Below are 230,871 nucleotides of genomic sequence, written 5' to 3'. Positions count from 1 at the left end.
CTATTTTATATGGAAAATGCTCTCTTTACAAAAATACTGAGCACTCTAAAGCAGGAAATGCTGGATTTTGTGATCATATGTGTTCAAACTTTAATGGATGCATTTCAGTTACTACAGTTCATTTCAGCTTTTTGTGAAGAAAAAGATACTTCAAGGTGTTAGTTTAACAGCCTTAACATTTCTGGTCTCTGCTTTGAAAGTTGTAGTTAGTATGTCCTGTCAAAAAAAAAAAAAATCAATTATTTCTAGGCCCTGATTCTCTCATCTGGTGACTTTCAGATATATTATTTTATTTTAAAATTCTTAATGATTTTTCTAACACATTTAACTTGTGATAGTTATGTGTTGAACTTCTTGGAAAAGGAGACTGGAGGTGTGGTGGGTTAGTTTAAAAATCTTTTTTTACTGCTCAGTGATCTGCTCAGTTGCAGATTCAGCATTTGCCCAGTTTAAAAATTGGGGATTTTTTTTTTCTGTTCTAGTATTCAGTACAAGTTCTGGAATATCCTTTATATCCATTTGTAATAGAGAAATCGTTTATGAGTCAAGCATCTGGTGCATTATCCAAAATAAATACATACCAGAATGATAATAAGTAAAAGATGACTGTATATTGTCTCTTTTTTCTTCAGGCTTACTTTGAAGTTGCTGATGGCTCGGGCATGATGTCAATGGTTTTGTGGAATTCTCTGTGCCCTGAATGGTATCACAGTATGAAGGTTGGCACAGTGCTCCTCCTTGCCAAGTACGCCATCAAAACCAGTTACCCGTTTAAAACACACCCCACCCCAGGGGATTCACAGATGAAGAGATTTGCTACAATTGGTTAAGTATTGCAGATACCTATTCTGAATCAATTAAATACAGCTGTGTAAAGTAGCTCTCCATAGAAATAAAATATAAAGTGATCTGTTGCTAAGATTAATTGATAATATATAAATCCTTAAATTAGTACCTCTGCAAGGTGTCTGAGCATCCGGGTTCTTGCTGTTTATATTGAATCATGTCTATGAAGTTTACTGCCAAAATTAGTTAAAACCTTTATTTAAGAAATAAGGAAATAGAAAAGGAATCCCTGATACCAGAAACTGAGATTATAAAGATAGCCCTCTGGTAATGAATTTTAATCTGATTCTGCTTCCTGCTTAATGATACGCATATCACTTGTACACTGCTCACACATTTTTCCAGGTCACTGAAGGGCATTATCACCTCATCTGGCTTTAGATTTTAGTGTATACTGTCAAGGCCCAGAGTATCTGCACAGCTGTGCAGAACAAAAAGTTGCATTGATGACTTCTTTGTGCTGAAAGAGCATCACAGGGGGAGTGTATGAAGACTATTCCTTGGCTATGAAAAAGCATTTTCTTACTTGCCAGTTGTTTAGTGTAGCAGATACTCAAAGGAGCTATACCACAAAAATACAAGTCCTGCAATATAACAGTAAATGGCCTTTTCAAACTGGATTGATCAACCTTGGGGTTGTTTTCTCTCCTACTTCACTCTACATGAACTCTTTCCAATCTTGTGCTTTTACAGTCAGAACAAAATGACAGCCAACATTCAGAAAATTCAAATAACTTATTGAAACAAAATGTTTGTTGGTGAAGGTTGATGTATGTATAACTTATTGACAATGGTATTTTCCTAATGTAGCTGCTACAGTGCACAAAAATAAGCAATGATTTTACTGCCAGAAGCAATATATTTCCTGACTGATAAATAGATCTCAATATCTGAAGCATTTGTGATGACTTTGCAGGAGATAGAAATGTTTAGCCAGGAATAGAAGTTTGCGAGGGAAGGTGATGACAATTACAAGCCAGCCCTGAAAACAAATATAATTGCCAAAAAACCTGTCTGTGCAAAGACAGTATAAAATACACCATCTGAGGTGATTTTTCATATGGGAAAATATCGCTGCATTTTTATGGCCTTATTTATTCACTCTGCCCTTCTGATTTCTTACAAGCATCATTGGGTAGAAGTGGGAACATAGAGATCAAAATGGCCAGCTCAAAATGGGCTGTAAAGGGTTATAGCTGTGTAATGGAAGAACTAGAAGTCACTCCATAGGAAAGTACCTTGGTGCAGAGATAAATTGCAGAAACTGTAAATCTTTGGTTCATACAAAAGTATGTACAGAATCTCATTTCTTTACACCAAGCTTAGAATTTTGTATTAATATGAATTGCTGGCCCCTGTTTGCAGCTGCAGCATTGTGCCACTTGCTGAGAGGTGCCATTTCATAACCTCAAACCTTTGGAGCTTGGTTAGTACCAATGCCTTGAATTCCACTGCCAGGCAGTGCCTGCATTTCAGTTCCACACATCACTGAATTTGTGTGGTGCTGATGACAGTCTGGACTGACCTTAGGTCCTGACTCATCCCAGGGTATAAGCCTGACCTGAATGTGAGACTTTCATCTAATCTCAAAGTAATGAAACAATTGAGAAATAATTTTGATACGTGGGAAAGTTTTGTTTCAGGAGTTCTCTCAGCACCACTGTCCTAAAAGACCATATGCAAAACCCCAATTGTCCTCTAAATACATTTCTAGAAAGCAGAAGCCTAGAGAATACTCCTAAATAGAGGACCTGACTTGAAGTAGAATTTCTTCCTAAATGTTGCACTGCCAGGGCAAGGCACCAGATATAATTATGTGAACAGTTGTATGCATTATTTGTATCTAATTCATTACTTTTCTGGGTGCATTATTTGAATAACCCCTTACTCAAACTCAAGAAACTTCATCAGAATCTTTTACATACCAGCAAGATTTGTCCTGTGTACTGCTTTGTGTATTCTAGAAGCTAAAGCCATTCTTCCTGTATTTTTTAATGTGGTTGAAGAAAACGTGCTTTCCCCAGTGCACCATCATGTTTGTCATTTATCATCTAAACAGTCTGATTAATAAATCAAAATTTTCAGGTGTTATAGAATAGGCATGAGAAGACTTTTTGTTTTCCTCCATGGCTATGGTGTATTTCTAATTAATAATTACTTGAACTGGCATCAAATAGGAAAATTCTCAGGTGCTAGTTCTGTTTTACTTTGTTGTCTGCACATCAGTTTCAGACCTTGCTGACATCTGACAGCAAAGCTAGTGTAAGAAGTACTTTGTATTGAATCAGTATGGTTGGATTAGTTCTGTTAAAATACTGGCTGGATTGGACTAGTTGGCTCTTGAAGGAAGTTGGAAAATTTAATATTACTCAGATTATAAGATTACTGTGTTGTACCTGAATTCCTTACTTTATTTTGATGAAAACCTGAACTCAGAGAAATTTATTAATAATTTCACAAAGCTGGAATATTTAAGAAACTTTACCCTGGTTTCTTTATGGGTCATTACTTTTTAATATTATTATTATTATTATATGATAATTTATGTTCATACCATAAATACTACTTTTTTTTTCTTTTTCAGAAATTAGCCTTAATGTTCGAGATCCTCCTACTGAAATAAGTATTATTCCAGAAGAAATGGTTAAGCCAGAATGGGGATTACCTGAAGTTAAATATAGGTTTATCACAAGGTAAAATAGAATTTTGTTAGTTATCAAGCTGGAATTTAAGTTACACTATCTTACAGTGGATGTTAATTGGAAATGCTTTTCTCCAAAATTTCTGGGAGAGCTTACCCAGCTTTCTTCTATTTTGCTTTTAGATCAGAACTGGATGACTTACCGCACAATCATTCCTGTGATGTTATTGGTCTTGTGACGTTTGTAGGAAGGGCTGAGCGAGCCAGAAAAAGAGGTTTTTCTATAAATACGATTTTCAGAATTGACCAAACAGTTTCTAAATTTCCAAGTAAATGCTTGTACGTTTTTCTTAATATTTGTTTATACAGAACACAGTGAAGACTTCTGGCTCTATCGTTGGGCACATGCCATTGATGGGACCTCAGACCAACCGTTCATACTGGAATTGTTTGCAACTTCTCAGCCAGATGTGTTTGAGCGTCTTCATCCAAGTATTCATCTCTCTATGATACTTAATAATTTATAATGTTTTTCCTAGTTCATTGCAAATTTCTGCTTCTGAGATTAGTTACCACTGAATAAAAAAAAATGCCATGATTTAGCTCCTCAAGCAGAAGGTAGTTGATCAGAAATTAAAATTTAAGAGTAGAAGATAGTTTATATATTTGAAACCCATACAAATTGCCCTGTCAGTTAGTGTAAACAATTAGATGGACAGCTGGGCCTGGGACTCCTCTGATCTTCCTTCATTTTCTTCTGTTAAGAAGCACCGTGGCAACATCTCTTGCATCAGAGGCAATTAAAGACAGCAGATGGTCAAATCTCTTGCTCCTCTTGACCTATAAACACCTGTTTGCTTTATAGACAGGATTAATTTACAAGGATTGAATGAAGAGAAAGGTGAAAGTGGAAAAGCTTCATTTCTTTGAACCAGTGTTTTTTCCCAAACAGCAGTCATTACCCTGCTGTATTAGTTATCACACATGAGCTAAGAGTAATAAATTTCAACTAGGGAATCCTTAACGAAGGATTTTAAAAGAACTTTAAATATTTCTTCTTGCCTTCTTTCTCTTCTCCAAGCACTCCTCTTTTTAGCACTGGTTGGCGTTGATATGTATTTTTTGTATCATTTTATGCAGCACCAGCTGCACAGTCCTGCTAAAATTATGGCTGCATTCATCTTAAGTGTTTTGGGGAACTAGGAAACAATGACATTCCAGTGTTTAACTGAGATATTAAGAAAAGAGTGAGTTTGAGCTCTGTTTAGAAGTTTTGCAGTGGTATGCCATAATTTCTCGTGGTTTTATACTTTTTATCCTTAAGAAGCACAGGCATCTAATGCCAATATTTGTATTATTTGTGTTAATGATAGCCGACCCGATGAAGTATCTCGTATTTTAGTTGTAATATCTGTGCTGAAATTAAATTGAAGACTTAAATGCATGTCCAATTTATAATGCAGACTCAAAACATACATGAAACATTTGTTGGGTCAAGAATCTAAATTGTCTTGTTTAGAGGACTTAATAAAATTAATCCAGTGTGTGTCAGTCTTGCCATCCTAAAATCAGTGAACTGTCAGGAAAAAAAAAAAATGAAGTTTTTTTTTTTCTCCAGTGACATACTTGGTGTGTACACAGATGAGAGTGATCCAGGGCCTTACTGAGAATCCTTCCAGGACAGTTTACCTTACAACTTCAAATGAAAGTCAAATATTCATTACAGGTAATTTATGCTAATTCTAGTTTTTTGTAGTTCTCATATTATTTCTTTGGAAAGGGTATTTTCATTTTACAACAAAATAATCAGTGCCGACGATGAGGTAATAATGAAACATTACAGAAAAGAAAAAGGTAAATAGCATTCTTGTGAGGCTTTAAAATGGGTTTATTCTATGAAAAGTATTTATAGGTTAAGACATATGTTTACTAATTCTTTCAGGCTGTTAATCTTTCGATAGGGTAGCAATGACAATTACCACTTATTTAAAACATTCAAAAAACACTTCCAACTTTCCTTTTCTCGGAGCTTTTTTGCTAGTTGTTTTGGTTTTTCTGTTATTAAACATTTACCTGACTTTCGGTGTCAAATGCAAGTGTAGTCAAGGGATTCAAGGTATTCATTTTGTAAAATACTCTTCACAAAAGACAGCTTTTGTACTCTCCAGTCAAGATTTTCTTAATTTGTATTTTCTAGGTAGTATTCAGGGGAGTTTCAAAATGAGAACAAATTTCAGTTACCTGATTATTTTTGTTTTAAAAGGGTGGCACAAAGGGCAGCCATACACCAAGGATGCCAAAGTGAAAAACTTCATTCAGTGGATGAAATCACAAAGTGAAGCTGATCAAATAAAGAAAGCTGTCATCGGTGGCTATTACCCTTTTCCACGACCTCCCGATAGCTTTTTGAAATATTGTAAAAGCAATGAAGGTATCATATATCAGATTTCTCTAAGATTGGTGGCCTTTTTCAGTCAATCTTATTCCAAGATAAACTCCCTTTCATAACTAAATGTTTCATAGACTAAATCCTCACCTCACAGAAAATCTTGCACTGTTAGCTGCAGGAGAATTGTAGAAGCTGACATGAGCTACACATATACAAGAGGTTTTACTCTGAATATTCTGCTAAATCAAAATTTAAAATAGTTACTTTGGCAGGTATGTTGAATTGGAGATTTCACCTGAAACAGAAATTGTAGTGTCTGATAGCAAACTAATGGATGCTTACGAGCTAAAAAGGTTGTTTTAATTTTTTTTCCATGTGATGTGAATAATAAAATGATTTTTAATTCTTTAAAATCATAAATTTAAATAAATTTAATATTTAGCAAAAAAAAAAATCTTCTTTGAGTCTTGTATTCAGAGATTTTTTGTATTATATTTCTCTCAAACTTGATTCTGGAAATTTCTTTTTTGCAGTTGAATCAATTTTGAAACCCTTAGGTGAAATAGGGAAGGAGATTGAAGACCTGCACTACAGGGAGCACAAAAGAATTGCTGTTCAGGGAATAATTAGTGCCATAAGATGCATCAGCTGTAGTGATGCAGCTGAAGAAGCCCCAGGAGAGGAACTCGTCCAGGTACAGTGTGTGAGTGTTAACATCAAAGCAGCTGTGATTGTCATAAGAATGGAAAAAAATTGCATTTGAGTTCAGAACCTAATTACATTGTATCTTAATCTGAGAGGAATTAATTTATTCCTCTCTCTTAATTTGAGAGGAAAATTTTAAAAAGCAATGATTCAGTGCTTCTATGAAACTGTTTGGGCAGTCCTTTGTAAAGCTTGTAACTGTTTAAAGTTACTAGTTTGATAACCTGGTGTAAATTGGAGTGTGGGAGAGGCAACTGCTGCAGCATGTTCACTTGTCACTTTCTAAACAGAATTTATCTTATTAATATGATTAGAAGATAATTTCTGCTAAGTGTAAGGTGACTGTCATAAATTTGCAAGTTCTTGAGTTGGAAGAAATAGCTTTAAGTGCATTGAAAGTCTTAAACAATTAACTGTTGTTGCAGAAAGATACTTGTCAGTCTCATGGAAGTTCTTCTGTGTCCGAAGAAGACTGTGTTGACAAGGGAAAAAATGAAGAAGTTATGTTTTTTCTGGGGCCACCCTGCACTCCTGAGGATCATCAACACCAAGCTCTGCTGTCAACAGGGAGTTCAGTCAAGAGACAGACAACATGCAGATTCAGAAGAGATGCAGAACAGTAAGCTCTCTTCATAAATATGTGATGAATCTTCTAAAAAGTGTTTTCAGAAATTAGGCTGAAGCCCAGTCTGTAGAAGATACATAAGAAAGCTTTAACAGCTTGTATAGTTGAATCTTTAAAACGTAATTATGTATTCTTCCTAGCATCAGGTGATGACAATTACACTGTTTGTGCTAATGGAGGATTAGTTAACCTAGGTTTGCAGTGCTCTCTTCTGATTCATATTTATACTACTTTGTTATTAAGCTCACAAATTTGAATTAAACATAGTTAATAATTGAATCAAATGTAGTTTAATGACATAGCTGTGGAACAAACAACAGTTGCAGTGATGTGAGGAAATCAGATATCTTGACTGAAAATGCAGAGTCAGTTCCTTAAAACCTGTTCCTTAATTTCAAATACACCTTATTTTTGATTTCTGGGTAATGGGTTGTACTGCATGTAGCTGTAACTTGCTGTGAGAAAGGAAGGTAGATGGTGGTCATGTGCTAACCTAAGGGCTCAAAATAACTTGTAATTTGTCTGATACAACTGTCTTAGATTCAGGAGTAAAGTAGCTGCTTGCATAAGATTGCCCTTCATTGCAACACTTGGGTAAAATCTAATTCACACACCCTCACTATTGAGAGCCTGGTGTATACAATGACAGATGGAAAATTTAAAAAGTCAGGCCAGTCACATCTGGTTTTTTTGCAGTGGATTTCTCATCCTATAAAGGGTATGTTTTCTTCTTTACTTTTCACATTCATAAGTCATAATGTGTAAAGAGAGTGGATATTTAGAATATTTTGAGAGGAAATGAAATAAAATATAATTATATAACAATAAAATATAAATATGTAATAACATATAATAAAATATAATTGAATGAAAATTCAGTATTAAGAAAACCTTGGTAAATAGAAGTTCTGTCTTGGCAGTGTTAAAGCAAACATACTGGATTCTGTTCCATATGACAACTTCCAGCATTTGAGTGTTTTAGTTTTGTTCTGCCTAAAAGAAAAACATCAAAGTCCCTTGCTTTGTGAATTTCCATTTAAATAGGTACTGAAAAATAATGGTGAATTTCTTACTTTAAGGGGAGGTACATCTGTTAGTCCTGTATCATCTTACCCCTATTTTACACGGACTGTAAGAAGAAAACTTGGGTAAGTCATGGGAAATTAATTGTGTTGAATAATTGCAATAATCCAACAAAAATACTCCCAGCAAAAATTTTACAGATCAGGAATCTCTAAGGAATTAAAATGAAAGAACAGACCAGGGTGGAGTTTAATGTTTTCTATTCACTTGTCTGCACCATCTCTAAATATATCTGAAACATAGTTTTGAGGGTGTTATTAAGTATTTTCTATTGCTGCTACTACTATTAAGGGAATATATAACAACAGAGGTTCATCATGGTAATTAATGGGTTTTCTGGTGGTGGCTGAGCTGTGCATTTTTCTTGCTGCTACAGAGGTGTAAGTATAGTTGTCCCTGGGAAGCCACTCCCCTGGCTCCTTTCACTCCCCTGCACTCAGTTGTTATGTAACTCAGTTTGGATCCAGAGAAGGTTTTTTAAACTCCAGATAGGAATTTCAAATCCAGAGCCCTGTCAAGACTGGAACCTACTGAAATAACTGCAAAAGTGAAATTATTAAGAAAACTGAATGAGTGCTTTTATTCATTAACTAGGGGCTACCAGCTACTTTCCTTTGTGCATTTTGTTGAAGAGCCATAAATTCTTGTCACTCATTCTAGACAGAACATGAGCAACTTGATTCTTGGTGTCAGTAATTCAGGATGTTTGTGTATTTTGGCAGTGATCTGGATTTGTGTCATGACTACATATATGGCTTAGTTGCCTTTTTGGTCTGCCTTTAGCATGTCTTTCTTTTCCCCCCTAAACCCAAGAATCATGGTTCTAGAAATAGGGCAACAGTGGATATGAGGGAGCTGATCAAAGTAGTTGACCATTCTGTCAGTATTGCTCCCCTATAATCATGCCTATTTTCTTGAAACACGTTTATTGGAAGCTAATTTGTAACAGCTTTTTTCTCTGGGATAAATGAGGCTCTTGTGAACCCATGTCTGTTGTTTCCTAGTCCTTTTAGTAGAACTGCATTTTCTAGGAGAAATGGCTACCCGACTTTGCAGCTGGTTCATTAAAAACATCACCTGGCTTTAAGGTCACAGTTCTGCAGGTGGTGCAGGAGTTTGCAGGAACTTGTGGTACAAACCCATAGAAAAATCAGGTTTTCCTTGACTGTAAGGAATCCTGTTTTCTTCTGTTTGCTGAGAAATGTTCCAATTTTTCCAGGGTGGGGGGGAGGATGGGAAGAATGTCTTCTCCCCATTTCTTATAGGTGAAGCCAGAAGTTAAGGCATGTTTACTTTGTTCTCTGCTTTTCTCAATCTGCTACTCTCCTTGCTACCTGTGTGTCCACTCTATGCCATTAGTGCTAGAACCCCAGCTAAAGGAGGAGAAAGTCTGTGTTGGATTATGGAAAGCTGTTTCACTCTGTATAATTCAAAGGTAATTTGTGTATTTCTGTAACTAACTATAGAATTGTGCTGAATTCTCCAAATTGCCAAAGAAAAATAGAAAGTTAGCTGACATACTTTAAAGTTGCATTGTTTTCTGTTCCTTTGATGTAGCAGAATGTCAGCTCTCACTGAAATACTTTATTATGTTGATGAAATAGCAACATTAGTTTTAACAAACTTCACATATTTCACAGAATATTCTGAGTTGGAAGGGGCCCACAAGGATCATTGAGTTCAACAGTAGAGATATGTTTTTAAAGTACATATTCTGCCTTAAACTATTCTGCATCAAGTTTATTTTAATGTCATTTTCAGCACATGGTTGTATTTTTGGGTTTTTTAAGCAGTAAGAGCTTATTTTGAGTCTTTGTATTGACAGCCACAGTTCCTGCATTTCTGAGGTCGTTTACCTGACTATTAAGGATTTCAGAAAGAACGAGGAAACTGGGTATATTTAGTATTATTGTTGATATTTATATCCTTGCTAGTAAAGATCTTTCATGAAATGGTACTTTTAAGCATTTAATGTACTCCAAAGTAATTTAATTTATAGAGAATGAAGTGACTGTCAATGGGGAAAGATCAGGAATTTCAGAAAGGGTTATTTTTACTTGGAAGCGAAAAAAACCACAGTAGTTTTAATGGAATTTTAATCTTTGTAAATTTAGCATGTGACCATGGCATTGCTGCTGCACTACATACTCCCACTGCTTGAAATGAACTTGTTTGCATGCCTCTGTCCTTGCAGTTTCACTTCTGTATTTTTTTTTTGTCACATAGACCCTTTTGTCCTTTTTCCTTCCCACGGATGTGGCATCTAGGGAATGGGCACTCTGTGATAGAGGGAAATTTATCTTGAGGTTTGTGTGACTGAAAGTTTCACAGAATGTGATGATTCCTTCACAGCCCTTTTTCACATAAATCAGAATGTGTTGGGGAGAAATTACTAGATATCAAAAATCAGTTTGTGTAGACTTAAGTTGTCATAAAAGGCTGTTTGGTCTCTCTGTTACTTGCTGTGGTAGATGTGTTTACCACGATGGTGTCAGAACAGTTAATTCATTTCAAACCAGTCTATAAAATTAGTTTTACCAGTTTTATCAGCGAGTGGGATGTTTTGTTGTGTTGTTTTGAGGCACTTTACTTCCTTGTATTGTGTGGGCGTAGCTGTGAGTTTTAACTATTTTCTCTCTTAATTTCACTTATTACATTTAGTCCCAGTGCTTAGGAAATAGGTGTGAAGCATGAGATATGCTTATTTTCCCAGTAGTTTCTGAAAATACTGATCTGCCATATATTTTGATTGATGTTATTTTAGATGACAATACTTTAAAATTACTGAGAAGTTGAATATCAGTGCATCTGAAAATAGTGAATAAAGGCTTTTTTGCAAGTGGGCATCTGTGAAAAGGGAGGGCCTTCAGAGTGCAGGCTAGAAACAGCAAATCTGGCAGGGCACGAGTTCTCCTAAAGCTGGTATGGGTAAAATGGGCTGTGGGTGTTTTGGTGTACAGCAGCAGGAGCAGCCTGCAGTAGTAAGTGGAAGGATTTGGGTGGCCTCAGGTGCGTTGCAGACATAGTGGTTCACAAAGAAGCACCTGGACTGTGTGTAGAGACAAGCAGGTTCCCTTACAAGCCTAGCTCAAGTCCAGCACACATCCAGCACAAAGCAGGCCTGGAGGAATAATGTGTTGGGCAGGTAGAAATTATCCCAGCTACAGGTCCGTGAGAGAAGTGGAGGAAAATAGCGACAAATTTTTTTCATGTTTTTCTGAGGCTCTACTTGGTTTAAATCAGAGCCTATTCACTTCTAAATCTAGACAATTTTAGAAGAAAGAACCCCATGATATCCACTTTCCAGGATACCCACTTGTCAGCAGTATGACTTGGTTTAATCCTCTGCTTTAATGGGGAGAAGACTTGGCTTGTATCTGACTTGACACATTTCTGAGCAAGCCTTTCTTAACAATATGATGGGGTTTCATCTTTTGTTTGGCAGGTCCAAATCTCAAAAGTGAAAATTAATTTTGTGGGCAGTAATTGCACAGGTCGCATTGCTTAAGTGAGGATTCTTTTGTGCTTAGATTTGGACATCACAAGGAGGGGAGGTCACTTCAGTGGTGATACATCCATCGTGGGAGTGCATTTCTTAAAACATACTTTCATAATCAAAACCCACAGTGCATTTCCTTTTATCTTTTCCCTAGATACTATTTTAGATACTTCCCATTTGTTGCAAAATGTTGACATGAAATTTTCAAGATACACCCTAGTATGAAATAGATTTTTCTTTTGAACCTGCGAATCCTTAAGAAATACAATAGGTCCACTAAACAGCATGTTCATCTTTGATTCCATTTTTACTGTCTGTATCTTGTGGTTATTATTAACTACTTTGATGGTTTGGAATTTTAATGGAACCTTAACAAAGTCTTACCTGTTGCAGTTGTATGCGATGCAAGATAATTAAGATAGTCCTTGCCCTAAGTTTTTTCAGACATCGTGGTGAGTTTTATTCTAATAAGAGGAATGGATCAAAGAAGAAAGGAATAAATGGGCCTAACAGCTAATTTTACCATGTTTGCTTGCAGAGTGCCTCTTATGTTTTTCTCCTGCATAATATCCTAGGTAATTTATTAGAGATTGATAAAGAAGAGTTTTTTACCATCAATTCAAAACTTTATGGTTAAAAAAAGAAAGTCTAACACATACCTGGTTTGCTTCATTGAACTGATCGTGGCAACAGGACGGTATGTCCGCAGGAAAAGAGAGATTTGGCATTTCTGTCATTTTGGATTCCCAAGTGGTGACATGGCTGCGTTCGTGCTGTGTTTCTGAGTGCTGAAGGGGATTATAGGACAGTGCAGCTGCATGCTGAACACCGCGTTTTTGCGTTCGAGTCACCTGTTGGTCACCTGGGATGTTTTGGCCGTGTCACACGTGGTATTTCTGCCAGGTGCCGGTAGAGGGCAACAGACACCGGGCTGTGAGTGTAAAACCCTTCCCCATCCCTTCCCCAAAGCCAGGAATCAGGCAGGGCTAGTCCTGAGCTCTGCTAAGCTGATTTGCGGAGCACAGGGAGTCTCGTTATGTCAAGCTGCTGTATACAACTCTCACGATAAGGAATCAGCTCATTCACGTGAGTTTGTATCATTTATCTCTAGAAGTCTGTCTTTTGCTGCATAGAGTTTGAGATTAACTAGGTTTAAGATAAATAAATATGTATGTATGTATATACACTATAATTTTCTTTTTATAGCTTAGATGAATATCAACATGGATATTCTGTGCAAGATAAAAATGGACAGTCTGTGTCAGACAGTTTGCAGCACTGCACAGGTATGTTGAAAATAGTTGTGATATTAACCTTAGGAGGCTTAAGACTAGTTCTTTTCTTCAGGTCCAAACCAGGCAACAAAAATATCCTTATAACCTTTGTTAAGATAGTTTCTCTGTACATCTGGCTGCATCAGCCTTTGGGGAACCACTGTTGCAATGCATCAGTGTAATTCTACTCTGTTCCCTGCTGTGTTCTAAGGGATGATTGAAAGGACAGCACTGGGTTGTTTCCCATTATGGGCAATGAATTCTCAGTGTATCCTTATACAAGTTTTAAGTCAGTTTAGTATCTCAGAAGCACTTTATAGCATAAGACCTCACATTTTCTCTTGGCCCTTTTAATTTCTGCCTTGTCTTCATAATAGAAATGTTCTAATGAAAATTATTTAACAGAGGAGTGATAGAATTATATGAGTATATAAGCAACTAAATGTTTTCTGTGCTTATAATAGATCAAGAGGAAGTGAGCAATACACCTGAAACTGAAGAGACTGGAAGAACTTGTGATTCCTGGCAGAGTGACCTGTGGGCGCAAGTGAAAGACAAGTTAATGAATTATTTTCATCACAGCAAAATTTTCCCAGAAAGTATCCCATGTAAATTTGATTACGTGCACAAAGACTTACTTATGCAACAGTACAACCTTCATGCAGCAGTGCACCAGCCAGTAGAAGCCAGGACAGATAAAAACATCAATGAGTTTAAAAGTGCTAATGGCCTTGGGTATTACGAAGTGACAGTTCTGGGTAAGTAGCTTGCATTGTAAAAAAGGTTAAACAAGAGCAGTGTAAGTTCATCAGAAAATGAATGGATTTCTCTAAAGGAACCAGTTGATTCTGAGTATTTCCTGAGGTTTGAAAAATTATTTTAGATTTTTGTTAGAGTCCTCATTTAGGGTAGTTTTTATTCTCATTAAACATACCTTTCAGTGAAATGCCTGAATATCTTGTTTCCAGTATCATTTTTCATATCATTTCAGTTTTTGGTATAGTCTTAGAAATGTTATTTGAAGAATGTGTGTAGTCCTTAAACTTTTAATTATTTCTGTTAGAAGTAGGTCCTGTTTACTATTTCAACCTGATGTAATCAGTCAAATTATTCAGTTACACTTGTCAGCTGACTTTCTGCTGGAGAGGTGTTTATCAGAAACAAGTTAGTGTTCTTAAAAGGAAAAAGACAACTATAAATGCTTCTTTTCAGCATTATTCTCATTGAGTTGCTTTTTTCGTACTGTTGCTCCTAAAGTGCCTTCTTTCCATGGCAGAAAAGGAAAGGCTGTATTTTAGCCATACTCATTAACTGCTCCATGCTGCTTCTGGTTAACATGAAGTGTGAGTTGATTGATTTTTATTTATTTAAATATAAATATGCAAGTTGATGTGTATCTGTTTGCTAATTTTATTGAGGGTTATTAAGTTTGGGGGTTTTTTCCCATTAAAAAGAGACAGAAATTGCCTTCCTTAACAATGTTCTTGTTAGGTTCTCATAACTTGAAAGTTTTCATTATTTGCTAAGGGAGATTTGTGGAGAAGCTGTTTGAATATTTGAAGTCATTAGAATCCTGGGAATGACAATACAATACTGAAGATGAAAGCAGCACTGCCTTGTGCAATTTACTGGTTGTAAAGTTAATTTGTCTGCCTTTGCAGATAATGTTGAAAGGAGGATGAAATGGCTTCCAAGATTTAATGTTTTCTGAACTATCAGCATTGGTAGCCTTAAACCATAGTGTTTCATAGCATCATATCAATTTGAATCTGCTTGTGTATAATCCTGTACAGAAATACATTTTTAGACATTAGTTATTAACTAAAGGACAAAAAACACATAAATAAAAACCAGTGCAATTGTTTGGTAAAAAAGAAAAAAAGAAGTGATGCACAAAGTTGCTGATAGGCTGAATATGAAGTTTTCTGATAATATATTTTTCTTCAACAGGTATAAATCATGACATAGCAATAGATGTTGCTTTTCTTCCGCTGTTTTGCCCTGACAATCCCCACTTATTTCAACTAGAAGACATTCAGAATGATACATTATTGTCTTGTATGAGTAGTATCTCTGCATGCCATCAGAAGGCCACCAGCAGTGGGAGGCTTCATGACATGTTTCCTCTTTCAGGTGAGACTGCCCTTCACTGACATTACTCATTTATCATGTCTTGGTTTATCTTTCAGTGCAAGACTTAATCCTCTGTAGAAATTTGTGGTGTAGGTCAAACTACACACTCATGTCTAATTCTGATTCTCTCATTTCTAGTGATGAAATTTAGAAATAAGTTTTTTTTGTTGAAAGAAGGTTGGACATATATGCATTACTGTATGGAAAACATTATCAATTCTGTACACCCTTCTATTGTGTACAGAGTATACAGCAAATACCTTTTAAAACCACCTTTCCTTAACTTCCAGACGAAATTGTAAAAGCAGCGAAGGAGCTCGATGGCAAGCATGTTATCTGCATCTTGGACATCTGTCACTTGGGTGATGATAAGGTGGAAGTCTTTCTGAGCAAAATCTACAAGACAGTGGAACCAGGTGTGCTGGATCCAGTGTAATTTAATAACTTAATTTTCAAATGTATATTGTTCAAAAGGAGGGAAATAAAATTGCTGTAACTTGAATTGCACCCTCTACACATTGCACTTTTCTAGAACTAGCGGACACAAATATAAAATCATGATTCTTAGGGCAGTTGTAATGGTCATGCTTGTAACTGGGATGGACAATTGTTGCCTTTATTTTTCAGTCTTGAAACAGATTAGACAATGTCTTGGTTGCTTATGTTCAAGAAGGATGAATAAAGCAGTACAGTGAGCTGATCATTTGGCAGGATACAAAGGAGTAAAAGTAGTTGTCAGCTGTCTTTCTTTGCCCGTACACAGACATACACAGGAAATGTATATATCTGGGTGAGAACTGAGAAGAGAGACAAGCTTTCCTAATATTTAAGGCTGTGTTTGCAAAATAATTAATGAGCTGTGATAAAAATTCAGGCTGGAAATTAGAATAATTTTGAGAATTAGAATTTTGATGTTCTGTAGTGATGTTTTTAGTGAAAGCTACTAGAGGCAGCCTAACTGCTCTTTAGGCTTGAAGCTTACTGTGAAAGGGATTAAATACCATGGTGCCTTTAGTACTATGATCCAGGAACCCACTTTCAATTCTTTTCACCTGAGCAAGGTCAGGTGCTATGTTTTTATATGTCTGCTTTTGTACCTAGAGTGTAAGGTAGTGAGCATAGCATCCAAAATTTTTTACATATTTTATTCATTGATAAGAGTAATGACGTATTTTTTTAAAGACATTTTTTATTGGAACTTGCTTCTAGCTTTGCAAGAGAAAAACTGTCTTTAAGAAGTGCTAATTATGTCAGGATATACAGTTTGTCACATCATTATTAGATGTTTTCTCAGTATATGAAGGAGTTCAGCTCCTATGAAAAGCTGCTACTTCCACAAGAGCAGAAGATGGGGAAAATTCTGCCAACTTTTTGCCTGCACAAAGGAGCAACTGGCTCCTGCTGGTCCAGAATCAAGTAGCACATTTTCATTTTTCATCACATTTTCCCGTGTTAAATAGCCTCAAATCACTTAAAGAACTGGATTCTTACAAAATTATTTTCAAGCAGGAGCTCATTGCAATTTGACTACTTGTCCATTTGAAATGCTGCTCTCAATTCAATTCTTTGAGAAAAAAGAATTATGGAGACTTGCCAGGTAAATTGTACCATTATTGACCAAAGAGTCAAGAGTTAATTCATAGGAACAGGTATATTCTTAGGCACATTTTAGCAGCCTGTTGGTAATTGGAGATTACCTCTTTCCACTAGTAGCTCACTTGCCTGCCCTGGGGGCAGTGGACTTTGTCCTCAAATGCTTAAAGTCTTCAGCCTATCTTCAGTAAATGGTAATTTGACAGAGAAATGTAACTGATTTTGTTGCATACAAGTTCACAGGCAACTTCAGATAAGAAGTAATGAAATTAATAAAATTATTGTGTCTTTCTAGTGTAGTTTACAGTTTTAAAATATATTAAGGAGAATAGTTTCACTTAAATTGCACTGGGACGGAAAGTCAACTAAATGTGACTGTATTGTATCTGTCTATTTGATATGAATCAGAAGTATTATCCAGTAGTTCTGGAGCAGTGTTTGTCAACTCATGCCTTTCAGAGTACCCACAGAGGGCAAGATGAAAAGATACAAACCAAGAATAGTAGGGTGTTGCTTGCAGTGTTATTTGTATCACTGTGCTGCTTATGGGTATGTGAAGGTGAGAGGCCAATGCTCTGGAGTGAGAGTCACACAGAGCTTCGTGTTCCAAACTGAGCCATGCTGACTGTGTCAGCCAATGTTTTTTATTTACATGTACTTCAGATCGAAGTCTAATTTTAATGAAACCGCTCTTCCTTAAGGCAGTTTTTAGAGGAATTATCCTTGTACAAAAGGACTGATGAGGCTGTCATTGTCACAGAGCCACATGGGTGAGATGGCCCAGCCATCTCCCTCCATCCGTGCCATAGAACTTCAGCCAAAGGCTGTTTGTGGCATTAGACTGCTTAGGACACTTTAAACATAAAGCATTAATCCTTTCATCCTCTATGTTATGACTTCCTGACTCTAAAAGAAATATCAGAATTATGTGGAATATATAGATACAAAAAGTCTTTAAAATGTTAAAGGATATAATTTGCTTTCACACAAGTTTGAAGCTTTTCATGGCAGGAGCTGGGAAGGAGATATGTACTCTTGCAGAATGGGGTGCCAGTGTTGGAAGCACAGGCTTTCTGTGTGCAGCTGGTGAATATCCAATGCCTGTAGTAGACTTGGAGTTTTACTACTTTGAATCAATCTGTAGAGTCACCATTCTGCTAAATGATACTGAACTTAATGTGGGGAGTTTGATGACTGAAGTGCTGCAGTGTTACTGTGATTCTACCACTGTGCCTGTCTTCCTCCTCCCTGCCAATCCAGCACTGTCAGACTGGAGCAAAGATCCTCTCTGCAAAGAAACCACTTGCTGTTTTACTTCATTTGGGGTTTATTAACACAGGTGTAAAACCAATGTATTTTTTATCTTGAGTCTGACAAAACACGTTAGTTTTGCTGTGTTAATCTAAGATAGAGTCATTACTCCTGCAAAATGACATAGGGATCACATTTTTGCTGCTGTGTATTGCTACTGCTGAAGGTAAGATACTATCAGAGCACATATCTTTACTGTGAAAGGTGTCCCTGACCAAAGAACTGTGCTCTGAAACTTTATATGTGCATGTTTCTTGTGTTTTCAGCATTAATTTCAAAGAATGGATGAAGATAAAGCGTATGTAGTTAGTGCTACTTTTGAGTGTATAGAAGTTGCTACATCATAGATCATAAAAATAGTATTCATTTTGGATTAATGTGATGTAGAAGTTGTGCAACACTGAAAATCAGAGAATATAAATAAATGAATTAATATATGTAAACATCTTGGATTGTTTCTTTTCATTTCTTTCCTTTTTACTTCTAAGTTGTTTCGATTTTTTCAAGAATCTTCTCCTCAATTGTGTTTACTCTTTTCAAGAAACTTTACAGGAGAGCTAGGCTGAGCTTCTGACAACATCTGTGCCACCAATTGCAGCTTCTCTTGGCTTTCAACACGGTGTGCAGCATGAGTTTTGTAGAAGAAAACGAAAAAGGGTCTGTTTGTCTCTTCTCCCCAGCTGTGCTCCAGGACTGGGCTGAGCCCCAGGCTGGGCAGAGCAGAATAGGAGCCAATTCCTTGGCTGGCTGTTAGCTGAATGGGCTGGGAATGCCACAGCTGTGCATCCTCTGGACACATTGGCATCACAGCCCTTCCTGGGCTGTCTCTGTGAACCTGCAGGAAGGGAAAGAGCTTGGAGGAGATCTGCTCTGCACTAGTAACAAAGCTCTCAGCTGCTTCCCCACCCCAGACGGGGTATTAGATTTCCTCAAGAGGAAGGAACTATGTACAGCAGCTGAATCAGCCATGGGCTCTGCAAACTAGGCATCCATCAGCCAAGGAGAGAGACATCTGCTGAAGCCAGTGTTACTGACATCACAAATCCTCACAGACTACCCACCTGCTGTGGCTGCAGCTCTGGAAGTTGCATGAATTAAAATGAACACTACAAAACTCAGGTGCACTGAGAGGAGTTGCTGTACAGCTTTGGCACTTGTATGAGCACAACATGAGCATCCTGAACCCTCTGGCAGTGAACTGTTTTTAAGAGTGACTGAGCCACCTTGTGAGCAGTCTGGGCAAGGAGAACAATCAGATGTCTTCACGTGGACAGGGCTTTATCAATCTTGCAGCATGTACTAAACTGAACGCTGATATGACCTGGCAGTAGAAAAACAGAAGTTTAACATATGAAGGGCAAATATTATATTGTCTTCAGAAAGGAAGCATTGAAGAAATTTGTCCAACCTTTATCCTTAAAGTGACTCTGGAACAATACTTTTTTAATCCCTTCTTTGCATTTTTACCACCATCAAGGACAGCTTGTGCCAAACTAGCCTAGTTTTCCTTTTTGATAGGCCTAACATATGAAGCAACATCCTTCTAATCAACTTGAGGAAATACAAGTTAAGCACAGAGATAGATACTCTGCTATCAAAAAAACCAACACCAAAATATTAAAAAAAAAAACCTCCTTAAGAGCACTTGATCACCCAGCAGGACAGCAGATGCAGCTGCTTTGCAGGAATCTGTCAGGGTAGCAGCTTTATTCAGCATGTGAAACCATTTAATCATCTGGAAGATGATGCTCTGTGGATTGTACCTGAGGAGGAATGGTTAGAAGGATGTTCAGGGACACAATTAGGAGTATAAAAAATGGCAGCAGTTTTCCAAAGCAACACAAGTGACAAAAATGTGGTCCCATAAAATCAAAAGCATTCCCTTTAGGCAGGAGAAATGGATTTTACAGTGAGGAGGGGCTGACAGGGCAGCAGTGTTATTGAAAAGGCCAGAAATCATAGAAAGCCACAAACTGTGGCAGTTCAAGAGCACTCTGTTGCCACAGAAACTAGCAGCTATGATTTCTGGATGAAGATGGGAAAGAGAGGACTGGCAGCCAAAAAACATAATTGTTCCGGTGGTTTGGGGATGATGCAGTCTGGCTTTGAGGACAACGCTTTAGAGAAGACCAACGGGAAAATAAATTATTTCAAATATACCTGCCAATGGAGGCAAGGTTGTCTATAGCTGAATATTCTTCTATAACATCACAGGGTGTGACATTAAAACTGAGTAGCCATACCCTGAATAGCTTTCCCTGTAGCTGATTTTGACATTTGAAGGACCAAGTAGTTTCACACCTTTTATGAGTGCCTTGCTGACATTTTAGCAGTTTCCACACTGACATTTTGTGCAAAGAAAGGAAACTAGTGAGGCTAAAAGGCTTTGAAGTACAGGAGGGAGAAAGGCTCCAACAGGCAAAACAAGCTAATTTTGGTACTCTATTGCCACAAAAAAAAAAAAAAAAAAAAAAAAAAAAAAAAAAAAAAGCAAGCTGTATGGCTACAACTAAGCAGGTAAAGCGGCGATGCCGTAGCTAAGTGTCCTAAATAAAGTTCAGTTCTTGTGTTTCAGAGCAGAGAACTTTGGGACAGAAATTGCTGATAATTTCAGTAGATCACTAAGACAGAATGCCCATTGGACTACCTAATTTTTCCCACCATGGAGCACGTATTTAGTCTGGTTTGGGTTTGTTTTTGTTGTTTTTTTTTTTTTTTTCTTTCAGAACAGATGTAGGGGCAGCTCAACTTTTAAAGCATTAGTTTAACTCCTGGTACAAGCTGTCCCTAACATTTGATCTAGCATTACAAATTTTGCCTGAGATTCCAAAAAGTGACAGTGCCTGATCTTAACAAAATATCTTTTTCACTAAAGCTTTTAATCTCCGCATGCACTTAGCCGAAATGAACTGCTATTTTATTTAGCTGTTTGACCCAAATTAAATAGAGGGGAAGTGATATAACAAGCTAAGAACATGATTACTAGAAATCCTGGTTAACTGGAAAGTTCTCTTTTTGTAGGTGCTCTGTGCAAGAGTCATCAAAATAATTGCAGCATTTTAGCAAAAGCCAAGCAAGGAGCAGAGAGTATTACTAGAATACACTGGCTAGTTTTCAACCCTCTGGTGGCAGCAGCAATTGTCTTTCCCCACTGAATTATTACATTCAGAAAACTAGTTGGCAATAATCAGAAAATGGCCATAGAAGGGGTGCTTCAGTGATAAACACCACAAGCTTTACAAACGAAGAGAAAGGATTTCATTAACCTAACCAGTATATTGGAAAAACAGATTGAGAAAACCAAACCCAAAAACCCCGGGTAAGTCATCAACAAGGTTTCAGGCTCTTGTTACAAACCTGAGACAGAGTTTCCGGACCTGAAAGAAAGTTTCTCTCCCCTGTGCCACCCACCCAAACCCACATTGCTTTGCTGTGGTAACATCGTGGATTGAGTTAAATCATGTGATCTGAGCATCCTGCTATCACCTTGATTCAACAGCTTGCAGGTAGTTCATCCAAATTGGGAGATTTTAAACTGGTTTTGCATTTGGATTTTCAATACTATATAGTAGCTGCATTTCTACAGCCGGCAATGCAATCCATGGGGATTGCTCCCCTAAAACATATTTTGCAAAAATTTTTTCAAACCGAAGTATTTGGGGATCATCCTGGTGAACCTTCAGTAACCCAGCAGAACTGCTCCTCCCAGTCCCACCTTGCCTGTTCCTGGGCCTGTAGATCGCAGCTGCTGCCCAGCTGTGGCACTTGGGTGAGAAAGAGGGAGGGAGGTTTCTGCAAGATCCTGACCATATCTGGACTTCATCCCTCTACTCACCTAGATCCTGTTCTTGTTTGAGTGGAAAACTCTCCAAAACAAAAAATTCATTCTGTTTTTTTGGGCTTTTTTTTTTGTTTGGGTTTGGTTTTCTTTTTAATAACAACAACAAAACCCCATTTCCTTTCCAAAGGAAAGTCTGAGTATTGTTAAGTTCCAGCTCAGAAAGAAGGTTGAGTACTTTCCAGTAACTGGAAATACCCAACCTGTGAGTAGTTCTACCCAGTAAGCACTGAAACACTATGGCTTACACTTCAGTGAGTTCCTCCAGAACTTCTTTCAGCTGTGTCATGTCATTCCTTAACTAAAAAAAATTAACAGAAAAAAAAATAGAAATTAATTGTTCAATTTCTCAATGATGCCAAATACAGAAAGCTTAGATTATTTAACAGAATGTATTAAAATAGGAAAAGGTCACTTATGAGGAGTCATTAAAGTCATTGTTAGTCATTATTACCACCAAAACTGTAGAATTGTGAAAGAGAAATACGAATGCCTTGTTGTTTGATGTCTTGGTTTATGTCTTACTTTTGAATGATCTGCTTACTTGAACTAAAGGGAACTAAGAATTCTCCCTCTGAATCTTACCAAGAAGCCATTAGTAATGTGTCTATTTGGGTCTAAGTAACAAGTTGATGGTTTTCAGCAGTTTAGCAACTTAGCTTTTTCAATAACTTCAGCAGCTAACAAAGATGTGAAATACTGAAGATGCATTGTGGAAGGCTGCAGCAATTTCAGTCAAATTCCAGTTTGATGGTTTATTAAGTCTCCATAACATTAAAATAACATGCCAATGACAGAAAGCAGAATGGCCTTGAGTACAGAGAGGGTGAGAGCCCCAACCTTGTGCTCTGCTCCATCTTTGTTGCACTACCCCAGCCAAAACACATGGCTATTGCAGTCCATCCACAATGAGTGTGTGGGCTGAGTTCATTCATGAAAGGGAAGACGGCAAAGCAACTCAGCTTTTCTTCTCTGGGCTCTGCATGCTTCAAACATGGTTTCTCATTAAAAACCCATTTCTTTGGCGTCAGTTTAATCTCCTCAACCCAAGAATAAAATGCAATGATGCCGTTACACTGAAAAGCATTCAATCGTATTTATTCACTCTTTGAACAAATTCACAGATCAAGTAACTGCAATGAAAATAAAATATATAGCAAAATTAAGGTAATTTCAAGCTAAAAAACCTCTTACCTTTAAAAAAGCATGTCAAAGGTGAAAGTATATTCAGACACTTGCTTTACACAATGAAACAGGCTCAAGAAATGAATCCTGAGGAAGTGGCAATTAGTGTTATTCAAAGCCTTTCTATATAGTGACCTAAACCATCCTTGGCATTTAAATCTTCCTTTTGGCCTTCCATCCATTTTTTTCCACTGCTATGGCTTTATGAATTTCTTTTGGGTTTTTTGTTGGTTTGTTTTTTTAAAAAAAGCAAATAAAATTTGGTTTTGTCATAGACATCAGCGTAAAAGTTGAAAGAATTTAGGGGTAAGTACTTCTTTTCCTAGATTGCTACACTGAAAGCCACAAAACTTTGTATGACACTGTTATGGTTATTTATCTTGAAACTATACATTTATGTTTGTCTAGTGGTCTGTGTTGAGCAACATTCCAGATGAGGTAGATTGAAGGAATATTTATCCTTATAATGACAAAAATGTTGCAGAGGGAATGAATTTGGTAAGGAATGTAATTACTCTTTCCCTCATGCTATTCCTTAATCTCTGGAATTTCAGAAAGTGCTACTAGCTGACTTTGTATAACCTGAGTTTTATCTCACTGAAATCCCTGAGGCTTTGTTTTTCTTGTTGTCTTATTTATTATTTTTTTATAATATTGGGGTTTTTTAGCCTGATTGGAAACAAAGGGAATATGTTAATAGGGGGGATCTGCTAGTTCTGCTACATTTCTACTCCCCCTTCTATCACTAACAAAAGGAAGACAAGACATGAAAAACTCTATTTGAGAGGCTCAGTGGACAATGGGGAAAGAATTTTTGATTTATTGATAAGGAGGGAATAACTGCATAAAAGATGCACAATTGTAGCTAAAAAGCATGTGGCACTCATTCTATTTCTTGCAGAACAATATGGTCTAAAAATATAGCATTTAGTTTCGCTTTTTTGACCAAATGGAGCTTGAAGACAGGGATGAACTTTAAAAGGTTAGTAGCTGTAAAGCTTTCTCCTATAAAGCTTATCAGGAGATCTCTTCCTGCTCTACTAAGACTGCCTATGTCCATGACTCACATGTCTACAGCCAGCTGGAAAGGGCAAGAAATCCCTGAGCACTGACTATAAAGGGCTTCCATGGATCCTTTTTTGTCCATTTCATTATCTTCTTCCTCCAGCACAATCAAGGTACCACTGCAACCACCCTTGCAGCACAGGGCAGGAACTAATGCTGAGAATGCAGAGCAGAAAAATGTCACATTTGTGCCAGAAAACACCTGCTGAGCTTTGCTGGGTAGAGAACCCTCAAACCAAGCCATCAAAGAATGAAAATAATAACAACAAAAACACCTGTCAAACTGTTGCAGTTAAATATAGAAGAAAGCTTTTTTAAAAAGTCAAATCAGCACCTCGTTTTATATTGCTAAGTCCTAGAGGGGAAGCTCAAATCAGAGTCATCCCTACAGAAAGAATAAAACTTATCCCTTACAAAACAGGCCAAGGTTGTAATCCCCTCTTTCCCAAATCCATCAGTTTGGCAGTAAGGATGGGTCTTGAAGCCTTTGAATTAGCTGGGTTTCAGTGGTTTAATATTTACTAATCAGTTTGACCACAGCTCATTAGACTCATGCATCCATCCTGGTATTTTTCCTGTACAGACTCAGGATGACTTAACAGATAAAAATCAGGTGCCTTCAGGCCAATATGGCCAAATTAGAATCAAAGTCTAGTGAGACTCAATACAGTTATCTGCTACTGCACAGTACAAATAAAAAAAAAAGTCAATTTCTCATTTTAAACAAAGTATAATTAACCCAGGAAGTCCATGAGGGTGAGGCATCTGAGGACAGCCAATTGACAGGGTATCAAAACTAAGCATTTTCTATGAATATTCTGAACACCGGCTGTAAAGCAGAGGGACTTTTCATACACGTTTTCAAATAAAAAAAATACCCTCTTTTGTGGGATTTGACCAAGCTCCAACTGATGGGCAGAAGCACAAGAAATCCAGTCCACAAGTGCCCTCCAGAAAGTGCCCAGCCAGGCATACACACAAGGGCTTATCCACAAACAGTCTGTGCTCTGCCATCCCACCTGGCAGCAGCTGCACATGGTTGCAGTAATGACCCACCTACTGCAAAAAGAGCCAAATACTTCAGGAAAAGTCACAGTGGTTGCTCAACCCTCCTCCCCCCCCTCCCCCAGAACAAACAAACAAACAAAAGAAACCCCAAAAACAAACAAACACAAAAAAAACACCAAACAGTCTGGTGTGAGGCACAACCACAAGTGCAAGTGACGAGTTACAGGGCAGAGCTGGCTGAAGCCAGGGAATCCACAAAGCAGTCACATGGAATTACATGTGCAGTCCCATGGAACATACATGCTCATCTTGACTGAACTCCAATGAGTATTTCTGGCAGACATGGAAGAATAGCCACTGTTAGTTGATGCGTCTTCTGTGCACCAGAGAAAGCCAGTGAGATCAGGGCTGGCCAATGTCTCACAGGCTTCTTCACATCTACAGTCACCTGAGGTAGGGGAGCAGGAATCAGCTTCTTCCTCTTTCACTGATAAAGCAGAGTCTCCCTGGTTTCTTTTTCAGACTTAGTGCTCTCTGAAGTTTCTGTTAAAATTAAAGAATGAATTTCTTCTTCTATAATTAACCTATCAAAAGCATTCATGGGATCGTCCTTTGCAGAGCTCTGAAAGAAAGGAACAATATTTTTAATAGTATTTCCTCCTGGTGAGTGTTGCTTTTTCAACCCAGTAAGATAGACCCCTGTTCCACAATATATACCCTGTATTATGGTGAAAAGCCAAGGTAGTTGGGCAACAAATTGTGCTTTTGAGAGACATGGCTTAGGCCTGGCTGACAGAACAGATGTCCTCTGGAGATGAGGAACTGAAGGTTGGTCCCCACCTTGAGGGTGCTTCCAACTATAGCCAACAGTTGAAGCTCAGGCAGGAGGATGGAGACTTGAGCATGTACAAACTTTTTCACTGAGCACACAGAAAATTACATGGAACAATAACAAAACACTTGTGAAAGCACAACAAAGTGTAACAGCTACCAAAGTTACAGCCCTCATGGCCAAGAGTCCCATCCAGGAGAACAACATTCACCACCTCATGTCAAGGTTTGAATTAGGGCTTGTCACTGTACTTCTCTTAGGATTTCTACAAAGGGCTATTGAGAAAGATTTATTTATGGAAAAGTTTTCTTAATGGGTATTATGTTTATTTTCCCTGAAATAAGGCACCACTCCAAGTCTTTCATCAACCAATGTCTGAAACAACTATAGCTGGTTTTGTTCTTTGGCCAACAAGAAGCTATATATCTGATTTACTTTCTAGCTAAAAAAATATGATAAATGTTAGAGTGCTAAAAATATTAATTTCTGAAAGTCAAACACAAATAGCTTCACTCAGCATCATAAATGTGATTAAGTAGCAGACAAAACATGAATGTTCAGAAGAAGTCACTTAATAAAGTTCCAAAAACAAAATTCCTCAAACCAAAACCCACACAGCAAAAGAAGCCTGACAATCAGAAAACTGCCACCCAAAAAAACCCAACCTGAAACAAATTTAAGGGACTAGCAGTCTGGAGTAACAGAATAAAGCAATTCTATAAATCTAACTGGAAAAGTAGATATTGTTGGAGGGGGCGGGGGGGGGGGAAATATCAAAGTTTTGGGTAATTGTTTCTGAATAATTCCGAGTAATGTAAATACTTAATCTTCATACAATACACACATACACAATTAGTGATAAGGCAGACATAGGGAAAAAAAAAACCCCTGCAAGCCTAGAGATCCCAGCTCAGTAGATCTGTTGGCCCAACAGCTTCTTACTAACCTGGGAATCCTCACTCTGCTCTCCAAACATGCGCTTAAGAATTTCTCTAGGATCCGGAATTGGTGGAAGAATTAATATCTTCAGCCTTAATGAAGTTAAAAAGAAAATATTTAGATGAAAGATATATTAATTTAAAAATCACAAAATCATTAAAAAAATGTCAAAATCATGTTTGGATACCATCAAGAAAATTTGTGGAGTCAGCTTTGTGATCACTGGCCAGCCTTCATTCTCTGTGCAACTGTACCCATTTCTTATTTTTACTCCCCAAAACAAAAGGAAAGCAGCACATGGACACAGACAGATTCTAAATAATTTTCACTCTTGACAAAGACAGCAGCAAATGTAGGGAGATCATTATTTACCTTTTTAGATAAACAAGTAGGATTACTGTAGATACTGCTACGATTAATGGAATAGTAATTATTAGAACAAAATAGATTGTAGAGCCCCTCTTCTCACCTGGAAAACAGAAATTGTAGAAACTTAGGGATGTTTTGAAAGGCTTTTTAAGAATAATGACAACAAAATAGTTAATTCTCCAATTTGTTCATTGATGCAGTGCTTTTGCAAGTACACCAGCACTTTTGTAGGCACGGACAGGCTTGTTTTTCAAAGATGGGATTATAATGTAGTAGCAAGGAAATGAAAATGAGCAAGACTCAGGGCTGAATTTGGCTACACTGGACATTGCATAGCTACACAAATGGCACCACTATCAACATATACAGCAGCACAGGCTGAGACTGGTGGTGCTGAAAAAGGAGTAGAGCTCTTCTGCCCTCTTTTCACTCAAAATTAAATAGGCACATAGGAAGGTTATCTTGGACTCCCATTTATTTATCAGACATAAAGGCATTAAATGCCTTACAGATGAAGAGTAAAGTGCAGCACAACGCAGGGACAAGTGCTCTCACCAATGCTCTTTTCTTCACTCCAGTCACTGTGGAAATCACTGTTGTAACACACGCGCTTTGGTTTCGCTCTCACTTTGAAGGTGTACTTGCTATTAGGATCAACACCAGGAATTGACACAGAATTCATTTCACACTAAGGCAAAAAATAAAAGGTAATTTGCTTTGTTCAATTATCAACATATTCTCAGTCACTTCCAAGCCTATTTATATTGTGCAGCTAATGCATTCTGAATGTTTTGATGGGAAGATCTTTTTATGACTATGAAACCTCATTAAAAATAGGACATAGTGGCATTTAACAAGCACAGAGTGCCTAAATGCACATTCCAAAGCTAAGATTTAATCCCATTCACTGCTACATCTATCATGCAGCATTTGGCATCAATGATTAAGCTAAGACGTAGAATTTGGAACAATTCCTTTTATTTTGTTTTTTACTTCTGAGAAACAGCTGTGATTTACCCCGCCTTCCCTTCTCATCAGGGCAGCATAACTGTGACCATACCAAAGTGTTTTGGGATGCCTCTACAGAGGAGAGCACACACTAGACAGGATATAGCTGCACTTATTTTATATCCAAAATGCCAGTTTCCTGGGGAATGTTGCTAGCATTCGAGTTTGGGGTAGCAAAAACAACTAAACATGCTCCACAGGACAAGACAGCCACTCAGTTTGAAATTATTCATGCTTTTTTTACCATTCTGATCAAACAGTACATTCAGTTTGGCTCTGGACATACATCATGAGCCCATGCAGACACCAAACTCAATGCTTTTTGTATGCATACTAAAATAACTGTATCTGAGAGTGCACACTTCTTTCTTCCCTTCCATGCCCAGTCTTTATACCCTTGCTTTTCTGTATGATATTCTCTGTTCTTGTGTGCACCAGCAGTTCATTTTTCTTCAAGGCAATCAGGTCACAGTACTAAAGACCAAGAGCAGGAAAACCTATCACCAAGACACCAAAGCCCATATGCATGAGAAGCTTACAGCCACCATTTCCTGACAGTAAATCCTTTATCAGGCTGTTCTCACACACAAACTAATTGCCCTAACAAATTCTGGGAAGGATTCATAAGACTTGCATGAATTTTGATGTACAGCTTTTACTAACATAAACCTACAGTATGAGAGAAAAATCCTACATTCACACAGCACTTCCAGTTCTGGCACCCAATCCATTCACATGCAACTGCTCATTTTCAACTGCAAATATTACAAAAGATTTACAGAAAAAAACAATAGTAAGGAAAACTTACTTCAATGATCTGACCAATGTCCAAATCACCATTGGAAAGTTTAACTTCATAGTGTAAACAACTTTTTGGAAAAGTTTCTGATTCACTCCATTTTACATCAATTCTATCATTAGTCTTTGACACTGTCAATTGTGTTGGTGTGGCAGGTTTTACTGAAATGCAAAATGGACTAATTAGTTCAAAAGTCTATTTCACCGCTTACAAAAATTGTTCAGTCCTGTATTGCAGAATATTACACTTACACCAGATTAAGAAGAGGAAAAAGTTTGCACCAGTAAGTAAAAAAAAAAAAAAGAGTAAATCCAACTAAAGAATAAGAATAAAAGTTAATAGAAAATTACCCCTCTCCCTCAGATACCCATCCCACAGAAAACAAGCTCTTGCCTATATAATTTCAAATCAAATGTCAATAGAAGAAAGGAACATCTAATCTCATTGTCTCACTCCTACTTTTTGAGGTGAAAGTTTCCCAAACACAACAATATACTACCAAATTTCTTATTTTAATTATATTTTTATGATGAGGTGTTAGGCTTACCAAGGGTGGTAGGATTTTTACTTGCACACACAGGCCTAATTTCTTCAGAATCATCGCTGATCAAAATACTTATAGCAGGGTAGGTACTGGTGACTTTTGGGAAGGTAAGACTGAAAATGCATTCAAAGATTCCTTGGTCTACAGAGGAGTTGCTACACTTCTTTGGGTTTTCCAAGCCATCAAACCTAGAGGAATAAAATTATTCTTGTAAACTTCAGAAGAAAAGGACAGCAAGGGGAAGGCTTGTTTATAAATGTGCGTTGCAAATTCTAAAGACTGATACTGCATTAAAACAATGCTTTTTATGCTTTTTAGCACATAAAAAAGGCTAAGCAAAGTAAGCAGCCTGTAATTTATCTCAAGCTTTAGAAAGAGTATTGTTTTTGTGAAGAGTGCCAAGGAGCAGAAAGAGAGGCAGAGTTGCTTTGTATCAAAGAGAACAACTGCTGTCAGCTTTGGTTCACACTTTCCACATGGAAGAACAATTCCAAGGAGTAAAGAATATTTAGAAAACGAACTAATATGGACCACTTCTTGTCAACAGAATTTCACCTCTGCGATAAAATGAGCTGCTCAACCTCCTCTAGCTCTGCCTCAAGTATTGCAGCTCTTGAGACAGTTGAGTTTCACCTATTTACCTGATTTGCTTTTCAAAAATGTCAGTATCCCCTTCCAACAATAGAGAAGTTAGGAAGACAAACTTCCTCCTTCCTTCTCTTTGTTGCCCAAGCCTCAATGAAAATACACCAGTAACCTTTCCTCCCAAAAGAAACAAAACCAAAAAACCCCACCTCACTGGCATTGTGGAAAAATGTATCTTTCAGTCTAAAATTGAAGTGTTTTCTTAGTTTTTGGCTTTAAAATCTAAAAATTTTTATCCTTTCAAAGCAGCATGAATTAAAACACTTAAGTCACTACACCTACATTGTCCATTAAAATTAAGGTCAGGTTGAAAATACATAGCTCAGGTCTAAAGCATTATTCCAGTAAGTACCCCTATACCCAGAAATTCAGATCTTCAACCCTGCATTGGTCCTGTTCTTGTAACAAAGAAAAAGTTTGAGTAGAAGTCTAGACAGGGAACAAATAGTCCCCCCATGTTTAATGAAAGCAGCAAATTTTCTGCTGTTTGCTGCCCAAATGCCCTGAATTGAACAGCTGACCTGCGAGACTGCCACTGGAGAAAAAGAGCAAAAAAGTTTATGTAGTTCGCTCAAGTAAGACAGAAAACAGATTTAAAACTATGACATGGGGCTTTCAAAAAGGAAACTCCTCTATTTCTACAGAAGCTAATGCAATTTGGCATTTCACAAGCCCCATCAAGGTGCAGAAGTATGCATAGATTAGCATGTACAGCTATCAATGCCAAGAGCTGGCTCACACGAGTCTGTTCCTTTGGAACAAGGCACCATTTATGGCTGTCCACTGGCCAGCAGGGATGATGATGATAAAAAGATGTTCTTCATAGCTTTAAAGGTGAATCAGTTATTCACAACATCAAAGATGCAAACAGAAGTACTATTAAGAGTTATTAATGCTTTTGTACCATTTCCCAATAGTTTATGAACTGACACATACGTTGTGAGTGATCCTAGCTTAAACAGCCCATTTTGTTGGACTGCAAAGAAAGCAATACATTGGTCTAGCTTAGTTCTTAATTATCCCCTCTTTGAATCAAGTGCCCAATCAGAAAAATATAGAAAGCAATAGCAGCTATGTTAGTATGGGCTACAGAAGCAGACACAAAATAGTTACATCAAATTCCCGAAAAGTCTTGGCCATAGCAGCTTCTGGCCCCTTCAGTGGTGGAGTTTTCTGTTGGATGGGACTGAGCAGTAACTTGGACACAATGCCCTGGGAACTTTCAAAGCAAGAGGAAGCAGACAAGTGGAATGTGTCATGTAAAACTAAAGATGAGTCCTGGAGCACTTCAGAGCTGGGAATACAAATCTCCTACGAACCAGTAGAACAGAGTGTAGTTGGTGTCACTGTTTGCTTTCTCCCCAGGACGCCAGGCACAAGCCATGTACTCCAAATTGTGCCAAACACAGCTCAAGTCAACAGCAGCAGTACCTGGAATACCTGCAAGGCAAGTTGGAAATGTTCTATAAAACTTATTTTGTCCAAGTTCTCTTTACTTGTCCAGAAGTAAAACATTTCACTTTACATAACTGAAACTGGAAGGCAGAAATTGGTTAGTTACCTCTCAGACTACACTGCCTGTTTAGCACAGCAAATTGGGAATTCCAGCTGTTCAGACCTTGCAATGGCTGAAATCTCAGCAGAGTAATTTCTAGAGGCAAGCCAATCACAACAGCAAATCCCAGTGCTCACCGTGGCTGAATTGCTACTTAAAGTTGCCAGATAGTAAGGACAAGGTATTGAGTCGGGAAAATATTTATTTCTATTAATCTACAGGTACTTTAAAAAAAAGTCAAAATAGCTGGTAATTACAGGGAAAACTATAACAAAGATAAATGCTATTACAGCCATCAATGTCAACCATAATTAAAGGCTGACTATTTTTATCTTCTCCAGATACTGTATCGGTTCTTGGTATTCTGAATATGGAAATGCCTCTGAGTCTTAAATATTGACAAAAGCAACACTAGCTAAGTTGACTTGTAAATTGAGATCCATATACCTTTAGACATTAAAATTTAACATTTAGAAACTCAAGTCACATCAATACAAATGAGTACTTAGCAATTGTGAATAGGTCAATGGATTGCCGAGGCAGAGCAATTATGGAATAAAGTCTTTCATACTCAATCTTACATTTCTGTTTGAGTTCTTTACACTGTATTACCATACTACATTGTATTGGATACTTTTGCCTTGTAAAAAGTAGCAGCATCTCCATGAACAAAAAACTAAATTCGAGTTAAACATGGATGTACTTTGAAAGTCCAAGCTTGCGTTCTCCCTGAAGCAGCACCTAAGACACAGGGAAATGACACAGGTTTTCTATTCCAAGAAGTACATAAAAATATTCCATCTGCAAACAGAACTTTTAAGAGCCTCAGCCTGTTTGGTACATGCTGTCCTAATGATCTGCTTCCCTGATCTTCCAGAACTCTTCTGGCAGACACACACACAGGCTTGATATAAAGTCTCTGATTCTTCCAACTACATGTGGTTTTCATCCACATCAAGTCATGCTCCTAGGTTAAGACAGACTTTTAGGTAAGAGGCTCATTTTCTTGCTGTACATCCTAACTTCAAGCATTCAGCAAAATACATTACTCCTCAAAGTCTTCTTCCTAACAATTCTGCTGTGGACTGCTTACTTTTGCATGCCAAGAAACAAAAAACACTTTTTCTCTATTCGTTTTCCTATGCTTTGTAGACCTCACTCATCTCTTTTGAAAAAGACAGAACCCTATTACAATTATTTAAGCAATTTATTGAACAAGTTGTTAAATTTGCTACATTCCTCCCTCTATATGGACAGTTGTAGGGTTATTTTATGGGCTTCTATTTATACAGAAAATTATACAAAATAAACTGACTTACATGCCAGTCATGAAGGCAGCTGGCTTAATGGAGTCTAAGCTAAGCTATCTCTTATGCCACAACCACCAAAACTAAAGTTGCTCTTACTCCATTTCTGCATTTAGATGGGGGGATAACCCCACTTCAGATACACAGGAATTCCTGACAGCGTAAGAATATATTTCAGCCCTTCAGAAAGGCTATCACTCAAAGCAGGCAGAAGAGAAATAACAGGAACCACACTGCTGTTTTGGAAGAGCACTTCAATTTTGGCCAGAAGACAAGCTTTCCCAGAAGACTTTAAGCATCAGAGGACCCCAGTTGCAATTAAAGGTGGCATAATCATTCTATTTAAGCTCCAGCAATAAAACCAGCCTGTTTATCTGGTATTTCTCTAGTACCTATTTTATGATTCTTGTCAAAAGAGCAGAGAAAAAGCCATGTCTCCTCAGGCCAAGAGGGATCTGGCTACTGCTGGCATTACCTTTAGGCAGAAGAGAGGTCTCCACCCAGGGACTGGGCTCACTGGTGTTGTCATTCTTGCATTCACTTCTCACTCTGAGGTGCATTTCCTCATTCAAGTGCACATCTGTTACACGGAATTGGTTCTTACTCCATTCCTGGGTTTAGATGGGGGGAAGAAAACCAGAACATTTGCCATAGCATCTCAGACACACGGGAATTCCTGCCAGTGTAAGTATATATTACAGCCCTTCAGAAAGACTACAGCTCAAAGCCAAAGGAAACCGGTGTCTGACTATGTGGGAAGACTCAGCATCACTTGACTTTGCTTTTTCGTTCTCAGGCGCAGTCAGAACTCACAAAGAAAATTCACTCTTACCCCTGTGACCTACAATCATAAGCAAAGGCTACACAGAGATCAAGAAATCATTATAACATCAGGGAAAATTATCCTAAAGTAACTCTTCATGGATAATTCAAAACAAGCATGTTTATACTACAGCTGTATAAACAGGCACTTACAGATCTGACCTTCACCTTTCTGTGTGAATGCACATGAGGGCATGACCAACAGAGTGAAAAACATTTGAAGACACAACCAAAAAGCAGTGAGATGAGTTTGGACGATTTAAGGAGCAAGAGAAAAACCTACCAAAACAAACCCATAAATGGCTACTAAAAGCAGTAACACCACATCAAGCCCAAGTAGCTCATATGATCTTCCATTTCAAGTCTGTTTGTGTGGGAAAAAGGCTCACCCTTTTATCACACACTTTCCTGAGCATCTTTTGTTGGGCTAGGAGGACGCCTTTTAGTTAACTGGAAACTGGATACAAAACAAATATCTTTGTTATGGCCAAAGAATGCTGTAAACACTCTATACAGAGATAATATATATTGGCACTAATGAGAGGGAAAAGAAATCTAACAAATGTATGGATTAGATTTGTCTGCGTTTGAAAGATGGGTGTCTGCCAAGGAAGGCAAGAACCTCCCTTGGAATAGAAAATGTGTCCCCTTCCTCTCCAAATTACTGTAACTCCAAAACATCGGGGCTTTCAGGCAAAGCCACGGTAAAAGAGCAGCAGCTTTTGCTGCTGTGTATATGTAGAACCAGGCGATCAAGCAGCAGCAGCAGCAGCCCCAGGAACAGAACACAAACCCAGGACAGCCTCTCTCGGCTGCGGCTCCTTCCCCTGCGCTGCAGTTCCGGGCACGGCCAGCAGGGGCGCCGCTGGCTCCCGGCCGGGCGGGGGCGGCGATTCCCCCGCGCCTGCAGGGGGCGCTGTGGCGCGAGCTCGGCCGCGCCTCCCTCAGGCGGTGATGGCGGGCGGGCCGGGGGGAAACGGGCCGCAGAGGGAACCTCGGCACGGAGCTGGGACCGCAGGGCCGGGCACACCCCGGGGCGGCAAAGGAAACGCATCAGAACCTCCGCAGCTGTAGCAGGAGCTGGCGGGGTGTCCCTGCGGGCAGGGCTGCGGGGTTACAGAGCAGTGAAAAGCCCGGAGCAGCGGCAGAGGAACGGCGGCGCTGGGCAGCAGCGGCTCGGCTCCCAGACGCGGCCGGGAGAGGCTCCCTTGAAGGGGGAAGGGGCTCGGGGTCCTGGGTTTTCCCTGAGGTACCCAAATAGATGGTGAGGATCTTTACTAGTGAGGTAGAGTCCCAGTACAACAGGCATTCGTACAAGCAGAGTCTCACAGTAGAAGAAAATAGTAGGAGACGGGACTCCTTGGGGGCGGCGAATTCTTCCCACAGCAAGCCAAGAGCAAGGGAAAGCTCAGAGCCCAGCCTAGCCCCTCACCCTCCAGCCAAATTCTCAAAGCATCTCTGCCCTTCCTAAGAGAAAAGACCCAGCTAAAGGGCTGCTGCCACTGCACTCCTTCACCCCACCTTGGCCACTTGTTTTGGATCTCTTCTCTTAGAAACAAATGGGAAAAAATTTCCTTAAAAAAAAAAGTAAAGAAAAAGAAAGAAAAAATCCTAACCTCCAACAGGTTCTCTGAGCAAAAAGATGCAGCAAGATGTACAGTCTGTTTCATCCTGTCCTGTGAAACTGCTGACCCTCAGCAGTTCTTTCATTGCTGATGACATTAATATCTCTTAGACCCTTCCACAAACTCATTCAGCTCTTTAACCAAGGAGATTTTCGACTTGTTGATTTGTTAGTGAATCAATCAAAATAGGTAAACAGGTTTCTGTTGTGTTAACAGGTTCAGCTGCCTCATCTAAAGGTCCAGTTAAGGTTATTAGAGATCATTAGCGTCAAAACAAAATGTCATCCTTTTAGCAGTGACATTAAATCAGCTTAGCTGCTCGCAAAACCACGGTCATTGAATCATAAAACGGTTTGGGCTGGAAGGGAGCTTAAAGATCATCTGGTTCCAACTCCCTCACCACAGGTTCCTGCCTTCCACTAGAGTAGGTTGCTCAATGCTCCATCCAAACTGGCCAAACCACATCCCTACTCATGTCCAGGATATCCTGGAGCTGTGAGAAAAAAACCACTGGTTAGCATGAAGAGGTCAATGTAAGCATCAGGCTGTAAGACTGCAACAGGGCTCAACAACAAAGGACTGCTTCAAGAGGCATCATATCAATTGTAACCATATCTGAAATAGCAGGACTGCCTCCCTGACAGCTGGCATCTACCAAAGGCTTCACATTCCCAGGGTTTGGAATTACGGACTTATTTTCCTACTGGCAATAAATTGTAAAAATACTTGTCCTACAGCCCATAGCCATAGGCACCATGGCAATGCCCTGACCAAACTGTCTAATCCACAGCAAGGACCACATCTGGGCTGCAAACCATCTAACATAGAAAACAAAAGCCCAAAACAAATTAGTTATATGACTTCTATTCCAGGCAACAAACATGCTCCATATGGTTATCAAAACACAACCGCCCCATAAATAATTGTAATTGCAGGGAGAGGGTAAGTGGGGGAATGTTAATTCTTGGCATCACCTCCAAGAGAAGCAATGCTGTTAAACCACAGTTAAATCTGCATGTCTCTTTAACCCGAGTTCAAAGTAAAGTAGAGAAGCCTTTGCAAATTCCCATTTAACTCTTAAGGATGTAGACTACCCTTGTATCTATTTTTTCTAGAAAATTGCATAAGCAAAGACTGATACGAGACTTTTCCCATTATTACTGCAGTACTTCTGTGTTACCATCAGCACCCAGTTATCAGAGAGCAACAGACAGATTTTTCTGATCTGAAGATCTCATATGCTGGTATGATTCATTTTTGAGGTTTTGATCCCATGATAAGAATGAAATGCTATATTAAAATTGTATTTTTATATGTGTATATGCTCTCCCACATGGGGTTTATAACACTAAGACATTTACTGGAACACAGAGTTTAAAGAGGTGATATACTTACTCTTCTGTCCTCAGGAACCCCATTAATGATGATGTCACTGGAATACTCCAGGTTGCAGCTACTGCTGATGTTCTCTGGGGGGTTCCATGTCCACTTCAGAGTACAGATATGGATAAATGAATAGTTCAAGTTGGATGGAGATGGAAGAATTTTTGCTCCTGGAAGAGAGGAGTTACTAGTGTAACAATCCTGTTGGCCCACACTTTACCATTTGTAATACTGGCAGATTTTTAACTCTGACAGAAAAGAACAGAAATAACTTCTCAGCTTTGTCAGCTCATAATTGCTACCAGATAAGGTACCCAGTAAAGTGTTTCTATTATTCTTGTTACCTCAACTCGTAAATAATTTAAATATGCACGAATTAACAGAAAAGTAATTTTTAAGAAATTGTAACCTGCAACAACGTGCTGGTACTCAAGCTCTTGCATGTTGTGGGAAGATGAATCATGCGCTGAAACTTTAGTAAAAACAGTATATATATTTTGAGAAGAAATTAATACTTCGTTCTTCCCAAAAGTTATCTATCAGCACAGTTTTAAAGAGATGTCCTTAAAAAGACATGTGATTACATCTTGCAAGCAACAACTGTATTTTAGAAGCACAAAGACTGCAAATGTAAGAATGTTAAAAAGCAACAAGGAAACCACATCACTTTCTCAATTACTTATTAAAAATATAATTCTATGTTCCAGTGCAGTGAGCAAAACCAGTGTGGGACAAGTAGTAATTTACTGCTGACACTTCAGTGGTACATTTTTTCACCTCCCCAAAAGCCAATGAGAAGCAGAGCAGGGCCATGACTCAGAGATGGCCATAAATCCATTTGTGCCATTGACCCCTCCTTATCTGGTGCATCGAGTCAATGTCTACTCAAGATCCATCACACAGCCTGAAGGTCATATTAGAAAACAAAGAGGGGAAATATGACAGAAAATGGCAAACTTCCAGTAAAAAGTAAAATATGTGTCAGACATGAATTCTAGAAAACATCACCAATTGGGAATTCCCTAAGAAAGTGAAAGTGGATTTTAGTTTTTTTTAAAGGGCTACTCTAATATGTACTATGAGAAGATATTGAACCAGAAGCCCAATGAGACTGTTTCTCAGGGTATCTCCAGGAATCACCACTGAGGCACCACCACTTGTCTGTCTGTGGACAGTGCACCTTTGTTACTCAAGAGCTTCACAAACACTTCAGATATCAGCTAGTGCTGCAGGTGTTGCTGTCCCAGGGAACCAAGCTCAACTCATCCTAACGTTCAAGAGAGCTCATAGGAAAAGGGTGGAATAATTCCAGCAAGATCAGTTTTCCCATCCAGGTCACAGTGCAGGCCCCACTTCCTTCTGCTAGCACAAGAAAGAGGGAAGACAGAGAAGAAAAACAGCTTCCTTGAGCAAGAATTCTGCTCAAAGCATCCATGACACCATTATCTTACATTTCATGAAAGCCAGAGCAGCCAAATCTTGAAGGGAATGCATCAAACTTCTGAAGGTCTCTCAGACCTTTGCATAGTTCAAGGACCAGCAATGGTAGAGATCAGGCACCATTACCATACATGTGTATGCACAGGTCAATGGAATAATTACAAGGATTCACTGATTTAGTCTGAATATGCTTAGTTTGTTGAAATACTTTAAATTATTGGGATTTTTGAGCAGAAAAGAAAAATTTTTGTCCTTGAAAAAATACAGTCTCCAGTGAGAAAACAGAATGTAGCAAAAACATCTTTGCCAATTACCTCTTCCACTAACAAAAACTTAGGACAGGCTTTAGGAACAGCCTTCGGGCATTAAGTTTGTAAATACTGAGTCCTTTTAAGCATATAAAAAAAAAAAAGTTTTTCAACAAGAGTACACAGCTCCAAGCATTCCTTCTTGTCATGATTGACCTTTTACCTACAATAACCACAAACCATTAAAAAATGTTATACCTGACTGCTATTCTGAAGTTCTAAACATTTTCTTCTAATAAGTTTGATTAGAAGTCATTGTGCTTAAGTTTGCAGATTGCTAGCCACACAAAGAAGCGCTAATATTAAAAGTTTATAACTTAATCAGTAAATTGCATTAGCATAAAAAGTTTAAATCTAGGAGGTTTTCGATTACTCCACAGAATTCTGAAGTTTGTGTTTTAAATTTTAATTCAGCTTTTATTCATAGGTTAGGACAATCTCATAATTTTGTCCATGTAAAATATAGAGTCTCATGCTCTCGTTATTAAAATTTCTGTAGCGCTTTTGCAGAACTACTCAATGACCAACTGCAAAACGTAGGCAAGCCGTTATTTCACTCTTAAAATGCAAAACCACGGTGGTGCTTCTAAGAAGCACAGCAGCAACCGTCAGAGATTAGGTGAGGCATAGAAAACCTATTATTTCTAAAAGCCCTAAGGAGGAAACATCAGCAAATCCTTTGCATCAAGTACCATGCGAGTGTTGTAAAGTAATAAAAAAATTAATCATATTTTTATTTTGTCGTCCTGCATTTTCTGAAAGTTGATTTCATGGTGAAAAACCGAATTGCAGACCGTTGAAAAATAACAATTATTTAATGTCTGCAGCTGGATTTTTTGGACAACATAAGCAGAAAATAAAACTTCAAGACTGGGTCCTTATGAAGCCCTCAAAGACACGCAGGCATCTTTCCTCAAACTAAACATTCGTGCTTCCAAAATCGGAAATACTAAAGGAAGAGCGAAGGCACAGGGCGAGGAAAGCTCTGCGTGTCCGCGCCCGGCGGAGCCGTTCCCGCACCGCCACAAGACACGGGCACAGGGAGGAGGGCGGGGGGCTCTGCCTGGGGTTTTAAGGCAGACACTGTCCCGGGAAACGAAGATGGAGCTTGAAACATTTCTGCCGACCCCGCCAAGAGCTGCCTCACTGAAAGAGGAGAGCAGATTTTCACCACCCCCGCCCCCGGTAAGCGGCAGGGCAGGGCGCGCAGCCGGCGCTGCCTCGCACACGGCTGGCGAGCTTCGGGTGATTTCTACTACAAAATGAAAGCATCGCCCTTACATCCATGCCCTCATGGATGCCCGCGGAGCCACGGCCGAGCCGCCCGACCCGAGCACGGGGAGAGCCCGGAGTGGCCGCTCCGAGCCCGGCACCGCGCACGGAGCGCAGCCGCCGCTCCCTTCCCCTTCCCTTCCCCTTCCCCTTCCCGCTCCTACCTGCCGCCGCCGCCGCCGCCACCACCCAGCACACGGCGAGGAGGATCGGGCAGGGTAGCGCAGCTGCTGCGGGCGCAGCCATGGCTCGGCCGCCCCAGCGCGGCCCCTCGCTCCCACTTCCCGTCGAGGGGCCGGACCAGCCGGGAAAGGCGGCGTGACGGGACGGCCCGGGCCGGCCCGCCCAGGTAACCCGAGCCGGGCGGGAGGAGCGGCCCGGCCCCGTCACCTGGGCAGCACCGCCCCGGGCCGCAGAGCTGGGCAGCGATGGGAGCATCCTGCGGCTCCGTCTCTCGGCTCTACGCTGCCCGCGCTGCCCTCCCTCTGTTGTCACCCTTCTCTCACTCCGTGTGCCACCCCTGCGCTGCTCTCCGCTCCCCGCCGCTGCTCGCGCTGAGCTCTGAGACACTTCACAGAACCGATTCTGTTGGAAAAGGCCCTGAGATCACCGAGTTCCCTTCCACTGGAGCCGTCGGTGCCTCCCCCTAGCCCGGACTTGGCCGTGCCGCAATCGCAGAGCCGAGGCGATGCCGCGGTGCCCGCACAGCCCCTGCGGGGACCGCACCCGCTCCGTGCCGCTGTCCCGCCACCGGCCCCGTGCCCTCCGTGCCCCCTCACATGGCGCCGCAGCGCAGCCACAGACTCACGAAGATCTCATTCTGTGAGTCAAAGTCGTTTTCCTTTTACAACCGGCTTCACAGTTTTCTGCTACGGCTACTGAGCCGTGCCCCCCACGGGGTATGGTTCATATCCTCTCCCAGGAAAGCAGCTGAGTTAGCACATCCCCGAGAAGTTCTCTTGGTGTCGAAGCAGTTATTCAATCCCAGCAGAATGCTCTTTTCGAAATCCCTCCTGAAAATTCAGCTAATTTCTATAGCTCTCATCTGTGCTAAAAATTCTTTGTTTTCAGATCTGCCTTCCACAAACTTTCCCAAACTCACTCTTCAGCCCCTTCCAAATACAATATGGTCACTTGGAATTTTGCTCTCACGTTTATGGGTGTGATGCACCAAGTTATCCAAAATTTTCCCAGAATTTGGAATAGGACATTAGTGCTACTTTGATAAATTTCAGGAGAATAAAATATTTCGGGTAAGGCTGTTCCTTCTCAACTAGAATTTTGTAGTAGCTAGCAAGCTTGTTACCAACCAAATACAGGTATTCTAAAAATAGTACAGATCCAGCAGGGAGGAAACTTGGCTGAGTTTCAAGGCAACCCAAAATTTGTTAGTAAAACTACCTTATTCCTAACCAAACAGAATGTTTCAGTATTTACTCAGCTCCTCAAAGAGTTTTGAGAGAGTTCATCTGCATTTTAGACACTCATTCTAGAAAAAGGGAAGTGGACCTTTTTATGGCAGGGTGGGGAATATCCTGTGTTAATATTGGGCTTTTTTTTCTTTTCTGCCTGTTTATTTCCCTGTGAAATAAGAGGACTTCTAGTTGCTGTTAGAAAGTGCCCAAGGACCTGCAATTATAATCAAAGAAAAATGTGGTTTAAAGTTCCAGGATGTGGAACATTTAAGCTGTGTGACGGAGATCGGATTGCGCAACTCCGTAGAGCGAGCGTGGACTACGCCGGCTAGTGAGAACATTTGTAGAGCCGAACTGATCCAAACAACCCCTCTCCTGCTTTCAGTTTCCTTGCTGATGTTTTCTTTCCTTCCTTCTTTCTGTTTTGTCCACTCCTTCTCCCAGCAGAGCCAATGCCAAGCACTCACGCAGTCGTTCACTGCTTTTGGCTGCCTGCCCATCAGTGCTGTCGGCAGCTGAAACACTTTTCCCCCCTCTCTCTCCCTTCTCCAGTGCGCAACTCGTTGTCACATTCCCATCCCAATTCAGGGCAATCACAACCGCTGCCAGAGCCTTTGATCTCTGCCACTCACCAGAGATTTCCCATTTCTCAATCTCACTGAGTCCTGTCGTGCAGCTTTCTGTTGCAAACCTCATGCTCGTTCACGTTCTTGTGAGCCACTGCGCTGGTGACTGGGACTCGTAGAAACACACCTGAGCTATCTTTCAAATGATCTGTTGAACAAGTACTTGGGGTATGGCTTCAAGTTTGGCATAAACTGATTTACAGTCATCTTACTGACCTGCCCTTGGCCATGTGTTCCTGCCTTTTCCACCCACACAAAGCCAGTGATTGTAGGGCCATGCAGTGAGTTTGCAGACGCAATAAAACAAAAATCCAATGATTTTTCCTGTGCGTGTTCCCTAAATTAGATTATCAAATGCTGCCAATGCCTGCCATGTCTGCACAATTAGTAAGTCAACAATTATTAGCAGCACAGGGCAATGGGGAACTGTCCCTTTTGGGGACCAGAAGTTGTTCCACACCAATACTGAGATTCCTCCTTTCTGATTTTGCAGCAGCTTCTGTAAATACTTTAGGTGTCAGCCGAGATAATTACAGGCTCTTCATGGCTGGAGACAGTTCAAAAAATGGCTCAAATAGAATATAGCTGTATCTGAGGCACAAAAATCCAAAACTGTGTTGAAAAAAACCCAGTCTGACTCATGTGGCTTCTCACTTCTTGACCTTTGTCGTGTTCTTTGTTCTGTGTTCTTTGGGGACATCTAGAATTTTGTGATACGTGTTCACAATAGACATGAACTCTGTAAAACTCTGAACTACTGCCCAAACCCTGCTGGAAATGAGAAATTATGTGGAATAAAACCCACCTCCTTTGAAGAGCACCTTTGAGTGGACATGGAACCAAACATGTTTGTGCAAATATTGTATCCCCCCCCAATAATTTCTATTACAAGCCCATGCATCAACTTTTCTGCTCACTGTTCCCTAAGTATTAAGATCTATTTAATTTACCTATTTATTTGGCAAGGGAGTAACTCCTTTACCCACCAAGGGAGGCAAGGCATAAACCTGGCTTACAGCTGTTTGAACAAGGCTTGCAAGAACCCCATACAAAAGCCTCAGAAGACAGAAGTAGAAAAAGCAGTTTGTCCTTTATCCTCTGGTGATTACACCCGACTTACATTACATCATGTAAGAGTTGGCACAACTGCCTGGGCATATACATTAGTCTAAACAACTTGTAAGTTGAGTTAGTTGAAGAAGAGCAACAATGAATACATCTCCAAAGAGCAAAAGTGTGAGTTTGAAAATTGTCATTCCAGAACAGAGCAAAAACCCAACCACAAACTTACTGGATATTCTTTAGGAAAGTAGGGTTATCTGCTGTGATGTTTCCTTACTTGTGATTCACATCTTGTTTCTATTGATAAATTCCTGTGTATGATTGTCTCTGTTTTTCAGATGAATTATGCTTTTGGGATTTCCCTTAGCTGGGTGTTGTGGTTCTCATACTCCTTCAAGATTTTTAAGTTAACATGTTCTCTTTGTTGCCGAATAATTTAGTGTTCACCATTTCATTTGGTGTACCTACATATTTGAAGATTTATTTTGGTATTCTATAGTGGGTACATATGTGATAGCTCGGTGCACTAGGGTTTAGTCCCATGAATCTTACACTGGTATTAGCTTTTGATCACTCACCCTGCTCTGTGAAATTAAGAAAAAAAAAAATAAAAACCATAAAACCCTAGGCAAAACTTGTTTATTGAAACTCTTATTTTTCCTGTTAGTATAGTCTTTTATTTTGACCTGGAATAAACTCTGAACTTGACTGCTATGTGATTTTTCTCCCTGGCTTCTCATCAAAATTATTCATTATTCAAGAAAAAGAAAGTAAAAAGAGCAATGTAGGATGGCTGGTCTCAGGAAGCGCTTGAGCAGCTCTGTTCATCCTCTGTGTCCAGTACAGCAGCTAAGAACTGAAGCAAATAGGAGGTGCTGTTCTTTCACACACAGAAGGTTAAACAGGGCTTGTACAACACTCTTAGGTACAACACGCAGGATAAAAGCACTCCTGTTATGCTTATGGAGCAGCAGGTGTAAGATTTACATGAGAAGAGAGTAAATTACATCCAGGTGAAGTACTATTTGTACATCACAATTGGTTCACCACTGCTTGGCACAAGCATATAATTTGAAACTACAGTCTGTGGTTGCATAAAAATTAGCTGTACACAGTGCTCCTCAACACAGGAAGAACCCTTTTTTAGTTAGAGAACTCAACACAGTGAACATCAGACCAACATGTGCTATTCTCCTCAGCTGGGGAAATTGAGTAAGATGTAGTTTTATTTCTATTACATTTTTGAGCCCATAATTTCCACTTACGTTCTTCTCCAGTTCTTTTGGGCCAAGTTACTCAAATCATAATGTGGACTCCATGCAATTTAGTCTCTTTAGAAGGAGAAAACAAAAATATTTTACCTACTTTGAGACAAAGGTATTATGCTTATGTAAAGTCTTATTCTATAACAAAATACCATGTTCAAAAGTCTTCTGGAACAAAACCAAACATTACACACTACAGGTATTCTCTCATCCATGATTTTTCATTTGCTGGCCTGTCTCATGAAAAGTCCTGATATCAGAAGAAGTTTAGAACACCAAATAATATGTAAAAATACATAATTTGCTGCAGTAAGTTCTTCATTCCAGATTTTTATTTTTTTTTTTTGAGGGGAAGGAAATGGACCTCTGTGGCTATTTTTCTTAAAATGATACTTTCTAATCCCTCTGCAGAGAAAAAAGCAGTAGGTCCAAGAAAGAAAATGTTTACACTTTGCTTACTCTGTAAATCTCTAAAAGCAAGTTCTTGTACATAAAATACTGGCAGACCCTTTGTTGCTTTGTATGTCCTATTTGCAAACCATCTGGCTTTGACACATCCCATTATCCAAACCAATCCTGATACTGAGAGTAGCCAACTCCTCTTAATCCTCACAGATACTTCATCCCATCTCTTTTCCTTTTATACAAAATTATCAAGGCATCCATTCTGAAGAACTGATGTGTTACACAGCAGTTTTGCAGCAAAAATAATTAGAGGCATGCAAATAAAATATGCAATGTAGCCAAACTGAGGTATAGAAAGAGTGTGTGCCAGGATGTAATTTGAAATATGTTCCACTAATTTTTAAGACTAAAATATTCCTGTCATTCCTTAGGCAATATAAGAAAATCAAAATGTTAATGAACAATAGACACTTGTATTCTTCACAAACAGGGAGCAAGTAGGATGTACCCAGTGAGAGTATCAGCCACATAAAACAGGCAGGTACTCAGTACACTCTCCAGCTCTATCTGTGAATTAAGCTCTTCCAGCCATAAATTAGAAAAGATCTGGAGGATTTCTCTAAACTGGGACATTAAATAAGAAAAGGACAGATAGAGAAAATGTGATCATCTTCTTGGCACCATTGCCCAAAAACATCTGCAAAATAATGGTCACTCCTCATCCTTTCTAGATTGGTGATTAGATAAAGGAAAAACAAGTTAGTTTGTTACCAGTCTTTTTATAACCTATCTAAAAAGGAGATTTTTCTGTAGAAAGATCCAGAAAAATTATTTAGCAGGACAGAAGGATAATCCTTAGGGCATGTAATTTTTGTAATTCATTAAAACTGTAAATAAGTGTATCCTTCTGAAATGCAGTGACTGTATATATTTTAATTGGACTGGTATTAAGCACTTCTTTTTTGGCCAAATTACTGAGACAGCTTTCCAGTATTCCCAGTGAAATGACAGGACAACTCCAATATCAAGTTTCAGAAGTTGAGACAAAAACTCACCTTGGACCATTAAAGACAGCTTTAGATACAAATAAGAATTTCACTGGAATTCCAGTAAAAATAAAGAATATAAACTGAAAATTCAGCCAATGATATTATCTCAGAACATTAAGGACATCAAAAAACATGCATAAGGATCTCCTGCAAATCCAGGAAAACTACTAGGTTACCTGTAGTATTTGGAAGAGCTATAGCTCTTTCTTATTTGAAAGTGCAGTAGCTTTTGGATGTCTGTATCTCATACATCTTCTGTAGTCAAGATATACCTTTGCTACTGATATTTAGAGGTCAATTAGCTACAAAAGTATCTTGTATTGGATTGACTATTAATGAGCTTCACACCTCTTAGTAAAGGAATTTGGAAAACTCTCAGCTTTTAAATATTATTTGTTGAAAGATAACAATCAGGAAGGTGCTAATCATATTTACACATAGTCTCTCTTCCTCTTACTGGAAGTTTGTGCTAAATTTAGAGCCTGTCTGGCACAGAAGCACACAGAAGCAGAAATGTGGCTGGTTTGTTATAGGTACATCTGAATTTTGCTTGAAATAGCTAATGGGTGAATTTTCGGATCCTGACAGTATTTTCTCAGAACACGAGTAAGATAAGTATTTAGAATCATGCATAATAAATATTTTGGTCCAGTTACTATTAGAAGATATTTTTTGTCATAAAGATTTAGAAGCTTAACATTTTATAGACACTACAGCCAAGCTAAATACCCTGCTGGAGACCTTTTATTATGGCATTTTGTTACATACCCTTAAAACTCCCACCCTTCCCATATGAACTACTGGAACCATATTTACAATTGACAGGATTTTGAAAAACAATATTAAAAATGTTGCTGGATAAAAGAATTACTGAACTGTGTTCTTCTTCCTGAATCTGAAGTGTATTATTAAAAAAGAGGCAGAGAATGTATGAAAGCTTTGGGACGGGGAAGAAGGAATAAAAGAATTGTGTAAAATACATTTTCTCCAACCACCTATCAGACAAAAACAATGAGCTTTCAGAGAACAGATCTGCTTAACAGGAGGCAACATGCATGACTTGTGGTGCTAACAAATCCTTCAATTTTGCACAAGTTATTTTGAGGTACTCCAGTTTTTTAAACCACATCTCTCTGATTGTTAGATTTTTTTCCGAAAGTTTTTAAAACATCTTGTAATTTCCAACTCAACTTAAGATGTTCTCAGAGTTTCTGTCTGTGTGAGACCATGAGTGGCAAGCAGGAGAAAACTCGTATCAAATGGCACATCTCTTAGGTTTGCTCTCAGTGAGTACAATCCATCCTCTCCTGCAGCTGTGAAAGGTTACCCAAAATTGGAATCAGCTACAGAAAGCTCAACTTCCATGGAGATTACTTTAGAAATATCTGCTCTGAGGATGTATGAAAATTATAATTTCTAACTTAGGTATTAATTATTCCAGACTAGGGCAAATTTACTCTCATTGAGTGCAACAGGAGTATGTAGACCCCAGGTCACTTTTTAGAAGAGACAGGTCTCTTACCAGTAAATACAATTTTTCCTTCATGTCCCCTTGTCCAACAAAGCTTTTAGCAGCAATTATGTTCTAATGCTAATTTTTATATACTCTATACTCCTATTTACAAAGTAGTTTTACATTTTATTATATTCCATTGTACAACTTTACACAGTATGTCATTGATTCGATTCATAGTTCAGCAATCAACATGTATTTAGATAATTGACTTTCCATGGCCTGCTAGCTTAAAAAAAAAATATTAGAAAACAAGCACAGTGGTGCAATGTCCAGGCACTTCCAATGTTGCTCAGCAAAATAAGCAAGCACCCTGTTTGAAAGCATGGAACTTTTTCTGTGGGGGAAAAAAAAAAAAAAAAAAACAAAGCAAAACAAGCCAAACCACCCCACAATTCAATCTTTGCTCATTATGGATGGTTTTAAACATCCTTTGTACAGTTCCAAGAATTCCTGAGAAGGCCCTGTAAGATATGACTGATATGTTTAGATGTCAGCAGTGGATCTGAGTGAGCAGTAACTTCCATCACCAGAGGTTCCGCTGATCGCACAGAAGACATGAAGAGAGTCCTGCATCCATGGTGAATGCATTGTGTCTTCATGATAGATCTAAACAAGGCAAAACAATCACAAAGTCAGTACAGGTTTCACTTCATTACGATAATCAAGATGTTTAAAAAGATATGCAAAAGAGATATCCAACCTTGTCTTCAAAGCTGTTTCACAAAGGCAGCATAACAAAGAAATGAGAGAGAAGAGCAGTTTAGTGAGTTCTTTAGCATTAATATACACACCATTCTGTGCATTACTGGATCACTTTTAGTTGCAACTATGCACTGTAGGAAAGAAACAGTTCTCCGTAGAACAATTTTTTTACTAGGTCTCAGCAGTAACAGAATTATAATAGGTTTTCTTGTGAGCATAGGGAGTACATGCAGCTAAATCCCACAGATGCTCCCCACCTGTGTGTCCAGATTTTGTACTTTGTAGCCTGAAGGACACTCTGACAGCACAGGATCCAGCTGGAATGGCAGAACTGACTGTATTTATTTTCACCGTGTGGCTCACCAGTCAAGTTAGTTACCTTGAAATTGTATTACAGAAACTGGCATCACTGGCCATCACAAATAGCCTTTGGACATCCAGATTTCCACCAGCCTCTGAAATTTCCAGGATCTGTTCAGCTGAAGTTTATCAATTTTTTGTGTTTACATTTTAGCTTAAAAGATCTGTAAATAGGTCACAGGGTGACCCAGTGATTACTCATCTGCTCTTTTATCACAAACAAAGAGCACTGCCTGTGCTGCTTCAGGACACTGGCAATATTTAGAAAAGTGTATCTTATTTGTAGTGAGAACATTAAGTTAATGCACTATACTTTTTACATTCAACTGATGTTGCAAAATAAGAAAACTTATTCCATTAGGTTGAATTTGTTAGATATTAGGTCATTTGATGGCAATGCAAAGCTCAAGGCAGCTGTTGTACATAATGTTGTGCAACCATGAAGTGTTCATAAACATGGTATTTTAAGATGTCTTTTGAGCTATCACAAGAAGAAAGTGAAAAATATATTCTTTCCAGGGAGCTCTTCACTTGGACATTTCAGTCATATTTTGCCCGTTAAGCAAAGACAACACAGCAGTGGATAAATCTATTGAGGTAACGGGGTGTGTTTTAACAATGCTTCTTTGTTCTAAAATAATCTAAACTATTGTACTTCAACCGTGCAGGACTGAGTGATTTGGTTTTGATTTGACTATTGCAAAATTCAAAAGCCACAGAAGTTCCAGCAGCTGCATGCAAATTGGATGTCTTGGCACTGGCAAAACAGCTTAGAGTAAGCAGGTGGCAGCTCTTATGAACAAACCTCTCTGAGCAAAGTTCAGTAGGGGAGTATGCAAGTATGCAAGTGGCAATGAAAAAAAACAGTGTGGCAAATGTCCAAAATCAACAGTTCGCACACTAAAAAAATGGTGGCCATGAGCAGAAGGAGAATCCAACAAATGCAACAGGAATGCAGCAGTCATTTGCAGACAGATCCATCCCTACACTCCTACAACAAAATTCATCCCCACCACAAGACTGTTTCCCTGAAATGATATTGTACTCTTCCATAACAAGACTCTGATTTCCATAAGCATTATTTTATTGTAAATTAACCTTATTTACAAACAGCAGCCTGGTGCAGTTGCATTATTTTGCCACTTGCAGATTTTTCAATTAGTGTGAACAGCTACTTAACTGGCTGTGGAATTTGTCTATCTATTTTTAGTGAGTTAACATGTTGCATCTTTAATTCATAGTCACACAGAGACTGTATATTGACTAACTGGGAGATCCTGAAAGCATTCCTCTAAATTTCAAGTTCTGTGGACCACAAAGCAGTCTACACTATTGATTTTATATCCTTAATGCTATAAATCTACAAAATTTATTTTGTCATAATGAAGGCAAAATTAAAGAGCAGAAGTATGGACCTTCAGAAAGCCAGTTCTCATCTAATTTCATGGCATGATACTAGACAGAAGTACAAGTGCTCTTTGAATCTCTCACCTCTCTTATGCTACTATTCATATGCATTTTCCTAGAAATATCCAAGAAAATATAAAATCACAGATCAGATAAATTAACACGAATTTTAACAGTGCACATAAATGGCACGTTGGCATTAGGCAAAAATTATAAAAAAACATACATAAGGAAAAATAACATCTTTTTTAAAACCCAAAAACTGGATATAACTGAGCAAATGGAAATTCTGCCAGAGAACTTTGACCTGTGACCCCTTTATAATTTTCAGACATGACACAGAATGTGGAGTAGGATTTCTGATGACCACGGCAGGCAGTGGTCTGTCACTCAAGACTCTACCCTGCAGCACCGTGAACCCCAACATCAGGCTGAAACTTTCAGTCAAAGAAAGCAGTTTTAGGAATCCACCAAATCTACTGCTTAATTTCCACATTTGCTTACTCGCCCATTTATATTCAGCTACAGAACATGAGGAGTGATCACATTTTCAGTTCCCAGCCAGTTTTCAGCTCAGCCAGTTTTCAAGCACAGAGAGCCACCTCCGTGGGCTCCCACCATGCAGCACGTGCCTGTTCATGGATGATGTCAGAAAGCTCTTTAACCATATCCTGAAAGTTTGATTTTAACCCCTCATGGTACTCCACTTGATCCTCCTTAATGAGACGCTCGTTGAGCTCCAGAGCAATTCCACAGGCTTGGATAAACTTTCTGGGGAGGAAAGGAATGAACATGGAGCATTACAATAGTCCAGACTCCTACCAAAGCAAGCAACAGAACAGTCAGGCAAATCTCAGTATTTCCCACCCCTTTTTCTCCAGTGTTTGGGGCAAGACATATTCCAGGAGTATCCCTGGCACAGTGAATCAGGGGATAAAGAGGGACTGCAGCATAGGCATGGGCTTTCTGCTGGAGCTCCTTTGAGCCTGGATCCTCAGTAGATGGGACAGACAGTCCTGCAGGGCTGGCCAGAGCTGGGTGTGCTTGACACGGCAGGGCTGTCAGAGGTCAGGCTCCTGACAGCAGAGACACCCTCCAGAAGGAAGTTCACACCACGGGGAGCTGTAATGCTCTTTCTGGGGTCTGTTGTTCATTCTTTACTTCATTTAATACAAATATTTTCCTTTCTTTACAAAACTCAATAAAAATACATTCACTACTGAAATGGAAATTGTGTTTGCACTGCAAGGCTGGGAAGTGAAACCATGCATGGCATGTTTTCAGTGATTGCTCCCTGATTGCCAGGTTACTTGATACACGAAGTAGAATGGCATTAGTCCAAATGCTGCTTTCCTCAAACAATGAGAATGGGGAAATAGGTGAAATGGGAGTAATTTCACTGAGCAAAAAATGCAGGGGCTGGTGGACAACTGGTTACATCCGAGAGGTCCAGAAAAGAGTGTGGAAAAGACTCATCACCCTGAGGTGAAACAAGAGTTGCCTAATCATATCTTGTGGGACACTTTCAAGTGGGAGGCAAAACTTACTCTAAGGGACAGAAATTGGAAAAACACGTGCAAGCCACACAGTTTTGAAAATTAGCAACAGAAACAAGAACAGTGCTCTTCCATACACTGGGAAAGGATTTGCTTAAAATATTTCAAGTTCATCATTAGTTAGCAAAAAATCCCCTTGGAAAAACTGGTAAACAATGCACAATATCAAGGACCCCTGAACACTGGACTGCGAGACCTCTGGTTTTCAAACATACTTCATGTCACAATCTCAAATACCCACACAAACTGTTGAAACAAGCATTCAAGCAAATCTCCCCATGGAGAGCACAGCCCTGGAGTTGGCAACTCTTGATATATATATAATTCCATTGGCTTTTTTCATATGTGTGAGCACCCACAACCCCATGAGACTTGGATCTTTGTAAGGCATATCTAAGTATCCAGCATCTGCTGAGTTTGGAGACAGACAAAAATATAATCAAAGCAGATACCATCTTCCAGCCAGCTGCTAGTTTTTATTACATTAGAAATCCTACCTGAACATTTCTTTTAACTCATTCACTTTCTTAGCAGGATATTTGTTGGACTGGCTATCGCTTAGGAAAGCTCTGGCATAGGCCAGAGGACCAGCATTAACCTAGAAAGAAAGAAGAAATAATTTATGCTAGAACTGCTGCTGAAATAAAAAGAGATGTTAAGTTTGTTTCCTCATATTTTCCTCTTATTTCCATGAGGAAAAGCAGCACAGTCTGAGTCCTAAGGTCACTTATCTAGCTTGAGAAGCCAGGCTTTTTGTGCCTGATTCTTACAGTACAAACTTCAAGACTTAAGTATATTTCAGCAATTACTTATGGCCGATTAATGTGCAATTACACTTGGACTTGCCAGTGTAAACACCACTGGAGAAAATGTTTATTCCCGTGAGCCAGCCCTTGCTAGCACTGAACGTGACAGGGAGGCTGTGCTGGAGGCTGTGCTGCAGGCTGCAGCCCTGAAACTCGGGTAGTTAATGATTTCTGGAAAGTAAAGGTGCTGTGACAATGCCTCACCCTGAGCTGTGTATGCAAAGGCAACTCTGAACAGACATCAAACAGACTGACCTGCACAGAAACACAGCCCTGCAATTTGAGCTGCAGCTGGATCATGTCAACATCACCAGCAGAGCTGCAGAGTTTCTGCAGCTCTGCTGTCTTGTCCTTTATTTCATCAGTAGCGACATCAATTGGTTTTAAATTAACCTGATGTTCATAATTGACCGGAATTCTCTTCTTAACATATGGAAAGGAGTTCAAAGCTAGCAGAAACAGCAAAAGAAAGGTACAGATTGAAAAGTCATGCAGTACATAGGAGTACTCTTCACAGAACATATACAAGCAGATTCCTGCCCTTGGGGATGTGAAATCCTAAACAAGGCTGTAATTTACCAGTACAATTTTTTAATCTATAAAAATATGCGCATAAAAACACAAGGTAAATCCCCCTCCCGCCCCCACCAAAATATTGTCTTACAATTTTGATTAAGCTGAGAGAATTTGTCACACTTCTGGAATATTTTCATGAGCTAGGAGAGTCTCCTAATAGTTACTGATACTGTCTCATGCTCAGATATTTGTACTTACTAGTTAGAATGGTCCTTTTTTTACATTGTTCTTCCACACTGCCATGCTTTTTTCCAGATAAAGTGTAAGGAGTCTCAAATACAAATCTATTGATATTATGATTTCTTTCAAATTCAGTTTTTCTTTCAGACATTTCTTTGTCTTCAAAGTAGGGCTTCACATAAGTCACTTGAATATGGGCATACTTGGGATCAAGGTCTTTAATGTTGACCTATGAAATAAGATGGTTACTCACAGGAAGAGCAAAGGTTAGTAAGTTATAATTGGCTAACCTGTTCACTGGGATCTGATTTAAAGTAATTCCCTGCTCCCCTGGCCTCACTGCATGAAGACCAGTGACACACCAAATGCTCATTTTGCCCTCAGCTGGGATGTCCAACCATCCACCAGCAGATAAGACAAGGAGGTGTGGCACAAGAAATACATCACCTGGTGCCAAACAAGCTGCTCCTGCTGTAGGCACTCGTGCCCCCTGATCCGTCACTGCAGCACAGGTCTGAGCTACTTAGTCCTTCTAGTATGACCACAAAGCCTCCAGACCATGATCCAGTGCTCATACAGTGCTGTCTTTGGTAACCCAGATAAATCCCACTGCAGCCTAAGGGTGTGCACAGCCCTTGCAGGGAGCATAAATAAGTATTCCACATGAAAGAAAGGACCTAAGGCTGCAAGGCCCAAAGAGATTTTCTTTCTGACTTGCAGCATCAAAGCAACAAGAAGTAATTCCACTTTACAGTCACCTGATGCTCTGTGCTGGTTTCTAATGCCTTCAACCAGGCTCAGCACGGTGGGGATTGCAATTTCCCATCCATAATTCACACCTGGGAGCCACAGCAGCACCAAGCTATGCAACATGTCCAAACACAGGAGCATGAGGATGCCAGGGGCTACTGGAAGCAAGGTGTTTGTAAGAGGGTGGAGGAGGAGAGGGCTCACTCTTCCCCTGCCACTGGCAGAAGGAAGGGATGCTCTGTCATCTTCCTTCAGCTCCAAAGAGTATGCAGTTTAACTCTACCTTATTAGAATCCTGGATAATTTTTACAGTCTCTGACCCAAATTTTTCTCCATAAAGTTTAAGAAGTCTGAAGGAGATCTCCGAGAGGCCTGTCAGTTTTGGTTCCTTATAGACATATTCCTTCCCATCTTCTTCCTCAAAGAATGTCTGGCATTAACCAAAAAAAAAAAAAAAAAAAAAAAGCAGTGAGGAATACTGTGTTTCTTCACTTGGAAAACTTTTATCTTAGATTTGCTGCTTGTAAAGCAAACTTCTACTAACATTTCAGAAAGCCAAATAGGTTTGGAAGGCTATGGCTCACAAGGTCTCACTGAATTTTGCCTGTTTAATAAGTTCTTTCAGTAATGGTCAAAAAAAATTCTTCAACCGACACAAACACAACACATCATTACTTGAGTACTACCACTGAGAAATCTAAACTATGTGGAAGATGGTTTGGCCAGCATTTGACCTTTTGGAAGGCTGAAAAGAGACAGGCAGGAGAAAAAACCACAGAAACAAGGTACAGAGAAGGAGCAGAACGATATGTAAGTTTTAGGAACAGTCTGAAATTAAAGAATTTGTGTAAGCTGCAAGAGACTTTAAGCAATAAAAAAAAGAAATGTGTTTCCTGTCTTTAATTCCTCCTGTATTCAGGGAAGTGGGATTTGGTGTATTTACTGTAAATAGAGACCAAAATGCATCAAAGGCTGTGCTTGCATCATCACTCTTACCCATAATGGAAACAGCATGGGAACTTCATGCTTTGGTGAGTTGTTCCAGTTAGAACTTGTGACACAGCACTAAGCTATCTGCGTGCAGCTGGAATATAAAGCCAGAAAAGCTTTCAAGTGTGAAACTGGATCAAGTACTGGTTGTCAGGATGCAACACAGCTTAATTTTAAGGGTAGATCCAGTTATTTCCAGCTTCTAGAAAACTAAGCAGTTGTTTCCTTTTATCTGTTGCTAACTTTATTTGCTTTTTACATATCCAAACTTACAGAGAATATGAGGGTAAATATAAAATGCATGTTTGCTGCAGCCAAAGTCACTGCTCTGATATGTTGTGACAGTGACATTCAAAGGTACAAATCCATGATGGCTTCAGGGGTATTCATCATCTCCTCTAAAAGAAGGAATAAAGAAAGGCAAGGCTAATATAATTTACATGGTGTTTGCTAAAGAGGGGTCCTGCAACTCCCCCTTGGGTATGAGTCCACAAGCAGGAGCCAGTTGTTCAGAGACAGAATGGACATGAGGGTATCACACTTTATTAACTGCTATACGTGGAGAAAAAAAAAATTAAACCACAACTGCTTTTAAGCTCAGAAGACATCATGAGATATGATAAGATCATGCCACTTCCTGGGACTCTGAGCCCCAGATACCACTCCCTTTTCACTGCCTCAGCTAACGAAAGTACCACTTATCTCTACATGTTTGTAATCAACACTGATAAATATTTTGCCCCAAAACCTTTTACTCTTCTGATACCCAGAAGGGAGCAGCATTTTTCTGTAGAAAAAAAGTCTGTTACTACCACTGTTTATATATATGGTTATAGTTATATACTGTTACTAGTTATATACTATACACACTAAATTGTGTCTGTGTAACCTACAATTAATTACCAAAGAACCCTCAGCGTTTTCTGAACCCACTAAGCCATTTTCCTAACTGCTGAGTTGTTTTATGAAAAGCCTAACAGCAGATTCATAAACTTAATAATAAATCAAGTGCTCCTGGAGACAGATACAAACCCTCATCTCCAGTGTGCAATACCAAAACACTCATGCAGACACTGGTGGCTGTACCAGAGGAGCTTTTCCACTCCAGGTCTGACAGAGCAGCAGCTTTTGGGGCCAGGATGCCTGGTGAGGAGTAGCTGGCAAGCCAGTGTATATACTTACTTGTCCATAAAAGGCCACCCTGAAAAAGGTTCCAAGAAGCCTCTTCCTTGTGTGCATTACTTCCAATATCTTAGCATATGCTCCATGGAGTGTTCTGTACAGCTGGGTGAGTTTCTGGAAATCAGATTTTAACATTATGATGAAAGCAGGATCTTCCAAGCAGGACATTTTAGCTTACAGCAGAAGCTACTGAGATACCTGAACACCACCCTCTGGAGAATCGAAACCTTAATTTCCAAGGAGGTGGAACTCATGCAGTCTTGTTTGAAGAACCTGGTTTTAAGTACAGTGCTTAGTGTCAGGTCTGCAGGGCACCACAGACTGCAGTAACACCACTGCCCCTGGAGAGAAGGCTGAGTGCACTGTCTCAGCGTGTTTCCTGACTGAGCCTTCACACACAGAGCAGCTGGCAGTATTTTACCCAGGAAGTTTTTTGGGGTTTTTTTATTAAAAACAGCTTTTCAATGAACAAAATAGACCAAGGTAAGGCTTCCCCCACCCCCCAACTTCAGCTACGTGGCTGGATGTTCTGTCGTGGCACAGGGAGCAAAAGGGGACACGCATTAAGCTGAAGCACAGGTCACAGCACATGGTGGGAAAGAGCAAGGCTGGGAACAGCTTCCTTCCTCTCCACTTGCCTCTGAATTACCCACAGATCTAGTCCTCTATTTGAACTGTTCTCATTCTGGTTTTAACCCTTAAAAACCTCAGGTCACAAAAAGAATCTAGCTTCCATGAGCATATGGAATGAAAACAGTTTTTCTCTACAGGAGGAAAGTGATACTTATTCACTAAACAAGAGTCATCCGTGTCATTAGCTTTGATAATCACCTTTCAGATCACTGCTTCCACTAATTTCTTTAATAACCAACAATGAAGCACAGTGTGTGCTTTACTGACACCAATTCAGTAACTTCAAAACCAACTTATAACTTCAAGAATAAAAAAATCCCCCTTTTTTTTTTTTTTTCTCAGCAGTCTAGAAAATTACCTGCAAAACTCTATGCAAACTACTTCAAAATACCCACCTCAAATTCACGCCGCTTTTCATAAATAGGAATGATCAGTTTGGAAACTTCAGAAATTGTTTCATAACGCTCTGCTTTCCACAGGCCATCTATACACTGCTCCAGCAGCTCGACCAGAACCTCCTATGTGAGCAACCAAATGGGTGGTGTTAATAACACTCTAACTTAGGAGACAAAACCTCAGATACTTTTATCAGACCCCAGAATAAGCAACTGCAGTTACATCAGTTTAAACACTGTGTATTCCTGGCCTTTCTGAAGGCATTCTAAATTTTGGGGAGAGGAAAGGGGAAGAGGAAGAAAAAGGAAAAATTATTTTTAGAAGTTCATTAATTCTTCATAAATCATTAGCATAATAGCCAGCAAGTATGTCCTGGTTATTTAGTTACTTCCCTAGGAAAATGCAAAAATTCTGGGAGAGTATGGACATGACAGCACAGGAGATCAGAGGCGTGTGACTAAGAAACACATCCAAGGAACAAGGAGTGGGCTGTGATGCCAAGGATCCTCAAACCTTGATGAATGAGCAGCTGGGCTGCAGGGCCACCTCACTCAGCTACATGGCCAAACCAAGGCAGCTGCACAGGGATGGTGCAGAAGTGGCTCATGGGTGGATCTACCCACTTCCCCAGTGTCTTGCTACAGCTTCTGGATTGTTCTGCTACCATGGTGTCCTAGAGCACAGCCCTAACTCCAGGGGGACCCTAAGATGACCTCTCCCTGGCAGAGCTTGACTTCATTCTGTCCCTCCTTGGAAAGACCACACTGGCTGTGCTGCCCTGTGCTGGCAGCATCAGCGTTTGCATAACACAGCAGGCAAGAACTTACATCAGTTGTACCTGTCTGAACCATACACAGAAAATTCTTCAGAGTAGATTTCTCTTGGGAAATTGGAATGGAACAGTCTTGTTTAAAGATACCACTGCACAACTGCAATTTGTTAGAGCTCACATGAACAAAGTCTAAAACTAAATCCTAATCAGATTAGCATCAAATATCCTGTATCTTCAGAACAGGACCTCACCTCACTGTAATGTACATCCATCATCCCACCATCTTCTTTCATTGCACCTTCTTCATCAATGTTGGGAGTGATTTTCCTGAAGGCAGTGCATCCACTGGGAAACAACTCTGCAGCAGATGAAAGCAAATGGATTAGTGGAATTATCTCAAATGTGCCATGATGCTGTACTTTAACCTGAGCTGGCAAATCAATGCCACTCAAAAACTCTCTCACTGCCCCACTCAACCCTAATGAGATGGGGAGAAGAATCATGGAAAAGAAGTAAAACCCATGGGTTGAGATAAGAACAGTTTAATAATTGAAACAAAGTAAATGAAAGTAATAAAAATAATAGAGAGAGAGAGATCTAAACCTCAAGAAAATCAAGTGATGCACAACACAGTTGCTCATCACTTATTGACCAATGTCAAAACCATTCCCAGAGGGGACCCCTCTCCAGGTAACTCCCACAGTTAATACATTGGGCATGACACGCTGAGATGTGAAATATCTCTTTGGCCAGTTCAGGTCAGCTGCCCCAGCTATTCTCCTTCCCAGGTTTTTGTGTAGCTCCTCACTGGCACAGCATGAGACACTGAAGAAGTCCTTGACTTCGAGTAAGCACAACTGAGAAACAACCAAACCAGACATGTATTGTCAACATTATTGTTGCACTGAATCCAAAACAGAGCACCAGGAAAAAAAAGGAAAAAAGGAACTCTATGCCTATGCAGCTATTGCTGGAGACCTGGGTGGTAAGCAGATAGCACTGTACACTCCTAGCAAGGAAGCACAGTTAGGTACCCCAAAACTTTGGGTAGTTCAGCCTTTACTGAACCTCCAGCCTCTATATATGAAAAGATTGGCAGTGACAGAAATAACCTTCAAACTTTGTTTAATATTCCTTTGGACTTGCTCCTCTTCCCTTTTAGGAGTTCTCCTTTACCACTACTTGTGGTAATCAGCTTTTGTGTACAAATAAAACATTGAGAACTTTCAATACCCCCCCTCTGCAGCCACAAGAAATGTGCATATATATCACAAGAACAAGCCCTGTTTTTTCCCACTTTGCCAAGACAAAGTACAGAATCTGGAGGGACTCCAAGCCTCCTGAGCAGGGCACTGAAGAACTTTCAGCCAAGGCAGTGCATGTAATCAGCTTTCATGAAGCCTTAACTTTCTGAAATGTTAAGGATCCACTTCAGCAATTACTCCCTTACATGGAAATGAGAAATGGGGTCAGTATATCGACTGTGGAACAGGTATTTAGAAGAAAACCTGCAATGTGCTGTAACTTAACACACAGCTCTGTCCTTCCTTCCTGTTTTGCACTAAGCCACAAAACTCTCCTTTTTCCTGATTGTTATATACATATGTGTATGGTAAGGCTGCAGTCTCATTTCTTGACTGAATTTTGATGGCTTTATTCTACAGTTTTCTGTACTGCCTGTAGTAATTCTGATGATCATATTGAGTCAGTTTTTAACATGGCCTTCCCCTGTGAATACATCTCCTAACATAAAATACAAGTGAACATTTAAACCAAGACATGATGTGTCAGTTCTTATTTCACTCAGCATCATGCTAACATGGCTGTCTAAGTAAACAGGTATGAACAACACTCATTCCTTAAAAAGTACTCATCACCTTCTAGCTTTATACACTGCAATTTTTTTTTTCATTTTTAGCTTGTTTATAAAATAGTAATTTACCGAATTGAGAAAGCCTTGTCTTTAAAAAGATTCTGATACTCCCAAACCCCACCATCATCTTCCTTCTGTCTCCCAGACAGCAGACACTTACTCTTCCTGTGCAGGAACTCTGCAACCAGGGCTGCTACGTGAACATAACACATGGCTGCCTGCAAAGCACAAAGGGGAATTATCAAAATGTCATCTGTAAATCTGTCCTGCTGTGCACCACATTTTTAGTTGCACAAGTTACCTCTGAGAAGTCTCCATTCTTCACATGTATCTTGGCCATGCTGTCCAGCCACGTTTTCCTCAGCTCTGGGGTACTTGCGTAAGACTTGGCCAAACTGTACTGGAGATCTACCAACATTTCTGGATCCTTCTCATGTTCTTTCATTTGAGCAGTAGCCATGAGCACTGTGCGGATTCTCTTTGTCAAATCTTTGACTTCGGAAGGAAAAGCAGTTGCCTGACACAAAACAAATGGGATTAGAAACTAATACATAAAATACAGGCTTTGCCAAGGAATGGCCCTTTCAGTCAACGCTCCACTTATCTGAAAACACTGAGAGCACAGTAGATAAAGATAATTAACACTTCCTTACTGAGCTCACACTGCACACAGTGTACAGTGTTTCATCTGCATTCACAGGCATTTCAGCCATGACATGCACAGGGCCAACCTCTCCAGGTTGTGCCCAGGATGCCAGCCTGGCTGTTCCTGTGCTACAGTGAAGCTGCCACTTTGGCATCCTGAGGAGCTGCTGTCAGAGAAACACAGAAGTGCCCCATGCATGCAAATGTCTCTGGATGAGACCACAAACCATGGCTCCAGTAATTTCTCATTTCATTCAACATCTGGCTTGTTAGGCTCTGATGTGGTGCCTCTTCAATTCCTAAAGCACTGAAAGCATTTGTAGAGCTTCCCACCACAGGAATGTAGTAGAGAAGCACATGCTCTGATCTGATCCCCTGCTCAGAACAAGGCTAACACTGAGTCAGAGCAAGGCTTGTCCAGCCAAGCTTTACTCCTAAAACAGAAAACACACCTCCTTTCTAGGACCTGACCCAGGACTGCACAATGCTCTTGGGAAATAATTTTTTCTTAAGCAAAACTGGAATTGCCTTTGCTGCAACTTGCATACACTAACTCTCGTCCTGCACGCCACATCTCTAAACTGCCTGCTATGGAAAGCAACAGGTAGGTTCCCCCTCAGCTCTCTCCCCACTGTAATGAGCCTGGCTTATGTTCCCTCTTCTCAGATTCCTGCTCCTCAGCTGCTGCTATGGCTGTGCATGGCATTCTCTCCAGTGTGTTGAAATCACACTTATACTCTTGCACCTGCACAAATACATAAACCTGACATAACGATCACCTCGTGCTGTAAATTACAAGTAAAGGATGGCCCAGTGAAACCCTCACCAATATCTGTGTGCAGAAAAGAACGGAGATTTTTGCCAGGTACATCCTATATCCTACATATAAATTTGTTAGATCACAATTAAACACCTAATGGAAGTTCCCATTAAACCTTCAGGTCTGTAAAATACTGTAAAACCACTTCCCATTTCCCCTGTCTTGCTTGGGCAGCTACTCTGTGTGAAATGGAGTACCCTCCAATTGCTCAATGGGTTGGGCACAAACCACTAATTCTAGTACAAAGATAGGCAATTGTTTTCCAAAGAAATACAATCATTAATCTCCACACAAGCACTCTTTCTTAACATTACTGACACTCAGCTGAATAAAACTAAATCCTGCTAATTATTACCTTCAGGCAACTGAAATATCAGGCCCTCCTTTGACATCTCTCTCCAAGCTGGGAGTTCCTGGAAAGCTCTTTGGACAACCTTGCAAGCAGAACACTCCAAAGCACAACCTGAGCTGTTTGGCTCCCTCCCCTTGGCGTGAGGTGCTTGGAGCACGACCTGCCTGAGCAGCTGGTCCTATTGCTGCTGGCATATAAACACTGGTTTACAGACAAAATGCAGCCCACTACGAGCCTATAAATCCCATTTCCAGTCACTAGTGCAACCCTTAAATACAGTTTCCTGGAATCTGTCCCCAGCCTTGCATAAATGGCTGACAGCACATGATGGGATGTGACATCTCCCACTCACCTTCATAGGCCTGTCACTGTTTGCAAAGTTGTTAATGATGAGCAAGGAGTCCTGAAATCTGGTTCCACCACTGAGGGCCACATCTGCAATTAACTGGCTCACTGCAATTATTATCTGTGGGACAAGGTAGAGGCTTTATTTAAATAAGCCCTAATAAAAGGGTTTTATTAAGGTCACACTTAATAAAATGCTCACAGGAAAACATCACCTCTTTTCCACCACATAAGCACTGGCTGGTGTTGTGGCTTAGCTCTTGCATCTCCCAAGGACAGACACTCCCCAGAGGACCAAACTGCTTTGCAGAACTAACAACCCAACTACTATAACATGAATCCCTGTATGGACATTAGCTACCTTCTTCTGTGACTCTTTACAACCCAGAAGGTGTTTATCTGTCCCCCTAGGCATGTGCATTTGCTTCAAGAACTACCAATGCCAAAATATAAGCTCCAAGGAAATCCCTTCCATGCCTCAAGGGATGTCCTTGAGGACATCTCAAGGATACCTCAAGGGATACCTCAAGCTGTCCTTTCCATTCCCTCTTAGCCAGCCTCTGGCACAGAGATGTGTCTGGTGTCTGATACACTAGAACTCAACAGCTTGGAGTACTTGATGGCAATTATTTTTCCTAAAGGTGCCTGAACCAGTCACTGGAAATAGGAATTAAGCAAAGCCTGGGAAGCAGGGGGACTTTTGTCCCCTTTGGCAATGGCAGGGTCCTCTGAAGGTATGAGGTCACAGAGCTCTATTGCTGTATCTGTTCATCAAATCTGGGGTGTCCTGCTCTCTAGCTTTTCTCCAACAACTGACCTGAAGATGAGTTCTGAGAAACGTTCTCCTTTTGGTGAACTCAAAATTATTTCTCATCAGGAGGTACAGAAGAGCAGAGGCTTCGTTCCTTGTGGAGGACACCTTGGAAGTGCAACACTTCAGGATCTCATAGCAGAGGGCAGCACACATGTTCACCCTTCCCTTGAAAAATGCTGAGGGAAACTTCGCAAGAGACATGAGAATATTAGAAAATGCACCATTAAATGGCATTGGGTTCAAATTGGCAGGGACACAGGACAACAAACTAAGCTCCAGCCTGGACAGCCTCAGCAAAACTTCTGCCAGAATTCTGAGCCTGAAAGCATTTGTGGGAATCAATTTGGGGCCTATTTTTAACTTTATTTCCTAGAGCAATGTGAACTTTGGTGTCACACTTCTTGGGGATGTGATTGCTTATGTCCATCTAACCTCTTCCCTGATAACATCTGGGTTTATCAGCAAATTCTCACCAAATTGGACTGACAGACTTATATTCTTACAAAAGCCATAATCAAAGCAGTGGGGCAGAGAGCAGAAGTACCACAGACATTCCCACCACAAGCTATCTGGAACATCAGAAAATCCATCAGAGCCCAACCAGGAATCCAATCTCACTGGGAAACGTGATCTGCAATGCTCACACATCTACTTCTACATGATCCCCCAAAAACATCTAAAATCATGCCTGCATGCCCTCAGGAATGCAAACAAGAGACCGGCTTGTCCCTCAAAGCCTAAAATTCAGTGACCTGCCCTGCCTCCCGGGACAGGGCCACCCAGGGAGCAGCAGGACCAAGCCAAGCCACAGCGCAAGCTCCCTTGGTCACAGCAGGGCTCAGGGACAAGGGGAACACCAGCACCCCGGTGGCCTGCCTGTCCCCTCCCCAAACCCTTGAGCACTGTTGTCAGGAGGAGCTCAGCCCTGCCTGGAAGGGACACTGCAGCACAGCCCTCCCCGGTGGCAGCAGCCTCTTGGGGATGCCAGGGTGTGCCCCTCCGGCTGCGGTGACAAGAGGTGGCTGGTGGGGAGGTGACACCACAGCCGGCTTCCTTCCAGCCCGGCCACAGCAGGCTGAGCACAGGGAAGCAGAACAGGGAGAGCTTTGTGCCGGCACGCAGCCGCTCCGCAGCCAGCGCAGGGACCTGCTGGGGAGGGGAGATGCCAACACCTCCCGAGGGGATGGAGGCTGTTTGGGCATTGCACAGCAGCACTCTGCTCCTTCTGCTGCAGCTGGCAACCCGGCCCAAAGAATTTCCTGGCAAAAAGAGGCAACGGAGACAACCGTGGTTTACCTCTACAGAGGAAAGATGTGCTCGGTTTGTTCGAGACCCCTTGGTCCTCATGGGACACGGTCCATTAGCCACTTTTATCTGCCCCACCACCTTCTGCCCATGGGAGATGACAGTAAATAGTGTCAGTCAGAGGCTGAAACTGCTATTGTGGCCCTCTACTCTTTGCATTAAGTATATATGTCCCAGGAAAACTTGTAGGTACTGCCGTGATTACCACATGGCGTGCTACTGACAGGGTCTTAAAACAGGGATCTAGGACCCATGGCTAGCAAGATATTGTGATTGCACCAAGAAACCAGAATTAGGACACAAAATGCTTTTTTGCTTACTGCCTTTGGCCAAAAATTATCTTCAAAAATCAAAATGGAAGAAAAGAAAAAAACAGAGAAAGGAGGAAAGGAAAGGAAAGGAAAGGAAAGGAAAGGAAAGGAAAGGAAAGGAAAGGAAAGGAAAGGAAAGGAAAGGAAAGGAAAGGAAAGGAAAGGAAAGGAAAGGAAAGGAAAGGAAAGGAAAGGAAAGGAAAGGAAAGGAAAGGAAAGGAAAGGAAAGGAAAGGAAAGGAAAGGAAAGGAAGAAAACAAACATCATAATAACACAGGGCCATGAAGATCACAGATGCACTTGGGAAAGGAGCTCTCAAGGAACTGCTGCCCACTGCTGTGCTGTCCTTCCCCCAGAGTGAGACAGGACCACAGTCAGCACTGGGCTGAGCCCAGAGCTGGCACAGCTGTGTGCCAGGGCAGGCACAGACAGCACAGCCATGGCTCTCAGCAGGGACACTGCCTGCCTGCAGAGGCTTTCCAGACATTTCCAACCCACTGCTAGGGGCAAAACCCTTGCCTGGGAATCTGCTGCAGGAGGAGCCCTGTGCACTCCCCTCCACACCACAGCAGCTCTGGAGGAAAACCTGTGCCTTTTCACAGGGAACCCACGTCCCTTTCCGGAGACCAAGCTCAAGCAGATGCAAAGGCTGCTGGTGCCAGGCTCAGGGAAGCAGATCCATGGGTGAATAGCTGTGGCTCTCCAGCTGGCCCAGAACACAAACAGCCCCTGTGGGGATGACTGCACACTGCAGGAGCCATTTCTGACCAGCCCCAATACCATGGACCAGAGCAGGGGCAGCCCAGCAGCCAGCTCCCAGAGAAGCCCCAAAGGGACGTGAGGGCAGGGCAGCTTGGGGACAGGCAGAACACATGTCTGAGCTGGTCTTTAATGCACATCCCTCCTCTATGCATGTTTTCCTTTATAACCTTTAATTTAAAGACCATTCCTAAGCATGCATATAGGTATTTATATATGCATTTATCTGTAAGTGATGCCCTGAAAAGACAGATTCATTTCTTAAGAAAACCTAGAGTGTGAAACAAGAACTATCTAGCTTTTGTTGGTTCTTACCAGCCAGTAAAACAGAAGCAGCTTTCTTGCCAAATTCCTGGAACACACACATTCAACCAAAACCAAAGATGCAAACAAATACAGAAGATTTTTGATCCTTGCTCTATTGCAACATTTTTTTAAGTCTTTTGCCTGTCAAATAACTGGATTTAATGCAAAATACATCTCAAGAGGTTTTTTTCCCTTCAGCAATCATTTGCTGTGACCACAAACAAGAGGGGGATTCTTTTAATTGTAATTATAGCTACTGAAGGCCATAAAAATGAGAAATTTTCCATTCTAGCTCTGACAAAGTTGTAAGTCCCTTTTGCTTTCATTGAAGTTACAAAGTAGATCAGAGTTAGTATTTGAAAACAAAATTGCAGGAAAACATTTCATCCCTGACTTGTCATGAAATGTAGTGACCACCTGCCTCAGCCACCATAGCCACTTTAGGCCTCAGAAGAAGCCTTGAGAGGACTTAAAAGGAAGTTTGGAACTCTTGTGGTTATGGAGTTGGCAAAGAAAACACTTCCTCCTTATAGATACCATCTTCTGGGCTCGTATCTTGCTTTTACAGAAGCCATATATGTCCTGTCATAGGGGAAATGTGAGAAAGCCGAAATGAATAATTTCATCTTTTTTCATAATTTTTTTCATAATTTTGTATCTTTAAAGACCCATGATGTGAAATTCAGCGTGGATTTAGACTGGCATAAACCCAAGGAAGCAATCCCACTGCCCATCCTTGCAGCAGCCAAGCATGCAGCCTCCTGGTGTTTTGGAAGTGTGGAATCCCTGAAGGGCTCCAGGCTTTGAAGGCTGACAGTGAGATCAAGTTGAGCAGGTGTGCAGGTTTGGCTTCACATTAAAAAAAAAAAAAAAAACTCACAGAAAACATGCCAGGAAGGCAAGGAATGTCTGTTATTTGCTATAGGCACAAAACATATATTTCTGGCTAAACAAACTTTTGGCTAGAAAGGGGGAGAATGAAGTGCATGCAAATCTGCAGCAGGATGGGTCTCAAGGCTGAACAAATCACAGGCAAGCAGAAAACTCAAAAGAAAGGCAGAGCAATAAACATGCACTGAACACTGCAGAAAAACTGAGTGATTCCTGCCCCTGCCACTTGTCAATCTAGCCGGCTTTAAGAAGCCCCATGGAAAAACACCTTGTAGGAGACCATGCTGACTGGAGCAGATAGGCAGCCAGCAAGACTTCTGCATTTCTGCTTCTCATGTGTTTGCTTAGCACAAGCCAAAATCCAGCCCTAGTCTTATACTCTTAGCTTTTCTGTGGGGTTCCAGCAAAATGTACAAAGCACAGACTTTTTCCACCTTTGAAAAATAGTTTAGCAGTGTCTTCTTTTAATTAGGCTTGCTCAGCAGCTAGTGAAAAAGCTCCTTTGGAAGTTACTCTTTGCTGCTTACCACTCAGATACTGTGCCCTGCGTGGCTGCAATCTGCCACATGGATTTTACTTGTTAATTGAAGCGTTGCTCTCAAGGGATCTGAGATGCTTTAATTAATTTCGTATTTATGATGACTGTGAAGCTTGAGAGGAATGGTGTTTGCATGAACATCAGGTCTTGAAAATATCCTTATGAGCAGTGGCAGGTTTTGACAAGCACAAAGAGCAATGTCAGCCAGAAGCATCAGTCACTGCTCTTTTGTGGTCAGATGTGGCTTTGTCACTTTTTGAGCTCAGAGCATTAAAGAGCCTCACTACTTGCGAGGGCTCAGAGAGCACAGACAAGGTTCAGCAAGAACTGTCATCTCTCCCAGGCAGTGGGTGGGAAGTTGCTTGTCAGTGCATGCATTATTCAGGCAATAGCACTGTGAGCAGCATTGGCAGTTTGGGGCAAACATTCAAGCACCAGCTGCTGGTTGAACAGACACTAAACTTTATGACCAAGGCAAGTGAGGGAATTCCTCATGACTTCTCCTTTTGCTTCCTGACACCCAAGAAAAAACTTGAGAACTTAACCCGGGCTGTTTTTTAAGTCACTGAAGCTGTTTTCTAAAGCACATTTCCAAAACATCAGTTTTACAGGAGTTTAACCCTACTGGCCTGTCTGCCATACTTCAAAGTTCTCCCACACCCTTGTCATGTATTACCTACCTTGCTAATGAAAGCTCTCAGAGAGGCAAATACATGCTTAAGGGCTGCTTCTGACTGCCCATTTTTTAGAAAAGCCAGATGAATATCAAAAACCTTCTTCATAAGTGGATTGTGGCCATCGTTGCTTAAAAGCTGGGTCTGGAAAGAAACAGGAGAATTTACTTTACAGAAATGTTGTGCCTAAAGCTGGAAATGAGATAATTTTGCATAATTAATCACATTAATTCTTAAGCCAGATAAGCAACAGGGCCTCCAGTAAAAACATAACCAATAAAATGTGACAATCACTAAAAACTGACAGTAGTTAGTAGAAGCTATTTTTGTAGCAGAGAAAAAACTAAAATATTTTATCACTTTTGCATCACTAATTCCAAAACCTAAGTCAATATTCTGTACAGCTTTCACAGGTTGCCTAGTTATTTTAAATAAAACAAGCTGTTACCAATGTAACTATCACACTGTTTATTTTCCATTTCTTTTTATTTGTCTCAAAAATTGTTTTGTTTGCATCCCAAAAGAGAGAGAGGGAATGAAAAGAAGAAGAAGACCCATTTTTTCACTGGACAGATTCATAGCTGTAGTTAGTAATTTCATTTCCCTTGTTTCCTGAGAGCTTTGCCAGTTTGCACCATGTGGGGATATTGTAAAACATCTTGGGGTTATTATAACCCCCAATTACTTGGAGGTTATTGATACAGTTTGGTGTCAGATCAGGTGGGCTGTGCCTGCTGCCATCCCCACAGGGCTGTGCAGGAAGTTTGGGCATGGCACGAGGATGTGGATATCCCATTCTAATAGGAAAACAACAGCTCCCATCCCACTGTCAGTCCTCCCAATCCTTGGGCTGGCTCAGATTTTGACACCTTGCACAGGCCTTGTGCAGACCTTTACACTGAGCTCATTTCCTGTGGCAGTGGAACAGCACCAGCCCACTGCTGCAGCACAGCACCCACTCATGTGTGCTGTGACCATAAAAGCGAAGCTGGAGCCCACTAAAGGGGAAGGGAATCCAGTCTATCCTGTGGTTTGAATATCACATTGTTTTGTGGTTCAGAAATGTTCCAAAAGAGGCATCTGAGAAAGTCAAGCAATTTTAAGTGTTGCATTGAAATCCTTTTGCTGTTACCAAACATCTAAGGAGGAATTTAATGTCTGCACCAGGAGAGCTTTTCATCTCTGCAGCAGAAGCAGAGGCTATGAATACCTTTCTCTTCATCTCCATCTAAAAAGGAAATCATCAGGCTTGCTCTGAAATCCAGAGCTGCTCTTGTGACACTGTGCAAGACATGTTGCTACATGCAGGATTCCTCTGACTACACTTCAGGAGGAGGTCTTCTGGGACATTTTGCTCTTTACGTTTGAGTATTTTGCTGCCATCCTAGGGTTCTCTTCACCACAGAAGCCTTGGTTTTGTAGATGGCAATGACTGCCAAAAGCATGAATCCCAATATGGAACAGCAGACTTCCACCCATGGTTCTGGTCCTGTATGCACTGGTAACCACAGCTGGAGTGCCTCAGCCCCAGAGATATTAATGTACTGTGATTCAAAGAAACCCAGGCCTTGCTTCTAGTAATCTGGGGTACAAAAGAGTGACTGTTCAAAAAATGTTGGACATTAATTTCCCTTTCCTCTAGTCCCTCTTTTCTACACGATACGCATTACCTCTTATTTTATTTTTGCAATACCTACAGTCATGGTATAACATCAATGTGATTTTCTCTGGCCTTGCAGTTTTGAAGAAAAGGCAAGGTTGCATAAGGGGAAAATTACTCTGAGACCCTGTGAAACTCTCAGTGTTTTGGAAAATAAACAAGCTGCAAAATATTTGCTTTTGTAAAGCCTTCCATATTCTTCCACTCTAGGAGAAGAGATCACCAAAATCCATAACATATAAAACACAGCACACATTTCTACATTTTTTATTTCAGTGCTGACCTTGAAACTCTGAGTGAAAAAAGAGATGGTGTCCAGGACTGTCAGGCACACTTCGGTGGCAATATTGCCCTCCAGTAATGCCTGATGCACAATATCTGCTTCTGAGGTGCTTGCATCTGTAGACAGACAGAAAATCGGGAGGAAACAGTTTTCAACACTCCAGCTCCCAAAAAATCTAAGTGCTGGTATTGTAAGATTCTCCCCTTGCACTTCACCGCGTTTGGGAGATGATGCAAGGACAGCAAGATGCTGAATTTGCCAACTCCATTCAGAGAAGCTGCCTCAGCCTGATGCCACACCAGGCATCTGTATTGTCCCTGAATATCACTGTCTTTAAAGCCAGACAGAGCATGAGGTGTCCAGGTTGTCTCCACAGAGGGGAAATGGCAAAGGGCTTCAAACAAAACACCCCCACATGGAGACGCTTAGAGCAGATCCAGCACAGGTCTCCGTGCTGTGCAGTTCTCCTGCTTGCTCTGTTCTCTACCCAAACCTGCACACACACTCGGCCAAGGAGCTCAGCCAAGACAAGCAAGAGCAGAAAGCCACACAAGTCCTAAGTCCCAGGGGTGATTTTTAAGGGTCTGGCTTAAATCCCACCCTCACCCATCGAGGAATATTGCAGGGAGGCCCGGTGACCACTGCATTTCCACAGAATTTGAGTAACCTGAAGCAGCCAGCAGCAAGGAGCACATGGCTCCATGCAGTTTCCATCAGGCCGACACAGGCGGGGCCCTCGTGGCCCTGCTGTACGTACTGTGGTTGAGGGTGAAGGAGGTCTCCAGGCTGCCCAGGTGCTGCAGCCTCACCCCAGCTCTGCTGCGCAGCGCCGGCATGGTCTGGGATTTCCTCTCGGCCGCCGTGTGCTTGGACAACCAGGCATCCTGCACCCTGCAAGGGGAGCACAGACAGCGTTTGGGCAGCGGCAGCAGCCACGCCACTATGGGATTACACCGGGATGGACACCTCTTCCCTCCAACACACCAGTCTGGGACAATCCCAGCGGGACTGACCACACCACGCCGACCTCGCTGCTCCAGGAGGACCTAGGGCTAAGAGCAGAGCAGGGATGCTGCTCAGGAAGCAGGGATGCAGCAGGGACTCTTGTCTCACCTGCAGCTGGCTGGGGGGGACACTGCCAACCTGCGCTCGCCTGAGCCTGGGGGTTTCATGCGGGAGCTGCAGGGGAGGGAAGGGGCAGGGTGCTGAGGTGAGGGGTCTGTGCTCAGGGCACGGAGCTGGGCAGAGCCCCAGACCCGCTGGGGTTTGCCCAGCCTGGGTGTGCATGAGCCCTTCCCACCTCTGCTGGGGCAGGGAGCACGGGGATGACCCCCACACCCCAGCACCAGATGGAAGGATGCAGTACCTGGCAATATTTCTCTTCCCCACGTATCTGAAGTGAAATAAACACACCCTAGGAAGGAAATACATACGTGTTACAGATCTGCAGATCAGGAATGATCCGAAACATTTAAAACCTACCCAGTTCTTGCGTGCAGAGACATTTCTCTGTGCACAAGGGTTTGGGTCTGTATCTACAAGTCATTTGACCTCATATTCTTGGTTTCAAGGTTCTGTGGCACACCCCTGTCATCTCACCTATCTGTTTCCCCAGATTTGCTGCTAAGTGAAGGCTGTGATAGTGACAGGGGAAGCTGAGCCCACAGGTGGTGGGACACACCTCAGAGCACGGGGCACTGCCACTACACCACGCTTCCTCAATACACACTTGCTTCTCCTCAGAGGGAGGAAGAGCATGTCATTCCAACCTGGCCAGACACCCCTAGTGCTGCACATGACAAAGTGGGCACTGTGGTCCCTTCCTTAGCCATTCTGACCACACAAAGGTGCAGGGTTTGAAGAGTAGCCTCAAGATACTCACTCCAGAAGCACAAGGACATTGATCAGCTCCTGGGGCGAGAATTTGTTCCAGTAAGCTAAAAGAGTATCTGAAAGAAAATGAAGAACAGTGCACTGAGATTTTAAAAAACTCAAAGAGGGGACCTTATAGGCCAAAACTGATGGTCCCTTATCTTTGTGGCTGCCTCCAGTGAGCAGGAGGCACCAACCTTCAGAGATCATCTTCACGATGTATAGGTAGCACATCAGAAGTGTCCGGATCTCAAACTGGTCCAGCCGGCTGCAGTGGGACACGCTGCTCCTCATGGAGCTCCTGCGGATCTGTGGGGACACGGGGGTGACACTGACAGGCCCAGGGAGGGCCTGGAATCCTGGGCTGTGCACCAGAGGCTGTGCAGCATGGGCACAGCAAACCTGGTGTGCTGGCATCCCTCCTGCCCCCCACATGTGCACCCCACAGCACCAAGCCTTGGAAACAGCTCATCCAGTGATGAGCAGCCTGGAAATCCTGGGCACATCACCAAACACTTCTCTGCTCAGAGAAAAAAGTCCAGGCAGTGAATGACAGATTATCCAGCAAACCACACAGCAGCATGCTTTCATTCTCATTGCTCTCTGCAGCATCTAAGCTTCTGGACATTTTTAAAGCCAGTTCTTGTAAAAAAAAATCCACTGGCTGTCACCATTTAAAACAAAAATCTTACTTTCTGCTAAACAAATACACTTCAAAACAAAATGTCAGTTATTATAAAAGGAGGACACTTCATCTTACGAACTTCTTCATCTCCTTGATTTTTGGAAGTGTTTTGATTTTCCTCCTACTTAATGACTTAGGCAAAGTAGAGTGAAATCTTGCTGATGAGCAATTTATGTGGGAAAGGCTTGGGCATTGTGTGGTAGGAAGCATGACTTCTCAAATGATACCAATTTTATTTTGCATTCTCTGTGCTTGCCTGAGCTGTATCCTTTGAAAAAGGGATATGATTGAGCTCTAGGCTTCTCCTAAAGCTTTGCCTCATATGCTTGGAGAGGGATCCACAGATCTTATTTGCTTTTTATTCTGGGATAAGCTGTGGATGTGAGTCATAATGAAGCAGAAATAAACAATCATTTTAGAGCTGGAGACATGGTGCTATGGCCAGAGTTATGCTACTGACCATGCCAAACTATCAAGTCAGCACACAACTCACTCCAGGGAACAGGGCAATGACAAAGTGCCTGCCTCTGCAGAGCACTGTTGAAGCTGTGCTCCTCCACACGGCATTGCTTTCACATGGTTTTGTGGATACTGCATTCCCTAACAAAAAGATTGCTTTCAACAACTCTCAGAAACGTTTAAAACTCAAGAGGAGGTTGTCTGGCCATGGGGGAAGAGCTGAGCTGGATGCAGCAGCACTCCCTGCAGCAGCACTGGAGCACGTGCTCAGGGCTTTGCTGGAGAGTCAAGCGTTTGGCTGTACTCAGTCCCAGAGCTTTGTGATTTATGCAGGAGAGCTTGCAAGGCCCCATCTCTTCTAAGCATGTCAGGACACAGCCATGAGCCCAGATAATCTTTGCCTTGCTTGTTGCAAGGGCCAAAGATTTGAAGATGCATCAATGATTCATGCCAACCCAAGATATCTGGAAAGTGCCTTGAGGAAAACCAGGGGCTGGTTTGCACAAATACCTGATTTCCATGTGAGCAATCTGCCAAGAAGAAAAGTACTGACTAATCCCCTGTCTGAATAGTGGGGTCAGAGGTCTTTGTGGTAAGACCACAGTCACATTCTGCAAGTTTGGGCCTGCGGTATTCACCTGGGCTGGTTTTCCTGCAAACATTTTATCCTAAGTCAGTGGTCACTGGTAATCTCACACCATGGTGCTTTGCTTCTCAAACATTTGGAAACCCATTCCCAGCACCAGGCACTGGGCTCCAGCCAGGCTCAGACCCACCCACACACAAGGAGCACATCTGAGTATGGACAAATGCACCATAGGAGCAGAGATTTTCCATACAGATTTTGCCTTTCATCTTCAACAAGTAATTTGTCAACAATTCTATTTTTGGCTCAGTGATGTTTGAAGAGGGAAAGCATACCCGACCCATGACTCTGTCCTTTGTTAAACATCAGTCTGTTTGTTTCCAGAGATATCTATAAGCTGCCTTTGGAGAGTGTTACCACAGGGAACTCCTTTTCCCTCCCCGTTACTTAGCACAGCCTGCAGGCTGAGCACTGCTCTCCCCATCCCCTGGTACATTACATTTTCACTCTGATCCGGGGAACTGGTTGCTCCCTCTGAGTTCAGGGATCCTTTTGAGTCCTCTCGCTTTATTGCATGGCCATTTGGAAGGGCTGCTCCACAGGCTGAAAAAAACCCCAGACCCCACAATTAGCTCTTTGCACTTGTCAGCACAGTGCAGGAGCACAGATGGGGCTTGCCAAAGCCCCGTGTCAGAAGCTGGAAAAGGAAAAATCTGAAAAGGACAGTTAGGGTGATACCACATCTGGGGAAAACCATGCAGAGTCTGTGAGGTCTTTTAGGAGATGACTGTTTCAGGTTTTGGGTGCTTCAGGCTGGTAACAGCTGTGTCAAAAATAAATGGGAAATTTAGAAATTAGAAAAATTAATTTACCTGGATCTTTGTCAGCAATCAGGCTGGATCTGCTTGAGGGGGATGGAAAACTGCATATGAATTCATCCCTGGATGCCTGTAAAGCAATGTAAGGTTTTGTGACCAATAAAAGATAACACCTATACTCTTACAGAAAGGAACAATGCAATACAAAATGGCAAATTAGAGCAGGTTTTAAAAACAACACAGATGAAAACTGAAATTTCCTTACTTCTATAACAAGGAGATAAAGAACTTGAGGAGGAGTATGAAGAACAGCAGAATATATTAAAGTGAGTAATAGTAGTTTCCTTTTTGTTTTCATCATTTGAGTTGAAATTTTGACTTGTTTTTCTCAGATGTCCTATTTGTTATTCTTTTGCCCCAGCAAGGAGGAAAGTCTAGTCTGCAAGGCTAGGGCCATTTAGGAGCCCCCCACACAATTCTTGGGAAGACAGACGACTCCCCAGAACAGCTGCAGGAGTCCCAGGCCGAGCCCCGCTCAAGCTCATTGCACTTGGAGGGACTCAGCTCCCCTCACAGCACTGCAAACACTGCCCCAAAACGTGTCAGACACAGAGGCATCCCAGCACTACTCACAGGGCTGGAGGCAGGGCAGGAGGTCAGAGCCTCGTGGCCGGCCACACGCTGCAGGTTCTCCAGGAGCACCCCGAACAGAGGCAGGTACAGCTGGGCAATTTTTGCCTGCTGGTTCTGAAAGCAGGCACAGAGAAAAAATCTCAGTGAGATTTTCCAAAGGAGCGAACAAAGGGGAAGTCTTGAGTCAAAATATGCATATATCTGTATTTACACACTGTATGTGGTGCTTGGGAACGTGAGCTGGTTTGGCTTCTCATCTCCACTTCCAGAGGTGCCAGAGAAGTATTACCCTTCTAGCAAAAAGCTTGGGGCACTCAGGGGTTTTGGAAGCTAAATAACATTTCCAGTCATACAGGATGTGTAACAAACTAAGTCCTGGATTTCCTAACTCTTTAAATGGCTCTTGACTTGCATAGTTTGATTTTTAAGTGCAACACCCAGGAGCAATGTAACAGAAGTATTTGCTCCATGCCTGGTGCTAGCTACTGCTTCCAGTGAGAAATTCTCCATAGCAAATGCTTCTAGTGAAAACAGTTTGTAGGAACAGAATAATTTGGATTATAACTGGTACAGATAAAAAATGATTGGATTGACATTTTCTAAATTGAAGACTCTTTAACATCCAATTCTTTTTTGTTAAACATACATTATTCTGGATTTGTCTGAAAGATTAAAAAAAAAAGAAATTTAAGGCTTACAAACTTTTTAAATAATAAAGAAATCCATTTTTTTTCTTCTGATTCAGTATGACAAAAGAGAAAAGAAATCTTGAAAATACTCATGGGTTGACAAAACCTTCTCTCAGCTGTTGATAGAGCTGGGGTCTCCTTGGCTGGAGCAAGGGTGTGCCAACACATGCTTAGCCTGTCCTGCCTGTGAGGTGATTTTTTGCTTTGGGGTCTCTGGATACCAGCTGAGTATCCTGCCCCGGCTCCAGGCATTTCCTGGTCACACTGCCCTGAGCACAGACATATACAAATATCCTGTGGGACAGCAGTAAGACAGGAGGAGTTTCTGAGGAGTCAGGGGAGTACTGCACACTGAGGGAGCAAACAGCTCCTGAGTTAGTCACAGATCATCACTGCAGAGAAAAGCAAGCCCACCTCCAGCTCAGGCCTTCAAACAGGCAGAGAAGGGAGGGAAGAGGAGCTGGCTCTGGGCCCATGAGAGCCCCTAGCACATTTGGGGCACTTCTCCCACCCCCTTCATGCCAGCAAGCCATCCATCTTCCCAGATAACACTCAGGAATGCAGCACACAGGGAGCAACGTGAGGACCAAAACTCTAAACAAATGTTTTCAGGCTAGAGCAAGGACAGGTAGTGTCTGCACAGGTAGCTAGGGATATGGGTGAACAGGGAGCAGCACCAAGACAAAACAAACCCATTTCCAGCCTCTTTCAGCATCACCATCACCCAAAGAAAACTTAGGTCCATCCAGAGGAAATCCAGCACCTCATGAGAATCAAGATCCTCTCCACTGAGTCACTAATTAGTAAAAAAGGCAACTGACTTGTAACAGAGATCAGTTCTGTTTCCTGATTATAGCATATTGATACAGGATATGAATTTAGGTCCAAGACCAGAACATCACTGATATCCTAATTTTGTTGAACAACTCTTGGCTAACGACTCTCTCAAGTTCCTTAATGGTTTAAGACTTAATTACCTAAATACTCAGCATGAGTAAGAGGGTTTCAGTTATTTCCTAGATGGTTTCTGAGATATTACTGTTATTCTGTAACTATCGGTTATTTACAGTTCCCTAAAAAGCAATCAGAATACCCTTGGTGCACCATGCAATATCTAAAACTCTGGCATGTGATTTTTATTTTTGTTCATAAAATGCAACAACATTAAGTTAAAAAGCTGACAAAACAGGCCTGACCTTGTGCTGGTATCTGTTGTCAAAGGCATGCTTGATCAAGAGATTTTTTAAGACTGAGATGGCCGTGTATCTGATATCATAATTGTCCTGCAAGGCAACAGAGGCTTCTCTAAGAAGCATCCCCACGAGGAAGTGATGCCTGCAATACTCATCAGTTAAACTGTATTCAAGATTTGTATCTGAAAGAAACAACAAGGCAATGGTTAAGGGAAATGTTCCAAGAGTCTGTTCAGAGCAAGACATAACAGTCATGTAAGCCACAAAGCCCTCAAACAGTGCTCATCACTCTCCTACAGTGCACTGATCTTTGAATAAAGCTGAACTGACCATACAGTTTTCTCCACCAGTGAACTAAGTCATATCAAAGAACTTCATGTCTTCCAGTTTAGCTGGTCAGTAATTTCAGCCCTCACTGTTTCAGCAGCACCTCAAAGAAGGATTTCTGTAATGTGATACTCTGCATCTCTCTCTGACGAGTAGTTTGTAAGTCAGAGATGGCTGAAATGGGGAAAGACAACAGAGCTTACTGCCTGGGGATGCTTTGCTCCTGACTGGGGTTTGTCCTGTAAATCCCCAAACCACGCAGGCAGCAGGGATACCAACCTTCACCAAGCAGCTGGAAGGGTGGGAATGGCCAGTGGAAATGGTGGGTTTACCTGGCCACCCAGCCCTAGCAGCGCTGCTCCGCAGCTCATTCCACATCCTCCACAAATCTGTGTTCCTTCTCTCGAGATCAGAGAGCAGAGCAAAAGCATCGAGTGCTGCGGTGTGAGGGATGCACATGAGAACATGGTGCCAAAGAAACCAGTGCTGCATCCCAGTCTGCACAGCTGGGCAGCTGTATGGGCCAGGGAGCCAGGCTAGGGCTCCAGGCTGCTCCTTGCCATAAGCAGATATTGAACACAGCTCCTCGGAAGCTGCACTGACTGCCAAGAGGAAGCCAGCTCAGTACCTCATCACCTTGCTTAACTTACCTTGTACCCTGCATCTCACACAGATTCAGGCAGACACAGTGATCAAAGCAGAAGCTGCTACCAGGATAAGGCATCTCTTCTGCTGAGGTGCCTGGACAGAGCAGCAGGGAAGTGACAGACACACTGACTGTGGTGCAGGGTACGTGTGCACTGGGGCTGCTATGAACAGCCTTGTCCTGACACTATTCTCTCTGCCAAGTCATTTACCAAATTAGAGCCACCACAGGGATAGCCCCAAAGCTCTGTGCTCTTCCCCCAAAAGGTACAAATGTCATTTGCTCAGCTCAGACTTTTTTTTTTCCCCAAAACTCGGGAGCTATGAAAGTTCTTCTGAGGTAAGGCAGGGTGCATTCACCTTTGAAAATCCCAGTCAAAGGGTTACAACAGCTCTGTGGCTGCAAAAGATACTTTTAAATTCATTGATTCAAAAGTAGCATTAACTGGCTTGTGAAACTCTGATTTAGAGGAAAGAAAAAGCAGTCTGGAACATTACCTAGCTTTCACTGTTAGTCATGTTAGCAAATGCCTAATTGTCACACATCATGGTTATTACATTAGTTGAATGCAAGCTAATTGATTGGAAAGTGCATACGTAATTTAGAGGATTTGATCATTCCAGTTGGACCTACCTACTGAAGTGAACCATTCCACAGCAAATGAAAAAAATTCTAATTATGTGTAAAAAGAAAAGGGACAAATAAAAAGACAGCAACAATAAACAGGAACAAGTAATGCTGTAAATCTTGGAGAAACAGGACAGTATGTCATGTTTTAATATTATTTGTGAGGCCTTTGCTTAACTCCCAGCTTCTGTCAATCCCTTGGATTTTTTCCCGTCACAATATCACAAAACTAATTGTGTGCTGCTGGCCATGAAGTCGAGCTTGGGGCTTGCTCTGTCTGATGTCCCCATGTGGGGCATCAGGGACAGACCAACAACCAGCCCTGCACTAGCTGGGAGGTTTCAGAGTTGCTGTTTCAAGATGCAACACTCTAACTCAACAGGATGTGAGCTGCCCATCTGCACTGGCTGAAGCTGCACAAAGAAACTCTATCCACCTCCCTAAAGGCTATTCCTTCTTTTCCTAGAAACAGAGCAGTAGGGGTTTGGGCATCCCCTCTCTGCACCCAAGCAGGCTGATGAAGAGGTCACACACCAGCAGGGTGCCTCCTGAGCCTGCTGTCCCCTGTAACCACAGGTCTGTCCATAAAGCCAGACAAGTTTGCAGTGAAGGTGCATCCCCACATGGCTCTACCCTGGCAGGCAGGGCTCAGGCACCACTGCAAAGGCACCTCTGCTACCTGGGCTGCTCTACTGCCATGAGCTGTATGTGAACCTCAGCTGGTAGGTCCAGTCACAATAAAACACAGCAGAAAAGCTGAGCTGCACTCACAGCTTCTCAATTTAACCATCACAAATGCAAAGGTGAATGTTAACTAAGAGCATCCTTATGTTACCATGCCACTAACAAGCACCAGGCAGGTACCTCAGATGTGTTTTTCTTGGCTGTTTCTAGCAATACTCTTTGTTAAACAATGCCAGGCAAGTAGCCAAGCTGATGTAAGAGATTAGCAGCTGGTCCAGAAAGCTCTGAGGAGTCAGATATTTCCCAAAATAAGGGATATTTCATTTACTGCTGCTTCTGCCACCTGTATGTGCGGAACTGCTTTGAGACTTGTACGGCTTCACCCTGAGGCACAACCAAACATCCCCTTTCCTCCACCAGAATCAATCATACAATCATAAATCCACAGGGCTTTTACAATGGGGGAATCCCAAACCTCACTCTCCTCTCCAGTACTTACACCGGCCAGGCCATCGGCATCGAACCCTGGCAATCCTTACTGCATTTATGTATACTTTTATATACTGCACAGGTGAGCCATCGGGACCAGAGAGGAGGAGGCTCTGTCTGTGGCACTGCTGGGGGCTGCACTGCCATCAGTGCCAGAGCTCCAGTCACCCACAGCTGCACACAGCCTCAGCTCAGCCCCCTGTAAGCCCCTTCCACCCCGTGCTGAGCAGCTTCAGGACCAGAGAGAGCACGGTGTGACAGTGAAAGCAGTGTGGATGTGTGGGGGTGCCACAGCACAAATACCCTTGGTATGCACCAAGGGCTGGCACGGCCTCAAGCTCTGCTGGCTGCCTTCAGGTCTGAGAACAAGCTGGAACACACTGTGCACTGCTGTGCTCTTGTTCAACCTGAAAGCAGAAGGTAACCTAGATCCCCTTCTGGTGGCCACAAGGAGAGCTGGCAGCAGGGCAATGAGCTCAACCTGCTCTCCTGCATCCCCATTCCCTGCAGGACCCACCACTGAGATACCCACTTCAGGGGAGGCTGACTCTCCTGAGAACAAAGGATTGCATTGCACAGTTTGCCTGTTTACTGAAACACAGGCATGTCTTCCAGATATTGCTACTCCCATGTAGACTTAAATATAGGAGATACTGAAAAGACTGCCTGCATACCATTCTGGAACAAAATGATGTAAACCTGACAGAAAAGCATCTTGTCCTGAGGTTAACGTTCTAACCAGGACATACATTTCCTTGACATCAAACCAAAGTCCATATAGTCAGAAGTCAACAGGACTAATAATTTACAGCTCTTTAGCCAGTCTCTTAAGAAAAAACATACCTTGAACTCTTTGCATCTTGGGTTTCGAAAATGTCATTGGTAAGTTCAGAGGAATGTAGTGCTCATGATTGCAAATAGTTTGAAGAAATTCAAACTTGTATTCAACCAGCAGCTGAGATTAAAAAAAAAACAAACACAAACTATATTTTCAGTTTGACCCATTTTCCTCCAGTTCAATGTACTTGTTGCACAAGGATTGAAGAATCTAATAAACAGCATCTGGTGAAACTCACTAACAGTTGGCAAATTCTTGTATCATTCTCCCTTAGCATCAATGCATACAGGTGTCACTTGAGATTTCTTTGTCTTTTTCATCCAGATTATTAACCACTCTTCCCTTTCATTCTGACTCTTTACATTGCTTTGAAGAACATCTGGGTACAGATGTTCTATTTAAAGAACAGCCTGGGTACAGGCTCTTGGCCCAGACAAAGAGGTCTCTGCAGTAACTCTCTGCAGTCTGAAAGGCCTCCAAGAGCTGTATAAAATAATCACTACAAAGCTTTGCCTGATGTAGATGCATACAGCTGCAAACCACTTTTCAAGAAACCTACTGCTTACCTTAGGGTCTTTTGGGCTGAATCCAGAAATATAATCATTTATCAAGTTAAAAACAAATCCTCTGTCCATAAAGGTCAAACAACGCTGGAGAAAAAATAGCAACATGTGACCAACCATCAAAAATGAAAGCAATCATCCTAAATCCTCTCCATACTACTGTCCTGCCAGCAGCCAGATTTCATCCTCTGGGTTGCTGCTGACTTTCCAGAACATTCATGATTCCTGTTTCTCTGAAATCATTTGGATGATCTTACTTAAGTCTCCAGTGAACAACAGAAATATTTAAAATGAGAGTATACATATTTCATGTTCCAAGCAGTTGCTAGGTATGCCTGAAAACACTCAGTTACATACAGAGTTACTGTCTCTTTGAAAAGAGAAGGTTTCTTTCCTAGGAAAGCTTATCCCCTCGAGAGATTTTACAACCACAAAAAAAAAACCAAAGAAAAGATAAATTAAAACCACGTTTGTTTGCTTGCTCTGTATTTCTCGTTGTCTTTTTTTTTTTTTTTTTTTTCTGATAAAATCCTGGGAGAAGGAAAGAAACTGCTGACCTTCAGGAAGTTAGCCAAGCTAAAGTTGACATTCCTAGACTCTTCAGGGATCTCATTATAGCGGATGGTCACGTGAGGAATGATGGCAAGCAGCAGGGAATGCAGGGCATGCTGGTAGGACTCAGGGAACCTCTGGCCTCTGGGTAGCTGAAACCAAGAGCACATCCCTGCTCAGTGCTGCAAACCAGCAGCTGGGGAGAACTGAGCACAGGCACGAGTTCTTAAGCATTTGTTTTTGCTGTTTCCTAATAAAACAGTGACAAAAGAAAGTATTGGCTGCAACTACAGTATACAGTAACAGAAAAGGAGACTGCACAAGCCATAAGGACTTCTGGAATTTTTAAATTTAAAAATAAATTTTTTTACATAAAAAAAAAATAATCTTTTCCACCCTGAGTGAAAGGGTGGAAAAGGGAAAAGTAAAGTTAAAAAGAAAGTCAAGCTCTTCAGCTTGGCAGGTTTTGGTTTTTTTTTTAAATAGAGAGTCAGATACCTTTTCAGAAAAGCTTTTGGAGGAGTTTGTCATAGTTCTGTAATGCAGCACTGACCAATTTCATTTTTACCTTGATTTTGTTTTCTTCCAGTAAGTACATTGCCATGGATTTTGCCAGTGCTTCAAAGAAAAACCACGAGTACTGGAACAAACAAAGAATACTATTACTTTTCTCAGATTTAACATGACTAATATTCCCTGATTTTGTAGGGAAGCACCTATGTGGGAGGGAAAGCTCACCTCCAATTGGCTTTTTGTAAGCTCAGCTATGCTTGCACAGCTGGCTTGGAATAGATGCCTTTGCTACACAGAGATGTCCTGCCAGTCTTAGGGTGGGAACAGATTTAGCCCCTCTGCGCCCCAATGCACCCTGCCAAGAACCAGCAGAGTTTGGGATGCAAGCCCTGCAAAAGCCCTGAGAGGCAGAAACTCAGCTTGCCTCCCATGAGTCACCCTTCAGGTGTGGCTTGAGGAAAACAGGTAAAACTGGAAAAATGAACAGCCTTTTGCTGTCTCCTAAACAGAGGCCCTGCATGAATTCATCTCTGTTTTAAGGGGAGAACCTCAAGGAGGTAGATGCAAGGAGCTGTCCTGGCAGTTTTGCCCCTGCAGTGGGTTTAGATGAGGGTTAAGTGTTGGGTTTTATACTAGACCCCCTCTTCTTCCCCTCTACCCCTGGCAGCCAAGTACTGCCAATACTTCACCTTGAGTAGCTTATTGATGGCTAGAAAATCTGCTGACTGCTTCAAGATGGTGGCCATGGAAAGCACCAGGATTTCATGGGTCATCTTCGCCTGATTGGCACTGGGTTTGTCAGCTCGGAAGACGTACTGAGGCAAGAACAGCAGTGTCAGCCTGTGCCTGCTCCCAGCAGGGAGCCTCCAGGGGCAGTGTGTCACCACTGACCTTTATGAAGGAGCGCAGGTAGTGGTCTAGACCTTCTTCATGGCACTTGGACACGATGTGCAGAAGAACCCTGTGGAGAAATGTGGTTTGTGTTCAGCACCAACACGAGGGCAAGTTCCTCTGCCTGACAAAAGCAGACAACACTTGTGTCCCATCCTGCTCAGCCCCAAAAGCCTCACTGCTGGCACTGGTTTGCAGAGTGACAGTTCCCACAGGCCAGCATCCCTGCACACATCCTGTACCATCCTTGCTCAAAGCACTCAGATGAGGTGCCCAAAGCCTCTTCTCCACTGCTGTGCTCACCCAGGAATCACTCAGACAAGCTGACTTAACACTCAAGACTCCTTGCACGAGGAGGTGAGACAGAACATTGTCCATCACTGTTATAATCTGATACCTCCTTGCACCCCCAGAATTTATTCATTCTGGAAGCCTCCTTTTCTTTCTTTTACTTTATTTACATCATATGCTCCTTGTTACATGCACTGGGTTATTTTGGGCTGACGCCTTGCAGTGTGGGAAGGTCAAGCAGACTCTGGAGAACACGCCAGCCCTCCGGACTTGCTCCTAGGCAGCTGATCAAGTCAGTAAGAGCCTGGTTTCCCCAGCCAGTACTGGGGATTTACATTCCACTCCCAGCCAGAGGGAACAACAAACTATTGCATGTTGTCACAGACTCCACAGCCCAAACCACAAAGGAGGAGTTTAAAAGCCATTTATCAGATAAAGTGGGTTTTAAATTCCACTATGAAAATATGATAAGAAAAGACACATTATTAAACAGAAAGCTACTGAAAACTGGAAAGAGCCAGGCCAAGCTTTGATAAAAATCTCTGGAAATGAAAGTGGGAGCTGGTGACCCAACAGGTACCTGGGGTCACCTGCTCCCCTGTCCTTGCCCTCTGGAATTAAGAGTGGAATTAAGGGCTCCACAAAGGAAAATTCTCACGACCCACATCACGCGGTGCGGGGCTGTGACTGCAACAGGCACCACATCCCTGGGGACTGGGGCTCAGCTTCCAGCCACCAGTTCCATGGGAGCAGGATGCTTCTGGGACATGATGCACGCTCTGCACTGGCCCAGAGGAGGATGCCATGCAGCAGCCCCTGTGCACGGCGGCGCTGCACTGAGGCAGCACCACCGGAGGAAGGGCCATGTTTTAGCACACCTCTGGGTTCCAGGGGTCGCTGCCAGTGCCAGGCAGAGAGGGTGCTTTTGCTGGAGCTGCCTGCAGTGCCCAGCTGCTGCTGCCCTCTCGGGGCACAGCTGGAGCTGCAGCAGCTACACCCGGCCCCGGGGCACCGGGAGCAAACCTGACACCAGGGACTGGAGATAAGCTTGGGATGAGACCAGGACATTGCTCCCCACATCTGCTCTCTGCAGCTAGGACATGCCTGGGCACTCTGCAGCCTTTAGATACAACAATAACTCAGCTCCCAGAGCCACCAAACCCTTTACCTTTAGAGAAACAAACCAGGAGTATCTTTAAAGTACACATTTTTCCTCACACCACTCCTAGGAGGAGAGCCCTACAATGCCCCCATGCCACCCACAAGATCCAGGGGAAGACAGCAGCAGGGGACAGCCAGTGCTGTCACTTAGCACCCTGTACTGGGAAGCCAGACCCTGCTTTGTACTGCGTTTTGTGGCTTTGCATTTGTCACTGGATGGTTCACCCAAGACTCACATGGTGCAGTTGACAGCTACTTCATCCTCCTGTGTCACGTTGGTGAGGACTCTAAATAGTTGCATAAGAATTACAGGTAGAAACTGAATCATTACTTGGATCTCCATCGCGTGCAAACACTAAAACAGATGTTCAAAACACAGACACTTTTTAGTTCAACATGTTGCAGATGTTAAACATTTACAGACTGCAGACATTTCTGTGGCAACGGGACAGGCATCAGCAAAGGCTTCAGGGTGTGGAAATGCTTCAGCCCACTCGAGGACAGGGCATCTTGGACTCAAAGCAAGTCTTGCTGCCTCCTTCCACCTGACAGATCCCAGCTGAAAACCTTCAGGGAGCAACAAAAGTCACTCATGGCAGGTATTAATCCTCCTCTCAGATGTGTCCAGCCAGCTATGACTTAATTAGAAGTCACATGCTATTATTTGTTTCGAAAAGCCCAGAATATAAGGCTGAAGTTTTGCTTTTAAGTCTTCTCATCACTTGTGGCAGTATTTTTGAAGTCCCATTCCCACAAATGCCTTTGGAACATGAAAAACTGCTGCCCAATGACTTTCAGAGAGACTTATTTTCAAAGAGCATAGCTTGCAAATGGAGTTTAAGGCACTTGGTGAAGGTCAGGATCATCTTGTGCATACACTTTGCACCAATCTCACAGAGCTCTTGTGCCTGAAGCTCATGATATCCATCTAGGAAAGATAACATGCTTCATTTTCAGTTTTCAAACCTGCAAATCTAATGAACGGTTTTAAAATCTGTATCTAGCTGTTTAAATTACTGCAAGTGTTGAGGTGGTGGTGGTTAAGAATCCCTCACCTGTGGTTAGCACATACCTATCTCCCTGTCTGTAGGCTGCAGTGAGGGCACTCGGCCATGGCAGGACTGGGATCTGGCAAAATGCTCACAACAAAGCCACTGTGATTTCAGTGCTTGGCTTCCAAATCTGGTATTATTTCTATTTCTTAACATATTTACAGATCATCTGACACATTAAGAAACCCTGTGGTGATACATCACCACCATTGAAACTGAAGCTGCTGCTACAGCACCATTCTCAAAACCAGGCAGTTATAGAAGGAAACATCACAGTAAATAGCCAAAAATAATATTCTGTGCAGAAGCCCTTGCTGGATCTGATCCAAAGCCCTTACTCATACTGCAGTGATTACCAAAAAGCTGGGTCTAGGTCATAGGTCACCTCTGCTCAAATTTAACTGGCTGATAATCTCACAGATCTTTTTCAGCCTGAAAAAAGCCTCCTGTTTTGAATGGGCTTCCAGAAAACAAAGAACTGTGCTATAAAGGGCTGAATCAAACCTAGAGCAGCAAGAGAGGAGTGTGTGAGTCCACCAGGAGAGAGTTTTGCCATGGGCATGGCAGAGCAATGCTGACTGCTTGCTTTATCCCTTGTGAAAGGCAGAGGTAAGCAGCACACAGAAAATCGCCTGACAAGATAGAATGAATGTAGGGACATGAAAAAACATTTCATTTAAATACTAGCCCATCTGATAGGATAAAGCAAGAGTAAGGGTAGTGCACAATGCACTGGCCCAGCAAGGATGTGTTTCCACAGGGCAGGATTCTGGGTATTTGCTGACAGTCTGTAAAAACACAAAAGAAGCCCAGAGACAGACACTGTTCACCTTTAAGTATTTAACAAGGTCTCCTGGCACTTCCTTAGCTCCCGCCTGAACCAGCTGGCAGTAGTGGAAGAATTTATGCAAGTGCATGTCCTGGAAAAGATAAACAAGTTCAATTCAGCAGCCTCGACATTTGTCAGCCCCTACTTTGCCACTTGCACTTGGAAATCTGGTGACTTACCTGCAGCAGTGGGCCAAGTCCCCAGCAAACCCCATGTCCCTGCCAGTGGCACCTCTGATCCCCAGCTGCCATCTCCCAGTGCTGCTCTCTGTCTTTTCCAACATACCCATCCACTCCTTAGCCCCTGGCTCCCAACTAACCTCAATATTAAGCACAAAACTTCCAGCAGTGTTAAAATTTTCCTGTGCTTGTACTAGCCTGAGCCCCAATCACCAGCCAACACTGACCTGGAGAAACAGAAGCCCCCTCAACAGCTGCAGCTCACAGAAACTGCTTCACCACCTGCACCACCAGCCTCCTACTGTCCATCTGAGACAGTCTCCTTCCCACTACTCTCCCTCCTTCTCTAAGGTTGGATTTAATTACTGGGTTATTTAACTCTGAAAAGCATCTGGAAATGTAATTTGGTGGGAAGCACAACTACTGTGCTGCTCTCAGTGCAATACAGAATCAGTAAATCTCCAAAACAGAATTAGATGCTGAAAGCCATTTGCTCTGAATGTAAATGTAGCTGATGACATCCAGCCAAGGGCATTCCCCCAGGAGCAGTGCTGACAGGAGGTGCCCTAAAGAATGTGCTGGGGATTTTTGCTGCACATCACATGAAACTTAGGGAAGCCCACCATTACCATAAGACAGCAGAACACTCTAGGACTTGGTAAAAAAAACAAGCCTGAACTGCCTTCAAAGGGAAACCAGGACAGTTTTCTTGTGTCTGCTGTTGTTAGAGAACTTTTTAAAAAAACCTTAATAAAAAGTCTAATACTAGCTTGGACTTGACAATCTTAGGTGCCTTTTCAACGTTAATGATTCTACAGTTTGGGGAAACCCCTCACATCCACCAGTTCTATCTTTTGCATCATTGAAGCAGGTCATTTGCTCAAATGTTTTCTTGGTCCTGCCAGTTATAGTGCAACTTGCCAAGGAAACATCAGCCTCTCCCTAGGCTCATTCCATCACACAATTGGCTCATCCCATCCAGCCAAGGAGCAGATCCCTACAAGTAATCCCAGCCATGCTGCTTCAGAAGGATCTCAGTGCTGCTTTGCAAACAGGTACCAGGGCCCTCTTTCCCACATCACCTATGACTTAGCTGCAGTAGAGACACAGCAATCTTGTCCTTTGCATTTGTGCTGGAAGTTTTTAAGGTGTTTGGCTTACCTGGGTGTAAATGGTTGAGTCCAAATGGATTCTGATTTTAAACAGTGGCTTTGCTCCATCCACCCACTTTGCATCCATGCTGGGCTGCTGTGAACAGACAACATCCAAGTACTTGGTTTCAGACTGTGGTGAGAAGGTAGCTCTGTGCAGACACCTGGTCAGAAAGTACTGGCTGGGGTAGAAGAAGGGGCTCAACCCCAGCACAAACACCACCTTCCCCATGAAAACATGCACACAGAGCACAGGCTCACTCTCATGCTCTCTGCCATCTGCAACAGCTCAGCCCACCACAGAAATACTCTCTGCAACCTGCATAACCAGAGAAAGCGGAATTAAAGGTATCCTAAGAACTTAATTTAAGCCTTGGGGGTGCCCTGAAGCAGAGATTTTTTTCAGCTGAGCAAAGCATCAACAGAGACCCAGAATTTACAGTGGTAACAAAAGCTCAACTTTCCTCTTCCTTTTCCACTCAAGCCCATTCTAGATGGCCCTCCTACCTTCCGTGAGTCTGTGTCCCCAAGGCCCAGGTAGCCAGGGGGGAGGCAGGAGGACACTGGCAGGTGCCGCTCCAGGGTGAGGATCCGCCCGTCCTTCAGCAGCGGCGCCCAGGAGAACCCCACTGCAGAGGCAACCATGGCAGCAGAGTCAGCACACACACAGGAACATGGCCAGCTCAGACAGAGCTCTGTCACAGTGAGCACACACACACAGGAACATGGCCAGCTCAGACAGAGCTCTGTCACAGTGAGCACACACACACAGGAACATGGCCAGCTCAGACAGAGCTCTGTCACAGTGAGCACACACACACAGGAACATGGCCAGCTCAGACAGAGCTCTGTCACAGTGAGCACACACACACAGGAACATGGCCAGCTCAGACAGAGCTCTGTCACAGTGAGCACACACACACAGGAACATGGACAGCTCAGACAGAGCTCTGTCACAGTGAGCACACACACAGGAACATGGACAGCTCAGACAGAGCTCTGTCACAGTGAGCACACACACACAGGAACATGGACAGCTCAGACAGAGCTCTGTCACAGTGAGCACACACACACAGGAACATGGCCAGCTCAGACAGAGCTCTGTCACAGTGAGCACACACACACAGGAACATGGCCAGCTCAGACAGAGCTCTGTCACAGTGAGCACACACACACAGGAACATGGCCAGCTCAGACAGAGCTCTGTCACAGTGAGCACACACACACAGGAACATGGACAGCTCAGACAGAGCTCTGTCACAGTGAGCACACACACAGGAACATGGACAGCTCAGACAGAGCTCTGTCTCACCCTGTGAAGTCCAAACCTGCAGGTGTGCAATTGCCTTCAGCAAGTGATCAACCACATCAATGTCATTAAAACACCTTTAGCTGGTGCATGAAATTCAGACACAGCAGGAGTAGATGTGAGGGGCAGCAGCACTGTGTGAGCCACGGCTGTGCCCATGATGAGGGCTCTTTGAGGATTGGATGAAGGGAGAGGTTTCCCAACCAGAGGGACCCAAGTGTGCACATGCCTCTTGTTGGTAGGATCAGCCCGAGACCCTGATCTCACAGCAAGTTTATATTGGTGACTTGCCTGACAACAGCACATTTATGCAAATCAAGTCAGGAACATACAGGAAGAGCTGTCAGACCACAGCAAAAATTTGACCTTTAATATAAACTAAAAACATGGAGTTTATTCCATTTTAGACCTACAGTTTTGTATTAGGTTACTTCTAGAAAAGAAGATAGACTGGAATGTTAATAATTTTTTTTTCATTTATCTTGGCCTTTTACACTTCAACAGAAGTAATTTAAGCATTGAACATACCTTGAGTTTCAACGGTGTCTTGTTTTTTCGATGTTGCCTTTGTATTAATTTCACAGCTGACATGATAGAAGGTGAAAAGCAAATGATGCTTTTGATGGAGGTGAATTGGAAGCTCAATTTTAATCTAAAATGATATCATGATAGATCAGACTGTATTTTTAGTTGTGGAGTAATATTTTAGTTCTATTTCATTTCACAAATGTTAGGTTGTATGTAGTTACAAAAGACACATTCTTACCCATCTTAAATAACTCCTAACATTTTCATCACATTTGCAACATTACTTATTAATGGGGGTGTGTGATTGGAGTGCACAAAGCATGACAGTAAAGACAGCAGAAAACAAACTGACATTAAAAATTGACAAAGGCTCTGGCTTTGCTGAGCCCTTCTGCTGAGGCAAAGGGCTGGTGATTTTCTTTACCCGTATTTCACCCAGCCCAGGAAAAAGAGGTATCCTGAAAAGCCCCTTGTGGTTGTGGAAAATCCAGGAAAATCTGCTGCTCCCCACACTTTGCTTTTACCTCATCATAGAACTCGGGGCTCTGGTTGTGATGCAGCACTGCAGCATATGCATTTGTGGTCAGCAGAGGGCCCCCGGGTTTGCCATATATGCACTGGAAACACAAAAGAAGAGCTGAATTTGGGGTCCTGCTACTCTAAATCAACTGGCCAAATTAAACCAGTGATCATGCAAACTGCCCTGCTCAGCCTGGCTGGTACAGAACACCCAGCAGTGGCCAAATGGCAACCCTGTTAACAGGTAACATTAACCCACCTTTAATGGCCTGGCATCAGCTTCATCTGAATCCCTGAACTCAACACAGACAGCAATATTCCTTGCCTGAAATGGGGGACAACAAGAGGATGAGCAGTAGCATCACCCCAGCCCACACCAAGCCAGCTGCAGGTCCCTCACCTTTGCAAACACCTTCTGGTTCTCATACTTCAAGTGCAAGGGGTAGACATAGAGGTGGTTTTTGTAGACAGTGAAGGGGTAACAGTATTTTGCAACTTCTGGGACAAGCTCTTCCACTTCAACTGCAATGTCCTCACAGCCCTTCTCAAAAGGTTTTATAGGAACATAAGAAGCTGTGAAACAATCTGTAAGAGAATAAGAACAGAAAATCTAGGTCCACTAGAAAAGTCTTTTGGACAGGAGATTAGCCTACATAACCTGCGACAGAAGTTGCCAAAAGCCCATGGAATGACACTGAACACATCACAAGTCCTTTCTTTGCTTCAGTTTCTTTAAATGCAAGCTAAAGAATCACAATGATCATGTTTGCAAAGCCCTACAATATTACGGATCAAAAATGTCATATGAGATTGGTGCAAAAGCAGGCAGCTGGCTTCCTTTGGATTTCTGATGTGATGGCCAAATTGTAAAGCAGATCAATCCCTCAGGTAAATCTCTGCACTCGGACCACATCCCCTCCACAGAAGGCATCAGTAAGACTTGCAAGTCAGTGGCTGTGCTGAATTACTCATTTCTCATAGCAGCCCTGAGAGACTCCTGTTAATGAAACAGCAAAATCCCCCCTAAAAGCATTAACTCCTGAAGCTCAGGCCATAAGCATTGATGTTAAGATCCAAGATCCTTACTTGTGAAGTCTAGTGGGATGTCTTTGATGATGATATTTAACTGGGCTGGAATGACCTGCAGTTTTGTCTTCTCTGGTCTGTGTTAGGGAGGAAGGAACAAGAGTGTGAACCTTGAAAGCTCAGGTGCTGAGCACATAATCATCATTTTTTGCTACCCTCCAAGTATTTTAGAAATTGTCAGCTCATGCTTACACTTGACTGTTTAAAAATGTATGTTAAAATGCCTGTCCAGCCCTTCCACCAGTCTCTCACACTTACTTCTTATACTCAGCTAAAAGCTTCAGCATATCTTCATTTGAGAGTTTGCCACTGTCTTGCTTGTACAGGGGTGAGAATTTTCCATCAGCATCAAGAGTGCCCTGGGAGTCTTTGAAAACTGGTCTGTAGAAAAGAAGAGGTGGATTTTCTAAATGTTGGTAAACATACAGACACTGAGGTCTTTGACAGATCTGAAAGGCAGTTCATCAGGCAAGAGGTTCACTGGTCTGTGACCTCTCCCAGTACCTCAGACCTGACTGCTCTCCCAGCCTGACTGGTGCTTAGACCCCACTCGGGCTACAACTGTCACATGAAATCACATGGGACATCATTACCCATTCCCCCCTCTCCAGCCAGGTCAGAACATATTCAGCCCATTTCCAAGCCTGGTCCACAGTCACAAACACCCTTCCATCCCCTCCCATTAACACCAAGTGGCAAAGCATCTTCCCACTTGCAATGGGGTCAGAGCACAGAAATCCTCCTAGGAAGGAGTGCACAATAAAAACCAGTTTTGGGACATGCATCAGCTTCCTCCTGAAGTGACAGCAGGAGACTGGACTCTGCCCTGGATGAATACCAGCACCTCTACCCTTGAAAATAATGGCTGTCTGTATATAGTAAGAACATTAAAGCACCTGCACTCCCCTTCTGTGCAAGCACTCTCCTCTGAGACCTACAGGGGAAATGTTCCATGGATGCAGAGCAACACAGCTCCCCACATCAGCCCACTCAGCCCCTTGGTGTCCAAAAGCAGCTCTTTACCCAGCAGGAATAAACCTGAACCCAGGCTCAGGTTCTAAGTCAATTCCCACTGAGAACCCATCATTAGGGTAAGGGTCCATTTGGAAGAGGGCTGAGTGCTGGGTACCAGGATCCAGCTGCATCCCAAAACCACCATCTCAAAGATGAGCAGGTAGAAACACAGGAACATCCAGTTCAAGAATACACACTGCAAGCAGTATACCCCCAAACTCCAGCCCACCGTGACAGCTTTCTGTGTTCCTATGTCATTCCCAGCCTTTTAGTCAGCACCAAAATGCAATTTAGCACTAGGAGGCAGTAGATGATCTTGCCTTCCTCTGAGATTTAAGAGAGTTAGCACTGACATACTTACCAGTCCCAGCAAAAGAACAGCAAGGGAATGGGATCACTACCTCCAGCCATTCCCATGAACATTAATTAAAGCAGACTTTAAGGCAGAAAACAAACCCTGTGTGATTGCCCCTGCCAGACTGGGAAGTCCTCTGCTTTCATCCCATCCTCGGCAATGGCTGGTGCCAGGAGGGAATTTCTGCAGTGATTCCCTTGGTAGCATGGGATGGTGTATTTTGTCCCCAGAAATGTTCTGCTCTAATAGCAGTAGCTACAGGTCAATAGGCAGGTTACTGCCTTCCCAGCCCTAGCAATGTTTACTTTTTAATATTTTGTTTCTAATTCTAGACAGAGCATTTCAGGCCAATCCCAATTCTTTCTTGGGAGCACTTGGCCATTTGCCCAGCCGTGTCCCAGGTCACTCTCAGCAGCAGCTGCAGCTCCCACAGTGGGCAGAGCCCAGCCCAAGGGCACAGCCCAGCCCGAAGCACTGACCTGGCAGCCCAGCCAAAGGGCATCCGGTACTGTCCCAGACGGCTGCACACCTGCTTGGCCACCTTATGGACCTTCTGGGCCGTCTGCAAAACATGAGAGAGGCAGGTCAGCGTGTGCCAGGACCTCGGGGCTGCCCCAGAACAGCACTGAAGGGTGCTGCAGCCTCCAGGGAGGAGCATCTCCCTGTCTGCTCCCCAGGCACCAGTGCAGCTGACAGCCAGCCCTGGCTGCCACTTCACACCCCCTCCAGCTGGTACTTCACAAAGCAATAGCAAACGTTGTGGGCAGTCATGTTAAACCTCCTCAGGATTGAGCTGTCAGGCTATCAGTGCTCTACTTGCCAAAGGGTATCAGTTTATTTTCCACAACTGACTTACAAAGTGTGCCAAGGGAATGCCATCATTACCAGGTATTCTATAATTGTCTCTTCAGGAATTAGTCTTGACTGGCTGCAACAAGGCAGCATCAGCTCCACCTGGACTGATGGACTCCAGAAGAGACTGAATGCTGGTGGCAGCTGCAGGGCCTCTTCCTTGGGTGTCAGGAAAAATTTCACTCAAAGGGGAGCCAAGCATTGGAACAGGCTGCCCAGAGAAGTGGTAGAGGTATTTAAAACACATGTAGATGTAGTGCTTAGGGACATGGCTTAGTGGTGGAGTTGACAGTGCTGGGTTAATGATCGGACTCAATGATTTTATAGGGATTTTCCAAGAAAAGGATTCCAGGATTCTGTGCAGACACTTCATTCTGGGGATGAAGTGTCCCTCTTCCTGTCAGCCCAGGCTTTGGCATGCTGAAGTGTAATGGGGAAGGATCTGGTCCCAAATGCTTGGCTCTTTGCAAAAATCCTCTGCCTCTTTCCAGGGGAAGAAATTAAGTCTCCCAGGACAGCCCAACTGAAGCCAGCCTGGGAACAGTGCAAACAGAATGGACAAAGACTGTATTTTCCAGAAAGAAACTGAAGAACCTCAGAACCCACGTTTCAGCCCTCTGTACTCCCTGCAGCAGCAGACAGCATCACTCAGATACTCCCATGGCCCCAAAGCATGCAGTACCTTCCCAGGGTCCGAGTTTTTCATGTAGGGCTCTACACAGTGGGCAATGCTGCCCTGCAGCACCTTCTCCACACGGGCCACCAGGAAGATCTCTGTGTGAGGGTTGGTCACAGAGAACACCCCCTGCAACAGAGAGGCAGCAGCTGACACACAGCAGAGTGCACCACGGGCACTGATCATCCCACTGCCCCTCCCCACACCCCACACACACCCTGCCCTGAGCATGGCCAAGCCTTGGAAAAGTCTCCCTGGAGCTTTGCCTGTCCCTGCCAGCGAGCCCTGCGTGGCAACTTCGACACCGACCAAAGCTCAGAGAAAAGCTGGCTTCTGGTTAGCACACAGTGATAACAACACACTTCAAAGTCACTGAAAAGCCTCAGCAGTGACACAGAATGAGGAGAAAGTGAGATATTCACCCGTTTTATGTAGTGCAGGTAGGACTCAGGGACCCCGTGCACAAAGCTCTGGCCAGGACACTGTCCCTGGGAGCCCTCTGCTCTGGGCTCTGAGTTATCCAGCAGCATCTCCCGGACAGACGGAGGGTTCAAGTCCACGTGGAAGTCAGCTGAAATCTTGCAATTACTTTTCAGGTCAAATAATGCCAAGCTTAGGAAAAAGGGCTCAACCTGGAAATTTTATTGAATATGTGTGTCATAAGAAATGCACAGAACAGGCTCAAGAGTATCAACATGCAGTGCTTTCCCTGATAAGGAAACTGGGAACCCTCTGCTTCTGTTTGTTCCTTTAGTTTGGTACACCAGCATTTTACAGAACTGTGACACACAATCCATGTTTATTTGCTTTATAAATATACAGATCCATTTTTTTCCTGCACCTTCTTGTGCTTTGATCCAGTCAGCTTGAAAAAAGTTATATGAAATATAAAGAATGAAATCCATATTTTTTTACCTAAATAGTAAACTATGAAGTCAGGAAGAAAATATGAACTCGATTTATTGGAGCTGTTTATTGTTTTGCAATAAGAAATCAGCTTAAGAGCATTTATGATCACCTGCTAAAGATCACTAAATTTATTTTATTTAAGTCCATCAGCTCTGGATGGCTCAACTGTGATACTCAAAATGTTCCTCAGATGCTATCCCAGGGAGGAAAGTTAGCTCTCCCAGCCAGGAGAGCTCAAATATAAGGCTGACACTGCTGAGGAAATGCATGTGCAAAATCTGCCAAAATCTGGCTTTGTATCTACTGACCTTGACAGCACCAGGCAAGTGGCAGTAACTCATGTATTTCTAATTCAAACACCCTAGTAGGCTTACATCCATGGAAAGACAAAAATGCAGGCCTGAAGATAAAACTGTAGCATGCCCAAGACATTCCAGCATGACTTGGAGGCATTACATTAATGCTGAAAATGTGCTGATTAAGTCTCATTCTGGACCTGGTTGAGGAGGGATAACAAGAACCTTTGCTATTAGCAATGCATCCATCTGCTGGGAATTACTGAGCCTGGAGTCATGTCTCAGAGCTGCCAATACGAAAACACCACAAAAAAGCCTTTGTGATTCTACCAGGCATCAGACAGGGCAGCATCAGCAGAGATGGGGCAGTGCTGGTGCCTCTGCCTCCCCTGCTGCTCTGCACCCCTGCAGAATGGGCTGACTCCAACCAGAGCAAGTGCAGGACATGACAGCAGAGATTTGTTTTGGGAGGAAAGACTGAAGGAGACTGGTCTGCTCAGCCCAGCAGAACGAAGGCTGAGGTGAGATGTGATGGCTGTCTACAGACATCAGAGGCTCAGCAAATACAAGAGTGTTTTAGGCTAAGTCACAACTTTGGCACAATAACAAATGCATATAATAAAGTAGCTGTGAATAGAGTTAGGCTGGGAGTCAGATGAAGGTTCCAGAACAGGGAAATTCCTTGCCATGAGGGGAAATGAAATAAAACACAGCCATGAGTGGTCTGGAGATGGAGCTTAATCATTTACCAACAGGACTTTCACAGGGGTGCAGAATTTGGCAGACACACACTCCCCATTCCCTGTGTCCCTGAACCACATGTTTCCCAGCAGTCTCAGTTTCTGGCAGGTTGAGGCATATCAGCACAGACCCTATCCCTAAACACGTTTTTGGAACACCAAAATACCAAGGCAAACAAATCCTGCAATGACTCTGGGCCAGCAGTCACTGCCTGTCCAGGTCCCACTGGTGCTCATGGCAAAACAGGATTGCTTTTGCAGATTAATTTGCCGAGGTATTTTCTTGCTGGTGATAGGAAAAGAGACAAAGCAGGACATGCTGGAGCTCCCCTTACGTTGGTGGGTCCTTCTTCTGCCCTGTCACCCAGCTGAGCAAGGAGGTTGAGGGAGAAGTCCTGGCAGCAAACCACAAAGCGCCTGCTGCACTTTTCCTCAAAAGGCTTCACGTCTGGCTCAATCCCTGAGAAATCGAGTTTCTAGACAGCAAACAAACAAATCTGGTCTCATCAAAAAAGAAAACAACCCCCTGAATAATGTTAAGGGACCACATTACTGCCAATACTATCTTTATCAGTTTTTTAAGTGGCCCGAAAGGTACAAGACATTCACAAATAAATGCAATTTAATGATGTTACACAAAGGCATTCAAGACATTAATTCATGGGTATGCATCAATTTTTAGCAACCTGTTTTGTAGAGCACAGCAAACTAAACCTCAGAATTATTTCAGTTCCTTCCTGCTTTGTTGTAACCCAGGGGATCTTCCCAAAAACCACTTAGAGCTTGGGGAAGAAAGCAGAACATAAGACAATGTTACAATCAGAAAAAGATCTTCCACCATGAAGGTATGACTGGGTTAGAGATGGCCCCTGTGCTTGAAATAGAGAGAAGGCACACGGGGATTGTAAAAAACATTTCAAAGTGGAAGGCATGTCCAGCAGCACAGCAGTAACTGGTATGGGTAGAAACAACAAACAGTGTCTGGCTGGGAAATCCAAACATACTCAATTATCATTACATATTATATATATTATTATATATATTATCATTTTATACATATATATATATATATATCTCACCTCCTCCCTAACCCAGAACACCCATGCCTGGTCTGTGCCTCCACATCCACCCTCCTCAAAGAGCAGGAACACTTGCAACCAAAGACCCTCAGCCTTTGGCACACCCATTGTGCTGGGCACTGGGGACAGAGCTACCAAACACCCCTAAATACCAGCAGGTATTTTTGTTTCCCTTATTTTCTTTTCATTAGGAAAGTACATTCCTGCTCCCAGTTTCCTTAGCACCAGGCATACAAGTGTGCATGTACCAGCACTGACTGGAGCAAAGATTCTGAATGTCTGGTGTTACAGCAGATCCAATTGACCCACACCAGAATGAAGTGCTCTGGGTATAGAAAGAGGGCAATGAATTCAGCCTAACTATTTGATCAGGTAAAACAAGTTATCTTAGATGCTCCACACTGAGTAATATTTCCATTTTTATTATCTGACTAGAATATAGGAAGCTTCTCTAAAAAAAAATAAGTTCATTCTGTTAGACTAAAGAACTGCCAGGAGAAAAGCTCATTTTGTATAACTAAACCTTTTAAAGGCTAATTATATTTCCCTGTTGAACCAGAATGTTCTATTGTACAGGTGTGAACATGCCAAACCAGAAGGAGAACCAGAAACAATGACATACCCTGGAACATTTCTCTAAAACTCTGTTAGCAATTGCAACTCATTCCACTGAAATCTCACACCTGGACCTTGGCAGAGAATTCAGGTTCAAAGCCAAATAAAAAACAGACCAATAGACAGCCCCCTACTCCAGTGCCTCAGACCAGCACAGGGTGCTTTTTCAATTTGTCTGTCCCTACATTTGATAACTCCCTGAAGACTGAGGCTCTCACTGTAAACCCTTGCCATGGCCTTTGCCACCACTGCTCCCTGCTCCAGATGTGCTGAGCCCATGCAGCATTGCAGGTATCCATGCAATACCTCTTCTACTACTTCTTCTTGCAAGCATGAGAACCTCCCAGAGCCCCAGAGAAAATCTGGTTTGAAATCCAGCAACATCAAGATGCATCACACAAATGCCAGCAAGGCTGGATGAGGTCCCTGTGTGGGGCTGGGGCAACTCTCCCCTGTATCTGAGCTACCACCTGAGCACTGACATCTCATTCTGCTCTCACTGACAGGAATATGGGCTGCACTTCTGTTCTCCACTGGAAAATTGCTTCTGTTCTCCACTGGAAATGCTGCTTCTGCAGGCAAACACCGTGGCCATGCAAGGGGACAAGGGAGGCACGACAGAGTGATCAAAACCTCACATTGGTAAATGTGGGAATGTTTACCTGGACTTCTGGGTCAAAAGAAAAGATGTTTTGTCTTCCATCATTTCTGCTCAGTTTGTTTATTTGATCTGTTTCTCTCCCGTACTAGGACAAAGGAAAGCATTGATATTAGTGCCTGGCCACACAGAGGCAAACACTCATTATTGGGAAAGAACTGAGTCAAAATAAAATAATTCTTTTTCAGGTTGCCTTTGTGATACGTGAGCTGATGCAAAGCACTGGCATGGTGCAAGGACAGTACAGGGATGTGGCTGTGCTGAAGGAAAAAGCAGGCAGAAGCCATGGGACAGACAGGTGGGATAAACAGAGACCCCACCAGGACTTGGTGCCTGCCCAGCTCCCCCAGAGCTGGAGACACAGAAAGCAGAAAACCCCTCTCCCAGATAATCTGGACAGAAGTAGGTGTGGGCAGGGAGAGTGACCCTGGAAAGATAGTACCTTCATCAGCTCTGGATGCATGCTTCTCTCCAGGCTCTCCAGGATGTTCTCTGACTTTCCCTGCGTGCTTGATTCATCATCTGCAAGGACACAAGAAACAGATGTTCAAAACAACTGCAGGAGCACTGCTCTGCCAGAAAGCATCCTGCAGTATTTGCTAACAATAGCACAGAAACAGTTTACAGAGACTTTTCCATTCCTTGGGAGTAAGATTTTTCCATGCATTACCAGTATCAAAGTGTACTATTACAGTCTGCTAGGTCTGTCCAAAGCTGAACTTCAGCACAGAGCCAATTTTCCAGGAGCTTTGAAACTTTGCCATGAATTTCCCATCCAGAAAAAGGGTCCATTTCCCTCCACTTTTATTCCTCAGACTATTACCTGTATTATACTAATCCTCTTTGCATGATACTTGTGTCAGCCACAATTCTTGCTTTAAATACAGTACAGTATACACTTCTCCAGGCACTCTGCTTGTATCCTGCTGGAGAAGGGAGGTGTTTGTTTACAAACTGACCTTGCACAGATTCCACAGCATCTTTCTTCTCTTGCACCAAACTCTCAGTATTGCTCTGAATTATCTTCCTCAGAGTTACCAGCCATTCCTCCATCTCCTGCTCAGTTTCAGCTGCAAGATAGTGGCTGTACTTGTCTATTGTCTTCAGCTCAAATGCATAGCGGCGCATCTTGGGACACTGAACAAACAAACAAGAGATTATGTAACATTCTCCTCAAAAACCCAGCACAGTACCTGCCACACAGCTCCTCTCTTGGAAATCATCCTGAGCTGAAATGCCACAAAATACGAGGCAGGCACCCTCCCTGACACAGCAATCCAGCTGCAATCACAGAAGGCTGCATGGCTTGAGCAGTGCACAGGTCCATGGTCAGCTACCCTCAGTGAAGGAAAGCCAGACTGTAGTACAGACATTGCACCAAGAAGCAGGAACAGGCTCCTTCTGATGTCATCAGACCTTTAATATTTACCCAGAGAAGCCAGGAACTGGATTTGTCTGACGTGGTAAGTAATGCTGCACTCCAGAATCCTTAGAGACATCTATCTTAAAAAAGCAAGTGGTACAATGCAGCTTTTTGGAGCTGTGCTGGCCTTCAAACAGCATTTTCCAGCCAGAAATCAAGGCAAATCTGATGCAATTTGGGAAGTACATCCCATCCATCACTGAGGTGTGTGCATTACTGCTTTTACTGTGTTCAGAAAGATAAATGGAAACTCACAGCTCTGACTCATCCATGCTGAAGCAAACCACTGGGGCAATTTAAGCCACCCTGCACCACACTCAGTGCTTGAAGCTTCTGCAGAAATACCAAGGGCAGAAGGCAGAGCAGCAATCCACTGCTGCACTTCACTCTAGCACAACTAAGCAAACCCAGGATTAAGACCTGTGCAAACACCTGCTCCTAAAACCTTATGAGCCCTGAGCAGGTCCTAAATTCCAAAGGACTGCATGCTTTCATGGACTTATCAAGATATAGCTTAAGAAACAAGAAGCTGGTGCAAGCAGCAATTAGAGGAGGAAGGTGCCCCAGATAAAGTAACATCATTTACTTACTGGCCTGTTGATCAGCTTAGCTGACCAGCTTTGGGTTAGTTTGCAATTCCATGCCTTCAGACCTCGAGAGAGCAGGCCTATCTCAGAACCAGGAATCTGTAAGTCCATGTAGAGCCACACAGAAAGGACACCTACCTGAACCACATCATTGCAAGCATCCAAGAATATGCAGCCTTTGGATTCTTTTGAAATTTTCTCATCTTTGTAGGAATTCAGAATATAGGAGCCATCCGTGAGCTGTGACAAGTAAAAATACCTCCTCTTGAATACCTGCAAAAATACAAATTCTTGCTCGGATGAGTATTCATTGCGCTGTACATCACAAACCAAGGCCACAGCTTCCATATCTGCCCTCCCTGCTATTGAGAAAACACTGTAACATGAAACACTGCTGACTCTGGAGTGTTTCAGATTCATCCATTTGAATATGGTTTACTTTTACAAAGAGACATTTCCATCATCTTTAATTTTAATGCCCTTGTTGTTATTATAAGTTTGCCCATCTAAAGCAATGCCCCAGGGCCTTAGAGAGAGCTCACCTCTCAGCTGGCTCCAGCCTCATTTCTTTACAAAGTAATGCTGCACAGTAAATTCAGATCAGCACATTACTTGAAGATCCATCCCACCCTAGAGCAGGTATTTCCAGAGCCCTTTTCATATAGACTTCAGTTAGAATTACAAAGCAACTGTCTGGAAGACTTAGGAACAGAAATGTGGAAATTCCTAGCACTAAAATGAAAGCCAAGGGACAATGCAATCTATTCAACTGTTTGGGTTTTTTGTGGCTTTGGGTTTTTTTATACAAACCTATTTTCATGGACTGGCTTTGGGTTAGTGTCCAATTCCTACATCAAGAACCAGTAATTTTGGGAGAAGTGTTCCTGTGTTTGTACTACTGATTTTCATGGAGGAAAATAAAGCTCTCCAGTATCTCTGAACATCTTTCTTCATGCCTGTCAGCCAAAAACTACTGGACTATAATTCAGGAGAACATTTTGGCAGCAATTGTGGTAGCACCATATGCTGTAAGCATTTCACAGTTGCTGGGTATCTGTGTTAGGAGAATCATAAAGGAAGCCAGGTCAAGCAGCACTGCAAGTATTTCTACTGTTCTGTCTACCTGGAAGATCTCTGAATAAACACAGCATTTTTCATCCTACATGGGAGATAACAAGTAATTTCCTGCTTCTGTTATTGCTGACACTAGCACATGTTCAGTAAACCCACTTCCTTGCAGAAACCTGGGAGGGAGGATCATGCTCTGAACCATAACCATCCCTTCTGAGAGGCAACCTCTGGCATCATTTGGATGACTAATGAGCTGTAGAGATGCTCCACGGATTGTTGAACTTTAAGTTTTAAAAGATTTAACTAAACCTTTAGCTCAACAGAGCAAAAAGATACATGGGAAGCTAAGGATGTGAAGCATTAATCCAGCCTAAACACTGATTTAGCACTTCACTGAAGCAATCTCAGGAATTTTGGCAGTGATTGCTACAGAAACCCATGACAGATCTCTCTCTAGACATTACAGGGTTGATATCCCTTGTAGATATGGGATTTCATGCTAAACAGTTTGCATTTGCTGAACCCTGTTCAAAAACAAATGCAGAATCAAACAGCAAACGCTGTTCCTGTGATCTTCCCCCTGTGCAAGCACTGCTGTCAGAAATCTTTGTCAGAAGATGGTGATCATTTGAAATTAATACTATAAACCTGTGAGCAGAGGGAACGTCCCCTCTGAGGAGGCTACTGGTGCTGCTGGTGGGTACTGAGATTACAGAGGGATGGCTAAAGAACTGGGGAAGTGCATTTGGGCAAAGGAGGACAGAAGAACAATCCTGATGGTGTGGTTGTAGGACAGGCCACCAACACACTGCAAACCAGACAGGGAGAGTTGAGCCAAACCAGGGCAGCTCTCTGCAAAGGAAAGGTTGCTCTGATATAAAAGGGTGGCAGCTGTAGCCTAATGAGAGTTTGCTTGTGGCTCAGCTCTCCACAGAACACGCTGCACATGCTTAGCAACAGCGTGAGGCACCAAGAGATCAGCAAAGAACCAGCGTTCACAAGGTGGACACATCACAGCAGCCTCTCCAAGTGGTGATTAGGTTGGGGATGGTCAAAGTCCTCAGCTTGCTCACATGTGCCTTAGAGGTGTTTTGTAAGACAGCTCAGAGAACTGCTACTGACTCTCTGTACTTTGATATCAGAGTTTCACTGGAGACCTGGATCTTATTGAACTGAAGCCAGTGTAGTTCAGATAAATTCTCTGAAAGGCAGGTCTGAGGTGCAGGGCAATGAGACCAACACCACCAGAGGCTCAGGCTAGAAGGGGATCTGACTGACTACTTTGAGCACCAATGATCCTGCCTCCAGAAGTTTCAGGAAAAAAATTGCTTTAAGCTTGCTTGGAAAAGGAGAGGATCAGAAAACCCTTTTCTGTCTATCACCTTCAAGCCCATTTTAAAATTAAAATTATCCCTATGAACAGTCCTGTTCTGCTTCTGAAAGCATGGAATCAAGCCTTGGAACTGTTAGGCTTTTTGAGATTTTTTTAATATATCCTTACAGAGCAGCCTTGCTGCAGCCACCCCTCAGCTGTACCACTGAGCATAACTCCCCAACAATCTCTCTGTGCTGTAACAAGGCAGCTGCATGGTGAGACAGCAGACAGGCTCTCTGCCACAGCCAAAACCTGTGGTGGATATTAAAAATCTCTGCACAGTCTAAGCAATGTCACACTGGATTACGAAGAGCAAAGAACAGGAGACAAGGCAGCTGTTGCTTTTAGGTCAGTAATGACTGCTACATCTCTGCAGTAATATCACCCCTACTGTAAAAGCAAAGATTTATCGTTTTATTTTAAAGCTGGCCTCTCTACATGTTTCCTACCAGCAAGGAAACTATCAATTCAGAAAGCTGTCTTTGCAAGGCAGCTGTTTCACTTATCCCAGCTCCCTTTCTCTCCTGGGCCTCAGCTGCTCATCCACAAAACAATCTTGCTTTACTGGAACATGCTTCACCTTCTTGGTTACCTTGATTGTCATGGTCCAGCGTGCACCAGTCTCACATGCTGGGGAGGGGAAGGTCAGGAAGTGTTGCCAGACTGGGTTTTCCAGTCCACCATGGGATACAAGAGGGGCAGATGCCCATCCAAACCCCAACCCAGCTGTTGTGCTCCTGGGAGCTTTGGAGACGTGGCCTGAACTTCACCTCATGCCTTGTTCATGAGTAACTGAATCAGACTCACCTTCATGGTAACAGTGATGGTGCTGTTGACATTTGCTTTGTGCAGCCAGCCCTGCTTTATCACACCACCCTTCTGCGAGCACAGGGAAGAGGAATCCTGAAAGACAGCAAACAATGACAAAAAGAGAAGGTCAGGTAAACTGTTTCCCACAGGAAATTACCCTTGGACAAAAGGATTTGTCCACCCTGGAAAGCAATACCATTTTAACAATACAGTGACATGTAGAATGTGTAACAGGAACAGCTATGCATACAGTGCTATCACCAAAAAAAAATTATCAGGGATATTCCTTACCAATAAAGAGGCAAAGATTAGGTCACCTTTAAAAAAAGAAAGATTACATCCATTCTGATAGTGCTCCTCAGTGATTTTGCAATGAGGCCTATTGGCTCTTATGCAGTATTTCAAAACTTAGGGAAGATGGAAATTTTCAAGATGGTCTGTTTAGGAAGTTGCAAAATGCAGAACCTCTGAACTTGCTCTGTCATTTCCTTTTGTCATTCTGACATTTTAAATTTCAGCAAAAACCACCAAACCCCTGTAAAGTAACTGAAATGTAGCCGGCTGATTTCACGTTTATCAAACCACAAAGTTTCAAGTGATCCAACCAGGCTGCTCTTGACACACCAGACAGGGTTTCCATCTGCTCCTGTCCCATGGTCCCAGAAAGAAGGAATGGCTCTCCATTCATACCTAAGCATTACCTCCACTGAGGAGGGAAATGAGAGCCCAAAGTGATGAAAAAAATCTCACCCTGAGGCTTCCAGTGACTCAGCAGCAGAGGCAGCCCCAGCCTGCATCCATGAAAAACCTGGATTACAGAGCCTGCTGCATCCAAAGGGGCAAGTTTTCACTCTTCTCATGTCTAACTTCCAGAGTAAATTTTCTAATTCTTTATTTCCCTGGGTATAACAACCCATGATTTCTCCTTTATAATGGTTTACCCTCTTTCATCAAGAGATTTCTTGTACTCGAATTTCCATTACACAACTCTAATGCAAATGTTCTGTCGGGAAACTGTAACAGAACCCTTTAGATATGGCCATGCCAAAAGATATAGACGTCAAAACATCTGTGAAAGCACTTGGAATACTCTTCCACAACAAACCTCAGTAACTTCCCTTGTTTGAGTATTTGGGACATTGGCCAGAAGAAGAAAGGTCTCCAAATGCTGATAGCGTATTTTTGTCCTTTTGCTTTTTCGGAAGCAGGCTGAAAACAGTGCACAGCAATGTCTCCAGCCCAGAGCAGATATTTTTTTAAGAGGAAGCACCTCAAGTCACTGATGTAATGCAAACCAACAACACAGCCAAAAAAATATTAAGGCCAAACTTGAGAAAACATTCCCATTTATAAAGAAGCCAATGCAGTCCAGATCTGAGGTGTGCTGGGACATACCCTGATAATTTGAGAAATGTGCATGAAACAGCCCCTCCAAATCTTTAGCTCTGCAACAAAGTTCCCTTCTCCTCTCTAAGTTCCTCAGCAGCAAGGTATTGGTGCCATGGGAATTTTAAACAGCTGGGCTAAACTTTCCCTCCATAAACAAAAACTTCCTAATATCACATGCATGGATTAATCTCCACGTGATACTTGAAACAGAAAAACACTGCCCATCCCTTCTGTAGCAAAGGAGCTATGCATGGGCAGGAAACATGGCATCTGCACCATCCAAAATAACCACCAGGTCTGAGATGTCCCAGCTGGCAGAGCCCCCAGCTCACCCCCACAGAGGAGCTCCAGGGCTGCAAATCTTCCCTAGTGCCAGCTGAGCACAAAGATGCCAACCTCCAGAGGAAGCCAACGCCTCCCAGCATTGGCACAGAACACACAGAGCAGGACTGACACACTGACAGCATGGTGGGTCAAAGTGACTGATGAAAAATTGCAGGTTATGTGGTAAACCACAAAACTTTCTAAGAGAAGAACCCCAGAATCACAGTGTAGTTGAAAAACAGACAGCCCAGTTTTAGCTCTGGACATGAAGAGTTTTCCTTAGTAACTACTTGGCTTCCTTTCTTTCCTCCTCCTATGATGCTCTGTTTCAAAGGAAAAAGCCATGAGATACATTACTAATCTTCCAGATAACTTAGGAGACCCTTGGCTCCAAGAGATTATCTCATCATACTCTGAGATAAATCACTGCCTCACTTTTGATCCCATTTTCGTAGCAGACAGCATCTCACCAGAAAACCGATCCTAGGAACTGAATTCTGGTTTGCTTTGTGAAATTAACTTTTTTATGTATTCCTGCTTTTTAACAGGAATACATTAAAAAAAAACCCAAAAAAAAACCAACCTTCTCCTTACCTCATCCTTTTCAAAGTCTTCATCAATTTCAAACACATGGCTTGGAATCTTGTCTGGCCTAAAGGATTTGCTGAAATCACAACACATTTTCATGTTTAATGACTGGAACATGAGGGTTGTATGAGCCAGCAGCTGGTGCTGGATCCAGAAGCAACAGCCAAACTGCAGGCTACAGAGCACAGAAGATAGATTTCAAGAGACCTACAGCTCCTTACAGCTGGGGAAAGCTAATTTCTGAGTGCATTTCATGGAAATTAGGCACAAGCAGTCTGTAATTAGCTTTCTCTTGTTAGCTCTTGGATTCTGCAGAGTTTTTGCTGACTTGCATTTATGGAACAAAGAGGCAGCACTCTGGTTTATCTTCCATCTTTACCAAAAAAGAACCAAGATCACGCTACAAGATAATTCACAGATTTTAGCATTATTTGATCAACAGTATGACTCCATTGCTGCTCCACATCCCCTCGAGACCCTCAGAACAGACCCACTACATCCAATTAAGAAGAAAAAGCATTTAATGAGCTTCCAGCACACGAGCAGCCTGGACAAGGGTCCAGACAAGCCCAGAGTGTGGGCAGTGAGAGCAGAGCAGGCGCCATCACAGAGAAAACAGCAATCCAGGGGAAGTCCAAGATGTACGAGCCTGTCTGAAAAACCCAATTAGCTCTGGAGCTGGAAGCACTGGCACAGCCCAGCATTTCCAAGCACATAACTCCCCAGCAGAGCCAGCACCAGCAGCAATATCACATCACCCTCTCTGTACCAGGGGCACAAGGAGAACGTGCTTGTTATGGGAACACTGTGTGAGGCACACGGGGAACATCAGCCCAGCAGGACAGTGAGGCTCCTGGGTTAGGATGTGCAGACACTGCCAACACTATTTATTTTAAATGGGTCTGGGCTGCAGTCTGTCCTCATCCCAAATGGAGAGGGTGTGCATACACAGGCGGGTGGGATGTGAAGCACTGACCCACACAGCATTGTGGGCATCTCCCTGACAGAGCTGAGGGGCAATGGCATGACAACACAAACCTCTGGCTCTAACCTGCAGAGTGACATGCCTCTGGAGGAGAGGCTGCCCGTGGGACAGGCAGCAGGGAAAGGGCAGACTGCTCCTGCTAAGCCCTGTGATCACACATCAGCATTCCAAGGGAACACAACACTTACCACGGCAACATCCGAAAGTCTCCTGAGTATTCCTCATATTTGTAGTTTACCACGAACCAGTCAGAGCTGTAGGTTTTAATGCACTGAAAGGAAAACAATACAGCTCTTACAAAGCTACAGCAAACAAAACAAAGCCCAGCACCAGTCTGAGAGGTTACACACTGCAGGGTGAGGTAAGCACAAGAGGGAAGGGCTTGGGCAAGGCTGCTTCACTTGTTTCATGTAGCAGCGTAGAATTTCATAAGGAACCTTTTCAGCACAGAGACAAAAAAATCACACAGCATCTGGCCTGCCACACAGTTACAGATTTTATATTTACATCACTCCAAGGCTCTAAAAAAGGAGTAGTGATCTGGGAAGAGAGTTTTCCAGAAAGCAAAAGTTTTCTGTCCTCAGTCTAACTCAGCACCAACCATCGCTTTTTGTTCCACTGCGCTGGAAGGGAATGGTCCTGGAGAGCAGCACTTCACAACAAACCCACAGCACTCCAGATGCTCCAGGGAAGCTGTGGATCCCCTCCTTGTCAGGCAGATGGTGCAAAGCCACACACCTTGGCTGTGTACAAAACCCACTGCGAAGACACTCTGCACATGAGATACCTGTGAGAACTCTCCTGTGCAGTGGGGCTGTGCGCCCCACAAAGGAAAAGCCAAGTGACCTGCAATCCTGCAGGTCAGGAGCTACAGCTGAGCATCTTGTCCAAGGGTTATAAAGTGCTGAAGGCAGGTGTTACATGGGCTTTGCCCCTACCTCTTTGACAAAAAGACTCTGAGCTTTCTTTAGAGCATCTTCAGGCACTGTTGACTGGACAGTCCTTCTCTGTCGGCTGATGACTGAGATCTGCAGGATAAAGCAGAACACTTTTTCAGCACAAGCTCCACATTCAGGGCTTGACATTCACTTTAAATAAATGTGGTGGGCCTAAACCACCAGTGGGTCATTTTGGTTTTATGTGTCAGTAATGCAGCCAAAATTAACATGTGGGTTGATGGTGGAAATATTCCAAGGTAAGCAGGACAGGAGATGAGTGAGCCTCAAACACGGGAAACAGCCAGAGCAAACTCACAGACACATCTTCGATGGGAAATATCAGGAGGTCCCGGAGGGGATCACTGTAGATCTGAACTCTGCGCTGAAGGATCACATTCTCATAGTCCAAGGGTTCCACCACTTTAGTTTTCTCCTGCAGGAAAAACAGACAATGAAGAAAATTACATATATGTAACATCCAAAATAACCAGTAACATTTTGTGCTTAATTTCAAACTCTGTGACCACTGGACTGCCCATGATTCAGCACTCTGATACTCCTGTGCTGCAGGTAACCTGCCCTAAACGAGGACACCACTGATGAGCATGTTTTGCAGAGAGGGAAATGAGGGGTTAAGCTCCAAGTAATAAGCTAAGGGCAGAAACAAAGCACTGTGGTGCTCTGTCTCAGCACAGTCTCTAATTTCTTAATGGAGCAAGAAAGCCTCCTGGACAGGCCATAGCTTTAACAGCTGCAAGATCCAGCATCTTTATGTCTGAGCAGCTCATCCAGCTCAGCTTGGAAGAAATACTGGCTCCTGCATGGGCTCTGCTCAGCTTGGGGCTGGTTTTGCTTGAGGAGCAGATGAGAGTTGGAATGGTGGAAGCAAGGCTGCTGCTACGACTGCCAAAGTAGGAATCTCAGCCCATGGAAGGAAGAACAGCATCCCTCTGGAAAGACAGGAAAGCCCTCTCCATAAATCGCACCCCAGACACAGCCAAAGGCTACAGTCCAGTTTTATTCCCACTCACATTTCAGGGAAGCAAGAGGAACTTCTCCAAAAAATCCCTGGAGTCACGAGCAAAAACTATTAGGAGAGATTAATTACATTCCCTATTGCACCAATTTTGTCTGTGCAACAAGTCCAGAAAACAGAACTTAGTAAAATGAGAAAAACACAACTTCTGAAGTAGACAAATGCCATCTCAGCTGCCCAGCCTGACTTCAGGTTTCATGAGCAAGAGTCAGGCTCTCAGCACTGCATTGTGAAAATCAAACTTCACACCAAAAGCCAACCAATGACTGTATAGGAATGGACACAATAAAACAGGAAACATATTCTCATCACCTTTGCCTTGTTTTGAATCTTGACCAAAATCCTGATGTTTGGCCCTGCCATGGAGAATGTTTATGAAGCCCCTGCAGCAGCACGTGATGCCGTGTGCCTCTGGACATGACATCCTAACAGGACAACATGCTTGGACTCTCCACTTTTAAAAGAGGAACATCAGATGCTTCCCCAAGGGCAGCAAAAGTTACCCTCCAGTCAAATGGCTTTTCTGGCATGAACTGTTCACCATGACTGGAGTTGAAGATGAGACCAATACAAGGTCTCTTGCTGAACACAGCACAACCTGCAGCTTAAAAACATGAGTCCCAAATGAAGACTGAAACTCAGCATTGTATAACACCACTGGATAAACAGCCACACCACCCAGAGGCCAAACAACTCAGTATTTTCTGTGACATGTGAGATAAGCAGGGAAGTCAACATTGTCTTCCATAACCAATCCTAGCTGAAGGTCCTGCACCTGTTCTGTGCCTTTGGCTCCTGGGGAACTGGGATACATTAATGAAACACCTCCTGCCTCAGACAGTATTGCATTTAAAATGTCTCCTTTCCATGCTGCAGAAATCCAGCATGAATTACCTCGGTTACCTGAAAAAGCTCCCTTCTTAATCACTCTCTGAAAACTTTACTTTACTGCTTGCACAGTCCTGAAAGGAACCTCACACTCCTCAGATTACCAGTGAGAAAGACAAAGGTCAGTCAGTAGAGAGCCCAGGCTGGGAGCCAGAGCACCCAGGGGCTGCTGCCTGCTCCCCCAGCCATCAGGGATTTGGGAATGGAGTGACAAATGCTGCCAGTCCCACTGCACACACACAGCTTCTTGCTTCTACATCCAAGACCTGAGCTCTACAGGGATTTAATAAGAAAAGAAAGAGTCCATCTGAAAAACAGGAGTCTGAAAAACCCAACAGGTAGACAGAGAAAAGGAACTCTCGGTCAGTCTCATGTTCATTAAACGCTTAATTGAATTTGGTTAATCATCTGAAACATCAGTCTTATTTCAGGATAGCACTGTCCACTTCTGAAGGTCTGCCAAGCTTTGCAAATTAATGTGAATTAACAGGACATGCATTTTCAGGTCTGTGTCCTCGCCACGACACCAGGCAGGGCCCCACAGAGCAGGCACACAGCTCTGCCAGCCTCTGATTCACTGCAGCAATCCTGGCAAAACTCAGCAGCCTTGCTGGGTTAAAGCAGTGCCATGACCCCAAGAACTCACGCCAGGCCCCCTCTCACCTCACCCTGCAGCAGCTGTGAAAGTAAATTTGAGTCCCTCTCTGAACTTTCCACATCTCTTTGGGAATGCAGGCCTTCCAGTCACACTGTTATTTTTAGTCCTTTCTTATTTTGCAACCTGGTCCTGAAACTAGGACTGTTTCTAAAGCTGTCCTTTTAAAAAGTTGGAGCTTTGATGACATTTCTTTTCTAGATCTGATGCCTCTGATGACCAGCAAGACAAAGTCCTGGCAGCCATCCTCAAGGGATTCAATGACAGTTAACGGGCAAGAGCTGAAAAGGATCCCAGATCCTCACAGGAGATGTTTGAAAACTCAGAGCACTGCCTACAATGGATTAAAAAAAAAAAAAATCCTTAAAATTTGCTGCAACCCTTCCAGTCTGGTGGATGTAATGATACTGGAAAAAAATCTGTGGTGCAGGCTGTGATCTCTGTCTGACAAACCAGTGCCAGGCCCTGTGACATGCACCTGATGCCTGATAGAGGGATGTGCACTGGCACCCAGAAGGGTTCTGCAGCACCCAGACAGGCATTTCTCCCCTGCAGCTGTCAGAAACACAGTCCCTAGGCTCCCCTTCCTCAAGGTGTACAAACTCCCTGTCTCAGCACACAGCAGCCCTCCATTCCCTGCAGCTCAGTGTTACAATGACCATGCTCACACCCAGCACATCACCCCAGCTGCCCCAGGCCACAGGAACCACAGACATGTCTCTGAAGCAAAGCCAAAAGATGTAGGTCAACCTGTTTGTTAGCAAAGCAGCTGCTCAAGGAAGGATGTGGCCCGGCTCCTGCCTGCCATCGAGGAAACAAACTCCCCCATCCATCCTAAATTGTCAGGCTGCCCAGGGTGGGCAGGCATGCTCATGTCCCTGCAAACCGACCCATGAAGTAAGGAAGGAGCCATCCCAAATATTTGGTGCCCTTTTGACCCTTTGAGGCCACACACTCCCATCAGCCAAGAAAGGCTGGAGATAAAGCTTCAAATGCTGAAAATGGGATTTCAAAGTCTTAGTTTTCCTGAAGGTTGAAGTGTACACCCCACACCACCCTGGGCTCAGATCACACTGCCCAGCACTGTCACAACAGCAGATGGCACCCACCAAAGCCATTACAAAAGCAGAGGAAAAACTATTACATTAAAGTAATTAGAGTCTTAGAAACCACAAATTCCTCCACAGGGGAAGGTAATACCCAAGTACAAAGAAATGCTGCCAGTAACAAAAATCAATCCATTTCTGCAGAAAAAACGTGCAGTGCTGCCAAAGGCATCCTGCTCTGTGGCACACACGGCTCTTCACCCAGGGTAGGCAGACACTGCACTGTGGTGCTGCTGGGCTCCTCTGAGCTCCTGAGAACAGGGCAGGGACAGGCTGGGGTGAGCTGTGGAACCCCTCCAGGGCTTCCTATGGATGCTGCACCCGAGGACACCCAGCAGCAGCAGCATCCAGACCAAAGCGCTGCAGCTCACTGTGCTGGGATAAAAAACAAGGCAAGTATCCCAGAGAAAAACAAGCATGATTTTAAACAAAGATAACTGAGAGAAGTGCACCCTCCTAGATAAGCCCACTCATCCCTCTTGAAAAAAACCTCAGGTTCAAGCCTCACACACCAGCCTGTTCCCAAAAACACATGTTGCTGTCTCTGTCCTCTGCCTGTGCCCCAGGACTGCTGAGAGCCATGCAGAGGCTGTCTGCTGTGCTGGAGCCCCCATCCACGCTGGGTCACGAGGCTCCACTTGGACAACAGCACAGGCAGAACAACAGCCTGTCTATTGGAGTATTGACTCCCCACCACAAGCGAGCTGGCTGGCATTTTAACAGGAAATTCAGAGAAAATGCTTCAACAGAAACATGCCCACAAACACCAACACAAGGCTCTGCCTTTGGCCAAGCACGAGCACGAAGAGCCCAGAATGAGGGAAAACCTAAGTAAGGTCCTCAGTGCCCTGCTTGTCCCACCACCCTCTGCCAGCCTGAGCCCAAACCCTCCCCAAGACACCAGAGAGAGAGCAAAAGGAAGGTTTAGCAAGGGAATTATCCATTAACAAAAAGGGGGGTACTTAAGTCATTTTAAATTATCACCTTTCTGCATCCATTTTGCAAAGCATGTAAAATTCCTTTTATTTGCTTTAGAGACAAGGGCTCACAATGACAGCTTGTTCATGTGAAGTATAGGAAAGAACATTTCTATTTTAAACGTTCAGCGCTTGAAAACCAGCAGCCACCTGTCTTCCAGTGTTCTGCATTTGAATACCATAAAACCACACCTCTTTTTTGTTATATATGATTAATGTTTTTCTGAGACCCATTTCTCTCAGAATTACAACAGATATCACCCAAGCAATGTGAACGCACAGAATGAAAAATGTTTCTTTTGGGGATTTTTTAAAGCAGCGCCCAAAGGAAAACTATGAGAAAGCTTTTGTATTTTCAGTCCTATTGGTTCAGCCTTCATATATGACAATATCCAGAGAGGAAAATGACAAACCAGGCTGGTTTGGCTCCAGTGTAACCAATTTTCTGGTCCCTTTGCAGTGACACAAGCCCTCAGCAGCTGCCAGCGCACAGCGGAAGCCAAGCCCAGCACTGGAGCTGCACCACACCTGACTTTCACTTCTCGTGGTCCCAACGGCCACCAAACACTCACAAACACAAGCACACACACCCTGCCCTGCAAGGCTTCCTCTGAGCCTTCCACTGAAAAACCTGCAGGTTCAGCAGCCCCCAGCACGTGACTTTTTCTCACATTCTCAGAAATGAAGCCCTACCCAGTGTGCGCATCCACATTTCACAGCAGCAAGAGAGACACAAATGAGATGAGTTTTAAAAGTGCTGGTTGTTTAGAGCAGCTGAAGAGAGAAGGAGGAAGAGGACAGATCATGTGTATGTATATAACTGTATAATCTCAGAGTGTACAACTGTTCCCCAAAATTTAGCAACCATTTTACAGCCTATTTGCTGCCTCGTCTGTTGCAACCCTGCAGTGCACTTGCACAGAAAGCCAAGCAAAAGCCCAAATTTTAAGATAAATACCAAAGGGTCAAATAGGTGAAATACACCTATTTGAAAATTAGAGGAAAAGTCAATTTGGAGAACTAAAAGCTAAAAGAGGGGAAAATGGAGGCGTACAACTACCCTTGGGACATACCTGTCACAGCTAAAATCACATCACTTCTGAGACTGGCAACACTCCAGGACAGAGGGACTACTCCTCACTGCAATGCATAATCTGGAAATGTGAGTATACCTCAAAACCAGCAGAAAGAAGTGCCCACTTGTTTTTATTTTGCTCAAGAAACCTGACTGTGCATGAGAGAATTCAAATGATGCCTGGGAACTGAGCAAACTCACTTGGCAAACCATATGGGCATATGGAATTGAGCAATTTCTATCCACAGAAAAGCTTTTCCAGAGCCAGGGATTCAAAGAGCAGGTCAGGGCAAACTCAGATTGGGTGGTCTTTAAGAGTTTTTTGTTTTAGTATCACCTTTGTGACTCCTCTCTTTTTCCACCCCCAGTTCCTGCACTGCCATCTGATCCCATTTACACACTCTCACTCAAGCTTGCAGAAAGGCTACAGAGCTAAACTTACAAAAGCTCAGATTCACAGAGAAGTCATCACTCCAGACTGCTGGGCATAAAAAGGAATAATGAAAACCCATAAACTCTGGGTTTGGCCATGCAGTGTTTATAGAACTGCCAGAAACCTCTGCAAAGCCAGAATAAAGTCTGTGCCCTGACGACTTTGCATTCAAAGCTCCAGAAGGGAAGAGGTGGGAACAGAGATCAGGGGAGGAAGGGCAAGCAGGGAGACTGTGAGTCAGCACATATGGCAGCAGCCACAACACAGTGCAGCCTTGCTGATGCCAAGAGGGTCGTGGGCTTCTCAGCAAAGCCACATTTTGGGTAGAAATCAGCAGGGAGGCAACGAGGCAGCTCTCAGCAGGTGACAGAGAGCTTGTGTCCACGAGCCTGCTGCAAACCCAGCACTCAGCTGGATGTAGCAGATGTACAATGGTAAAACCTCAAAGATGAAAAACTGTTGATAAAGCTGGGTACGAGCAGGCCAAAATTATTTTTACGCTGACCAGAAAGAAGGAAGTTCAAAAACACAAGAAAAATGTCCAGAAAGGAATCCTGGCTCTGCTGAAGACACCAGAATACTGAGACACCACAGGGACAGGTGAGAGGGATGGACTGCAGGGTGGGCATGCAAACACACAGAGCATCTTGTGAAATGGAGGAAAACCTCACCAGAAGGAGGAGGAGCAGGAGGAGCATGGAGAAGGAAGGGTCCCAGGAGCTGGCCCAAGGTGGTGCAAGGGAGGGCAGAATGGGGATGGGGGTTTTACCCATCTGGGGATGGATCTGAGCAGGGATCACATCACGGGACACAAGAACTATGCAAAGGTTGGGCTGTGTGGCTGTAAGAGGCAGGAGATGGGGTCAGGGAGGCCAAGAGGGGTTGGCAGAGAAGGTGTGCACTACAGACAGGAGAGGAGCCCCATGGGCAGTCAGGAAGGGAAGAAGGAATTAGTGAGAAGAAGGGGCCTGCCAGGGAGTGATCAGGTGCAAGCACAGCTCAGATCAAGGCTCTGCACAGCCCTCCATGGGCAGCAGGACAGCAACCTCCTAAACACCAACACACCATTGCTAAGGGCCTCATTAGACAGGGCTCTGGGCCAGAGGCCACACACTCCTATCTCCATGCAGGAGTTATGTGTGTACATCCAGACTGTGCCACACTCAGCTCTAAAGGCGGTGCCAGCAGCACAAGGCTGCTGTGCCCCACTCTTTCCCTGCTCTGCACTGCATGGAGATGGCAGCACCTTACAGGAACTCTGAGAGAAATAAAAAGCCATGTCATGGTGAAGGGGAGGATGAGTGCACAGTCCTGGCACCCTGCAAGAAAACATCTGCAGTGGAAATGACTCACTCTTTTCATCGAAAGCTCAGAGCAAAAGTCAGCCCCATCTCCTGTGATTCCCTCCACCCTGCTCAAGTTTTGTGCAAAATCATTTCACCGACCCACACCTCTCCTCCCCTGCACCAACGGCCCTGGGTGCCACCAGAACCTGGGTTCTGGGTACTCTGTAAGATAGATGTCTCTTTTTGCAATGTAATGCTCACTTTCCAGTGAAAAAGCAAGTGTCTGCAGTCACAGTGCTGTCACTGAGAGCAACACTCCATTGGTACAGACACCAGCGTGGAGAAGGCTTGAAGAAACACACAAAAAGTTCATGTCAGTGTAGACATGCAAACGTTTACCTGTCATTATTAGGCCTGTCTAATAAATGGAATTCAGGCCTTGAAGTGTCTCCAAATTGGTTTATAAATTACAGGAAGCCAGAATAATCAGCATATGACTCTTCCTTCCACTTACTCAGAAGTGGACTCCACAGTTCACAGCCTTTAGCAGATCCCATTCTGAAGGAGAGCTCTGCAGCCACGAGGGGCAGGAAGTTTTCTTCTTGAAAGCTTGAGATTCTTGCATAATCGCTTAAGCAAATAGCCCTCAGGAAACAGCTGCATTGCAATGAAGCAGTGAGAGTTCACAGCCCAAGTGTGAGTGGCCCAGCCTAGAAGGCAGCGCTGCCACTCCAGCCCACCTGCACTTCACCTTCACGCATCACCTCTGAAAACGATGCCTTGAACAAGTGCAGAGTCAGCAGGAAAAGCACTGGCATGTGGCAGCTGGGGGCATGACCCATGTCTGGCATGAGCACACACTTGAGGTGGTCCAGAACTGCTCCCGCACAGGGTAGTGCATCAGGACAAGCATGTGAGATTGCTTTCAGTACTCTTGTCCCCTGTGCCTGACCTTCCTCAGGATCACCAAGTGCTTCTGTGTGACAGTGACAGCTCAGTACACTCTGCCACGCAGTCTCCAGTCCCCAGCCACAGCACCTGAAGTCCTGCGAGTCCCTGCCTGCACAGGTACACCCTGGCTCAAATCCAGCCCTTCTCCTCAAGGAGCAGAGGGAGGGATCAGGGTAGCTCTACGTCAGCCAAACTGCACCTGCATCCAGCTGAGTATCTGCTGCAGAGCATGAGAGATGTGCAAACACATCACAGCTTTGATTTTCTCCTTCGAAAATAACAGAGCTAACAGAAATTGGCAAAAAGGTATTGGTCTCTATGGGACAGCTGAATTTCTGCCAGATAGGACTTCTCAAAACAGTCTGTAAGCACAGGCATGCTAAAAAAGGAAAATAGTAATTACAACAACAATAATACATGTTATTTATTTAGGTTCTTAACTGGAACATCCCAAAGTGCTTTTCAGATGTCACTTGTATTTCATCATTTATTTATGTAGTATCAGTTTTATATTTAGCATCCAAACCCAGAATAGCCAGCTCCAGAACATCTTAAAGCAATTAATGGCACATAAGCAGAACCCCTCCCTTTCCTGTCTGTCTGAAACTCTTGTTTTTCACTTAGAAAACCACTCGCACGCAGGGCTGAGCCAACAGTGCAGCCTCTGCCCCAGGCGAGCAGGGGAACACTCCCAGCCCCACTGGAGCAAGGACAGGGCCAGGACGAGGGCAAGAGACTTGTCCAACCAAGCCCATGGAGCAGCACTGGGGAGGAACAGAGCAGGAAGTCACAGGCCAGTTCTGGGCTGCCTCAACAAGAGAGTGAACAGCCCAGCAACACAGCCAAGCCCAGCCATGTCAGTGGTGGTTTCAGCAGTTCAGGAAGTTGTCTAAGCCTCATCTGTGCTCCCTTTTCAGGCTACAGGCACTGAATTGAGGGGCAAAGGGGCTGTAAAGTCAAACCCTGCTCTCCCCAGCAAAGCAGGGGAGACTGTGGCTGGGCTCTGCAAGGGACAACTCCTTGAGGTTTCAACCCACCCACAGACAAAATGCAACAACAACAGAAGTCAACAGAAGCACCTCAAAGCCTCCCCAAATAAAAACATCCATACAACCGCCAGCATCATGCAACAGGACAAGGGAGAATTTAGGGCTCCCCAGGCACAGAGGGAAAGGAAAACCTGAGTCCAGTGCAACTCCCCTGGAACCCCAAAGTGCCATGGAAAGCAGTTCTCTGCTGGAAGATGGGTTTCTCTCCCTGAACACCAGCTTTGTGGGCATTCAGCCCACCTCAGCCAGCATCATCATATCCCTCCAAAAGATGGAGACTCCCCTTCCTTCTCCTGACCATGACCTTTCTACCTGCCCCTGTCACAAATGCAGCTCCTGCCAAGCCTCTCGTGTCCCTGTGTCCCCCATCCCTTTCTGGCTGGCACAACAGCTCCCTTGAGTCCCTGCTCCAGCTCACCCCATGCCCCCAAGGGCCGAATACAGAGCCTGTGCTTGGCAGGCTGACAGAGCCCTGGCAGACATGGAGCCAGCTGCCCTTCTGAGCCCTGGCTTCCTCCAGACCTCTAGGACACGTGCCCTGCTCCACACACAGATGCTGCAGCCCAGCCCACATCCCAGCTCCTGACCACTGCCAAAACACAGCTACATGTATGGCTGTCACAGCCCTTCAGAGCAATGCACGGCACTCTGACATGACCAGCTCCTACTGCTGCACAGGGGAGGTGCCACTTTTCTGCCTTTTCCCATGCACTGGCCTTGCTCAGGGCAAAAGAGGCCAGACTGAAGTGGGGATGTCACCCAGCATGGAGCCAGGGGCAGGATGAGGGAGTGGGGAATGCTGTAGAACAGCACAAAGTCTCCTTCCAGATGCAGCTCCTCCCTAGGAACAGTCCTGTGACAGGAGATATTAATAGGGGAGAGAAGAAACTGCTTTTCAGTGAGAGAGAGGGGTGAGAAAGGGGTCAGGAACAAGCAGCCCTGACCCCATTAGAGAAGCAGCAGGAGGCAGGGAAAAACTGCAAAGATAAGTCAGGGCTGTGTTCAAGGAAAGAGGAACCAGCAAGGGAGAGCTTTGATTTGTAATTTAAAGGGAATGAAAGAGATGGAAAGAGTTGGTGGCAGGGAAACATATTCCAGCATTTTTAAGACAGCAATGACCACAAAGGCATAAATAAATATTTTTTTCTTCCTTGCACAAAGCAGGAGTGAGGAAGCCAATTAAACCAGGGATGCTGAAGCACACGTGTACCCCATGTCTGGCTGCTGTTCAGCTGCTGTGTGTGACCGTGACTTGCATTCTCAGGCCACAGAAATGTCAAAAGCTTTGTGCAATTTTGCACCATTAGACATGATAAATCAGCAGAGGGCTAAGTGAAATTATGAAAAAGCCACCCAGCTGCATATAGAAAAGGATGCTACACTATACATTACAGCAGGCAGTCCCAGTTCAAATGCTCCTGGTGTTGGGAGAGATACCTGCAAATATCTCCAGATACCAGAATAAGCTGAAACAAAGCCCAGGAGCCATCCACTCACTGGATTCTGAGTGCACAAATCCCAGCTGCAGTGCTGGCATTGGCTGCAGGCACCACCACCAACCATCTGTTCCAGGCGTTTCACTGCACTGACGGTGGCAGGCTGGGGCAGATGCTAACAATGCAGGGACACCTGCAGTTTCATGACATTGTCCTCAGCACAGAACCAACCACTCTCAACCTTGCCCAGAGAGTGCTAAAACCCCAGCTAGCAAAATGTGCTAAGAGATAAGCACACACAAGGGCTGAATGGTTTGCTCTCTTCCAAGAGCTTTCCTATAACAAGCAGGAGGACACACACATTTAAATGATGCCTTGGGAAGGATAAGATTTTGTGCCCATCAAAAGCTTGTCACTGCCTCCAGAAACCTCAAGAACTAGACACATTGACTGCAGCTCATCCTGTAACAGTCATACCTCAGCAGAGACACTCATAGAAGAGCAAGGGATTACTCCATCTCTTGAGGACTGGGTATCAGTAGGAGGTATGCCAGAGATTTGTCCCCAAACAGCTGCAGAGTGTACTTGGAGCCTTGCTCCTCCCCATCAAGCTGTGCCCTTCATCCAGTCCACAACTGGTGTGTGCTCAGGCAGGAGCAAACCTGGACACTTCCCTGGCACATGGCACTCAGCCAGCCCTGGGCTGAATCCAGCCCCTCAGGGCACAGGAGCCCTGATTCAGGAAAGCATGTGATGAATTTTAAGAATGCTTTTAAGTGTTTTCTTGAATAAGCCCCTGTGAACAACATTCTCTCCACAAACCTTTCCACAGGAGTCCCAGGGCCAGCTGAGGTGGCCAACTCTGGAGGCACCTGGGCACAGCAGGCAAGCCCTGCCCTGGTTAAACCAACAGCAAAACTCCTGCCCACTTACGTAGGGGGAGAATTTCCTCCCAGGCCCCATATATGTCTGGTTTTCTATGTAAATTGTGCAAACACAGCATGTTGACTACCCCCAGAGGGAACACGCATATATTCTGTCTCTCTTGAGTGCCAAGATCACTACAAACGCTGCATATAAACAGGCTTCACATTGATCAAAGTGAATTTAGCTTATTAAAAGAGGATTCTATGCAGAAAGCTGATTTCCTCTGTATGAGCATAAATTGAGGCACTAATAATATAGTTTAAGCTGAAAAAAAAACCACAGAAAGAACAAAATGCCTTTTTGCCTCTAGTCAAAACCTCCTTAGTATCACCATTAAGGAGGTCTAGATCTCCTTTTTGTGTCTGTCTGATACTGAGCCACCCATAGAAGCCCAGCCCAGCCAGGATCAAACAAAACCCATCTTCTCCTGGCACACTGCCCACCCTCTCACAGGAGCTTTCAGGGAGCACATCCCACAGCACCATGTAACACAGAGAGCAGACACTTGCTCTGAATACCTCTGCATGGCAAGGATCCACACAGTTCTTTGCAAGCAGAGGCTCTCCCACACTGCCATTGCTGGTCCAGACCTATGAGTGCCTGGGTGCCACCAAGCCGTGCCCTGCAGGTACCCAGAGATGCTCCCCTGGCCTGGCTTACCCAATGTGGGTAATCTTTTGCAGCTGCTCCTTCTCAGATAAGACACTATGGCTCTGCATCCTTTCTAAAATCTTCATGGCAAAGCAGTAAATGCATCTTCAGTTAAACTGTATAGAAATGATCTAAAGAAAATCAGAGCAATTGTGCGAGACTTAAAATTGCCACCAGATGACTGGGTTTGGCAGCACTGTGGGAAAATGCATCATCTGTGTTTTGTCAAGTGCTTGCTGCTCTGATCTCGTGCCTCCCACACTTTTAATTTCTCTGTCACGACACAAAGAACGACACTTCTGGAAAAGCTGCACGTGGGTTGAGACAGAGCCCCCTCTCCTTGCAGGGCCCCAGAGCTGCTGAGCACATCCCAAAGAGACAGGGGAGGCACAGGGTGTCTCTCAGCTTTGGCCTCACACCCACCCAAACAAGTGCAGCTGGTTTGGCTCCTCAGGCAGAAGGAAGAGCCTTTGCTGTTGTCCTGGCAGTGTCAAAAGGATCTCATTCACACACCTGTGCTCTTAAACTGCTCGACTCCACGATGCCCCACTGCACTCCATGGGGTGCAGATGGGGTGAAGGAGAGGTGTACAGGCATTTCCATCAGAGCAAGGACAGGACTGCACACGTGCACACCTGAGCATCCTGCTGGCAAGTGTCCAAGCTCTGCAGCTGCCCGGGTCCCACATCAGCCACTGCCTCTGAGCTGAGTTCTCCTGCCTTGCTGCTCAACTTTCCCACTATTACTCAGCAACATCAGAGGATGGGAGGAGGGAGATTGCACTGGAGGTCTGAGCCAAAATCACCCATCTCTATCCACTGCCAAAGGTCCCTGCCTGCTCTCTTTCAGCTCTAGCCCAGATGCCTCTCCCAGGTACCACCAGCACTTTGGTTCTAAAGATGCACTTCTAACACAATATTTTACTGTTGGTGCCCCAAGGTTTAAGCTGCAGGTCATCTTTTGGTTAAGAATGGTTAAAGTTATCACACTGGGGCTTTGACTGCTCTTTTCTTAACCCAAACTTAAAATTTCCCTTTATCTTTCAAGTGTGTCATTTATCCCACCTGTCAACAAACACTTCCACTAAATTTGTCTGTTTATTTAAACAGTGACATTATTTGTCAATTAGCCTGCCAAAACTTCCTCCCCAGTTGTAATCAGTAGCGCGCATCAGGGACCATTCAAAGCTGAAATTGATACAATCTGCCCTGCAGCCTTCTTGAAGAAAAGAGCACAGGGAGAAGCAGGGTTCCCACAGAGCGGGGCTGCCTGCGGCACCCGGCACTCCCAGCGCTGCTCTGCAGGGCTGTGCCTGCGCTCAGGGATTCCTGCAGAACTTTTCCTCCCCTACACAGCCTGGCTGTGAAGGAGATGCAAGGCCAGAATGATGGCTGGGATGCTGGCAACAGCAGCAGAGTAAGAGGGAACAAGAGCCCCAAGTGAACTGCACTTCATCCTTCCCCGTGCCCCCCCGTAGGGCCCAAAGTGCCCGAGCTCCCCACCGCAGCCTGTGCTCACTTCCACAGCTGCAGGTTACAGCTCTCCTTACCCTGACAGGAGCAGCACTGACTGCATCCTAGCAGCTGGTCCAAAGGGCAGCATGTGGACACAGGCACTCCAGGACACCTTGGAAAAGGACAACCTCCCCTCACTGCCAACCACCACCATAGTCAGTGCTTCCTCTTCACAAGCACAAAGGAGCAAAGCCTACCAAAGTCAACAGTATAAATATTCTCCTTGCACTAGACAGGCATAAATCAAAAAGCAGGAACAGAAATAAGATGGCATGGGCTTCACTGCACCTGTAAGACAGTAGCTCTGTAACCACACTGTACCAGACACTGCACTCCCTCGGGCTGGACACAGCACTCCTGGCTGGAGAGACACCTCCTTTAACACACACATTGTGGCTCTGTACAAGCTGACCACTTCCATGACATTAAAAGCTTTCCTCACTGAGGTATCTTCATTTATGAGCATTTCATTCACTGACTACAAACAGCTTCTTACTCCAGACAGTTCCTTGTCTCTAGGAGTGCCCTGAATGCCCAAAGCACCGAGCTCAACCAACACACTGAGAGTCCCATGGTGCCCACTCCTCCTGGGGATGAAGGTGTGTGCTCTGGTACCTGCAGCATAAGCTCTGCTCACCACCCCTTCATCTCCTTCATGCTCACCACCAGAGATTCCTGTGCTTTCAGCTGTGATTGCCACAAGGCAAGCAGACAGCCAAGGCACTTGACAACATGACCGAGGGAGTATTAAAATACTCACATACTTTTTACTGACTCAACATCACCTGCTGTGCCCAGGATGCAGAAAGAGGATGGGATCCTGACAGGCACAGGTTCCAGTGCAATTCCAGTCTGCTTCAGAAAGTTCCAGCTCCTGACATTCTGGGACACAGTGCATCACTTGCTGCCAGCCTGCTCCATCCAGTATCAAATGGCAACTCCTACTCCCCATGTACCCACTGGCCATCCTCTGCATCCCCGCTGAGCTCAGCACTGTCCCAGGGGGAGGGATCACAGTCCTGATGCTGGGCCCTTCCACCTGCCCCACACTGGCTGTGGCAAGGAGAGGGTAGATGGTTTGGGGAGATGCTCACACAATGCTCTGCAGCTGCCCAGCACCACCAGCACCAAAACTGAGACTCACCTTGGGAACAAGATCAGAAACTATGACTTCTCAGTCTCACCCTCACTCCACCACTCCCCACCATCATTTCCCAGGATCCTCTCTGTACCCTCTCAACAGCCAGCACACAGACATCCCCTTCCTCACAAAGAGGATGAGCTGCTAGATAGAGGGGAGCCAGCTTTTTGCTGGAGCAAACCTCATCCTTAATCACTGAGGAAGGTCAAAATGCCATCTGAGACAGTCCTATAAGCTTGTGCCACCTCCTTCCCCACTCCTTGATCACTGCAGTGCCTTATGGTTCTTCCTAGTGATGCATAAGTGCTGGGATTTATCCGTTGCTGCTGAACTGTCGAAAGCAGAAAACTCTGCCAGGACCTGGGGATCAGAAACACCTGCCCTCACCCTCCTCTGGTGCTTGGCTACAAACACACGAGGCAGCACAGCAGCTCTGGGGATTTGCCTGCCAGAAAGAGAGAGAAGTTGGCAGGGACAGCATGGGCAATGAAACCCTAGAGAGGATCAGAAAAAGAGTGGCTGCCTGATAGACTCTGATGGCTCCTTTGGGTTCCTGTCAAGGTTTTATTTATCTTCATCTGCAGTCCCACCCATCTCTTCCCCTTCTGAGAGACAAAACCTCACAGAGGCACTACATAACCATTTGCCTGTAGGATACCAAAGCTCTTCTGGTTCCATATATGCAACTCTATTTTTAATTGAAAGTTCCATTAGCTTGTACAAATCCTTTGTCCCTGTATATCGTTGATGAAAGAGGGAAAGCAAATCACATGGAAGCCCATAAGGATCCCCAAACAACTGCACATAGGAAGCAAAAACGAGCACGAGGAAATCAGGCTGAATTATCACCATGGCTTTTTTTCAGATTTAGAAATCTGCAAATTCACAAGCAAACTCTGTTTTTAAAAGAAATGTTCAAACCTCTCAAATTTATTTAACAGCACATGCCATTCAATCTAGTAGTGGAGAACTAATGGGAATTATTTGCTGAACTTGTACCGCACTTTCAGCATATCCCATTGCCTAACCTTCCTTCCATCAAAGTCAAGGTCAAAGTTGATTACACATTAAAGTAATTCAATGAGCACCAGTGAAACATATCCAACAAAGCCCCGGGAAGCTGCGAGCTGACCCGGGCATCCTCCCAGGGCACAGCACTGCCGTTTGCACAGCTGTGAGCACAACAAAGACAACCTGCTGCAGCATCCCGCACGCCGGGATGAAACGCATCTGATAACGCACCTGACTTTCACCCTAGACATTAGAGCGCTATTCCCTGGATCTATGGGGCTCCCGGCTCACGCCAGCGTCTGTGCCTCCCACCTCGCCGGGTCGTGCCCTTCAGTCCTGCCCTATCCGTGTGCCGCTTTCCCACTGCCTGCCCCCCTGTCACTCCGTCACCTGTTTGCTCAGAGCCTCTCGCTCACAGGTTCCCGTGAATTCCTGCTGCCACCACCCAGCCCCAGGGCTCGCCAGGACCGAGCTCCGCTTCCCCGCGCCCCTCTCGGCTCTGAGCGCTCAGAGGGGCGCGGTGGCGGCAGGTGGGGTGGCCGGCGGGATGGCACGGCACAAGCCACACGGAGGGGATCCCAAAGACAGATCCCGGTCCCCTGCCTTGCCCAGCCGCGCCCTCCTCATCCCTTGCCCGGCGCTTCCCAAATCCTGCCCCGCCGCGCCCTGCGCATCCCCCGCTCTGCCAAGCTCCGACCCAGCTCTGCCCTTTCTCCAGCCCATTCCTCTTCTTCTCCCCGCTCTCGGCGCATCCCCAGCCCAGCTCTGTCCCTTCCCAGCGCTGACGGGCTCCTCCCGCTGCCGCCCCTCGCCGAGCGGACCCGGGCGCGGCCGCTCCCGGCGCTCACCAGCACGAAGGAGCTGCGCACCGCCTCCGAGACGCTCTGCCGCAGCTCGGCCGCCGTGCCCGGCTTGCTGAGCCGCTTCGTGAACTTCCTCACGTCCGACATGGCGACATGATACGATACGATACGATACGATCCGAGCCTCAACCTCCCTCCCCTCCGCGCTCCCTCGCCGCCGCGGGGCGGGCGCGGCCGGGGCGGGCGGAGCTGCGGGGCTGAACCGGGCTGGGCTGAACCGGGCTGGGCTGGGCCGGCCCCTGCTCGCCCCGCCCCGCCCTGCCCCGCTTTGTCCCCGCCGCAGGTGCCTCGGAGCCGCCCGGGTACCGCAGGGCAGGATCGCGGCGGAGCTCCGGGGGTGCAGCAGCGACTTGGGCACGGCGTGCAGGGACCAGCAGCCTCCGGCTGAACGGGCTGGATGTTGAGAACGACAGAGACTCGGTGCCGAATGGGGCACGGCTCCGCTTGGGCCGCTGATGTCCCTGCTCTGCCAGGTGCTCCTGCAGGGCTAAGCTGGATCCAGAACAAGACCTTTCTACTAAGCATCTCTGTGCTGGTTGGGGCCGCGTTAAATTTATTTTTCTCCGCGGCAGCGGGCTGTGTTTTGGATTTGTGCTGGAAACTGTGTTGGTGTTGGTAATTAGGGATGTTTTCCTTCCCGCGGAGCAGCGTCGATACAGAGTCAAGGAAAGAGCTTTTCTGCTCCTCACCCCACCCAGAAATTGCTGGGGGTGCAACAAGGTTTTGGGAGAGGACACAGCCAGGGTAGCTCATTCTAACTGATCCGAGGGACATCCCACACCCTATGGCAGCAGCTGGCTGGTGTAAAGCTGGGTCAGAAGAAAGGAGTGGGGATATTCGGAGTGTCCAAGTCACCATTACTCGTGAGGGGGCTCTGCTGTCCTGCGGATGGTTGAACACCTGTCGGCCCTGGGGAATTGTGAATGAATTCCTTGTTTTGCTTTGCCTGTGTGAGTGACTTTTGCTTTACTTATTGAACTGTATTTAGTTTCCTCACTTATACCCTCCTTTCTGCTTCTCCCCCTACACCCCACTGAGGGGAAGGGTTGGAACAGCTGTCTGCAGCTGAGCTGAGAGCTGGAGTTAAAGGAGGAAAAGATCCAACCTATAGACTTTACTATAGGAAAGTGCTTTGATTACAGAGGCCATGATCACATTTGCTTGCCCAGCTGCAAAACCAAGAAGTAAGGATATGAAAAGAAGATTCCTAAGGACTCAATTCCTACGCCTTATTACTTTGTCATTGTGCACTTCTTTGAAGGATGGTGATTTTGAAATTACAATAGAGCCTTTGTTTTGTTCATTAAAGCTTTATTTTTTAATAATTTTGTGTGTTGTGTCTTCACAGCAAGATACTGAATTGAATAAAGTTTCCATATAGACATAGGAATTTACACACTTTGTTCCATGACTGACTAAATACTATCTACAAGGATCTCACTGGAATTACAGGCATGCCTTAAGTCACACAACATATAGAGAAAGAGTTTTAATTATGAGAGCCAATTTGTAGGGGGTAATGAATACAGCCATTATGATCCAGGCCATTCAGAATGTTATCTGTGACTTCTAAAGCATGCAAGCCAGTTATTGTTCTGCTTTTTAGCAGTTCACTGAAGGGGCAGGAGTCACTATTTCATATGAAACATTTATCTGTTTTTTTTTACATCAGAAACAAATCTGTTTTACTTCAAAACATCTGAAATTGTATTGTTAATTATCAAATATCTCTTAGATATGGGAAGGAAAAGGAAGAAGTTGATGAGTTAAAGAATTTGCATTTTCACAAACATGAAGCTCTTCCAAACCCAAGTTAAATGAAAAGCATTGTGATGCACAATTCCAGTAGCAGCACAGCGAGGTTCACATCCTTATCCCTACACCCATGAATGTTCTTGCAGAGATTTTCTCAACCACTTCAAATCCTCACAGCACAGCCTCCAGTGACTGCCCTGCAATGAACTGGCAATAAAATTATTAGGTCTCCTTCATCTAGCCACAAAAGGACAGGTAACACAACTATGCTTGTCAGAGTGAGGGTGGCCCTGTTCATCCTGGCTGCTGGGGAGAGCTCCTGGCCCCTGTGGTTCCTCACAGGGTGTTGGGCACTGCAGGAGAGACCACACCAGTGGCTGGGGTCAACATCTTTGGCAGAGCCATTTCTGCCTTCCACTTGCTACACTAGGAACTGCTCTGAGAAGCAGTGTTTGTCCGGGGAGTGCTGTGATAGTCACTTGACAAGAAATAAAACCCTCCCTAAAGCACACACTCTATTTCTTATCCAGAAGCAAAAGGTTCCGACCAAGATGCTGAGCCTGGTACAGTGCCAGCTTCCAAGGAGCTGCCCATCAGCATCACACTGACCTGAGCTCAGCAGCCAGGGAAGACTAGTGAACAATTAGGCTGTTTTTTGAAGCAAAGCATGAAAGGGAAAATAAGAGCAAAGGGAAGGACACATCACATGAAAACAACAGAAAAGCAGAGAGCTGTGACTCCCTCTTGGGCAGACTAAACATCAGAGCAAGAGTCTCAAGCACAAAAAGTGTTAAGGCAAGACAACAGCAGCCACAGCACTGCTGTTACAGACAAATCCAGACCTGCAAGGACGGTAGTTTTCATCTCCTTTTACACAGAGAAAAAAGGCCAGTAATGGTTTATCAGGACACGCAGGGGCATTCTGGAAGTGCTGAGGAGTTGCACTGCCTCAGATAACCAAACTTTCTCCAACCCAGTCTGCCATGGGGAACTCACAGATTCAAATGTGCTAACATTTTCATCCCTTTGCCTTTTTGTTGAGACTACAGCCTTGAAGCCTCCCAATGTCATTTTGATCCCACACCTGCTTGAACTGATCAGAGGGTCAGCAGCAGGATCATGTAGTCCCCAGTGAGGTACATGCTGGAAGGTGTAGCAAACCTGGGCTAAACAGCTCTCCTGCCACACCTCCTCCCCAGATCTGCTGGACAGCACAGACTACAGGAAGAGAAAATTTGCAGAGGACATCATATTGACTGATAGTGGTCTATTTCCCACTTACCCGTAGCACTATAGCAAAGAAGATGCACTAAGGAAGAATCTCTTTTTTTTTTTTTTTTTTTTTTGGACAAGTATCTGTCTTTGCAGCTGATGCTGAAATAAGGTCTGGAACCATATATAGGGGACCCCTGAACCAGCTCCACAAGCCTCCCAAACGTGCTGAAGTGTTAGTGGCAGGCTTAGGATTTAATTTCTCAAGCCTTCCAAGATAAAAGGCACTTAAATATTATCAGCCAAGAATCCCATTCTTCACTGCTTTTGCTGCTTATCTGTGGGCCTTTCTATCACCTACCTGCACATGAGCCTGTCCCAGAAAAACCCTTACCTATGTGGTTAACTTCAGCAGGTAATAAACCAAGTGTCCCACTGCATTGGGGAGGGTCCTGCATTCCTGCAGGGAACTTGCCAGACTCAGTTCCAGGTCCAGATGTGCTTTTCTTGTCAGGCAGGAGGAGGACTATGAAGAGGATTATGGATGTCATTACATCTTCCATTTCCCAGCTTCAAAATTCCTGTGAGATACAGCTGTGATGTTTGAATATATTTCTAGTACTTCAAAATTTAAACAAACAACAAGCAAACAAACCAGAAAGTGGCCTTAGAATGATATCTGTACACTTACCCCTCTTGATAGCAAAGCCAAGGCACAAACTGCCCCAGGTCCACACGTGAAGAACTCCTTAAGCAACAATTTTTGCACAGCTTGTGGATTCTGCCAAAGCAAGAGGCAAATGAAGTGCTGGGGTATCTAGATCAGACATCACTCCTCAGCTGCACACGTAGCCAGCCAGCACTGCCGGTGTGCTCAGGGGAAATCTGGGAAGGCTCGGGAGGTACAAACACTGTGCAAGGCCAGGTACACCACAGCTATGGGTGTTCCTCCCTGGGAGCCACACGCCCTGTCACCCATCGCTAGAGGTGTCAATGGCACTGTCATTAAGCAGCCGCTCGTCGGCTCCTCCAGCCCTGTGGAGGGAGGCTGCGCCAGCAGGGCAGCAGCAAAGCGGTCCTCAGCCGCACAGTCCTGGCGTTAAAGGGCTGCCCTCTGCTGACTTATCCCGGATGGCACGGCCACAGCTCCTGGGGACGGGAGGAGCGACAAGTCCAAGCGCTGCCTTTCCCAGCACGGCTCCCTCCGGGTGGGCATTCGGCTCTGCAGGAGCGCACACCGCTGTCCTTCATGACAGGGCTGCTGTACTCCTTCCTCACCTCCTCCAGCTCCTGGGGATGGATGTCACGGCAGCTGCAGGTGCATCCTGGCAGTTCCCATCAGCATCCACCTTCATGGAAGAGCATCCAGGAAGGGTTTGCAGGGATCTTGGGTCCTTGCACAAAGGGTCTGTGAAGTAGCACTAAGAGGCACCACCAGTAATGGATGAATCCGTGTGATGTCCCAGGCTGTCCTTAGCACAGCCTTAGAGAGACAATATTGACCCAGCAGTCACCAGATTTTTGTATTTCATATTTAAAAGCTCTCCCAAAGCTTACCTCCTGAAAAATAAGGTAACTTTATCATATCTGATTTAAGAAAAATAGACCAATATGCTGCTTCTGAAACACCCAGCATTAACTATCTTCAGATACGGAACTACAAATTAGATTAAAAGCAGTTCCAACTGTCTCTAAATCCCCTCTTCTTCTTTTTTCATATGCAGATTTTTTTCTTCTCCCACAGGGAACTGAGCAGAGATAAAACCTCCTCACTCCATGTATTCTGCACACCCAGACACTGGAAGGGAGAGAGGTCAAGATGTGGTTCTTGATGAGGGCCAGCACTGGTCTCACCATACAGGTGGAGAGCCCTGACAGCAACTGCAGAGCTGCTGCAGCATATCACAAACGTGGTCACCCACAACAGTGACAGCTCTGCCTCACTGCCCCTGCAGGCTCCTCTCCTAACCCCAGGGAGAAAAGGCAAGAACAATTTCTGGCAAATTGGGAACACCTCGAGTGGTAGACATCTGAATCTGTTCTAGTGTTTCACTATTCTGACAGGAAAAAAAGCCCAACAACATTTTTAAAATGTTTATTTAAAAATAGGAATTTCCTCTATCTCATTTGTGCCCATAGCCACTTGTTCTTCTACTGGATACCACCAAGAAGCCTCCAACATTTACCCAGCCAGGAATTTTTACACATGGGCAAGACCCCCTGAGATTGCTCTTCTCCAGGTTGACCCAGCTGTCCCAAGCTCTCAATAAGCTCACTAGCCCTTTGGTGGACTCTCTCCAGCATATCCTTGTTTCCCTGTGTACTGGGGAGCCCAGCACTGCAGTGATGATGCCCCTGAGCTGTTGCCCCCTCTTTTCTGCATCCTGGAGTACAACTGATCAGACAGGAGTGATGGAAGGAAAGCACAGAGCTTGGTTTAAACTGCAGAGATCTACTGTAACACAGCAACATCCAGCTTATGAGCAGTTCCCTATTTATCTTCTTCTGCTTGAAGGCTTTTAAGATCATTTAAAGTAACTGCCACACACAAGAGGATTATTAACATCTCACACAACTCCCATGGGCAGCTCTCTAGTTTGGACAAAGAATACAGCAATTAAGAGGTTGATACACACAGCTGCTGGACATCCCCCCTTAGGTCAAAGTGCCATTGCTGCCTGGTCTCAGACCAGTATTTTTCATGGCAACTCTATGAGAAGGCAGAAGGAAAAAACTCCCTGATGTTTGCTTCTTTGTATAGATATGTAAGGCCAACTGGAAAACAGTATAAGGGGGAGGGGGATCACCATTGCTCAAACAAATCTATTTCACAATATGCTCTGCAGAGGACAATTAATTAATCTCTCACCCTTTCAAGTTTTCTTATTTTGTTACTGCTTTTAATTATTTGTTTTCAGATGGATAAAGGAAGGAGCAGTTACTTCCCTGAAAACAGAGTCTGTTGAAAACCTTAGGCATTAATTGAACTAAGCAAAGTCCAGCAGGTCTAAAAAGACAAAAATGGCATTGGTACATTTAGATATGCAAACAGAAAAAGTAAATGGAAGCAGAATAGAAGATAACAAGGAAATATTTTCTGTGAGTCTGGTCACATACTGGGACAGGTTATCTAGGAAAAATGTAGCTTCTATCCCTGGAGATACTAAAAGGCCTGTGCAACTTGCTCTGACCTGGGTGAGCAGAGGGGATTGGACTAGAGCTCCAGAAGACTCCCTGGACCTTGAGTAACATGTGATTCTGTTACATGCTGTTCTGTTAACCACCATAACATAATACAACCCTTTATTCAGGAGGGTACTGAAGGATAGGTTTAAATTTATACATGAACCCAACAAAAATCAAAGGAGTTACAGTTAGTGGAAGAACAAACTTTCTGGCACAGCTCTAAATATGTGCTCATCACTTACTGCAGTTAAAGACAAATTTACCCACAGGCTAAAACAAGTAGTCGTGTTCCTTTGTGAATGGCTTTTTGTGTGTTCTTCTGTACATAACACTTGGCTTCACTCATTTTTCATGCTCCATTTACTGAGCATTATAGTCTGAGCAGAATTCCACACCAAAGCCTGAACCACCATCACTAAAGCATGTATCAGTTTCTAACCATGTGAACTGAAAAGCTTCCATTGCACCTTCGCAGGAGACCAATACTATTAGCAAAATACTAGGAAAGCAAAAGTAGCAGCTACTGATATCTGCATAAAGAACATGGATTCATGACACCAGCAGAACATCCTCTTACAGCCCTCCAGTTAGTTCCCACTTTCACAAAATGAAGCAATGTGCTTATAAGCAGTTTCAAACAAACAAGGTATCATATATGCAACTAGAGAAAACACTTAGAAAACAGACACTGATAAAACAAAAAAAATTTGCATTGCTGATATTCCAGCCAGAAGCAGCAGGTAAGTTTGCCTCAGAAGGTAACAGCTTAGCATTCCTTACACTCACAGGTTTGGCTCATTTGAAAGAGTGGCCATTTTCCAACACATGTTCAGCAAATTGCTAATGACGGGCAAAAAAAAAGCATAGTGGCCTTCCATGACTGATGAATTGATTCTGCCATGCCTATGGCTAATGCTCTTATATTTAACAGTGTTAGCATCATGCCAGTTGCAGACTTCTGCATTGCTTTCCATTAAAAAACAAAACCCACAAGAATCTCACCAACCAAAAGAAACCAAGACATCCCTCCCCTTTTTAACTTCAGAAAACATGACTCGTGCAGCATCTAGAAATCAAATTTTAGTATGATTCAGCTACTCGATCTGGTTTTTGTCCCTCTGTTTGTGCATTTGGCTTGGTGCCCAGCTCTGAAAGAGACAAAGGTAGCAGAGACAGCTTTGTTTCCAGCCACAGCTACTCACTGCCAGAACCAGCTGCCAGGAGCCAGCTACAGCAGAAATGAGGTGCTGAAGATCTGTGACACTCCAATCAGCTCATTTTATTGATTCTTGGGAAGTGACTGGGTTAATTCACATTTCCTGCACCAAGGTTCTTCTGCAATGCAAATTCCTCACTTTGCCTCCTGGGAATGCTCAATCACTTTCTGCAAGCAGAATTTTGATGACATAAATGTCAATCTTTTGTTCTTTAACAGAAGTTGTTAAGTAGCCCCCTGGAAAAAACACTCCAGAGAGAGAAACCCTCCTGCACAAAGGGAAGTGTTCTATTTCCATAGATCTCCATCCATGCTGCGCTTGTGCTCCAGCCAGGAATGTCACTGCAGTGCAGGGGCACTCCCAGATATCAGGCAGTGAAAGCACTTGACAGAACCCAGCAGGTTCAGCAGGGAAACCGACATTTACCTGCAACTTAACATTTACCTGTGAGGAGAACTTGGAGGCTGTGGACAGAAGCAGAATGTAGCATTGTAAGGCACCAGAGAAACCCCCAGACTCAGCAGTGGCCAAGATCAGACAGGACACAGCACCACTCAGAATGGAACAGCACTTAACCAACACAACTTTTGGAAGGAGAGGGGAAGAAGCACAGATTTCTGAATCATCAGAAATGAGCAGAACAGTTCAACTGGGGAAAAAGCATTGAGACCATTAGAACAATGCAGGGGAACATCAGAACTGTGAGCTGAGCTATTTAGCTGAAAAGCTGAAGATCAAGATAAATGGAAGTTAATCTTCCTCGAGATCAGCTTTCTTTACTGCCTGGATAATGAAAACAATAACCCTTTTTTAATGAACACTAGAGTACTTATTAACAGGTCCAAACACAACATCTTAATAGAGTTTCTGGCAGCTAATATGTAAAACTAACAGTTCAATTTATATCTCCAAAGCAGTCATATTGGAAAAAAAAAACAAAAAACAAGACCATTCAGATCATTAAGAGGTTAGAGAGGAGATTTTGCACAGAACATGTGAAACAACTGCCAAAATGCAAGCCATTCATGCTGCAGGAACTCCTCCCAAAGTCCACTCAGCCCCACATGTACCTCCAACACTGCATGTAGACAGCAGCCAGGTCTTCAGTCACTCAGAGCTGGGTTTGACTCATCCTCTTCTGTGTATTTCTTAGCAGATAATAAGAGCTCCCTTCTCCTATTACTCATCCCTAATTTTTGCATTTACTACTCTAACTATAATATGGGGAAAGCAGGAATGGAAGAGCAGCACACCCACAAAAAAAAGCATACCCAAACCCTCCAATGCTAAACCCACATGCCTCTTCCTTCAGTCTGGACTTTTATTTCCAGAGACAGGAAGGCCACAATGTGCCAAGACTCTGGAATTAAGGTACCTGTAAGCAAAGTGATGGCATTTGTACTGCACAAAACAGCTTCTTAATTTGTATAAGTCAATAAATACGTAGAACATCTGTAACAAACCCTAGCAGTGTCCGGGAACAGCTCACAGAAATCTCAGTCAGTTACAGTCCTCTACACAGATATTCCATATTATAGAAACTGATTTTTGGAGTCACAAACCAAATGTCTTGTGCCATCTCCTCACTTCTGTCAGTTCAGTGGAGCTCAAAGTAACAAGAGAACCTTGAAAGAGTTTAGCTTGTTTCATAGCCATGCAGGTATTTTCAGCTGAGTCAAACTCACACAACTGTGTTAACTGAAGATAATTTTATATAATCTGTGTACCATTCTTGTATCTATTTTGACTAATAATGAACCCCTTGCAACTGTCTTTCTTGTCCAAGACAATTCTGTATAAAGTCATAGCCAAATTCACCTGAGTAAAAAAGAATTAAAAGGTGAGTGAGACTCACTTCCTGCCCTTCCACATCTTCATTCTTCTACTAATGGGAAGGAGAAAATTCTGTGCACACTTGTGAAGTGTCCTCCTCATGCTAAACTATTACATAATTACTCCTAATTCTGCTTAATATCCAGTTGCAGTACTCCATTCCCCATTCCTTCAAAAAGAAAGGTGTGACAAGATCAGGAAAAGTAGTACTCAGAAGGTAACAAGTGCTTGCAGGATCAATGATTGTGAAACATGTCAAAACTACTTTAGACAAAAGGCAAATGATCAAAATGGAAAAGAAGCAACAATTTCCAAGTGTGTGACCAAGTTTAATGACACATTTGTTCTCTGAAACATTTGAGACCATCAATAACATTTCATGGGTTATGATGCCCAGAATGTTACTTCATAGGTGTTTTATATGAATATTTACAAATACTTTCAAAATTCAGTGGCACTAAACAAACAAGAAGAACTTAAAACTTTAAGCTACAATGCTTAAAAAATGTAAACAGTTTATTTTACATAGTTGTAAAATATAAGAACTTTCTAATGCAGCTTAATTTTATCAGGAAGGTGAATATGTTCTGGTGCCCGTGAACACGGAATGAGAGAATTCTATACACAAGTATTGTGCTCCAGTGTGCAAAAAATTATATATAAGAAAGGAATCTAAAGTCCACAACAATTAAAAGACAACAAAAGAATTTTCACGTCCTGAAGTTGAGAAATTTATAAAAACATTTACACATGGTTGCTGACCCATCAAAAACTTGCATAACTTAAAACTCTGAATATTAGCTACTACAAATTCAAGATCTTTCTCAAATAGAATTTTGTGCAAAGATCAGACTACATTATTCAGCATTTTTCCAGCCTTCCTCCCACCCCAGCTCCTGACACCTAGTGGCCACAAGCACCACTAAGATGCTTTTGATACAGGTTCCAATCCGTGCATATATCCAAAAGGCACACACATGTGCAACCACGGTTTTGTGCAGAAACCTGTGCAGGCTCACAATGCCATTGCAAAACAATTGTTTGTAGAAAGTTTAGAGTCTAATGTTTGGCAGGATTATTCTTACACATTCCTTTCTATCCTACAAGCCCAGGTGTTAATAGGCACACTGCTTTCCAAGGATCCAATATTTGAGTAGCCTTAAAATAAAGATTTAAAAATAAATCAGCCTGTAACATTATATTAGATACTTGGCTTTTGCCTGCATTATTTATGGAATTTTAATCCCACAGTACCATAGATTTTTGCTGTCAGTTGCAAACCAATTAAGATACATGTTTCTTTTTGTTAATGAAGACTTTAATTGCTCCAGTAAAGTCAGCTGATAAAAGCACTTCTGTGTGATCTGTCTTCAGAGCTCCTTAACAGAAAAGAGAATAAACTGTTAGTTAAAAAAAAATAAATATATATATATATATATATATATATAAATCACACTTTCATTAAAATACATTACATCACAGTGATACCCTTCTTCCTTTATCATATTCCTGATTTCTAGGCAATACTTCAAGGAAATCTGCATTTCTAGGAAAGAAGTCTTTCCATTACTGGTTGGTGCAGCTCTACCTCCTAACACCTTCAATGTAAAAGGAATAATCCTAAAGTTCCTAGGATGGCAACTCATCTCACATCCTCAGCTTTTAAGAATGCAACAGCTGCCAAAATGTTCAAGGTGGAATGCTAAACTGCAATACATACCCATGCCACTGCAAGGACTTTTCTTCTCAAGAAACCCCCACCCAGATTGAAACTATTCATAATACTTTCCTGCTCATACCATGGTACCAAGCAGAGCTCATCTTAAAACACCTACCAGAGGGTATGGTGTCTGATATCTCACAATCTTCTCCTTTACTTTCAGCTTCTTGCTTTTCAGAAGTCTCCAATGATACCATCAAACCAGGATTTGGAGCAAAGATTGCAGAGGTGACGACTGCGTTGTGCGCTTCAGAAAGACAATCCAATTTTGATTACCTTCTTTCAAGAATTTGCTAGTTTTACAAGAATAGCAGGCATAAATTCTAGTAAATATACAAGAATCTCAGTGCTAGTGGCATCAGGTAAACTCAGAATTCAAGGAACAACTGTCATTGTTCTATAATCTTAGGGATTTCAGAAGATGCTCTAAGTGCCCAAAACTAACTGCCAAGAGGTCCAAAAAACATGTGAGATAAACATAGCCCAGATTTCCCAAAAACTGTGTGCATGTGGAGCAGATAAAAGAACTGCTTTTTCCCCACCCATTTTTGCTTTTAGCCTACTATCAAAGAGAAAAAGCTTGCATTTGTTTTCAAAGTCACTTTTCCATAAAGGGTTATGTTGATAATTATTTTGATTTCTACAATCAACCAGTAAAACATTACATTCATGCCAAATCTCCCACTGAAGTTGGACAAAATCTAAGCTACTCTGTCCTCTGCCGTCCCAAAGAGAGTCTCCTGTGAACAAGGATTCCTGATAGGCCACAAATTACCATGCATCCAGCTAAGAATTTGTTCAAATGAGATGTACAGCAAATAAAATCAAAGCTCATATGATTTGAAAAATGAAATATAAAACAAAGATCAAAAGTTGTTTTTTACCTTTAATGCCTTCCCAGAAGTCATTTCGGTCCCTTCTTACAGATGTAAACTTGCTCAGGTCATGGTATGTACTCCAAATGTAGACATATTTATCTTCTGAACCACTTACAATGTAGGTAAAGTCATGGCTAAAGATTCAAAGAAAGAAAAACATAACTTTTCTTAGCTGTTCAAGCATGCATTACAGTAGCTGTAAATAGAGATGATTTAAGCTGGGAAATTTATCTGGAGCAGGGGGACTGAGCAAGATGATCTCCCAAGGTAATTTCCAACTTCAGTTCTAGCACAGTTCCTGCACTCACAGCAACAGTAATGCACACACATCATACTGTCCACAGGAGCTCCCAGCTCATCACTCTTGAGCAGAGCCTTTTTTCACCTTTGCATTCTGAGCCAGATAATATTTCAGAGGCTCAGTTTCATGCCAATGCAGATTATTTAAACAAAACCCTCTGTACTTCAGCCACTGCATTTTCCAAATCCAGCAACTCCATTGTTACAATACTGTCTTACCTAAAGCTGGCTTTGATTTGGCTGCTGCTGTTGACATAACCTTTGTACTTCATAGATAGAGACAGATCTCTTAGGTCATACAACCTGATTCTGGAGTCATTTGATGTCACTAGTATCTAGAAAATAAATAAATAAATTTACAAATGGAAACAAGTCTGTAGCTATTTTTCACCTGCACATTAATCAGAGCAGCATAACATCATTAAAAGAACATATAGTCTATTTTACTACTACTTAGTATTGTATTAGCCTAAATCAGCAAAGAATAAGGCTCATTTTAGTAGTGTTAAAAGATTTGGCACAAGCTTACTACGCATTAGAATTAAATATCAGAATTCAGTACTGGGCCCAAGCTGCACTCAAAGACAGTACCTTGTTTTCTCCTGGCAAAGGTTCAATGCCAGTAATTTTTCTTCCAACCCTATTCCGACCTCTGGTAGAACGCACATGTATCTGTGTGTGATACTTCAAATGCTGAAAAGATATCAAAACATGTCCCAGTTTGAAACAATTGTGTAAAAAGCATTAGTTTGCTTCAAGCTCTAACAGGTTTTTCTTGGTATTTAAATAACCATGACTTCTAAATCTGCTTGTTACTTAACATAACAATATCCACAGTCTCAAAGTTTTTACCTCTGTGTCATAAAAGATGCATCTTCCATCATAGGTGCCTATGACTGCGTATTTGCCATTCTGACAGAAGTTGGCAGCTGTAATCAATTTTGTCTGCCCATCTACTTCATTCCATAATGCCACTTTTTTGTCAGGAATGTTCCAGAGTCGGAGTTTTCCATCCAATGAACCACTTAAGAAGTACCTGTCATCCTAAGAACACACACAAGAATTAATCTCCACCTGTGCTATGAGTGTGTCTCTGCCTTCCTTAAAACCTTCCCACCCCATTTCCAAACAGCTCCTCTACAGAATTTCCCAAATAAGAACCTTCAGATGAGCTCGATTACAATGTTTAAGAAACTTGTGGCAAATGGAATTCAAATTCTTACAAGTTCTTGACAAGATTACACACATACAGTTATACCTCAGGTCAGAAAATTGCTCACTTTTAGCCCAGGTACTTTCAACCCTCTCAATGCTCACCCTGCCAGAAGCTGAAAGCTCCTTTCACCGTTTCCCATATATCTACTAGTTCTGTATGTTTAGGGAACACTGACAAACACTGTTCTTCCACTTGAGTTTTATTAATGTTAAGAAGCTTGATTACAGTATTTTTAAAAAATTATAAAAAAATAAGTTGAAAGTAATCTCTGGAGGTCTCTGATCCACCTCCCCTGCTTGTAGCAAGGACAGTTCTAGAAGTTTGATCAGGCTGTACTGTGTTATATTCTGTCAAATTTTAAAAATTCTCAAGGATTCTGTGGTCTCTGGACAATCTGTTCAATCTCATTATGATTTTTTTTTTATTATCCACGAGGCATATTTTTAAAGCGCACAAACTATTATTCAATTTTTTTTTAATTAAAAGAAAAGTGAGTGGAATGTTATCATTTTCAATTCTACCTCTCTAGAACTAAGAGGGCAGTTACACTTACCCTTGGATGGAAAGCTATAGCAGTGACAAAGTCTATATGCTGGAAACAGCAAAGACATTCTCTTCTTGATATGTGCCATAATCTGACAGTTTTATCCATAGAAGAAGAAAGCAAGAAGTAATTCTGTCAAACAAGAGCATTCCATAGTTATTAACAGACACAAAAGTAACTAGAAATACAGAATTGGATTGGTAGAGTCTTACCAACTTCTATGCTGGCATGAAATTCAACATTTTAACTTTTCAGATAAAAAGGTTTATCCAAATTACCATTACTCATCAGTGCTTTCCTTAAGAGCTGTACACTGACCCTTGGGAAGAGAGAATTTTCTGGAAAAATCTCAGTGAAAATGAGTATTTGGAATGTAGTTAAAGTATTCAGAGAAGAAATGGCACAACAGACTTCAGAGATGCTTCAACCAAACTGTGCTCCTAAAAGTACAACTGCATTCCCACGTGGAGAATTATCTGAATAAGTCTGATGAGAAACAGTATTTTTAAAATAGATGTTCAGCAACTTCAGAACGTGTACACTTTGCACAAAAAGCAAAGCATACTGAAGACAGGAAAAGCAGTAACACCATAAAACAGAAACCACACAGCTTAATGGAAAATCCTCCCACTCTAAATAATCTACTTTCACTACTGAATACACAACTGTAATTGTTACTGGCTTGGGTTTTTTCAGAGACACTTTTAATTACACAAGCCCAGGAAGGTTGCTCATTTTATTCCAACTATTTCAACTAGAATAAATGTTGCCTTTACAAAACTTCTCTTAACTTCAAGGATTATTTCATATTGTTTAAATGTATGGTGCCAGTGGCAACTGACAACAGAAAACAAGGAAAACACAGAAGTACTGTATATCCTGCATTAAGGTGCCTTACTTTAGACCAGGAAAGATCAAGAAGATCTGCTGTATGGCCTTTGTATTTGCAAAATGGTCGTTGACGAAACGGAGCATTTTTATCATCTGGGTCTTCATCAACTCCACTGCAAATCTGTGAGAGAAACATAGAAATACTACTAAATATCAGCTGGAAAAATTAACAATGAAGCACTTACTCCTTAAAAAATTATAAGGACAATAACAATTTGAACAAACAATATTGCACTAATAAATAACTGAAGTAAATGTCAAGTACAATGAGCTGTGAAACATCATCCTGAAACTGCAAAATTAAGACGTTCTAAATTTTCCATCTCTTAATTCAGTGGGATCAGTTTGACAGCAATTTAAGCAAACACCTGAAGATAAGCTTTTGGAACAAAGTATATCAACTCTAAAAACTGTGATCCATTTCAGAACATAAGGTGTAAGTTCAGGCTTCCAAGTCTCTAGTGCATATCATGAATGACAACTTCCCAGTAATAGACCAGTTCAGAATTAACAGGCATAAAAGATAATTTTTAAAAAGCCCTAGAAATTCCTATACAAAACTTCTGCAGAAAAAGAAAAAACCACCAACAACCCAACCCCAAAAAAATCCAACTACTCAAAACAACATCTCTGGCATTGTTAGCAAGCCCACTCATTTACATGAGTTAAAGAATGATTGCTGGCCTCACTGCTTCCCCCTCTGCGAAAACAACACACGCTAAGTAACACAACTGCCAAGAGCATCACTTAAATCCTGATTCTGTCCTCTGTTTCTTACACTGCTGGAAGCCAAAAATAGTAAAAAACACCTTAAATACATTAATTTTAATGGTAAAGTTTACTACAGCATCTGAAAACTTCACAAAAGTGTCTGAATACTTTTCTTCAGTCATCTTCCATTTTTATCTACACAGATGTGAAAAATTTAAATATGTCAGGTATTGTTATGCTTCTGAGAATCCCATTGCTTACTTTGGCCTTCCTCAGAAAAAACATCGAGTGAGACATTAACCACAAGCAATCACCAGAGACAAAACACTGAGAGAGGAAATTCAATGATGTAGGGTTTTCCCCCTTAGCAAGTCACTCAGCAATCTCCTCTGGCAGGAGGCAAGAGCACAGCTGCAGATTTTGTAATGCTTCCAATTCAATGATGAGCATCCTTGCTTGCACCCCCTGTACACAAGATTAACGTATTTGACTGAAGACATCTATTGCTATGACAGTTTTACAAAAAGAAACAAGCCAAGAACTCCTTTAATGTGTATTTGGATAAAGCAACAATGAAGATCTGGAATGACAAACCAGACCATCTCTTCCCCTCCCAATACCTTGTGTACCTACCCCTGCGTCAGTATCAGACTTGGAAGAATTCAGGCTCTCTTGAGAGGGAGAAGGAGAGACACGACCTGGAACACAGACAGAAACACCATGCTCAACATCAAGTTCCCAAATACCCAGAACTTCTGCTGTTTCAGAGCTCTAGGCATGCATAGAGAGATACCTTCTGTGTTGTACTTCATTCGCATGTTATTGAAATAGTCAAAGGCATTCTTTAAAACCCATATCCTTACAACGTTGTCCTGCCCTGCAGATGCCAGTAATCGACCACAGTGAGAAAATTTCATTGTCCAAACAGCACCCTGTCAAAATAAAGAGATTATTGTTTAAGTCATAAAAAGTGCTTTCCTGCATACCAAAAAGACTTTCTACATCAACTCACAAGATTTAGACACACACAAGATATCACAAGTAAAATAAACTGCAGATCAAAACACTGGTAAGTAATTGTTAAGACTGGTGGCTTGTGCAACACATGTGCAAAAACAGTTTGAAAGAAAAAGCCCACAGGGCAGATTACTGCAAGAGAGGAAATACAGCAGGTCAGCACTACCACAGAATTCCACATAAGACTTGTACAGCTGACTGAGGGACTCAGAACCTCCTGCTTGTTTTGTAGAACTGACAAGTACTTGCAGTTGCACTTGAGGTTTGCACACTTTTTTTTAAAGTAGAAACTAAGCTTGGTTACACCAACTGGCAACCAAAGTACATATACTACATATATTTGCTATATTCATAATTGGCATGAGGGTTTTGCAAAGCTTCTAATGATACCTATTCTTTCTCCATTGCAAAGCCCAAAGAGTTACTAGTCAATAAAACATAACCACACAAGCACTCTCCCATTTCCTCCTGCTACTGACTAAAGAGCTACTAGGTATTTGACTCCAACAAGCTCCATCAATATGGAGGAATTTCCTAGGTTTAAGAAGTCAAATATTGGCACGATGGAAACTAACACGGATTACCAGCAGGAATGGAAAGCTCAGCTGTGGATGACAAGCTTGCAACCTCTGGTCACTGACTGCTGTAGGTCATGACCCTCAGCCCAACACTTAAGAGATGAGGGATTGCTTCCAATGTCAGACAGCCGCTGTCAGCAGAAATTTGGGAATTCAGGACTACTAGAATATATTCCAGATTCCATAGGGAAGCATGCACACTTCAAACAGTGATGAATAGGTAGTTTTTCTGCCTCATTCTCCATGGGCATCTCTGCAAATATCCTATCCTGGTTTCTCCCCTCCTTATTATTCTGAACCACATAATCCATTACCCTCTCTCAACTTTAGCCTCCAGGACCTATTAAGTATTTCTGTTTAACACTTGTGTTCATCTGTCTAATAGACTAATTTATTTACAGCTGAGCAGGTCAAGCTAGCTGCTCTGTGCTCAATTCTGATAGTGGAAAATAGCCTATTTCAGACTAAAGTTGTAACTGCGAGAACTAAAATAATCAAATACCACTTGACACCACAACTCTTCAAAGGAGAGCTCTGGAGAATCCCTGATGCCTGGGAGTCTACATGCTTTTCACCCCCTGAAGATCTGGTCAAACCAGTCAAATTTTCATTTTTTTGCCAGACTATTATTTTCCAGAATTAAGTTCTTCACAGAGCATAAACCTGACAATCATTTTTGCAAGTCAGCAAGTAGATGAAAATTAAAAGTTGAATCTCAGGCTGAACAGATTCAGCAAAAGCACACATGGAATTTGAGACCTACCATATGCTCTCCACTGAGATCCTGAACAACTTTAATTTGTTCAAAATCATAAGGTCCCTTGAAGCCATGTGCTGCTTTGAACTTAACTGGTCTTGTATAGGGCATCCCTTCATCATCACTGGAAGAGGGATCATCTTGATCTGTGTGAAAGACTAAGAGGAACACAAATTCAGCACTACATATTGCAGCACCCATTTAATCTGTTAGTAAGCTTGTTGGTAGCAGATTAGTCTTCAATTAGACAATTTCAATAGGCAATTTTAAGATCTTAAAGTAAAATAAGAATAGTATTGCATCAAGGTCTAAAAACACATCTGCCTTAATTTCAGACTACAGTGAATCAAAACACTGAAAGTAAGAACTGCTATCAATTTTTGTTCTGCCCCTTTCTTGGCACCTGTCTTGCATTCAGCAGATCCTGCACCAAGTAATTTCTGTCAATTTAATGTGTCTTGAAAACAAGTCCATTTGTTTCTTCTCTCTGACTACACTGCAATGGCCTGGTGACTTGCTCATGAAGTATAAGAATTGCAAAAGAGCTGTGGCCAACAGCCAGTGGCAACAGAAGACACTGAAGTGCAGCAGTTCCATGGCACTTGTCTCAGGCTGTGGTTACACCAGCTTGCTGCAGCACTAAAAGTCTGTCTGAAAGATACACTGATGAAACAAGAAGGGAAGAATTCAGCTGTAGTTGGGAAATCTAACAGGAGCTCAAGCTATATGAGAACTTTAATTGTGGCACTGGTTGCCTGAAAACAATCTGATTTACTAAAGTAATGAAGATAATCCCCACTTTTACCTTTGCTGGAATAACTTTCCAAAAGTGTTCATATTTTGATATCAAAGCCTCTTTCTAACAGCACAACAAAGAATCAGAGTATTAAACTGGTTTAGTTGAAAAGGTCTCTCAATGATTACAAGAACTTGTCCTTGTAACCTGGTCATCTCAAAATGCCTACTAAGCTACAAGGTTCAACTCTAAAAAAATCCTATCACCAACTGTAGAACAGTTAAGAATGCAGCAGTGCATGTTCCTCTGCCAGTTTTGATTCCTAAAAGCACAAGGATAAACCAACTATCCTATTAAAAAAAAAAAAGGATAGAATGTCAATTACCTTCATCTCGAACACTCTTAACCTTATTTACAGCACGTTCACCATATTCTTCAGCAAGGTGCTTTGCTTTCTTTACAGATTTGCCAAGGAACTTTTTCAGTTGAGTCCTTTAAAACAAGGATACTTTTTCAACACATAATAATGGAATTTTTTTTTTTGCTACTATGAATCAATAATCTTGATTTGAAATGCAATCTTATCTTTTTTCACTACTTCTTAAAATAAGCAGTAAACTTGATAGCAGTCATGCAATACTCAGTTCAATCACAGAGCTACAGGCTTATGTAAAATCAGGAATCACTTCTAAAGTGATTACTTAAAAGGTAACTTGTTCAGTAGTCAGAAGGGAAGCTTCACATTAGAAAAACAAAATCTGTTTTTTCTTCCTAGGGAAAGGAAAAAAACATAAAACAGCATCTTACGTTTTCTGTTTTAACCTCCCTCCATCAGTGTCAGTTTGCTGTGTCTGCATTTTGTCTTCATCATCAGACTGTGCTGCATCATTACTAGGAAATACAGAAGTGATTGTTTAATGGGATACCATAATGAATTTAAATTGAGTGAAACCTTAGTAAAGTAGGCTCTGCATTTTAGTATCCATCTTTATTCCCCCGTGTAACGCATTGGGAAAACATGGACAGTATTTTAATCACATATTAAACAGGTCTTTCAATTCTTCAGCATCTTGACACTAAAGCTGCATACACTCTGCTGGTGCCAAAGATATATTATTCCCTGCTACAGATTACCAACTTAAGCTTATAGTGACACTTTGAAAGCTAAGAGAAGACAAAATACATTCAATTACTAGGAACTGTTAACGTGCCAATTTGTTCTCATATCTTGCTTTTCATAGATCAAATAAATTCTGAAATATACACACATTTTACACAGATGACTTCTAGAGAAGTGAACTTTTCAATGATAAACCAATGCAAAAAAAACCTAGAAATTGTCTGTTGCATAAATTCATACAGGCCTTTGAAAAGAACACCTAGACTGACAATTTTCTGATCACTAAATACATGTCTTTTTCTATCAAAGATAGCAAAAAGACTCCATTTTGCATATTAGAAGGATCTAAAGCTCTATTAAGAACAAGTAAACCTCAAAGCAGTCAGCTCTGCTAATGGCAACAGGTCTTCAGAGGAACAGTCTCCTATGAAACACTGAAAAAGCTACAGGAGGTGGGGGCATGAACAACATCCAGTACTTGAATGTAAACTGTGTTTAATTCAGCACAGAAATGGCATTTAGTACATTAAAGGCTAACTGCAGATAAGTGGATTTTCAGATGTACTTGCTTGTCAACTTCCAGCAATATCAGCAACTTCTAGTTAACCTGAGAGAAATCAATAAGGAGTCTGGTCCATTGAGAACTGGGAATTAGCTCAGATTAGTCAGACAGATGGACTGGGGCTGTTTTTACCTACCTAAGAGCTGCTTCAGTTTATGCAAAACCCGTAACAGCAACAGCATCTTATGAGCTGAAAGCTCTGGTCATTCATACCTGACGTATTCTTTAGTTCTCCTCATGATATGCAAGGTCAGGGGATTAATGCCTGTTGGCAACTTTTCTTCTGCCAAACTCAGAGGTATTTCTTCACCTGTATCAAGGTTTTTTATCATTACACTTGCTAGAATTTCCTGTGGAAAAAAAATAAGATGTGAAATGAAGAGAATTTGATTAGACTTGAAAACCTAGAGTAAAACACAAACCATCAAAACTTACTTATCTTACTAAGGAAGTTCTGTAGCTCACTGTATATTTATTTTACAAAGACTAGGTTTAAATTAGTGTGTTAGTGCAAACATCAACCACTAGACAAAGATGAACAGTTACGTATCACAAGCTTCAATTTCATAAATTGAAAATGCAGCTATACAGACATCAACCACTGCCTGACACCCTTCATGCTAATATCAAACATATTATGTAATTAAAAGATGTTGCAGTCTTCCCCTTTCCTACTCCAGCTGCTGTATCTTAGTTTTAGCCAAAAGCAAACTTAACATACAGAGAGAAAAGGAATTCAGGACTAGCACCATAGAGGAGAAGGTTTATTTGGACTATCTCATGAACACTTACATAGGTTCAGCAACAGTTAAAGAAAGCTATGCAGTAATAGATACAAATGAAAATTTTAAAAAGCAAATAGCATCAGGATTAGTAGAATTATTAACTGAGGAAACTACTTTTTAGTATGAGGAAGAAAATTTTCCTATTGCTGACTCCTTCCCCTTTTACATATGACAAAATACCAGGTTTGCTGGTGCTCCCTCCCATGAAAATCCTTTGAGGTGTTTGCATAGCTACCAACACAAACTTGATGGCATTTCAGCTCACACTTCCAAAGGCTAATGCCACACATGACTCAGGTGGACAAAGCTATGCCCCACTCCTATTTGCATTCCTGCTGACAGCACGGAGTGGTTCAGAGAACACGGAGTGACCTGTGACTATGATAATTCATTTAAGAGGCAGGGAAAGCAAGCACAAAGGTGTACCATGTACAGACCACAGCCAGTGATACCTCATCTGTGAGCTCTCTGCCAGAGTTGGACCTCGGTCTTTGTGGTCCAAGTACTTCATTTGTTGTTTGGCCATCAGCTGCTTTCCCGTTTTCCTGAAATTGTGCAGACACAGATTACATTATCTCCACGTAACACTGAAGCAACAGAAAATGTAACTGTTATCAAACTTACAACCATTTCCCAATACCTGTGCAGTGACAATTTTATCTCCACTAGTTGCACTGGCCAAATCCAAGGAAGGCTGAGAATCTTTGGGCACACCCTCTGTCACTGAACTTGAAGTTATAAGACCACCAGCTGTGAAGCTGTCTCGAGAAACTGAAAAGAAATTTATTAGAAAGAAGAGTATAACACTTGCCATAGGCATCAAATCTGTCACAGGCCTGAACACTCTCTCTGACTAGTTTGGTATTTTTTTAATGATCAACTGCCACCAAATCTAACTTACAATTATGTATTTCATATACAGTTGGAGGTTCAGGCATGATTTTGCACCTAGGCCTCTTAAGCTTTATTAACTTCTTTTTAATAGTCATTTTCCTAGTAACCCAGGACTACTCATAAGACATCAGTCCACACCTTGACTTGCATTTCTATGCAAATACAGACCACATTTTATTTGAAGTAACTGGTTTTCTAGCTTATGTATTGATGAGTCAACTTCCCCTTGCTATAGCTACAGCTATTTTAATAGCAAATCTTACTTTACAAGAAAGTCCATGAATGAGGAACACTTCTAAAGCAGAAGTACATTACTTCATTGTAACAAGCTATGATTGTTGAAGGATTTTTTTTACCCATCAGCTAAACTAAAATCACAGGACTGAACGATCCTTCAGTCAAAACAAACAATAGTAACCCTGTAGATAAGTGAACCCATCTAAAACAGAATACTTGCCTTCTAAACCAGGTTTTTGCACTTCAAAATCCAGTTCACTCTTCTTCTTCCGGGGAGGTGGAGCTGGCCGTGCAGGGGGGGGCGGTCTCGGGGGAGGAACATTTGTGGGAGGCGGGGGCCGGGCCGGGACAGGTTTCTTTGTGCTCGCCACGATGTCAGGCTCTACCGTCAGCTGCCTTGGGGGCTTTGCTGGGGGCATTTCTTCTGTTGTAGAAAGGTCTTTGGTAGATAGATCTGAAGCCAGTTTTTCTAAAGTATTTGCCTCTTTCTTGTCTGTTATGTCCTCTTTTTTTGATGTTTCTCCTTGTGCTTCATTTTCATCCATTTTATGGTCAGTTGCATTTGTTACTTCTGTTAGTTTATGAGATTCCTGTTGGTCAGAACTAAACAAAAGCTTCCCAGACTCCAATTCAGCATCCTTACACACACTCTGATCCTCTGGTTCTCTAGTGTCTTCTGGTAATGGTATTTTAGCAGCTAGTACTTCTGGGATAGCACTAATTATACCTGCTCCAGAAATCCAAGCATCTGCATCTGAAGTTGGAACAGTCAGTTCATTTCCTCCAGAAGCTAAAGAATCATCCCCTAGTTGTTGGGCTTTCTGGCTTTCTTCTATAATACTGTCAATAATCTAGAGAAAGAAAACAAAACCATTCTACAAGTCACCAGCAGACATTTCCTGGATACACAAACCAGTCAGCCTGCACAATACCCACAAGAACTCTTCCACTGAAAAGCTGTTTTATATACAAAATGCATTACGTTTAAAAAGATCAGAACCTTGAGCTGAAATGGGCATATTCAAAAGATAAAAAAATAGGGACTAATTTCAGTCTTTTTTAATATACTTGGAGAGAAAGTTAAGAAACAAAAGCTGTTCACTCTTCTGAGTTCTCACATATGGCTAAATATGATCCTGTAAATTACACAAATAATTCAAAGCTGGTGAATCCTAAATATGTTTTTAGAACATTTAGTTTGATTTTTTTTACCCTTTAGATGAACATTCTTATTAACATTAACAATTAATTCTAACCTATGGTAGTTTCAGGATGAATAATGATCATTAAATTATTTAACATTTTTAATGTAATGCTGTAAGCTCAAAGCAATATTTAACTTACCTCTTTTGAATCATCTTGTTTCATTTCTCGTACAAATGTTTCATTTCCAGCTTTGTGTAGTTTATTGTCCATATCCTACAGAAGAAAAAAAATCATAAGACTATGGTACTACTTCAGTAAGATGATCTAACAAAATTATAGCTCCAACAAATTAAATAGCATAAAGGACAAGAAATCGGCCACATTTTCACACATTACTGCTATCAGATGTTTAAACAGTAATGCTCAGTACACGAGTAGTAATTCAGAGTCATGCACAGAAAGGCTGCACACTATGCAACAAAATAGGCAGCTCCTGTTAAGAGGCTGCAACCTCAACTAAAATCAAACTGAAGGCAGCATGAAGTTTAGAAAAACAAACACGCGTAATAATCTGCAGCAAGGAAATTCTGTATTAAAATATTTTCTATTTTCTTGACTGGCTTTTAGGAAAAGATGCAAGAACTGTATAATAGCCACATACAGTAGAAACTATTTAGAAATATCCAAGTTAAGGCAGGCAGTTTTATCAAGTGGTCACAAATATGGATCCGAGGTTCTAACATGGAATCTTACATTCTATAATTATTCCTAGTGCACATTGTCTATTTTAGCTATCAGTCATCTTTATACAGATCCTTCCAAAATCCAAAGAAGCTGAACTGAAAATATTCTATTTGTGAGTAAACATTTTTAGCAATTCCTACAAAATTTTAGGTTCAGAACCAGGAGTAGTTTATATATACCACAGGATACTGCTCTGACCTCAGGTGATACGGACTAGCAAGTACTTTATCACACACCTTCCCTTCTACAGGAATTATTAGAATCCTAAAGAGTTTAGGTAAGGGAAAAAAAAAACCCTTTAAAGACCATCTAGTCCAATGAAAGGTCACAACATTACATTGTCCATAAGCACATATATCAGCAATATCTAAAATGGAATCTGATGGAATCCTTGACTCTGGAAGGGATCTGCAGAGATCCAGCAGCCCTCAAAGCAGAGCCAACTAGAAGAGGGTATTTTCAGTCATTTGTCCCTGTTTTTTTATTTAGAGTGACTGTCTAGTACCGATATGTAAGAAATTTCTCCTTAGACTTTGTCTAGACTCTCAGACAATCAAACAGAACCTCTAGAGCATCCTAACATTTTATATCTGAAACCCCTCCCTGCCCCAAACTCTTGCTGACATCCATCTTGGAGAGTTCTGATCTACAGAAATGCATATTGTGCAAAGGCAGCTGCAATCACAGAAAAACTCTTTCTCCCTCTCCACTCCCTCCCCCTCCTACCACAAAGTGTTTCTAATCTAAATGCAAGCCCTGCTTTGCTTTATTACTAAAACCTATCTTCAAACGTATGATGACTTAAATACTTGAGTGTAATTAGTGCCTACAGAAGCCCATTATATTAATTTCCAATTCGGTTGACGTTAAACTCACACACCTATTAAACTTTGGACTTAGGAAATATTTCTTACCCATTCCAAGAAAAACTATACCATTAGTCACACATTCACTGAACTGATATGACAGCAACCAGAGAACCTACTACTCTTTCCACCTTCAGAAACCTAGCTTTGAACAAGTGATTTAGGAATATACTTTAAAAAGTTAAAAAATCTAATAGCAACATGGAGAACTTCATTGCTAATAATTAATGAAGACATTAGAGTTAAGTTTTGAAGTGCATTGATTGCACAGAGTTTAGTGAGAATAATAAAACAACACTGCTTGAACGGCTTACACATGTAATACTTAATTATTAAAGAGACATTAAACAGAACACAAAATGGGGTGTAAGGCCCTGTTCCCTAAGAGGTATAGCAAGATACTGTATCACTGTTAAAATACTATTGATTCAGAGCAGAGTAGTGCTCACAGCTCAGAAACACTGGGTTCACCAGTATTTCCCAACACTGCAGACACAACTACAAGCCTTCGTTAGACAGAAGTGTTGTACAGCAGCACCTTTGGCCCTCTAAGACCAGGAAATGAGTGTTATTTGTATAAGGTTCCAGCTCCTCACCTATTCACTGTGTGCTGGATTCAGCCCCGCTGCCACTATGCACAGAATACCAATTACCTGCGTGGGAAGTGGCAATGCAGTCTCATTAAGCTAAATATAGTGTTTTATCTTCACATAACCTAGAGGGGAGGTTTCTGAAGTACAAACATTAAGATTTTTCTTATTTTGGAGACAAAAAAACCCCACAATCAACTATTTCATTTAAATCAGGACCAAAACCCAGGTGGCTGCAGAAGCTTGCTTACTACTCACAAATCAGTTGAAAGAGGACAGCTTAGTAATCACATACAGCTTAATTAAATTGCAAATACACATCAGAATAAAATGAGCTTCAAGACACTGTAACATACCCTAAATAAAAAGAAAACTGGAATTTCAAGACATGTACAATTGCTACCTACAACAAGTAAAGTCTGTAATCTCCTCTGTGTGCAGATGTCAGGACTACTGTAGCACATCCACATTAGGTGGAAATACACAACCCTGTGTTCATCAACAAGAACCTGATTGATTTGAAGAAGAAACTCACCTTTACTACATGGGTTCCAACTTTTGTTGGTGACCTGTTAGAAAGAAAAGACAGACTTAGGTGGAGTTCAAAGACAGTAAGCTCTGTTTTAAATAGTCTGTAACACAGCCTTCCTTTGCAGGAACTGTGTACTTGATAATTTAGATGAGCAACAAAGCAAACGTTTTTCACACCACATCTATACAGGTTCCCTACTCTATGCCCCACACAGATCCACAGCTTCTCCAAACTCGGAGAGTTTGTCAGTAGAATCTTCTAGAAATCACCTTTGTGACCCTTTTCTAATAAAAAGATGCTATTCCAAGTACAAACTAAAAACATTTTGCATTACAGAGAATTTTAAATTAGCATGTGTATGCAAAGCATTGGTTGGACACGAAAGAAACAAAAACTCTCAGAAAGCAGAAGCACAAACAGTCCAGTACCCTCCAAATCAAGCGCCCCAATCCTGATCCATGGAGTTGGCACTATCACAGACACTCTGCCCTTCAGACTCTGGAGCAAACCTAAGATCTTGTTTCTAATCAGGACATTTGGTATAAATAGAGACAAAATACATTGTAACAGGAAGGAACCTGCGTGCACTACTTTCCACAATACAAGCTGCCAAACAGTGACTTTGCATTAGCAACCACTCACACACCACGTCTCCTAACACTACTTACATAAAAGAACAAGCTATCCTAGGGGAATGGTATCAAATAATTACTTCTTGTCAAGTCAATTCAATTAGTGGATGGTCAGTTTTTATTATAACCTGAACTCACAACTTCTACAAGACTTTCAGAATTCTGGAAGTTATTTAAATATTGAGTCACACTGCTTACTCTGACTACAGAATCTTGATACATAATGGAAATAAAAGATGATTTTTCCAGGGTTCTTCCACCCTGAGTTTTCTATGATTTTATGGGTTTGTCAATCACAAGCAGAAACAAAATTACAGATTAATTCCCTATAAGCTTACTACTGAATGAACTACCTGGATTGCACACATATCCCAGCTGACTACCAAGATCAGTGACATTCTGAACCCCAAATATCACCTGGCACCAAGCAGTATAGACAAATATCAAGATCTCAGGCTCATTTGCCCCTCCTGCCTCCAAAATCATTTTAAGGAACAATACTTCCTGAAAAAACTCACCACTATTCCCATTTGGTTTTAAATAATTTCAGATCTTCTTTTTACCCTTTGGAAGCGTTTAATCACAAAAAGCAAAGATCCCATTTATAAATAGAGCTAAGTAAACAAAGTACAGGGGATTGGTACATAAAAACTCTTATCATTGCAGGTAATTTAACATGTTACACTGAGATGCTTCTGTCCAAATATTAACTTCAGGTGCACAATAGCTGTGACACTGTTTTGAGGTATAATCCTGCTGGAAAGCTCTACCCCAATGTGCAAAAAATGAGAAAAATTAATATTTTGACCAGAAAAATCAAGAACACTTTTTGTTTCACAAAATATATTACTGGGAAAGGCCACAGCCTGTGTGGGATTTCTGGTTACTGAAATATTTTCAGTTCCACTATCAACTCTTGGATTTCCTTAGGAGTGGCAGAAATGTGTCACAGTTCATTAAATCCATGAGACGACTTTAACAATGAAGCATTTTTATAATTACAACATTAATGCCTAGACTTCAGCCAGTGTCCTATTTTACAAGACACAGCTTAGACTTAACCTAAACAAGACAAATCTTTCAACTGCAAAAAGATATTCCAGTTTTCTACTGTGACATTTCCCATTAATTAGCCCCTCACTTTCTGGTACAGGCAACTCATTCCTATTCTGGTTACACAAAGTAGGAGGTTTAAAAGACACAACTACTGTTTCAGACTTCTTCAGCTAATCAGTTTTGCAGAAAATCTGCACTTAAACAAAACCAGATGTTACTTTCCGTGCTCAGGCTACTCAGCTACCTTGGGAAAAAGGTGCTTGGGTGATAAGGGTTACAGAACCAGCAGTTGTAGCACATTATATCGTGCTGATAGCTTGACATAACCCACACACACAATTAAGAAGCTTTACCAAGGAATTTGCATGGTTTTAAAATACGACAAAGCTTCCACAACCGTTTGGCAAAAAACCTCAGTTTCAGATCAGTTTGTAATGCAGCCTGGTAAGTTCAGTGGCTTGCCAGAGGGGACTTGAGCTGTGTGTCTGTCAGCACTATGGCTCCCTGAGTCCTGAGCAGTTACTGCTTATGTGCTACTACGTTTACACAAAGTCAGCCAGCTCGGTAACTGAAATCTTTTGTAGCTCAACATGACTCTGGAATGGTCTTGTCTTCCCAACCATCTGAACTCACAGCCTTCTCCATGCTCCAGTTTTACTTCAAGCCCATTCGTTTTCTGGATGCAGTGTATGAAATCCTTGCATTTTAAAAAAAACCCCAAAAACTATATGGTGGCAAAAGTGTCTGAATATACTTACATAGGATCAACCCAAAGATCAAATATTGATTTGGCTTTGAAAGGTCAGGCAGCACATGAAAACTGACACATGCCACAGAAAACATAAGGCAAAAAATTATCTGATATGAACATTTACTAAAAAGTGGGATTTATAGACTGATAGCAACACATCTTCTAGACTGCATTTCACATAACTTCTAAATTATCTTACATGATACCACTTTTACACCACTTTAACAAAGGAAGGCTTCAAGGTTATCTACAAAGATTAAAATATTGAATTAACAATTCAAAGAACTATCCCATTTCACCTGCACAAATAGATGTCTGATTAGTCTGGAAGTCAAATAAACTCACAAAGAAACTTTTTAAAAAATTGTTTATCCTACTATCAAATTCATCCTGATAGTGACCAGACCACAGGAAGCTCCCATTCTTACATCTATCAGGTAGCTTCACCCAAGCACCTGTTCGAAGCGGGCTTCACATTTTCCACACGTTATTGTTAAGTTTTGTGACAGAAAACAAAACATTCAGCCCTTCAAACAAAAAACAATGTGAATACTGGCCTTGGGCAAATCCCAAAGCAACAGTGCCTGCCTTCCCGGGAGGATGTGCATTGTTACACAACAGGTGTGCCAGCAAGCAGATGGGAAGAGGTTTGCAGTGCACGCAGAGCAGCCGTGCCCTGTACAGAACACACAGGTTCAACAGCCAGCCCAGGAACTGCGCTCACCACTATCCTGCACACGATGTTCCCTCTAACCTGCGGCTGCCCTGGAGGCTGTAATTACTCCTGCTGCAGCTCTCCATGGCAGTCACACCTCCAAACCCACAGAGATTCACTGCTGCAATGCATGGGCTGCCCCGGGGAAGCTCCTGTGCAGAAGCATCAGCAGACTGTGAGTGCAGAAATGCATCTGCAGCACTGAACACAACCAACACTTCACACTCCATCTATTTGCTGCCAGGATCAGCTTTACACGTTGGTTAAAATGCTTACACACACAGAAGTTGTACTAAGCATCTCCCACACATCAGTGAACCTTATCTGTCTTCCTACACAGAGGACACTAGATTCTTCAGGAAAAGCATCAAGGTAACTTCTAAAAGACAGGACTACTGAAGTTACAAGTCAAGAACTTAAATAAAAGTACCAGAGAGCATTTCTCATTACCTATACCATCTCTTTCGTTTAGTTACTCATAACAATTATTAGGATAACAGCATACTAGGAACAAACTTGCCCCCTGCCACTGTTAGACATATGATGTCAAAACTATTAGGTTTGGCAGTTCTTGATTTCAGAGTGGGTGGATCACTTTTCCTATAAATAAAATATAGAGGATCTGTCACGTGCCTGCATCTAACCAAGTGTGCCTTACTTCATATTTTCCTTCTCTCAAGACTGATATCCTCCTGCATGGGACTATTCAGGCCTCTACATTTCAGCATATTTTCCTAAATTCTTCCATGGCTATAGTGCCTTTAAAGCAAGTGACAGAGGTTAAATAGAGGCATTTTCTGTCACACCACCTCTCCCTTTTTACTCTGGACTTAGTTATCCAACAGAGGGATACCCTCCACACATCCTGTCAAAAGCAGAATTACAAGTAAAAGGCAAGATGTAGAGCAGAAGGGAAGCACACAGGCCTCACCAGAAGGGATACAGTAGTCTCAAAACATCTCCAAACACACCTCACCCATAGTGAATTCTTCACCCCAGAAGCACTACCCCAGACCATTCTAATCTGACAGAAACACTTGGCATCAGGTTCTGCAATTTCTGCTAATTAGTTCTTAAAAAGCACCAGTTACAGATGTACTCGAGGATGAGGATATGGTGCTTTCCTTGAGAGGGACTCAAGCATCAGTAATTTAATGACTTAACAGTGGGAATTGGGAGCCTACATCCAACTTGAAAACTCCACTCTTATAGACCAGACAATAAAATAAATAAACAGCAAAGAAGTCAGCAAGCTGACATGAACACTTGAACCACTTTCAGAGTTTCTCTATCAGCAGCTATTAAACTTCCCCACATAGAACAAAGGCCAGGGAGGGAGGAAGCTACAAACCTCACATTTCTAATGAGGCCAAATATATCTACACTGCTTTGCTGCAAACTATTGCTGCCAAAAAGGATTCCCAACTGATTTTACTGATCATCAGAACACTGAATGCAGGAGGAAATATCTGAAACTGCAGAGGGCAACACATACTTGTTTTCAGCTGCCTTGCCTGCAACAAGATTTTTTTTTTTTGTGGTCCCAATGCAACATCATTACACATGCAAAATGATATACCAGCCTGCTTCCTAGAAGTGTCCAATGCATCTGTGAAGTTAGCTCTTATGAAATCACAAAGCTTATTTTGAGAACATACTGTCCATATTGTTAGATTCAACAACAGACTGAATTACAGACCAGTAGCTATATTGCAAACTAAGTTCGTGGACGTCACCTCCTTACTTGACTCAGGCTCACAGAATTCTATTGACTCGAGTCAATGATGCATTGATACAGGTTATGGAAGAGCACTAGAAAAATTAAAAGCATCTTTCACTTTAATTTCTAGTGAGTGACTTTGTATTATCAAGTTCTGTTCAGATACAGGTGGTGGAAACCCGCAAGGCCAGGACACGTGGCATTATGTGTTATCAGACAAAAGGTGGATGTGCAGATTTAATAGCTCACTTCTACCAAACTGTCTGCTTCCCCTTTCCTGTCTGTGGCCTCTAGTCACTCTCTCTTGTCCCCAGCTGCTTTAACTTATTGAAAAACAGTTTTTGCTGTTTCTAGTTTTCAGCTGTTTACTTTGAGTTAATGCAGAGAAGAATTTGATCACTATTCCTAGAAGGTAAGCAGTTGGAGAAAAACCTCATTTCAGCAATGTGAATTTGGCTTATCAGATCTTGCAGAACTGCATACTAAGATGTGCTTTTCACCAGGCTACAGCTAAGTAGCTAACTTCAGAAGAACTTTAATACAGGATCTGAAGGTGAGGAGAAAAGATCTAGTCTTTCTTGTAGGCATCCAGTGACCACTGAGTCGCAGCTTAAAACAAGCTCCTCAGTCCATTATTAAAGCTTCAAATGCATGGATCCACAATCCATATCTATTACTCTACAACCAAGCCATGTGAAACCTCATCCTACCAAGTAAAATAATGCAGAGGTTTGGTCCAGGCTACACGAGAAACAATTGATACAAGCCATAACCTGTCCAGCACACAACCAGAAAGAGAAATTTACAGGACAAATGTCAGCACATTTGGCTGACACCAACAACGGTGTCAGGGGTAGTTCTGAGGCAGCAGCACTGGCATCTATTTCACAAAACGCTGGCAAATTTTCACTACTGGAACCAACTGGCTAAAGGCAAGAAGCATCAAAGAGACACAGAATCAAGATTTGTTAGGGTTGGAAGGGACCTCTGGAGATATGTAGTCCAACCCCCATGAAAAACAGTACAAGTGTTAAAGACACCACTAAAAACAAGGCACAGAGCACACCAGAAGTTGTTCTTCAACGCAGCAACAGCTGCCTGTTGCTGACGAAGCTCGCTCGCTTCTCCTTCCTCAGAAAATCCGATACTTTTATCGCGTTTCAGGTATGACTTCTGCCGATCCCGATGCCGTCTCCGCACGTCTCCTCCCAGCGCTACACCCGCTCCCGCCTCAGGAAGGCAGGTATGACCTCATCTTCTCACGGGTCCGCACCAGCCCCGACTGCCGAGCGAGCCCCGCTCGGTTCCCCGCACCCTCCGCGCTCCGAGCAGACCCCGAGCTCTCAGGGGCGGCCGCGGCCCCGCTCTGACCCCGCTTCCCCCCCACAGCCCCAGGAGCTGCCCAGGGACCGCGGGGCCGCGCTGAGAGAAGGAGGGAGGGAGAGAGGAAAGGCAGGGCCGAGCGAACTCACGGCGCGGGGGAGCCCGCGGGATGCACGTCCTCGGGCGCATCGTAGAACTCCTCGGTGTCGCTGTCGGACGCCATGGCCGGGCCGGGCCGCCACCTCCGGGCACCGCGGGCCGGGCGGTGCCGCGCGGGTATCGCGAGAGCGGCCCGGCCCCGCCCCCGCCCGCGCGGAGCGACACGGGGCGGGGCGGGGCGGGGCCGGGAGAGAGGGAGGGGCTCCCCGCGCGCTGCAGCGCCCCCTGGCGGCCCCGCTGAGGGGGCAAGGGGCAGCCGGGGCTGCTCGGCCATTGCGGAGCCGCCGGATCCCAAAATCACGGAATCGAACAGGCTGGAAAAGACCTCTGCGGTCATCGAGTCCGGCCCGTGGCCCAGCGCCACCCTGTCAACAAGACCAGGGCACCGAGTGCCACGTGGAGTCTTTCCTTACGTGCCTCCAGGGACGGTGACTCTACCACCTCCCAGGACAGCCCCTTCCAATGTCTAATCGCCCTTTTTGAGAAGAACTTGTTCCTACCATCCAACCTAAACCTCCCCTGGTGCAACTTAAGACTTTGTCCCCTTGTCCTGTTGCTGGTTCCCTGGGAGAAGAGCCTGACCCCACCTCGGTCTTTTCCAGCCAAAAGATTCTGTGATACAATCGGCTGATAGAGAATTAAGATAGTCTACTAGACAAAATGACAAGAACTTTATAAACAATTTTTTCTCATTAATTTCTGTAATGAATGTTTGAAGCTGGCAGCAGGAATTAATTAATATAGTTCCATATTTGTTTTTTCTCATATTTTCTTTCCATAAATTTTCATCTGATCTTCTGGTCAGCTTTGACCTCCCATCTAATTAGGAGTGATCAGCAGTAACTCCCAGGAGAAAGAGGCTTCCCCTTGAAATCTGCATTGCTTTTAGTATTTGCTCAGCCGCATGTGCCTGTTCTGAGCCAAAACAGTCAATGCATGTGTCGATGGCAGGCTGGGCAAAAATTTAGGCTTCCCTCCACCTTCTCTTCACTGACCTCCTGTGCCCCTTGCTCCGCGGCTCCTTTAGCTAAGCTACAGCTCTTTTTCTGACTTCTAACAAGCACAGCGTTTCCCAAAGCACTGGCATAAACTGGAGTTCTCTATTCTCTTATTTTTGTAAAATGAGTAAAGGCTTAACACAATTGAGACAGATACTGTTGTTAAATGGTCAACACAGAGGTGATTGTGCACATGCAGGCAGGTACATGCACACCTGTCCTTGCACATGCAGGTGACATGAGGCCACATCCTCCAGTTCCCTTAAAAAACCATAATGCTTCTCAGCCAAATTAGCAGAAGTTATGGATGACAGGAAGGAAACACACCAAAAATGCATGAGCAATTCTTCTGATTATTTTTTAAAATAGGGAAGAATGAGTCTAGCATGCACCTTAAGTTCTCAATGTTGAAGAATTTGAATAAATAATTAGTACAGAAAATTGCAGACTTTATTCTTTGCACACTGTTTCTGCTCTGACAGCCAAACATGACAATTGCATTAGAGTAAATAGGATGGCCTCTAAATTATTAAAGTCAGTAATGATGTAACCTTAGCTGGGGAAGGCAGATGGCTCTGGAAACTGGAGAAAAATGCTATTGAAAAGCATCTTGAATTGTTTATCAGTTTGTCACTCATGGCAGCTGCATGACTTCATGTTTTATTAGGCAGAGGAAATTACATCATTGCAAAATTAAGACTGAATAAAATTCCAGTTTTGGTATTTAGTCAGGTCTTACATGATGATTAAAATTCAGCTTTACTGCAGTGGTCCTCACCTTTCCACTCCAAACTCACTTGTTTTTTGCATCAGAGGGGCTTCTCAGAGTTTCATAGAACCCCTAGATCAGGAGGATTATAACCACAACTCCACAGTGACACAGCCCAGCCTGATTCATCCATGGAGATAAACAAAATAGTGGCTATTAAGGTGTTACCTAAGCATTGGCCTCCACTGGCCAAGACAGGGGCAGAACAAGGACTTGTTCCTGGTGGGGTTATGCTGCCTGCTGCCTCTGCAGGGTGTTGCTGAGGCTGTGCAGTGTTTTCAGTCTGACTGAGTGCTGTTATCTCTACTGTTTGTAAAGATCAGCAAGAGGACAATTGGGTGTAACAGGGACAAAGTTTCCTGAGACAGAAGATAGAGGTCATAATTAGTATTTGCAAGTGACCTGGCTGCCTTCTCCCCAGAGCTGGCACAGCTCTTTCCCAGGCTGCAGGGATAAGCACCAGGATGTCAGTGGGGACTCATCTCACCTTGCAATAGAAGTGGAATGTGTTGGCTTGGAGGGACTGAAATGCCTGGCTCTGTAAAGAGATGTTAAATCCTCAGACTTACATCCCATATTTTCCCTGTCCCAGTTTCCTCAAAACTAAACCCACGTGAGGAAGAAGAAGAAGGGATAGGTTAAAATCCTTATGAATGGCTGACTCCGTGACATAGCAGATTGTACCTTTGCTAGGATTTGCTAACATAAAATCACACACAATTGAATTACTTGATTTGTTTTCTGGTTTCCATGTCCAGCTCAACCACTAGTCTATGCATTTCACACCTGAGTGAGCACAAATCGATCCCAGTGTTTCCCCAGTACACCATGGCTGAGCCCTGTGCCTAGCTGCTGAAGGTCCTTCATGCCCTCTTTCATGCTGACCAGGTAATGAGAGTTTTTATCTTCTTTAGCTTGGACATGGACTTCCGCCAGGGCCTCCTGTGAATCAGAGCTCATGTATCAGCTTGTTCCAAGCACTCTGTAGTGTCAGCAGGACCATCTTACCAAAATCACCACTGACATGTGGAAGTTTCCTGGTCTTTTGCCATGGCCAGGCTGACTTCATAAAGCCTTGTGTTTTTTTGAGTGACTTTGCTGCTGCTTTTGTGGTTCAGAGGCTCAGAAAGCTCAGGAGTCCCTCTCTGTTGCTTTCTAGTTCATTTGCTAGCATTGCTGATATTAGCAGATAGGTCTTGGCCCCACTACTCACCGCAGACAGATACAGGGTAGATTTGCAGCCTCTGCAAAATATCATTCATCTCCTGATTCATCTGGACACCTAGGGGCATAAGATTTTAAAACAAAATTGGCTTTTATCATTGCATTAAAAAATAGGGCCAAAAAGCATTTTTATATTTTTTAGGATAACTTTGAGCTAATTCCATCCTGCAGCATAGAGAGTGGTTGATTTCCTTGTGCCCTCTGGGCACAGGGAGAAGAAAAGGACACAATTGCTGGAAGAACTGCTGGTCCCAGGTCTACCATACGATGAAGACAGTCAAAGTGAAACCCAAAACATCTGTCTGAAACAAGAATGACACCAGGGTTTCCTGCATGGCATCCTGGGGCTTGGAGATGCTTCTCTGTATGACCTTGCTCCCTGGGGATACAGAGTTTGGTGAGAGTAGAAGAGACCAAGATGACCAGAGATGACAGCTGTGTGAAACTGTGAAATACATCAGAGGTCAGATAAAACAGGGTAAGTCCCTTTGATTGAAAATCCCGACTACCAAGTCTGTGCTGGGCTGAGAGAGGCAGGGAAACAGGAAAAGCTGCATACCTTGAGCACCATGTAGGAGCATCTATCTTTGCCAACTTGTTTGACAAGCCTTTGATGCAAATCATGATTTCTGGTTCTCTTTGTGAGAACTGCTCTTGCCCAGTGCTGCAAACCACTGCCACTTGGGCACCTTCCCTTGGCACCTGTCACCACAACCATCACACCATGTCACCTTGGTCTTTATGCTGTCCCAGGGAGAGCTTGCTGGGAGGTTTGGTTAGTTGACAACTGTCTTGCACAGGCAGCTTTGTGTGAAAGGTAGTCACACAGGATGCAGATTGCATCCAAAATGGTGCTGAAGTGCCAGGAGGGTTACAGAAGGATGAGGAGGGGCAAGCAACTTTGGCGAGTATTGGCAAAGAGAGGAACCAGGAGAAACTGGAGGAGGGAGGGAGGATCTCAGCTAGCAAAATGCTATGAGGGAACTCAAATCATCCTGCAAGGGAGTGAAGAAATGCACTAAGAAATGCAAACACAGAGATAACTGGTCGAATGTGGTCCAACACCCACCTCTAGCCACAGGGGAGTGGAAAATCTGCACTGGGAAACGCTCTGTACCCAGCTCCCACACAGTCTTCCCTGGGCACCCAGGTAACAACATAAATAGTATAAATAGCAAATCAGATCACAGAAAACACACTGACAAAAATACGCCAAGCAAAATGTTTCCTGGAGAAGGTGTGGCAGGGAAGAGAGATATGGCATGGTTGTCTGTGGCTGTATGTGTTGGGTGTGGAAACAGACAGTGGCATTTGCCAGCTGCTGATTACAAAGTCACACTGCAAGCCCTGTGCCTGAGCTATTTACACCAGCAGCTATGAAACAGGTTTGTTTTCATGCAGGTTATGAGACTGATAGGAAGCACATGGTGCTATAACACATGCCTTTCCTTTCTGGGAGCATGGGAAGTGCTCAGCACGAGGCATGCTGTAGGAAAGAAAATATCCCATATAACCAAAAAGCAGATCTGGAAAATATTTTCCCTGAATGGACTGGGCAATCTTTTCCTGTTGTGATTAAGAGGGAAGGTCTTCTGACTTATTTTTTTCTGAAGGCTCTTCATCAGGAGCTGTAGTGATAGTTGAGGAGTAATGGGTTCAAACTGAAAGAGGAGAGATTTGAGATATACAGAAAAAATTCTTTACTGTGAGGGTGGTGAGGCACTGGAACAGGTTTCCCACAGAAGTTACGGATGTCCAGTCCCTGGTAGTGTCAAGGCCAGGTTGGATGAGGCATTGAGCAAACTAGTAAGAAGTGCCCCTGCACTCCTTCCTTATGGAGATGTACTTTCCATGCCTGGCAGTGCCCAGCACAGTGTGCTTTACACAGCTGAAGAGGTTGACTTGATTTTTCTCTGCAAAGACCATATCCACCCTGGGAAAATCCAGCAGTGAGACTCCTTCCCATGGCTCAAAAGGTGAGAAGAAGAGGTTTAATGTGACCCTGAGAGGTTGGTGCCCTTTTGCTCCAAAACCAGGGTGTGCCCAGCCTGGATCTTTCCTCCATCCCTGCCTCCATCCCACAGGTGTAGGGACATGGTACCTGGAACTGAACAGCTGTTACTGGTCCCTGGCAATGGGGGGAGCCAGGAAAGGCTGAGCAAAACTGGCAGTGCCTGGGGGGTTTCCCTGCTTCCAGAAGCAAAGCATCAAATTCTTCTGTTGGAAGTGAAATAACCTTGCAATTTTTATGGTCAGTTACCCGAAGTGTGAAGCAGGATGAAGTGCAGCTACTAAATCAAAGATGAAGTGAAGACTCAGTGCCTGCTGAATGGGTTAAGAAACAGTTGAAAGCCCCTTCTGTCTTTTGAGGTGGCCTCCCAAAACTCAGACTGTGTAAGGCTTTTTATTCAAAGAACTTTCCTGCTGCTCTGACTTTCACTATATCATCTGCTCTCACAAACAAACCAATTTAACTACACAGACGTGCTGTTTAATTGCTCTTCCTGGCACGCTGACAGTTCCTGCATGTGCAGATGAGTTGTGTCTCAGCTTTGCCAATGCAAATGCTCTGTCCTCCAAATTTCCATGTTTTATTTTTGTCTGAAGATGCTCAGTGGATTCATATACAATTGTTACATTTTTTTTTTCTCTATACTCTGTCTCTTGATGCCTAAAAGTGTACTGATATTTTATGAATCAGGCTTGGTGTATCAATGTATAGCAGAGCTGGGAGTTGTGAACTGAACCATTTTCAGTTTTTTCTGAACATCTACTTTAGTTCTTCATTGCAGTTCACCAAAAATCATGATCAAAGTAATGAATGCTGTCATGCACACTGAAAGAGAGTGCATTGGCTGTTTTTGTAAGGAACAACTGAGAGCAGCTTGCTTTGAAGTGGATTTTGTGAGGTTTTGTTACTTGTGAAGATTTTAAAAATCCAAAATTAATGTAAGTGTTGAAAGAGAAACAAATCCATATCTTTTACTGACATGATTTTAAAGAACACTAATATTGAAAGAGAAAGAGAAATAGATTAGAGTGGAGGAATTCTGTTGCATAAATTTTCTCTATTGGACAAAGTTCATTCCGAAACAGCTGCATTCTAAAAAAGCTCACAAAAATTGGTCTGATTTCTGAAGGCACTGAGGAGTCTGGGAGTTATAACTTTATACATACAGTTAACATGAAGCCAGTTGGTGCTAAGAATACATCTTCTCCAGCTCCTGATCATCACACCTCTATTTAATAACCTGGGACTGCTCTCCTGTGCACTGCCTCTTTGGCAGTGAGGACCCAGAGTCTCCTGGCCTACAGCCAGTGGGTCAAACTGCTTTAAACTTAGATTTTATCAGCCCTTGGTCTCTGATTTAGACTCAATTCCTCCACAGAATAACTGCAAATGGAACGCAGTTGCATGAAGGGACTTCCATGACTGTAAGAAATTTTACTTGGAAGAAAATGAAGCTGTTCTGTTGCACAGAGGTACTTGCTGGGCAGAGCAGGACCTGGAAGTTGTAGCCCTGTGGGCAGGACCCATGCTAAAACTGGCACTGATTTAGGGTTCACAGGTGGGATTTCAGTATTCAAAGCTTCACTACTAAAACATTTGTCTTCCTGACCAGTCTCTCATGGTACCATGGCTTGCTGGGGCTGTGGACTCAGGAGTTCATGTGCAACCTCACTTGTGAGCCCAGATTTACCTGTGCCTGTTTTGGTACTCTTCAGATCTGGGTTTCCGGTTCTTCCCTCAAAACTTGCATCCTCTTCCACAAACACACCAGCACCTTTCTCTAGCTCTATTACCTGTCCATAGAATGCCCATAAAATGCAGAGCACACATCAGCACTTGCTGGGAGGTTTCAGGGAGATGCTGCAATGCCCAACCACCATGGCATGAGTCAGGGTTGCCATGGCAGCCCCAGCTCTGAATTCTCCTGCTTTCATGGTTTTCTGCCTAAACCTTAGGATTAGTTTGACCCAAGTTTCTTTCTATCTATCTATCTATCTATCTATCTATCTATCTATCTAAACATGTACTTTTGATGTTAATTATTATTTGCTTCTAGTGACTTGTTCTGCTGCTTTTTTCTCCTGATAGGCTCTGGGTCCCAGAGGAAATTAAATTGTTCATTGCTGCTCATTCCAGTGCCCAGAAAGAAAACATGGTGAATATCTGTGAACCTGGGTGGACAGATGTGGGAGAAAAGTCTGAAATGGGCCTTCTGAGTTTTTATGGAAAAAATCTACCAAAAATCTCCACTTATTGAACCACCTTCCCTATTCCTAGGGATGAGCATTACTCTCTGGTGCAAGAAGTGGTGTCAACAGAGCACAGAGAGGGGGACAGAGGTGGTGGCGTGGTGGTGGTGGTAGCAGAGAAGTGTCGATGCAGTGTGGCAGTAAAAGCTAGAATGACAGTGGTGTTGGGGTCAAATGAGCCTGATCTCTCCCAGATCAGGAGTATTTGCTAATGTATTGAAATATTTGATGTGATAACCCTAGGGCACCCCCAGAGGCTGCACTGCAGCTTGTCGGTGTTTACTCTTATTCTATTTTCTGCTTTTTCCTTGCCAACAGGGAGTGTGTCTTATTCTGCCATCGTGGTCTATGTGAAGCATAACTCAGGGTGCAGCGATTTCCTGCTGTACACTTCCATTTCTGCCTCTTTGCTGCTGAATATATGTCCTTAATTATAGGCAGCAGAAGCAATTTATTTGTTTAACAATAGCCAGGAAACATACCCAGGGGAGATCTCTGGACATGACCACAAAGCTGATAAAGATTAATGTTAGGTGATAGAACACTGGATAAGGCTATTCTCACATTTGGGTCAATATCTACTATTCATAGCATGAACATTAAGTAAACTAATACCAGCTTATTATATGCTATTATATTTAATGAAGTTCAGCTTTTACTTTTCCTCTAAAGACTGCTAAGGACCACATTAACACTGCTGTGTCCTCTGACAGGCAGGAGAGCGGTGTGGTGAGTTTAGCACAACAGTCACATCAGAGCTTTCACAGGGCACTATGTGACCTCTATGTTTTATTGATAGGCAAAGCTAATGGTATTTGAGTTAGTCCCCAGTGCTAACACAGAATTAATTATTAGAGGGTATAAATCTCTTTCCTGCTACAGGTGTTGATATCTGCTGTGAAAGCTAATAGAGACATCAGCAGTCATTTATAAAAAATGAAACTTCAAGGCTATTGTTGATATTGTTGTGGTTTATCAAACAGCTCCATGTCCCTGCTGTGCTGTGTCAAAAATAACAAAGTAGCTCCTTTGCACTTTCATTCTCACCTCCATTAATTTCCTGCACTGATTAAAAAGTAATAATAATAATCCCAGAACTATTTAGGAAGTGCAGAAACCCAGATGCATCCTGTACATGGTGGGCCAGTGTGTGTGCATAAGCCCAAGCCAGGAAGCTCCTCACCCCCTGAACAGCTGCCTCTGCAAAGCTGCTTCCAAATCCCTGCAGCCTGGCAGGATTTTTTCCTTTACTCCTTGGCTGTTCATCACCTCTCCCCTGCTTGCTGACCACTTCAGCCCACCTGGCACCCATTCTGTGGGCTCTCCAGAACTACCTCCTGCTTCCCCTGCAATGTCCTGCTCCAAGGTTAATCCAGTGGCTGAAGATCCCCAGTACCAATCATCATGAAAAAGAAATCAACCCATATCCAGCAAAAAGTGCTGTGTAGAAACAGGAGCTTACTGGGAAATTCTGGTTTTCTGTTCAGTATGTTGAGTCACACTGTGGTTCTGGGTGAGCTGAAATCTCTCTGGGAATTCTTGAGGCTGTGCTGAAAAGAGTCTGATTTATTGTGCTGAGGAGCAAAACCATCTCTGGCTGTGGGTAATAACCATCTATGGAGGCACAGAAAGCAGTGACATTAAAGAACATAAAATTGAATGTAGTTCTTAGTGACACAATTATTCAAGAGAGCCAAGCCATGGAGCACTTCTCATACTGCTGTACCAGCACTGCCAAGCTCTAGACCAGCACCTTGCTGGAACAGCATCTGCACCAGACTGGGGAAGGGAGAGCCCTGCCCAAAGGAATTCACAGTCCCAGTGAAGTCTAATAGAGGACCTTTAACTACCAGAAGATAAAGAGGGAGCTGCCCTGATCCCCTGCAGATGAGGAACTTCTGTGTGCTCCAGCATTCTGCAGAAACAGTTTTAACCATCTAGGGGAAATTTTCAATATTTTAGACTTTTCTGCCCCTCATCACCAAAAAAAACAAACTAAGGAGAAATGAAAATCTCAGACATTACTTTTTGAACAGAACCCTAAATTATGCAGCCTAACAGGAAGAAGGAGTTACTGCAAAGTCTTTGTTTAGATCTTTGTTCTAAATTTAGAGCTTTTGCTGGCTGTAAATAAAATCCTTGTAGTTGCTTATATACAACATTTTTCCTCCTCTTGGTTAATTTTGGGAGTGTTAAATATGTATTACTAAGTAACTGAAATGTCATAGTCCTAGATTAAACTCTAGTGGAAAGAAATTAAAGGTTTCTGCTCCTGGTTTAGAAAAACCCAGTGTGAATGTTTTATAGCAGCAGCAAAGCCAGAATTACAGGTTAAACTCCCAATCTGTGTGCATGACTAACACCAGGAAAACAGAAACAGTCTGAACATTTAGAAGCTCAAGCCAAGAAACAATGGAAGAAATGTAACTTATTTTAGATGCAGTGTTGTCCTGGAAGGAATCAACTCCCCCTAAAGCCCTGGGCTCTGATGGCTTAGGGCTGGGTGTGCATCCCAGGGATTATGCCTGGACCCTGTGTGTGTGGATCTGAAGTTTTCATCCCAGATATCCCATGGTGCTTGCTTTGGTGGGACTGGCCAAGGCTTGTAGCAAAGCAGCAAAAGCTGTGCAATCACCTCTCTCTTTCTTTGCTGTAAGTGATTTAGAAGCTCATACTCAGAAAAAACACTGCCCTGCTAATGGTTGTATGGCACTGCGGGGTCTGGCAAATGTTCCTTTCATATAGGTAAAGAAACCCCACACAAACACCTCTTTGTGCTGTGTATAAAGTCCCCTGCACAGAGGCTGCCCAGAGGCTGGGCACCCTTTCAGGTGGGTGTTCTGTGGGAGCAGTGGGATGTTCAAGGCCAGCCCTCCCCGTTCTGCTAGCTCTGGCTCTGCCAACAGTGGGAGGGAAGCACTGAGGAGTGGAGACTAAGGAAGAGCATCCTCCAGAATTTTTTGTACCTCAGATGACTCCAGGAAAAACAAGAGGGCTACTTATGTCTGCTTCCATATTTAGTACAGGAGGGAAATGCCCTCTTCAGCAGGAAGGCAGCATGTTTGGGCTTCCTTTCTGTGGGTTCCATCATGCATAACACCAGTGACCTCCATGAGACTGGGGAGAAACACATCATTGCTGAATTTTGGGAAGAACATGGCACATTTGTCACTGTTGATCTGGGGGAACTGGGAGCCTTTCACTATCTTCAGCTTTGCAGTGGGATCCTCCATTCAGGCTTGTGACTGGGCAGGAGTTGGTAGTTATGGGAGAAAGCAGCAAATATGCTTGCTGCTGTGCTGATTTGATTTTAAACTTTCACCAGGAAAGCTGAGTAAAAGCTGCCTTGCTCCTCACATGGGCCAAAACCACTCTGCAGCGTCTGAAGGCAAGGTGCTGTTCTCAGCTGGCTTCTGCTTCATTTCCTCCTCAGCCCCTCAGCCAGCTCCATGACATGCCAGCAAGTACAATTTCCTATTTCCTTTCTCAGCTAATCCTGAAAGGTACAATAAAGAACAAGAGGAGTCATTTACAAGCAGATATGAAGTACTCACATCCACAAGGTTACTAAACTTACACGCTGATTTGTTATCAGACTATTGCTATAAGCAGCACTTGGACAGGCCTCCTCACTTGCCTCTGCAGCAGTGTCCTCTCATTCTTCCTCCTGGAGATGATTCTCCTGAGCTGGATGGAGCTGATCAGGAAACGAACAGAAAGAAAACCCCGAAAAAATTCATTTTATGTAAAAAGATCAAACCAAAGGTTGAGATTCTTAACCAAGAGTGGAAGATTTAAGAATCTTTTAAATGCACCTTTTTTAACAGGTGGCTCTGAAATGACCAATAATTATCCTCTTTCCACAGCTGGAAAGGCAGCACAAAGGTGCAGTGGCTCAATTCCTAGCGCTGCCGGGAAGCCGCAGCCCCATCCCGCACCGATCCCCGTCCCCGGCCCCTGATGCTCGTCACGGGCTAAACCACGAAGCGGAGCTGAAGGCGCTGAAGAGGGAAGCAGTGGCCCTGCTGACGGGGGATGCGGGGCCGGGAGAGCAGCCGGGACCGCGCGGCTGCGGCCTCGTCCCCAGAGGGTGGCGCTGGGGCCCCGCCGTGCGCAGCCGGCAGCGCTGGGACACGGGCCGGTGTCACCGGGCAGGGGTGGGAGACGGGCCGGTGTCACCGGGCAGGGATGGGACACGGGCCGGTGTCACCGGGCAGGGGTGGGACACGGGCCGGTGTCACCGGGCAGGGGTGGGACACGGGCCGGTGTCACCGGGCAGGGATGGGACACGGGCCGGTGTCACCGGGCAGGGGTGGGAGACGGGCCGGTGTCACCGGGCAGGGGTGGGACACGGGCCGGTGTCACCGGGCAGGGGTGGGACACGGGCCGGTGTCACCGGGCAGTGGTGGGCTCTGCGGGGTGTACGCTGTCCCGGGGTACCCGCAGAGCCTGGGTCCCCTCGACTGAGCTGCACAGTGAAACCTCGGCATCAAATCCCGATGGAGGTTTTGGGGCCACTACTTCCCCTGCATCAACTCAGGTTTGACACTCCAAGGGGAAAGGCACCATGTCTTGCCACTGTATCCAACAGCTAAAGCCGTCCTTAGGGAAAAATGAATCTTGCCGCATTCCTGGAAGTATTCAAGGCCAGTTTGGATGGGCCTTTGAGCAACCTTGTCTTGTGGGAGGTGCCCATGGCAGGCAGATTGGAACTTGATGGTCCTTAAGGTCCCTTTCAACTCAAAGCATTCTCTGGTTCTATGTGTCCATTCAGGGATTGGCAAATGAATCAATTTAAAGCCATTTATTTGCCTCTGCATGAGAGGCTCACTCAAGCATGCTCACTCCCTTGGGATCTTTCCACTTGCTTGTCTTTAAAGCAGTTCTCAGGGGCTGTTTTGATCTTCTCTGCAAGAAAGAAGACTCTGGTGGCTTTCCCCAGCTCCTTTGCAACAGTTTGGTTCTTGGGTACTGGTTGAAATACTGGATATAAGCTGAGAACTGTCCTGTGCCTGGTTGACTTGGCTGGTCTCTTTCCTAACTGAAAAATGCAGAAAGCCCCCAGGCTCTCCTGCACAGATATTTCACAAAGGCTAGAGGTAAAATCAATTTTAAATGGATTAAATCTTATGAGTGTATTTCTGTTTTCTTGAATATATTATATATCACAGGACAATTTAAATAGATTAAGTCCTGTGAGTTGAGCTCTGTATCCTGAATACTGTGGAATTAAGGAAATCATGTTCTATAATATTTCTGGGAAGGACACTGATTCATTGCACAGAGATCTTGTACAGGCCAGTGTTTAAGTGGGAAGGAGTTTGCTGTGTTGCTTAGATTTATGTCTGGTCCTTTTCTTCCCTCATTGTGTCCTAAACCAGAGCAAACAACAGTTCAGTACCCCCTTCCTCAGGCAGCAGTGGAAGGGCATTCTGGTATAACAGGAAAGCATTATTACTTCTGGAGGAATGACTTGGACAAACATAATGTGGGGAAACATGTGCAGTTTGGTGCAGTGGAAACAGATCCCCCTTTCTTGGTGCTGAGGCAGAGCAGATCCTGGGAAGCAGGGGCAGGATGATGTCTGGCATTGGGTGCTGTGCTGAGGTTGGCACCCATAGCTCATCTCCCCCTCCTGCCCTTGGAGTTTGGGGGTTTCCACAGTATATGGCACTGCTGGAGGGGATCGAGCATGTGTGAATTCAAGGGTCGCTGCAGGCAGACAGATGTCTGCTGCTAGAGCCCTGCAGTCCTGCTGTCTCCAGAGCCAAAGCAGCACAAGGCCCACAAGCATTTGGCACAAAGTCTGCTGGAGTTTTGCCTGATACCTGGTTTGGAAGGCAGTTTGCAAAGCCATGGAGACATGACCCTCCCTGGCACAGTGCTTGCAGGGCGATGCTGGCGCCAGGAGATTGGACACTGCTGCCGCCCATGGAGCAATGTTCCAGCTGTCCCGTTAGGCAGATAAGCCTGCCTGTGCTGGCCTGGATCTGCAGCTGCTGTGGGCAGGGACCCTGTTTCACATTCACAGCTCCCTCTGGCCTTTGGGGCCACCACATCCAACAGGGTCCTGCTCACTCAGTGCTTGCAAACGCAAGACCTGATCTTCCTGTCTCACAGGTTTAAACTCCTCATTTGTTTTTGCAACAGACAGATGAACAGCTGGCTCTAGCAAGGCCATAAAGCAAGACTTGCCCATTCTGTTTTGAGCATACATCCCAGGCAGAAAATCTCCCTGCATGCAGCACAAATAAATAAAGGAACAGAAGAAAACAGTTTAAGAGGTATCTGTGTATAAAAAGCCCAATGAGTAACTGCTAGTATAAACTTTGAAAAACAAGGAGCCAGATCCTTACTGGAGGAGCCACAGCTGGATATGCAGGGGACAGCTTCCAAGGACATCAGCCCCCAGAAATACTCTCTGAGGGCTCAGAAACACCATCTGGACACTGAGTAGCTGCAGTTTGCAGCGCTATCCAGCAGGAAGAGTGATGCACCCTGCTAGCTTGCAGAAAAGCAAATATTGACATTTTGGAGAAACTTGTAAATAGCATCTTGGATAAAACTTTATTTAAGCAGACAGGACCTTTATGCTCATAAGCAATGTGGAATCCAGTAAAGACCAAATGTCAGACTGTAGCATTTAAAGAACAAGACAAATGACCACAGTAAAGGACACATTACAGTAAGTAAATCTGAAATCAGCAGTAGCCCTCAGAGCACTTTGAGGAAATAGAAGCTCACCTAGTACTGACATTGACCCCATGGTGCAAGGTGCGGGACGTGCAGCAGAAGCCAATGTAGATGCCCGTGCTTCTACTGTCAGCCCTGAACCAAAGGCAGAAGATTCCTCCTCCTTCTCTAGTCTGTGGCAGTGCTGACACAGTGTTCCCTCACAGCACAGGGAGCTGTACCTGGGGCATTTCCCATTGAGCTGCTCCAAGGCAGAAAAGCAGTGTTCCCTCAGGAGCAGAACCATGGGGCTCCCATGTCAGTGCCCCAGTGCTGAACACAGCAATGTATCCCCTGGCACTGGCCAAGAAAGGCCAGTCACCTACCCAAGGGGTTTCTGAGTTGGAAGGAGCCTCTCCTTGTGAAACAGGAATTGCAGAGCATACTCTAAATACAAGGGGGCAGGGCAGACCATGGCATCAAGGCTCTTGGCATCCTTTGGGCCTGGGTGGTGCAGTCCTGGCTGGATGCACTGGCAGGGCAGGGAAGTGCACTCCATGCTTTGCCAGCCATTCACTTGTGCCTCTAGTTAGCGCTAAAAATAGTTCACTTTCATCAGCTTCAAGTTCATCACCAAAAGAAAGCAAGCAGACTTAATTTGTTTGAACACAGCTTCATCTAGTCTTCGAGGGAAAGATGTGCAGCTGGCTTTAGCATTTATTATTTATCTGAGATGGATACCTTTGGGGTGCAGTGGCAGGGCCAGGTGGGGACTTCTGATGGCAACTGTGACAATTTGTCCTTTTTCCTGCTAATGAGGGTCAGGCCAGATCCAGCCTGGTCTGAGTCAGTAGCTCTGCTGAATCCAGGGGTTACACCAGTGTTCAAATTACTTACCATTAGTTAAAAATTGAATAAAAGAAGCTCAGTGAGTCTGAAAGCCCATGCAAAACCCTGCACAGCCTAGGGAACTGTCCACATTACATGTAGAAATGATTGTTCACCTCCATATAGGTGATGGCCGAGTCAGAGACTTTCACAGAGGGTGGCTGTCCCAGAGTCCTGGTCTCAGCAGAAAGTGTAGGTCAGTCAGTGTTTTAAAGCATTGAACTCAAGCGCTGGGAAAAGCAGCTTGTCAGGAAACACAGAGTTCATACTCTTGTTGGATGCATCTGGCCCTCAGCAGATTGAAATTCAGGCTCTGGTGTCATCTCAGCCACTTGCATTTGATTTACTCCTTGGCCAGGAATGATTTACATATTTCTGCCTATTGCAGTTCATTAGATCTAAATAACAACCATCTTGCTTCAACCTGAGGGCTCATCCAATTCTTTATGCTGATGTACTCTGACACAAAATCAGTCAGGAATATGAAATGATGGCAATATTTGCTTTGAGCCCACTAATGTGAAGTGCTCTGGCATGGAACTGTGCCTGGCTGCTCAGCCCAGGGCTCTCTGGTGTTGCAGTGCTGGGCACAGGCACCCCTGGTACAGCACCATGGCCCTGACCAAGGGGAACATCAGGCCTCTGGCTCAGGGACTGGCTGCTGCTCCAGTGCAGATAACACTGCAGTCCTGGCTCTGAGGAGGCTGTTGTGGGAAAATGCTAATGGGACTTTTACTGCTTATTTGCTGTGAGCCAATACTAGCAACAAGAAATCACAAATTATACCTGACTGTAGAAGAACAAAGGCAGCTCTGCAGGGTGACTTCAAGAATCACAGAACATGACCCACAGATTTTCTGTGATGTAACAGCGTACAAAAGCACCCATACCCTCTTCCAAATGTCCTTTCAAATATCCTGGTGAGCTGACACCCATACATCCCCAATGCCACCATACTCTGAGCTTCGCTGTCCATCAGCAAAGCTCAGGCCCCAGTTTGTAGTTTCAGCCTGAACAACCTCATGGGAGCTGAGAGCTGTCTCAGGGCATGAAGCTTGGGCAGCTCTGCTCAGCAAGCTAAACAGTAATGGGCAGAGGTCACTGGGCACGTGTTGTGCCTTTGTTAAATGTCAAATTAAAGAGAAAGAAAGAATAAACTGAGAATGGCAAAACTTCTCAGCACTGCTCTGGGACAGAAATGGTGACTTCCCAGGGCTTGCTCAATACAAAGTTTCACCATCTTCTCGTGTACGTGTAGATTTGTTTTGTACTCTGGCAATTGCACCTTTTAGGAGCAAGTAAAAAACTCAAAATAACTGAAAAAAAAAATCCTGTTTGGTAGCTTGGAAACTGCAGCTCAGAAGGGGAATGACGCATCTTTATCTACAGAGCAACAGCTTGCCCTGGCCCTTGGCAGTGGGGATTAAAGAAACTCTGGTGATGCTCAGGGTGAATTAATCTGCCCTTCTGGGTGGGAGGTGAGTAGTGTGTGTGTGTGTGTGTGTGTGTGTGTGTGTGTCTCAAAGCGCACCAGGAGCAGATCAGCCCTGGGGGCTGGAGCTTTCCTCCCTCTCTGGCTCCTTGTACATCCCTGTGTCGATCTCTGCAAGGTTCTCAGGCACCACCAGCCCTGACGTCTTTTTTTCCCCACCCAGTGGTGAGAAGCAGACCTGGCCTTAGACCACAGCCACATCAGGGGACTGTGAGGTCCACCCCACGGGGCTTGGGGCACGGAAAAACCCCAAACACCCCCCATCCAGGAGCAGCAGACAGAATTGCTGCAGGGATCATACTGGTGCCTAAACCCTCCCATTCCCAGGGGTAATGCTGGTGCTGATAAAAGACAATTTCCCACACATTCTGCAGTTTACATAGTGATTAGCTTCTGCGAATTCCCAGGGGAAGGTAACTGAGTTATAACTGGGTAGATGACGTAGCAAGGGCGTAACTTCTCAGAAACCTTTTCTGAAGCAGATGAGTATCTTGATTACGCTGTCTGCATTTCTAGCCAAATGTTTGTTGAATAAGGCGCATTCATTATCTACATCCAATGCCCTCTCTCCTGCTGCGGGTGCGGAGACAGCAGCTCCAGGCTCTGGGAGAAGCCAGGGACGTGCGGGTGTGTCCAGGAGCGGCTCGCCAGCCCCACGCGTGCTGCTTGCGGCCACAGGGAGCGCACCGGCAAACACAGGGGCACAGCTCTGCTCCCTGCTCCTGGTCACAGGCATCGGGGTTTGAAACATGGAAGGTTTTGGGGGTTTTCTAAAATGTGGTTTTTTAAAAAAAACCCTCCACAATACTGTGGCAGTTTTAATTCACGTTTTTTTCTGATAAATTTATCAATAATGTGATTTTTTTTTAAACCATGTACAATTTCAATCAATCCTTGCATATACTCTGAAGGGAGAAATGTAGGAAAAAGAGGAAGGGGGAGATTTGAGGTTCACTGTCCCAGCAGCTGCAGAGCTATAAGTGATGTTGGGTGGGGGCACAGCAGGCAAGCAGGCACAAAGCAAGGGCGGGCTGGGAACACCCCCCTACATCTCCTGGCCTGGGCTGTCTTCCTTCGGGCCCAGAAGGAGCTGGAAGACCTCCCCAGCCAGCTCATCCCTATCCAGAGGAGACATTTCTCTAAACAAAATGCATTGAAGTCGGTGGAGGCTGCGCTGAAAGCACAGCTCTGTCTCCCAGAGCGTCTGGGGCAGCATCTCCCTGCAATCAGGGAGAGATTAATGTGGGATGGAGCGCTGAACTGCGGTGTGGAACAGCAGAAGCCCTTTCAAAGCGCTGGGTTACATCATAAAAGCTTTAATCACTTGCAAAAACAGGGAGGGATAAAAATAGCACAGTGCGTGTGTAACATACCGCGGCACATCTGGTTACGAGTCACTTCTAGGACAGACTTTTTTTTTCAGGGAGTGGGACATCTAATGTTGTTTGTGAATCCTTTGTAGACAGGCTAATAGCAAGGGAAACAATTAGAAAATCATCTGAATACCAGTGGGTACAAGGAACCCTATATATGCTACAAATACTTGTATTTTGGCAGTGGAGATAAAAGGGAATCTGATTTCCAAAGAATTACTAAGTACTTATTTTTGTCAGCCAAATCTCCTTAGGGAATCGTTAAGGGAAAAACACTCAAAGGGCAGCAAAACAGTATCTCAACAAACTCCTGAAAAGACAAGCTGTGATTTCAAAGTTGTAGGAAACATTTCAAAAGTCACAGTGAGTACCTGCCAAGTGCTCAGATGTGTCTGGATTTGCATCAGCCTCTTCTCCCTTTGCTCCCTTGGGGATCCCTCCGCCGCAAAGGGGTTCACACCGACCAGGAGGCTGGGATATGTCCAGCCCACAGTGGCCACACACAGGGAGAGCTGCAATAAAGGCAGAGCTGGGTGTGACCGGGGCTGGCTCTGCTTTCCCCATCATTTAGAGGCTCTTTAAAGATTTGTTATCACTGGGCTCTCAGAGGTGTCAGCACTCTAGTGCTCAAAGTGGGACGGATGTCCTCAAAGACATGGAATTAAGCTCAAATAAACAGAATTAAAGACCATCTGGCTGACGGATTGCGGGGTAGCAATCCTGTATAGGGCACAAAAATGAGATGTTAAAGTTAGTGACAACTTTTGAGCAGAAAGGCCCCAAAGGTTGTGTCTTCGTCCTAATTTTACACTGTTGGTTTAATACCCTTCTTTGTATCCTGAGGAGTGTTATTGCAAGATATAAATAGCTGTGGCTGATAACAGCTTTGTCTCTTTGCGGCAGAGACAATAGTTATGGAACATTAAGCAAGCAAAAACCAAACCACTTGAAATAATAAGCAAAACTGATGAGTTTCATTCAACGCTTGTAAACACAATTACATTCTGTTATCACCTGCACTTCCAAACGAATCTCAGTCTAAGGCTGATGGGGATGAGAAGGGACAACAGTTTCCTGGAGTCCTGTGAGCCCCACGCAGATGCCCAAAGCAGCCCAGCCCCTGAGATGCTCCATTCTCCACAAAGTGGGGCAAATGCTGGGAACAGAAGTGTGAAAATATGAGAGCAACTCAAAACACTTCAAGTTAATACAACCCTCCCAGTATGGATGGTGGTCAGTGCTGGTGGATAGCTGCAGGGCAGGAGCGTGTTGGTGCCTGTGGTCATTGGATTAGCCACACCTGGGATGAACAGGACAGAGGGAGCAGAGATCAAAGCATATTCCAGGTCAGAATCTCAAGGCTGACACACTACATTCTATTTCTATCATCCTGCCTTTTCTTCCATAGCCTTCTCCCTGCTTCTGTTGGCCACATCTGTCCTATTTGTTGGACTGTGCAATTTTAAGTCCATTTTCTGATAAAAATTGCAAGGAATTCCTATTTGAGAGCATAACCCCGAAAGGTGAAGCTGCGGCATAGAAACTTTTGTAGAAAAGCTTTTGTAGAAATAATTTTTAAAAGTCCTTTTACAGGCCAAGGCTGTATAAGAAGCAACAGCAAGAACTAGCAGTGTTTCCTGGTGGAGGCCTCAGCATAGTCTATAAAGTTTCTTGATAATTAGCCAGCAACTGGAAAAATGGTTCCTGTTCCAACAGTGAAGCAAGACATACTGAGCAAGTTTTGCTCTTCAATATAAAGTTTATTTTTGTGCTATTTTGACCTTCTTTAAACCAGAAAACTGGAAAACAAGAAAAACCAGGAAAACCAGAATAGTGGCTAGAAAATGTTTAGCAGTTGCACTGCTGGACCTGTGGTGTTTTGAGAATGGAAGTGGGACAAGTTTCATGAGACACAGCTTCTTCTGTGACATTGATAGAGCTGGAAGAACCAACACATTTTGCACAGTTAACCCACTCTTTAAGTCTAAAATAGCAGATATAGTCTTCAAATGCAAATGGTGAGGAAGTGTGCTGGGCTAACTGATGGTGATGGGCAGAGGAACTGTCTGGAAAAAGAGGTCAGTCCCCACAGAGCAGCAGCCCTGTGTGGCAGGGGATGTGACAGGGCAGCTGTGCTGCACTGTGGTGTTGCACCCACACTCACAATTTCACATGGACAAGTAACACAAGCAAAGCCTGTCAGAGGGCCACATCCCTGCTCTGCAGATGGTTTCAAAGCTTTGGGAAAAACCCTTGACTTTTTCGGTAGGGAATTGTGATTGTTCCTCCCAGGTCATGAGCACAGCTACTGGAGCTCTTCCTCCTCCTCTTCCTCCTCCTACTCCCCCTCCTCTTCACCTGTTATCACACACAGCTGGGGGTACAGGAGAAGGGGACAGGGATAGAGCAGGGACAGATGTGGAGACTGCAATTACACCTTGTGGGAAACAGATTCTGCAAAGCCCAAATATCCCCTGTTGCTCCTGGTGAGCAGCAGGTTCAGATCAGCTGGTAGGTGTGACAATGACCTCTCCTCTCAAATACTACAGGAATCTTCTGGCAATGGGATAGCCTCCTTTCTGAAAAAAAAAAACCTGGAGACTATTTTTTAACATTTTGATTTCGCGGGTTAGCGTGTTCAAATATTTATTGGATCGCCAATCTTGCAAGGGTGTGCCTGTTTATTTACAGCTGCTTAATGTTTCTGATTGTGTCTTCTCCCATTCTTATGTTGCTCCAGCTAAAACAACACCTTTTACAACCCTTCTCTGCACATTTTCCCTGTTTGTATTACTCAGAGTAATGGAGAACAACAGCACTCATGGTGAGTTGAATGCAGTTGCTGTAGCAGAAGTTCACACTAAATTGCTCTTAGGGAGGGACCAGATCCTCCACTGACTCCCACAGCCCCCAGAACCTCTCCTGTATTGGCAAGATGTCAGGGAGGTACCACAAGGCATCCTCACTGCTCTTTTCTCTGGGGTGCTGCATGCCCAAAAACCCTGAAGGCAAAGGGATGTGTGAATCAATTACCTTTTTGTTTCTGACATTTGTGTTGTATTTGGCAGCACCAGGATGGAGTGATATTGCAAAACCCAGGCTTTCTTGTAGATTCGAGTTACACTGCCACAAATCCCTTGTTAGACTCCAGGCTCACCTGGAAAACCTTGTCCTTATGTTATCCTCATTAAAATGCATGTGAGCCAGCATCAGGCAGCAACAGGCAGTGGTTTGAAAATGTGTCACTGGGACAGGGCCCACTTCTCTGTGACCTGCCTGGGAAGTTGCACCAGGCTGCTGGCAGGGTCTCCCAGAGCCATGGGTGAAGACAGAGACAGGGGAAAGAGTTAATCAGTTATTTCAGAGGTATGGTGAAACATCAGCTCTAGAGTGAAACACTGAAATTTCATTTTAATGTATTTCCACTTAGCTGCAGGCTACAATTCAATTAAAACTCAGATGCACTGTACTGAAGTGCAATTCCTCACTACCCCTCAGGAGCTGCATAGTAAAATGCAGGCAGCATCCAGCATATCTGCTGCATTCCTGGGCATCAGCAGCACCACAGGCAACTAGGAAAGATGTGGTGAGACAGAAGCAATAATTTTGTTTTCAGACATCCTGGGCGATAATGTGGTAGGAAGAGTAAAAATTGCTCCTGTCAGAAATGTGCTTTTTTAATGCTAAGTCTGCTGATAAAAAAAATAGTCATGGGAAGTACCTCAATGTCTTTTTTCTCCTGAAAATCCCATGATATTTGTGAACTGCCTCTGGGGTACCACACACAAAGAGTTCATGCAAGAAGACTAAAGAGAGGGTTAAGCAGCTCTGCAATGGTGCCTTGAGACAGAAGCTCTGAGGATGGACATGATTTTTCTCATTTAATGAGAATCCTCATTTCATTTTTTAATAAACTGGCTCTCTGCCAGGAGGAGTCACAGAGAAGGCACAACCCCCCACTGGGACACATGGACTGGTCGGGAAATGAAGTTGAATGTAAAAGATATTACATGTATACTAAAATAATTTTAAAATATGCTCTAAATTCCTCCCTGAATTTAAAAAAAAAAAAAAAAAAGAAAACAGCAAAACTAAACCCAGTCCCCAAAGTTATTTGGCATCCCTGCATTGCCCAGGACAGCTCTGAGCACCCCAGCAGGATGGAAACTGTGTGCTGCTGCTTCCTCCTGGCTTCATATCTGTCCACACAAGGAAAATTGACTGTGGCTGGTGTGCCCAGAACATGAGAGTGGAAAGAAACAGAAAGAGCCCCTCTGCCAGATAGTGGCAAATATGCCAAGGCAGAACAGGGAGGCAGGGTGTAAAATGGGTGTGATACAATACACCCAGATATGACAGAGTGTTCAGCATCCTCAGGAAGGCATCCAGGACCTTCTTGAGGGATCAAGTGGTCCTGCTCAGCTGTGGAATGGCAAAAGACCATCAACTGCATCCTTAATCCTGGACTAGACAGGACAGCCTGCAAGGGATAGCCCATGGACTGTGTGCTTTGCAACCTCTGCTCCTGAAGGGAAGACCCAGTTTTCTTTTCCCCTCTCTGCCTCACCACCTGGATTAGAGCTTCCCTAAGGATTTCTGCCTGGCATGGAAGGGATTGCTAGAGAGCAGATATCTGAGGCACTTGAAAGAAAATGGAGTATCAGCCTTGTAAAGCTCCACAAATTCCTAGCTGGCTCCAGTCATCACATAAAAAACACTGTCACAGATCCCAGACAACAAAACCCTGGAGAAAAGACACTCAGGATTTGCTCCTGTGCCTCTGGTTTTACTGGCACAAAGAGGAGTACTTGCTGTGCTTGCTTGTCAGACATTCACAACTCTTTCCAGGAGCCTTTCAAGGATATTTTGAAAACATTTTCTGTATAGATTCATGGAAATAATTTTCCATGATATGCTGAGCCAAATGAAGTACAGCTTCATTGACCCACACCCCATCTTATTGCATTGCTTTCAACACTGCATTTCCCTGTTTGGTGTGAGGGTTTGCCACTATACCCCATGGACAGATGCTCTGGCATCTCCATCCCTTTCTTCAAGGGCAGTGTTTACAGTCATCAGAGCCTGCAGCTGGGAGTTTAAGTTTAAATCAGGAGTTTCCAAAGCAATGGGCGGGGTTCACCTCCAGTATTTATCCTGTTGACAAACACCTACAATTTCCCTGCCAATACCGATGACCTGTTATTCACAACCCCCACTTTATGCTAATTCATTTGGTCTCCTTGAAGGGAGACACATTGCTGAGAACTTCTGCTGTAACACAGAGAATTAAGTTTTGATATTAAAATAGTATGTCCCCACTGCCCCTACAAACCCCAGCAGGGTTTTATCAGCTTAGGGGCACAGCCAGAAGAGCTGATGGTGATCCAGGTTTCTGTCAGTATTGATATTCTTTGCCCTCTCTTCCTCATACACAACATTTAGGATAACCTATAAAGTGATACAGAACATGTATATTCAGATTTGTGAAACTTCTACATGGCATTATGCTGTAAAGAAGATGGACTAGAAGTAGTGAACTATGGTACTACAGTGTGATGGTTGTTGTTTATGATCAAATATCCCTCTCTAAATGAAGTCTGTCTTAGAAAGCTCCTGAAGAGAGTAAATCTCGGTGGTCAGCATGGACATTCCTGGGCAGACCTTGCAGAATCTGATCAGGAGCTAGGCTGTGAACCTTTCAAGGACCTCAGCCTATTTCTTTTCTAATACATGTTGTGTTGCATTTTTATGAATTTTACTTTCCTTATGCCATTTACTCAGGATCAGATGCCTCTGCCCTCCCTGCTGTAACTGATCTTGGTGTTTCCTATTCAGGATGCAGTAGCTGAAATGTTCCCCTGTAGATAAAGTATTAGACTGAACGTCTTTGTTTTCTCTCTGCAGTCATCATCCTTGTGCTACACACAAAAATAAAGACATAGACTTACACTGCAGTCATGGCTCAAAACTTAGGACTTATACCCACACAGCTAAAATACCCTGTACTGTATTACAATAAAATACCCTGTAAGGAGATAGCTGGTGTCACTGGGTTCTGCTGATGCTGTGCACTGCAGCATCTCGGTGGTGCAAGCACATTTCACAACAATTTGTTTATCTCTGTAGAAATAAACCCTTCTCTGCTGTTGCTGCTGGTTAAGAGGTGCCAGACTGTCGCAGGGCAGATTCCCTTGCCTTCAGGAGTATCTTGGTGAGGCATTACATTGTAACCTGTGGCAATGTGAAACTTTTTTTTGGAAACATTGTTTTGGGAAATGGCCACTGGGTAGTCCTGAGTCGTATTCCTGTCCATATTTTGGCGCGGCTCAGAAGATTTAAGATGCTTTAAGGTGGGTGAGCTCAGCTGATGAATGGAGTAATTCCACACCACTGACAGTCACTAAATTTGCTCCACTTGGAACCACTGAGCTGCTCTTGCTTGGAGATGGATTTGTTAATGTATTTCCTGACAGCGATCAATAATTTATTTTTTATTCATTGTGATCTCTAATTGCGAGTGAACCCTAAGGACAGATTGCTTTGATATAAGAGCTGTCACCTGCTGCAGAAAGCCCATTTAGCAGCTCACACTGTAGAGAATGAGAGCACACAGTTGCTTTCAGTGCTTCTGTGCTCTTAGGGGAGGTCAGAGGCAGCTCTTCTGCCAGGACGTGGCCTGGCTGTGTCACACCCAATTTTGACCGGATCCTACAACTTTCAAATGAGCAGTGCTCCAGAGATCAGCACGAGTGTTTGCAAGAGGCAAGCAAAATACAGCCTTTATTATCTTTCTTTTTGTGATAGGAAAATAATATGCAACAGAAGCTCATACATTGTTTTGATATTGTAGTGATAAATTATAACTTACTAAGATATACAGGGGTTTCTAGAATTCCTCATTTCCCATCTTTACTGCTAATTATAAAGAAGCAAAGGTGCAGTGCTTTCTTCACTACTGGAAGAAATTCCTAGGAATCAAGCCAGCACAGGGATTATGCCATGTGCAGTGTGCAAACGAGGAGTGCAGTGCTGTATTGCAAGGCTCCCCTGCTCCATCAAGAGCCACTGCTCTCCCTGTTTCTCCAGGGGAAATTGTATATATAATCCCTTCATTTGGCACAGGCCACTTCTGCATCCTGGCTGAATGGTGTTGGCTGAAGCAGTTTCCTCTGCTGGCACTTGTTCCCTGTTCATCCCCACCTGTGGGAAAGGAAAGGAAGATGAAAGTGATGCTATTTATCTGTATTCCTGGCAGTGTTGAATTCCCATTTCCTCTTGGTGATAAGAAAGACCTGTAATGCCAGTTTTATGAGTTAAAAGTAAGCTGATTTTACTCAAATTGAGAATTATTATTTAGTGTTTTCAAATTCCTGTCGTGTTCTGAAAGCTGCCCTGCAGTCATATGAAAGGAGTTAGAAACATTTGCCAGCGGGGAACAAAAGCATAAGCATGCAATGACAAATTGTTTAGCCTGGAGAATACACAGTCTACAGTGGTGGAAGTAGTTCTGTGGTGATTGGTAATTCTGTGCAAAAGTGTTCTGGTTGTTACCCATGCTAGAAGAACAGTGAGAACTTGCAGAAGACATCGATTAACCCAGCACTTCTGTTGGCTGTTGGAACTTGTATATGGTGAATGCAAACATAATTATTTCACAAATCATGAAATATCCCCTTGCTGGCACTTCAAAGCTTAATTCTGCTGTGCAGACTTAAAAAAAAAAAAAAAAAAAAAAAAAAGAAAGAAAGAAAGAAAAAAGAGTGATTGATGGGAATGATAACAAACACCTTATTGTAGTATATTTTGGAAATGTATAGGATTAAAAAAAAAAAATTGTATTTTGCTTTTTTTCCTCTGACATTTGTTGGAAGCATGTCCTGACTTGCACTACTTCACTTTTTGCCTATACAGTGAGAAAGAATTATATCTGGCTATTTTTTCCCGATGACTGTAAAAGCTATAAAACAAACCAAACTTTAGAAAAGTCACAACGAAGATACAAATCTGACATTACAAAAACCCAAAAATGGACTTGCTTGTAATCTATGACTCAAGCTTCAAATTCTTAGCCCTCTCTAGACTGCCTCAAAATGTGTACAGGAAATCAAGATAAAACCAATGTAGAGAAATGATATAACTAAAATATTGAATTGCTTCACTCTTCTTTATACATTTGAATCTCAAACAAAGCAAGCAAGGAAAGACTTACAGGAAAATTCCTGTATTAAAAATGAAAGCTGTTGTGGAAGAATACCTGAATTACCAAAGAAATGTCTTGACTGAGTTCTGCACCAAGTTCAGGCAGCCTACCCCAGCTCTCAAATGGCTCTTTACCTCAGCTGAGGGAAAACACTCTGATCTTTTGATAGTGATATTTTATTATAACATATTATAGAATGAAGAAACCTATTCTTAAAATAACTATTAATATAAATCTGAAATTCTGCTTTGCTGATTTTTGCTGGAGACAAAAACATGATAAACTTCAAAATTACTATGGAGCAAATGACAAGTTCCACTGCTATTTATTTTCTGAGCAAAATCATCAGAGGTAAGGGAAGGCTTAGGGCTATGACTGGCAGACTGTAACTGGTAAAGGTTGTTATTAGTCAGTGTTTATGTTCCCAAGGAAGGCTTCCAAAACAATTTATTCTACTGAAGATGAGGGGGTCGTTGTTACAAAGGGAAATGTTGCAATCATACCCTGCAAGACAAAGTGGGTAAAACATTTTGTGTGTCTACCATAAGAAGTTATACCCTGGGCAATGGACCTCTGACTGTTGGATCCCCAGTTCACCCTTATATGCAAAGCTGGTGTGATACAGAATGCAAAATCGACCTGTATGTCTTGAAAAGAATAAGTCAATCAGCAATCTTAGCATGTATAAATTTTAAAAACAGCATTAAAATGTCAATGTTGTTTTTATATCAATCCTTCATGGCCTTAAACTAGAGAGATTATTGCTGCACTGGACAATGTAAGGATGTCAGTGGCTTATTTAGGTCAGATTTTCTCTTTGTAGTTGTTGGGTTAAATTTTAGAAGCACTCTGAATCCTTGAGGCATTTAGATCTCTGCCTGCTCTGGATGGCCTCCTTTCTGCCTGAATGCTAGTTACAGACTGTACTCCCTGCAGTCATCTTCTCTGATTTCCCCATCCTTCCTTCCACTCACTCCACATTTCATTTGTCTTCTCCTACTCCTAAGATTTGGATCAATTGTAACCTGAATGTTTTCTGTCTTTTTTTTTCTTCCACATGATGAATTTTAATGCTCAGTGGCCAAAATAACTCCCCCTTCCTACATATTTTAATATTTTAACTATATCTCTCCAGTGAGATGCTCCATTTACATTGGAAATGTTTCTCTGAGACTAGCAATGCTGTTTATGCTGATTTTTTCCCTGCTCTATGGTGAGCTATGCTGGTAGAGAAGGGCAGACTGTCCAATCTGACTGTGATTCTGTGCTGCCCCAGTAATTGCCATTTCAGTAGTGGGTGACTGTGTGGAGGGCAAAGAGAGACAAAACATTAAGAGGGTGAGGAGAGATGAGGCATTCAAAGATGTATCAAGAAAAATTAACCTTTAAGTAGTTGTTTAACCCTCATTTTTACATTTGTGAAAGTGGTTTTGGATGGTGAAAAAAGGTTGAAAATCAAGGCAGGAATGTGCAGGATTTGTAGATATTAGAATTTAATTTTTTTTTTTTTTTTTTTTTTTTAGTGTGCCAGCAAGTACCAGGCAGCTATTTCCTCTTCTAAGCACTGGGAACTACTCCAATACCTGGCACTTTTGTAATGCAAAGGCACTAACTATGCAAAGAGAGAAATTTCAAATATTTTTTTTTTTATAAAGCTTTAATATATATTTAGTGTCATTTGCTTTTGAGGGCTGCCTGCAGCTGTCTGGGGGAGCATGGCTGTGTCTCTGTGCACCCCAGCTGATTTGAGCAGTGCTCAGGTGGTGAGGGAGCTAATGCCCATTTCTCTGCCCTAAAGCAGGAGACTGGGAGGTGGAATTTCCATTTTTCATGCTGGACACCAAAAGTATCTCATGTTTGCATCTCAGGACAGGGAGAGAAGCTGGCAGGCCTCTTTCTTTCTTACAGGAAATACCTGAGAAATTGGGAGGCTTCCCTTGCTGATGTTTCTGGAAAGTGCTGGTGTCTCCTGGGTGCTGTTGGAAGTGGAGATGGAGCAGGACGAAGATGTAGAGCACTGCTCTGCCCTCTAGGGATTTCTATTTTGATAACATTCTGCGGGAAATTTCCAATTCACACCGTGGGGAAACTCCAAGAACAGGGGGTAGGTACACTCCCCTCTGAATTAAGACTTTTCAGCAAACGTGGTGCTCAGCTCCCTCCCTCTCTCTGCTGGAGGCTGTGCTCACAGAGCCCCTCCAGATGGTCGCTGCTGAGCTCTTCCATCTGCACATGCCGGCCTTTGGAATGGGAATGTTCCTGCAGGAGCAGCCGGCAGCTCAGAACTGCCTGTACTCAGCAGATGTTCCTTTCTACTCCAGCTCCGTAGGATTTGTTCTGCATTAACGGGACCCAGAGTTGCCAGTGAACTTTGGAAATGCACCCTGTGAGGCTGGCCAAGCTGTCTTGAAGGGGAAAGTCAGCTTTAAAAACACTTAAAATGAATGATTTTTTTATCACAAAACATTTTCAGTGTTTACTGCCTGACAAATATGCACCTTGCCTCTCATTTTAGAATGATTTAAATTTTGTGAGACTGTTGTTGTGGCATGAATATGCAGATCTATCCTACCCAGAATATTTTTGTTACAGAAAAGGTATAAATCCTGAAACTAACTTTTCTAAATTGCGGAATAAAGAAAGTAAGAGGAACTAAAATACATTCATGCAGCAGAGGAGCTCATTTCACATCTGCTGTTGCCTGGAAAGGCTGACCTGGAACAGAGACTAGACAGAACAAAAGGAATAAAATAGATATTTATTGAAAGGATATACCTTGGGCAGTGCAAGAGCCCTGCTGGGGATACACCCAAATCAAATCCAAGATGTATCTGGGTCACGAGTCTTTATGCTTTTATAAGTTTTGGTTCATCTACATATTGGGGTCGATTATCCAACCACAGCCCCAGGCCATGAAGCCTCAGCCCCCTGGCTTGCCCCCCTTCCCTTAGCCATTGTTTCTGCTTTTTGGGTACCGTAGTCCTTGATGCTCCAGCTAGGAAGGAATTGTTTTGTCCAACTACCCTGTGAAGAGACCTTACTAACACCTAATATAAAGTTTCAGAGTTACACAGTAAGCAGCAGAGATTCTGAAAAATACAAAAGCTAAAACCCAAGGCATCACTGGAAGCAGATATATGCATCTCCACCCGTAGCCCTGCACTTGGAGAAGGGGTCATGGGTGCTGCAGTTCACTTTGGCAGGCAGTGCTGGTTGAAATAGCTGCAGAAATACTGCCTTGAGCACATGTGGGTACTCACTTCATGTGAGCTGCAGCTCCTCACATGCTCAAATCAAGTTCAATAGTAACTACCTGCAGAACTGCAAATGATAAATCAATGTTGCCACAAGCGATTGAAACTTAATAGAGCTTAGTTTCTCCTCTACCCAAATTCCGTGTTCTGCTTTGTAACAGGTTCTGTTACAATTTATGTCAAATGCTCCGAGTGAATTGTTTCGAGCTCAGGTGGTGGTGGGTATGTGATTTCTTGGGAGCTAAAATCGTGTTGAATGGTTTCTGAACAGGAAATATTGTTGCTTAATGGATATTGCTCTCTCTTATCTGTAATATCAATACAAAGTGATTGTGAGGTGGATAAACCTGTTCGGCCTGAACTGGAAACGATTCATTTTTTATACTGTTCTTAGATAATGAAAACATGTATTATCATACCAAATTATGTTCAGTATAATTATCAAATTGTATCAGATTTGTCAGCATAAATACTTAGAATGTTGTTTTGAAAGGAAGTGTAAGTAGACTTATAGAGGAAACGTTTGTGAATACTGTCTGTCTGTAACATAATACGCAATGTATATTATAATAATGTATAAAACTTACTGCGTAAATTGTTTTGTATTAGTAATTTTGTGTATTTGTCTTGTGCTGTGTTTACACTTTGAGATGCCTGACAGAGAGTCTACAGCGAATTTCAGGTGAATTTCTTGCAGAGAAATGCATAAAAGGCATCAAAGCCTTGTAGAAAAGTATTCTTAGAACAAGTTTTTAAATGACAGTATAATATCTAAGCAACCCTAGTACATCCATTTTCACGCAGTCCTTAGTGACAAAGCCTAGGTCTGCTGAACAGAGCTTTGCAGCCCTCCCCTGCACAGCTGAGCTCCCGGGGGCTTCCAGAGGCATGTTGGAATTTGGTGCTGAGAGGTCCCAGGAAAAGACCACGAAAACTTGCTGGTTTTTAAGGTGGAACACTGGAGCACTATGAGCACTCAATTAATTTGCCAAGTCCTTAGTAAAAAAAAAAAATAATAAAGAACTCAACTGTGAAACAAGATGGATCCTGGGCTGTAAAAAACCCCACCTTTTGCCAGGTAAATGAGTAAAGAGGATTAGAAAGTTCCTGTGCTGTTGGAAGTTGGAAGTGTGGGCTTGAACTTGGGCAGAGCCCAGGTTACATGTGCACTGGAGATATTGCCTTGCCTCAGGATAAAAAAGAGCAGTAGGGAAAAAACTAATATCTGGAGTGGCATGTGTGTTATAGCTATTGTCCATCTAAATGGCAAATTTTGCTTTCTTTTCTAATAGAAAAAAAGAAGCAAAAAGGTGAAAAACTCACTGTTGCAACCTTCTTTTTGTGAAATATTGTGACTGAGCACATTCCTCTATTAGAGTTATTCTATTTGGGAACACTTGTGTAATATGCAGAGTGTCACTCTGTCCATGTCATTTCTCAGCAGAGGTGAATTCTTTTTTAAGTTTTGTAAAGATAAGTCAAGACTGGCACTAGCTCATGCAAGAAGTCATTTTCAAGGACAGGAGATGGAAAAATATGCACAAACAAAGTTTTCTTCTGCAAGTGAGATACTGATTGTCTTGACAGCTTCAGAGTAGAAGTGAATTGGTTCCCTGTGCCTGAATTTGCTTCAGTTGCTCTCAATGATGTGAGGAGAATAGAAGTGAACCCAAAACTGCCCACAGCAAAATCTGTTATAAAGTTACTCAACCAGAATATCTTTTTCTCTGAGATTGATGCTGCACTGGCTTTGATAAGCCAATGCAAAAAATGTCCAGATAAAAAAAGAGCTTTAAAAGCAAGTGCTGTTGGACATACACAACTCTCAGGTCTTGTGTTATGGTCTCATAGGCTGTTCAACCTTTCCTCCATGGTTAAAAGAATGAGGAGCTGGTTGCAGTCTTGGCTGGAAGGTTGCCTATGGCTTCATAATTAGTTTTGCATCAAGTTCTGCCCTCAACTGCATTGCTAAAATTCCTATAACTTCATTAGTGTTGACTGTGTTTAACTAAGGCATTATTTGCCCTAAGATTACCTGCAGTCAAAAATCTGCTGAATGTTGGTGGTTCAGTAATTAGAGGTGTGTTTACAGGAAACAATACAGGCAGAACAGCAGAAGAATGGCAGTTCCAAAATCAAAGTTGGCCACATGAAAAAGAGGTGAAGAAAAAGACTGTGAAGAAAATTCAGGGTTAACATCCACCAGTTTTATGGGAGCAGGTGAAGCAATTCTGAACTTTCCAGGAGCAAACACTATGGAGAGCAGCTTGGGGCTGGCCTTTCACTTTGTAATATTGCTGATACCAAACTAATCTCCTGGAGAATGTAATATATTTTTGTGAATCTGTCACTTGGATTCCCTAGGCCACCAAGAACTTGGTGAGTGTCTGAGAGGGGAATACAAGGAACATGGAGAGGGCTCTTCATTGGGATCTGTAGTGACAGGACAGGGGGAAATGGCTTCAAACTGAAAGAGAGTAGGTTTAGATTAGATATTGGGAAGAAATTAACTACTTCAGGGCTGTGAAGCACTGGCACAGAGAAGCTGTGGATGGCCCATTCCTGGAAATGTCTAAGGCCAGGCTGGACAGGGCTTGGAGCAACCTGGTCTAGTGGGAGGTGTCCGTGCTCATGGCAAGCGCGCTGGAACTGAATGGTCCTTAAGGTCCCTTCCAACCCAAACCATTCTGTGATTCCGTGACCGTTGCTGCTTTCTGTTCTCCCTGCTGTTCCAGCAGCTCTCCTGATGCACCAAGCTGCTGGAGACGAGCTCTGCTGCAAGCCGGCTCCCTATCCCTTATCCTTCTCCCCCATCCCCTATCCCCCATCCCTTATCCTTATCCTTCTCCCCCATCCCCCATCCCCTATTCCCCATCCCTTATCCTTCTCCCCTATCCCCCATCCCTTATCCCTATCCCCCATCCCTTATCCCCTATCCCCCATCCCTTATTCTTATCCCTATCCCCCATCCCTTATCCTTATCCCTATCCCCCTCCTCTCCCTCCTTTCCTCCCTCAGACCACGCCCCTTCCACAGCCCCGCCCCCGCCCCGCCCCTTCCCGCTCCCGCGCACGCGCAGTGCGCACGGCCGTGCCGGTGACGCGGGCCGGGCGGGGCGGGCCGGGCGCGCGCGGGGAGCGGGGCCGCGCTCGGCACTTCAGGGACGCTCCGGAGCGGGGCCGCGGCCGGGGCCGGGCGGCCGCAGCCGCAGGTGAGGGCGAGGCGCGGGAGCCCGGCTCGGTTCTGTCCCTGTCGGGGGCCCGGCGGGGCCGGGAGCGCCGCGTCCAGCGGGGCCTCTGCGGCCGCGGGGGGAGCGGGGCCGCACTCGGAGTGCGGTGCGGGGGGGCTGCCTCGCACCGGAGGGGCTGCCCCGTTCGCCGGGGGCTGCTCGGAGCCCGCGGGGGAGAGCTGCGGGCGGCGGGGGCTCCCCGCGTGTGGGACGGGACCGAGGTGTTCCGGCCGCGCTTGGGGGACGGTGGGGGGCAGTGCGGGACCCCGCGGTGAGGGAGGGCAGTGAGGGGATCCCCCGTGGCAGGTGGAGCCCCCGTGGCAGGTGGAGCCCCCATGGCAGGTGTTGCCCCCATGGCAGCGGGTGCCCGGCGAGTGGTGCTCGGTGCCAAGCTCAGCACCAAGCGGGCCGTGCCCAGCGGGGCAGGGACGGGGTCCGGCGGGACGGGGGTCACCGCTGGGAGTGACAGCGGGAGTGTCCCGGCCGGGGTCGCGGCTGGCGGCGTGTCCGGACCGGACTGCGACGCTTGTGCCGCTCTCAAAAAGTATCTTTAACTCTCCTTTTCCAGGTTTTGTAGTGCAGCCTTTATGATCGTTCTCTTCCTTCGCCCGGCCCGTTCTGCTCGTCAGTGTTTATTGTTCCCTGGTCTTTTAATGGGCTGGATGAGGTCCGGTGCAGGAAGGAGTTTTGGGGATTGGTTCTGAGATGCACCCATTAGAAAGGAGGACGTAGCTGCCGGTTGTAATTAACTTGTCAGTTTCCTCTTCTCCCTGTTCGTAGAAAATTTAGGCCAAGCTCTGTTTTTAGTAGGTACTGTTCAGGACTTTTCGCCTCCGTACGAAAAGTTCGATGTTAACTTAAGAACTCTAGGAGTCTTGGCTCGGCTCCTTTATATAATTCAGGGGGAAAAAGGTGCACATCTTTTTCAGTTTTGTATGGCAAAGGGCTCTTCAATTTGGATGTTCTGAGTGTTAATGAAACTGATGCTGTCTCGGACCTGCTGTGAAATCTGCATCAGAAATACTTCCCTTACTCATTCAAATATGCCTCATACATTTGAATAGAACGCCACAGAGGAGTTTTTCCTTATTCTTTCCCCAGTGAGCTACACATAGAGATAATGCTAATGAATAACCTTCAGGGCACTCTTCCCACTTCTCTGATTTCATGGTAGAGCTTGTTCTGCAGTCCTGTTTAATACTAAAATACACTGCAGAGTGTTGATAGTAAAAAAATATTGTGGCGTAATTTGGATTAAATGCTACCCGAATGCACTTCTTGTAATCTCTTCGATTCTATGATTTTCAAAATTGTGCTTCTAAACATTTTCCTTCATTTTTAAAGTTCAAAGAATTGCAGTGAGGTGCCAGCACAAATTAGCATGCTGATCTGCTTCAAAGAAGCAAGACTGCTTCTAGTGAGCCAATGATACTAGGTGTCAAAAATTAATTAAAATGACTTTGTCCTAGCCAGCTTCATTATTGTTAGTATTACTACTACTTCTTTTAAAAATTTCTTCTGCTCTTCTAGAAAAAGGATTCGCTAAACTGAATGTCATCTGAGGCCATAGTTCAGCTGTACCTGATCTGCAGCAGTAATAGTGGCTTGGAGACTTCTGTGATTCATGGTATCATTGTCACAACTTCTGGTGATGTATGGAGCAGATCAGCAAATGTACCCAGCCAGAAGAAAATTATGCCCAGATTCCCTGATCTGGTTTGCAGTGGAGTTCCCCAAATGGCAGGAGAGCATGTCCATGGAGCCACGATGAGCCCTGGGATAGTCTCGGGCAGCCAGGGGGGCCGAGCAGGGAAGGGAGGATGTGCAGCTGGTGTCTTAGTGGGGCAGCACGTGAGGCTCAGGGGAAGGGAGATGGAGCTACTGCAGGAAGGGTTCTTCTGCTGGCACATGACCTGTCTAAAGGCACAGTGGGATTTGGTATACAAAGTAAAGCCTTGCCTTTCCCTCCTGAATTCCAGGCCGGGTTGGATGGGGAATTGATCAACCTGGTCTAGTGGGAGTTGTCCCGGCAGAGGGGGGTTGGAATGGGATGGTCTTTGAGATCCCTACCAGCCCAAATTGTTTTAAGAATTCTAGTCACAAGTGGGTTTTAGTTTTGTTATATTTTCCAACAGGCTGATAAAAATGCTGGCATTCTTAAAACCAAAATCAACAAGCTATCTCATGTTGAATGTATCTCAGTGTAATGCGATACTTGCATGTGTTTCTTTGACAATGATGATCCAACCCAGATTGTCTGGATCTAAAAGTACAACCTCTGTTGTCTGAAATAAGAAATCGTTGGAGTTGCCTCCAGGGCTGTATGTTCTTGGTAAGGTCCAGCTGTTAGAAAGGGATAATGAATCAACACTACAAAGAAAGTGTTGGTAGAGATTCCAAAGAAATCTGCAGTGTGTTCTCCTGGGAGTGTTTTTGCTGGCACTACTCTATCACCTCCACAAACAGCACAAGCAAAGCTGTCAGAAATGCTCATGCTTTTTGTTGTTGTTAGGTTGTTGAAATAGTTGTGATGCCTAGTATAAGGTGCTTTTTTTTTTTTCATTTTACGTTTTTTTCTCCCTCTTTTAGATGATATGTCTGTGCTGGCAAAACTTTCTGTGAAACTGCACTATGGCAAAAATTGAACAATTATGAAGAGTTTTAAGAATAGCAGCCTCAGAACATAGTCAGTGTTTGGCTGTTTCATTGTATCAATAGTGCAAAACTTTCTAATGACTCTTAATAGCTTATCAGAGTTGATTTTGACAGCCTGGGGCTGGGTTCACAGGGATGGATGCTTTTATTACAGATCTGGCATAGTGTTTATGGGTGTCAGTATGAGTGGGAGGTAAAAGCTTAAATAGATGGGGCAACATATTTTGTTTTTCTTTCAGTGTTCTCTACTTTCAGTTGTTTCAATTCTCCCACTGTATGGCATTGTCAGAGTACTGACTGGAAACATTTTTATGGTTTTCTTTTTAACTATTTGTGATGTAACAGGTTTACCAAAATTGTGAAATTAGAGCTTTGTGGATAAATTAGAACACTGCAAGAAACTTCTCTCAGTATATTGGCTAGCCCTAAGCAAAGTGTCTTTGAAAAGCTACAGAATAACTAAACATAGTTAGATTGTAGTCTCTGGGAGCAAAGGCATGCTTTCAGGGGGCATTAAGGGGAATTGAAAAAAATTCCAGTTATATCTGAATTATTATGATTATGAAATTATTCATTATTATGAAGTATTATGAATTATTTTCATAAAGCTTTGTCTCTGAGGCTTTACACAGTAGGAGGTGTTTTGGGGTGAAAGTGTGCCTATGCCATGTAGTGCAGACAGCCTGTATCCTGTATCAGGAGGTTCTGGCAAGGGAACCAGGCTGTGAGTGCATTGGGGTGGGAGATACAGGGAATTGGAATGTGTGACTTGGTATTGGTGACAGAAGTGTTTCAGAAATGGATTTCCTGAAGATATCTTTTGGATTTTGAGCTAGGAAGGGATCTGTTTGAGCCCAGGAGGAGCTTTCAACCCGTGACAAAATTTAAACCTGCAACTTTGATTGGCTTATGTATTTCAGAAGATTAACTAAGAAAATTTGGTTTTCCCTGTTCGGCATCCTGTAATGAATTTGATCTTTGGTGCCTGCTCTGAAAAGCTGTTTTCAAGTGAGTCAGCTGTACTACTTTTTGAAGAATGCCCCGGCTACTGATTTGTATTATTGATGTTTTTGCTTTAAACTTGCTGTAGGAAATACGTAATTTGATTTCTTTTTGTGGAAACAGTGCTTTGTTAATACTAATGACAGTGGTCATATGATTCCTTGGGGCTTTTGTTTTCCTTCTTTGTGACTGATGCAGCTGCTTGGTGATGTGTTCTGCAGTTGGGAAATGTGAGATTTGTTTGGCAATGCCAGCTATTCTGCTTGGTTTCTTTAATGTGAAATATTTAAAATATGAACAAGCTTATGTACAAGAGAAAGTAGGAATGAAAATAGCTTGTGAACAGAAGTTTTGCTTCTAAATAAATTCTTAGAGCTTTTGCCATGACTTGTAGTTGCTTAAATTTTTTGGGTAAAACTTCAGACCTTTCTCCATTTCCTTATTAAAGAGCATCAGTCTTACCACATGCCCCACACCTGCTTGAATTCTCATTGCACGTTTTGCTCTCCTTTTTCAAGGGCCTTTCTCTGGAGGTTGCCCAGACAGTGTTGTGCATGGAAGATTACTGACAGAGCAAAACTGCTTTTGTTCTCTGTGCAGGTGTGGATGGGACCAGAGCAGAACTGGTTGTCAGTAGGCAAAGCAGCAGGACTGTTTACCCCTGATGTCAGACACTTGCTTTGGCTCCTGCCTCCTGGCATATGGACTTGTTTGTCCTGCCTCTCAGATGTCTCTGTATTTGCCTGAAGTGGGAGGTGTAAGCTGCTTTTGGACAGAGGTCCTGTCTAAGCTGTTGCACCTTGCAAGAAGAAAAGTTGGCACAAAGCTTATGGGAATGTGTTGCAATGGATCTCATGGTTAAAACTACGGATGGGGTGATTTGAGTGCTTGTCCTTGCTCTGAGGATATGAAAGTATGTGTTCTAACAAATATTGCAGTAGTCAGCTACTCATCATGTGAGTCCTGTTATGAATGTTATTTTCCATATTTGCAGGGCAGTGGGGGAAGAACTTCATTCCTTTTTTTCTTAATGAGGAAAATGAATGCATTCTATCAGTCTATTATTCAGAAATCACAGACCAGGATTTAGCATCATGACAAGTGAAAATCATTGTGCATGGTAAATGAGCTTAATTCACACCATAACCATCTGGTCAAGTGCAAATAGTTACGAGGAAGGTGAGGTGCCATTTAATGAAAAAATTCAGCAGAATGAGTGTGAGTGATTATGATTAAATATTAGAGAGACTCTTATAGGCTGAAAAAAACAAGGATAAATATTAATTTCAACCCAGTTCTTTTTTCATGGTTGTTCTTTGAGATCTCCATGTGAGTGGTGTGTTCTAGTTTAAACTGAATGTGTTCCACATGCATTTATTTTAGTATTGTGAGAACTTTGATTCCTTTGAATAGCTGACCTTATCTGATAATGCGAACAGGAGGTATCCAGCAGTGTGTTAAGATGATGATCTGAAATACCCAGCAGGTTTTTACTGTACTGGCTTTCAAAAGTTAAAGGTTTGGTTCTGTCATATATTATTGCATTTTTAAAAAAATGTATTTTAAAATAATTCTGTAAGAAAACAATGCAAAAGATGTCTTTTACATTTCAAACTTCTTCACAAACTTGTTAAGGATTGAAAATTAAGCAGAAGATTCGCACTCAGACAGCAAAATCTGATGCCAGAGGCTTTGGGGACAGTTTGGTACTGCAGGTACCTCAACATTTGTGCCTCTGGGTGGTCCTGCCTTTTGCCCTGATCTCTTGCTGCAGCCCCATTGGCAGAGCTAATGCTTGAGTGATGGCAGGATGATTTCTTTCATGCTGCTTAGCTCATGGGAAACTTACCCACTCAGTAATGTTTTTATCAGTTTGCTAACTCACCCTGTGACTACACCTTGCTATTGCTGTCACAGGTAGAGGCAGGAATGGTGTCAGGAGGTGAGAGGATGGAAAGCAGCATGGCTTCTCCCAGCAGATGCTGGGGTTGAAGCATTAAACTCAGCTCAGCGGGACCAGGGCATTGCTCCCACTTCAAGCTCATGTTTCCAGATGCCTTTAAAGAGCTCTTCCTGGGACTGCTGTTCTCCAATTAGCTTTCCATCTGTGAGGAAGCTGAGTGATCCACATAACGCTTAAATTCATGTTTTCAGGTAAATACTTATATTAAAGCAGAAATTCTACACTACATTAAGGAAGGGGGAAGACTTTTTCTCAGTTCTGGAGGACTCTAACACAGCCCTGTGTCCTGCTGACAGATACCTGGCTCTTGAAGGGGGAGCAGAGAGGGGAAAATGGGTTACACTTCTGCCTTGTCTTTTGATTTCTCAGTGCCTGACTCTCAACTAGTTTCACTGTTACAAAACACATGGTTCTGGGCAAGTTTATGGCTGTCCACAGTTTTTGAATAGAATTGAGGAAGTGAGTAGCACATCCGTTATTTAAAGAAAGCTGTGAGTGGCACTAGTATCCTACACACATGGGCATGTGTTCTGTAGATATGTTAGGAAATTTTTTTAGAAGCTGATTATCCACTGTGGTGCCAGAATTGTAGAAGGCTTGTGTTAATAGTTTATGCCTACCACCACCCCCCCAACATCTTTCAGCTCAGTGTGAGTAACTTTTTAAAGTAGTAGCAACTACAAAAGTTACAAAATATATGTGAAGTTGTATTGCTGACACTTATTAACAACTGTATTTTATTGCTTGTTTATGTTGGAAGCTTTTAACAGTAACAGTGTTACCAGTTTTGCTCTCTTAAATGTTGAATGTGCAATATAGCAATGATTTTATGGTTGGAAATTTGATCTAGGCTCTTGTGTTTGCTGTTCTAAGCAAAGCTTGTTTATACAGTGGAATTAAAGTATTTCCACCAGGGTGTATGTCTTATGAGACATACAAACAAAAGACTTTACAAGCTTACACATAGAAGCTGAAAATTAAGAATTAAAGGAATCGAATACAAAGGAATTGAAGGATATATCTGGATAGGTCAGCAGTATTGAATTTACTGGGTTTGCTTGAGCTGCTCCCTTGGTGGCTCCGCAAACCTGACCAGTCTCTTGTGGTTGCTCACATTTGTCATGGGGAAGTAAATGTACCAGCATTCACTGTCTCTGTTCCATACTGGGTTTGGGCAGAACCAAACACTGACATCTGTAATGACAAAAGGACTGTTGTGTGGAGTTTTGTGATACAAGTGAAGCTTGGTACCATATTTTATCAGTCTGAGAATTTTCCCCTTAATGTCCAAACAGAGTTCTGTTATTTAACAGTTAAGAGTAATGAGATGATCATGTTATCACCTCTCTTGGGGTTGGTAGAAGTGCTGTTAACTCACCACTTATCTCACTGATGTTGGTGTTATCACTTGCTACAAGACAGCCCAACCTGTATCTTTGCTAACCTTTCTTAGGAATGGTTTAGTACCATGTCTTAATGCAAATTTTGATTTGTGGAGGAGTTTGCTGTAAGACTCTACATGTACCATGGTACACCACCACTAGCACTTCCCTTTAGCAAGAAGCTAGGGACTCTGAGATTTTGTATTCCTACTGCAACTCCTTATCTTTTTCTAAAGAGTTTTCTAGCTGGTATGTCTATCTGATGATAATTAAGAGCCACAGTGATGCACCAAGACCTTGTTATGATAGTGCCTCCTAGGTGCAGAGCAAAAAGGCATTTTCTGTTCCCAGGTATTTCTATGCTGCTGTAGTCTTTCTTCCACTAGTTATTTTTCTGGTGTTTGGTGGCAGTGGGTGGGGTTGGGTACAACTGTATAAAGGAATAGTTATCATTGTTGGTAACAGCTTAAGAAGCAAGTAGTCTAGCCTGTGGTAACATTTTTCTCTTTCTTGCAGCCTTAAGGTCATGTGGTGGACTTTACCAGCATCTCTTGCCTTCCTCCAAGGGCAGGGGTTTGTCTGAAGTGTTACTGTAGGTGCTCACATGGCTGTCCTGGCTCATGGAGCTCCAAGTTATGTCTTTTCTGAGTGAAAGGACTGAGCAGGAGTGCACTGGACTTGCTGTCCTCTTAAAATTGACTTCTTTGGTGATGAGTGTGCCAAATGCCCTGGCTTCTTTTGGGATGACAGCAGGGATTTCTTGTCTGCTGCTGGCTTTCTCTTGTTGTTGGCTATCATTCCTAGTTTGTAGGAGGAGAAAATATATCAGTAAGGGGGTTGTAAACCTTACCTCTGGCAGCTTAGACATTTATGTGAGCTCTTTTGCAGAATGTCAACCAAAATAAGCTGGAGTGGTTTAAACAGCCTAAATAATCACTCTTTGTACTGACTGATCCTGAGTAAATAGGTTAGAAAGTGCTTAAGAGCAGCTCAGCTGGAGCCTTATGGCAGAGAGCAGGGACAAGCAGCCAAGGGTGCTGAGTTCTTCCATGGCAAAGCTGTTCCTACAGGAGGAGATGCAAACCTAGGGCAGAGGTTCACAAGCTCAAGGGCTGCTTGGAGGCAGAAATGTGGCTTCTCCCTGCAAACAATCCTGAGACTGCAGCAGAAATCAGAAAATCCCACTTCATCATACTCATGGGGAACGAGTGTGTTTTCTGGTTAGGCTGTAATGATCTGCTGGTGTGGAGTGAAAGAAGTGATTAAATTTAGACATATTTCATGTGGAAGCAAAGGATAGCAGTGCTGGCACCCTTCTGGTGGTGGTGCCAGGACAGGTGGTGTGGGGCTGCTGTGCAGCAGTGTCTTCCTTTCCCCACGTGAGTACAGAAGAGTCTACGTTATGGTTGTAACCAGCTCCTACTACGAGTTCAGATCATTTATTCATTAGTAAAATTAATGTTAGGAGGGTGTTGGGCTGGAAAATGTGAATGTGCAAGTTAAGAGTTTGCATGACAACGTTTTATGGTCCTAAAAAGGGAGTCAGGAATAAATAATGGCAGAAAAAGAAATGGGAGGAGGAAAAAACGAATAGACCAGAGAAGAAAATACTGTCTTTGTGTTGACTTTATTGTTTTAGTGCCATCCCAGATGTGTCTAACAAGTCTGACATTGTTTGAGATTTTCATTACTAAGAGCCTCTCACAAGGCCCTGCAGTGTAATGCTCGTGTGTGTCACTGGAGCAGCCTGACATGGCTCTGCCACCCTGCAGGTTGGGCAAAATGTGCTCACAGAGCATGAGGGGGAGCTGGATCTTACTCTTGGTTTTAAAGGAAGTAGAGAACATCAGAAACTACTTTCCAACTTGATGTCTTTCTGGCCTTCTTCACCAAAACAAGCTGTGTAAGAGGGTTCCTGGTGAATTGTGTGTGTCATTCCTGACACAATGGTAGTTTAGTTCTGGAACTTGAGTCATCCTGATTGCTTCTATCCATAGCCATGCATATATAAAAGCAAAATAATTTGACACGTTCTAAGGAGGGGTATCAATGGCTTAATGAAATAAGACTGCCATAGCCTCTCATCTGCAGGTAAACCCTTAGTTTTGGTTAAGAAGTTTAAATGTCCTGTAGTGCTTCTGATCCATTCTTCTGCACTTTCCTATGTGATTTTGTTGTTAGTATTGCTTTATTGTTTTAACTGGATGAATGATTTGATTGGAAAGAGCTTGTAATTTAAAAAAAAACTCATTGAGTTATAGAAGTGACCCTCGCTTACTGGTGCTAACAGTGTGAGAATATGGGTTGCCAAGTGCAATGTTTTCATTTTTTTCTTTTCTGAGAGGAAATGCAGAGGAAATGAAAGCCAGCAGCATTATTGCCTGCATTTTAAAATTGCCTGCTTTATGTTAGAATTAATAAAAAAAATATTGCCCTTGCAAATAACAGCACTGCTGATTGCCCCTTGTGTTTTGGGGTAACTGCCTGCTGTTTTACTTTGAAATTTGTTTTTGCTATACTTTCAGCATTAAAAAGAAATGCAGGGTCTCCTCCTAAATCCCTCTATCCCATTGCTCAGGGCTGTAAGGTGACTTTTCACTGCAACTTTGTGCTCTTTCAGCTCTGCTGTGACTGGTGCTCTCTGTGCAAGCCCAGCCAGAGTTTCCTGCTTCCTACTGTGGTAACAGCTGCTGGGGAAATTTGTGAGAAGGGGGCTTGGCTTGGGACCACAGTGCAAGGTACTACTTCTGCTAGGACTGCTGTACCTCCTGTGGCTTGTTTGCATTTAGTGATTGACATGAAATGGTGGCTGTGATTCTGAAACGGTGACCACCTGAGTAGCTTCAAAGCAAAAATTAGATCTGACTTTTTTTTCCTTCTGCACTACTGTTGAAATTGTTTTTTATTTGGAGCTGTGATCTTGTGGGTTTCTCTATGAAATATTCCATATACATGGAAAAGAGCAGGATGCCACAGATTTTTTAGTGAGTTATGTGAACTTTCCCTTCAGGCAAGAAGTGGGGCTATCCAGTTTTCCACTCACACTAGAGACAGAGCTCAAAGGGCTGCAGAAGCCAATAGTTAACTCTGTTGGAGATGCTCTATCCTGCGGTTCTTTAATATAACATCTACGATGGATAATAGTGTGCAAACGTGTGTGACAATTTTTTTTCTCTTCCCAAACCTTGTTCTAGATGTCAAAATTTACCTGGACTACTTGGGAATGGCGAAACATAGCCCTGGGATCCTGCCATGAACAGTAAGAAAGTTGAGATACTTTGTGTATGTAAATAATTTTCTTTTAGTGACTAAATCCCAGTGAAACCGTTCCTGTTCAATTAACACAACCAGACAAAACATTGTGTAGCTTGGTGTGGAGGTGTTCCCAGCTTTCCAGAGAGTAAAGAGGCAGCACAGCAGGATCAGAGGGGTGAATCAGCAAGGGAGCATTCTTTGGGAAACTGTAGTGGGGAAGTCTCTGCAGTCAATATGGCATTGGAGGTGGGAAGCTGCTATGGGTGGTGCATTAGGAAATTATTGAGGTGGTAGCTGAAGGATGCTTTCCTGTAATGTCTGATGTAATATTGTGAGACTCCATTCTTACCTGGTGTATAATTATATCAAGACTCCATTGTCATGGGATATCTTGAGTGCAATTTAGATTGAAATGTAATTAAACAAATTAGTGAAAGGAAAAAAAGTGAATTTTGAAGCATTCAAAGCTTCATTCCAGATGCAGTTTGTGGGAGGAAATCTCCAAAACCCTGGCAGAGGGAAGCTGCCAGAAGGCAGTGTCCTTTCACTGTCACTGCTCCTGAGTTGACTGCTGTTAAACAGGTAGCTTGGCTGATTAGATCTTCAGTCTGAGCTTTCCTGTCTTTTTTGTTGTGCTTTTCTTATATGAAGCTTAGTGTGTGACAGAGGTTGATTAAACACTTCATGAAGCCAAGAAAGCAAGATAGCTTTAAAGATATTCTTGAGTGTTGATGAAAATATCCAGATATTTTTGTGTTGTTGGTACTCTGAGACTTCCTAGTTTGAAGGATATGTAAATATTCCTGTATGTACATGCTCTGTATTCTTTACATAGCCCTTTCCAGATGTTGCAGTAGGCATCCTTGAATTAGCACACTAAAAATTATTCTGATTAATTTTCCTGGTACAAAATAGTTGACTTGAGAGACTGCGTGGGTGAGTAACACGTTCGTAAAGTGTCAACAGTATCTGCAGAAAACTTACACAATTTGTCAGCCTTCCCTGGGACATACATTAGAAGGCTGTTGTATTGTTACATAGAATAATTTGGATGTAGTCCATTGGAAATGTACATATCTTGAAAACTCCTGTAATCTAAACTTTTCACAGCATTATGCACTTAAGCATATTATATGCACTATATATGCACTATTTCACTTAAGCATTATGCAAATGTTGAAATGAAAAAAAATTTTTTTTGTAGGACTCTGATCATATAATGTTTAATTCTTCTGTGGGAGCAGTTTTTCCCAAGGGCTTTCAAAAGCTGGTTTATATAATTGAGATGTTAGGCACTGCTAATATCTCAAAAATATCAGGACTCTCTTTTGATGAACAAACTATAATTGTTAAATTCTTGTGGAGCAAATCACAGATCCTTATGTTCTTTTTTAGGAAAGCTGATAAAGACACAGGAAGCTTAGTAATTTGTACAAAGTAGGGTAGGTTATTCAAGCAGATTCTGCTAAGACTGGTTACTTTTGGCTTTCTGAGAAGTTTGTTCAGCTTACCTGAAAAAGATAAATGTTTATATTTGTAGAATATTAAATAGCTTTGAAATCTTTCCAGAATGCAGCTAAAACTGCAGTTTACTTTTTCTGATTGTGAGCTAACAATTTAAGCTGTGCTGCTCAGTGGTAAAACATTCCTTCATTTTGAACTGTTTTATTTAGCAAATTCACTGTTTGAGAGGTTGGGACATCTAGAATGATCCTGGGTTTTTTTTGTTCCCTGCTAATCAGTTATCTAAAGGTTGTGTGGCTTCTCTTCTGGCTTTTCTTTCAAGGTGGTTGTTGGAGCCAAAAAAGCTGGGCTGTTGTACTGGTGCTCAAGGTCCTTGTGTTTGGGAGGTTCTTAATGTCCACTTCTAGCAAAAGTATCATCAGAAATCCAGATCTCATTTTGCTTTTAAAGCTATCGTGTTAGGAAACATGCATGTGCCACTAAGTAAAGCTGAACGACCAACATGTGAAGTGCATCTTACTCAGCTCTCGTGTCCTTTATGAGGCTTATGGTAAGGCAGTGAGTGGTGTGAGCAGTGCTGTGCTCTGGGTGCATTTCTGATCTAGTGTGTCCTGAATTGTCAGTCCAGTGTTTGTGCTGTTTCAAGGTGTGCTCAAAATCACTTTAGAAAGAAAAGAAAGGAAAACTAATGTCTCTAAGTTGATCTGCAGCCTGGTGTAGATCTGTTCCCACAGCTTCCACCTTCACCCATAACAGCACTGCAAAATTAGTAAGTTTGCTGACAGTGATTGGTGTTGGAAAGCATACTGACTGACTTTACTTGATCTAGGAGCAATTTTCTCAGGCCTTTATTTCCATATGTAGATTTTTCTTTTCCCAAGGATGTAGGCAAAGGACATTGTTGATGGAAGTAACAGCAGGTGGGAAGGCTTGGAGTTCAATGGAAAGTGATTCCAAGGTGGCTTGTCATAAGGTTACTTGAATGGTAGCAGTAAGGAAATACCAAGGATTCAGTTTGCCAGTGATGCAGGTGGTTCTGATACTCAGGTATGTGATATAGAAGAGGGGTGCCAAAAGGTTTTACAGTAGAAAATTGGAAAATGGGCTTTAGTGTTGTGAGCTTTAATTGCCTGGTAATGTATACTGGCTACCCAGGAGTCATTTGTGAAGGCTGAAAGATTTCAGTCTGCTGAAGTGTACATGCATTGTTTTACTAGGAAGCTTCACAGCCTTTTACTTCCTGTTTTTATAATTTGTTTCCAGTCTGATGTGGACTGGCCTTTTCATTAGTGCTTCCAGAGTAGTAGTTGGTAGCTGTAAATCTGTGACACAGCCTGTCCAGAACGGAGTTCCTGGCAAGTGGAAGCAATCCATGGAGGGTAAGACTCCTAGCTTTGTACTGTCAGCACTCTTGGGAGACAAGGATTAAAACCTTCCTCCAGTCATAAGCACAGAGGCAGAAGGTCACATTGCCTTTAGGAGAGGGGTGGCGTGGAATTTGCTCTGTTGTCTGGACATGGGCAAGCAGCAGGAGTTATGGGCACTGTCACTGGTAGGGGCCTGATCTTCTTTGTAGCTGTAGGAGCAGCAGTAGGAGGACAACAGCATTTTGGGCAGCTGCCACTGACAGACGATCCAGGAGCTGTGCACAGCTCTCAACAATGCTTGGAGCTGCAGCTGGGCATGACAAGAGGGTACAGATGTTTGAGCCAAGGGCAGAAGAGGCAGAGCAGTGCTGCTGTCTAGGAACAGAACTGATGTGAACCCATGTGAGTCACTAACCTGTCAGGTCATTGTGGCTCTGGTAGGGAGCTGGCTGGTGTCATGCTTGCTTTCTTGTGTTTTGGGGCATTGGTCCCTGCTGCATCCTTGTCTCCTCCCTGTGCTGGCATCTTAGACTCACTGTCACTGTGGTGTGTCATCTGCAGCCTGTTCCTTGTCCCCCTCTCTTTGGTCCCAGGCTGGGATTGCTGTGTGGGGGGATGATCTCATTAGGGTTCGAGAAAATGGGAGACAAGTCCATTGGGACTGGATTATGCTATATTGTAATTGCTGAAGCTCTCAGTGTTGAGAATATAATATAAGGGCATCCAGCCTAGGTCCGTTGACTTAGCACAGCTATTCAGTATAGCACAGCATTTTCTTCTTGCCTATGCTGCCATTTTAAACTGCAGGTGTTTTACTTACGTGGTGTATTACTGACTTGATCTGCTTCAGGGAACTGTTTTCTCTTTCTGTATGAGTGAAATACTATACCAAGAAGCTTGGGGTTTTTTAATACTTGAAGTATTACTGAAGACTTCTAAGCTTGTGTGAGCAAGCTGAAGCCTGTTATATTTTGTGTTCCTAAAATAGGTTGAATAGTATTTTTATCCAACATATTTTTCAAGTATATAAATGAAGGCCATTCTATAACTGCAGTTGACAAGCATGGTAGCACTGCTTTTGGTGGGTAAGGCTTCTTCACTATTGTAAAATTTTAAATAGGATAAGATCTGTTCTGCTGCCTAGAGTTGTATTTCAACTGTTGGCTTCCTTTATGACACTGAATTTTTCAAAGCACAGGACTTCGTCTAACTGAAGCTAATTGGTAGCTTCAGTTGTATTTTCTGTAGTTTAATAATGTATTTTCTGTAGTCTGTAACATGGGGTTTCTTTTGTGTCTGGACTAAATTTTTATGGAAAATGTTTAGGTACTTACATAGTTCTGCTTTGTGGGTGGAAGTTAGTAAATTATTCTACTTGGTAATGAATATCTGGTGATGGTTGATATAGGTTAATGCTGCTCTAGAGTAAAGCAACTCTGATGCTTGCTATAAAAACTGGGAGGCTGTGCTCTTCTCCAGAAATGTGTACAAAGTTCATGCAGGAAACTGTCTACATCAGGCTGGTCTGCATCTGACTTCTAAGATGAGAATACTTCTTTAGGCATACATTCTCTGTGTTTAGAGAGGGATTCTCTTATTATTGCTTATTTAGAGATTAAAGCCATTATTTTAAGAGCATAGTTCAATGTTAGATTCAAGCAATTGCTGGAAGGGGTAGTGCTGCCCTCCTCCTCTCTTTGCACAGTAGGTGCTGGGGGTTTGTGGCACCTCCCTGTCCCTCTGGTGGGAGGCAGCACTGGCTGTGCTGGCACTGCTTGTCCTCTGACAGCTGCTTGCTGCTGGCTTGTGCAGCTGGGTGGTTTGGTCCAGCACGAGGTAGGCAAATGGTAGTTGGGTGAAACTAAGTAACCTGGGTCTGTGGCCCTCTGTAGTGTTCCCAAGCAAGAATTCAGCCTCTTGCTCCCTTGGATTTCAGGAGCACTCTGTTCCTCAGCAGTTGTTTATTGTTGGTTTTTTATTCAGGTTGTCTGCTGTGTTGGAGGAAGGACTGTGTTCCCACTGTATGTCATGCTCAACCCAGCCTCTGCTTTGTGATTTCTGAGAATCATTTAAAACCAACTTGCCTGTTGTAGGAATGATGTTTGCTGAGGTTTGGCCTCTGACCTGATGAACGTTTCACATGTTCCCTGGATGCTCACGTTTGTCCCTGAGGCTTGTTCATTTAATGGCTTCCTAGGCTGTGCCCTGCACTTTGTCACCCCTTGGCCTGTCTTGTGTCACTAATTTGCTGCTGTTTCTGAAGAGCTGGCTGTAACTGATACAAGTAACCTACATAAACAGTGTGCACTATCAACCCTGAATAATCTAGAGTTTCCTGACAGATGAATTACAGGCATAAAAATAAGTTTCACAGGGTGTCCACCGTGTGAGTTGCATTCAGTGGCATATGACATGTAGTGTGTTTGCTTTATGGAGTTGAAATTAGAAGTAGTTTAACTTCTTAGGAATGCTCAACAATTTTACATGGGTCTCAACCATGCCTCTTTCAAATTGTCTTCCTGTATTCAGGCTTAAGATGGTTAGAACAAATGTAATGGTTTGGATAGGAAATTAATGCTTATTCATTAATATAGTACTTCTTTTTATGTTTCTGAAACAATAGTGGCAAAATGTAACAACAGCTATAAGAGCAAATCTTGCAAACCAGAGACCTCAGGACCTTCCACAATAGTGAGAAATTCAGCTCCTGGCAGTGGGATGCAAGTTTGTGCTGGTGATCAGATTTGTCCTTTCTGTGGCAGAGGTATAAGCAGAGGTGTGAATTTCTGATATTCATCAGAATTTATGGATATTGATAGAATCAACACTGAGGATGATAGAAGGCATATTGTTAAAGATGAAAGTTAACTAAAATTTTTTGGAGTATGAAAAATTCTAATTTAACATGGAGGTTTTTTTGATACCTTCATACTGTTGTGTAATGTATTAGTCTCATTAAAGGAGCCTGTGTAGTGTCTGCAGGATGGTAAAACAAGGACTGAGACTTAAGCACCCATCCTAATTGCAGTAACCACACTGCACATCACATAGAACTTCACAAATAGTGGAGTAATGGATGGTAGAAGAACAGCTCAGGTGATGTGGTACTTTCTGAGTGCTAGTATTGTGATGGAGGATGGGTAAAACCTATCCCATTTACTCAGCAGACTTCTTTAACAGAGGAAAACCTAAAATTTGTTTGAAACAAGAGGATATCCTGAGGTGTAGCAACACCAAGAGTTAAAAACCACTGTATTCTGCCAGCTGCTGCAGTATCAGTGGGAGGGAGTGGGCAAGTTAGGTGCTGTTAAACAATTCTGTTTGATGCTGTCTCAGTTGTGGCTTGTTTAAAGTATTGCAAAGCACACACTGAATTTATTATTCATGCTTACAAATACGGTGTGCTTTTTCCTTCCACTAAATGTCTAAGTCTGCTTTAGCAAAATAAGATTTTAGACAGGCTCTTAAATTAGGAGAGCTTGTGTCTACTCTCTGAAGTCAAAATTTTATTTGTATATTGTATAGAGTTGAAGGGGAGATGATGATTTGCAGGAGCTTTAATTTTCTGTTATATATAACCTGCTGTTGTGACCTTACCTAAAATTTGATTTTATATCTTAAAAGTATTGACTAAGAAAAAGGAATTTCTTCTTTGGCCTGTGAATTAATAGGAAATGGCTTTAAAGAAATACGCACTGCATACATCTACTGAGTTTTTATCATTCAGTTATGTTTATAAATGTAAAATATGCAAAAGACCAAAAATCTGAAGTGTGGCTCTTTTCAGGGGTATTATATTTTGCAATTTTTGCTAATAAATAAATGTCAGCAAATAGAAATGTTACAACTTTTTCACTGTCCGTTCAAGTGGATGTATGATTTCATAAACCAGGATATAGTTTGTAGTCTTTCATTTTGGTTAAAGGCTGTAAGATACCATACCCTTGAGACAAAAAAGAAAGTGTTTATCAACTGTATTAGAAATGGAAGTAATTAAGACTTTTGGCCTCTTCTATGCAAATTAATGTGATTACGCCTTGCTTATAAGTAAGTTGAGCTGTTTCTCTCTCTCTTAAAAGGTGGTTTTAATTAGTCACAGCTTCCATTTTAGTAAACTGTTCATGGAATAGGCAGGCTCAGGAACAACTGGGTTAAACCAAGAGATTATTTGAAAAATCTAGGGCATGTGCTCTCTGTTCACTTGATTAGTTTTCATAATTCATCCTTGTTTCCACAGCAAAGAGCAGCCTAATGCATGCAAGCAAGAAGCACTTTTCTTGCTTTTGTGCTCCTTCATCTCTGTAATTTTACCATAGAAAGTTAAGTGAAATGTGGAAACAGATTGTATGTGAATGTTTGGAACAAATCTTGGGTTGTTTTGTGAAAATCCATGGGATTGGAGAGCCAGGTGCTATTTGGTAGGGGATGTCTGTCTGTGACTCTGCTTCAGTTCTTTTCTGTTTGACTACAGGTGCATGAAGAACAGAGGAGATATTTCCGCTTTTCAGAGATGATGTGGAGAGACTCTTTGTGAGTAACTGTTGTGTGTTTTCTAAAAAGCCCAAATGCTAATATTTTAAATTCTCTAACTTAAAATAACTGCCATTTGTCTAACATTTTTCTTTGGGTCTGGAAGGCTGGAGTGTAGAGCTGTTTATGGGAGCCATGGACAAAGCTCGCTGTTGAAGGAAAGAGCTGGAGGACAGAGCAGTGTATGGTTTTATAAGTAATTAACCACACTGCTTTACTTGTCTCTAGTGATCAGTCTACCAAAAGTTTTTACTGTTGACTGCTGAAAGTGTTCTAGGCAGCAGTAAAACCCCTGACATGGTGGATATGAGGAACCTTTAGCAGGGTTAACTTGTTAATTACAGAAGCTTTTTCTGCATGTCAGGTTCTTAACACTTTATTGTCCTTGTCCAGTTTTGGATTGTAAGTCTGCTGTATCTGCTGTAAAGATGATGGGAAGAGTAGCAATCAGTAGAAGCTTTCCTGAAAGTTTTCAGTTCTTGTCTGCTGGAATAAACAGCAATATTTTGGGATCAAGAAGCTAAACCACACTGCTAAAATATTACAGGAAATAAAGAACTTCCATGATGGAATATAACTGTACCTAAGTACTTAAAGGATTTGCTTTTGTGGAGACAAGCTCATTTTTAGAGAGCACAATTAGGTGATGCAATGTCTTATTTTTCAGATGGATTCTATAAAAATGCTGTGCTTTTAGTGCTGTAGGCTCCTCTGCCAGCTCATTCCTTTGGAATAATTAGTCCCAGTGTTTCCTTTTTTTTTTTTTTTTTTTGCCAGATTTCCAGTAACAGTTGTAAATTAAAGCAGCATGTTATTTTAGGATTTTCCATTATAGTCTTTGTGCTCTTTTTTTTTTTTTTTGTTGTAAGTATAAAATGAGTAATGTGGTCTTGAGTGCTTTCTTTTAAACCATAAACCTTGATAATCTGGAGCTGCTGCTTTTTTCTAATGATAATTATCTAGGAGAATGATGTCTTTGTGGACAACTTCAGTGCTTTTCTTGGCAAGGAAGAGCTCAAGTTAGAACTGCTCTTACCTCAGGCACCTTGATTTCTAAGTTTTCTGATGTTTGTAGCATTAAAGCTCCACAGTGAAAATTTTTTCTTTGTTCTTTTCTTAAATTGAAGAAAAATCCTTTTATTACAATAAACTAATAATCACTTCAACTCCTAGGCAGGAACCAGTTTGGGTTCCTACATGTGATTTGCCTTTCTTGTTACCTAAATCTAAGAGAAAGGTTAAATGGTTTTTAGACTTCCCTCTTTCTGGAGCCTTTTTGGATATTTTCATAGATACGTTTTTGTGATTTGTTTAGTAACTAAATTAAAAGAAGTCACTATTGCTTAATGTCCTCATTCTGGTTTGGCATCTGCAAATAGTGCCTGATTTGAAAGCCTATCTTGCTTTCACTCAAAAGAAAATCAGCTTAATGTTGGCTTGTAGTCATCTTTCCCTTGGCTTCTTCCAGGCTCTGCTTGCTGGTTCAGGAAGGCTGTGTGAGGATTTCTGTATTACAATCTCCTGGCCAGATGCTGGATTCTTTATGAAGCAGCAGGAGAAATCCTGGTCCTGATCCAGCTGATTTGCCCTGTTATGTTGAGATCTCTTGTCGAAAAAGTCTATGAATTCTTAGCTGCAGTTGGTTGAGTAGCAATGATAATATGCAATATTCTTCATTATTTCATTATTTTAAAAATCTCTTTAATATAATCTGCTTAATAAAATTGGAACTTGATTGATTTTTAAAAATTATTTAAAAAGAGGTTTAAATATAAATGTTCCAATTATCAGTCTATATATCTTGAAGTGTTCTTATGGTGATGCTACAGTTATTGATAACACATGCATTTTTCTTGGAGCTTATTTACAGATGTTGACTGTATTTTAGTGAGGTCATTTTCAGAAAAGACCTCCTCTAAAATAGGCAGCAGTTATTTTGTGGGACTAGCATTTAATTTGGACAGATGGTTGCTGCTAGGGAACCTTTCAGTTGCACAGCAGTCAACTTCTCAAGGGCTTCAGCACTGGGCTGGGTGAGGTTGTGCTCTGATACTTGAGTGGATAAGGCTCACAGCCAGTGACATCCACCATGAAGAGTGTTTTGGAATTTGCCTACATTAATACTCCTCTGTGTCAGCATTAGTAGCTGAAATAACAGGTAATATCTTTGTGGACAGTTCTGTTAGGTCTTATGGCATTATTGCAAGGGTAAATACGTGTGAAATAGAATGGGATAAGTTGAGAATTGAATTTAGTTTCTGGTGCAGGATGGAGGTGAAGGAACTGTTTCCTTTTCCAGTTCTGCATGATCAAAACCTTGGCTTTAATCTTTATGCTGTAATGTCTTGAGAAGTGTTTATCAAGTTTGTGGGCTGTATAAAGGAAATTGCTTTTTGCCTGTTGCCATTGTTCTTTTTGTGATTATTATTGTGTAGTTGATGTGTAGAATTTCTGGTGACAAATGGAAAAACATTTCACCTTTTGAATGCTAAAAGGTTTTAAAGGGCTTGAAATATACACTACAACTTAGTCCATTAAGTTAAAAAGCAGCTTTGCTAATGAAGAACAAATGTCCAATAAAAGCTTTTTCATTTTAATGTAGTATTGACTCCTAAATTAATGAACTTCAGAAATATTAATTCTTAAGTGTAGGGCATAATATATAATATGAATTTCAACCAAAACACAGACATACACAACATTCCTGGTGCTGATGTTTGTTCTGGACAGGCTGAATGAGGGTGCCTTGTTCTACTTGACATCTGCCCATTTCTGGGTGAGTCTAATTTGTACAATAGTAAAAAGTACTTGAGCTGTGCCCTTGGTAGACAGTAGATCAGGGGTGTATGTGACAAGTTAGACACTGAAGGGACATTCTGTATCTAAGCTATTTAGTTTCCTCATGAATGGACTAATTAATATGTTCTGTTGGACTTTCCTCTCTGTAACCACATAAAGCTTTATGCACTTAAAATTATTGATAGTCAGCAGCTGGTGTCATACCAGGATTTTTTCCACTTGGTAGTGAGGAAAAGGTATGATCCAAATGTCATGGTCCTGTTGTGTTTGTGGAGACAATACAGGTTTTTCTTTCACTTTGCTGAATTTCTTATGTACAGTTTTTTCTTACATGCGATACTTATCTAATCAACCTTTTGTCAGCAGAGTTTATTTCATCACTGTGGATTTATTAAGTGTAGGTGATGATGAATGAGCTTTAATATGCTGAAGTTGTAGCCACAGGTGACTTATATCAGGGAAAGGCTTTATGAGGGTTGGAAAATGCAGATGAAATGCAAGTCCTTTACAGAATACTGAAGAGATGGGAAATCTCTAAGTTTGCAAAAATTTTAAGAGCACTTCTAAATTAAATTGATTAAATGCCATTGGGCCAGCTAATAAACATTTGATTAATTTCACCCTAGGTATGAGTTTAAATTTGGTTCTTTATGCAAATCCAGGTTGATCATCTAATTTAAAATTCAGAAGAATATTTAAAACAATATTTTAATACACATACCTCAGCACTGTAAAAATTCTGTTTTCTGATATTTAATGTTCTGTGCAGTGGTTTAAGGCTGTCCTTGCACAGAGCCATGATCTGAGGTGATCTGCTGCTTGTAGAAATGGGGGAATTTGAGCTGCCTGCCCCATTTGAGGTGAGCTGTTGGTGGGAAGAGCTTCTGCCCCTGCTCTGTCTGAGGCTGCAGCAGGCTGAGCTGATCACTTAGACACAAGGCACAGGACGGATACAGTGTCATCTTCTAGGCCATTAATACAGACAGAAAAGCTCATTTGGAACACATAAACTTTAGAAGTAATGTACAAAGAGAGGAGGGGCCTCAGATGACTTTTGGCAGACATGACTTAGTGAATTAAAATTTCGTGTGTGTTCCAGCTGTGTATTGTCCTACATCTTCCCTAATGCATTAACAGACAGATCTGCTTTTAAACTTAAGTTACATAAATGTTTATGTAAAATGCAACCTGTTTGCTTTGGAATTTTACAATGACTCTGGTATTGTCAGACTTGTCCCTCTTGGAGCTCAGTTTAGGAATTGGCCCCTAACTGCCAAGACAGGGATTGACTTGAGAGCCAAGATGCCAGTGCACTTAGGCAGTGAAATAGTCCTGTTTAGCTTGGGAACACAGAACCACAGTAGTGCTCCTGCAAATGTTATGCAGAGGTTGAAATTGCTGAATGGTTTTGAGATTATAGGTTAGATTTCATTAAGACTGTAGAAGGGTTTTCCTTTCTCCAAGTAACAGTACAAGAGGCTTATTTTGCTGCTGTACATTGTCTCATTAAGGTTGCAGTGGCTATGCAGTGAAGCAGCTTTATTCTGATTTGGTATAGGAGTCCTTCTGAGTTGTTTTGGGAAGTGTTTTAGGGAGGTGGGGACAAAGCAGTAGATCCTTTGGAGCTTTACTCTCTGCACATTGGTAATGTGTCCTTTGCTGGGTTGCCTCTTGCTTGCCAGGATGTATTTTTCACAAACCAGGTGTTTATGCTGCTTTAGCAGTGCTCTGTGTGCTATACAAGCTAATTTTGCAGTAGAATGGTTTATGTAAAACAAGAATTACTTGCACTGATTTTAAATGTTTTTTTTATTATGGAGTTCATTGTAGTGAATCCTGTTCCATTAATCTCACTTAATTTTTAGTGTATGTGGCTTCCCTGAAATTCACTGCTTCCAAATGGCATATAAGGAAATCTGAACTGATCCAACACATACTTATTTTGCCTACAGCTGAATTTTGATGAACTCTTCAGTGCAGTATGAAGCCCGTTGGGTTTTTTTATTAACACACTTCCTTAAAATTTAGTCTTTGGACAGTTTTGCACAACTTATTAAAAATTGCTTTCGCTTCAAGGAGCCATACTGAGAAGTTTAGTTGTTGATTTTCATTTTTTCCCCCCTTTGTAATAAGGAACAGTATTGTAGTATTTTCAGTTAAAGAGAAAAATCCATGGGAAATGTTTTTTAAAATGTTGTCTGATGCCCTCTTCAATCCTTGCTCCTAAGCAACCCTGACTCAACAGATGTTGCTTGTGTGTGTTTGCAGCTGGACCAGAATAGCCTCTAATGGAAAGGTGTGAGTCTCTGCTGTTACTGTGCTAGCAGAGTGCTCTGCAGTTAGCTTGCACCCCTGGTCACAGTTAGATTTGGTGGCTTGTGATGAGAGAGAGCCAAGTTTTTGTAATGGGATTGCAAGATGCAAAGTGTTACCTTAACAATTGCTACGTGCTTGTGCTGTGCCAGCCTGGAACTCCCAATTCTTGCTGTAAGAGCTTGTGGATTGTCTGGGGATCTGTGGAAAATCAACTTGAGTGCCTAAGAAGTTATAGTTGCCATCTATCATCACTTTGACTGCTGAGTGCCATGTGCCATTGACATCTTGGTGTTGTTTTGAAGGAGAAATTATTGTTGCTGCTTCTTTTCTGGTGCCTTTGTGCATTAGGGGTCCCCTGGAAGAGAACACAGAAGTGTTTGTTGGATGCTTTGCCAAAGATTGATCTAATTGAGGGGGAAAAATGTTGCAAAACCAGAAAATCTGAGCCCTGAAGGGCATCAGAAAGCAGCTTTTCATGCTGGATGTGGTGAGAGAAGCAGGAGTATTGGATGGATGTGCTGTAGCAAATTAGTGTGGCTGAAGAGACAAGGCAGGAAGGCAATTAAGTAGTTTCAAAGATTAGGAAATGTGGGGCTTGTTGGAAGCCAGAACAATTTAATTTTTTGAAAGGTGGATTTTACCTGGCTAGATAACAAGGCAGAAAAGGCTGTATCTTGAAGATGCTGTAGGGAGAGTTTTGGGAAAACAGTTGTCTATTTGCCAGTAACTCTCTATACCTGCAGCATACACTTCTAGAAGATGGCTTTTTCCCAGTTTATCCTAACTCATGACATAAATTGATAAAAATAATTTAGCAATGTAACTGCATTTATTTAAGGCCCTTGCTGGTTTGAATGTATGAGTTTTTTAGAGAAACAGCACCCTTCATGTTTCCTATGTCTTCACTTTTGTGCCAAGGGACAGGATCCTGCAAACAAAACACTCTTTCTTTAGTGCTCCCAACAAACAAATTACCAGTCAGGCAAAACTGCACATCCCTAGTGATGTACTACTGCAGGCAAGATAAAAGGCATAAATAAAGATCTGTCCAGAACTCGAGGTAGCATGTGGGTAGAAGAGAAGAAATGAGAAGATTATTTTGACATAAATGCTGTCACTTTCACCCAAAGCTAAATAATATTAAAATGTTTGAAAACTTAGTTCAGCTTTTTTTTTTTCTTCATGCTTTGTTGGCAAAGAGAAAAACTAGTAAAGTTTGGTAGTTGTTTTCCCCCTTTTTTATAATACAGAATATTTTCATTGTCTGGAATGCTTTGTGGTGACAAAAATGACTTAATATTGATTTTCATTGGAAAGTAATTTGGTTCTTAAGATGTTTTCAAGAGAGATTTTTGATTAAAAAATTAGAAGAGTATCCTTGTGATGGAACAATCCTATCTTTTTTACAGGTACATTTAGATATTGGAAACTTGTGATTAGATGTGATTCTGTATTTTATAATGTCTCATCCATTTTGTGGCTTTCTGTGATGTAGATTTTTTTTGAAACCACAAGACTTAATTAATAATAGTAAACAGGAGATGGACTGCATAGGTCTTCAGCAGTTATTTAATGCAGAGTTGATCACCTTAACCCAACAGAAAATCCAGCAACCTTATTTCAGTGTCTTTTCTTGAAATTATGTCCTCGCTTAAAACATAATTGTTCCTTTATATCATGAACATAGAAGTTATAGCATTGTTTATATTATCTTGTGCTGTAATTTCCACACTCATAATGGTAATTTGGCTGATCTGGTTAATTTACATTGTAGTGACTGGGTTCATTCTTTCAAAGAAACAACAAAAAATAATTATTTTGGTAGTGCAGTATGTTTCTGTAGAAAAATTTTGAGCTGCGTGCTCAAATATAAATATCTATTAGTTTTCATGCATTTTGCAGTTGAATAGGGACATTATACTTAAATGGAAAAGATAAGATTAGGGGTCTTAAGTTTGTGATGAAATGTGCTGCTGGCACAAGTTTCTGACTACTTTGTAAAGGGACTTTGCACGCTGACACTCTGTCAGGAATGATAGTTTTGATTTAGTGTTTGCCTGAGAAAGCGACAAGGATCCATCACGTGCCTTTCTTCACCACTGTATGAAATGTAACAGCCTGCCTGTGGGTGTTTCAGTATGTTGGTAGGATTTATTTTCCTTTATAGGTGATTGAAAATATTACTGCAGCAAGAGGCATCATTCATGACTAGGATTTTCTGTTAATGCCATTTAAGACTTCCACTTTTTTCCTTTGGATTACTAATGGCATTTTAAACCTTTCATTTAACCAGATTAATATAACTGTTTTGAGCATTCATCTTAAGAATAAATGCTCAATTATTTCTGTTCCAAGGCATGTATTGACATTAAGCAACCTTCTTTAAGCAAGTTTAGACTGAAGAAATCTTAATAGTTTCTGTATTTGACTGAATAACTGATTTTGTGTACTTTTGTCTCTGTCTAAACAGATAATACATAGGACAACACATTAAATTACTGACGTTATGTTTTGGCAGTAGCAAAATCAGTCTTGAAGAATGACCAAACTTGTTGGTATGCTGCTCACTGCTTCTGGTGGGATTTTTCCTTACATGTTTGATCTTGGATTAGAAGTAATGGATTTTCTGCCCTTCCCCCCCAAAACAGGGACACAAGTGCCTTTTTGTCTGCTGGATGCATTTATGGTGACTTGAGCATATTCAGTCTCAAGTTTCACTTTTCAGACTTGGACTCTCAGTGCACACAACCTCTTAGCAGTATTTTGGTCAGTAACATTTCTGCTTAGTGTGAAAAATGTCTCATTAATGAATAATTCTGTGAGACTCCAGAGAAAAAAGTTATAAAAACTTATTTTAGAGCAGAGTTCTTGTGTGTGTTCTCTCCATCTCTGAAAGCTTCCAGTGTGTAGTAATCCTAACCAGTACCTACTCAGTCCTGTTTCCTTCAGGTTATTATTTTGTATTTAATTTTATTTAGTAGTCATCTCTGTGTTCATAGCAGTGTTGTTACAAGTACTTCCAGTCCTCACTAGGTTCATGATTTTGTCCTTTGTTCCCAGGCATGTGCACTTGAATATTTTAGAAGTCCATTGCCATTCAAAATGTGAATGTTGGCATTGCCATGTGAAGCCTTTTAAAATATATTGATGTAAGAATCAAAATTGGAAGATAAAGAGCTAGAAAAAATTCAGTGGATTATTTTTAAGGAGACGACAAAATTCTCGCCTTATTTATTGGACACTTGTTTTTGTTACATCTGGTCTCAGTATGGTGGATATGACAGTATTTATGCTTGTAAAGGGAGAAAAGGTTTCTTAATCTCAGTGGGAGAATTAACCTCTTCAGTAAAATGTTTTTCTCCAGTAAAAGCTTTTAGCTCTCCAAATAACCTTTGTTTTCAACCAACCACTAAAATAGCCTAAGGATTAGTAGAGCGAATACTCACTGCTTTAGTGTTGACTTGAATGAAAAGAAAATATCTGTAATTTTTTCCAGGGTTGGCTAGGTAAAAGTAATGTTTTCTTTGTGATGAAATATTTGATAAAAAAAGCAAAAGTTTTTCTTCTGTGAGTAGAAATTAATATGCAAGCTTAATTAATATATTGAAACATGACACAGGTGTACTCCTGTTATTTTTTTTCCATGAAGAAAGAGCAGTGTTTCAAAGCAGAAACATTCTCTTGCATATTTAAAAGCTGGGTTTTGGTTTGGGTATGTTTGTGGGTTAAATGCAGTTCACTTTACTCTAGACATGGCTGGAGGTCCTGCTGTCTGTCCAAGTGCAGCTTTAGTGGGTGGTTTGTAAGCCAGTGCCTTTTGCACATGAACAACTTTGCAACTTGAACTTCATGTGGGAGGCAGAGTGGTGTGGATCTAAAGTAGTTCATATTTCATTCGAAGGAGGTCACCTCCTGCTTTTAGTGGGATAGATGAGCTTGCAAACTGCCCTGGCTGCTTGGAAGGTCTGACTGGCTTGAGAATGTTCAACATACTGTAAGCAGTTTTTTTCTGGGAAGCTCTGACTTTGGAAAGTTCTCCATCTGGTGACACCTGTTAGCTGTATACTGTAATCTCATTCTGATTGTCCTCTTCTCTTTTGTTTCCTCTCTGTCTTCTGTCACTTGGGAGGGTGTCTGCTGGTTATAGTTCTCCTGATGACTGGTGGTTGTAGGGTTATGAGTAATTGTTTCCCTCCTCTGTTTGCTGTTTATTTGAATGCATCAAGCTTTAACCAAAGGAACTTTATGCTTATGGTAAAGTGCTTTAAAGTCCTAAATCTAAAATAATCTACTCACATAGCATGTACAGCATTGTCCCTTTGAGAGAGAGTGTGGTATTTCTTTATGTACATGTAATTCATTGATTGTGATCTTTTATTTAAACTGTGTGTATCAGTTCTGGGTACAGACTGGCATAGTTCTTAAGTTGTTAATGTGCAAAACATTCAAAAATTACCCCTGTTGTTTCACAAATGAATAATTTTAATATCCAGTTTAATCAGTCTAAATGAACACTTTTGAAACAAAAGTTGTGATCTTGAAAAGCTACAATGCTGTCTAAATTACTTACTCCCAGAAAATTCTTTTGGTGCTTAAGTTTTGCTTTAATCAATGCCCCTCCATTTAGTCAAAATGGAAGAATAAAGGGATAGGGGGAAAAAAATAGAACTTTTGAGTGTGTCTGATCTCTTTTTATTTAATTTTGCTGTTAACAGAAGAAGTGACCTAATATTGAAAAGAGAAGTGTCCCTTTCTTCATGGTTACCAAATAGTTTGGTGCTTCCTACATTCAAAACAAATGAAAGGAAACCACACTCCACCCCAAAACAACTGCAGGATGTGTATATTTTAAAAGCTTCCCACACCTGAACAGAAAAACCCCCTTGCACTATAAAACTCAACCAGTCAAAACCCTCCTACTTGTACATTGCACTTTTCTTTTATGCTAGGGGTGTTCTGCCTGTGTATGTTCCTGTGTGCAGCTTGGTAATACATTTCCCATTATTCCATTGCCATTGGACATCTGGGATATCTCTGACTCAGGTTGCCATTCCCTTGGATGCAGAGTCAGTCATATCTTGGAAAATAATCGCACAGTGGTGGAGACTGTACTGGAAAAACTGTCTTGCTTATGTTCGTTGCATGGGGAGATCAGTTTTGCATCTGAAACTGATCTGTTTTAATGAGCTGCACTTTAAGCTTACTAACCTTGTTAAGGACATTTTGTAGTAATGAGGAGTGTTGGGTTATATTTGCATTAATGTCCCATCCTGGAGAATGAAAGTTGAAGCAACTATTAAGTTTTCATGTGATCTTCAGAGGTATTATACAGGTATCCTGCAGGACCAGTGAAGGCTGTTCAGGGAAACAGCTCAGTTTTTCAAACAGCATGTTCTACAGCCTGATGATTTCCAATCCCATAAATAAACACACACTAAAATCCAGACATCAGTATGATTCCTGTGGATAATAGCACATTTAACAAGATAACAGTGCATTGTTTAAATGTCCACGTCCGTCATGGAAAACCTTCAGCTATAACTGCTGCTGTTCTGCCATGTCACAATACTGTGTGTATATTTATGCCTGACCTTCCTATGGTATTGCTGAAACTTGAGCATCTTGCTAATCTCCTTCCATTTTCCCAAGCTGGGTTATCACATCCAGCTCCATCGTGTTGCATTCCAAACGTTTTCAGCATGCAACTACCCTGTCCCAAATTCCTGAATTCTACTTTCATTCTTCTGCTCCAGCTCACCTGTTACAGGGCGGTTGAATCCAAGCTGACAGCCGAGTAGTGGAGGTGGATCAACCTTAAAGATCCAGGAGGAAACTTAATTTGAAGTGAATGTATTAAATCTTCAGATGGTCTCATTTTGCTTCTGTTGTCCCAAAGAGCACAGAGGTCACGTATCAACAAATCGGCAAGTCCCTCGGAAGCCCAGCTGGACGAGGAGCAAAGCCACGGTTGCTGGTGCTGAAATTGATGTGACTTGAGTGAGTCAGAGCAACGTGGGGCTGAAGCTGAACATGAGAGCTGAAGCAGAGGAGTTTGCAGACTTTGTGAAGCTGCTCCCTCCCGGCTGGAGCAGCATCTTTGCCTTTGTTTGGGTTCCTCTTTGCTCTCAGAGCTAGGTTTTCTCCTCTCTTGTTCTGTCTGCTGGTCATTAGAGCTCCAGTGTGACCGTTCAGTGCTGTTTTCAGATAATTAGAGCTCGGCCCGTACAGCGAAGCACGTGGTTGTCTGTGTTGGGCTTTGCTCGGGGCCTTTGCCAGGACATCGCTGGTCTGTCATCGGGAGCAGGAAATCCTTCCCATTGCTGTTCTGCAGTGGGTGCGGCAAAGGCTTCGGCTGAAGAGGAGTAATTATGTGATGCTGCTGGCTTGATGTGCGGTGGGAGCAGCCATCCCTCTGCTGCACATTCTTCAGGAGTAACGAGCAGTGATGCTGGAGAACAGGAATGGCCTTGTTCTCCAGTCACTTAAGTAACTGGGTTAGAAGACTGATGCAGAACTCAGGAGCGGAAGAGGGGAGAAGAGTAAATGAACTGAATCGCATCGCTGGAATTTGCTGTGAAAAAGAATTGTGCGCTCAACACCAGAAAGCTAAGGCTTAATAATTTTAGTTAATTTTACTTCTGCCCTTTGCATTCTGTAGGCTTTTATCAGATTAGAGTCCTGAAGTAAAAGCTTAGTCACAACTGTGCCTTGTGAGTTGTTCTAGGGTGTTGATAAAAAACAATTATAAGTAGGCTGCTTATCTACATATTCTATATTTAGTTATTTTACACCCAGGTGCCTGATAAAATGACTGAAAATTCTGAAAAACTTCTTAACTACTTATTGAATGTAAAATACAATTCAATGTATTGAATTAAAAACACTTAGTAGTCTTCAAAAAGGTATTTTCATTTTAATAAATAAGTCTGATTAGTGCCACCTGCACATCCCTTCTTCTCTAGCAAAAAAAAAATAAATCCCCTGAATGGACATTTATTTCAAGATCCAGCAAAATTGTAATGTTTTAGAAATTTCTCCCCAGCAGCTGCTTTTTGAACATCAAGGTGTTGGTAATTTGCTCATATTTCTACTTTAGTGAAAGACTCAAACAGAAGAAGGTATGTTTATGCATGTTGTTGTTTGATTCAGGATATGAGCCAGAACATAAGTTCACAGAAATTTGATGAGAAGCACTAAAGAAAGAACAGCCTTCTGTAGCAGTGTTTATGTAAAACTCCTGGGTTCATAGCTGCTGTAGCTGTTGGTTTCCCTGCAGAGGTTTATTATTCATGCAACAGTTTTCATTTCAGTGTTTACAGAAACTCTTGTGGCAAATGTTCATCTTATCTTAAGCTACCACCTGCGTTTTGCTTTGAGTTCGGTACCGACCCTACTGAATAAATATCTGGTTTACTGCCCTGCCTTCCTGCCTGCCTCCCTTCCTAATCTGACTGCTGTGTCCTGTGCTTTTGGAGTAGTGTGTTTGTATCAGCAGAGATTTCCCACATGCCCCCAGAATTAATCCTTCCTTCTTTTCATGTTTTCAGTATATGCTGTTCAAAGACCTCCAAAGCTTCAGCTCTCAAGGATTTTAGTGTCATGAAAGTACCGAGTTCCTCTGAGATTGCCTTTGAAGCTCTAGACACCAACACTGCTTTCTGTATAAGGTTTGAAATTTAGAATCAGTGTTCCAAGTGAGTGAAGAAATACTTTGGTAAATTACAGAAATCTACTCAGTTCCAGTTCTAAATGTCTGTAGATACATGGGGAGGCAGGAGCAGGTCAGACATGACTGAAGTTAGTGCATGGCTTTTTTAAAAAAAGTATTTTAACAGTTGGTTATGTGGGATTATGACATTGCATTTTCCTGGAAATACTTTGTGCAATATACAGCAAGACTTTTTTCAGATGGTTGCAGTCACATTCTGCCTGGTCTGAGTTACTCTCATGATTCTCCTGAAGTATTATTGTGCAACTTTGCTGTTATATTAGTTATTTCAGAGGTTCTTGTAAAATCTTTCAGGCAAATAAAATATTTGCAGCATGACTTAGTGTTGCTTATGATGAAAGTCATGTTTTGTATTTCTTGTGGTGTGTGTATACCTTCCTGTGTATTATCATTCTGTCTTGTGTGGGCAAAATTGTTAATTCAGCATCTCCAGAAAAACGAAGTTGCCAAACTCCAGAATGAGTAAAATATACTGTACTTGGAAGAACTCATCAAAGCAAAGCTTTGATTAATATAAGTTTTGCTTTGCTTAGAGATACAGAAAATGATTATATCATGGGACACATACTGCAGAAAGCTGAGTAAACATGACTGCAAGAATATGCAGAGGTTTGTGGGAAAGTGTGATGAGCAAGTGGGCACACAAATGGATGTCCTTGTGTTTCAGATGTCTTGCATTGTTTGTCCTGTTTGTGCATTAGTGCCTGAGCATGGTCTTGAGGTTGTCTGATTCCTACACCAAACTTCCAAATTATGTTTAAAATTCATATAGTTAAACTTTTTAGTTCAAAGTTATGGTGGAAAATTATGCTCAGAAATACCTTCAATCTGTCAGAGATTTTCTAAGGTTAGAGAATCACTAAAGGTCTGTTTGTCTTGTGAGGGATTGTGAGGTATCAACTGACACACTTTGGAGTCAGTTATCCACTTAATTTGTTAATGTTATTTCATGCCTAATTCTATGCCTTCTTTCTTCACTGAATCCTTTTCTGCTTCAGAAACTGTTGGTGGGAATTTGACATTTAAAAACAGTTTTATAGTGAAGGCATAGGTTGGAAATGATAAAAAATTTCTTGAAGCCATAGCTTAAGTTCATCTTCCCTTGTGTTTTTATCAGTACAGAGTAAGTTGCATAGATCCAGGTACAATACAGGAGGAAGGGGATTTATAGCTGTTTTTACATAACTGTGTGTGTGCCCCACTACCATATTAAGGGTGCTTTGGTAGTGGGAGGTAAGGTGGAGAAGTTTAATTCCTGACCTTGTATATGAGTGCTGAAGTCACCTACAGAGCACTGGGTACAAACCACTTCTGTTTTAAACTGTTTTGCTCACTTTGCTTCAGTGAATCTGTGTTGTAAAAATGGTTATTGAAAAGCTGCTGCTGTGAGATAGCTGCAGTATGTTATGTGAAGATGTTTCCCCTGTTTTGCTTTTCCACCAAGCATCTGTTAATTTCATGCGAAGCTTTCTTTTTATTGTGTTGGAGAGCTGGTGAACAAGGACCCCACATTTACCATGCTTTTTGTGACACTATATACTCTCAATGTATTTCTTCTTTCCTCTCTCCTTTCCGTGCTTTTAAGTCCAACCTAAAAGTTGATTCTTGTACAGAAGCCATTCCACAAGTTTTCTCATCCTTTTCACTCTCTGCCTTTCCCAGTTCTTTGCTGCATCTGGTAAGATGGGGCAAAGGGCAGAATAGCTCATGTCTCACACCAGGTAATGTCTGGGAAGGGTTCTGTGTTTGTCACTAGGTGTCATAGAATATCCTGAGTTGGAAGTGATCCCTAAGGATCATCAAATCCATCCTCTGGGTAGTATAGGCTTAGGAACTTCAAGGCTGGGTACAAGCTAGTCCAAGCTAGCTAGTTGCACAGAGCAACCAAAGCTTAAAAGAAGTAGTATTTTTCATTGGTTTCATTGATAAAGTGAGTTTTCTGTTTGTGCTGGATTTTTTTTGTTTGTTTTGTTTTGTTTTTTCCCATTTAAAATTGGAATGTATTAAAATATTTGTCTTGTTGAGTAGTTCTTGTGAATACCAGAAGGTGGCATAACTGGTATTCCTAAAAGGGTTCTGACTGCAAGAAACGCTCACGTTGCTACTGGGCTGATTTTAAAGCTGTTGGTGAAATTTTGGTCGAAGGGAAGCTGGAAGTAGTTTACCTGAAAATGCAGGAGGGAAGAAAAGGATCATCCAGTGTGTGTGCAGTGAAATTATTTCCCGAGCTGTTTTACAGAATTCCAGTTTCCCATGAACACATTGTTTAAATAGCTTGCTTTATCAATTTACAAAATGAGACCAATTCCTGTTTATTTTAAGCTCTTTAGCAAGTGCTATAAAAGAATAAATTATTGGTATGGTAAAATATAAATGATAGTTTTGCATGGTAGCACCTCTAACCACTGGCAGAATTTTAGGTGTATCAACATTGTTAGAAGCAGTATGTGAAAAGAGCATCAAAAAAAGAGCAACGAGCCTTTTAGTGACTATTTTCAGGTACTATGTTTCTCGATCTAACTGGAAGCTTAGTCTTTGTGCAGTGTTGCCCTGCATTTATTGATGAGCTGATGTAAGAAGATATTAGATACTTCTCATTTGATACTTTCCTTATTAGTCTGTCTCTGGGGCGGTCATCTCCACTGTGGTGTTGATCAAAAAGTAGTTAAATACACTTGAAATGGAAGTATTGTTTCCATTCAAAGTTGTAGAGGGACTTAGTCCTAGAGTGAGGGCACTGGGCATAATGGACAAGGTTTTGGTAGTGTGGTGTCAGTGCAGGGGTGCCCTGTGCCAGACACAGCTGGGGTTGATTTGACATTAAACCCCCTTTTGCTTAGAGTACTTATGTTAGTTGGTGTAGGACAAACCTGAAACTTTTGACGGAATGAGATGCATGGGTTTTTTTCCTTTCCTTCAGCTCCCTCTGGCAGACAAAGCCCTGAATTACAACTGCTCTACTTCAGTCTATTTGAGAGAAGGGCTTGTCCCAGCTCAAAGTTATCACTGTTGCTTGGTGTTCTCTATGCATGCTTCAGAAAGGTATCTTCAGCTGAAGAAAAATACATTACTGCAGCTGCAGATGCTGCTGAAATACTGATATTTATTGGTTTAGCTGACTCTTGCACTGTTTCTTCTTGCATCACAGCTATGCAATGCTATTTTACCCCAAGGACCTCTACACCGTGCACATCTATAGATTTTAAATTTTTTTCTCTGTGTTCTCTCCTGAGCCTGCTGTGGTTCACTAGAGCAGCACAGACGAGAACGATGTGACTGTTTTGCATAGGAGCCTAGAGCTATTTGCAGAATTTAGACCCTTTTTTTCCTGACCAGATGAGGTGGGTGGAATGAAGTGGTGCAGCTGTGCTGCTGGTGGCTGTCACTAGGCTGAGCCTCCCACCCACCTCTCTGCAGTCGTCTTCTCCTCTGAGCTTCATTGATTTATTTTCAGGTCTGTGTTTCTGAAGGGGTGTTTGCCAGGAGAAGAGATGTGGGCACAGGTGCAATGCTATAAAGATGTAGAAAACTGTCAGGAGTGTGTGGAGGGCTGGTAAAATGACCTGTAGAAGCTGCTACATGGACATTGGAACACAAAAATTGCACTGAACTGTACTTTTGAATAGGAGTCAGATGTCTCAAGTGTTATGAAAGAAAGGTTTATAATCAGAAGACTTTAAAGTATTTGCTTTAAATAGTTCTTAGTTTTAAAAAAGCTAATCTTCCATGGGCCTTTCTAAAATCAGCTTGTACTTTTGCTATATACAATTATTTTATGCAAATTAGCATGTCCTCATTTGATCCTAAACTATCCAGATTGCCACTAAATAGGGGTATTGCAATTGCAGAGTTCTTCCAGTCTAAGTGAATATCTTAAAACTTTAGATCTTCTTTTGGAAATGAATTAATAGCTTGTATATTTGGCCACCATAACAAATTTGAAATAACTAACTGGCATCTTTCAAAACTTTGCCTAGGAAATATAGAATTTTCCTTAAATTTATGTTCTCTGAGCTGCTAAAGATGAAAGCAGTTTGTAATTTTCTGTCAATAATTTAATTATTACACAGGAGTTTAGACTTTTAGTGATTTAGAAGTAGAACATAGTATTGTATTTCAGAAATGGACCTCATTCATATGAAGAACAGTTTTTGTGATCGTGTATTTTTGTCTTCTGGAAATATCTAAATGTAAGCAAGATATGCATTTTGAAAATTTCTAGTGTTTTTTAAATGTTGGTGACCACTAAGATGGGGCTAACTCTGTGGCATGAATGCATTCATTGATCATACAATGAAAATCTAGTACAAGACTTTTTCCCACACTGCCTGTTTAGCTGCTCTGGTTTTGGTACTAATTTTGCCTGTTCTCATGGCATTTATTTGAAATGATCTGTGGTCCTGAAACTTCTTTTCTAGTGTAGAGAAATTATACTAGTTTTTTTTTTTCTCACTGAATGTGAGAAATGAACATGAGCGATAAACAACATTAGTGACAAATTTGAAATGGAACTTGCTGCTTAAGACTTTCACTTGTCCCTGTGTGAAGGCGAGTGGAATTTTAAGGTCAAATTGCTCTTTTGTAAAAATTTGTATCTAATATGCTTCAGAGTATCTGAAGACATGTAATTAAATTGATTGTATCTGGATGTCTCTTTTGTGACTACTTGCAAGAATCCAGTCAGATGCAGTGCAGTGGCCATGGGCAGCAAGGTGCTTCAAATCTCCTGGAAGATGCATGCCTGCAGTTTTTATGGCTCCCAGGCTGCACACAATGTTTTCTGACAACCTGGACTTGAAGCATCAGCATCTTTCTTGAAACCTTTTCAATCTCGTTCTCTGTCTGCCTTCCTGAGGGATTCTGGCCTTTGGGTAGAGGTGTCAGGAGTGTCCACAGTGGAGATTTTGTGGATGGGAGACATCAGCAGTGATAGTGCAGTAGGAATTCCTGTGTTCAGGAAAAGTTTGTATTTTTGGCTTTTAATGAAACTGAGTCATTACAGAAGCAAATAAGAGCAGTGATCAAGGGCTTTGTTCTTGCCTCCCCATGCCTGCTCTTCTGCTCTTTTCATCAGGGACACTTTCTGTAGGTGTGCAGGATCACAAAAATACGCTCCAGTGGATTTTTGTGGATAACAATAGTAAGGTTTAGAGAATGCAAGAGGACGAACAGATTCCATTCCATTAATGCAAGGATGAAAGAAAAAGCCTACAAGCTTTCATTTAAAGAATATTTCCAAAGAACTTTACCCAACACATGACTTCTGAAGTTTGCAGTTTGCTGTCTGTGGTGCAGGAAATACTGAAGTTGTTCATGGCTGGTGCTCAGTCTTGGCTTCTGTTCCATTACTAAACTGCTTAATATATTTGCAGCATTTGAGTCTGATGTGTAAATGTGTTTAGGCATACTTCACTAAAATAAATTGAGCAGCCAACAGACTATAATAGCTGTGGAGAAGTTGTTTAAGAATAAATTCTTTGTAGTTCACAGTTTGACCTAATAAAAATAACAGTTGCTTCAGACAATTATCTTCAGCAGGGTCAGTCTGGCTGCTGTGACTGTGCGTTCAGTTTTCTCTGTTGATTTATTAAATGTAATCACCTGGGGAAGATGAGCCAAGTTCTCTGAATAAATTGGTGCTAATTCAAAAGCATTTCTTCTTAGCGGTGTGTTGTTGGTAGAGTACATGGAATTAGATCAAAAATTGGGCACCTTCATTAGCTCACTTTGGTTTTACCTCCTACTAAGTGTTTCAAGACCTTATTTTACCTAATAACTTTTACATAACAGTAATTTACTGTTACATAAGGAAAGCAAAGCTGATTTAAAAAAAAAATATTTTAACTGTATTTAAGTGTAACTCTAACTTGTATTTAAGTTAACAGCGCATCTTCACAACTCTTACCTGAATTTCAGAAAAATCTCTTCAAGAATACACACAAGAAAATGCAAGTCATCCATAAGTGGCATAAAATAAAACCACTTTCATGATCAAAAACACACTTTAGAACATTTGAAATATTTGAGACTGTGTGTAGTTAATATACCTGAGGCATGCTTTAGTATTTTAATAAGTGAGTGCTTCCAACTATTAAAAGTATGAATACTGCATGGACTAAATTTCTGCATTTCTTGTCTCCATATTCCTGCAAATTTTTGGGAACCTGCCATAAAACTTAAGCATAATTATTTTACTTAAATAGTTTTTAAAATATTTGATTGTGACCCTTTAGGAAATGGTGTGAGGTTTTTTGAATATTTGCTGTTGTTGAATAGTTTCAGAAATTTCAAACTTAGATCATCAGATTTTCTTTTTTTTCCCTTTATGATGCAAAGACCAGAGTTGTGGACAGTTGAAGAATGTGTGAAATGGGGAAACTAATTTCTCAGCATGATTCTTTCTCAATACCTTTGGGTTGTTGAAGAACGTTTACTTTGGCAGTCTCAAAATCATGTGAGATTTTGAATCTCTCCTGTCTGAGATGTGTGGAAGTGAAAGGCAAATGGCTGTGTCAGATGCAGGATAATGTGTATTTGTCAAATATATATAGAAATAATGTAGGTCCATATATAGTGTTTGTGTGTGTATATGCATGCTATATACACAGTCCCATATATGGCATACATATGTACATTTATGTATAATAATTGTCACTGAAACAGTGAAATAGTGCATCCTAAAATGTCACTGCAGCAATTTCCTCATTTATGCAGGAAAAAATGCTGAGTGAGTGGATACAAAACTGTAGCACTTCTTGTTAAACACATAGCACATGCCCTGACTGCTTAACTTAATATTTAAAGATTTGGTGGTGTTTTTTTTTTTTTTTTTTTTTTGTTTTTTTTTTTTCCCTGTTTGAGAAAGGGTCTCACATATTGCTATAGAGACAGGAAGCTGCACTGCTTACAGCATTTTGACAGCAGGAGAGGTTGGCTGCAAACCCAGTTTATCTCACTTCTTTATACTTTATGATTTGATTGTTTCTTGCTCCATGAGCAGTCAGCCCAGTTTAAAAGAATATTCGATAGTAACTGCCTTGTGAGCATCTCTGAGCCATTTTTGAGGTCACATGCACCTTGATGTCTACAGTACAGCTGCTTCTAAAAGCTATAAAGTTATATCTGATGCCTGAGGGCTTTTTTACCCCCAGTTATAAAAAAAATTGGAGACAGCATAGCAGGTAGCAAGTCAAAGTACAGACGTAATTGTCAGAACTGTCTTAACCAGTTTTAAAGCTAATTTCTTAATAAAATTTTAAAAAATTAATTCAAAGACTGTTTCTTAGTGAGATCTTTGATGTTTCCAGAAAAATTGCCATTTCAGTAAAAGCAGGCCGGGTGCATATTGCCAATCTTTTTCAGTACTTCAGTGTTTGGGGAATGTTACAGTGTTGCTGTGAGAAGACTGCAAATGTGACTGCAGTGGTTTCCTTTGGCTTCCTCCTCAGGCAAAGATGTGTTTTCCCTTAATATGAATTTTTGTGTGAATATTTTGATGATATATGGTCAAAAAATTGTATTAATTAACTGACTCGTATGCAGGGCAGTACTGTCAACACCATTTTTAATTTTCCAGTAATTGGAACAGCTGCAGTTTAATAGACTGAAAAGCCAGAGGTAGAGGCATGAGAAGCAACCATGTGAAGTGGAAAGAGCTGAAAAAGGAAGCCAATTAAATTATCACACAGTCAGTCTTTTAGGGAGCCTGTAGAGAAATGTTACACACCCTTCTTTGCTCCTCTTCAGTTTCTAGTCTTGTGCCTTTGCAGCCATATTGAAATTGCTGAAATGATTTTGATGCTGAAATGATTACTGTGTTTGAGCTCCTTGCCTTTGGGAATATTTTACTGGTTTTTGGGGGTTCTGCTTTATTTTCTTCTGCATCAAAATGCTCTTGTGTAGTGCAGATGCATCAGCTGAGCAGGCTGGTGGTCTGAAGATACAGAAAAGATGAGAGCAATTCCTTCCCATGTGAAATTGATTTTCTGCATTCAGTTTGGTGTGAGTTTTGCTAGTGCCAATATAATAAAATGGGGATTTTATCATATAACAAATGTGCATTTTAAAGGGGAACCATGCTTTTGTATCAATGAATTTTTACAACACAGGTGTGGAGGAAAAGAATCTGAGAAATTTGAATATGTTTACTGGTCTTACCACTACCATTTTAAGGTATTTTTCTTGTTATTGAGTCTGGCATCTTTTCTTATATAAAGACTGTATCAGTAGGAAATAGTTTGTGATACAAATATAAAGACCTTTCTGTTGTCTACATTTCTAGATGAAAATGGGAGATGTACATCATACTGTCACTGTAGCTTTAACTGTTTTTTTTTTTTTTTTTTTATTTTCTTGGAAAGCTTAAGAAGCCTGAGGTTTGGGAAGTGACAAGACTTTTCAGATCATGCTAGAAAGGGTTTGAAAGACTTGAGAAAGTTCTCATAGAGCATAACCTGATTTTTCACCTAGTGCTTTCAGTTCCTCTGACACCTAAGAGGTGAATAAAAGGAGAGAGGTAAGTAGCCTGTTAAAGTGGAACAGCAGTTTTTTTAACCACAGCAAATCACTTGACTGAGCAAGTATTTTTTTTCAGTTTTGTTTTCAACAGTTTAAGAACTGAGGGTAAAAAGTTAAGCTCATTGTCTGTGCAAACTGATGAAAATGTGGCAACATCTCTACAAGTGGACTTTTATTCTGCTTAGTTTTCATACAAAATTTCAGGTGGCATTCAAAGGCTAAGAATAAATATTTTCAGACTAGTACAATTTTATATTGCCTGGGTTCTGATACGGCTTTCTGCCTGTGCCTTGTTCTTCTTTTTGAACAACTGTCGAGGGAAGTCTTATGGGAAATGCAGAGATGGTTTAAGAGTTTTGTTGGATGTAGAGATGCCCCAGAAACGTGGACACTGGGCTGTAAGAGGACAGTGTGTTGACATTGGTATGTGCGACACAACGTGGTAGCAGCTTAGCATTCAAGTTGCACAAAGGAAGGAAGAGGAGATTCCCAGAAAAGGAAGAGAGTCACAGGGGACATGGGTTCAGCTGCAGTCCTGCTCTGAAGATCAGGGAGACCTTGCAGAGGAAAAGATGCTGTGATCAGTGCCCTGGCAAGGAGGCTCTGTGTGTGATTTGGTCATGTTCTTGCTGAGTGTGATGCTGTGTGCCTGATCTTCTCATTTTGGGCTAAATTTTGCTTGTTGGTCAATAGTGAAGCAGGATGGAGATGCAGGGATTGAGGAAGAGGTTAGGAAATGCTTTCCTCTCTTAACACAAGCACTTTTTGATGTTTCTTCTCTTTGTGGGACCAGAGCTGCACTGCTGTTCAGCCCAGTCAGTAGCTTCTGGCCTCCCTTAATGTCTCAGGTCTGTAAAATGGCACCTTGGGATCTTGCCTTTGGTGGCATTATTTACATTTTTTCTTCTTATGCCACTTGTTCCTTTCTTCTATGGCCGAGGTTTGAGCAGAAGTTTGTGATATTCTGTCAGTTATTTTGTCTGTGCTCAGTGCAGCTTTGGAAACACAAGCATGGAGATAGTTGCTTAAAACCCAAGCACTTCATCATCTTTTGTACACAGAATAAAGCCTGTGAGGGAGACTTGGATAATAAGCAGAATATAACTTCAAGCAAGTTATAAGTAGTAGATGCTTTTAATTTTGAATGTGAACTTGCTTGTGAGAAGACTACAGAAAACAAGCCCTTTGAATGGTCCCAAAATTCTGTTTAATCTGTGCAGTTGCCATGGGATTTTTAGCATTTAGGAGTTTTAAACTTAAAGCACATCTCCAATTTGTGTACCAAGTTGGTATGTTTTCAGAGCACTTGTCTGGGAATAACCATTTTCTCAGCAAGGAGAATTTTGCACAGAGCTGTAATGCTGCTTTTGGCCCTCAGAATCCTCAATTTGAGGATGAGTGACAAAGCTATCTAATATGAGAACAGAAAATGCATATTCAGTGGGTGCAATGCACTCCAGGAGATCAGATGACTTTTCCCATATTTTTAAATGTTAAAACTGTTATTTTGAAGTCTTGATTAAAATATCAGAATTATATACTGAGACGTTATTTTGTCTTAGGAATAGTTTATGTAAAGCATAAAATACACAATAGTATTTTCTTTGTGAATATGCAACCAGTCTGTGACTGTCAGGAAGAAAATGGGCTTTGATTTATTTTTTTTCTCCTTATGTGTGGATAGGTGATTCATTTGTCACATGGTTGTTCTTTAGCAAGTGACAAGCTTTTCCCTATTTTTAGAGTACCTGGCACTGCTACTTTCTTCAATTCTGGATTTTGTACATGGGCTGTTTGTTGGAGTAGTCTCTGCTGGACTTTGGGAGGGGATTTGGTTGGCAGTGCTTGCAATTCCTGTATTTTCAAAAGAAAAAATGTTTACTGATTTTTTTCTGCAAAGGTTTTATTTATGTTGTTTGTAGAGTAAGTGGAAAAGTAAGTGGGACCAGGAGCACACCAAGGAGAGCAGGTATTTGAGGACTCATGTTGCCCTCTAGGGTGAATGATTTTGTTGGGGTCAAAAGTGAGAAGTTACTCTGATTTCTGTGCCTGTGTGGATTGACTTAAATGTCAGTCAGTACTTGGGAATGACGTTGTGGTTTGAGTTGGATTTTATTTTACCAATCAAAAGGGTATTTCAGGAGCTGTATTTGAAAAAGGGTCCATTGATTGACTTTAGCCTCATTTGTTTCTTAAAAATTAATCATGCTGCTCTTAATAAATAAAATATGTGAAGATCTCCATGGGGGTGGCAGAGCAGTGAGACAGACTTTACAAGCAGTTACCAGTTGGCTGCACTGCCTGCACTCTGTGTGAGGAAGGAAGAAACTGTGTTTGCTTATTTTATGACACTTTCTTTATAATGGTGAATGTAAAAGCTAAGTTGAGTGTATGAATGCAAATTAATGTGTTTTTTTTTTTTTACCTTGTGATTATAATAGCTGCTATCTAACATCTTTCAACCTGATTTCTAGACAGAGCTGGCACAATGTAGGAGTCTAGTGTTGTGTGTGTGTGTCATAGACTGGACACAGTACTGACCAAGTGTGTAGCCAAGCGTGCCTGTTGGCATGCAAATACTTGAATTCTTTTACTTAGTATGTGCTAAAACTGCATAGATGTTTTTGCAGGACTAGTGTTTCTTAATAGTCACAGAATATAAACTCTGTTGTCATAAACACAGCGGTGTCTGTTCAGCATCCCAGCAGCAGTTCCTGTGAAATTTGTTGCCTGGGTTAATGCTGCCTCATTTGTAATTTAGAACTTCAGAGAAGTGGGAGAGAGGCCCTCAGTTGTTTTTCCAATGGGTGCATCTGATTTTGAGCAGGGTTGTCCTGTGTTATTTTAATTCCTTGCCTTTGGTTTGGGTAACAGCTTCAAATGCCCAAACTATTCTGGGCAAACATTTTCAATAATGGTGATCAGGAGCAGCAATTATTCCCTGGTGATTTCATCCCAAAACTGAACCTAATATTGTGAAGAACATTTTGTAACAGTGAAAGTTGAAATGTTTCACTCTTACAAAAAAAC

At 42.5% G+C, this 230,871-nt stretch overlaps 4 protein-coding genes across 6 annotated transcripts in view; 1 reads left to right on the top strand and 3 right to left on the bottom strand.

The window, feature by feature from the left end:
* Positions 1-16,257, top strand: part of RADX (RPA1 related single stranded DNA binding protein, X-linked) — an 18,452-nt gene extending 2,195 nt beyond the window's left edge. The window contains 13 exon segments of the mRNA XM_062502907.1: positions 633-825; positions 3,431-3,539; positions 3,671-3,762; positions 3,857-3,979; positions 5,106-5,213; positions 5,751-5,918; positions 6,410-6,570; positions 7,007-7,200; positions 8,286-8,354; positions 12,995-13,074; positions 13,527-13,820; positions 15,013-15,195; positions 15,486-16,257. Of these exon segments, the coding sequence (XP_062358891.1) occupies positions 633-825; positions 3,431-3,539; positions 3,671-3,762; positions 3,857-3,979; positions 5,106-5,213; positions 5,751-5,918; positions 6,410-6,570; positions 7,007-7,200; positions 8,286-8,354; positions 12,995-13,074; positions 13,527-13,820; positions 15,013-15,195; positions 15,486-15,631 (1,920 nt within the window). The 3' untranslated portion in view covers positions 15,632-16,257.
* Positions 16,258-25,679: 9,422 nt separating this feature from the next.
* Positions 25,680-40,289, bottom strand: IL13RA1 (interleukin 13 receptor subunit alpha 1). The gene is made up of 10 exons (XM_062503180.1): positions 40,208-40,289; positions 37,036-37,193; positions 33,669-33,804; positions 31,651-31,771; positions 29,690-29,874; positions 29,152-29,303; positions 27,891-28,023; positions 27,339-27,435; positions 26,974-27,058; positions 25,680-25,817 (listed from the first exon to the last, which is right to left on the bottom strand). The coding sequence occupies exons 1-10, from the start codon at positions 40,287-40,289 to the stop codon at positions 25,680-25,682; spliced, it is 1,287 nt and encodes a 428-aa protein (XP_062359164.1).
* A 6,697-nt stretch (positions 40,290-46,986) lies between these two features.
* DOCK11 (dedicator of cytokinesis 11) lies at positions 46,987-124,237 on the bottom strand. Of its 3 annotated transcripts, XM_062503016.1 has the most exons (54): positions 124,106-124,237; positions 107,438-107,554; positions 107,122-107,211; positions 106,372-106,454; positions 105,205-105,274; positions 102,895-102,990; positions 99,780-99,914; positions 98,591-98,768; positions 98,074-98,153; positions 97,636-97,719; positions 95,615-95,755; positions 93,757-93,966; positions 93,341-93,463; positions 92,286-92,368; positions 90,696-90,818; positions 90,438-90,514; positions 89,752-89,936; positions 89,611-89,676; positions 89,357-89,449; positions 88,833-88,956; positions 87,503-87,624; positions 87,006-87,092; positions 85,667-85,756; positions 84,021-84,139; positions 82,333-82,402; positions 82,131-82,256; positions 81,497-81,568; positions 80,934-81,080; positions 80,380-80,463; positions 79,819-79,930; positions 76,206-76,384; positions 74,321-74,434; positions 73,742-73,817; positions 73,369-73,472; positions 71,337-71,448; positions 71,150-71,216; positions 70,634-70,681; positions 70,381-70,446; positions 70,025-70,158; positions 69,268-69,383; positions 67,331-67,468; positions 62,544-62,726; positions 61,734-61,847; positions 59,866-60,081; positions 59,725-59,782; positions 57,943-58,049; positions 56,919-57,041; positions 55,891-56,004; positions 54,002-54,148; positions 52,987-53,197; positions 52,468-52,661; positions 51,904-52,004; positions 50,483-50,621; positions 46,987-47,987 (listed from the first exon to the last, which is right to left on the bottom strand). In XM_062503016.1, exons 1-54 carry the CDS (start codon positions 124,205-124,207, stop codon positions 47,865-47,867), a joined length of 6,273 nt encoding a protein of 2,090 aa, XP_062359000.1. In that variant the 5' UTR covers positions 124,208-124,237; the 3' UTR covers positions 46,987-47,864. The 3 variants fall into 3 exon arrangements, with proteins under 3 accessions (XP_062359000.1, XP_062359001.1, XP_062359002.1); XM_062503017.1 differs by lacking the exon at positions 70,381-70,446; XM_062503018.1 differs by lacking the exon at positions 70,381-70,446 and having other exon boundaries at positions 73,369-73,463.
* A 9,401-nt stretch (positions 124,238-133,638) lies between these two features.
* On the bottom strand, positions 133,639-156,571 carry WDR44 (WD repeat domain 44). Its single transcript, XM_062502975.1, has 20 exons — positions 156,494-156,571; positions 150,151-150,184; positions 147,614-147,688; positions 146,490-147,120; positions 145,779-145,909; positions 145,591-145,683; positions 144,567-144,703; positions 143,479-143,562; positions 143,057-143,163; positions 141,942-142,093; positions 140,377-140,515; positions 140,217-140,281; positions 138,880-138,993; positions 137,991-138,113; positions 137,074-137,265; positions 136,813-136,914; positions 136,441-136,556; positions 135,928-136,055; positions 135,159-135,290; positions 133,639-134,702 (listed from the first exon to the last, which is right to left on the bottom strand). The coding sequence occupies exons 1-20, from the start codon at positions 156,565-156,567 to the stop codon at positions 134,608-134,610; spliced, it is 2,724 nt and encodes a 907-aa protein (XP_062358959.1). The 5' UTR covers positions 156,568-156,571; the 3' UTR covers positions 133,639-134,607.
* Between the last annotated feature and the right edge of the window lie 74,300 nt (positions 156,572-230,871).

The sequence above is a fragment of the Cinclus cinclus genome, chromosome 15, assembly GCF_963662255.1.
Source record: "Cinclus cinclus chromosome 15, bCinCin1.1, whole genome shotgun sequence".
Lineage (NCBI taxonomy): Eukaryota > Metazoa > Chordata > Aves > Passeriformes > Cinclidae > Cinclus > Cinclus cinclus.
Note: the sequence above shows the minus strand (reverse complement) of the source record. Positions and strands in the feature narration are given on the sequence as shown.

What these genes read in the sequence shown, in the direction of transcription:
- IL13RA1 (XM_062503180.1), bottom strand. Translation starts at nt 40,289, where the DNA reads ATGGCTGCGCCCGCAGCAGCTGCGCTACCCTGCCCGATCCTCCTCGCC. An exon ending in TAAAAATCCTACCACCCTTG is followed by an intron (nt 29,304 to 29,689) that starts GTAAGCCTAACA and finishes TTTGCATTTCAG; the next exon opens with TAAAACCTGCCACACCAACA. An exon ending in CTACTTGTTTATCTAAAAAG is followed by an intron (nt 27,059 to 27,338) that starts GTAAATAATGAT and finishes AACTTCATTAAG; the next exon opens with GCTGAAGATATTAATTCTTC.
- WDR44 (XM_062502975.1), bottom strand. Translation starts at nt 156,567, where the DNA reads ATGGCGTCCGACAGCGACACCGAGGAGTTCTACGATGCGCCCGAGGAC. An exon ending in CCCGCGGGCTCCCCCGCGCC is followed by an intron (nt 150,185 to 156,493) that starts GTGAGTTCGCTC and finishes TCTTTCTAACAG; the next exon opens with GTCACCAACAAAAGTTGGAA. An exon ending in ATCAGACACCATACCCTCTG is followed by an intron (nt 134,703 to 135,158) that starts GTAGGTGTTTTA and finishes TTTTCTGTTAAG; the next exon opens with GAGCTCTGAAGACAGATCAC.
- DOCK11 (XM_062503016.1), bottom strand. Translation starts at nt 124,207, where the DNA reads ATGTCGGACGTGAGGAAGTTCACGAAGCGGCTCAGCAAGCCGGGCACG. An exon ending in GACTTTCGGATGTTGCCGTG is followed by an intron (nt 105,275 to 106,371) that starts GTAAGTGTTGTG and finishes TTGTGATTTCAG; the next exon opens with CAAATCCTTTAGGCCAGACA. An exon ending in CTGATGCCAGGCCATTAAAG is followed by an intron (nt 89,450 to 89,610) that starts GTGGGTTAATGT and finishes TTGTGTTTCCAG; the next exon opens with TGCATATATGGCAAACCCGG.